Below are 235,226 nucleotides of genomic sequence, written 5' to 3' on the forward strand. Positions count from 1 at the left end.
GATTTTAGACAGAGAGGAAGGGAAAGAGAGAGAAACATCAATTTATTGTTCCACTTACTTATGCATTCATCGGTTGATTCTTTTTTTTTTTTAATATATTTTATTGATTTTTTACAGAGAGGAAGGGAGAGAGAGATAGAGAGTTAGAAACATCGATGAGAGAGAAACATCGATTAGCTGCCTCCTGCACATCTCCTACTGGGGATGTGCCCGCAACCCAGGTACATGCCCTTGACCGGAATCGAACCTGGGACCTTTCAGTCCGCAGACCGACGCTCTATCCACTGAGCCAAACCGGTTTCGGCTCATCGGTTGATTCTTGCATGTGCCCTGATAGGGGATGGAACCCACAACCTTGGTGTATGGGGATGATGTTCTAACCAAATGAGCTACTTGGCTGAGATGCAGGTTCAAAGTTCAAGTGTACTTTCCCTGTCACCAGTGGGTGAGTTCTCACTCAAAAATTCAGATTGGTTATGGAGAAATAAAGAGAATATATTTTATTTACATACCAGCACAGGATTGTAAGTAAATTTGTGATGCTGCTTTTCTTACTCTTGATTTTCTTATTTCTCTTAATAGCATAACTACTCTCCTTCTCACCCAGATGGGAAACCTCAGAGTTATCTGTGCACCTTGCCCTCTCCTTCACACTTCTCAGCCAATCAGCTCTCAAGGCTTGTGGGTTTTATCTTCACAATGTCATCATGTTTCCAGGGTAACAATCAGCAGGACCTCAAGGCTCTAACCATGTGGTCCCACAGCTCCTTACCCCTGGGCTCCCAGGTGTAATTTTCAAAGGAAACACATTCTTTCTAGAGGCAACTCCATGAATATGCACACACATATACTCTTCTAACCAATTAATTTGAACCAATTAACTTTAGGAAGCAAAGTACATCAAACTCCTTTCACGGTCTCATCTGTTTATTATGCAGATGCTGGTGTTGTTCATTGTATGATTTTAGAACAAAACATTGTGCCTTCTCCAGACTGGGACCAGTCACAACTAAAAATCCAGTTTCTGTGTCCTGCAGATAGATCTCTCTTTAAACTAGTGTGTCTTATCTAGGAACATTTTTAGAATCTAACCATACTGTCAGATTCTACTTCTAGATGTATTGCAAGAGGAATCTGAACACTCAAAGACATGTGCAAGAGTGTTTATAACAACTGTAGTCATAACTCCAAACTACAGACCACTCAAATGTCTATCAGCGAGAGAATGGATAAGTAAATTGGAGTGTGTTCCTTCCATAAAGTGTTACCCAGCAATAAAGAGATCAGATTTTTGCTAAATGCATCAATATAGTTGACTTACAGACATAAACATGGGCCAAAGCAGCAGACACACACAAAAAAGAGTAAGTACTGCTTAGTCCCATTTTTATGAAGTTTGAGACAGTTCAGGACACCACTTGTGGTGATAAGATCAGAATAACAGTTATGGGAGAGGGTATCGTCTGGGAAGCAGCACTTAGGAACTTTCTGCGATGTTCTATATCTCCATCCGGGTGGCTGGTTATCTGAGCGTATAGCTATGCAGAAATTCATTGAGTTATATATTTAAGATCTGCATGCTTTCCTTAATAAGAAATCTCAGAGAACATCCACTCCCAAATTCCCAAAGATAGTCAACTTCTCTGAAAGTCCCTGGTCCCCAGATATCTGGCACAGGAAAGCACGAATGCCAGGCGTCGCAGATCTAAGTGTATTCTATGTGAGGGTGCCCCCTGGAGCACAAAATTGATCTACATTTTACATTCCAGTTTGAAATGGGATTTCTCAGCTTTTTATGCCCTGTCTACCCCAGTCACCAGGTGAATGGGGGAAATCTGGCTCAATTGTTGGATTGGGATCATGATAGAGTGAGAGTGGAACTCCCATACAAGAAGATAGACGCTCTCATGGCAAGCACACAGCTGGTTTCACAGGCAAGTGTCATCCTATGCATTATTTATCCTTCCAGCCCAAACACTGCCTTTCCTGAGCAGAGCAGAAAATCAGTGTAGCCCTGGCTTGTGTGGCTTAGTTGGTTGGAGCATTGTATTGTATGCTAGAAGGTGGCAGGTTCGATTCCCCAGGCAGGGCACATACCCAGGTTGCGGGTTCAGTCCCGGTTGGGGCATTGTATGGGAGGCAGCCGATGGATGTTTCTCTCTCACATCAATGTTTCTCTCTCTCTTTTCCTCTCTTTCTAAAAAATATCAATTAAAATCATGTCCTTGGTGAGGATTTAAAAAAAAAGAAAGAAAATCAGTGTAGGTGGACAAATGGATGGATGGAGCCTTCCTTCCTCAGTAGCAGTTAGTCATGATTCCTTTGTGGGAAGTCCTCCTGGGGGCTTCATGATGAGAACAAGCCTCTCTCATCGCCTCCCCTTCAATTCTATTGTGCCTTTGATGAAATATAATTATGTCTAAGTGGTATTCTTAGTGTTCTCCCTTGTTGAAATACATCCTGTTCTCGTGATCTGTGTCCCATGGTAAAATTTTGCAGTGATAAGAGCTGACTTGTCATCTCACATGTTCTTTCCATGGGAATGGGCAACATTAACAATTAGAGTCAAGTGAGTTTAAAATACACAGAATATGTGGATATTGGGATTTCTCAGCAAAGGCTTAATGTGAAAATGAAACTGTCGAGCATTTCCACCTGAGAAAAATGAATTCCTCTTTGAGAGCCAGTCCTGCCAGCCTGGGACCAGGGTGAGTCCAGGCCCTTCCACCCAGGGAAGGGGTGTGGGGTAACTGGGATGTTTTTCGGACGGATGGAGGCTCAACCTGGGACTCTAGAAGAGAATTGTGTGGTCCAAGGCTGCTGCTGTGTCTCTGCAGTTTGTTAGTACGGGAGTGTTTTTGAAGACACCTTTCTATTCCTACTTAAATGCTGTTGATCACCGTAAGCCCAGGAAGGAAGATCCATGGGTGCCTTCTCTTTGCCACTTCCTAGAACATCTAGAACATTCTTTCCGCTTTACCCTACCCCCATCCTTATCCCTCCAGAGAACTGGACTCCTGCTATACATTGGATTAGAGGCAGGACTGAACCTCAGCGCATTGATTGGCACTGTGGGCAGGATAACCCTGCTGTGGGGTTCTCCTGTGCACTGTACGGTGTTTAGTAGCATCCCCAGCCTCTACCCATTGGATGCCAGTAGCACCCCTCTTCCTGGTGGGACAACCAGAATGTCTCCAGACATTGCCAAATGTCCTGTGGGGGACATAATGGCTCCCAGTCGAGAAACACTGGATTAAACTGATCAGATATGAAGGCCAACACTAAAACCCAGGAACCCAGCTCCCACTTGTCTCTGCCCCATACATCTTCCAACATCCCTCCTGCTGTTAATGGACTAGGGCAGCGGTTCTCAACCTGTGGGTTCCGACCCCTTCGGGGGTCAAACGACCCTTTCACAGAGGTCTCCTAAGACCATCAGAAAACACATATATAATTACATATTGTTTTTGTGATTAACCACTATGCTTTAATTATGTTCAATTTGTAACAATGAAAATACATCCTGCATATCAGATATTTACATTACGATTCATAACAGTAGCAAAATTACAGTTATGAAGTAGCAACGAAAATAATTTTATGGTTGGGGGTCACCACAACATGAGGAACTGTATTAAAGGGTGCGGGATTAGGAAGGTTGAGAACCACTGGACTAGGGAGAAAAACATCCACTCCATGACCCCACTGGGTTGGGTAGGAATAGAAGCTATCTGATATTTTAAAAAAAGGAAAGTACCAAGATGCAATATCTTTGTGACCAGGACATGTTCTGCCTGGAGGATTCACATAGGATTGCCGAGTTGGTGAGATCAAGGAGTACGTTTAACAAAATTTTCCGAATTTAATCTAAGAGCTTTAGTGTCTGCTTTGAGGTCACTGTGATGTAGAAAGAAGGGAACCTGGGAGCCCCTTAATTAAATGTTCTCTGGGTCGGTTCTTGGATTTATAAGACTACCCAGTGTTTCTGCAAGGCCAGAGCAGCCAAAGAGCCACAGGGCATGTGGTGGCAGTGAGCAGACGCACACAGGCTAGGGGGTAGGCCTTCACCCTGGGTCAAGGGCACGCTTCCTTGCCCAGGAGAGCACGCTCTCACCGCTGCGTCACATCCCTGAGTCTTATCTTGCCACAGTAACTGTGGTGACTTGATTTTGTCTGACACTGTGCCAGGATGATAGAAGTGGGGGCAGTTCAAAGGGATAGGTTTTGAGATTCTGGATAGGTTTTGAAGATAGAGAAAATGGGACTTGGTGGTAGATTGGATGTGGGGTGGAGAACGAGAAGAGTCAATGGGTGGAGGTTGAATAGATACTTGAGAATGAACGAACGTCTTTTAAAACTGTTCTGTTCTTAAGTTTTCTTCATTTTTTACTAGAGTCAGAAAGAGAAAAACAACAACACGCTTTCTCAAAGCATCAGGCTGAAGAACAGGAAACCGCTAGGATGGGTGATAGATAATCTTTAGAAATCTGTGCAGGGTAGGTTTTACTCAAATGTGTACTTAACTATAACATGGCAGTTACTTGTATGTAGCAGGTGAAGTTACACGCAAAATCCACACACATGAGCACACACCCAGGGCACTCTGAGCATGTCTCTCTTCTTTCTTTTTGGACTGATGTCAGAGGAGGGAGGGATGTGGAATGTGGCCCCACCATGAGGGGTTTTCTGGGTCAGGGGACAGCCCTGGGTCAGCTGGGGTGGTTGGTCACCCTGATTACAACAGAGACTCACAGAATTCCCAAACCCAGTGGAAATGTACAGTCCATCTAGTCTGTGATTTACATTCAGCCTACAGATTAGAACTAGCTGGAGAGTTTAAAAATATATATGATTCCTAGACCTCACAGTAGACCAATTAAAATCAGTAATACCCAGGCATTATTAGTATTTTTAACTATTTAGCTCCCCAAGGGAACATTGAGAACTGATTTAATCCAACTCTACTGACAGATAAGGAATCTGACGCCACAAAAGTTATTTGTCCAAGGTCACACCATTACTTAGGGTTCCTGACTCGCAGGCCAGTGTTCTTCCCAATACACCGCCATCCTTTCATAGAGAATAACGACCAGTTAGTTACCTGCCACCCACCCCCTGCCCAGTGCTGGCTGTTACTTAGGACAACTCGCCCGCACGCCCACCTGTCTGGTCCTCAATAAAACAGGCGCTTGAGCTGTAGCCCCAAGCTGTCTCGCCCACAGTTGAAATCCAGGGCTCCCCTTTCTTGCTCCCCTTCATCTTCTCCCGGTGCCACCTGCTCTGCTCCTAAGTTCCTCCAGCTCCAAAGAAATTCAGATTCAGCCCCTATTCCTTGCCCAGGGATTCCCTTTGTTCCTGTTTACTGATTTGGCCTCCACTGCTTTGACCCCAGCGCTCTCTCACTTCAGCTTCCGGTGGTCCCTTAGCGCATCTGCCGTGGACACCTGGGATCACTCACGTGAGGTCACTCACCTGGGCCTACTCACCTGGGCCTACTCACCTGGGCCCAGGAGTCCATCTCAGCAGCAGCCTGCTTGGCCAGCACCCCCACCAGGCGGGGCTAAGACGATTGACCCTGTAACATAAGCCCCTTCTTGTTTTCGATGCCAGGGTAAGTACGCCTGGCTGTCCGAACGCTTACTGTGTGGCACTAAACAAGCACCCCTGCTGAAGACGTAGAATCCAGAATAAAATAAAATGCCTCTGAAAGGTCAGGGCTGGAAACTCAAGCCCAGGCCTGGCAAACCTGACCAGGAATGGCTCAACAGTCACCCTGGCCAGGAAAAAAGTACTGAAAAAATGGTGGTGATGATGACAACAGTGAAGGGAGTTTGTGTCATTCACATTGGACGAAGGAAAAGAAAAAGAACAGGTGAAGAATGAAATTAGAAGCATTGAAATACATTTCTAGGCCCAACACTCCTGCCTGGGGTGCCATGTCTGCAAACCAAAAACTTAGGTGACATTTGTGTCCCTAGAAAGGCTCTGCTTGACCAGAAACATAGACTATTCAGTCAGCTGATCCCTATATGCCAAGCCAGCTCTGGGTCTTCTCACGCCAAAGGTCGCTGTGTGGCCCCAGCCAGTCAGATATGTCCTACCGGTCTCTTTCTTGTCCTTGACTCTTTATCCTATAAAAGCCTCCTGCATCCACCCCATTTTCAGTCCTCAGAAAGGAGACGGTCCACTTCATGAAGTGTTAAACCAAGTTTGTTTGGGTCACCTAACTTGTCTTCTTTAATTATATTTTTCAACAGAGGAACAGTGAGCAACCTTTCCCCAACCAGGAGTCTGCATGCAGGGGTGCATGACCCCCTCCCTCCCAGGATCACAGATGTCTTCCTAAGGACAGTGTGGTCTTAGGGCCTTCTGGGGCTTTGGGCCCTGTGGTCCCTGGCACCCTTGTGGCCTCTCCTCGTTGTTTGCAGTGGTTTAATGTGGTTTGCTCCACTGTCATTAGTGTTTTCTCCCAGTCCTTGTGGCTTGACTTGGAAGAGGATACCCGCCAGTGGTCTGTGGGCTGTAAACTTGACCTCCCTTCAAAACCACACGGGCCCCGTGCCAGACCCACGGAACCCGAATTCCTGGGGAAACCATCCAGGAATTTGTGTTTCTCAAAAGCTCCCCTCTGCCGAAACCGGTTTGGCTCAGGGGATAGAGCGTCGGCCTGCGGACTGAAAGGTCCCAGGTTCGATTCCGGTCAAGGGCATGTACCTTGGTTGCGGGCACATCCCCAGTAGGAGATGTGCAGGAGGCGGCTGACCGATATTTCTAACTCTCTATCTCTCTCCTTTCCTCTCTGTAAAAAATCAATAAAATATATATTTTTTTTAAAAAAAGCTCCCCTCGATGATTGGGAAGCACAGGTAGTTTGGGAAATGCTGCTCTGGTAAGTTTAGAGACGACTTCTCTCTGTCCAAGCTCTCGTTCCTGCAGTAAACGCCGGGGTTCCCCAAGGTGGGCGCTTCCCGCTCTGTGGCTTACCTGAGTCCGGAGCAGTCGGTGCAGTCGTGGGCATCGCTCATTCACCTGATAAGGTCTCCATGCTGAGTCTGGAGCTACTGTGGCCTTGCACTGCCTTCCGTGACCCCTGTGCGTGGCTGGGTGGAGCTTTTAGGTCAACAACCCCACTGTCTTCTAGAGCTTAGTTTTGAATTTAGGCAGGCTGCTTTTATTTTACTTTTTTTAAATTTAAAATTTAAGGAATGAGTAATATCGAACGCATACATGCCTTTTAAAAAATGTATCTTTATTGTTGGAAAGTATTACAGATGTTCCTTTTTCCCCCCCATTGACCCCTCCACGCCGCACCACCTCCGACCTTCACCACACTATTGTCTGTGTCATGGTTATGCATAAATGCATTCAAGTTCTTTGGTTAATCTCCTCCCCTCCCCACCACCACCTTTTGAGATTCCATGTTTTAGTCTGTTTCATGCTTCTGTCTCTGGATCTATTTTGTTCATCAGTTTATTTTGTTCATTAGATTCCACATATGAGTGAGATCATGTGATACTTGTCTTTCTCTGACTGGCTTATTTTGCTTAGCATAATATTCTCCAGGCTCCTTCATGCTGTCTCAAAGGGTAAGAGATCCTTCTTTTTTACAACTGCATAGTATTCCATGGTATAAATGTACCACAGCTTTTAAAAAATACATATTTTTTTATCGATTTTAGAGAGGAAGGGAGAGGGAGAGAGAGATAGAAACATCAGTGATGAGAGAGAATCATTGATGGGCTGCCTCCTGCATGCCCCTTACTGGGGACCAAGCCTGCAATCCTGGCATGTGCCCTTGACCGGAATCGAACCTGGGACCTTTCAGTCCACAGGCCGACACTCTATCCACCGAGCCATACCAGCTGGGGCAACCACAGCTTTTTTATCCACTCATCTACTGACAGGCACTTGGGCTGTTTCCAGGTCTTGCTATTGTAAATTGAACTGCTATGAACATAGGGGTGCATATATTCTTTCTGATTGATTTTTGGGGATTCTTGGGATATAGTCCTACAAGTGAGATCACTGGGTCAAATGGGAGTTCCATTTTTAATTTTTTGAGGAAACTCCATACTGTTGTCCACAGTGGCTGCACCAGTCTGCATTCCTACCAGCAGTGAACTAGGGCTCCCTTTTCTCCATATCCTCACCAGCACTTGTTGTTTTTGATTTGGAGATGGACAGGTGTGAGGTGATACCTCATTGTCATTTTAACTTGCATCTCTCTGATGACTAGTGACTTTGAGCATTTTTTCATATGTCTCTTGACCATCTGTATACACTTTGGAAAAGTGTCTATTTAGGTCCTTTGCCCATTTTTTAATTGGATTGTTTGTCTTTATTTTGTTAAGTTGTATGAGTTGTTTATATATTTTGGAAATTAACCTTTTATTAGATATATCATTGGCAAATCTGTCCTCCCATGCAGTGGGCTGCCTGTTCACTTTGTTCATGGTTTCCTTTGCTGTGCAGAAAACATTTAAAAAAATGAAACTAGACCAACTTACACCATACACAAGAATAAACTCAAAATGGATAAAAGACTTAAATGTAAGTCCTGAAGCCATAAAAAAAAAGTCCTAGAAGAAACCCTAGGCAGCAAAATCTCAGACACCTCTCGTAGCAATGTGTTTGCCAATACATCTCCTAGGGCAAGGTAAACAAAGGAGAAAATAAACAAATGGGACTACATAGAAATAAAGCACATGTCCGTTGAAAAGGAGCCCATCAGCATTAAGCCTGCAGTATGATCACCAATCCACCGGGGGGCTCCCAAGTCTAGAACTGCACCTTCAGCATCACAGGTCTTGTCTCTGTTCCTGCCAAACCTGGGGAAACTGCAAAGCACTCCCAGGAGTCCTTGGCTTCCCTGGTTGGGTCTCAGGAGAAACTTTGACACTTATTTAGAAGCCATGATTGCCATCTCTCTACGGATAATGAGAAACGTGACTCTTGGGAGGATGTCATCCGTGTGAACAATGCAGAGGAAGGAAAGGGATTGAGAGACTTTGGATTGAAGTGCTCCCTCTCCCAGGGTCTTTGGATTTAATAAGTTTTAAATCAAATTAAAGAATGAATTCATTACAATTAATTTAAGTTAACTGATTAAAATAACTTTTAAACCAAATTAAGAATCATCTTCAGTGTGAAATGTTAGCCATCAAAGGGTAGGAGATGATTTTGGAGGGCAGCAAGACTTTCAAATTTGGGCACTGAAATGCCAGACCTCTGACTCCCATGAACACTGATTCCTCCCACAAAACATACCCACTGGTGGGGAGAGGAAGATAGGAGCATCTGAAACTCTAGTGGTGCCGGCTGGACATGGAGGCAGGCAGGCTGCAGCAAGAGTGACCGAGGTCAGACATACGGAAGGACCCAGAGAAGGGAGTTCATAAATCCCTGATGGATGACTGAGGAGAGATGAAGTTGATGAGTCTTCAGAAGGCAGGGTGTGTGTTCTCTTCACTAGCATTTTTCTATGAATAAATACACCCTGGTTAATGGGGTAACTTATTAAGAGCATGGCACACGACTCAGGCCCTGATTCTCCCATGTAGCTGTGTGACATCGGACAATGACTCCACCTCCCTGTGTTCAGTATCCTCGCTTGTAAAATGGTGTTGAAAGTATCACATGATCTCACTCATATGTGGAATCTAATGAACAAAATAAACTGAGGAACAAAATAGATCCAGAGACATGGATGCATATAGCAGACGGCAGAACCGCAGAGGGAAGGCAGGGGAGGGTGGGTGGGTGGGAAGTGATCAACCAAAGAACTTATATACATGCATAACCCATGGACACAGATGATAGGGTGGTGAAGGCCTGTGGCAGGGAGCGGGGGCGGGCTAGAAGGGGTCAATGGGGGAGAAGGGGGACATGTAATACTTTCAACAATAATGATGTTTTTTAAATAAAATAAAATGAAATGGTGTTGATGTGGAGGGGTTAATTGTTGCATGCAAACGTTTCATAGCAAATAGGCAAAGTCCCTAAAACTTCTTTTTTCTAATCCAAACTTCGTGCTCTTTAATCATTTCTCATAAAGCCTCCTTTCTAGACCCTGGGTTTCCTGACTCCCTCTGAATGAGCATCTTTAACTTCCTTAAAGCATGTTGCCTTAAACGAGGACGGTGTTCCCAGAGGCTCTGGCAGGGCAGAGCGGCTGCTCTCCATGCCATTCTTATGGTAACCAGGATACTCATAGTAGAGTTGTTGTTTTTTGTTGTTTTGTTTTTGTAATAAAGGCAATTAGTTAAGTGGATACCCCAATATGATTTAGTTTTTCTAATTTTGTTTGCTCAGAAATAAAATCATAAATAAGAAAGATATATTTTGTTCCAAGTTGCACAAATATGCTCACTTTAAGCTATTCTATCTTCTGAGTATGGGCCTAACATTCCAGCCTTTCAAGATTATTCTGAATCTTGATTCTGTCACACACAGAGGTTGTATCGTTCAGTATTGAAAGGGACCTGGGGAATCAATTTGATCTTCTTATTTCTCTCATTTTTTTAATCCTCACTCGAGGATATGTTTTTATTGATTTGAGAGAGAGAGAGAGAGAGAGAGAGAGAGAGAGGTGGATTAGTTGCCTCCCATACTTGCTCTGACCAGGATTGAACCGAAATCTAGGTGTGTGCCCTGACTGGGAATTGAACTCGCAACCTCTTGGTGTACAGGACAGCACTCCAATCAACTGAGCCACCCAGCCAGGGCTAATCCTCTGTTTTGTGGCTGTAAAGAGAGATAGGCAAGGAATTCCCAGGGCTGGCTGACTCCTTCAGCAGCCAGGCTCACCCTTTGGAGGTGGCCTCCTCCAGAGACAGCGGCTGTGTGAGGCTCAGAGAGAGGGATCCTATCACCAGACTCCCAGTCCTGGCAGAGTGTGAGGCATTTGACCAGGCAAAGGGGAGCAAAACTGCACTTCAAGGGCCCCTGTAGGGTGGCCCCTGACCCAGCGCTGTGGTCAAGATGGACTGGAGGCCTACCCTGTATTTGAGGGGCCACAAAAGCCTTCCCACAGTTTGGTGGTTTTTTTTCTATCTTAGGCAAGGGGATGGAGCTCTTGTAATGACTGAGACTGGATTTCCTGCCAGCTCAGTGGAATGGCAAGCTTGATTTTAACTGACTTATCGCAAGTGAAGGTGATACTTCCTGCACCCCTGTGTTAGTGACTAATTTATTCCTGAGATGGTTGTAAATTCCCAGCAGGCCTGGAACACAATTCAGATGGATGGGAAATAAATGTCTGATTGTTTCCCTCCTCCTTTCATTCAAACAGCCGCCTTAGGCATTTGTATGTGAAATCTACTAGGGATACAGAGATGAGAGGACGCAGCCCTGTCCTCGGGAGCCCCTGATCCATAAGGGAGACAGGCAGGGCAGCAGCTAGGTGCTGTACCACATTCTCTGGGAGAGGAGGGTGGAGAGGTCCGCACAAGGAGGGGACTGAGTCCTGCCTCCTAGTCCAGGCCATTGTCATTACCCCTTGGTACCTTACTGAGCATCACCTGGTGTTTGGAAGGTGTTAATGGCACAGAGTGGGGGTTTGATGAGAGATCACGGAGACATTGTAAACCTGGGTTGAAGCGGTGTGATTAAAGTGGAGTTCATCAGAGCCCGGGAGTACATTGCTCCCACCTTCAGTCTCCATCCGGGCGACTGCTCCCACCCGGCCTCTCCTCTGTCTGGCCCTAGCTTTCAGTCGCTCATTCATTAGATTTGCATTGATTAGGGGTCTTCCGGGTACAGACAGCACTGAACTGGACGAGAATCAGATCAACTGTGAAGAGGGCGGATAAAATTAAAAGTGGCATTAAAAGCAAACAAATATATACATGTAGACATCCATAGAGTAAAAGTGGCCTCATCAGTCAGTCCCCAAGTCCCAGAAGGGAAACAACACAAGACTGAACTCCCTGCACTGTCTCCTGCAGGAAGGGTAAGTCGGACCCTTTAGGATGGGAACCACAGAGGATGCTTTGACACGAAGATGCTTGAAAACCATGAAACAAGGGAGCGAAAGGACACGCTCATTATTTTTTAACTGAGATAGAATTGACATACAACATTATATTAGTGTTAAACAAACAAGACAAGGGGCCCAAAATGAAGTCACTTATGCTAAGCCCCAAATGGAGATTTAACTTAATTACAGTGTCAGCTCCCCAGAAATGGAATATTAAACTCATCCATCCGGAGCCCCCTGATCGGCACTCGTTAAGTAACCTGCCTGAGAAAGCCCTGCCATCCCCTAAACGAAGGTGACCTTGTCACATCACTTCTGCTAGGACCGTGTCCATCCGTTTGCCGGCTCCCTCTGCCTTTCAGAGCATTTCATTTCATACCGCATCTCGGAGCTCCTCTCTGTGCCACGTTGGATGCTGCCTGATTTCTGAATCATTGAATAAAGCCAATAAGATCTTTAAAATGTGCTCAGTTGAATTTTGTTTTTAACCTTAGTTTGGGATGTACAACATAACGATTTGATACTTTTATATGTTGCAAAATGATCACCACAATTAGTCTAGTTAACATCCATCAGCGCAGTCACAAACTTTTCCTCTTGTGATGAGAACTTTGAGGATTTACTCTGTGAGCAACTTTCGAGTGTGCAGTACAGTATTTGCTAGCCACGGCCTCCATGCTGGGCTTGGCATCCCCAGGACTTGTTTGACAACAGGAACTCTGTGCCTTTTGACCCCCTCAGATTCATTCATATTCTTAAACCCCGAGACAACAGAGGAATAGCACATAGGAGAAACTTTTCACCAGCTCCCAGGACGCAGGTTATCAAATGCAGCGTTTCTCCTTTACACAGATCTCCAGCAGACTATTTGGAAGTGGTCTCGCCCCGTCCTTTCTCCACTGCCCTGCGTCTCTTTGCAGGAGAGTAAATTAATGAGTCAGGAGTTAGGACCCAGAGATCCGTTGTAGCCTCGCAGGACCTGACAGCTGACGGGAAATCAATGAAGTGTGCTTCACAAACGTTACCCTGATGTGAGATGGACAGAGGCTGCTGTCTCCCACTTCAGGTGTCTGCGCTCCCCTTGGGTCAGTCTCGGAACCACTGCACATCCCTTCCAAAACCCCCTCTCCCGGTGGAAACGCTGTGTGATTGAAAAGGAAGAAATTTTCCTTCTAACATGACATCATGACGCCGGCAGGTTTCATCCTGGTGCTCCTCGTCCTGGGTGTCACTCCCTCAGGTAAGCTAAAGCTCGGGTTAAACTGAATGAAAACTTTATCGCTGAGGAGTTATTCAAGCTAGGACGGTGGAACCATGGTGCTGAGAATGTTAGAATTACAAAGTGTCATGCATAAGTACCTTTAGGGTAACCCTTAGGATGTGGCTTCGATGAATAATTCTATAAAATCTGTAGATTGCTAAAGAAATCATACCCAGGAATCTCATAATGTTTATGCTTTGGTCATTTATCGTGCTATTCCTTTTGAATCATTATGAGCTTGGTAGGAAGATATAAAAGCAGGGGAAATATTACCAGATGCACTGAATGTCACTCAGAGAATTGTTAAAATACTTGGCACAGAAATGTATTGGATTGACATTTTTATATCCTGCCTACTAATAATCATCGTATCTGTGTATCGATACTTTTGTCCAATCTATCTTGTAGACTTATATATAAATATTTTAATAATTTTGTGTATGATGGGCATATTTAGTATGTTTGTACATTACAATCAAACAAAGGTGTATATCAAAAGTCTGGGAACATGTGTGAGCCTTTTGTGACTCTTATGCACCTGAAAATTGAGACATTTCTAATAAAGAGGGCAAATAAGAAGAGAGAGAGGAAGAGAGGGAAAAGAAAAAAGGAAAGAAGCGGAAAACTGAAAACTTTAGGAGAAAGTGGTCATTGCACCTGCCGGTGTTCTGGGTTTTGAAATCACTTCACTTTTTATGTAACTTAGGAGCAGAAAACCCTTCCACTGCACCAGAAACCAGTGAGAGCCAGGAGCCAGATGGTGAGGAAACAGTGTCATTCATTCCCTCAGCAATTTGTATTTATTTGTCACTAGTATTTTTGCCAGGTTTGATTATTGCAATTTTCAGATGGAGAACCAGAGGTTCTGACATAGATTTGCCTAAACCCTGAAATAAATCCTCGAGGCACACACACACACCTGGACACTATCATATCTTCAACACTGTAGCCATTCCTCCTGCTGGGACTCAGAAACAGAGTGATTTCTAAGTGCAGAGAGTATCAAACCCACTCTCCAATATCACTACATTTGGTCTCTGCAAAGCCCGAAATGCAATTTGCCAATCACAAAAATAATAATCAACTTTGGTGTGCGTTAGCATCCAATTAGTGTGCATGCATCTAATGGGTTTTTGCCCTAACTTACTATTCTATTTACTATGAAAAGATTGATTCTTATCATTTTTTCTCCAGGGAAATCATCTCACTGGTTAGCAAGGGCAGTGAGCACAAACCCTCTTGGTTCACCCATGCATCCTCCTCCATGCACAGTGACAGTTACATAAAAAATCGGATTGGGAGGAGAACCTGGCCTCATCCCCATTGCGTAGGCTGCAGGAGTTTGAGAGTGTATACTGAGCTGTATACATCGGTCATAGATCTATAATAAATCTATGTAATAACCCTAGGAACTCTCATATTTGTGAATATTTCTAGATCCACTGGAGTCTATTTCTATATTTAGACCTGTACACCTTTCCTTAAGTCCTTTACTACTCATTGTAAAGAAACCATTTCTTTTGGTCACACAAATTACAAGGAGGAACCCCTCTCTTTATATCTCTGGCTTCGGTGAAAAGGATAATTGTGTATGGCCACGTGACATTCCTTATATTGCTTAATCATGCTCTGTGTGTTTGTGTCTGCTCCCAGAAATAGGGACTGTATCTTATTTATCTTCCCAACGCTCTTACCACATGATGACGTGGGTTTATTCATTCAATAAATATTTACTGAGGATCTCCTGTATCCTAGGAATGGTTTTAGCATGTGGGATGCAAGAGGCAATAAGACACAACCATTCTAATAGCCTCTCCTGCTAGCAAGAATCCATTAAATACGTATATTGGCTTTCACTCTGCAGGCTAGCTCTATGTGTTAACAGAAAAGGCTACTGTGTTTGTGGTATGCTTTTTTGGGGGGACAAGGTGGTGATCATGGAAAGCAAAGACAAAATATACCAAAAGGTGTCAAAACAAAAAAAAGCACGTCTCTCAAACATACTTGCTGAAGTTTGAAATTCTTCAATTATTTCCTTACTCTCCCAGCTGAGAATAAACAATGAAGTGTTGTCTTCAATAAAACCATAAGTAATCACGGGAAGTTTCATCTATCGAGTCTTATCAATTATTCATATGTTGGTGGGAGTGAGTTTGTCAGAATGTTGCTGAAGTATTGACATGAGGGTGAGGAGGGAGCAGCGGGTCTGAGAGCCCGGAGGAAGGAGAGGAAAGGAGATCAAGAAACATAAAGAGAGCACAAGGTCACGCTGTAGGTTCCAAAGAAACATTTCTTTGTCTCAAGCTGCTGCTGGGTGCCTCATCCAAATGAATCTCTCCCGATTCCACTTGCTGGGGCGGAGAGAGCTCTCACCTCCTCACGGGGGTGACTCCTGTCCAGTCCCTTGATAGCTTTAGGTACCTTTACCTGGACGCCTGCTCTGCTTCCGTAAGTGGCCGCCCGGGGTGAAGGTCTGTCCTCTAATCAATGGTGGTGCATCTTCAACTTTGTCTCTCTTTCATATCTTTGGGGGCAGCAAATATCTGGCATTAATAGGTTACCTTGTGTGGCTGTTTCGTGAACGCAGAGATCCTAGAAGCTCGGGGCGTGTGAGTTGTGTGTAGGGCCCTTACCGATCTCCCACTCTGTATTTTTATTGGGCGAGGTTAAATGCTTTGCTTAAGATCATGCGGCTTGGAGTCAGGACCAGAATTCATGTCTCTGGATCTGAGTGCAGTGCCTCTCAGTGTTACGTAAATATTTGTTGGATTTTCATTCTAATGAGTGACAGGTTTGGCCACAGGCTTAGCATCCTGAGCCAAGAGCAGTGTTCCCTCCTGGAGCGCTTTCCCAGCCCGGGATCCCTTTGGAGGAAATACACAAGGGCTCCCATCCCTGCCTGTCCCAGTCCCCTGCATGTGCTCTCTCTCTGGTGCTGCCTCTCCCAGCCCCTGCCCGTGGAATTGCTTGTCTAGTCCCAAGGGAAAATGAGACAAAGACTAAGCAGGGAGAGGGAGAAGGAGAGGGAGAAGGAGAGGGAGAGGGAGAGGAGAAGAGAAAGGGGAGGGACTGGGGTTAAGGGAGAAACGAAATGCCTTTTTTACCAAAAGAGATGGTGAAAAGCTTTAACAGGCAAACAGGCAGCACACACCCTCTGAAGATGTGCGTTAGACTAAGTGTGTGTGTTGGGGGAAGAGGGATGAGCATGCAAAGCAGAACTCAAAGCAAGGAAATGTGGGAGGACCATGGTCAAGTCTTCTTGGAGGACAACCTCCAAGAAGAGTGATCATAGAGAGAGGTGCCCGTTCTAGACATCCCGGGGAAAGCAGTCTGCCGGTGCACCGGCAGATTCGAGGAGGATCAGAGGACACAGTCACCAGAGTTAAGTGTCTCCCTAAGACCAAACGAAGATGAACTGTGACCTGGTTTTAGAACATCATTCCTCCAGGCAACAGGTTGCTTTAAACAACACTAAAGTGTTTTTGGAAAATACAATGCTAAAACAACACAGCAACAAAAATAGCATAACAATGAGCATCTGTTCATAGATGTGAATTGTTGGAACAGTTTTTATGTGACAGTAAAGAGCCCATAGCAGTGGGAACGACTTTTGCCTCCTCAATCTTCAGAGTCTCATAGGCTGGTGGAAAGACGGTGGACTTGGGAGTCAGGAGCCACACCCACCACTTATTAACTGAACGGGGTGACCCTGGGCAAATCACTCCCCCTCTGGGTACCCCCAAACTTTCACCTGTAAAATGAGGGCTTAGATCTTCTTGGAGGTCCTTCCCAGTTCTGTTGTCTTTGCTTCTTTATCATTTCACTTTTCCTTCTTCTTTAATTAATGCTGAAGTAGTTATGAATATAAATGCTCTCCCATCCTCCCGGTCAGGAAGCTGACATGGTGGAGGAGAGTGTGTGTGGGGGTGTCACCTTCTAAGAGAAGCTTCTTGCTTTTGTCAATTTATCTTATTACTAAAGGCCTGGTGCACAAAAATTTGTGCACTCAGGAGGGGGGGGTGCCCTCTGCCCGGCCTGTGTCCTCTGGCAGTCTGAGACCCCTCGGGAGATGTCCACCTCTGGCTTAGGCCTGCTCCCTGGGGGATCGGGCCTAAGCTGGCAGTTAGACATCCCTCTGGCAGCCCAGGAGCCCTTGGGGGATGTCCACTTGCCAGCGGGGACCAGGCCTAAGCTGCAGTCTGACATCCTCAGTGCTGCTGAGGAGGCGGGAGAAGCTCCCGCCATCACTGCTGTGCTGGCAGCCATCAGGGTGGGGGTTCTGCTGGGGTGCCTGGCCAGTCTGGGTGAGGGGCTGATGGCTGTTTGCAGGTTGGCCATGGCCCCCAGCCACCCAAGCTCCCTGTGGAGGCTGGCTGGAAGCAGGATCTGGGATTTATTTATCTTCTATAATTGAAACTTTGTTGCCTTTAGTGGAGGCCACAGCCGGCCAGGGCAGGCGGGAAACTTGGCTTCCTCCATCGCTGGGGCAACCAAGCCTCCTGCTTGCTCCAGCTCTGTGGCTGCCAGCTGCCATCTTGGTTGGGTTAATTTGCATATAGTTGCTCTGATTGGCTTGTGGGCATGGCTTGGGGGCATAGTGAAGGTACAGTCAATTTGCATGTTTCTCTTTTATTAGATTAGACAAGAGGCCCGGTGTACAAAAATTTGTGCACTCGGGGAAGGGGGGTCCCTCAGCCCAGCCTGTGCCCTCTCACAGTCTGGGACCCCTCAGGGAATGACCACCTGCTGGCTTAGGCCCACTCCCCAGGCGATTGGGCCTAAGATGGCAATCAGACATCCCTCTGGCAGCCCAGCAGCCCTCAGGGGATGTCCACTTGCCAGCCGGGAGCAGGCCTAAACTGCAGTCGGACATCCTTAGCGCTGCTGAGGAGGCAGGAGAGGCTCCCACCAACACCACTGTACTGGCAGCCATCAGCTGGCTTCTGGCTGAGCAGAGCTCCTCCCATGTGAGAGCGCCCTGACCACCAGAGGGCAGGTCCTGCATTGAGCGTCTGCCCCCTGGTGGTTAGTGTGTGTCATAGTGACCAGTCATTCCCAGTCCTTCTGCTGTTAGGGTCAGTTTGCATATTACCCTTTTACTATATAGGATAGAGGCCTGGTGCACAGGTGGGGGCCGGCTGGTTTGCCCTGAAGGGTGTCCCAGATCAGGATGGGGGTCCCGCTTGGGTGCCTGGTCAGCCTGGATGAGGGGATGATGGCCCTTTGCAGCTGGTCACACCCCCTTCAGGTTGGGGGTCCCCACTGGGGTGCCTGGCCAGCCTGGATGAGGGGATGATGGCTGTTTGCAGCTGGTCACTCCCCCTGCTGGGTGGGGGTCCCCACTGGGGTGCCTGGCCAGTCTGGGTGAGGGGCTGAGGGCCGTTTTCAGGCTGGCGGGTGACTGAAGCTCCCAACCTCTTCTTTTTTTCTTTTTCTTTTTTATTCTGGGATTTATTTACCTTCTATGGCTGTCACTGGAACTGAGAGCCAGCTTTAGCTCTGAGGCTCGGCTCCAGCTCTGAGACCTTGGCTGCTGAAAGCAGGTATCTGGGTTTGTTTGGGTTCTATAATTGTAACACTGTTGTGGTCCTGCTAGCTCCAGCTCTGACTGCTGAAAGCAGGTTTCTGGGGTTTATTTACCTTCTATTATTGTAACATTGTTTCTTAGACTGCAGCTCAGAGGCTGGCAGGGGCAGGTGGGGAACCTTGGCTTCCTCCATCACTGGAGCAAGCAAGCCTCCTGTTCGCTTCAGCTGCCTGGCTGCTGGCTGCCATCTTGGTTGGCAGTTAATTTGCATATCTCGCTGATTAGCCAATGGGAAGTGTAGCGAAGTTATGGTTAATTACCATGTTTCTCTATTATTAGATAGGATATTGGCCTTGCCTAATTAATTTAAACTATATTCATCTGCAAAAATGTTGTTTACACACAGCTTTTCAGGAATGCATTTATTCCTTAACACAGACAACACCTGTCCTGGTAGTCTTGAGCACATCTGTGATTCTGTATCCTCTAGCGCTGGGATCCCTTGGCCTCCTTCCCCTGTGCACAGAAAGCTCGATTAGGCCTTTTGTGCATTCATTCATTCATTCATTTGTTCATTCACTAAACATCATACAATATTTACTGAGGCCCTGGCCTAAAAAAAAATCAATGGTGGAAGCACTTTTTCTTCCTCATAATGTTCTAGTCTACAAAGCAGACAAAGCAGACAATCCAGAAACATTTCCAGGGCTGTGCTCTATACCTGCTCCAATAACATCAATGGCTCCAGCTTTTATTTTCAGAGAGTTCGGGAAGCTTGAAGATATTAGGCAAAAGCATGACACCTTTGGCCTGTCAGGTCTGTTTTGGTCAATACAGACTGTAGTAGTCAGCTTGGGCTGCCATATCAAAATACTCTAGTACAGACTGGTGGCTTAACAATTTATTCTCACAGTCCTGGAGATTAGGAACCCATGATCAAGGTGCCAGGAATTCAGTTTCCGGTGAGAACTCTCTTTCTGGCTTGTAAATGGCTGCCTTCTGGCTGTGTCCTCATGTGGCTACTCCTCAGTGCTTGTGTGAAGGGAGATCCCTGGTCTTCCCTCCTCTTCTTATGAGGACATCAATCCTGAGGAGAAGCGAGGTCCCACCCTGATGACCTCACTTCTCCTTAATGACCTCCTGATAGGCCCTATCTCCACATACAGTCCCATTGGATATAACATGACTTCAACGTGAAGTTGAAGGGGCACAAACATTCAGCCCATAGCAGCCAGTACAGATTTGTGCTTTCCCTCCCTTGATTCAGACAGCCACTCACCCTCTGACACTGGACACATGGATCAAAGCATATACAGGTCCCTGAAGGAGCAGACCTGCTCATCTCCCTTTGGGCCCACCTATCCTCAAGGAGGGTATGGCTTCGGGGGTGACCAACGCCGGGAATGTCAAGGTCCTAATCTTAGAAGCCCCATCCCAACATGCAACCCCACCTCCTGCCAGGAGAGAGATCTATTTTATGTCCCAAATTATAATGGCTCAGGGTCGTCCAAGCTAAGACGTGTGTGTGTGTGTGTGCGTGTGTGTGTGTGTACGGATGCGTGTGTGTGTACGGATGCGTGTGTCTTGGTTCAGACATTATGCAGTGTCTCAGCTCCCTGGAGTGTCTCCATCTGTTGTGAGATGCTGTCTTATGTAATATTTACTCATTGGGCTGAGGTTGGTCACAAGGGCTCTCAGGGAAGGTCAGTACTCTGTCACTCTCAGAAGGTGGAACTGCTCTCAGATGCATGTGACAGCGGCCCCCGCAGCTTAGCTAAATAGGGGGATTGCTTTTCTCACACACCATGAAATTTGGAGGCAGGCAGTCCAGGGCTGCTGGGGCAATCCTGCAATGCCATCAGGGACCCAGGCTGCGTCAGGCTTTCTGTTCTGCCCTCTTGTATGTGCAGCTTTGATCAGGCTCACTTGCATATTGGGTGGCTAATTCTCTAGACATCATGTCCCAATTCCAGGAAGGAAGAAGAAAGGGCAGAGGGTAAAAGATGAAAGGATAAAAGGTGCAGGTTCGATTGAGCCCATCCTCTTGAGTGAACCTCACTCGGTGGCTTCTGTTTTGTTTCTTACTTGGCCACAGGTGTCATACGGCCATTCCTAGCTGTAAGGGAGCCTGAGAGGGGAACATTCTAAGTGGGCACCATGCAATCCTGAATAAAGTAGCATCGGGTAGTAAGGAAGAAAGGGTAAATGACTGTTGGGCAGGGAACTAACAGTGTCTGCCACAAACAGCATTCTCCCCCTTGAAGGAGGGGCTGCCTGCACAGGGGAAGCCAGAAAAGGGGGACAGCTGTGGCCCCCATGCCTCGCTCCTCTCCCTAGCAATTCAGCTCTGGCCCAAACTCTCCAAAAACTGCTCGGCAAACAAAAGCCAAGCAGATAACTGCGTTATCATTCAATGTTTCTTAGCTCGGCTGCCACTGTGTGCCAGGCAGTGCCCTAGGAGCTGGGGAGACAGCCCTGGAGCTGGCATTTCCTAGTGGGTCAGGCAGACAATAAACAAATAAACATATAATATGATCAAGCCTCTGACATAGGAGAAATTTCCATAAAGGGATAGAGTGTGGGGAGAGATTTTTAGATCCTGTAGCTTAGAATGACTTCCTTAAGGAGAAGGCATTTGAGCAAAGAAGGGGAAAAGTGAAGGAATGAGTGTCGGCAAGACCTTCCCAGAGTGTAACCACACTGGCCTGTTCTGGAAAGAGCAGATGGGCCTGAGGCACTAGAAGGCAGCAGGGTTGCAGGCAGAGGGGAGAGGGGAGCAGCCACACAGGGCCTGGGAGACCATGGTAACAACTTGGGGTGTTTTTCCTCAATTTGATGAGAAGCCCCTTGGTGGGTTGGAGCAGGGAACTGACATATTCTTTTCAGCTTTGAAGCAATGTCTCTAGCTGCTGGGCAGAAAATGGACTGTGAAAGGAACAAGAGTGGGAGATGTTAGGAAGCGGAACTGGAATCCAAGAGAGAGAGATGATGGAGTTCGGGATCAGGGTGGTGATCCCCAGTGGAGACGGTGGGACTGGGACGCAATCATTGTTGCGAGGCATTCTGAAGGAAGTTAGACAGGACGTGGGGTAGGGAAATTCTGGAGGTTCAGCCTGAACAATGAACACCTCTCGCCTCCGAAGGCTTCGGGGAATTTCAATTTCCTCCCTCCCGCTCCGTTTCCAGGAAGGTTCTGGGGCCTTTACAGAGCGCTGCCCTGGCAGCCGCCCAGCTCCGCTTGCTGAGAGTATTGAAGCATCAAAGTTTAAATAAATAAGCACAAATGTAAGGTTTTATCTCTCTCCGTCACTCATTTGCATTTTAATACACTTTCTAAAGCAAAGGAGAAAAGAGTGGAGGCAGTCACAGAGCCTGTCCTATCCATACCCTTGTTCACTCCAAGGAGCCGCCTGAGTGCATTTCGAATTTCTACTCCCTTAATAAGCTGACGGTGTCCTGCACATATGGGGAATGTGTGCGATTGTACTTTTCTTCCTACTAAGAACTTTGGGGTTTTGATCTGGTAAACTGGTGGGGGGAGGGGGTGTGTGTCTTGCATGTGATCATTTCTCGTAATGTGTATCTCTCAGTGGGAAAAAAGGTTTTCTATGGTAAAACATACCGTGCAGGATGAATTGCTGTAGGATATTAACAGGTTGCTGAATATATGAAGAAGGGGCTATACTTAGAGCAACAACAAAGAGCTTCCTTGTTTTAAATTTGATAGGATAACACTGAGAAGAGACAAAACATATCTCTAGACTGCATTCCTAAGCCACTTCTGCAACTGGAGGGTTAAAACTTGAAATTAGGGAGTTTCTCAGGTTCTCCCACCTTTAGGGGCAGAGAAGAGCCGCTGACCCTGGTTGTGGACCAGGGAAGGTCTTCGTGAAGGAAGACGTTCTCAGGAAGAAGTGAGAGAACCACTCAGTGCACGAGGCAGGGTTGAGTGGATGTGTGCTGGAGAGCTGGAAAGTGGTCCTGACACACTCCCTTCATCGGTCCATTCATTAAATGGATATAAAATGAGCACCTGCTATGGGCCAGGCACTGTTCTAGGTGCTGGATAAGCATCATCAAATAAAACGGATATTGTGCCGGCCATCATGGAGCTCAAGGGGAAGACGAATAATGACAAATACTGTAAACGACAAATTGTGATAAGATGTATGAAGGGGCCCAATGGGCAGTGATGAACAATAGCACATGGACAGAGCCCATGTCTGTAAGGAGGTGAATTGTGAGGTGGAGAGTAAGGGGGTGACTGTAGATGATCTTTTGGGGTCAAGGTGTTGACCTCATGATGTGAAGACCCCGTGAGAGTCAAGTTCTGGGTAAAGTTTATAGTAAACTTTTAGCTGTGTGTTGTGGGCGTGGAGAATGGTTAAAGGGAACCCTGCTGCCCTCAAAACTGTCTTTGCTGAATTAGGCCGTGTAGGAATACAAGGTGTCCCCCCAAAATGTGGACACACTTTAACAGCTGATAGCTCAATTTTGAAAATGAAAGGTATTTTAATAAACACCGCCTTTATAATTATTTAATGTGTGTATACATTTTTGGGGGACAGCCTGTATGTGAAGGTTCAGCCATAGCATGCGAAAGCAACCGTTATGCCTCTCCCATTAATTCAGGTTCCCTCATGATTCTTGCAGCAGCCGCAGAGTTCCGTTCAATAGCCGAAACTGAAGACGCCCTCCTCAGGCATTTATTCCAAGGTTATCAGAAGTGGGTTCGCCCTGTATTAAATTCTAATGACACCATAAAAGTACACTTTGGATTGAAAATATCTCAACTTGTAGATGTGGTGAGTAATCCTTGACACGAACCCAAAAAGAACATGCATTCCTTAACCTCTTTGTGAGTCTGAGATTTTATTTTGCTTTCTTTCCCCATGGCTGCCATTTCGATTTTAAAAATAACTTACTGGGAGAGAAAATCTGCCCCAAGAAGCCAGTGAAATGACCCGAGGAAAGAATGAGGAGTGTCACAGGGTGCATTTTCACTGCGACACCATTAGTGTGGGGCCTTTTTGCTGGAGGGTGGATGTGGTTGTGAGGATGGATGGGCACTGCCGCTGACGGGTTTGCTGTGGGCACCCGGGGTGAGGAGAGGAGGCAGGGGAGAAGGAGAGCTGAACCCAGGCTAATCCAGAGTCCTGAGGGAGGGCTGGTAGGGACAACTGCAAGGAGTGAGGGCAGATAGATGATGACAGCCAGAGCCAGTGCCTGGGCAACCCCACCATCCTCCCTGGGCCCCTCAGGCCCCAGCACCTTTCCCTGACCTCACCCACACTTTGGGATTCTCTGCTAATTTTCTTGCTGAGCTCGTACTTCTGCCATGATGGCGTTCTTGGAAAATCGGTGAACTGTAACAACCCAAATCCTGCAAAATCATCCTGCTGTGGTCCCCAAAGTCCCAGAGTAATCCTCCCACATTACCCAACCCCCCACCCACCACACCCACCCCAGCTGACTCAATGCCCAGGAGTCCTTCTAGAAAATCGTGCATAGCCCACTCCAATTTAGCTAATATTTAATTCTATTTGGCATCCCAAAAGTGCTTCCTGGGTTATGCAATTATATACAAACTAGAGGCCCATTGCACAAAGATTCATGCAATAGGCCTTCTTTCCCCTGGCTGCCAGCACCAGTTTTCCTCTGGCACCCGGGACCCAGACCTTCACTCTGGCCACCGCCTTCCATCTTCGCTCTGAACACAGTCTTCGCTGTGGCTGGAGCCTTCAGCCTTTGCTCCTCACTCTGGCCAGAGTCTTCAGTCTCCGGCCAGAGCTGCTCCTGTAGCTCCTTCCGCCCCCCACCATCCCCCTCATAGCTTGATCGCTACTGGGCCTGCAGACCTTGCCGACGGGCTCCTGGGTCCCAGGGGGCCGCCTTGCCTGCAGCTTGGCTTTCCAGCGGCTCCTGGGGTCGCACACGGGGGCCTGGATGATGGCTCCCGGTGTCCCGCCCTGCCTACAGTATGCAAATTAGCTGTCATCTTTGTTGGCAGTTAATTTGCATATCGTGCTGATCAGTCAATGGCAATGGTAGCGAAGGTATGGTTAATTACCATGTTTGTCTATTATTAGATAGGATACCACCATAATGAACCGCTACTTGCTTTAATAATTTTTTTTCATTTTAAGCAAAATATGCATAATATTTTAGGATCTCATGCATTTAAGTTCTTAAGTTGAGAATTCTTTACATTTTGAACACCTCAAAGGTAAGATTCAGAGAGTTCATTCTGACAAAAAAAAATTCAAAATTCACTTAAATTGAATTTACATCTTTTTATTTGTCATTTTCTTAGGATGAAAAGAACCAGCTGATGACAACAAATGTATGGCTCAAACAGGTAAATGTCAACTTAAGAACTGTACTTGCCAACCTGATCATTTCCATTCTTTAAAAAGGCTCCCATTTGAAAAAGAATTATTTTAAAGGGCATATTGGGTTCTTTAGGGAGATATTTGGGAGCAGGTGGGTTTCTTTTAAAAAAATCTTCCTTAAATTATTTTATTAAATATGTTTTTGTTGATTTTTTAGAGAGAGGGAAGGGGGAAAGAGGGCGGGAACATCGGTGGGTTGCCTTCCGTATGACACCCCAACTGGGGATTGAACCCGCAACCTTTTGGTGTGTGGGATGAATCTCCAACCAACTGAGGCACCCAGCCAGGGTGGGTCTATTATTTTTTAATTTTCTTTTGCAAGAGTCAGAAAGCAGGTCTTGGGCACTCACAGGGGTGCCTTCTTCTGTTGTTGTTCCTTCTGTTGGACTGTCCACTGGGCATGCGGTGGGAGGGTGACTGATCATGAAGCCTGGGCATGGTCCCTGGGCCACTTGGAGAAAAGGGGGTAAAGGCTCCAGGGTGCAACTTTCCCCCATTTAAGGCACTGCACTTGGATGAGAAAACTGATGATGTTAAGTTCCCCCTCACCCCACCGGTCCTCCAGTCCTCTGTGGGCAAAACCTACCCCCAGGAGTCTTGTTGCTCCTACAGAGAGAAAGCAGGGACTGACAGGAGGAGTCCACCATGAGATTCAGAATAAAGTGACACCTCAAACAAAACAATGAATATGTTTTTCTGATGTAACTGAAAATGCGTTTGAATGGTCTTCAGAGCTCTGCCTCGGTGATTGCTTTAGCTCGACTACGGCCTGTTTCCTAAAACAGAAGCGTCTGTCCCCAGGAGCTCGGTCTCCAGTTGTCAGGAAATCATTACCTTTCAAAACCCGATGTTGCACGTGTTATCTGAAAGGAGAAAATATTGGCACTTCCTTGATAGGAGGCGAGAAGGCTGGTTTAATTGCTCGTTTTTTAATGAATGTTCAGATACCACTTAATCTCCCACAGGTTTAAAATCTTCTTGGTGGTGCTATCTTAAATATCTTGCTTAATTTTAACATGCAAACATAATACTGTTGATTTCTTTATATTGAAATAAGTTAGTTATTTATTCCAGTTTAGTGGACATTGTTTAGATCTCTCTGCTAATAGTTTATAAGGACCGATGGATAAAGGGAACTGTGAGGAGAATCCACAAGCTTCATTTAGGGTCATCAAGTTGCTTCTACTCAAAAACTTTGATCAGAGTGAGAGCATATTTACTGCTTTCAGTTTCTCTGATTCTTTAATTGGCAGCTATGTTAGCAACCTATGAAATAGATCTGCATTTTATTTTACTTGCAAATAAAGATCTTCAGGAGAAAATAATAATCTGAGAATGTAGGTATAAAAATATAATCTAAATAATCTGTATTGTCCTATATATTTATCTCTAGCCTCAGAGACTTATCCCACTTTAGAGGCTGTGGAACTTGGAGGTATTTTGAGTTAATAAAAGTCCAAAGGAAGTCCTGTATTTGAACTTGCAGGGGAGAGAAATAAAACTTCTCTGTAAATAGGCTGAGGAAGAAAAACAACAAACAAACTTACTGCTTCACACACTCCTTCTCCAACTGCTCCTCAGGGTTAAGCTCTTACTGATCTGCCACATAAAACACTGGTCCAGGGACCCTTGTCCTGTGAAATTGAGATAGTAGGTGCTTATACTTTCTTGAGGTTTTGAAAGCAAGAAAACATCAGCCAAAGAACAAGATTAGACGTGAAGGGAAGCAGCCGCGGGCTCTCAGGCCCTCACTGAAGCTTTGGAAATGACTCCCAGCAGTTAGGCCACCGGAATCAGGGACCTGGAGAATGCCTCCAGGTCAGGACAGACTCAAAATCTAAAACCTCCAACAAAACGGAGCAAGAGGGATCTGTAGGAGGGGGGCCATCTGACACTTGGAAAAGCCAGCCTGCTGGCTTTGGGCCCCACTCCAGAGACTTGGATTGCATTTAATGTGCAAAGGGTTGTCGTATCTCTTATCTCATATACGTTCTCAGCCACTCTTGATTAGCAAAGCAGGTATCCTTGTCCCCATTTGCAGAGACAGAATCTAATAGCTCTTCTGGCTGGGACCTGGGTTTCCCTGGTTTGGGCCTTCTCTGCCACACCCAGCCTTTGCCCTATAAACATCAAGATCTGTTTCTAAATCATAGGAGGAGTCGAAGTAGCAAAACAACTGCACATTTCATAGAATCACAAAGAAAATGATCAAAGCTGCTCCACTCACACAAACTGGATTAGGAGTGGAATGTCACAACAGGTATCTTATATAATAAAAGGCTAATATGCAAATTGTCCCCTCAACTGAGAATTTGACCCGGAGTTCGACCAGCCCACGGCCCCTCCCCCAGGCCAACCCCACCCTGGATTGCCCCCCCAATCTGGGGCGGGGCTGGCCAGCCAACAGTCCGAGGCCCCTCCCCCCACCAGCCCCGCCCCCAACTGGCCTCCCCACCCCAATCGGGGGTGGGGCCAGCCAGACCCCACCTGTGCACAAATTCGTGCACCGGGCCTCTAGTTAGTTAATAAGTACTATCTTATGGCACAAACAATACAGGAGCAAAAAAGGATGAATTCGATGGCATGAGTGGCAGGCAGGGAAGGCTGCATGGAATAGGAGGCATTTGAACTCTGCCATGATGTCACTTTATGGGGTTTAAAAAATTTTTTTTATATTTTTAAGGATAAAAGAAAGATGAAAGGTACAAAAAAAAATGGACAATGAACACAATAAAATTGGTGTAAAAAGAAAAGCTATCATTGGTGTTTTACATGGATCTCAATTTCAGAGCAGCTAATAATAATAATACCTAATATTTGTGGACTGCTAAGTGCTTAGGCACTAGGCTAGGTGTTTCATGAGAAAGGACTCAGTTAATTCTCACAGCCACCTTATAAATTAAGTTCTCTTAGGATTCCCACTTTGCAGATGAGAAAACTGAGGATTGGTGAATTGAAGTGTCCAATTTCCACACTGCTCAGTGAAGTCTGGCTTACACTATATAGAGAGATCATTCCCTTCCTCAGACGGGAAGGAGCTGAGGGAAGACGTCCAGTCCTCACAGTGCTATCTATCTCAGTAAAGGCTGGTTTCTAATCCTGTCTTCAAAGGCATGGATTCCTCAGTCCCTAGGACATCTCATGGACTTGGTCTAGAAAGACAGTGAGGAGAGAATGAAGTAAGGATTCATAGCATCTTTCATTCATTGCACAGGGTTTATTGAGATCCTACTAAGTGCCAGGTACTCTGTAGATCTTGGACACACAAAGAGTAAAACAGCCCTGCCTTTAAGGAGAGAGGACAGTTTTAATTGTGTAAAAAACAAACAAACACCAACTACTGTAATATGATCAACACTATAAAGAAAGTATACATAAGGAACTGTGAAAATGAGACAGGGAGAGCTTCCAAGGGGAGGAGATATTTAAACTGGGTCTTACAGAATCGATAGTTGTGCAAGCCAAAAAGGTGAAGAAGTTGTGAATCACCTGAATAGCATTCCCAGTAACAAGACTTCCCAAAGCTCTCACACTAGAGCAAAACTCTTGGAAATTCTTTCCCTGTATAACTCTGCTAAAATTACTCTCTAATTTATATCTATGGAGAGGATAAAATGTGACGTAATTGGAACAAGAGTATGTTCCATGGTAGCATACACAACTGAGATACTTGTTTTTTGTGCTGTTGTGTTTTTTTGTGGTTTTTTTTTTTTTTTTACCCAATTCTTCTGTGTTAGCCTCTATATCCACAGTTCTTGGTTATATTTAGACATTCCTCTTCTTTCCTCTCAAGCACAAATTTAGAGACAGCCTGAGAAAGTCCTTTATGTGGAGCTATTTTTACTTTACTTTATTGATTTTATTTTACAAATTCATTTGTCTTCCTCCTTCGTGCTTCCAGAGAGAAATCAAAACCCTACAAATTAAAAATAGATTATTAACATTGATTCACTGAAACTGTGTGAGAAGGCACGTAATGCCCTAGCCACTCAGATTCTGCTTTGTCATGTTCAGGGCTAAAAAAAAAAAAAAAAACTGCATCGCAAGCACCTTAAACGTAATGGAGATGAAACCAACCTTTCATTATGATCCAAGGGTCTGACCTTTTGCCAAGATGGTGTTATTTGAATAATCACTGTGATGACAGATGTCAAATTTACTCACTCCACAAGGACTTACGGAGCACCTACTCCGTGTTGGGCACTGTGTGAGGCACCGGACTAGGCACTGTGGGGTAAACACCAATAAGACAATAAGATTCTGAGTGAGCTGGCTCCACTGTAGCTGGGAACAGTTTGCTCTCCTCTCCCCAGGAGGGTCCTGAGGAAAAGAGAGCTGCCTGACTGTCTGCCAAGGCCGACATCTTAAACTAGTGTTGTTCCTCCAACAACTGATTCCTGTTTTAGGTCAACAAAAAGTTCAGCAAACATAAGGAAGGCCTCTTTGGATAGATCCCTGGGGCTGGTCTTTGAGGAGAAAAAAACAAATCTGCTGTAGAAGGGACCGCCTCGCTGTAAATGTCTGAGAGACCTCCTCAAAGCCTGGTTACCTTGTACAACCTGCAGTGGCACTTCCAAGTCCACGAATTCATCTCAGACTTTACTTATTCACCATCTTATTTTCCTGCCTTTTCTACAGCCTCACCCTGATCTTAGCAAAATAGGCCAGTTTGGTCTTCTGATTCAAGTGGAGCCTGAAGAGTAATCGAGCAGAGATTTAGGTGTCTAAAGGCCGGCGATATAAACCTGGGCAACTTATTTCACCCCTCTGACCCTCAATCTCTTCATCTGTAAAGTGGAAGCAATACCTCGCTCACAGAGTCCTTGGGAGGTTACATGAGTCCTGTGTGTGAATGTGATGCACACAGTATCTGGCATGTAGGGAGGACTCAGTAAATGTCATTTCCTTGTGCCACCTTTGTAGGCTTTCTCATCCTTTCTTTTTTGCTTTTTATTTAATTTGTTGGGGTGACACTAGTTAACAAAATTATACGGGTTTGGGGTGCACAATTCTACAACACATCATTTGTACGCTGTATTGTGTGTTCACCACCCAACTCAACTCTCTGGCCATTACCATTTGTCCTCCCTAAACCCTCCTTTTCCTCTCCTCCCCTCCCACCCCACCTCCATCCACTGGCAATCCCCACACTGTTGTCTATGTCCATGAGTTTTTTCTCCTTTTTTTTTTCTTCTTTGCTTTCACTCATATGTGGAATCTAATGAACAAAACGAACTAACAAGCAAAATAGAGACAGACTCATAGGTAGAGAGCAGGCTGACAGCTGGGGGGTAGGAGGCTGGGGTGGGTGGTTAGAGGGTTTTCTCATCCTTAATGACAAATCCCATCTGTTGGCACAGACAATTCATGGATGTAATGGGAATATGAGACATATGATATATCATGTTGCTGTATTTAAGATTAAAATGAGTCAACATTAATTTGGTTTTAAGAAAGTCTCATCTGATCTTGAGTTAACTGAACTACCCAGGGATGTCCTACTCAGGCTGCAAATCACAGCAATAGCAAGGAATATTTGTCCCTGACTATCTAGTTGTCTTACTATTAAACTGAGAATAATTTGAAGAATTTATTTATGGTAAAAAAAAATCTTATGATTTAGGTTTCAATGAAATTTCATTCTGAATTGTGGTAACAGGTAGACATTTATGAGTGATATTTCAGGTAATATATGTAAGGAAAGACAACTTTAAGGGGATATTCATGACAGGGATTTGAAATTGTACTTTTCCAAGTTAGGAAACCTAGACTTGGAGTATTTTCTCCATTTTTTCTTAGTGGTAGATTAACTTTGTTCTTTGGCCCTGACATGCCCCCTACTCTCCTGTTTCCTGCAATAACACAGCCCTCCACTGGGAGCCGTGGGAAGTGGAGCTGATATTTGACATGGGCTTTGAAAGCCATGGCTAGAACGTGCTCCACGGACACAGGATATTATTTCTAATCTCTTACTTTAAGACGGGAAGAGGCAGGAGGTTAACCTCCAGATGCGCCCAGAGATTCGGAGAGAACAGGGACCTGCCCAGAAAATCTCACAGCGCCTTAGAGGACATGATAGAGGATTTGGGCTCTGGATCCTCATCCTGTCCCTGCCGAGTCTAACACGATGTGGTCATTGGGGGCACGGGGCTCGGCCAGCATGGCAGTGGACTCACATCGCGGTAGAAATTCGGTGAGGCCCTCTGATGGGCATGTCAGGTACAGCGTCCGATTCCCCAGGTCTGGCTACAGAAGGACACCGAGCTTGTGAGGGGTGACTCTCTCCACCTGCAACAAATAAAGGACAATCCACATGGGGAGCCCAGGGCTTCCGTGCCCTTTCTCTCCTGGGTGCACCCAAGTAAGCAGCCCTCACCAAAAGTCAGCTAGCCCGTTGTCTTCACTGCTCAGGAACGCAGCCTGAATCCCCTGCAGATCTTTACATCCTCCTCAGGGCTTCAAACCCACCCCTCACACGGCTCCATCTACGGCAGACCTCTGCACCCACCGCCCACTGCTCCTTCTTACCCTTCATGTCTCAGCTGGAGGGCCAACTCCTCAGAACTCCCTTCCCTGCCCACAACTGCACCCCCTTCCCCCTTCATAGCAAGGACCCCAGGTGTGGTTATCAGTTGTCTCGTTAGTTTACTTGTTTACTTTCTGAGGTAGCACCAGGCTGGAGTACATGGTGGTGGTGTGTGTTCCACGTGCACACAAGCCTGGCACGCTTGTGGAATGCATTAATCCCCCCCAAACTGTGAGCCCCATTATATACCACTACCTCTCTGTTATCTCTGGCCACAGCTGTTCATGCCGCAGTTCGAGGGCCAGTAAGCAAGGCAAACCTTTCTGGCTGAAAAATCCCTCGCCCTGGGGCTTGGCCCAGTTCTCTTAGGACAGCTGGTAACAATGGTGTTTGCACCAAGGCAGGGGCCCCAGAATATCAGCCGTGCACCTTCCCCTTTTGCAGTGCAGAGCTGGGCATAGGTGAACACCGGCTGTGCCTGGGGTGGAGAGAAAGCTGGATCCAAGAGGCAGATGATTTCATTTCCAAAAATCTTTTGGTCCAAAGGGAGGAACTGTGGGGTTGGGCTCATTAGCTGTGCTCACTAACATTGTTTTCCAAGACCGAGCTAGGATGTAAGGGCTCAACTCCTGTCCATCTGTCTGAGAACGTGTCTGTCCGCCGTGGGGCTCACTGCCTGTGTGCCTGCAGCATGCTGCCTGCTCAGGGTCCACGGGATTCTCCCCAGGATCAGCCGAGAACGTTTTAGGTGCAAGTGACAGAAAAATAGTGGCTTTATTTATGGTCATTAAAAACTGGAAAGAATCCAAATATTTTACCTGGAGAATAGATAAAGGAATTGTAGTATATTCAGAGTATTATGCTAAGCAAAATAAACCAGCCAGAGAAAGACAAGTATCACATGATCTCACTCACATGTGGGATCTAATGAACAAAATAGATTCAGAGACATAGAAGCATGACCAGTGATGGCGAACCTTTTGAGCTCAGTGTGTCAGCATTTTGAAAAATCCTAACTTAACTCTGGCGCCCTGTCACATATAGAAATTTTTTGATATTTGCAACCATAGTAAAACAAAGATTTATATTTTTGATATATATTTTATATATTTAAATGCCATTTAACAAAGAAAAATCAGCCAAAAAAATGAGTTTGCATGTCACCTCTGACACGCGTGTCAGAGGTTCGCCATCACTGAAATAGACTGTCCAATCTCAGAAGGAAGGCAGGGAAGGGTGGGTGGGTGGGAAGAGATCAACCAAAGAACCTGTATGCATATATGCATAACCCATGGACACTGACAATAGGGTGATGAAGGCCTAGGGCAGGGGTGGAGGTGGGCTAGAAGAGGTCAGTGGGGGGAAAGGGAGCATATGTAATACTTTTAACAAAAAACATATTTAAAATATTAAAAATTTTAAAAATTGTGGTATATTCATACAATGGGAGACTTCACTAATAAAAATGAACAAATTAATACAACATAGAAGAATCCAAAATCCATGTGATAAGTAAAAGAAATCAGGATCATAAGTCTACCTACTGCATGATTCCATTGATATGAAATTCTAGAAAATGCAAAATTATAGGATCAGAAAGTAGACCAGCAGTTGCCAGGGGTTGGGGATGTGGGAGGGGTTGATTACAAATGGGAAATTTGTTGGGCAACAGAGCTATTCTGGTATCCTGATGGTGTTAGTGATTATACAACTGTTTGCATATAGAACTATACACAAGAAAAGGTGAGTTTTATTGTAAATAAATTTTAAAAACATAAGTGAGGTAAAAGTGAAACAGACAAAAAATGCGACTCTGAGTTTCCCTCAACATTGCTGAGATTCAGACCTGCTGCTGATGGTAAAAGTCTCCCAGCAAGAAACAAATTATTCATGGGAATGAAATTATATTTGCTTTTCGAAATGGGCAGAGGAAAGGGGGGAAAAATAAGCCTGTGAGTACCAAGTAAACATGGTAAATACTTTATTAGTTTGGCCTTTTAAACTGTCAGTTTTCATAGGCATGGTTTTTCCATAAATTGTCATGCAATTTTTATCCCTTATAGTGCAGTATTTTTTAAAATATATTTTTTATGGATTTCAGAGAGGAAGGGAGAAGGAGACATAAAAACATCAATGATGAGAATCATTGATTGGCTGCCTGCTGCATGCCCCCTACTGGGGATCCAGCGGGCAACCGGGGCATGTGCCCTTGACTGGAATCGAACCTGGGACCCTTCAGTCCATAGGTTGACACTCTATCCACTGAGCTAAACCAGCTAGGGGGCATGTAGCTTTTTAAAGACTCATATTTTTAAAAATTTGTTTTTCAAGGGTTGAGCCTCACAAACACTGTCTAAAATAGGAAATATCTCATCTAGAGTGTGTAGTTCTATCCTTTTCAGGCATCCTGCTTATTGTAATATTTTACCATCCAGTCAAGTCATCCATCTGCTGACTCCCCATTTTTTTAATGACAAAGCTGACATCACTGGGCTCCAGGAAGCCTCGCACTGGGCATACCCTTCTAGCGTTCTGAAATGTCGTTTAGCATTATCCTACATCATTACTCAACTGTCCACATGAGGGACAGCAGAATAGAAGAATTTAATTTTCAGGTCAGATTTCATAAGATTCTGGATCCAAAATCTTTTTAAGGAAGTCCATTTCTACTGTAATTGGGTCATCCATATGCCATCCTCTTAACCTTCATAATCAGATCAATTAATGGTCATGCTTGTTAATCTGGGTCCATCAGCCCCTGTAAAACATGCTATAATTTCATTCTATGATGAGAACAAATATGTAAGCATTGGAGGCTAACACTATTAGGAGTATAATTTGAAACTGTAATTGGGTGCTCATAAGATAAGTTCAGATTAAAACTTAGAAAAAAAATTCTTGGAAAATATTTTTTCCTTGGATAAAAGTTGTAATGTCATCAAGAGTAGTCAGCAGATCCTGGGTGTTTCATAGGAACATACCGGGTGGATGTTTGTTCAGGACTCTTGAGTGACATTCAAAATTATTTGTACCCTTTACCTTGAGATTAAAATATCACTGGGCCAAGTCACCTTGAAGAAACTGAGTTAGATCTATCATTGCTTTTTGTTTCATAAGAGAAAATAGGCTGGAAAAAAATGGATCATGAATCAGTGTTGTTTGTGGCTGAGCTTCTTCATTGAGAGGTAGATGTAGCAATTTCGGAAATCCCAGGTAGGATGGGTGTGTGGGCCTGGGCAAGACCAGAGACAGGCTGGCTCGAGCCCTATCTTTTCAACTGCCACAGATAGGGTCACAAGACCTAGTAATGCACTATTTAAGTAAAACACTGGGTTAGTAAATTAACATAAACTTGAAGATTCCAAAGTGAAAAACACTGACTGTTCAGAATAAAATTACAGTGTGCTAATTGTATGCAGGAATGGACAGACCACAAATTACGCTGGAAACCTGATGAATACGGCGGAATTCATTCCATTAAAGTCCCATCAGAATCTCTCTGGCTCCCTGACATAGTTCTCTTTGAAAAGTAAGTATCAGAGAAGAAAAGGACACTGGGCAGGTTAGGACCAGAAATAGAAAAGCCTGATGTTGGTAAAATAATGAAGAGAAATGCACAACTTCAAGTAATGAGGGAACTGTTTCTTTTTGAGTTATTGTTTGACCCTGTAGTAGGAAAGTAATAAAATACAAATAGTCCAGTGGTGGGCAAAAAAACAACATACACACACACACACACACACACACACCCCAAACGAATAAGAGTCAGCTTACCATTAAAGTGAAACTACTTTCACCACAGCGCTGATGGGCGTTTCGAAGGCTCCCTCATGACCAAAGCCATCGTGAAATCGAATGGAACCGTCACCTGGACCCCTCCTGCCAGTTACAAAAGCTCGTGCACCATGGACGTCACGTTTTTCCCATTTGACCGGCAGAACTGCTCCATGAAGTTTGGGTCCTGGACTTACGATGGTGCCATGGTCGACCTCGTTTTGATGAACGAAAACGTCGACAGAAAAGACTTCTTCGATAATGGAGAGTGGGAAATACTAAATGCAAAAGGGATGAAGGGACACAGAAGAGACGGTCTGTACTCCTACCCGTTCATCACCTATTCCTTCGTCCTGCGTCGCCTGCCTCTGTTCTACACCCTCTTCTTGATAATCCCCTGCCTGGGACTCTCTTTTCTGACGGTTCTGGTGTTCTATTTACCTTCTGACGAAGGAGAAAAACTTTCCTTGTCAACCTCCGTCCTGGTTTCCCTGACAGTTTTTCTTCTAGTGATTGAGGAAATAATCCCTTCCTCCTCCAAGGTCATTCCTCTCATTGGCGAGTACCTGTTGTTCATCATGATTTTCGTCACCCTGTCGATTATTGTCACTGTGTTCGTCATTAATGTTCACCACAGATCTTCGTCCACTCACCACCCCATGGCCCCCTGGGTTAAGAGGCTCTTTCTGCAAAGACTTCCTAAATTACTTTGCATGAAGCACCACGTGGATCGCTACTCTTCCCCAGAGAAAGACGAGAGTAAACGGGTGGTGAAAGGTAAAGTCCTAGGAAAAAAGAAACAGAAGCAGATGGGGGACGGAGAGAAGGTTCTGGTTGCTTTCTTGGAAAAGGCTGCTGACTCCATTAGATACATCTCCAGGCACGTGAAGAAGGAGCATTTCATCAGCCAGGTGAGTCGACGGGTGTGCAGAATAATGCTGCCTGCCACTGAGCTGCGCCAGAATGAATGTTCTCACTTCGATTTACAACAAAATTGCTGTCGTTGTTTAAAATGTGGCATTATTAGCTATCTGCTTTACATGTACAAAATCTAAAACAAACCCTGACACAAATGAGGGATTTGGGCATGGATTTTTAAGAAGTTCACAAAAACAGAATATGAAAGAGTGAAGCAACTCTGGATTAAGCGCTAGTCCTTATGATTAGACTTAACTCTATTTCAAATAATTCAATTCTACATTTTAAATAGGCTATTCTGGTTTCTGGTAATTTCTCATTTTTTTATGGGATGATGGATATTTCTATCCATAGTATTTGGAAGTAAAGGAACAGAAAGTGTCAGATTTTTAAACTAATATGAAAAATAGAGTGTTACCATGATCTCACTAATTTGTGGAATATAATGAACAACATAAACTGATGAACAAAAACAGATCCAGAGACAGAGAAGCATCGATCAGACCATCAAACATTACAGGGAAGATAGGGGAGGGTGGGGGTAAGGGGGAGAGATCAACCAAAGGACTTGTATGCATGCATATATAAGCCTAGCCAATGGACACAGACACCAGGGCGGGGGTGAGGGCATGAGTGGGGGTGTGTGGGGGCAATGGGGGGATAAGGACACATATGTAATACCTTAATCAATAAAGAAAAAAATAAAAGAGGGATACAACCAATATTTTGGTGAGAGAAAAGGGTGTAGTTATTTAGCTTACAGATTTGAACAAAAAATGTGTGTTAAGGTTGTGAATTTCAGGCTCAAAATAGTCCTGGACTTAGATCTATGACTTGAAATAGGGCATTTTTCCCCTTCAAAGATGATAACTGGCCCGTCCTTCTCCAGCCTCGCTGCTTATTCCTGCTCTGACCTTGCCCTTAACAGCTTGTTGTCCATTCCTCCTGACTTCCCTTCCTCCAAAGGGACTTGGTCTCCTCTCTCCCTCATGAATCCCTGCCATCTCCTGGCCAGGTCTCCTCCTTGGCAGTGTCCATCCTCTGGAGCTGGAGCAGCCAAGCCCACACGTGGGGTTGAAGAAAGATAGGCTTGTGACGTTGAGCTATGACAATTCTTAACTTAAAAATTTGTGGTTCATTTCATATGTAATATCAGGAAGCATCACACTGAGAGATATCGGCTTTTTATTTGTGTAAAAAAAAAATTGGGTTTCCCCTCGTTTTAATCAGCAATGCTTACAAATGCATCAACGATTCTGTGTTTCTATTGTACATCTTCGATGCTGATGACAGTGTTCACAGGCCGTTTGGTTTGGGCATCATTAGTGAAGTGGCCGGGAAGAATCCGAGCCTATCATACAGGCGATGTGTTAGGTGTGTTTTGAAAACTGTAAATCGGAATATTACCCTCTCTAAGTGCCTTGGAACAAATCCAGAATGGTTGCCCAGCCTCCTAAATGGAAGCTATCTTTTTGTCTCTTTTGCAGGTAGTACAAGACTGGAAATTCGTCGCGCAAGTTCTGGACCGCATCTTCCTGTGGCTGTTTCTGATAGTCTCAGTGATGGGCTCCGTCCTGATTTTCACGCCCGCTTTGAAGATGTGGCTGCATAGTGACCACAAGGAACAAGTCTCCAGAGCGATCTAACATACATTCCAAAGAGACAAAATCACGCCATAGAACTGACATCCAGCTGGCACGTATACACAGCACCCAAACGCACGTGCTTCTTGGAGGGGCCTGTGTCGTCCCCAAGGAAACTGAACCGGGGGAACGTGGGTTTGCCCACAGTAAACTCCTGGTGGCCATTAGCGTGGGCCTGGGTCTAAATAAAACAGAACCTCTACAGGCCCCTGCCGTGGCTTCAGGGCGGAGTCAGATGTCCAGGCCTGAGGTCACACGCCGGCAGCACAAGGATGTTCCCAGGAACTGGACTGAGGCCTAACAAGACTGAGGCCTGAGAATTCAAGGAGGCCTCGGTGAAGGTATTTGTGTGGGCAGGACTTGGGTCTCCTGTGTCCTGTTCTTGGTGGTTTTGCCTGAGATACATCTTGGGCTGCGTGTTGTGGATGAACGAATTTCAACAACCATGATAGAACATTGGGGCTCCGTGTGTAACCCACATATCCATATTTTTCTGCACGTTTTATTGGAATTTTTTAAAAAGGAGGCAGCATGGGGAAGTAGAAACTAGGGTACAATGACCCTTGAGTTCTAGACCAGCCATTTCCCAGCTGTGAGCTGTGGGGCCTTGGGCACATCATTTGTCCTCTCTGGTCAGTAAGCGGTTATGACATCACTTTTGACACTCTTTTCCACTCTAAAATTCTATTCTTTGGATATGTATACTGGGGCTTTCACAATTTTTAAACCACACAATTTCTAATTATAACTTTGATCCTTTAGGAAAATGAATCTGCTTTCTCTCAACTGCAGGACAGGATTTATAGGGAAATATTATGATGAAACCAAGGATTCGATGTAAATCCCTGACGGGATTGTGAAACCAAAGGGCAAATCACTGTTCTATTGAGAATGCTATTGACTTTAACTTTATTTAACTCATTGGTTTGCTGGGTAAATGGCAAAACTAATCTTAGAAAAATGCATTTTGATTAGAATCTAGTCTTAAATTTTGAAAAATACCACATGAAACACTTCCCAATCCTCCTTCTGACCAGCCACAAATACAGCAAAGGTCAAACCTTTATACATGTGCGTACAGCTTATTCCTCATTGCAGCTAAATTGGGAGGCAACACCCGCTTCAAATATGGAAAAGGATAAATATTTATATATCACATAACCCTCAGAAAGTAACTACAAAAGAGAACTTTAGAGCAAATAAATTTTTATTTCAAATGTATAGCAAGAAAAATCCTCTGTGGGCAATCTTGCCAGCTAATTCCAAGTGGACGCAGCAAGACCCACACAACTCTCCGTCACACGTGTGAGCATGTGGGACAGACACATGCCTGGGCACACACGTGCAGGCACACACACTCGTTGACACACTGGGCATGCACACAGGAGTGGGCACACGCAGAGCTGTCCTAATTGTCCTCACTCTCCAGATCTTTGCTACCACTCCACCTCCTCATGAAGCCTTGACAGAGCACCTGGGCCCCACTGAACTCCCTGTCTCTGAAAATCCATGATGTTTTCCGTTTCTGCTATATGGTTTAGAAGGCAATTGTTCTTTAGTATTTCATTAAGTGAATTTTATGGCCTTGCCTATATCATAATATAACCCTCTGTTATATTCCCAACAGCATCTAATAGAGCTGTGTACATGGTCAAGACTCAATTGATTAATTAAACCAGTACCAGCAAGTTTGTATTGGGTTTTTCATTAAAATAAAGACAAATTTTTACTCTTGCTCAATCCTCCAATATTTCCAGTTCTGTGTGTGTGATTTTCAGCACATACCTTAAACTTTTTCTTAGATTAAAATGTTTTTAATGAATAATTCGTGGACACAGACAATGGGATGGTGAGGGCCTGGGGGTGGGTTGGGAGCGGATTGGAAGAGGTTAATTGGGGGAAAGGAGGACCTATATAATACTTTCAAAAATAAAGATTTTTAAAAAATTGTTTTAATTTTTTAAAAAGGTTTTTAGCTTGGCCTGTGTGGCTCAGTAGTTGAGCATCGACTTATGAACCAGGAGGTCACTGTTTGATTCTCGGTCAGGGCATATGCCCAGGTTGTGGGTTCAATCCCCAGTATGGGGCCTGCAGTTTTAAAAATACTATTATCATACTTAGAAAAATTAATAATTCCATATTTAAGTTTCCATCTCTCAAGAACAACCTACATTTATAGCCAGATTGTCTACAATAGGATTTAACCCATAGTGGTGTGCCTCTTAAATCTATTTTAATTCTTGTCACTGACTTGTTGAAAAGACTAGATCAGTTTTCCCCAAGAGTGTCTCATGTTTCGTATTTGTCTAGTTGCTGGCTTCTGGTGTCATTTAGCTTGTTCTTCTGTCTCCTGTATGTTCTGAAAATTGGAAGTTACAACTATAGTTCCAGTGTAATATTTTTGACAGAGTACACCAGAGATGATGATGCATAGTTTATGCTGTGTTGTACAAGGAGACATACTATCTGGCTTTCTAGTCCTCAGTGATAAGAATAATCCCTGGGGTAAGATGATGACAGCTGATCTCTCCACCTGTCCAGGGATACATGTAGTGGGATCGCCTGTGTACATGACACGCAGCAGTTATAAAGACTCGTACCTTGGTCCCTTTAAAGCTGGTCTCTAACCAGCTACACTAGAGCCCTGTAACTTCCAAAGAGCAGTATCTCTATGCTGGGAAAGACCTTTCTGGTTGTGTCATAATTCTTTCATGGAAGCACCTCCTATTTTGTATTAAAGTGTATTTATTTCATTAATAGCCATGGTGACTCTCATTTGTGTTTAACCTGACACATATTCCTTCTTTGTATTAAGGCTTTCTGCTCAGTATGGCAATAAAATCATAGTGAAAATAGAAGTAACATGATTCCTTTGGTTCGTGGACAATCTTAGGTTTGGGAAAAATAGCCGAAGGCAGCAACACATCCACGGATGCACATTGTCGCACCTCCGGGCAGAGTAAGCGCTTTGGGGCAAAGCAGCCTGGCCTGTCGTCAAGGGAGACATGGCCCTGAAGGCTCGAAGAGGGTTCCAGCTTTGGGCAACAAGAGGAGATCCGTGCAGGACAGAGGAACTGCAGTCTCCAAGGGGAAATCATAGAAAGAAGGTCATAAGTTGTGAAGATGAGCGGCCTTCTAACATCCTCTTCACCTGCAAAATTCCACCCTCAGAGGCTGGAGGAGTGGGGAGGGGTCAGCCTTATTGTTTCTCCGGCAGGATGGATGCTCCTGCCACCCAGAGGGACGCAGAGAGAATGTGCGGCTACCCTCAACATGCCCGCTAACCATGCGCCTTCACAGGCCTGTGCTCCAAACTCATAGCCTCAAGAGGGTTCTACTTTTTCACCGGGAGGTTTACAGGTGGTTTGATGTGGAAAATCCTACGTTGGTCTGTCCCACACATTATAGGATCCCTACCCCCAGGCCCTACATGACAACAGCCCTTTTAGACTTTTCCAAACACCAACTAGAAATATGTGTAGGGGTGTGTGTGTGTGTGTGTGTGTGCGCGCGCATTTGTGTAAAAGGCATGTAATAGCATCTCCAGAATGGCTGGTACCGCTGGAGGGTTCAGATGATAGTTCCAGTCAAAAGGGGGATGGGCAAGGGGCCATGCTCAGTTGGTGTGCTCCTGTTCTTACTGCCCAGCCTCTCATCACACCCTAGGCACACCCTAGGCCTTGGGAAAGTTGGGTGGAGTGGGGACATCCCAAGAAATGCTCACGGTGCCTCCGTGTTACTCAAAGTCGACATCTTCCTTCTCCCACCGCTTGCACCTCCCTCCACCCGACTTTGCCCTGATGAGTATGGTGAAATGCGTTCAATAGTGTTGGTGAGGGTGTGAAGAAAAGGAGACCCTGGTGGATTGTGAGTGGAAATGTAAAACTATGCGGTCACAATGGCAGTTCCTTAAAAAAATTAAAATTAGAATTACAGCAAAACCCAGCCATTTCACCTCTAAGTATATACTCAAAAGAATTGAAATCAGGGACTCAAAGACATATTTGTACATTCATAGTCACAGCAGCATTATTCACAAAAGCCAAAAGGTGGAAGCAACCCAACCCAGCTGCCCACTGACAAATGAATGGACAAATAAAATATTGCATATACATACACGAAGCAAAGAAACTCTGACATGCTACAACATGGATGAAACTTGAAGACATTATGCTAAGTGAAATGTGCCAATTGTAAAACGAGAAATACTATATTCATCCACCTATAAGAGATACAAGAATAGTCAAATTAATAGACACAGAGTGAAAAAGTAATTACCAGTGAAGGGGGGGAGAAGCATGAAGAGTTTTTTAATGGATGCAGTTCCAGTTTCGCAACATGAAAGAGTTCTATGGATGAATGGTGGTGATGATTGCACTATATTATGAATGTTTTAATACTACTGAATTTTATACTTAAAAATAGTTAAGCTGATAAATTTATGCTATATGTATTTTACCATCACTAAAACTGTTTTTTGGTTAATCCTCACCTGAGGATATTTTTATCCATTGCTTTTTAGAGAGAGTGGAAGGGAGGGAAGGAGGAAAAGAGAGAGAGAGAAACATTGATGTGAGAGAGACACATCAATTGGTTGCCTCCTGCACCTGCCCCAACTGGGGCCAGGGGTGAACCTGCAACCCAGGTACATGTCCTTGACCAGATATAAAATTCTCGACCTTTGGGTGTGCTCTAACCACTGAGCAACATCACTCAGGGCCATTAAACCTTTTTTAAAATTAAATATTGAATTGGTTTGATAGTATAAAAAAAAGTATCAAGTAACAACCAATCCAATGTAAAGATAGAAAGATAAAACAATAGGTACTTCCATCACAAATATGAGAGGGAGTAAAAATACTTTAAAACAGAGTAATTCAAATTCAATACCTCTGCATGGTGTGCCACACAGTGCCTTATGCGCCAGCGTGAGATAGACAAGCAAGCATTAACATGGGGTAATAGAAACCATGGTGAATCAGCGCAATGAAGATTATAAAATCTTTAAAAGTATACTTCAAGACTATGTAACATCATGAAGGAATGTTGCTAATATGGTGTTTTGAGAAACCAGAAAAATACAAAATTGCAAGGTAAAATTGAAGTGTAAAAAATTATATGTGGCCCGGCCAGCGTGGTTCAGTGGTTGAGCATCAACTTGTGAGCCAGGAGGTCATGGTTTGATTCCCAGTCAGGGCATATGTTTGGCTTGTGGCCTCAATCCCCAGAAGGGGACGTGCAGGAGGCAGGTGATCAATGATTCCCTCTTATCCCCCTCCCCCCCACTCTCTCTCTCTCACACTCTCTCTCTTTCTTTCTCTCTCCCTCTCCCCCCTTCCTCTCTGAAATCAATAAAAATATTTTTTTAAAAAAGAAAAAGTATAGATGCACATAGGCAAGGACTAGAAGGGAAAAGGCAAAAATAAAAGTAGTTCATTTGTTAGGGCAGATTTCTTATTTCTGCTTTAAAATATGTCTTTTAAATTGTTCGGATACTATTTATACAACAAACAAGAAGATAATAAATTTGAGTGGACTAAAACAGAGTTTCCAAAGGGCTCCCTCTCAGAAAAGGAATTGCTCCAAAAGGTACAGGTCACAATTTCTGACAGAAGAAATAAGTTTATTTTCGGTCTCAGCTACAATGAACAAAGGGAAACTGTTGATGAGAAAAGACAACGAAGGTTGCGTTAGGTTTGCCTGGCCACCCCACCCCATGTTCTCCTATTTTGATTGCTCTAGTTCCTTCCCCAGGTGACACCTAGGCCTGGAGATCTTTGTGTTCGTGTTTCCCTAAAGAGCTGGGACTGCTGGGGGCAGCCTATTTCTGTCACCTTTGCGATGCCTAGCACAGTGCTGGGTTACCACTCTAGTTTCTGGCCAGATGACTGCTAATTAAATACAGCCTGCTGAGATCGACTGCGACTACCTGCCATTACATTGTGCTAACTCCTGTATGAGATCATGCTGGTGTGTGAGCTACATCACAGAGACATGCACCAGAAAGCAGGCCCACAGAGTTCACGAGCATTGCACACGACAGCCAGGGCCACGCTCCAGAGTTTCATGTCTGGCATGTGTCATTCTGCTGATCAGCAGCATGAACTGGAGGGACCGCAGAACCCCTCTGTAGTGTGTGGCTTGATGCTGATGACGTGGTTCGCTGTATTATGGCTCATCATGGCCCTGGAAGCTGAACATGTCCAGACGAGAGAAGTCTGGGGGTGCTGCCAGCTCTGGGCTCCAGCGTCGTGCTACAGAGGAGGGCAGCCAGGCTCCTCCTTTTCAATCACGTCCTCTTTTCCCGTCTAGTCATCAGCTTCAGTAGATGGGGCACTTAGATGGGAAGCTTTCTGTCCCTTTCTTTGTGGTAGGGAACACACAACACATACAGCATCTGCAAATTTCAAAAGATCGAATCCTTAAGATTTTCCCGTGTTCCCCAGCAGCGGCTGGAGAAATAGCCCTGCAGTTCCAAACACGCAGACAATGATAAAGATCCAAAGAAATACTCTGTCCACCACCATGGCCACATATTTCCAGTCATCTTCTACCTGAAAGCCAAACAAAACAAAACAAAAAAATCAAATCAATTTTTAAAAATCAAAACCATAGGAAATGTGCTCCGTTTCACAAATAAGCTTCTTCCTTTTCAAAGAAAATGCTCCTGGCAAATTCTAAAGCAAATATTGGTATTATTTTGGTTAACTCTACAGAGCACGCGGAAGAGCTTTTGTTTTGCCTGACGAGGGTGGATCCTCACACCCCATTAGTGCTTTGGGCAGCTGGCTACAGAGCAGGCAGATCTCAATAAGCCAGCATTCCGTGGGCCAAAGGACCGTTCCGGACTGCAAGGAGCACTCCCGAGAAATAGCTGCTCAGAAAGTGCGGTTCTCGCCATTGGAACCAGTGGATACCTGTCCCCTTGGCAAGTCTTGGGAAACGGGTTTGAGGCAGGGAGGGTAGGACAGGCAGCATGAAGGAGCAGGCAGCCCTCTAGACCTCCACATCACGCTGGTGATGGAGAGTTCATTGCCTTTCTCACAGCCTTCCAGTTTTTGACCTCCTAACTCAGTGATGGCGAACCTTTTGAGCTCCGCGTGTCAGCTTTTTGAAAAACCCTAACTTAACTCTGGTGCCGTGTCACGTATAGAAATTTTTTGATATTTGCAACCAGAGTAAAACAAAGACTTATATTTTTGATATTTATTTTATATGTTTAAATGCCATTTAACAAAGAAAAATCAACCAAAAAAATGAGTTCGCATGTCACCTCTGACACGCGTGTCATAAGTTCGCCATCACTGTGACCTAACTTCTGCCAAAATCTCCGTTTGTGTCTTGAGAGCCCTCCCTGGTGGTGATTAAGTCAACAGCAACTCTCCCCTAGATTTTATGAAGGTGTCACTATAGAGGGGAGTTCTGGGCTCACTTGTCCTGTGATGCACCCCACCCCCACCTGAGTGACACGCGGTCACAGTATCGTCCCCTGCACCACGAGGGCAGACTTTAGATCTTGAGCTATCCTTTCACTAAGAGATACGATGCTGGTAATTGCAATATGAGGGCAAAATCAGGCACCCAGCATGAGTTTTCAGATGCCCTCAACTAGTCACCCTTATGGTATGGAAAATGGGTGGGATTTTCTTGATCCCTTTCTTTGGAGGATGGAGGATGCCCATGGTACTATAGTTAGACTCTAGGCACCGGGAGCAGAATACGTTGATGCTAAAAATATCCCTGGGGCTCATTCAATCAGCACCTAAATCCTTCTGAAGTAGAATAAGCAGGATTGAGCTGTGGAGGATTCACCCCCACTTTCCTCCCACCGCCCTCAGATTGCAAGCTGCTCTATAGTCATTTCTCTTTCCCCTCCATGGGCAGCATTCCCCTCTCCACCTCTTGTCTGACACTTCCTTGTGCAAGAGCTTCATTAGTTTCATTAACCAAGGTGGCCCTGAATGTTTATTTTAACCGGATTTCACTTGCGTTAACATTGCTGGAGGTGGAGATTTGCTCTGGGGCTGCCTGACCCCAGGCCAGTCCACCCATAACTGTGTAATAACAGAACGGGGTCTTAGAGTAATGCTGCCTGACCCTCTGGTAAACAGAGCTGACTCCGAAGATCTGACCGGAGTATCCCTAGGCCTGCTGCAGGTGGACAGGCTAGAGGAGACATGCATTTACCTCCTTTGTTTCATTTTGGTTCTTCATGTTTTCTGCTATGAATTGAACACTGTTAATCACATCTTCGACTTCAGGTGAGTGCTCCGTATTTCCTGTCATCCACTGTAAAGGCTGATGACTTAATCTTCTCTTGCTGGTGGCAAGCTGATGTGATTTATGGCAGTGGCAGCATTCTTTCAGAAGTTTGGGTTCTCTGCGATTATCAAACTTGACTTTGGTAGGCCTACCGGAAATGCTTTTGGGGTTTTTATCAGAACTTGTCTTCCTCGTCTTATCCAGAGGTCTCTTCATCATCAGGATCTGGGGCAACAGCTGGAGGAAAACCATCTTCACCCAGTTGGGCATGGTGTGTGTTGTTGGAGTGCGATAGTGTATGTTCAACACAAATACAGTCACCGCGATGGACAGGGTGACAAAGATCATGGTGAACAGTAGGTATTCACCCACCAGTGGGATCACAAGAGATGTAGATGGGATGGTTTCTGTGATTACCAGCAAAAACACAGTCAGAGAGAGTAGAACTGAAATGCAAAGTGTCACTTTTTCACCACAGTCAGAAGGAAGGTAAAAGACCAACACAGTTAGAAATGAAATGAAGAGACAGGGGATGATCAGGTTAATGGTGTAAAACATTGGCAATCTTCTAATGTAAAAAGAATAGGTTATATCTGTGTATATCTCTTCACAACAGTTGTATTTTATGTCATGCTTATAGCCAGAAGCATCAACAATTTCCCATTCACTGTTTTCCCAAAAATCATTCATATCCACTTTAGATCCAATGATCAGAAGATCAATTTCAGCTTTGTCATATGTCCAGGAACCAAATTTCAGGGAACAATTTTGATGATCAAAAGGAAAAAACGTGATATCCATAGGACAGGAACTCTTAAAAATAGCTGGTGGAGTCCAGGTTATCATGCCATCATATTTAAGAAGAGCTTTTGTCTTGCCTTTGACTTGGAAGTCACCAACAGCACTGCAAGATAAATCAGACCATTAGTAATATCCCCTTTGCTATGTATGGGTCAGCATGTACCGAAGGCAACTTTAGAGACTACTGCTGTCGACTCCCATACTTGTTATAGAGAACAATGTCAGGCTTCCAGATCTTATCTGCAGGAACACGAATAGTCTCAATGCCATCAAATTCCATTGGGTCCCAACGCAATTTGTAATCATTCCAGATCTAAAGGAAATAGAAGTCAGCTTTTAAAAAAATTTTTCTTAACAAGTTTCTTCCAATGTTAATTCTATATTTGTTCAGCAGTACTTTTGAAAAATGAAGTTCTTAACTGAAGAGTACATTGGGTTCTATCAAAAATTGGGAGATTAAATCAATGAAATAGGGGGATAAGTAGCTGAGCTAATCTTGGAAAATATAAATTATCTAATAAATAGTGATTATTAATTAGCTGGCCATGGTTCTAGGCTCAACTTCCATGTTCCATGTACTATATTCACACTGGAGTACAACTCATTTCTGAGACTGGAAAGGTTGTTCAAGTGTGCGATGATGAGTTTGTTACAAAATCTGAGTAAAAGATTAATACAAGGGAAAAAGCAAAATGGTATAACCTAAAACCAGCTGGTGGGACCCTAACCCACATGCTGTCATGCTCAGCTACTGACTTCTCCAGGATTAGTTGAGCAGGATCAAAGAGAGGGCAGACACCTGACTCTGGAGCTCAAGCTACAGATGAAAACAGAAGATTTGCGAGCAGAAACAAGAAAGGACAGAGTTTCTGTCTCAGAGAACCTTGTCACTAGGTTCCTGCACCTGTGAAGCTTGCATCAAGCCAGCTATTCACAGAGCTGAACTTCAGGCTTTGGAGAAAGGTGATATTGTATGCTCTCTCACAAGGTGGAGATGGAAAGAGGGGATGCTACTGGATTTTTATCCATCGGGCATTGTTAGGCTGACCCATGAGTAACACAGGTCCAAGAGGACATGTGATGTAGACACATACATGACGAAGCCACAGGTTGGTTTCCATGATCTGGTTTACTTCATCCTGGGAAGAGAAACAATATTTTTAGCCTCAAATGTATTGTTAATAGAGGTGGATCTTAGAACAAGAATTACTACTAAAAAGAGCCAAATCTGAGTTATTCATGTTAATAGAGGGAAACAACGAAGATTGAAAAGTCAACTTGTAAAAAGCAGCCAGAAATATGATATTCCACATCTGAGCTCAACCCTGTTGACTTTGAAAGAAAGTGTGGCTTAAAGACTATCTTTCAAATGTGATTTAAGACTCGCCACTTCTGTGAAGCCTTTCTGATCAACGTAGCCTATAAAGGTTTCTGAGCCCATGAAAGGAAAGAAGGGAGAGCAGAGGGAGAGTGGGAAGGAGGGAGGAAAAATACCACAGAAGGTGGTAGGTATCTGAACCTGGTTCATTGCTTATATGGTCTTCTCAATTTCCTGAAAAACCTCCCTTCCTCAACACTCTACAGCAAGCATGTCAAACTCAAAGACTAACACAGACCAAATAAAGGAGTCATACAGCCCGCGGGCCGCGAGTTTGACATGCTTGCACAGGCTCTGAATCCTGAGCCCAATTGCCCTTTGAAATGTCAGCCTCAGCTCACCATGGAGTTTTCCAGCTGCAACCTGCCACTCCCTCACAGCACACCACCCAAGCCATTGCTGATTGCTTCAATCATTATCTACATAAATATTTACTGAGTACCTACTATGTGCTCTATAATGCTAGGGCTACAGTAGTAAATAAGATGGGGAAAATCCTTGCCTTCGTGTGTCTTGGCTGTTATTGGGGAGATAGAAAATCAATAATAGGTATATAATATAATGTAAGATAGTGATAGGTCCTATGGAGAAAAATGAGGGATGGGGTGATGTGTGTGTGCAGACATGCACATGCATGTGCACACGCAAACATGCACACACACATCTGTTTTAGACAAGATGAACTAAAAAGACTTCTAAGCAGGAAGTAGTCTCAGCAGGTACCTAAATGACCTGAAGAGAGTCATGGGGTTATCTGGAAGAAAAGCGTTGCAGGCTGATATCCCAAATATAATGTGTTCATAAGCAGCTACCAACTCTCAGAGGGAAAGCTATTGAAGACACATCCGGAGCCTTCAGCAGCCTTATAACACAACAGCCTGAGGTTTAGTGATGGTTACTCAGTAGGTTCCCAAAACTTACCAACCTTGCTTCCCAAGGCACATGAACTCCCTTCAGAGTAGATGAGTTCAAGTGTGGCCACAAAAGCTGTGGCCAGACCTCAGACACAGCCTGCTCTGGTTCACTGCGCTGCTCTGCAGGTCTCCGGCTCCCCTGAAAAACTAGCTGGAGACATTGCCACGCTTCCTTCTACAAATGGGTTTGTGTCAAGTCATGGTAAACCTCAGGTTCTAAAAGGTCAACAAAAGAAGTTACATTCATGGTTTCCTATTGGTCAGAGAAAGCAAAGAAATGGATTATCCATTGGCCAAGTAGTCCAGGGCTTGACAATTACCCAAACCTAAAGTGTGTGCCTTCTGCTCATTAGAGGGTTACCTTGTGACCTACAGATTTCAGCAGAGGCCATGTCAATAAATGTATTGGCTGTCAGTCAAAAATGGATAAGCTCTGAAGTCCAGAAAGGTCTTGGGGGTAACTGTCATAAGCATCTTCCAAAGATTGCTTCCTTCTGCACATTAGTACATTGTGTTCAAAGAATTAAAATCAGGTGTTGCCCTAGCCGGCTTGGCTCAGCGGATAGAGCATCAGCCTGCGGACTGAAGGGTCCCAGGTTCGATTCCAGCCAAGGGCACATGCCTGGGTTGCGGGCTCGATCCCTAGTGGGGGGTGTGCAGGAGGCAGCCGATCAATGATTCTCTCTCATCATTGATATTTCTATTTCTCTCTCCTTCTCCCTTTCTCTCTGAAGTCAATAAAGAAATATATTTAAAAATAAAAATAAATATCATTAAAAAAAATTAGGTGTTGATATTGTCCTGACATTATCCCTACTTTCTCACTTACACTTCCACAGGCTGGTGAAGCTCTGTGAGATATGGACTCTTTCAGAGGTGTTACCCAACTTTATGGATCAAGACTTGGTCTGGCAAGTCCTGTTCTATGTCCAGTTCCAGACCACACCAGTGGCTATGGGCACTGTTATCAGACAGCCCAGCTGGAGAGGCCAGAGACCCACAATACCATTCCACATTCCTGGGACCATTAACTGTATCTTTTTCTTGGGGAAATAAATTAGATGATACCCCACCTGCATTAAAGATTTTGAGATACAATTTCAAATGGATTAACTTCTAGAGCAGCAGAGATTGTGATCAGAAAGGCCAGGTGTGCTACATTTTGCAAGGCCTTTGTCATTTTAGATATGCCAAGCGATCAAAAGCACTGGATAGGGGCTTTGTCCTGGATGTGTGTGTGTGTATGTGTGTGTGTGCGTGCGTGCGCACGCACTGCAGGGGGGGGGGGGCCGGGGGGGGAGTGGACATACTCATACACCAAAAGATCATCCACCCAGTAAACCTGTGGCCAAGTCATTCTGTAGAACAGCAAGTACACTCCATGTAGAAATCTCTAAGGCCAACCTGGCAGCTCAGACAGTAACAGAGGATGTAGAACCTTCTAGAAGAGAGTTGGTGACTGTGCATCCTGGCTGTACTGCATCACTGAGCTATCTCCAGAGCTCACCATGGCTCAGTGACAACAATGAACATGGTCCACAGGGACTTCTGGTGCCTCACATAAGAACAGATAGCCTTCAACACACCAAGAAGAATGGTTATGTTGTCCAGCCGGCGTGGCTCAGTGGTTGAGTGTCAACCTATGAACTGGAGGTCACCAGTTCGATGTTCAATTCCCAGTCAGGGCACATTCCCTGGTTGTGGGCTCAATCGCCAGTGGGGAGTGTGCAGGAAGCAGTGGATCAATGATTCTCTCTCATCATTGATGTTTCTTTCTCTCTCCCTCTCCTTTCCTCTCTGAAATCAATAAAAATATATTTTTTAAAAGAAAAGTTATCTTAATATCTGGCAAAGTCTTACTTCTGAAGAGGAAAAATAATTACTAGAGACAAAGAGGGACATTAACATAATGGTAAAGGATTAGTTCACCAGGATGTTAGAATGATCCTGACTGTACACACATCAAACAACAGAATCTCAAAATACATGAAATAAAAACTGATAAAGCTGAAAGAAGAAACAGACAAGTCCCCAATTATAGCTGGAGACTTCAGTCCCCCTCTCAGCAACCAATAGAACTACTAGAAAATAGCATAAATATAGAAGATCTGAAAAAATAATCAACCATAACATTGACATATATAGAACACTCTACTCAAAATAGCAGCAGACACATTTTTTCATATTATGTGCCATAATATGAACCTCAACAAATTTAAAATAATTGAAATTATGCAGTGTGCTTTCTGACCATATGGAATCATACTAGAAATCTATAACAATTGCTTCTTGGCTTTTGGCTAAGATCAAGTATAGAAATGAATAACAAAAAGATATGGGAAAACCTCTAAATCCATGAATATTAAACAAGTCACTTCTAAATAATCAGTGACCAAAGAGAATGTCTCAAAGAAAAATTTTTTAAAATACATCTAAGTGAGAACATATCAAAATATGAGGGAAGTAACTAAAAACAATGCAGAGAAGACGTTTTATAGCATTAAATTCTTACATAAGAAATGAGAAATAGTCTCAAATCAATAACCCAAAGTTTCTATTTCAATAAATTAGAAAAAGAAGCATAACATAAACCTAAAGCAAGCATAAGGAAGGAAAAAATAAATGTAAGAGCAGAAATGAAATTGAAATGGAAAACAATAAAGAAAATTAATAAAATAAAAAGCTAATTCTTTGTGGGGACAGCAAGATAGATAAACCTCTAGCAAGGTTGACAAAAATAAAAAGAGAGAAGACACAAATCACCAATATCAGGAATAAAATAGCTATCACTACAGATCCTGGAGCCATTAAAAAGAATAGAGAAAACAGTACTAAGAATAACTTTATCATACATTCAACAGCTTAAAAAAAGACCAATTCTTCAAAAGCCACAAACTATCTAAATTCAAAGATGAAGTTGATCGTCTGAATAACCTATATCTATTGAAAAATGAATGGCTCATTTAAAACCTCCCAGAAAAGAAATGTCCAGTTCCAGTAGGATTTCCTGGAGAATTCTACCAATACGTAAGGTAAAATTAATACCTCGGACCATGAGGCAACACTGAGGGAAGAAACCACAGGCTAAGGACGGTGAAATAGGAAGATAGAATGAACCTTGGCCAATGTCACCATGCATGGTTTATGTTTTTAGCATCACAGTCCATGTGATTGACATCCCCTGGAGCTGTGTAGTGCATGACCTGTATTTTTATAATTCCCATGTCTCCCATGTGCAGGAAGTAGAAGAATGGTTGGGGACTCTGACCCCTCAGAGTCGGGGCTCCTTGAGGCACAGGTGGTGAACTTGAGGCACTTACCACATTGGCCAGCTGTGTGATGGCCACTTCAAAATGCACCGTGACGGGCTCAGAAACATTTTCCACCGGCCTGATGAGCTGGTTATAATGCGAAAACAGTTTGTGAAAGAGCCTCTCCTCCGAGGCACAGCCTGCGCCATCTGCATGCCAAACAGAGGGGGAAAGCAGAGAAGCAGAGAGGATGCTGGGGAGTCTCTGGCGGCTTCCATCACTGGGGGGTCGGGCAGTGAGGAGTCCAAGACAAAAACAGGAATGCTTACATCTCAGGACTATCGCCAAGGAAATGATGTTAGTCAACGCGCTTTTCAAAGTCTAAGGCACCACAAACATAATGAGAGACATAGCTCTCATCTTGGCGTATGTCACTGAAAGCAGCTCACAGTCTTACTGATCCAGTAATTAAGGGATAGTCCTGCCCTTTCCTGTCAAAATAGTGATCCCCCTGACCTGTTTCTTCACCTAGCAAGGTGGCTAGCTGCGAACTGAAATAGCTAATAAGATCATTAAAGTCTTCACAAGCCATACTCTTTCTTAAAATCAACTTTGAAATTTAATTATTGTGGGGATTTGTGAGAATGCAAGGCTTTTAAGGCAAAATTACTTAAACTGTTTTTTAAAATAATGCAAAATTGGTTCTTAAGTAATAGCATTTTCAGTTGCTTAATTTTAGACACTAGTTTAATGCCTACCTCTTTGTGTTTTTCTAAGAATGCATTGAAAGTAGGTTACTTCCCTTCATTTGCCATAATTCACTTCATTAATACCCCGCTCTATATTTTCCCTTATAGATTTCAAATTTGACAGCTGAAATATTATTCTATCAATGTGTTGACAATACTTACACCCTGAAAGAAAAATCATTAAATAAACTGAAAAATTAATTAGGTAAAAATGAACAAAAGGACAGGTGTTATAACATTGAATAAAAAGAGTCGTTTGACAAAAGCTTTTGGAAACACTGAAATTTCAGCAGAAAAGAACAATTTTAAAAGTAAAACATCATTCTTGACATCATAATTAATAATGGTAGAAATAGGTCTGTATAAAACAGACAATCAAAAATCCTACCCATTACCCACTCCCCCCCACCCCCCAGGAGACATTCTTTTCCCTTTGAGACATTTTAGAGAAACCGCCGTGAGTCTTGAAGAGCAAATCCCTGCACAGCCGGCAGCACATGGCAGTGTGGTTTTGTCCAGGCAGAGCAGCTGTTGTCCGTTTCTAAGTCTCAACTTTTAAAATGAATGATCTTACTCTCAGGACACATTTCAGCATCATAATATGACATGTTTCCCAAAACAAAGATGACTACCTACAAAACGGAAGAGTTCATACTCCGAGTAATAGTACCAGCTAACAAATAGATCGGTTTTGAAAAAAGTATTAAGTACAAATACAAATAAATAAGTTGAATACATCCGTGGCACAGGTGGATAGAAAACTGCGTCATTATTATTATTACCATGTTTTAATTGGGAAAATAAAATAAAATAGGGTTTAAAATGCTTCACCGTCCTCCTCATCCCACCCCCAAAATCCTATTTTCCACGTTAAATTTAACCAATAAAAAATAGGTTAACAGCTATAACAACAGTAATTCCTGTGCTGACACTACATAATTACCCGTAGAATATTTCATCTTTCTGCTCAACCAAGCACAACTAGAAGAGTAAATATATGTAACTAAGAAGAGATTATGAGGTAAAACAGAAACAAAACCTACCTTTAAAGAAAGGTATGAATGTATACAACCAGAGACACAAACCACAGTGAAGGCACCCCTGGCCCTTGCTGGTCAGCATGAGTAAAACACACTGTGATTGCTTTTTCTAGTCAAAGGATTGTGGAAAACAAAGAGCTGTCTGACAGCCACGCGCATCAGACCTTGAAATCATCAGAGTCGCACTGCAGTCCATGTGTGTCTTCTGCAAAATAAAAACATTCACAAACAACACGGTGGTTCCGAGTATCCGAGACTGAGGCCAATGAAAAGGACAAATCAAAAGAGCTGTCTGATGTCAGATGAGTCACCCCATTTCCTGTCACCCTAGATCACTTTTCCTGTGAGGACTGTGAGGAAAAGCAGTGAGGGAACGCTAGGACAGAGGGAGGATGGAAAACATTGCCCGGCTCAGTAGGTATTTTTGTAGCACAGTCTTAACCTTAATTCTTAGGGGAATAAACACACATTTACTGAGCTCTGACCATAGGTAAAATGTATGCTAGGTCCCCAAAAAATGTATTCTGATTCACTGAGTTCTCTAATCAAGGCTTAACCTTGTTATTAGAAAACTTTCTAAAATATGAGTCACTCTTTCTGTCTTAATAAGAGTGTCTTATAGAATTTTGTCTGACTGCAGGGCTTCTAGGTTAGTGATCATCACTCAGAGGAGATGCCTGAAAGCGAGAGGAATGATCTGAACACAGGGTGCCAGCTGGACAGTTCTGTTTATTTAAACATCCTTGTCATAGAGATAGATGATAGATAGATAGATAGATAGATAGATGATACAGATAGATAATTATTCAGCCACGAGTAAAGGAAATCCTGCCATTTGAGATAATATGAATAAAACTAAAAGACATTTACTAAGTGAAATAAACCAAACAGAGAAAAACAAATACTATATGGTCTCACTTATATGTGGAATCTGAAAAAGTCCAACTCACAGAAACAGGGTGATGGCTCAGAGCTGGGGGGTGAAAGTAAGGGGTTGGTCAAAGGGTATGAACTTTCGGTTATAAAATGAGTAAGTTCTGGTGATCTGATATACAGCATGATGACTACTGTATACTTGAAATTTACTAAGAGACTAGATCTTTAGTGTTTTCATCACACACACACACACACACACACACACACACACACATGATATCTGTTGCCGTGTGTGCAAGAGGTCCTTTTGTGGCGACGTTAGGAAAGAATTACAAATGCACACGTGTGGAGAAGTTTAAACGTGATGGTAAGATTTTATTGTGAATTAAGAATTAATACACTTTCACTGACCTAGAGGGTGGGCAGGCTCTAGAAGCAAGGGCCCATGGCTTTTGTTAATTCTCCTTCTATCTTCTTGGTTTAGGCCATATAAGGTCCTGCCAAGGCATTAGGGGTGAGTTAATTAAATGTTTGACCAAATATAGCAGGCTAATTTTTTTAAAATATATTTTTATTGATTTTTTACAGAGAGGAAGGGAGAGGGATAGTTAGAAACATCGATGAGAGAGAAACATCGATCAGCTGCCTCCTGCACACTCCCCACTGAGGATGTGCCCGCAACCAAGGTACATGCCCTTGACCGGAATCGAACCCGGGACCCTTGAGTCCACAGGCCGATGCTCTATCCACTGAGCCAAACCGGTTAGGGCTAGCAAACTAATTTTTAAGTTGATAATTTTGTATGGCCCTTGAATGATGTTATAAATACCCACATGGCCCTTGGCAGAAAAATGGTTCACAACCCCTGGTTTAGGAAAAGGACAAGAACCATTTAAATTACCCAACCCAAACTTTTAACTTTTCACGGCCTTGGATTGGGCCCTCCTCCCAGTAAATGAATTCTATTGGGGTTTCATCCCTCTATCCAATCCAATTACCTTTCCAATCGTTCCCACACTAGGCCCTGCCCCTCTATTTCATCACCCTGACTCCCATTTCACTTGTTCAGTTCATCTGTGAGCAGAGGAATTTCCTCCCCCACTTCCCTTACCAGGCTTTTAGCATTTCTAAGGAGGAATCCTGTCCCATTCTGTGGCCTGTGGCAGCACCCTTAGAGTGTGTTAATGGGTCTGTTTACCAGTAAGCTAGATGGAGATTCTGTTATTATTTGTTGCTGCTTCCCAGTTTATTAAAATTATTTCATTCTTTTTTGCTTTTCCCCTTATATTAATAACTCTAACTGACTACACTGACATAACTAAGTGAGATGATGGATATGCTAATTAGTTTGATTATGGTGATCACTTCATAATGTGTGTGTGTGTGTGTGTGTGTGTATGTGTGTATATATATATATATATATATATATATATATATATATATATATATATAATCATCACATTGTACACCTTAAATATGTACAATTTTGTCAACTAGAGGCCCGGTGCACAAAATTCATGCACTCAGGGAGGTCCCTCAGCCCAGCCTGTGCCCTCTTCATGCACTCAGGGAGGTCCCTCAGCCCAGCCTCCAGGAGCCCTCAGGGGATGTCTGACTGCCACGGAGGCAGGAGAGGCTCCCACCACTATTGCTGCGCTCGCCAGCCCTGAGCCTGGCTTCTGGCTGAGTGGCACTTCCCCTGTGGGAGCTCACTGACCCCCTGGTGGTCAGTGCTCATCATAGCGACCGGTTATTCCGCCATTCAGTCTATTTGCATATTAGCCTTTTATTATATAGGATTATACCTAAATTAAGCTGGGGGAAAGAAAAGGAGTTAGCCCTGAAGATGATCCTTCAGCCCTTCCCAGTCAAACATTCTGTGACATCATCACAAATATAGCATACTTTGCAATTGTACAGAGTTCAGACTAATGACTTCCCTCAAAATTCTATTAGTCTCATATGTCTCAAGGACACAAAACAAGAACTAACATTTATTAGCGCCACATTTAGACCAGACGCTGGGCTAGGTGCTTCACCTATGTCATCTTAAGATGTTACTCAAGTTCTCCCCTTAGCAGATGGTCCTTGGCTGAAGTGTCCTGAGGAGTTTGGAGAGAACCTACGATGATAAAGAGAAAAATTCTGGACAACACTTTACCATAATGGTTAAAATGCCACCTCACACTCCAAAGTGGACAATGCCTCACTAGTTTTCAGGGTAAATCCCAAATCCAGTTGGCTGTTTATCCAAATCACCAACACCACCCTCAACCGTTTCTTTGGTCAGGCTTTAACTGACTTTTTCTTCATACTTTCTAACTGTTGCTTTGTGTCTTTGCTTTATCCAACAATCCCTCTCTATAACTCACCTGTCGGCTTAAAGAATGACTCTAGTGGGCTGTCTTCGGGACTGTTGCTGGATACTGTTTCATGTTCAGATTCTAGTTATTAGTTTTTTAGGATGTAGTTGAACTGTTGCAGATAAGCTGCCAGGTGGCACAGGAGAATTAATCAGCCAGGCACTCAGGGGGTATTCAGAAGAGTAGCCTTTATTTGCAGATGCCCTAGTGCCGTGACTCAGGGAAGTCAGTCTCCAAATCCTGAGCGATAAATATGGATGAAGCTTTCCCTTTATACCCTTAGTTCCTTTGTCCCCCAAATATGGATCAGGCTTCTGGACTTTTCACGGGCTTTGCAGCCCCCCGTGAGTTGGGATAGGGGCCTGTCTGGTGCCAGCTCTGCCAACCCACTCGGGGGTTGTATATGGTTCATGGTTTATAGCCTCTGTGAAATGGGAGTGCTCCGGGAAACAGGTTCTGCAAGGCAGGCCAGGCATCACAGATAAGAATGGAGCTTATTGGCTAGCAAGAGTGTGCATCAGAAGGCAGGTTACTGGCACAGATTCAGAGAGCTCGCCCCCCAAATGTCTTATTTTCCCTTTCAGAAGCAGCCAACATTTAGTGTTCCTTGTGGTTTACGGAGGTAGAAAGGTTGAAGGGAGGTAAGAAGTTAATGACCATCAGAAGAACTTCAGTTTTTCCCTTCCCTTCACCCTCACCCCCATGCCTTTGACCTCCTCACTCCTCTTTGCCAGTTCCTAAAGGAAAAAGGAAGGAGCAGTGGATCTGAATTTTTTCCAGGCCATAAATCTGATTAAAACAATGGATCATATGCCTTTCCCCCAAACCCACCCATATGCATATAAAACAAAACTGGACCTGTAATTTCTGGCCCTCCATGGGTCTGCCCTCCAGACACATGGGGGGCAACCCTGGATGGAAAATAATCACAACCGGTTTCATAGTTTTCCAATTTCTGTCCCTAGTCACTTCATGCCATCCCTTTCTAGAATAACATATCCTGAAGACCTAGTGTGTCCGATAACTGATGGGCTTCTGAGAGTAACTGATGGGTTCCTTTCTTATTTTTGTTCACAGAATCTAACTTCAGTTTGGAGGTTTTCTAAGAAAAAAAGTAATACTGTTTAATATGAAACTTCTCTCATTATTTCAAGCTCCCCTCGCACCCAACCCCAACCCGTTGCTCAATTAAATCTATTGCCAAGTTCTGCTCTAAAAATAAGGGAGACTATTTGGTGTGGTTATATAAAATAATCTTCATTTGAAGTTTAAGAGGGTTTGGGCATAGAATCTGCATGAATGAACATTTTGTTGACCTTTCTCCAACTGTCAGTTCTCTTTAAACTCAAACGAGAATGCTCTTTAGTTTCCCTAAAGAAACGTAAAGGAAATAACCCTTTAAACATGTATTATTTATAAATCCACTGCAGCAAAAACATCATCAATAATTTAATGATCCCATATGCTTGGTTTTGTAGGAGTTTTTTTAAAGCCACTGTCATTAAAACTCTCACATGTTCAATATCCCCAGTCAGAATTATTTCACATCCACCCCACTTGACATTTCTCAGGCAGGAAAAACAAACAGCAGTAGGGCAAGTATTCAAATTAAATGCTAATTGTAGACCCACAAAGAAACCTTAAATCTATAGTTCACAAGAGGCTAAATTTAACCCTATAGTGCCCACATTTTGTCCACCCAAATTTTAAGAATCAGGGAACCTGGGTTGGGGAAATGCAGTAAAAGAAAGTCAAAACTATGTTGAAATGTTAAGACTTTGAAGACTAATTATAGCTACCTTCCAGCACTCTCTAACCCTAACCCTAAGCCAACCATGGCAAGCCCTCTACATTCTCTCTTTTAATCCTCACAGCAACCCCATGAAGTGAGATTCACTTCTGTAAGTGAGGACACTGACACTTAAAGATCCCCATCTGTCATAGCTGTTAACTGGCTGAGTTAGGTCCTCTCTAGGTCTGTCTGAATCTAAGGTTAATGCTTTAACCTTAAAGCTATACTCAAGTGCTTCTAGATCCATGGATACTTTATATGCTTAATATCTTTTTAGAGGGTTGTTATTGAAACGGGCCATGGCTAGCACTAACTTGGTTATCATTCACCGTGGAACCCTCAGATGAGCTGAGGAAACCAAGACTAACTTGTAAAGGGAGTTGAAATAGTGGACATAATGCCAGGCGACAGAAGGGAAAGGCCAGGAGGCCGCCCTGCTTAAGGACAGGCTGACATGGGCAAGCTCCCAACTCTGGGACAGTGGGGTTACAGCCACAGCCATGTCCTTGGGGTTGCTGGTGTGGCTGCGCCATGAAGCCACTAGGCTAAGTACCAGTGAAGGGCATGCTAGGCCATGCTCTTCCAGCCAGAATAATTCCTACACAGACTTCTGGGAATTCTGTAACTTCTCTCCAGCCTTTTCACTTCACTAAATGGGCAGTAGTTACCTCTGGGTCCATCAAGTTGAAATAAGAGACTTATTTCTTAGATCATAAATTCCCCAAAAGTAAGAATCAATTCAAGGTTACCATTTTCCTAGGACCCAGAGGCTATTATAAAAACACTAAAGGCCCAATGCATGAAATTCATGCCAGGGGCTTGGCCCTCGCAGCCATGGCGGCTTGCCTTGGCCCTCACAGCCCTGGCTTCGACAGGAAGGTGGTCCGGAAGGTCGTTCAGCTGTCTGGTCTAATTAGCATATTATGCTTTTATTATTATAGATGCATTGCACTGCAGTGGACCCAGCTGTGCGATTGTGAATGGGAATAACAATACCAGTCTGCATTAGTTTCTTTAGGCTGCTATAACATGTAGCACAAACTTAGTGGCTTAAAACAACAGAGTTGTTGTTGTTTAAATGTTCTAGAGACCGGATCCAAAATAGAGGTGTTGGCAGGGCCATATTCCCTTGGAAGCCTGTAGTGGGGAGAATCTTTCCTCGCCTCTTCCAGCTTCTGGTGGTACCAGGCATTCCTTGGTTTGTGGCACCATCACTCCAATCTCTGTTTCTGTCAATTGTCAATCCATACGAGGCCTTCTTCTCTCTGCCTGTGCCTTCTCTTTTGTCTCTTATAAGGAAGCTGGTCATTCAATTTAGGTCCTACTGGGTAACCCAGGATGAATTCATCTCAATATCTTTAGCTTAATTACATCTTCAGAGACCCTTTTCCAAAGAAGGAAACATTCACTCATATCACAGTGCTGCGGTCAGGATTTAATTAGGACATGTATATAACAGCAGCTACTGACGTGTTGTAGGGACAATGCACATTGGTATTCTTCTTCCAGAGAGAGCAGCATTTCAACGGTACAACACACTCTGAAGACCAGGGAGGAGGCTCCAAAAGTATGACCGTTTTTATATAAAATGATACAGATTTCATGTTCTTTCAAAGAAGAAACGCTGAAAAGTCTCTTATATGATGTTCCTGATTAGTGTGCATAAGAATCAAGGGTAGGAGATGGTTTTAAAAGAAATCCTTAGAAATTCTGATTCAGTAGGTCTGGTTAGAGACCTGGAAAACTGCCTCCCAAGGTGATCCTGATACAGGTGGTCAGCACACCACATCCGAGGAGCATTCCAGGGGCTTCAGGAAGATCTGCTGTGATGTATACAGTTAGACATTTCTGGGACGTAACATATCCCCACAAAATTCTATGTCACAAAACAAAAATGTTAGAGGGATTCTGAAGTTGCTATACAAGCACTGTGTTTCATCTGAGAAAGCTAATTCAACATTGGTAGTTATGAAGTCCTACCATGTTCTGGGCACACTGATCAATTCTGAAGTATAGTTGTAAAAAAAATACACCTTTATTTTTCAAGAACCCATGCAACATTTGCGAAAATTGACTTATTAGGACTCCAAAAAAGTCTCAACAAGTAACAAAGAATCTATACAATGCAGAACATTCTCTGTTCATAAAGAAGAAATATTAAAATAAATTCCAAAATAATGCCCCAAACTTCCCATTCTTGCCAGTCTCAAATGTTAGCTCAGCCTTATATTTTTTTAAGGGGCAGGGAGGTAAAGACAATAATGGACAGAACTCACGTGGGTTTGAAAGGACAGAAGGGAACTGATAGCTGTGTCCCTAACTACTCTTCCAAGAAAAAGCCATAGAATGTATCAGTTACTCAGCCTGCCCTTATCTCAGCCAATAGGAATGCCAGGGAGGCAAACCCAAGGCCAAAAGTATGCTGAACACCACCCCCTGTCTTTGTGTAACCAGACCCTAGCTGCACCCCGCCCTTGCGTCGCTAGCCCCCGGCGGAATCGGCCAAATCAGTAGTCCGAGTGGGCCCTCACCCGTCCGACCCCAAGCCCTATAAAGTCTTTGTTCTTTCAAGACTCGGGGCTCTCTCGCATCCTGCTGCTGCGCCAGTGGGAGCAGAGGGACCAAGCTCAGCTTGAATAAAGGCTCTATGCTTTTGCATCGGACTCGGTGCTCCCTGGTGGATCTTTGGGGGGTCTTGAAATCTGGGCATAACAGGTTAAGTTTCACCAGTCTGAGTATAACTGAGATCAAAGTAATCAAAAGTCCTGATCAACCAGTAGTGAACCCCTCTAATGCAGCCCCCTCGAACGCTGCCCTGGTATTCAGGCTGCTAATGCCCCGGTGGGAGCTTGTCTGCCCCAGGCTCTCCTGGTACTTTGCTGAGCATGGCTGTCTTCCCAAAACCACAGCTGCCCTGGGTCAGAGGTAGCAGGAGAGGGATCCGGGCAGAGGGGTGCCAGAAAATCCACCCTGGCCCTTGACCCTGCGATGTGCTGAAGCAGGGCTGCTTGTGTCCAAAGCCTTACCCAGACTTTCATAAGCCTGCTGGCAGGGGCGCCCACTGGGCACTCTCTTCTCTGGAATCCAAGCACCAGAACACTTCCTTCTTCCCCAAACCATAAAGGCAGCAGCCTGTGGAGCTCTCTGATTGGTTGCTGGCCTTTTTGTACCATTGTTCTCTTTCACTTCCAAGAAAAAAACATCCTGTTTCCTGCAAAACACATTCTTTATTTGTTTCAGCTAGTTCCAGGATTCCTCCTTCTTCTACCCCTCACCCTAACTACCTAATTCTACTTTAACTTCTTTCAATATTAATTTGCCTACAATGTGACCCTGAGAGTACAAGAACCTTAAACTACCCATCCCAGAGTTCCTTGAGAACTGTGCTCACTCTTGTAATGACCAGCTGAAAAAGAAGAATTTACAATCTACCAGTGAGTCAACCAGAGGCCTGAACTCAGAATCTCACCTTATTTGGTATACCTCCTTTATGTCCTATATTTAGCCATTTCAACTTCTGCTGGTGGAGACTCACTGCCTCTTGTTTTGTTTTGTGTTTTTAAATGATGTCGTTCTCTCTTACCCAGGAAGCAATGAACTCAGATTTGGTTTTCTTCATCATTGGTGGTATTTTGATTTGACAAATTCAAAGGAAGAGTGTTTTTTTGTTGTTTTTTTTAAAATATATTTTATTAATTTTTTACAGAGAGGAAGGGAAAGAGATAGAGAGTTAGAAACATCGATGAGAGAGAAACATCCATCAGCTGCCTCCTGCACACTTCCCACTGGGGATGTGCCTGCAACCAAGGTACATACCCTTGACCGGAATCGAACCTGGGACCTTTCAGTCCGAAGGCCTACGCTCTATCCACTGAGCCAAACTGGTTTCGGCCAAAGGAAGAGTTTTTGAAAAATAAAACTTGACAAACACTGCATATCTACCGTAAAATTAAATATTTAATGTACATTGACAAAGTGATATTGTGTAGATCGTTTTAGTGAAGTCATATGTCAGTTCTCTCTGTTCAGTTCCTCACTCTACAGAAGAAAATTTGTGTTTGTATAATAGTTTTTTAGAATTCTTTAACTTTGTATAATGCACTATGTTGCAAGGAAAGAAAACTGTAATATTATCAAATAAATTATCCAGCAGACTTAGTTAGGAAGTACAGATATTTCCCAATCCAAAATTTTATTTCCTCTTCAAAACACTTTTTAAAAAATATATATTTTTATTGACTTCAGGGAGGGGAAGAGAGAGGGAGAGAGAGATAGAAACATCAATGATTAGAAAGAATCATTGATTGGCCGCCACCTGCACGCCCCTTACTGGGGATCCAGCGGGCAACCTGGGCATGTGCCTTTGACTGGAATCAAACCTGGGACCCTTCAGTCTTCAGGCTGATGCTCTACACACTGAGCCAAACCAGCTAGGGCTCTTCAAAACACTTTTACACACTTTCATCTATACCCAGACTTCTAAGAGAAAATTGTGGCAATGTATTCATTCATTCCTAGGGCTGGAGTAACAAATTCCCGTAAACTAAGTGGCTTAAAACAACAGAAATTTATTCTCTCACAGTTCTGGAGGTCAGACGTAGATCTGAAAGAGAATCTGTCCCATGCCTCTCTTCTAAATCTGATGGCTGTCAGCCGTCTTTGGTTTGTGGCAGCATAACTCCAATCTCTGCCTCTGTCTTCACAAGACCTTCTTCCCTCTGTCTCTGTCTATTCAAATCTCCCTTTCCTTCCTCTTATAAGAACACCAGTAATTTTATTTAGGGCCCACCCTAAATCTTGGCTGCCCAATATATATGTGTATGTGTATCTAAAATCCTCCTATTGTGTTGAAGGTTGAGGAGAGAGTGACAGAAAAAATATTCAAAGAAATAATTCGTAAAGTTTTTCCAAGTTTGATAAAAAAAAATATAAATACAGAAATTCAAGAAGTGTAAGAAACACCAAGCACAAGAAACATGAAGAAAAACATACTAAAGTACAACAAAATGATATTGCTTAAAACCATTGATGAAAAAATAAGTTGTTATACAGAGAAAAAAGGCACATTATATACAGGGCAACAAAGTAAGATTAACATCAGACTCCTTGTCATAAATAATGCAAGCCAGAAGATAATGGAGCTTTAAAGTACTAAAAGAGAGGAAAATGCTGTCAACATAGAATTTTATTTCCAGCAAAAATATGTTTCACAAGTAAAAAGGAAATAAATATTTTTGCAGACACATAAAAGCAGGAAAACTGTCATCACCAGCAAACTTATGCCACAATAAATTTTAAAGAACATTATTCAAGCAGAAGGAAAATAGTATCAGACAGAAATGGAATCTACACAAACAAACAAATAGCTTGGTAAATAGTAAATATGTGGGTAAATGGAAATAATATTTTTCTTATTTTTAAAATATCTTTAAAAGATAATAACCTTTTTAAAGCATAAATTAAAAAATCTATTGTGGCCTTAGTTGGTTTGACTCAGTGGATAGAGCACCAGCTAGAAGACTGAGGGGTCCCAGGTTCAATTCCAGTCAAGGGTCCATGCCTGGGTTGCAGGCTCAATCCCCAGTAGGGGACATGCAAGAGGCAGACAATCAATGATTCTCTCTCATCATTGTTTCTATCTCTCTCTCCCTTCCTCTCTGAAATCAATGAAAATAAATATATTTTTTTAATCTATTGTGGGGGTTATAACATGTGAATATGAAATGTATGACAATAATATCACAAAGGTCAGGAAAGGAAAAATGGAAATACTGTTATATATTCTGATACCGTATGTGAAATTTAATAATATTACTTGAAGATAAACTGTGATAAATTAAAGATGTATACTATAAACTCTAAAGCAACTGATAGAAGAGCATTCTAGGCAGAAGAAAAACAAAGAAGTGAAAAAGAAGATGGTAAGTAGACCAATTTGGCAACTTGCTTTGAGGAGTAAAGATGGCACATTGACTAAATAGCTTAGAGTGAGATTTTGAAGGAATTCAAATGATAAACTAACAAAATTGGTCTTTGGGTAATAGGAACCACTAAAAAGCTAGTACAAGGGATCAACAAGATGGAAACTGTATTTAAGAACATTAACTTCCACCTTCTGTGTTTGGGTCGACTTATTAGACTTTTTAAAATAATTTGTGAGTGGTTTCTATAGAATATTTTAAGGACGTGAAAAAGATTAAAGTGCATTCAATTAATTCACTTAAGACACTTGAAGATTTAAAAATCCAGTGCTCTCTTTGAGTCCAATGCTTTCATGACTTATAATAAAAATTTTAGAACCTTCTGCAAGCTCATATTATGCTATTAATTTTTATAGTTTAGTTTAAAGTTAAGGAATTTATAACTTAAGACTTGAATTATATGTTTAATTAGTTTCCATATGCTCTCCAGAAAATTCAAAACCAAGAGGGCTAATTTATTTGACATCTTATAGTTCAGTTGAGACCATTGGCAAGACTATTTTTCACTTTCCCTAACAAATATTAGGTTGAACCAAAGGAATAACTGTTATTCAACTGTTTTGACCTACAAAAATAATTTTGCATGGTCCAGCCTAATGTATTATTGTGTGTTTTGAACTATACATTTAATGTTCTATTTTTATTTAAAAGCGTTCCCAGAGTATATGCTACATGTAAGGTATTGGGATAGAGAGAGAGGTTATTTAGATGAATAATAGTGATTCTTATCCACATATATATTAAAATTCTAGAAGGTTCTCAAACATGCAGGAGTGTAATTTTTATCTGACATTTTTTTATTTTTAATATATTTTTATTGATTTCAGAGAGGAAGTGAGAGGGAGCAAGAGATAGAAACATCAATGATAAGAGAGAATAATTGATCAGCTGTCTCCTGCACACCCCACACTGGGGATAGCACCTGCAACCCGGGCATGGGCCCTGACCAAGATTTGAACCATGACCTCCTGGTTCTTAGGTCAATGCTCAACCACTGAGAAACACAGGCTGGGAACATTCTTTTTTTCTCAAAAGTAGTCCAAAAATATATCATTAAGCTGACTAGTTCTGCTGGGTAAAATTATTTCAAGTGGCCAAACTTCTATTTTCTAAGTAAACAGTTCAGATGGTAACTTCTAATTCATCACAGTACAAAGCACGTGCTTGTTCTGAGACCAGGCATTGGCCTTTCACAATGTAACAAATTGTCTCCTTGTTATTGTTTTAATTAGCTAGTTATTAATAATAAGAAAGGAGCAAAAGGGAGGCCAGACATTATAAGTACACATGGCCATCTGGGTATATGGTCACCAGGAAGCTGCAACTTCATACTCCCCAGGGAACCACCAGTTCATTCCCTGCAAATCACTGGGGGGAAGGTTCACAAAGGGGAGACGGGGCCATGCAGAGTGAAGTCAGGGTGACAAAGGGAGATGCCTGTCAGTCTAACCTGCAAACAAAGATAATTGGATGTGTGGCAGGGCCACTGCAAGGGTACATGCTGGGGTCCAACCCCAGGGGGTCCAGGGGTCCTCAAAGGTGTGGACGGAGTCGGCGATGAAGGAATGACACAGAGACAGCCTTCAGTTGATCAGCAGCCTAGCCAGGATCTAGCCAGGATCTCCAGCCAGGTTCTGGTCAGGATCTCCAGCCAGGTTCTATTGCCATGTTCTCTCGCTAGGTTCTCCATCCAGCTTCTCCAGGTTCTCCTGCCATGTTCTGTCTAGGTTCTATAGCCAAGTTCTGTAGCCAGGTTCTGTCCAGGATCTTTTGCCATGTTCTCTCCCTAGGTTCTCTCTCTAGGTTCTCTCTCTAGGTTCTGTCCCTAGGTTCTGTCTAGGATCTTCAGCCAAGTCCTGTCTCTAGGTTCTGTCTGTCAGTTCTGTTGTCTTGTTACATCTGTATTTATACCAGTTGATTCCAATCCTATCAATCTCTATTCCAAAGGTTAGGGCGTTTCTTATCTCCATTCCAGGGAGTAAAGATTATGTAGCTTAAGAGTGATTGTTCATAGTTAAAGTGATTAACTACCCACCTGGCACTTAGTTAAGAGGTTTTATCCCCTCCCTAACTTCAGGGGAAAGTCCCTACCTGGGGAAACAACCTTTCTCAGAGAGGTGACCTTGGTTAAAACACATAGCTCTAAGAAGGGGAGCGAACGTATTATGCCATATACGCCAGGTCCCTTGAAACATATGCTGTGCAGATGTTTCTTCCCTGCAGCAACTGTGTCAAGCAGCAAGGATGAACCGGCTCCCGGCAGGTACAAAACTTCGAAGGATAAAATCCCCAGACAAAGGAACTCTCTCTCTTGGCTCTCCCATTTCTCTCTTGTTCCTCTGGTTGTGCTCCTGCTCCCTTGCATTTGCCCATGTTCCTGGAAGCTGCATTGCCCATGAGCCATGCAGACCCACACACAATGGACTGATGACTGCAGCTGGGAACACAAGCTAAGCTTTCCTGATTCTGGACTGGACTGTGAAGAGTTCAGGTCGAAAATAACAGTAATGGAGAAAACTCCTTTACCTCCCTCTAATTTTCCCACAATCCCTTTTAGTGAAGAACTGTGATATCAGTCAGTGGGAAAACAGAAAACTAGTAGATGTAGGTAAACTCTCTTGGCTTCAAGACACTGGCACATTCATTGGCAACGTTCCCTGGAGCTTTTATCAGTTTTTCATGGTGGTCATTCTGCTTGGCCTTCCCATTTTCTTCAGTATTACTATATTCCTAGAATGGTCTTTATTTGATGAGTTCTCCACCTGGAAAGACCATGTTTCACACTTCAGTTCCTAGCTGACTAAATCACCTGATTTTGTAGAACAATCAGTTTTTCGCTGGGAACAGGTGACAGATCTTTTCATTTTCAACAAAAGATTAAAGAATTTCACTTTGGTGGTACTGAATAAAGTGGCAGAAGTTACGTGCAAATATAAACGATCATAAAATCTGTTTCGAGTACATCATTCCCTCTCTTTTGTTAGGCATTTGTTAGAGAACAGGGTGGTAGTTCAGATTTGGTCAGAGATTCTGGTCAGATATTTTTCCCCCAAAAGTATTCCTTTCAAAAATAATGTCTTATACATGTTGTTCAAATTAGGTACCACAAAGATAAACATGAAATTTAATAGTGCAGTCCTGAACCTTTTCAAAGAATTGCTTTTAAAATAAGCATGTTACTCCCTAATATTGATTGCATTTCTGCTATGTAAAAAGGGGAGGGGAGAAAGCACATGATTTAATATTGCACTGACTAGGTCATGTAATAGTGATTGTTCACTTAAGCATGTAATAAAGACTACTCTTGTGAAAAAGGACAGAAACCCATCCACAATGAAAATGCAGAACACTAAAGAAAAGAATTTCAAAAACAAGAAGATAGATAAGACAGGTCCTGTGCAAAAACATGACATTTAGACTGAACATAAATGAGTCAGAAGGTGGTGGAATAATATCTTCAAAGTGCTTAGAGAAAACTAGCCAACTAGAATTGTGAGCCCTGTAACATTAGCATTAGCATTCAAAATCAGGGTAAAATAAAGACACTCTCAACAAAAAGATAACAAAACCTAGGAGTTAACTAAGAAACCCTCACTATAGTAACTTCTAAACGATGCACCTATGAAGGAAAGTGATAACATAAGATCAGAGATGAAAGAAGATTTAGTGAGCAAAGGAAATCATAAAAATGTGGATTGAAGTAAATAAATGTTACCTTGATTTCTGAGTTTTTTGGTACTCCCTTAAATTTTATGCCCAGGGCAAGTGCCTCATTCACTTTACCATGCCTTGGGGAAAGGTGTCATCATTTAATGTAATTCTTACTCCACATGTCACATGGTAGCCTCCGCCTATCCCCATCCTTAGAAGGGGGCAGAGTCCCTTTGTTTTAATATCTCAAGAGAATGAAACTCTAGTTATAACCATGCAGAAACTTCTTTTCTTTAATCTGGCCTTTTATTTTGAGTTTTCCCCCCTTTATGACTCAAACTGACCTCACGTTGCACCCTGACTCACTCACCACTCTCTCCCTTGCTTAATCATCAAGTCCTCGGGACAGTGAGGTTCTGGTCAGCATCCTGTAGTCTTAGGAACAAGCTCTTGGGTCTATTAAATACAGAGACAGAGTTTTCAAACTAAAAATAATATCTCACTTGTGTTTTAGCTCTGGACCCAGGAAAGCAGAATGATCCCATCAAAAACATCCTTGCGAAATCAGAATGACTCCATGGCTCACATCAAAACCAGATACAATGATCAATTACCCCTTTAGTCACCATGATTAATGTTGTTTTTCCCCTATATAACCCATCCCCTGGAAGCCATCAGGGAGCCAGGTCTTTGAGCATTAGCTCACCTGTGCCATGTCCTTAATTAATAAACCCTTACTTTATTGGCTGCAAACTCCTGTTTGTGTCTCACTGGGCTTTGGTGGGTGCAGACAAATGGACCCCTTCAGTCAAGAAATACAGTCTTTTGCTTAGAGGAGGAAAAGAAATCTGGTGTCTAGTACTTGTTATACTGAGATTATAAGGTTTCCCTGGTCTTATCCTCACATGCACCTCTCATTTCATTAGTGTCCAGTGCCTTCAACTCCTGGCATTTCTGGTGTTCTGCAGTGCCCATTGACTGAGGGCTTTCTCCACTGCTGGCTTAGGTTTCTGCTTTCTTGGGTTCATTAAGTCAGTTATCACTCATCTATCTCTCTCCTGCCTTCCAAAATTTGTCTTTCTTCTCATAATTTTGCCCTTAGGAATGTATACTGTTTTTAATCCCTCTTCTAGCACTTTATTTTACCTTTTTAAAATGTATTTTTATTGATTTCAGAGAGGAAGAGAGAGAAGCACCAATGATGAGAGAGAATCATTGATCAGCTGCCTCCTGCACGCCTTCTACTGGGGATCGAGCCCGTGACCTGGGCATATGCCCTGATCAGGAATCAAACCATGACCTCCTAGTTAGTTCATAGGTCAACCATAGAGGCAAACTAGCTGGGCGGACCACACTGGCTGGGCAAGCCACACTGGCCGGGCGAGCCACACTGGCCGGGCCTTCTAAGCATTTTAATGAAGTTTCAGTTGGCTAAGAGGCATTTTTCCAATCTACCACATTTAACCAGAAGTCTGTCTCCTGTGACTCTCTCTTTCCCAGAGTTCTCCTTTCATCTCAAGTGTGAGAACTAAGTCACACTCCCAGGCCTAAGCCAATCACAGGCAACGAGGCTGGAACTGCCTTGTGGATTCAGAGCCTAATCATCTGGGGTGGAATGGATGTTTAGGATCAACCTCAGCATTTACCCCCAAGAACCTTAATTGGGCTTTGGAAATCCAAACTCCAAACCACTTACCCAAACCAGAAGATAACCTCCTAACGGAAGTAATCATATTTGTCTCTTATGTAAATACAACATGTAGAGATTATATTTATGCATAGAACAGTGAGAGGGTGAAGGCAAGATAACAATGAAGGTTATCCACTGAGTCAACACCTGGAATCATGGGAGGAGAAAAGCTTTGGAGCCTGTGCTTATGCTGCCTGAATCCTGCTGGGCTAACCAGTGACCCTTTCTCTCTGTATGAAGAGGCATTTTAAATGTCAAGGAGCTAAAAGATAGGAGTATGATAGCTCTCAAGCTAAACACTAAATCAAATTACTTCAGGGACTTCAGTGTTAAGGTCATATTCATATAACAGAGGCCAAATGGGACTGAACGGAAAAGTTCAGGCTGTTTTGTCTACTGTGGCTTATATTACATTTGAGACACGTATTTGGAAACCCCAGTTCTGTTCTGCAAGGCAGTAGGGGAGTTTCTAACAAATTTAATCAAGTGAAGTTTGGTTTGAAATTTGTCATAATTATATAAGGCCTAGGTTTAGCATAAAATTTTAAGAGAAAGTCCATTTATTAAAAGAGAATAAAAGGTATGGTCACCCTAGCTCAGTGATGGCGAACCTTTTGAGCTCGGCGTGTCAGCATTTTGAAAAACCCTAACTTAACTCTGGTGCCGTGTCACATATAGAAATTTTTTGATATTTGCAACCATAGTAAAACAAAGACTTATATTTTTGATATTTATTTTATATATTTAAATGCCATTTAACAAAGAAAAATCAACCAAAAAAATGAGTTCGCATGTCACCTCTCACACGCGTGTCCTAGGTTCACCATCACTGCAGTGGATAGAGCATTGGCCTGAGGACTGAAGCGTCCCAGGTTCAATTCCTGTCAAGGGTACATACTTGGTTGCAGGCTCTTCCCCAGCCCAGGCCTGAGTGTGGGAGGCAATCGATGTGCTTCTCTCACATCACTGTTTCTCTCTGTCTTTCCCTCTCTCTAAAAAAAAATCAATGGAAAAATATTCTCGCGTGAGGATTAAGAGAAAAAAAAGGTGTGGTCATATTGGTTGCCTAAAAGAAATAAACGGTCAGAAACATAGGAGGGCATGTTTTCTCATCATTTAGAACCAAATAAGCAACAGCCAAAGGTGGTCTGTATATGTTCCTTCTGGAGATGCCGGCGGCCTGCTCTGCTCCAGCCCACTGCGGCACATGGAATGGTATTGCCAGAATTTCTGATTTTTCAAAAGAGATGTAAGATTTCAATTTTCTGTGATCTCTCTCTCTCTCTCTTATTGATTGAATTTAAATCCTCACCCAAGGACATGCTTTCATTGATTTTAGAGAAAGAAGAAGGGAGAGAGAGAGAGAGAGAGAGAGAGAGAGAGAGAGAGAAAGAGATGAGAGAGAAGCATCGATTAGCTGCCACCTACATGTTCCCTGACCAGAGATTAAACCTGCAACCTGAGCATATGTCCTGACCGGGAATCGACCCATGACCTTTTGATGTTTGGGATGATGCTCCAACCAACTGAGCCACACCAGCCATGGCTCTTGTGATTTTGAATTTTGACAAATTAAAAAACATGTTGAATAGCTTGTGGCCCCACAAAACACATCTGCTGGCCAGATTCAGACCCTGACCCCCAATTTTCAACTCTGTTTTAGAGGAAAGCTAGAATGTGTGTTAGGTAGAAGATTGCTGTATTACTTTGGAAACATGCAGGTGGATCTTTTTGCTGAGCTAGTTGCTAGTCTACATTGCTTAGTTGCTCTAAAGAATAAATGTTTAATTTCCATGGAACTTGGGGACCGAAAAAAAAGAAGAAAGTTCTTGTGAGTGAATATGAAAGCAGATTTAAGAATATGGTTGGTGGTCTGCATCCAAGAGAGGGATAAAGTAAGGAACAGTGATGCGACGGCTGAAGCTTTACTGCGTGTGTGAGTGTGTGTGTGTGTGTGTGAGTGTGTGTGTGTGATTGTGTGTGTGTGAGTGTGTGTGTGTGAGAGTGTGTGTGTGTGAGTGTGTATGTGTGTGAATGTGTGTGTGTGAGTGTGTGTGTGTGAGTGTGTGTGAGAGTGTGTGTGTGTGAGTGTGTGTGTGTGTGAGTGTGTGTGTGTGTGAAGTATGCTGGAATAACCCTCTGTTACCATGAACCTTCAGTGCAAAGCCAGTTCACTAAAGCATTGCAGTAGTAACACCAGGAGAATAAAAGCCAGAGCTGCCCCATGGGAAAGTTAAATAAGTTTTGAAAGAAAGACCCAAGTGATTAAGAACAATGAATACCAGAATGCAAATGCATATGAAGAAAGAAAATAATCGTTTTGGCTAGTTCATTTTAATTTCAAGAGTGATGTGTGACCACAGGGACATCAAAGGAGGCGTTGCTTTGGAGTGATTAAGGGAAGAAAAACCCGGTTTCTTCTTTTTGACACTGCAGATAGCAAGCTTTTCCTGCCACCTACTGACTGTTGGTTGCAACTTTTAAAAAATATCTTCTAAGACATAAAGTATAAAGAACGACATAATCAATGTTCCAGCTTAAGAAATTATCAATGATAATTAAACACTATCAATGACGTTTGAAATCTCCTGAATCTCCCTCCCTGAGTGAACCTCCCTACCCTTCAGAAGTGTCCATTTGCTTGAATTGTATGTATGTCATCTTAAGGCATTTTAAAATAAGTTTTCCTCATGTATATGTATCTCCAAGTAATGCTGGTATTATTTTGTATGTTTCTAAAAGTTCATATATGTTTATGGACTCTCCTGTATGAAATCTTCTGTAGGTTACTTTGTAAACCGACATTATATTTATGAGGTTCCTCCATGTTGACCAGTGCAGTCATTTTTGCTGCTGTACAGAATCCTATTTAATAGATATAACATAATTGATTTGCCTATAATCCTTTTGATGGGCATTTAGGTAGCTTCCAATTTTTTCTAACATAAACATTGCTTCTCTGAACATTCTAGAATATGTTCTCATGTGTAAATGTCGTGAGTCTTAGGTAGCAAGAAGGTAACTGTTTTGTCATAATGTTTACACATTTTGTCGTTTTTGTTATTGCCAAATTGTCCCATGGATTTATGCTCTGAATGACAACGTAGAGCAGTCCTCACTGCTCTGCATCCTCATCTCTGCTTGGTATTGTCAGATTTCTGAATTTCTGTGGTTCCAGTGGGTGTGCAGTGATAGTTCTTTGTGGTTTAGTTTCATGACCTTGATAGACTTGCACAGGGTATATGAATCAACTGGGGGAGGGAGGATTTTGCTATTTTTAAAATTTTTTTATAAGAGTTTATTTGAGCCAAACTGACAACATATGCCAGGGAACATGATCTCAACTGCTCTGAGAATCTTTGCTATTGAGTCTTTCTATTTACAAATGTGTTTTATTTAGGGCACCTTGAAGGTTTATAATCTTTTCCATAAAGACCTTGGATTTCTTGGATACTTAGGTCTCTCATATTTTTATTGCAAATGTATAGGCTTTTTAAAACTATTTTTTTAGTTTCAGTATATAATCTTATATTGGTTATATTATTTCAGGTGTACAATATAGTAATTCAACATTTTAAACAAATGTATTGTTTTAAAATCATTTTTCCTCACTGATTCTTTTGGTGCTAGGGTATATTAATGCAATTAATTTTTTAAAATATGTTTTTATTTATTTCAGAGACAGGAAGGGAGAGGAAGAGAGAGATAGAAACATCGATGAGAGAGAAATATTGATCAGTTGCCTCCTGTATTCCCGCCACTGGGGATTGAGCCTAAAACCCAAGCATGTGCCCTGACCAGGAATTGAACCAGCAACCTCCTGGTGCATGGGATGATGCTCAGCCAACAGAGCTACACCGGCCGGGCAATGCAATTGCTTTTAATATTGATTTTATGTCCAATAACATAATCAAATTATTTCACTAGCCCCTAAGACTTTATTTGTAGGTTCTTTTGGACTCTCTATGGAGACAATCATATTTTCTATGAATATTGATGATTTTCTTTTAAGTTCTTATTCTTCTTTCCTGTTTTCCTGATCTTATTAAACTGTCCTGGGATGTGGTATCGCATTGAATAGAAATAGTGAAAACCAGCCCCTTTGTACAGCCCTTGATCGATTGGGAAGTAGTACTCTGTAGTCTGTCTTCTAAGAATTGCTTTAAAAAAATAAATCCAGAGTGTATGTTAAAATTTATCTTTCTGGCCCTGCATATATTAATGATTCTATTTTGTTTATTTTCTTTATTCTGTTAATCTAGCAAATTACATTAATAGAATTTCCAGACTTAAACCATCCTTTCATTTGGAGGATAAACTTAACTTGAGTTTATCTCAGAGTGAATGAGCTCAGCCTATAATTTTATTTTCTTACACTGTTTTGCCTTGTATGGTATATTGACCATATAAAATGAATTGGGGCATATTCTCTCTCTGTTCTCTACCACGAAACTAAAAGACTCAGTAGAAATATTTGTTCCTGAATTCGGAGGGGTCAGTTGGAACATTTAAGAAACAATTCATCTCACTTTACAAATGTATAGTCTAATAAATTATATGTTAGAGGAATATATATATAAAGAAGAAAGAGAAAGGGTTTCCTTAAATGCCCACGAGAGAATAGGACATTGTTTAGCCAGTCTGATTTGTTCAAAGATTCACATTAATTACATGAACTTGGTTTCTTATAGGAAATTGCTTCTGAACTAGCAGTTTCTGTGAGAAGGATATTTTTTAAACGACTAATTTATTACATTTAATACAGAGTGGGGCAAAAGTAGGTTTACAGTTGCTCATATGGAAATAATACAATAAATAATATATAATAATACAATAATAAACTGTTTTGTGTAATCACAACTGTAAACCTACTTTTGCCCCATACTACATTAGAAGTTCTCTTTCTATATTTTCTGGGAATTCTGGGAGCACTAGATTTATGAAAACACTGTCTCTATAAACCAATCAGAACTATTTTAAGAGACTGCCATCTAATTTATGAATGCCTCCATGGGTAAGAAAACACTTCATATATATAAGGAAGTGAAGGCTTCCCCAATTATGGCCACACAAACACCAGAGAGCCTATAGCTTCAATTTTATAGCATCAGTCATTGGTCAAAAGAAAACAAAAACTGGTCAGTCCAGATGACAAGACATATTCCTAATTAATTTGGATTCACAAGTAGACAACTAAATAAAAACAAATGATCTGTTATCACTCACCCAGCAGAGACTAGATCCCCATAATCTCAACAGAAATCACCAAATAGATAAAAAAATATAATCAGATTTCCAAATATTGCCCCCACTAGTGGGAAGTAATTTACTGGCCACCTACAAACCATAACTATGTTTACATAGGGTGTTCTCTTGCCGCTCAGAGAGGATGACTGAGTGGTCCATTACACACCAGCCCCTGGACCCAGTTATGGGAAAGGACAGAGTCCAAATCATGAAAGAACTAACAGATGACCAAGAACCAGAAACAAAATAAAAAACATGGAATCAGAGAATTAATGAAAGTAAAGTTCTGTTTCCACTTGGGATTCATTCTGGAGCCAAGAAAAGATGTGTTAAACAGTCCACAAAGTAACACAACTTAATTGGCTCTGACAGGTGAGTCTCCGTGGACTCCTGGTGGGGCGTCCAAAACTATCAAAGTGTAATTTTTAAAAACTGAAAGCGCCGAACCGGTTTGGCTCAGTGGATAGAGCGTCGGCCTGCGGACTCAGGGGTCCCGGGTTCGATTCCGATCAAGGGCATGTACCTTGGTTGCGGGCGCGTCCCCACTGGGGGGCGAGCAGGAGGCAGCTGATCTATCTCATTGATGTTTCTGGCTCTCTATCCCTCTCCCTTCTTCTCTGTAGAAAATCAATAAAATATAGTAAAAAAAAACAAAACAAAAAAAAAACTGAAAGCATGACAGGTCACCCAAATATAAAGTGAGCACATGTCAAAGATTTCTTTAATTCCTTCATGAAGGAAGCAGCAGGACGATAACACTAGTTCAGAGTATTCAAAAGACTGAATACGTGTAGGTACTGAAGTCAGCTGCTGAAATATGTTGGCTAGATTGGATACAAAACAGGTTAATATCCTACAAAGTATTAAGACTGCATCCTTTGGGTTATCTCTTCTACCTGGCAACAATCATGCATCCCTACCAAGAGTCAAAAAAAGGTACACTTTCTTAGAAAATTGAAGTCTTTGGAGAGCCTGTTAGATAATGCTCTGGTATGATTCCAAAGGGACTTGCAGTCATCCTTTGCCTTATTTCTATGTTTTGGATATTATTTCTTAACAACTGAATGCCTTTCATGTGCTGAGCACCCTACCCTGCTAGAAGACTATGGTGAATGACCCTTGCATTCCAGTACCTTACAATCTAGCAGAGAGAGACAGCCTTGGAAGCAACTAAGTCCAATTTACAGGTGCTACACTGAGTGGCCAGATTATTATGACCACCCCATCAGTACTTTATTGACACTTCCAAAAATACTGAATATTGAAAACTTCCTAAGCAAATACTCGCAAGGTTTTAATATTATTATTATTTGCATAACTAATTCACTTCATTGTACTGATGGGGTGGTCATAATAATCTGGCCACTCACTGTACTATAAAAAGTCTTCACAAGGTACAGGAAAGATACCCAATAGAGGTAATCAGATGCGACTAGGAGACCAAAAAGGCCAAAGGCATTTCCTAGGTGCTGAGGGGGAGAGCTAATTCCAGGTAAGGAAAACAATCAAAGGCGAAACGGTGTAAAAGGCAAGTCATTTCACTTGTCACAATCACTAATGATGGCCTTTAATTATATTGCCTTGAATTGTCACTTAGCTGCTTTATATAACAGCAACATTTCAGCACCATTCTATATTTGGAGTGGAGAAATATTGGGAAAAGATTGTCTTATACTTTTTTGAAAAAAGTAAGAGGCAGTGGGCAGCTGATAAGATTTGTAAAAATCAGGAAATTTGACATTTGGAACTGCGGCACAACCATTTGCTCCCTGTGAGATCCTGAGTCAGCTAAGCAGTGATTCCTTTGTGCACAAGAGTCCGAAACTCATCTATTACCAGCCCCATATGGTATAAATGAAGAACAGTGTTTCTTCGGAAGCTCGTAGACAGAAAGGCCGCCGAGTCCAAAGATCCCCTGTGGGTCAGGGTGCTGGGTTGGGCAGAGATGGCTGGGCACACCAGGGAAGTGCCCAGTAGAAAGACTCCACTCCCATAATAACAATCTAGCTGGGGGGCGGGGGGAGGGGGGTGATCCAGAGGGAACATTTAAGTGAAGCCATAGTTATAGGAACTTCCTGGAGGAGGAAATGGCCTTCTTAGAAGGAGGGACCTCTAGGGGGAACCTCTGGTTTCAGCCGGTCAGGCCTGTGTTCTAAAATTACACCTGCAGGATCTTAATTTACCGAGGTGACTGAGTGCCAACACAGAGAGGCCAATGCCATTGAAAGAAGAATTCATGACCTGTATTTCCCAAGAGAAGGGGACATACCACGTCATGCAGGGCCAGCGGGGCAAAACCAGGTTTGGTCAGAGGGTAATAGGCAGGCATGAGGGGAGAGTAGAGGCCAGAGCCTTTACTGGGATTCCCTCAGGAAAGGCACCAGAGGGAAGAGTTTAGGGTTGGCTAGTTCCAATCATTTTAGTGGGTTTGGGGCTATAGGGGTGGTCTCTACTTGTCCCATTCCTGGCTGTGGGGAGATTTAGGGCAGGGGGAATACTGGCTTGGTGTGTGAAAGTTAGAGGCCTTGGATCTGCCAGTCTGTGTGTGAAAGGTATGTTCCAGGCAAGCTGTCCACCCCTCTCCCTCCCCCAGGAATTAGCCCTGGGAGGGACAGGCTTTCCCTGAGTCTGAAAGGCCCCTGAGAGATGTCAAAACATAGTAAGATACAGAGAATAAAAAATAAAAACCAACCCTAACCGGTTTGGCTCAGTGGATAGAGCATCGGCCTGCGGACTGAAGAGTCCCAGGTTCGATACCGGTCAAGGGCATGTACCTTGGTTGCGGGCATATCCCCACAGGGGGTGTGCAGGAGCCAGCTGATCCATGTTTCTCTCTCATCAATGTTTCTAACTCTCTATCCCTCTCCCTTCTACTCTGTAAAAAATCAATAAAATATACTTAAAAAAAATAAAAAATTAAAACCAGAATGAATGCAACCTGCTGGATCAGTTTCTTGCTGAGCTACCGATGTACCTCCAGTGCCACCTGGACTCGTCTCTCCTCAACTCATCTACAATATTGGGGCATTAATCTTCAACCTCTGCCACGAGGTCATTGCGAGACTTAAGTGCAGTAGCAGACACTTCATCAATGAACTGTTTCACCAGCCTGAGTGTCAGTAACCCCACATCACTTTTTTCCCCATCATAGTAGCCATTTTTAAGTGTACCGTTCAGTGGCGATAAATACATTCACCTTGTTGTGCAGCCATCACCATGGTCCATTCCCATAACTCTGTTCATTTTGTAAATCTGAAACTCTGTATCTATTAAGCAATAACTCCCCATTCTCCCCTTCCCACAACCCCTGGAAACCACCATTCTACTTTCTGTCTTCGTAATTTTGATTCAAGTACCTCATATAAGTGGAACTATACAGTATTTGTATTTTTGTGACTGCCTTATTTCTCTTAGCATAATACCCTCCAGGTTCATCCATGTTGTAGCACAAGCAAGTCAAACTCGCAGCCGGAGGGCCACATGCCTCGTTTAGCATGTCAGAATTTTCTTCCTTTTTAATCTGCATTTCTTCTTAAGGATTCAAGTTACTAGCCGGTGTTATTTCCTTATTTCAGCACAGCTTTCTTCCCACTCATTTGTTATTGTCAAGTAGTTTACATTTCTCTAAGTTATAGGCCTAACAATACAATGCTACACCTAGTTTTATGCAATTGCTTTTAAATTAGTTAAGAGGAAAAACGCAGTTATAAAGTCATTATAATTAATTACCTGCACAACTACCTTTACTGGCAATTCTTGCTTCAGATTACTGTAGGGTGTCACTTGCTTTCAGCTTCCTCTAGTACCTATTTTAAGACTAGAGGCCCGGTGCGTAAAAATTTGTGCACTCGGGGGGAGGGGGGTCCCTCAGCCCGGCCAGTGCCCTCTCGCAGTCTGGGACCCCTCGGGAGATAACAACCTGCTGGCTTAGGCCTGCTCCCGGGTGGCAGAGGGCAGGCCCAATCCCTAGGTGCAGCCCCTGGTGGGGCTCAGAGCAGGGCCAATTGGGGAGTTGGGGCGCCGCACCGTCATGCACAGAGCAGGGCGAATCGGGAAGTTGTGATGCCACCCTCAGTCACGCTCAGGGTAGGGCCGATTGGGGGGTTGGGGCACCGCCCCCTGTCACACTCAAGGCAGGGTCGATGGGGAGGTTGCGGTGCCACCCCCTGTCACGCACAGAGCAGGGCCAATCAGGGGGTTGGGGCGCTGCCCCCTGTCACTCACAGAGCAGGGCCCATCAGGGGGGGTTGGGGCTCCGTACCCTGTCATGCACAGAGCAGGGTCGATCAGGGGGTTGGGGAGCTCCCCCCTGTCACGCACAGAGCAGGGCCCATCAGGGGGTTGAGGAGCTCCCCCGTGTCACTCACAGAGTAGGGCCGATAGGGGAGTTGGGGCACCGCCCCCTGTCACACACAGAGCAGGGCAGATCAGGGGGTTGGGGCACCGCCACTGTCACACTCAGGGCAGGGCCAATGGGGAGGTTATGGCTCTACCCCGTCACACACAGAGCAGGGCCCGTGGCGGGGGGGGGGGGAGGGGGGAGGTTGGGGCACCACACCCTGTCACACACAGAGCAGGGCCGATCAGGGGGTTGGGGCGCCGCACTCTGTCACATACAGAGCCACAGGGCGATCAGGGGGTTGGGGAGCTCCCCCCATCAGGCACAGAGCAGGGCTGATCAGGGGGTTGGGGTGCCTTCCCCTGTCACGAACAGAGCAGGGCGGATAGGGAGGTTGTGGCCCCGCCCCTTGTCACACACAGAGCCGCAGGGTGATCAGGGGGCTTGGTCGCTGCCCCCTGTCATGCTGATCCCGGTGCCGGGAGGTCTCGCGGCTCCGCTGATCCTGGTGCGTGGAGGCATATTACCCTTTTACTATATAGGATAGAGACCTGGTGCATGGGTGGGGGCCGGCTGGTTTGCCCTGAAGGGTGTCCTGGATCAGGGTGGGGGTCCCCACTGGGATGCCTGGCCAGCCTGGATGAGGGGATGATGGCTGTTTGCAGCTGGTCACACCCCCTTCATGGTGGGGGTCCCCACTGGGGTGCCTGGCCAGTCTGGGTGAGGGGCTGAGGGCTGTTTTCAGGCTGGCAGGTGACTGAAGCTCCCAACTGCTCCTTTTTTTCTTTCTTTTTTTTTTTTCTGGGCCAGCTTTAGCTCTGAGGCTTGGCTCCAGCTCTGAGGCCTCGGCTGCTGAAAGCAGGTATCTGGTTTGTTTGGGTTCTATAATCAAAACACTGTTTCAAATCCAGCTCTGAGATCCCGGCTGGCTGAAAGCAGGTTTCTGGAGTTTGTTTAGATTCTATATTTGTAACAATGTTTCAAACTGCAAGCTCAGAGGCCTGCAGCGGCAGCCTGGGAACGTTGGAGTCCTCCGTCACTGAAGCAAGCAAGCCTCATGTTCGCTTCAAGCTGCCTGGCTGCCGGCCACCATCTTGGCTGGCAGTTAATTTGCATATAGACCTGATTAGCCAATGGGAAGGGTAGCGGAGTGACACCAATTTGCATGTTTCTCTTTTATTAGTGTAGATGAGTTGGCTAGCAATAGATTCCCTAAGTTTTTATCTGAGAATATTTTTACTTCGCCTTTGTTTTTGTAGAACTATTTCTCCCTTCAATTCTGTCAATTTTTGCTTCATATATTTGGATGGTCTATTATTAGATGGTTTATAACTGTTATATCTTAAGTTGTGTGAACCTTTATATTAATATAAAATGTTTGGTTTCTTGTCAACTTTTTAAATTGAAAGCCTATTTTGTCTGATATTAGTATAGCCACACCTGTTCTCTTTCAGTTACTATTTGCATGAAATAACTTTTTCCATCCTTTCACTTTTAATCTATTTGTGTCTTTAGATCTAAAGTGAGTCTCTAAAGTAAGACTGCATATTTAGATCACTTTTATTTTAAATCCTCACCTGAGGATATGTTTAGAGTGGAAAGGAGAGAAAAACATCAATGTGAGAAACATCGATCTGTTGCCTTCCTTATGAGCCCTGACTGGGGATCAAACCAACCTAGGTATGTGCTCTGACTGGGAATCGAACCTACAACCTTTTGGTGTATGGGATGATGCTTCAATTAATTGAGACACCTGGCCAGGGCTAGATCATGTTCTTAACATCCACTCAGCCAATCTCTATCTTTTGATTGGAGTTATTCCATTTACATATATTTACCGATGAGGGACTTATTTCTCTCATTTAGCTATTTGATTTCAATGCTTTACAGCATTTTGGTCCATTTCCTGCACTGATGTGCTTCACTCTAATTCTGCACTATTGCCATCTTCTGTGTTTCATTGATATTTTTTTAGAGTGAAACTTTTTTAAAATATATTTTTATTGATTTCAGAGAGGGAGAGGAAGAGAATCATTGATCGACTGCCTCCTGCACGTCCCCTATTGGGGAATGAGCCCCCAAACCAGGCATGTGCCCTTGACCGGAATCGAACCAGGGCCCTTGAGTCCGCCGCAGGACGACGCTCTACCCACTAAGTCAAACCAGCCAGGGCCATAGTGAAATATTTTAATTCCTTTATTTCGTTTTGTGTATATTCTATACTGTTTTCTTTGTCATTACCATGGGGATTATATGTGACATCCTAAAGTTATTACACTCTGATTTGTCTCCATACTGCTTCAAGTTAGTATTTTCTTTTATTGCAACCTTCAGGATCCTATCATTTCTTGCAGGGCAGGTTTTGTGATAATGAATTCCCTTCATTTTTGTTTACCTGGGAATGTCATAATTTTGTTAGTGGTGGGGTCCCCTCTGAGTCTCCACCTGTTACTAGTGGACGTGGGATTCTTGGGGCGCTGTGGAAACAAGAATTGCCTGAGGTCCCCAGGGGAGAGTGAGGGATCCTGGAAAGCTTTATTGATGGTGTGACATTAAGGAAGTGCTCCTCCCAGGTCCCATCTCCCTCCTTCCACCATGGAAAAAGTCCCACTTTGTCTTCAGCAGAGCTAGGATTAAAGCCACTGCCCCGAGTCCTCACTCCATATGAAAGCACAGTCCACTCCAGCATCTGGCCAGCTTAGCTTGAGTTCCCAGCTGCAGTCCATTGTGTGGGGGGCTGGCATGGCCATCGGCCCTGTGGCTGCTTAAGGCCAGATGGCTATGGAGGTTCACGGCAAGTGCATGTCATGGACCAAGCGAGAAACAGAAGCACAAGCAAACAACAGAGCAAGAACTCTTTGTCTCAGGGTTATAACTAGGAGCTTAACCAATTGAGCCTTCAGAATTTCGTGGGCTTGCATTGGCTCCACCCCTATGGCTAATTATATTTTCCCGATTGGACTGATGGGCAAGCACCTCCCCTGTCACCTGACTTCATTGCACATGCATTCATCCTCCCCTTTGTTGGATCCCTTCCCCAGTGATTTGCAAGTAGACTGGTGGTTCCCTGGGGAGGGTAAAGTTACAGCTTCCTGGTGAAGCTGCCTAGGTGATCCCTGCAGCGATCCAGGGGGGCGGTGATGGCCACAGGTGCATTTGGGGGCGATGAGTAACTGCTATTAAAATTTTTAAAAAATTAATTTCCAGAGGCTGAGCAATATTTTTTCTGGAAAGGGGGCAGTAGGCCATATAAGTTTGGGAACCACTGCTTTAGAGAGTGCAGCCTTGGGTATGCATAGTCACCTGGGCAAGGTTTTAACAGGCCTTTCTCCGAATATTTTGATTTGTTAAACCCATCTGCCTTAATTGGCATCACACTCATATTAGCTCCAATTGCCAGTTGACTGCTGTTTTTGATGGTGCCCTGGGGCACAAATGGCTCTGCAGTCTGATCCAATTAGAGTTGGTTGGGCCCTTTTGGAGAGGTAGTATTTGAGGCTAGTCTTTGAGGCTTGTTATGACCTTAGGAGGGCTTTTCTTGCCTCTCTCCCTGGTTGTCAGTTAATTTGGCTTGTTGCCTCCTAATTGCTTACCACTAAATGCCATTGTTTTTGAGAGCACCCTGCCTTGAACTTTCCACTCTTCCAAATCAGTTCCTTTGGGAAGAGCTTCAGAGCTCTTGATTCTTCTGGGCTGCCTCTAACCTGGGAAAAAATGTGAGTCACTCTTCTGGAGCTGGGAGTGGGAATCATGGCCTGCCTCTCTAGGATTGCTATGCCAACTTTGAGTAGAGCTCAATAATTACGGAAGCCACTAGTCTTCTTGGGTTGGCACTTCTGGCACAGAAACTTTACCCTATAAGCAAGTCAGCAAGAGGTACTCAGAATCCCAGTATTCTTGGCCAGCTGTACCTGGGGTAGAGCCTTCATCCTATGAGTGGGAACTGGTTGAGAAAAAGGAGTCCTGACCTCTTGGCTGCATATACTTGGAGTTTAGCCTTTACAACACGAAGCTAGAGGGGCCTGAGAAATACTGGCAGCCTGCCCCTCCCTTAAAGATACCATATCCTTGTTAGGGAAGAGGGAGCATTGTCTTCTTGGCTATACCCACTCAGAGTGGAGCTATGGTAGCACTGAGCTATGTGTGTGGTTGGGAGGGAGAGGGGAGGTGTAGGAAGAGAATAGGTTGTGGCATAAATGCCACAAACTTAAAGTTCTTACAGAGATTTGGGTTTTCTTGAATGTTCCATTTGTTGTATGCCTTTAGGACCACATGAACTTTAAATGGTTATTTTAAAAAAAGAATTTTTTTCACCTGTTACAGCAGTTATGGAGGGGAGCCAGTCACAGGTCTTCATGTAGCCATTCCAGAAGTCTATTTATTAATATTGTAGTTTGTCTCACCAAAAATAGTTTAAAACAATGAAAGTTTATTCATATCCCTTAGGATATTTAAAATAAAACTTTTATAATCTCAAAACCCAAAATACTATGAATTTAGAAAAGAATAAAAATTCTCAACACATTTTTAAAGCTTAATTATAACTGCTATTTTTGTTTGTCTGCAAATCAGTGTTTGCTCTTTATTTTTCTTTCACATCAAGGACTGTATTTTAATACACAACTGTACTAAGCCATAATGCCCAGAAACACAAGTTACCATCAGATAAGAGCAACGTTTTTCACTCACTGTCATCCAATGCACTCCGCAATATTAGAGAGTAATAACCAAGCAAGCCCATCTGTTCACTTTTTCTCCTTTAAATACTAAAGGTTGGCTATCTTTTTAAAATTCTGGAACACAAATTAAGTTTTCTTTTACAGATAATGAGGACTTTTAAATACATTACTTTATGTAACTTACTACTGGTTTTATAAAAGCCATAGGTGTTGGGTATTGTGCATGTGTGTACAATTTTTTTTGATAACTCAAGCGATCAGAGAATTTTAACCTAAAAACGTCCATTCAAGTGAAACTTTTATTTGCCTTCAACATTATCATTATACTGCTAAAGGGATTACACAAATTATAAAGGAAAATAATTTCATGTTCTTGGATTTCCAAGTGAAAAGTTGTGCTAGTAATTTTAGACACCACTGTTTTTTACTTCAATGGCAGAAATATTTTTAGCACACATAACAGGTGTAACAATTAGTAAACATTTGAATTATTTTACAAAAATTCAAAACTTCTGTAATTTAGAATTTGACAGTTCAAACTATGCAGCAGTTCAAAGTGAAGTTTATATTTGTATTATAAACAAGTATAAATAGTGGCAACTAATTCTATCCTAATCCCAAAACCCAATTTAAAGAATCTAAGCAGAACTAATTAAATATAAACGGCAATGAGAGAACAGATGACGACTGTCAGCAATACTTTACAAGGAAATTTCTTCCAGGGTTTAGAGGTTGGGCTAGTGTTCAATGATTTCTAAGTCCCTTCTAATTCTAAAACTCTATTGTTTTCCTAGCAGTTCTATTAAGAAACAATTATTTCTTCACACCATTAATTATAGCTAGATTATGTCACACACAGGTGGTTATTTTAGTGTGTTGCTATATGCTAAAATAAATGTTACCTTTCAGAATATGCTGCAGTTCACAAGCCCTCTCCCAATTTGTTTCAGATTGAAATCTTGTCCCTGTTTTAGAATGAGTTTCACTATGTTTGAACAGGACCTATTTTAGCCTAAATGTTATCCTTTTCTTGGCAATGTTATAAATAATAGACAAAATGAATTTTTAAAACATTCAACAAATGTTACATCTCAAATTCAGAAATAAGCACCTGTACCTCAAAATCCCTATGTTAAACTAGGACATATTATTTATATGCAAACAGTTGGTATACATGTTTCTTGCTCACTTCTCTCCAAGCATGGATTTATGTCTGTCATGAAAAGAAAATAGTTCCAGGTTAAGTCATAATGCTAAGATGTTTAGTAATTATCATCATCACTTTTACAATTCAATGTTGGATTCTTCACTCTGGACACACACACATGCCTGCATGTACACACGCATATGCCCATGTGTACACACACACACACACACACACACACACAATTTTCTTTTATGTAGACAACAATTTATATAAAAACAAAATATTTATCCACATATCCTCCAAGAATTGCTAGAGAGATGAAATGGAGACTTTACAACTGGAAAATGTTGTGATTCATTAGAATTAGTTCTAAATATTATCAGACTAAATAGCTTCAAGTAATCTTCGAATCAAAATGTTCTGTTTTTGAAATACTGGTTCATCAAAGATCAAATCTCCATGAATCAAAGTACTATCTATTGGCAGCCTTGCAGTGAATTACATTGAAAAACAGGTCTACAAAAACACTTTGAACATCATTTTTAATACTGTCTTAAAAGGTCTGTTATTCTTCAACTATCTCAGTGTACTTTGAAATTTAAAATAATTATAGTTGAAACTGTTACTTTAAATCTAAGTAGGTACATGCTATGGCAGTATTTCTTTACTCAGAACATATTTCATTTCAAATATATGCAAAATTTATCACAAAGTCAGAATACAATTCACAGTTTGAACAGAAACCTCAGTGTTTAAATCTCAACATTCAGGAAAATAAACACTACATATTAAGTTGCTTTTGAATATAAATCATTTAAGTGAGATATAATTTCTAATTTGTGGTAAAAGTGAAATCATTTTTTATGTGAAGCCTTGACCAAAATCAATTAGTTAAGTTCAAGATTACCTACCATATTATGGCCCGGCCAGTGTGGTACAGTGGTTGAGCATTGACCCATGAACCCAGGTCATGGTTCGATTCCCCGTCAGGGCACATGCCAGGATTGTGAGCTTGAAGCGTGCAGGAGGCAGGCAACTGATTCTCTCTCATCGATGTTTCTATCTCTCTATCCCTCTCTCTTCCTCTCTCTGAAATCAATAAAAACATATTTTTAAAAAAATTACCATATTACAGTACAAATCAAACTCTACTGACATGGATCAGACCCATTTTTATTACTTCACTGATAACAAGGCTTACTGTTTGTTAAAGAGTGTGTCTTTCACTGGAGATACACTTTTAATTTTATAATGCTAGACAATAGGGCAAAAGAGGGGCCTACTTTTTAAAAATCCATTCTTCACTTTCTGATGTTAAGATATCCTATCTTTTTTTAATGCATTGACTTGTCAATTTATCTTTGACAAATGATTAAGATAAATGAAACTTCTAACTTTACAAATAAGAATGTGTGAATAAGATTACAGTATATACAGTCAAACCTCGTTTCTCGACCATCTCCCATCTCAGAACAATTTGGTTCTAGACCAAGTCATTCACAGAAAACAATGTCTCAGTTGTCGACCAAAACTTCAGTTTTCGACCAATAACTCTTTCATGCTGAGGTATCAGCATAACAAAAAGCTTCCCAAAGGCAACAAGCAAAGGAGAGAATGCTTTTGTTGCTGGCAATTAGCACAATTTTAATACAAAAAAAGGCCATTAAGAGTGCTAATGTAGCTAAGAGTGTGAAAGTGCTCACAAAACAGCAATCACAGGCAATTGAATAGGTAGGAAAACTGTTGCTGATTGAATAAAGGAAAAGAAGTTAGCTGGTGATAGCATTCTGGAGGCAGTGATGTATGAAAAATTCCTTTAAGGCTAAAAGGGGTGGTTCCATAAATTTTAGAAAAGAAGTGTTTATTTATAAATTAAGCTGTACATCAGCCATGTACGTACTGTATATAAAAAAGGTTGAAACAGGGAATCATTTGGGGGTCTGGGATGGATTAATTCAATTCACATTAATTCTAATGGGAAAAACTGATTCTGTTTTCAAACAAATCACTTCTCGAACAGCCTTCTGGAGAGAATTAAGTTAGAGAAACGAGGTTCCACTATATTCTGAGAAGTTATGTCCTATGAGCTAAGCCATACTTCTGATTTAAAATATAACTAAGTTCTCTCAATAAACTAAGTTAATTTTAAATTTTCAACTTAAATCATCTTTACTGTACTGTTCTCATTCTCTTTCCTTTTCATTTTTACATTATTTCTATAAATGCTCAAATTAAAAAACAGAAACCCTCAGTCTTAAAACCAACTTATATTGGAGTTCTGAGGTTATTTTATAACTTTCAAAATATTTGTTAAAATGTATAAACCCCGAAATTACAAACAAAAGAATTAACAATTTTATAGTATATATCTAATTTATTTAAAAAAATATTCTGAATTGTTTTTATACAAGTAATCAAGTGCTATTTTTTTCAAATGAAACTCCTTTATAGACTAGAAGAGGGTATGTGGTATTGCCCCATTAAAAACCAATACAAATTTCACTCTTTCTATACTGGTACTTCAACTATTTCAAAGTAATTTTCTGGGAGAAACACAAAACCTCGCTCTGGTACGTCTTTCTCTTTCTGGAAGTGTATGGCCTCCTTTAATTTTTCAAGCTGTCGTTCTTGTCTTCTGCATCGTTGCTGTGCAGTCTTGAGCTTCTTTCTGAGTTTTTCGACTTGCAGTTCTAGCTCTTGAATCCTTTTTCTCTGGTGCATTGTATCCTCCACAGTATAGTTGTGATCACAGAAAACTGACAGATTATCAGGGGTCTGAAGAGGAGGCATTAGTAATCCAATAGCAGCATCAACCTGGGAAATGGGAGGTTTTAAAGGAGGTGGGGAAGGCTGTTCCTGTGGCTCCAGATCTTCCTTCTAAAACAATAATGCAAAATATGTTTGAATTTAATAACTAGAAGTAACAGTTTAAAAGAATTTACCTGTGGAATTTAAGAATATTACACCTTTTTAAAAAATGAAGTCTGGTAAAAAAAATTCCAAAATGAGGAAATAGTTTGTTTTAATTATATTTTTCTACCTGAAGTAGAAATGAGATGCAAGAAAGAGAATGACTAATCAAATTTAATGAATTACTGAGTATTTAAAACCGAGGGGGAAAATACTTTGAAATTGAACTGTCATTGATTAAAAAAAAAACAACTGATCAATATACAAAGTGGAGGAGGTACAGCGTAATCTTAAAATAAATTACAAAGCTTGACTGAGTTTCTTAGTGTGAGGATATTTAACTTTGATAAACTATATTTTGTATTTTTTAAAAGTATATTACTGTTAACAGTGATTATTTATAAGGAATAGGTTTCAGGTAACATTTATTTTCTTAAGACTACTCTGAATTTTCCAAATTTTCCACAATAAATACATTAATGTTTAAAATGGGGGAGGGGGAAGCCAGTATTTTAAAACACACATTACCTTGTCACGTGGTTCAGTACAAAGAAATATTGTGGGTACAGCATTCTCTTTCAGTAACTTGTTGTTGCACTCTCTCTTAAAGCAATCTGGAGTAAAGTGTTCCGAACAAATACTGCTATACTTGGTGGGTTTAAAGTTTTTTCTTCTGATAGCTGCCTCCCATTCTTTACAAAGATTGGGTCGAGTAAGAGGAAACCTAGGAAAATGATATAATTTAGTTCTCTGACTTTATTAGGAAAGAAACATCTTACACTGTCAACACACTAAGGAGTATTTCATTAAAACACTAGTTCTGCTTTTTTTTGTTATTAGTTGTGCCTTTATTCACCTTAGTTCATTAAAAATGTACTTGTTTTAAATATCCGATAAAGTGACCACTCACTAATGTGGGCTATAAGTCACCCCTCCCAACATGGTATTTTTGTTTAAAGCAGTATTTCTTATAGAAATCTTACTGATCACACAATAGTTCTAAGAATGTCAGATATTAGTAATAAGACAGACCAATTAAGAAATTACAGAACGTAAAAATATACGGATTAAAAGTTAGCCCTGCCTAGCTGGTTTGGCTCAGTGGATAGAGCATCGGCCTGAGGACTGAAGGGTCAAGGGCACATGCCCGAGGTTGTGGGCTTGATCCCCAATAGGGGGCGTGCAGGAGCCAGATGATCAATGATTCTCTCTCATCATTGATGTTTCTCTCTCTCCCCCCTCTCCCTTCCTCTCTGAAATCAATAAAAATTTATTATTTTTAAAAAAAGTTAGCCATGTTGATGGATGCATGCAGTGGAAAGGGTAGCTGAAGAAAAGTTCGAGGTGGAGGGCCCAAATGTGTAATATCTGCCCCCCCCAACTATTATAGTAAATAACTTTCGCTAACAGATACAGGTATTCCATACACATCTAAATACACAAGGGTAAATCGTGTAGCTCTCTAATCTCTCACTTATTATTGTTTACTTTTTATATTGAAGACACTGAAAATTTCAAGTAAAATACATTCTATAGGATGAATTTGTATTAATTATTTTACCAGTGATTTTCTGTTCACTGTAAAGCAAAATTGCATGTTTATATCTACAGGCTGAGAAAAAGAAGATTCTAGTTCTTAGAAACAGTCTGACAAATATGAATTAATCAAATTATATTAAATCACTATAATAAAGAAACAAAAGGTTATTTATTTTGATTTACCTCTTAACCTATTCAATGTCAATTAGGCCCAGATAAAGGGACGTAGGAAGAGTTTAAATTTGTGATTTTATTTTTCCAGTTTCTCTTCCACGTAAGGAATGCCAGCGCCTCACTCTACTGACATGAAGATCTAATGAACCCTTACGACAGTCCCTTTGTCCAACAGAGCTTTCCCACGGGGAAAAGGTTTCCTGGAAGATCCCTGCTAGAATGGCTTTTACAAGTACAAACATGGTCGCAATCACGGGCAAACTTCTACGCCAAGGATTACAAGTGCTCAGGTTGTTTGTGAGGTTCGCTCAAGAGCTTTCCCCAAAATCTGTTCTTTTAGATAAAGGATGAGAGGTAGGTTACTCCTTTGGATTCAATGAACTGTTAACAGCCAGCAGAAACTCGGTATTTCTGACGTGTGACCACCATCCTTCACCAGCTCCCAGAGCCCAGGAAGGGTTTTCTGTATTTTTAGATTCCTTCTGCTGTCTCATTAGAATGGGAAGCAGAGAGCTGAACAAATGTAATCACCATCTCCAGAGCGATGCCTACACGGGAGAGGTGGTCAATTCATCCGCTTTTGGAAATCCCAATAAATCAAGGGTGATAATTAGGACATCCTGAACTGAATCCTAAAGTGTTAGTGTTCTATTCCCTTCTCAGAAGAGGGAAACATCAGCACTCAAGATCTCTTTATGTACTTGTATGGTCCCTCTCATACCAGATCAAAAACATAAAAATGCATCCACATCTGCTGTTCAACATAAATGATCCCCACCAAAAAAAAAAAAAAAAGCTGAAAGGATATTTAACATGTTGCTCGTGTAATCATTGAGCTATGAAAAATTCACATAACTTACCACCGGCTTTAATTTCTCAGCTATCAACCTTTACAGTCAGGAATTTTTGCAAAAAACGTCCTAATGTGAATGTAATAAAATCTGAAAATACTGTACTGAGTCTGGCTGAAATAAAATGCCATGGTGTCACACTTTGCACATATTTGAGTATCAGTAAGTCATTTCCACTTTGCGGTTTTATTTTCAAAAGAACGTTTTTCTTCCAGGACCCGGACTGCAGCACCTTTTGGGTAAAACAGCCCTGAGCGCGATGCGGGGCAGGTTCTCCTCCAGGGCTCCCCGGGCACCTGCGGGAGCTCACGCTGGCCTTTACCGGGTCGCGGTCCGCAGGATTGTGGTCCATGTGACCCCTGCAGCGGTGACACTTAGAGGCCCTTCAAGGTGGCTCCTAGAAAGTGCAACCCACCCATCCTCCCTGAAATCCTCGCCAAAAACCAATCCTTAAGGATGCTGGCCCCCCCATCCACAAAACAGAGTGACTTTGTTTTACAGGTTCCCCCCCCCCTTTTTTTTTTTACAGAGAGGAAGGGAGAGGGAGAGAGTTAGAAACATCGATGAGAGAGAAACAGACCAGCTGCCTCCTGCACACCCCACACTGGGGATGTGCCCGCAACCAAGGTTCATGCCCTTGACCGGAATCGAACCCGGGACCCTTCAGTGCGCAGGCCGACGCTCCATCCACTGAGCCAAACCGGTTAGGGCTACAGGTCCCTTGTTTAAATTTTAAATTTACTTCTAAAGAGTAATTCATTACCACCCGGCTTCTCCATGGCCCGGTGGGGAAAGCCACCACTTCCTCTCGGCCTCACGACCAGCGGGGCCCGAACACTCCAACTCCCCGCGGCGAGTGAGCCTCGCGCAGAGGCCGGATTTCAGGCGCGAGGAACGGTCGCCGATAGCGGCGGCGACGCGCGCCGAGAACGCGCAGACGGCAACGGCGGGGGCGCGGGCACCGACACCGGGCGGGCACGCCCGCTGCCCTGCGCGGGGCCGACCCCGAGGAGCGCACGGCCGCGCCCCGCCCCTGCCGACGCCCCTCTCGCTGGGTCTCGCGCGGACACGCGCCTGGCCCCGCCCCCGAGCCTAATCGGCCGCGCGCCCCCAGCCCGAGCGGAGGCGAAGGGGTACTTACTTGTGAAAAGAAACAGGCTTATCCTTATGATACCGGTTCTTGCAGCCGTAGGCGGAGCAGGACTGCACCATCCTTCCAGTCCTCAGCCGTCTCACTTCTGCCGCCCCAGCAGGCAGGTGAAGCGGCTACCAACGTCGCTGCTCTCGGCTTTGACACTCTCGCTTCTCCTGTAGCTTTGGTCAGCAGTCACAGTGGTGATCGCCTCCGTCCGGGGCGCCTAATGTGCCCGTTTTGTTGTTTGCATTAGCAGAAGGACCACAACCATCCCCCGTCTCCCATCTCCAAGATGGCGGAGGCAGCTTCAACCTCAGCTCTCGCGAGGAGTTCGTCCTGCGCTTTCCGATTAGCTTTGAGGTCAGAAGTAACGCTCCCTGGGAAGCAGGCCATTGGTTGAGGCGGCGGCGGGCTCAGCGTTGCGGAAGTGGGCGGGCCTGCGACCTTACGGAAGGGAGAAAGGAAGTGCTCGCAAGAGGCGGGGAGGGGAGCGGGACGGAACTGTAGGATCGGGCTCCGCGTCTCCTGCTTTCTCGGGCTGGTTCCTCGGGCGGGTTAGCGTGGGGAGCCGTGCGGTCTGTGGGGTCTGCAGGTTTAAGGGAGGACAGGTGTAAAGCTGAGGTCGCTGGGTTATGGCGCCGATTTCTTTACGAGGGCGGCCACTGATCATGGTTTGTAGAAACCCCAGTTCCCATTAATAGTTGAATGTATAAACGGTGGTATACGATGGAATACCACATAGCAACCAAAGTAAAGAAGCTGGGGCCCATCCCTATGGAAGGTTCTTACAAAAGTCAGACAGAATATACTACGTGATTCAAAAGTAGGCAAAACGGAGGTCAGAAGAGGTTACTTTTGCGGAGAGGCAGTGAAGGGCGGCTGGTGGGACCGCGGTAATGTCCCTGTTGACTGAAGTGATGGTCAAACTGCTCACTTTATGGTAATCAGTGACCTTTATGATTTCTAAAATGTTTGACGTTCCACTTTAGTAAAACAGCTTTTCCAGCGGTTCTCAACCTGTGGGTCGCGACCCATTTGGCGGTCGAACAACCCTTTCACAGGGGTCGCCTAAGACCATCCTGCATATCAGATATTTACATTACGATTCATAACAGTAGTAACATTACAGTTATGAAGTAGCAACGAAAATAATTTTATGGTTGGGGGTCACAACATGAGGAACTGTATTTAAAGGGCCAGAAGGTTGAGAACCACTGTAAGCCAACAAGGGCCACATAAGATATGCAAAACTGCCCTTTAAAAAATATATATATATATTTTTTTTTTACAGAGAGGAAGGGAGAAAGGGATAGAGAGTTAGAAACATTGATGAGAGAAACATGGATTCAGCTGCCTCCTGCACCACCACCACCACCACCACCACCACCACCACCACCACCCCACCCCCCCACTGGGAATGCACCGCAACCAAGGTACATGCCCTTGATGGGAATCAAACCCAGGACCCTCCAGTCCACAGGCTGAGGCTCTATCCACTGAGCCAAACCGATCAGGGCAAAACTGCCCTTTTTTAAGAGAATGACATATTTATATGCTCATTTGGCCCCTTCAGTAAATATTTAAAAAGTGCATATATGTCTTATATGATCATTTGAGGGAAAGATAATAGGGATAAAATGAAGAGGGGTAGTTAGAAGTTTGATGCTTTTCAAAGTTTAATGCATTTACTATTAAAATACTTTTTAAGGAAATTATACATTGACATTTAAAGAGTAAGTTTTATTACAGTTATTCTAGGATAAACTTTATCGTGTTTGATAAACTGAAGAAAAATAAGCCACTTGTTTTGACATAGGAGAGGGCTCAAGATGTTTTTAAACTCGCTGATATCTAACAGGTTAGATTTTAATTTCTGTCCAGCTGTGTTTTTTTCCTATAAACCATTTGTATTTTAGAAAATACCTTTGCATTCATTCTCTCTCTGGGCCTCCTTATCTTCATCTATGGAGTAAGGCTATAGGACTAAATGAAGAATTCTTAATTTAGAATCCACAATGTTCAGGTCTTGAGTCCCCTGAAAAGGAATAAAAAGTATACATACATGTGTATATATGCATTTTTCTGGGGAGCTGCCCACAGCTTTCATTTGATTTTCACAAAGTACAAACACTAGCCAATTTGTAAGGACCCTTACATCTCTAATATCCTAGGATTAGTGAAACAAGATTGTCATGTAGATATAAATTATAGGTTTTCCCTAAGACTAATGAGAGGGGTGGATGTCTTGATCTGAATATTATATCTTTAAATAGTTTTTAAAATTTTTTGTGTTTTTTTTAATTAAAATCTATTAGATACCAGTGAGTTTAAAACATCTTTAGCCCTTAGCCCTCTCCTACATCCCATATTACATTTCCCTCAACAGGCCTGTAGCTGAATACCACTAGTCCGATGAAGAATGAAGGAGACTATCCAAACATGCTCCGTGTTTTCGGACAGTGTTTAATCCTCTCCTGTGCCGCTCTGGGATATGGGACCATCAGAGGGTATGGACGGATGAAGATGACAGTGCCTAATACCATCTCAAATTTGCTTGCAATCAAGGACCCAATGCTTAAAACAAATACTGACGCCATGAAAATGGTCTGGTTCTGACGGAACAGAAGCTCAATGATTGTCTTTATCTCTGTGATTACCAGCAGCCCTTAAAGCCTACCAGCCTGGTCCTGGGAGACAAGTCTTAGGGCCTTCAACCTTGAGTGCCCTTTCCTATTCTGACCCAGTCCCAGGTTTATGGGTTGCTATTTAGCAAAACAGAAGAGCCGGGAGTACATTTAGGGTTTCAGGGAGAAGGGAATGGAATGGAATGAGTGTTATGCAGACATAAGGGCGCAGACTCAGAAAAGATCATTTCAGTTATCAAATATACACTCAAGAGTGGGGAATCAGGATACAAGCCTAATCTCTAATTTCAATTCCACCCTTCTCATCCAGAATTAATACAGATTTACCCAGATTAAGCAATTTTCCTCAAAAACAAAAACACTTCTACTTTTTAAATTTAAAAACATCTAAGGAAAATTCATTAGAAATGTGATGAGGTATTGGATGTCCATTAATGAAAAAGTCATTGCGAACATTATATTGAATGCTATTTCAGGAGTTCTGAATGTTAAAGCAAACTATCAAAGAAACAGGAAAATACCAGCTGCTTTTAAATTTTAGATGTATTGCTTTTATTCAAAAGAATAAGTGTTTGACAAGTTCTGAAATCACAAAGTGTGAACCAAACCGTCAATCCCCTGTAACAACTCTGTGAGGTAGGTGTCTGCACAGCCACAGCCACCAGCACGGTCCTTTCTTCCCCCGTCGCTTTCAGACGCTGGGAGCTGGGAGCTGAAACCACTGTGCTAGTGGGCGATGAAGACAGCTGTTTCTCAGTCTTGTTTCCACAGACCTACCCAGGTTACCTGCTCCTGGGGTTGGGCCGTATTTTTGTGCAAGTTACAATACTGTTGTTCACAAAAATTCAAATTGTTGCTTTGATTTATATGACCTCACTCTGAATTATAGAAGTGTTACTATGTTTAAAACACTGATTGACTCTACTTGCTTAAATATTTTCTCAGATATCACCTACATTTATTATCAGTGATCAATACAGATGACATAATAAGCAGTTCAAAATCCTGAGATGTCCACGTTTCCCTTTCAATTTAATAAGACTTCAGATCATAGAGTGTTTTTGTATGTTACCTCTACCAGGAAAGTCTTATAATATGCACAGAAAATGAAATCCTTTTAAAAAATGATATTGTTATATAGCCCAAATCAAATGTGTAATTGGTAGGAAATGCATTTCCAGTCTGATGTAAAAAATTCCTACTCATTAGTTTTTCAAGTTGGTACCTGCAGCTGAAATATTTTTCTGTGATGTATGCCTCCCAATTAGACGTTTGATTTGGAAGTATAAAATTATGATTCATGAAGTCTTGATACGTCATCTTTCTGCACTTTTTCTCTTAGGAGCACCTAAGCTATCCTACTCCAGTGTATTCCAAGAGACTCCCGATGACCCCAGGTTCGCTCCAGCTCCACCCCTTGGTAATAACCTTCACGTTTATCTGAACCCATGCAGGAGTCTCAGGGAGTCTAATACCAGTTCAGTCACTTATTTGTGCATGGCTTCAGACGAAAAAACCTGTCATCTGTAATAGGGATTTCACCTATAAAAAAGGAAGACAATGCCCTGCCTTATTCACATGCTGTCTTAAGGATGAAAAGAAAAGTATATGAGAAATTGCTTAAATTATTATGTGCTGTATTTAAGCATTATTATTTTTCCCTCTGACAAGCAATAGTTTTGTCCTAGGCCCAAATTAGAAAACACTATTATTGATATTTTACTCAGAATCTTATTAGTTAATAGCAATTCGATTAATTTGGGACACTGTGACAGATTTTTTTGGCTTATCTATACATGGTGAAGCTCACTGATACCTGAATGGACAGTATGACTGTCAGTGACTGCAGGGGCCAGAGCTAACACCCCTGGGCATCAGCTCCACTCTGCTGTCCAGTTTGCTGAGCATTGCCAGCTGAGGGAGCGAGGATTTCATAATACTTGTGGTTTTGGTTCTCCTCAAACGGAAGACTGCAGAAGAGAGCGCTTGATACTTATGCTGTAGCCATTAAATAAACCAAGATAACTTTCCTATTGAACCACCTTGGACATTTGCGCATTCTTCCTAAAACTTGATGAATTTGGGCTATCTGCTGCCATCTAGAGTCAGTATTGCAAGTTTTCTGTCAAGAGAAAACTAACCAAATTTGTCCATTCTGTTATGTAGCTCCCAGTAATTTGTCAGATTTAAGGTCTACCCTCCTAAGGTCTTTAAAGCTCAAGCCATGAAGAACCACTTCCCTCAGAAATGCATCAAACTATGATGCGTTTCCAGTACCACCCAGGTTCCTGAAAAAACAATCCCTTTACAAGTTCCTTTGATACACTGTTCCTATAAAAGGACCAAACTCCTGTGTAAGTGCCATAACTGAGAACTAAGTGTGCTGACTAGAGATAAATGTCTTATATCTTGTTAATTCTTCTAGTATTCTGGAAACCAGAATGTGAAACCTGATTATAAAGTTCAAGTTTTCGTTCACTTTCAACTGATAACAAAGACTTAGAATGGAAAAGCAGAACTGCTCCAAATGTATAAAACTTAGTACTAAAAAAAACACTGACTTTTGCGCAATATTGTGCAATATTTTATTGTAATAAAAATATTTAGATGCATCTCATTGCAATATATTATTATATAGGTACTCACTGAGAAGGAAAAATTGGATAAAGTATACATTTAACAATATCTTACTATACATCCAATTAATCTGAGTAATTTGGGGGGAAAGAAGAAGATATAAAAAAAGCATCCCTTTTTATATAATTCCATGTTTTTTTCCAGAGAGTTAATAGACAACACAATCAAGATACAGTTGTAAATTATTATAATGCTAACCCTAATATTAGAACCTGCAACATGTAAAAATTCCAGTCATACGTTGCTAGTTATTTGCCAAATGATAATCAAATGTTTGTCATACAGTGGTTTTAAGTTTGTAAGATACTATTCAAATGCATTACACTGCCATGGGTCAGTCCTTTTGTTTGATTTTACACATTAGCTCATATTTTAGTAAACTCTTTTTTCACCTGTTTAGTCTCTGTGTTATCACTTCTCGATACATAATAGAGATGTAGATAAGCAACAAAAAGATGACAAAGAAATCATCTAAAAAGCCTAAAATTCCAAACAAGGCTTCAGGTACAAAATCTAGAGGTGATATAAGATAGAAAAAAGCTCCCATTAAACAAAGTATTATCCTGATACGGAACATCCAGAAAAGGCCCCCGACTGAAAACATTTCCCTGAATGCATGTCTCAGTAAAGTGGGTAGATCCATAATTCTTTCCATAATCTGGTAGGAGGAAGAACAAATATTATGATTTGGCATCTAATGTGTCAGGCTTACAAATAATATAATTTTCCTACAAAGTGCAGACAAACTCAGTTAACATGAACTATTGAGTTTCACATACTGATTGAATATCATATTTTCTAGTTATCATTTTATTTAAAAATAGTTCTTTGATTGCTAGGTTCCTATAAAATAGGCCTTGCAGATAATTGAAAAGCAACTAAAATGTCAACAAACTTAAAATATAGGACATAATAAGGTAAAACTTCAGTTATCTCTAATATGAATTAGTAAACTAAACGAAGAAAGGACTGTATCGGATTAGAGTCTGAGGCTTGAGGTCAAGTCTCAGCTTTAAAGTGAGACAGATCTGGGTTTGAATTCAAAGTCAATCACTTATTAGCCGGGTGACCTTGGGGAAACTTGTTTAACCTACTAGTGATAGGTCATCAACTAATTCAGTATTTATGTACCATGAGGACTTTCAAGAACTAAAAGAGATACTGTATATAAATGACCTTCATAAACTGCCAAACAATATATATTACCCATTAAAGACACACAAAGTTAATGGCTTTGACAGTCTAAGAATAGCAATGAAAGTGATCCCTTCTTAGGATGTTTATTCTGCTTAGCTTGAGATTAAGTGAACACTAATTGCTACAAAGATTTTTGGAATACCAAGCCCCACCTTTCTGAAAACGATTAAGTTTCTAAATATGTACAGAAACACACATCAGACACTAGGTTTTTACATAAATGAGCAAAATTTTCACAGCTGAAATTTAAAAAATGACATAAATGTTTAAGATGTGGAAAAACTGGAACCCTCATACACTGTTGGTGGGAATGCAGAGCCCCTTAGGAGACAGTTTGGCAGTTCCTCAAGATGTTAAACAGTTATAATATCCAACAACTGCACAATAAGGCATATACTCAATAAAAATGAAAACACATTTACACAAAAACTGGTAGACAAGCTAATGGAAGCATAATTCATAACAGACAAAAAATGGCAACAATTCCAGTGTCCATCAACTCACGAATGGATAAACAAAATGTGACATGTTATTCGGCCATAAAAAGCAATGGAGTACTAACATAGGGAATATAGTCAATAATATTCTAGTAAGTATATGGTGGCAGATGGGTACTAGACCGACTGGGGTGATTACTTTGTAAATTATATAAATGTATAATCACTATGTTGTGCACCTGAAATTAATATAATATTGTATGTCAACTGTAATTGAAAAATAAAAAAAATACATCAAAAAGTAATGAAGTACTGAGATATGTTACAGTATGGATGCACCTTGAAAACATGCCAAGTGAAATAAACCAGAGACAAATGGCCATATATTGTATGATCTCATTCAAATAAATTGATGAGACACCCAGAATAGAAAATCTATAGAGACAGAAAATAGATGAGTGGTTTCCAAGGACTGGGAGAGGGGATGGGTTGAGGATAATGGTAAGAGAATATTAAAGCTTTTCAGAGAATGAAATCTTCTAAAATTATATCATAGTGGTAACTAGATTATATTTACCCTAAATATACTATAAGTCATTGCATTATATACTTTAAAACAGGCTTCTGGCGTGTAAATTACTTCTAAATAAAGCTTTTAAAAGGTAGTCCCAATATCTACAGTGTAGGGCAAAAGTAGGTTTACAGTTGTGGGTGCACAAAATATAATTCTTATTTATTAATTACTGTATTTTCCATACAAATAATTGTAAACCTACTTTTACCCCACCCTGTACTTGTATGACCTTTAGCAAGTCAATTTATTCTCTGACTCCAAACTTCTCAGTTGTTTTGTGTAGTTATTAGTTGACTATATGATCTACCAGTAAGGTCCTGTGTATTAATGACCTACCATGACTCTTCAACTTCTTTCATTATCTTATTATCCAGGGGTTGGTAGATGCAAGAGAAACTGACCAGAAGAAGCAAATCACTTCCTGTGGTCATTCCACTGCCCACAGTTCAGCTGCTATTTTTAACAATCTGTATAAATGTCATAAGTCCAACTCTATTGTATATATTTTGTTTAAGTGTCAAATAATTGAGAGGGAGATAGAGACAAAAATAGGAATAATTAAGTGATGAGAAAACAGTCTTATTTTATTCTATGTTAATCCTTATCCCAGAATATTTTTCCATTGATTTTTAGAAATAGTGGGAAGGAGGTTGGGAGGGGGGAAGAGAGAGAGAGAAACATCACACATCTATTGGTTCCTCCCGCAACACACCTCAATGGGGCCAGGGATTGAACCTGCAACCCAGGTACATGCCCCTGACTGGGAATTGAACCCATGACCTTTTGGTATGCAGGCTGACACTCTAACCACTTAGCAACACTGGCCAAGGCAGAAACTGGCCAAAGTTTCAAAAAAACGCCAGATAAAGGAAATCTTGTAAATCCTTTTGGAAAACTGGTCACAAAAGAACAAAAATGGTCTTTTTAGAATCACTTCCTATGTTAATTTTCTATACTATTCTCTATGGAAGAAATCAATATTTAAAATAAAACACCTATTCAGTTTTTACAAGATCTATGGTAAATTACTTTAAATATTCTAACAAATACTTTTCTGTTATCACAGCTATTTTTCACTGCTCTTATGGCATCTTTTATATAAAATCTAATTAGACAAGAAATATGAAATGAGTTACTAAGAAATGTTTGTATATTAATCACAATCTTACTCCAACTTTGAATGAGGTAATATCAAAGTAAGAGCTAAATGTCTTTATTAAATTGTAATTTCATCACATACCAAGCTTTCTTACTCATTAAATACATACCTGACACACAAAAAATAAGAATTGAGCAATGGTATGTTTCACACTTAAAAATATGAATATCTTAAAATGATTTTTTTAAAGTCCAGTGGTAGTTCTTGAATTTGAAACATTGATTTCTCAAAGAATCATCCTACAGGTGTCACTGAAGGATATGTTAAAGTGCTGGATGGAAAATAGCAGAAGAGGGCCAGCCAGTGTGGCTCAGTGGTTGACTGTCAACCTATGAACCAGAAGGTCAAGGTTAGATTCCCAGTCAGGGCACATGCCCAGATTGTGGGCTCAACCCCCAGTGTGGGGCGTGCAGGAGGCAACTGATCAATGATTCTCTCTCATCACTGATGTTTCTATCTCTCTCTCCCTCTTCCTTCCTCTCTGAAATCAATAAAAATGTATTTTTAAAAAATAGCAGAAGAGGCTCCCAAGTAACTAAGGAGGACAAGGATGATTGGATTGTTTTTCTTGTTGCTTCAATATCTAATATTTACCCATTATCATCCACAACAGATGAAACTGTATACCTTTAAATAGACATGACATTACAGAATAAGGAATATGAGCAAGGGAGTACAAGGGCACTAGTTGTTTATCACTAAAGCATTTTAATAGCTCATGTTTTTTTTTTGTTTGTTTAATCCTCACCCAAGGATATGTTTTTATTGATTTTACAGAAGAAGGGAGAGGGAGAGAGACAGAGGAACATCAATGTGAGAGACAAACATCAATCAGCTGCCTCCCGTACACGCCCCTGACCAGGGATTAAACCCACAACCTTTTGGTATACAGGATGATGCTCCAACTAACTCAGCCACCCGGTCAGAGCAATAGCTTATATTCTTGGCTGAGAGTAGTAGTATCAATTCTTAATTTAAGGATAATTCATTAATTTTCTCAATGAACATTAAGGGCCTATTGTATCCCAGACACTGAATTTCACAGTGAGAATACAGCACTGAGTAAATAAACCCAGTTGTTGCTCTCATGATGCTTTTAGTCTACGGAGAGAAAGACAAGGAACAAGTCTTGAGTGCCCTTTGTGATGGATGCTATGAAGGGAATGTACAGAGGGCAAAATAGAGAATACCTTAGTTGTCATGGAAAGCCTCAGCCTATTTAATAGCTACCTCAAGGATGAGAAGTCATCCATGAGAAGAGCAGAGGGACAATCATTCCAAACAGGAAATGGCACATGTGAAGGCTTTAATGTGGAGGGACTTGGAGCTATTCTGAGAGCTGAAAGGAGGCCAGTGTTAAGTATGGTGAGGGATGGGGAGGGTGACACAAGAGGTTAGGGAGGGAAGGAGGAACCAAGTCATGCAGAGCCTTGGAAGCCACAGTAAGGAGTTGGATGGAACATTATTACAAAAAACGGCAAGGTTTTAAAAAAAATACATTGATTTTAGAAAAAGGAAGGGAGAAGGATAGAGAGAAACATCGATGAGAGAGAAGAACTGATTGGCTGTCTCCTACACACTGCCTACTGGAGATTGAGTCCAAAACCTGGGCATGTGCCCTGACCAGGAATCAAACCGTGACCTTTTGGTTGATGGGCCAATGCTCAACCACTGAGTCACACCAGCCAGGCCAAAAAATTGCAAATTTTAAAATACAAAAGCATCATGGCCTTATGTTTTAAAAACATTACTTGGGCTGCTACGCAGAGAAAAACATCAACGTGAAGAGGCCACGGTAACTGTCCTAAGCAAGAGATGATGGTGACTTTGACTAATATAATAGCCAGAGACACGACATTTTTATAAAGTAAAAATGACAGGAGTCCCCCAAAAGGCAAGAAATGGTATGACTTATTTACAGATCAGATGAGGGGATTGAGGGGAGGGGGAGCTCAGTAAGACTGAGAAAAGAGTTAACTGAGTTAGGGAGGGAATCAGTTCAATATTAAACATGTTAAGTCTGAGAGGCCTATGGGACATCCAAGTGGAGATATAAGCTAAGCAGTTGATATACAAAGTCTAGAGCTCGGAGGAGAGGTCTGTGCGTTCCATATATGCATTACATTTGTACTTAGTATATTCTGGTTTTGAAATACATATTCAGTCATTCATACCCTTCTAGATTTCTGTTAGATTTTGAGAAAACTTGAATGAGACAATAAAACGTGACAATTTTTAATCTACCAAATGCCTTTTTTAAGGGGAGGGGTCAACTGTAGAATTAATGTTATTTAAAAGTAGAATGTTCTTGAATAGCTAAGATAACACAGAGGGTTACTTAAAGGAACATTTCAAACATGGGCTAGGGTAAATAACTTGAGTAAAACACAAGTGTAAAACCGTCTCCAGCAGTTCTCAGTTGTAATTTTCTCATAAAACAAACACTATTTTAGAATCATAGAGGAGTTAATAATTTTACATCTCCCTCCAATTTTCCCTATTGCTTTTTTGCAGGTATCTCTTTCATAAAAGGCTTTTACAATGCCTTTTTTTTTTTTTTTTTTTAAGATAGAAACACTGTAGTTCTTGGGAAAGCTGTAACCCAATGAATGACAACACTGATGAAAGCAAAAACTTCACCCAACACACGTAAACAATGAGGTTTTTCATAGTCAAAGAATATTTGTTGGTAAAGCTCACTTTACAGAAGAGAAGTATCATTATACTTTCACTTTGTTCCCTCTAACTTTGTACCTGCTATAATGTTACTTACAGATCTGGGCTGCCCTGAGAATCTCCGGTTATAATCACTAATATCTTGAAGCAATGATACAACTTCCTGAGACTGGTCATTTTCACCAAATACTGGTAGCAATAAAGTTACCTATAATATTACAGAAAAAAAAAGTTATACCTTTCTGCAGCATTTGTGTGGCTTTTTTTTTTTTCATTTTGTGTTATTCAGTAAAATGAGAGAAACTTTTGAATTTATATTTCACTCATTTCCTTTAATAAAGGCAACACAGGGGAGGAAAGTAAGATCACTGCCTACTATAAAATCCAGTGCAAAATTAATTTGAACATCTATAAAATAAAACGGGCACCTTATCCAAACACGGGTTCTAATATTTTCCAGTCCAGACTAGGAAAAAAGTCAGTAGTTCTCTACAGTTGAAGATGTAAGAATGATGAGAAAACATTCAGGAGCAAAGTGACATTATATGTGAGACTATATATATATATATATATATATATATCTCACTTGGAGAGAGAAAAACAGGGGATCTCTTCTTTGATTAAAATCATGATTCCTTATCCTCACTGGTATTTGAAATATCTTTAAATATTAGCAACCATAATACAAGGATTAACTTAGTGCAAGGACGTTCTCAAACACCTAGCCCTGCTACAATAAAAAAAGTTCCTTCTTGATACTGTTATATAACATAGTACATTTAACCCATTTTCCTTCATGGTAGAGGTGAGGATACACAAATATCCCAGGACCACATCTGGGTAATCTGAAGATGTAGACCTTGAAAACCCCGATAGAAATGGTTGCTGTATAATGACAGATTTAGGTTTGAATCATCTAGCTCTTGTTGGTTGTTTATTTTTCTTCAGAGAGAGGAAGGGAGAGAGAAAAAAACATCGACCTGTTGCCTCTCATATGTGCCCCAACCAGGGACCAAACTGCAACCTGGGTATGTGCCCCAACTGGGAATTGAACCCACAACCTTTCAGGGTACGGGATGATGCTCTAAACGAGCCACACTGGCCAAGGCCAGCTGTTGTTCTTGTCCTTCCTCTGTTTAGCTGTAAAACCTGGGCTTCCCAGTACCTACATACTCTCCAACAGCTCAACAAAGGAGTGACTAACAGCAGGCAGTAGAAGGAAGAGCACGTACTGTTATCTCTTCACGAATTTGTCAAGTGCATTCTTTTTTTTTTTTTTTTAAATATATTTTATTGATTTTTTACAGAGAGGAAGGGAGAGGAATAGAGAGTTAGAAACATCGATGAGAGAGAAACATCGATCAGCTGCCTCCTGCACATCCCCCACTGGGGATGTGCCTGCAACCAAGGCACATGCCCTTAACCAGAATCGAACCTGGGACCCTTCAGTCCGCAGGCCGACGCTCTATCCACTGAGCCAAACCGGTTTCGGCTCCACACCTTTAAATAAATATTAATTGAGCACCTTATTGTGGGCACTGTGCTAAGTGCTTGATATACAAAAAAAAAAAAATGAAGACATGGCCTTGCCCATTGGTGATCACAATCCCCAAGATAGAAGGGGAGGCAGACCTGTTCAACAGCCTATTCTAAGGCACTGTGGTAGGTGTTATAATGGTGCTTGAGAAAGTAAGAACTTCTCCCTGCAGTGTCCAGAGATCTTGAAACTTAAGCTAGTCCTTGAAACACAGGTAGGACCATGCATGTGTTAGTGTATGTGTTCACGGAGGGAAGTGGTGAGCATGTTCTAGCCAGAGGCATCAGCCTATGCATTATTATTTCCAGGGAAACAGGAAGTGAAGCAGGTATCTGCCACCTGTCTTGCCTCCAGGATGAATTACTCTATAGTTAGAAAACCAAAAGCTATTATATTGAAACAACTTTATCTCCATCTTTCTAGCCTCTAGCCAATTTATGGGTGGGCCAAAGGATACCACCTGATAACTTCTATATACCCTGCAAAAAGCTGCGGGTGGTGGAACTAATTCTTTAACACAGGACCTAGGGCCTGGTCTCAGTGTGGCTGGCAGATAGTTAAAGATGATGAAAGGTGATAGTGCAAATGAGTTTCAGTGTTGATTGCTTTGTGTCAGATATAAAATCATCCAGAGAGGCAGTATAAAAAAAACAACCAAAAGATTTTCCACCTGACCATATGATAAAGAATTAAATGTGAAAGAGACAGAATTGGGGAATGTAGAAGGAAGAAGGAAAGAAGAGAAAGCCCTAAACCTCCCCCTACACCAAAGATGAAGGCAGTAATAGAGAGCAGTAGAGTTAGAACAAAGGCTGAAAGGTATACGGGAGTGGGCAAAAGGTTTACAGTTGTGAGTATGTGAGACACTGAGTTTATTCTTGTATTATTATTTTTTAATTATTGTATTATTTTCCATATGAACAACTGTAAATCTACTTTTGCCCCCCATATATACGCGAGCACACGTGTGTGTAACATGTATACCATATGGTTTTACTTAAACTCCAAAAATCAGATAAAACTAAATAATCTTAGAGATGTATGCTAAGATAAGAAAATCAAGGAAATGCTTATGATAAAAGTGAAACAGAAGTTGCCTATAGGAGAGGAAGAAGGGGTGAAGATTTGGGAGGTGTCATGAGGAGGCTTCTGGGGCTGGTTGGCCAATTTCTGTTTCTTCACCTGAGTGATGATGACTCAAGAGTTGCTTTGTGATAATTCAATGAGCTGTACTTCTTTGTTTAGTGTGGTTTTTCTGTATGTCTGTCATATTTTACAAAGAATTTTTGAAAAATCGTCACCTCTCATATCATTTTATTTTTTGGTGTCTGTGGGTTTGTGTCTTTATATAACATCCTTTACACCTGGCGAGTGTGGCTCAGTGGTTGAGTGTGAACCTATGAAATAAGAGGTGCCGATTCAAGTCCAGGTCAGGGCACATACCCAGGTTGCAGGCTTGATCCCTGGTGGGGGCATGCAGGAGGCACCGACTGATGTTTCCATCTCTCTCCCTCTCCTTTCCTCTCTCTCTAAACATAAAAAATACATATATTAAAAAATATATCCTTTACTGTTGTTTTAGTGGGGTTATAAGAGGGAGCAAAAGTAAATATATACATCTAATTTGACATCTTTACTTGGAAACTATCCTTTTTAGGACTTTATTTTACATACTAGGAGACTTCCTAGGGAGATGCTGTCTTTTTACATATTCATAACTCATTATAAAAAAGGTGTATATTTTTATTTTAAACGAAAAATAAAATAAAAAGGAAATTATGAAAAACTATACACAACTGAGAGAATGTCCTATTTTGCTATATATTTTTTTATGATTAGATAAGTTTTTTGCGTATCTTTTTTTAAAATTCTTTGTTGTTTAAAGTGTTACATATAGTATTATATGTGTCTCCTTTTTCCATTGACCTCTCATGGGCCACCCCAACCCCCCAGCACATGCCCTAACCCCCCTAGTGTCTGTCCACTGGTTATGCTTATATGCATGCATACAAGTCCTTTGGTTGATCTCTTACCGGCACCCCCCCCCCCCCCCCCCACCTTCCCTCTGAAGTTTGACGGTCTGTTCGATGCATCTCTGTCTCTGGACTATTTTGCTATATTTACTAATTAAAATAAACTAAGAACTTCAGTTTCTCAGAATTTTCAGTATATTGCTTTTCCCAGTTTGTCAAAGAAACAGAAAATCTGGCAATACCATCTGTGCTGACATTTCAGTCTTCAATACATGTTTATGAAAACTTACTGCCTCCCTCCTGAGGTAGCTTCTAGATCAGGGGTGGGCAAACTTTTTGACTCGAGGGCCACAATGGGTTCTTAAACTGGACGGGAGGGCCGGAACAAAAGCATGGATGGAGTATTTGTGTGAACTAATATAAATTCAAAGTAAACATCATTACATAAAAGGGTACAGTCTTTTTTTTTTTTTTTTTTAGTTTTATTCATTTCAAACAGGCCGGATCCGGCCCGCGGGCCATAGTTTGCCCACGGCTGTTCTAGACTAACTATAACAGTCAGATCTGTTCTGGATAATTCAATGTGGTTATGTTTCAAAAAAAAAAAAAAAAAAAAACAGTTAAAAACTATTATTTAAAGCTATCTGGACCCTTACTGGAGAAGGACAGATTAAAAATAAGTTAAAAAGGAAATACCATTTTTTTTCCATAAGAAAATGAGGGATATTTACTTAAGCCTGATTAGCTAGTTCAGCTATTACTTTGCTGGTATTACAACAAAGACTTTCTAGGCACTTACCATTTGTTTTTCCTACAACTGAAGAATTTCAAAGGGATTACCTTTTTTTGAGGTGTCTTAAAGACATAAAAATAATGGAATAACATCATAGAAGCTTTGGATAAAGGAAATTCTAAAAATATCAAAATAATTCAGAATTCAGATACAGAAACTACAAAGATTTACAAAATGAACTAGCATTAATGATGCTTTCTGGATACAAACATTACCGTTTGCCTACAAATTGGACAGCTGATTGCCCCAAGCCAAGAACCGTATCTCCAGTATGCAATAATGCAGGTACCTAAGGGGGGAAAAATTAATAGTGATGTTTAAAATACCTAAAATATTTGAACAGTGTCATCTTATTTAAAACTTTTTTTTTTTACTTCATCCAACATCTCTTCAGGCAAATTCAAATCTAATAACAATTCCCAGCTATTAAAAAACATTTTTAAAAGTATATTTTTATTGATTTCAGAGAGGAAGGGAGAGGGAGAGAGAGGTAGAAACATCAACAATGAGAAGGAATCACTGATCAGCTGCCTCCTGCACGCCCCCCACTGGGGACCGAGCCCACAACCGGGGCATGTGCCCTTGACCGGGAATCAAACCGAGACCTCCTGGTTCATAGGTCGATGCTCAACCACTGAGCCATGCCGGCCCGGCTAAAAAACATTTTTATTTAAAATACCAGTTAAGATATAGATATTTTTAGACAAAAGCAAGCATGCATTAATTGCTTCAATGCTTTGAGGCTTATTAGAAGATATTGCATTTCCTATGTAAATAAAACAATGATTAAACATCATTGTATAAATTACACCAAAAAAATCAGCCTAAATTTTCTGTTCAAAATTTCATATATACTAGTATGTTACAAAAACACAATTCTTACTTTTTTATGAGTTTTGAAAGCCAAGTTACTTAAGTATTAATAACAGTAATTAAGTAGTGTGAAAAAGGAACAAAATCATACAGATTACATGCTCTCTGCCCTAATAAAGTTTATAATCCAGTTCAGTAATTGAATCCACTTTTGTACTGGATGAGTTTGATTTTTTTCCTTGAAGGTGTTTGCGGGCAGCAAAACAGCTAGGCACAGTCCAAGAGCAGACCTCAGGAAGCAGAAGCACTAAGTTTTAGACCAGTAACAAGGAAGAAGAAATATTTTTAAATACTTTCTGATGTTTAAGGGTCTGATTCATTTTCCTTTCTGCAGGACACTGTTTCTCAGACCATCCAGGTTCCACTGTGAATGTGAACTAAGTGCTTCATGTCTCCCTCCTCCCTCCAGGGTTTTCTCTGTATTCTTACTCTTGCCTTGGCAACATAGCTTAGCCTCCTGTATTCCTTATTCTGATTCTTCCAGATCAAATGAATGTCCAGAATTTAGAAGAAGCAATGGCAATCAAAGTGAGGAGACCAAGGTGACAAATTCAATCAGAGGGTATGTAAATATTAAACTGTGTAATATTAAGTAAGTACAAAAGGAGTACAGAGAGGGAGAACTTTCTGGGATGTGCTAGAGAGTAACCTGCAAAGGAGAAAGACTTGAACTTTGTAGGATAGCAAAAATTTAGAGGGGCAAAAATCAGGAGGGAGGACACTTCAGGTTTTATGAATAGCAAGAGCAATCACCAGAAGAAGAAATGGATAGAAGAGGAGATGGGTGAGCAAACCACTGGGCTAAGCAAAAGCTGTACAAATTGGACATTCCAGTGACTGTGGGGAAAAACTGGTTTGACAATTTAAAGATGAATTTAAAAGCTAACCAATCTTTTATCTGATATTTTCCCCCTACTCTCGAGAGTATTGTGTTAGATAATATTAAGTACTTTGAGCAATCTAACTTCATATCGAAACTATATTAAAGCAAAACTTATTATAAATCTGTTAGTATTATTATTACCATTTGTAATAATGCCTTAGATTTATCTCCTCCTTCTAACTCAAAAAGTTCAATGTGTTTTGACACATGAGCTTATTTTTTTTCATTTTTTTATTTATTTTAGAGAGAAAGGGAGAGAGAAACATCAATCGGCCACCTCCCACATGTATCCCAACAGGGTGGGAGTGGGGTGGAATCCGCCACCCTGGCATGTGCCCTGACCAAGAATCAAACCCTCCACCCTTTGGTGCACAGGACAATGCTCCAACCACCCTGGCCCGGGCTGAACTTATTTAATCCCACATCACTTTTCCACAAATTGAGGTGTAGATGTCCTTGTTTTGCAAATTATATAACAGCCACTTGCCTGTACTGGGAAACTACGGTCCAGTAAATTAAACACTTCAGTTCATACACATCTGCTATGACATGCTTGATGTGTTTCCTTTTTCTCAACTTTCCCCTTCTTTAAGAAGAGAGATCCACCTAAATAGGATGTGGGAGAGATGACTCAATTATTTTAATCTGGGTCACAATCTCTCTAAATTAGTTTATTTGTAAAATGGGAATAAGACCTCATAAGACTGCTGGAGAATTAAATAAAATCATGATGGCTACAATGGCAAGTAAGGTAAAATCTGCTGCTGCATCATTTCTAACTCCCCGTAAAGAGACAGAGCTAGTTCCATATATAGGAACTAAGCTAAAGTGCTCTTGATGGTATCAGTATACTTGAACTATACTATTCAAAGAAACACATTTCTGTTTATTGAGAAGTAGAATAACTAGTTTTCTTAACCTTTGAACTTACAGACAGTAAATAAAAGTGTCTAACAAGTAGAGCAAGATATCAGAGGCAATCTACCCTATTACCTCAGACCCAAAGGTAAAACCAAGAACACAATACAGCCATCTTTCAATTGACTGAGTTATCCACTCAATGAATTACTTAAGCCTGGATTGGCAAACAGAGTTCACCTTGCCTGCCAAACCTCAGTGATTCCTAACACTTGCCTGGAGTACTGTGTTAGAGGATGGTGGAGTCCATATCCAGACTCAGCAAAAGTGTCCAACTGATTAGGAATATCTACCAGAGATTTGAGAGTGGGGGGAAGTATCTGCTTTCTCTGATGGCCATTTAATTCTCCCTATCTGATTTTTCATTATTTTGCTCCTCATTAGCATTTCCAACAGATAATTATAATTTGTTAGCTGCTTAGGCAAAAACCTTAGAAAAGAAGTTGGAATTACTGGATGAGGCAATAATGGGGTTGGTTAGTACTTACTAAACTAGCACCAGGTACAGAAAATCCTGCAGTACCTGGTATGGATTTCAAATACGTATGTCATCCCTAACAACATAAACAGTAACACTATATACCTAAGAATTCTATATAATGAATCTTAAACAAAAGTAATTTGTAAGGTCATTGTATGCTACATTTTAAATTAGTCTTTATATGGAAATTGTGTGCATTTTGGGAGCAATTGGAATCCTATCTTGAATATAGCTGTTCAAACAAAGAATTACTACAATGAAAAATCGGATACATCTTAAGTAGAGTAGATGTATAAGCCACCAATCAGAGTAGAATTGAGCTAGAGTTTGAAGTTAGATGTACATTTAAAACTACCTCTGTCCCTTAGCAGCTAGATTTACCTTGTAAAATTTCTTAACACCTCTGAGCCTTGGTTTTATGGGGTTAGGTGAACTGAAATATGTTAACTATCATGTAATAACTGACTCTCCCCAACCTCATATGACCATAACAAGTAATGACTATATGGCATCTCATTCTTCTCTATGAAATCTTTCTGGAGGGTAGAAAGCACCTCTTACTGATACTAAGTAAGAGTGAAATCAACATTGCCTTTTTGTCCCACTACATGCTCTAGGTTTCTCATTCTCCATCACCAAACTTCTTGAGGTCAAGAAAGAGAGGCTAAGGCCCTAACTGGTTTGGCTCAGTGGATAGTGCGTTGGCCTGGGGACTGAAGGGTCCCAGGTTCAATTCTGGTCAAGGGCATGTACCTGGGTTGCGGTCACATCCCAGTAGGGGGTGTGCAGGAGGCAGCTGATTGATGTTTCTCTCTCATCGATGTTTCTAACTCTCTATCCCTCTCCTTTCCTCTCTGTAAAAAATCAATAAAATATATATATTTTTTAAAATTGAATGCCCCTTAAATGAAACACAAACTTTATTTAAAAAAAAAAGAGGCTAAGAACTATCTGTATTGACTCAGAGTAAAAAATAGTAGAGCTAAGAGAAGGTCTTGGGCAGGGTCCTTGAGAGAAGAACCGTCCTGCCTTGGGAAAGATGGATAATAAATGAAACCCTAAAAAGTGATGAACAATTAGTCAATCCATCCTGGTATTGATATACCTAAATTACTATTCAAAGAAACATATTTCTGTTTATTGAGAAGTTGAATAACTAGTTTTTTCCATCTTTGAACGCAGAGACACTAAGTAAAAGTGGCTGATAAGTAGGGCAGGATATCTGGAGCAATCCACATATGAGTCTTGGTCCAAAGAGTCACTATTACCAAGTACAGCATTGCTTGCTTACCACAAAAGAGATGTCCACAGTTTGTTTCCACAGGGAAGGAGGCTTGATGTAAACAGACTGGACAGTACATGTCAGTGTAAAACTGCTGTCGAGCAGCAGCAGGTGCATCCTGATGAGAAAATGTGTATACATTTATACATGAAACACAAGCTTTTCAAAGCTATCTTTATGTTCAACTACTCTTAAGAATATAGCCAATACTGTGTAGTCCTCATCAAATTTGAGATTTGCAATAGTTTAAGGTTCAATAAAGTTAATTATTTTCTTAACTTTGCTGAAGAAATATTTAAAGTTATAAATATTGTTGTTTTATTTATAAACAGCATGGTCTCTACTTTCTTTCCTGAACACAATCTAAAAATAAAAACCTTGGATAACTCAGGAGTTTCTCTTTTACTCCCTTTGAATGAGTAACACAAGGCTGAGCTAACCCATAAATGAAGGATAAGAAATGTCAAACTGTTTCCAAAGTATTAGCTTTTTTCATTTTTAATATTTTTTTCATTCATACATTCCTGACCAGTGTTTAGCTACTTAATTAATTTAGCCAAGGTCACACCTTGAAGTTATAGTCTTTTATATCATTTTTAATGGTGCAAAAAAGAAAAACATACAGCACTTAATGTTCTCCCCCCTACCTTTTCTCTTATTATTCTTTGGGAATTGATGAAAAACCAGTTACCAGTGCTGTCCAACAGAACTTTATGCAATAACGGAAATTTATTTGTGCTGTCCAGTATGGTAACCACTTGCTACAAATGGCTATTGAGTACTTGAAATATGGCTAATGTGACTAAAGTAGTGAATTTTTAATTAATATTAGTTAATGTAAAATTAAATAGCCATGTGTGGCTAATGCCTACAATGTAGGACAGCACAGTATAGGATAAGTCACTAGCTTTATTCTAACTATTCTAATCAAGCTATGGAAGGTATGAGGTACATGCCTCGGACAGTGGTAAAAAACAAAACAAAACCTGGAAGATCCCCCTCAGTCTGGGACTCCTGTATATCTAGATCTAGTCATGTAACCCTAGTGTGAATTTAAGGAAATCTTAGTGATCTAATATGTTAAATGAGAATAAATGTTGCCTTTCTTATGTTTGAAGATTAAATAAGAATAGTATGTGAAATCATTTTGTGACTTACTAAACACTATCCCAGCATGAATTACTGATAACAACAGCTCTGGAATAGAGTACTACTAACATGCTTAAACTATTTTTGCATCAATTAATTTAAGTTCTAAGAAGCAGGATTCTTGTGTGTTTAGTTCAGAATTGAATTCCCAATTCCTAGAACACTGTCTGGCATATAGTGGATTGTCAATAAATATTTGGTGAATGGATAATCAATAAAACCCTCTTTGGAATTAAAGTTTGCATGGTGGGTAGGAAATCAATTTTTAAATTTTGTTTTTGATGTGAGCTATCTCAGCATAAAGGTGTATAATATCCTACTTAATCCAGCCTTCATAAAATATGTTACATTTCTGGATCATAGAGAGTTCATCTGGTTAGAAACAAAGACAGGGCAGATGAGAAAAATTTTCTTATTTTGCCTAACTAGTTTTCTTAACTTTGACTGCTGAAGAAAAAGAAAAAAAGCCACTCTTTATAGTCATTTCTTTGTAGGTCTTTGAGAAATTTATGTTAGAAAGAATAGTTTTTACACTACATTTCGCTAAAGCCAATTAGACAGTGATTCTTTCCTCACAAGTAAGTAAAAGGAAAACTGCTGTCTTTTAAAGCAAGTTAAAAAAATATGAAAACACCTGAATAGATTAATACTAATCGTTTGCCTAATCTGAAACTATACAATCAATAGAATAATTTAAGGTCTTAAAGCAGGAAGAAGCCTATGTTTCCAAAAAGTAATTTATTAATACTTCATCATAATATCATAAACAAAGGGTGTTATAACGTCTACTTCTTGCATAAATGCACATATTTACATAAACAGTACCTGTTCTGTTTGAAGTTGTTCCCGAAGCACCCTTATTAGTTCTTGGTTTTCTGGGTGAATGTTTTGATGTGCATTTCTGTTGAATAAAATACAATAAACTTTGAATATAAAATACTGTCAGATGAATCAGTTTTCTTTATGGGTCTAATTTTTGACCCAGAATACTGGTAACTAAAACGTAAATGATAGTGGACAACTGTACTCCACTTCCAGGACTGAACACTCCAGGCTATTCTGAGATCACTGATTATTGGCCCATTTCAGGTTTAACTGGCAAATGATGAAATTCAGAGACCTAGTACCTTGGATTTAATGTAATCACAGACTTACAAATAATAAAAGAACAATGAACACATTTAATTCTTTTGTACAATTCCTTCAAAATAAGCAGCTATATAAATCTATATATTATTATGCATTTGAACACTTTTCCATATCTAACAAAGTCCTTCTCCCAACTTTTTAACCTATGGTGAGGTGGGGGACAGAGAAATCAAAAACTAAAATTATAGCCCAGCCAACGTGGCTCAGTAGTTGAGTGCCCACCTATGAACCAGGAGGTCCCAGGTTTGATTCCCCTGCAGGGCATGTGCCCAGGTTGCGGGCTCGATCTCCAGTGCGAAGCGTGCAGGAGGCAGCTGATCAATGATTCTCTGTCATCATTGATGTTTCTATCTCTCTCTCCCTCTCCCTTCCTCTCTGAAACCAATACAAATAATATTAAAAAACAACTAAACAACTAAAACAACTAAAATTATATAATGTAGAAATGCCAAAAGCTAACATACCACTAATATCTTAACATTAAAAATTAAACTGGATACTCAAAAGCAATACAATAGTGACTGATATAATAGGATGGGATAAGACAAGTAAGTATTGAAAATTAAAAGTACTTAGGTTGCCGAAACCGGTTTGGCTCAGTGGATAGAGCGTCGGCCTGGGGACTGAAAGGTCCCAGGTTCGATTCCGGTCAAGGGCATGTACCTGGGTTGCGGGCACATCCCCAGTAGGAGATGTGCAGGAGGCAGCTGATCGATGTTTCTCTCTCATCGATGTTTCTAGCTCTCTATCTCTCTCCCTTCCTCTCTGTAAAAAATCAATAAAATATATTTTAAAAAATAAAAATAAAAAAAAAATAAAAGTACTTAGGTTAGCAGGTTGGGGGTCAAGATTCATATCTGAATTATGGCTTAATTTCATTTGACTGTAAAAGTTTTTCCTAAACTAAAACCTCTTTAACAGCAATTTTAAGTCCACACAATCCTGGTGTTACTCTATAGAGGAGCCTTTACTCTCTGGGTGAACCAATATCCAACAGCAATAAGAATTCTAAACTAATATTCCAATGGGATAAGGAAAATTAAAGAAATCCATCCTATGATTATTCAATTTTTAGTAAAAAAATTCAAATTTTAGCCCTAGCTGGTTTGGCTCAGTGAACAGAGCAGAGCATCAGCCTGCGGACTGAAGGGTCCTGGGTTCGATTTCCGTCAAGGGCACATGCCTGGGTTACAGGCTCAATCCTTAATAGGGGGCGTGCAGAAGGCAGCCAATCAATGATTCTCTCTCATCACTGATGTTTCTACCTCACCCTCTCCCTTCCTCTCTGAAATCAATAAAAATGTTTGAAAAAAATTTTCAAATTTTAGAAAAGAAAGCTGATTAAACATAACCATCATTTCAGAGAAGACATAAAAACAATTTAAAGTCAAATGTCTAAATATAATGGAACTCCAGTTAACCCTTGATTATGCGGACCTTGATTTAACAGACTTTGGATTTAATGGACAAAATTTCCGTCCTTATGTAGTATGTGAAAATGAACACATTGTTAATTTTAAAATGCATTTTACCAAGATTTACTTATAATTAAATTAACAGGTTATTGTTGTTGCTGTTGTTATTCACTGGTTTTGTTGTGGGGTTTTTTGGTAATTTTTGAATAATTTTTTTCTCTATTGATTAAGGTATTACATATGTGTCCTTATCCCCTCATTGCCCCCCTAACCCCCCAACTCATGCCCTCACCCCCCTGGTGTCTGTGCCCTCACCCCCTTGGTGTCATTGGTTAGGCTTATATGCATGCATACAAGTCCCTTGGTTGATCTCTCCCTCTTACCCCTACCCTTTTTAAACAAATTTTTAGCAAATGGGCCATATGTTGGAAAAAACACTAGCAATTTCACTGACATAAATAAATATTACATATCTACAACTATAGTCTACATATTTAAATCCAAGAAGCATCGCTGGTAAACAGTGTTTGGCAAACGATTAGCAGGTGATCACACTACATAGCTCATAGTTCTGTTGTTGGGTTGGGTGACTTTCTGCAGCAGTCTTAATGCACACTAGCCACCGTTCTGACGTGCACTGAGCCATGCCCCAACTGTGTGCATTTGTTTACTCCAGATGACTGGTGAATGCATGCATTTATTACACATATTCAGTATAAACTTAAAACCACTGTAATATAGAAAACTATTCTGTGAAATTAAACTTTTCATATATACTTAATTTTAATTACACAAACATGTCTACCTAAGTAAAAACAGGCAAACTAACTTACACTAATAAAAGAGAAACATGCAAATTAGTGTCACTCCGCTACACCCACCAGCCAATCAGAGTGACTATGCAAATTAACCCAACAAAGATGGCAATTAATTTGCATACACAGGCGCAGAGCGAAGACTGAAGGCTCCGGCCGGAGTGAAGACTGAAGACTGAAGAGGCTTGGCTTCTTGGCTGCAGCCGGACCAAAGGCCTGGGTCCCAGGTGCTGGAGGAAAACCGGTGCCAGCAGCCAGGGGAAGGAAGGCCTATTGCGCAAATCTTCGTGCAACGGGCTTCTAACATATATATATATATATATATATATTTATCTCCATGTGTTAACACTTAAATTTCTAGTTTCTTACTAGTCTCTATGTATTGGTATATAGCAGCAGTTTTCAAAATTTTTCATCTCATAGCACACATAATTTAATTACTAAAATTCTGCAGCACACCAAAAAATACTGTATTTTTGTCCAATCTGACAAAAAAAAAAAAAGGAATAATTTTGATTCCTTCAAACTGAATGGCTAATGTTGTGTTGACTGCTATCATTTTTTTATTTCACAATCTGAGGGAAAAGAGGTCAGTGTCCCTGAGTAAATAGTCAGGTATTCCATGTTTTAAAAATTCTTGCGGCACACTGATTGAAAATCACTGGTATATAGACATCTGACACCTTTAAGTATTATTTCTGATTCTATAACAATAATTTTAATTCTAACCTAAAGTCCCTATATACTATAAAACGAGTTTTTCTTTTTTGCCTTAGTTTTATATTTAAACACTGAAAATATTTTGTATTTACTATATCACCTACAAGTTGATAGATTCAATTATGAAAATTACATTTTCAAACAGTGATACTCCTATAGAAAATATTAATATTTTATTCAAAATATGATAATAAATGTAGATTTATCTGATAAGACAGCTAATATCAGGGAATGTATGGTAGCATTTAGGGCCTTGTAGAAAAAAAATACTTTAGTAAATATATACAATTGCGGAGATCTATTACTTGTTTTTCATACTAAGTATTAAGCATTACTAGAAGCAGTCAGAAAGTCAGTGGCCTTCGGAAATATATATTATTTCAATTCTTTTGTCCTTTAGTCTCACCTGAAAAGTGCATATACCAGGGTAGCAATCAAAGCGAAACTGACCACAACTGCCACAAGTACTTGGTCACTTACTCCTTCTATGACTGAGTCATCGTCCAGTTTCAAACTTTGAACTTCTCCCTGATATTTGGCCATTCCAGGTCTAAAAGATAAAGAAACAAGATGAAAGTTAAAACTGACATCGTGAAAAAAAAATACTAATAAAAATCCTATATAATAAAGAACTAATGTACTAATTAGACCAGACCGTGGAACGACCTTCTGGAACGACCTGTGGGCGGGGAGTCAGGGCCGCAGGGCCGTGAGGCAGCTGGGGCTGCGAAGGCCTACTCTTGGATGAATTTCGTGCATCGGGCCTCTAGTATAAATATTATTGACTTCTAACATATTTAATTTTTTTTGTAGTACCCAGTTAAAGTAGGTTGCATTAAGTACAACTCCAGTGTGGATTGCCCCATTAATGAGTTCTTTAAAATTTGCCAGACATTAGTTTGGAGAGTACACAATTCTATTTCCTTTAAGGAAAACAATTACTATAATGTATCATCCATGTACATTTTTTAAAACAAAATTTTAAAAAATACCATTTTCTCTTCAAGTGTAGCTTCTTTAAAAACAAAAACAAAAAACACTCCTCCTGCCCAACTGCTCTTTTCTTATTCTTGAATACCACATAAGTTCTCCAAATACATCAGATCCTCTTCTCCCTCATAGTACTAATGTACATCACAGAATTTTATCATGTAGGAATAGGGAAGAAAATATTGTCTTTTCTGTACATATCCTATATTACCTAGCATAGTGCCCTATATCCAGTAGGACCTAATAGAATATGTTTAAATAAGAGTGACTTACCTTACTTACCTTACTTATAGTATTAGTAATTTGAAAAATAAAAGACAATGAGGCTATAGGACATTTATATCTATGCTAAGACTACTTGAATTAATGAAAATTCTGGTGCTTGAAAAACTAGTAGCCTCAGCTGGGACTAAGTTCCGCTTATGGCTCAGAATTCTTTGCCCTGCCTGGAATATGGAATCACTCTCAGGCTGCATTTCCTTATGAAGAGAAAAGGGAGGATATGAAACTCTCCTTCCCACAGACCAGTGGTTCTCAACCTGTGGGTCCTGACCCCTTTGGGGGTCGAACGACCCTTTCACAGGGGTCGCCTAAGACCATCGGAAAACACATATATAATTAATTTACATATTGTTTTTGTGATTAATCACTATGCTTTAATTATGTTCAATTTGTAACAATGAAAATACATCCTGCATATCAGATATTTACATTACGATTCATAACAGTAGCAAAATTACAGTTATGAAGTAGCAACGAAAATAACTTTATGGTTGGGGTCACCACAACATGAGGAACTGTATTAAGGGGTCGCGGCATTAGGAAGGTTGAGAACCACTGCCATAGACTAAACTAGAGAGAAATGATAATACCCAATTTCTATAGGTATAAGGAGAGAGAGCCTAACCACATCGGAGTCCAAATGTCACAGGTAATTCATGTTTTTCAGATGGCAAAACAAAAAAGTTCAAAGACTTATAAGACACCTAACTGGAAATAAAGGAAATAAAGATTCAATTAACTATATATAACTACTCAGAGCAGGCAGATAGCTCTAGTGGGGGTGGGTAGAGGGATTGAGCAAAAAAAAGAAAAAAAGAGAGAGAACTCAGACATTGATAATAGTGTGGTGTTTGGGGGAGGGGAAGGAGAAGATTGGGTGGAGGTGGAAGAAGGCATAGAGGGAATAAATGATGATGGAAAATTAAAAAAAAAGTTCTGTATTTATGTAACTTAACTGCACTGAAAAGAGTTTTAGTCAACAGCATTAATCAGGAGACTCTGTTAAGAGGAATCTTTGAGTGTGAGAGTCCAAGACCTTTGAAAGAATCTGAACTCACTGCTTCTAAGAAAATTACCTCTCACTGAAGTAACTTGAGCAAACAAGCAGATCAAAGGCGGCTTCCATCAGCTTTACACATAATAATGGCCTGATATATGAGGAACTTTCTAATGACAGGTTTCAGATATCCATGATGAAGGCTCACACCAGGAAACTCAAAGAGCCTCAACTTCAGTATTTTTATCCAAAAGAACAGTCAAATGAACTGCCAACTGAAACTGAAGAAAGAGCCTCATATGAGCTAGGAGTGAGCCATGGATTGAGCCATGTAGTCAGTTTAGATTTTTATTTTATCAGTTTTCCTTTTTTTAAATTAGAGATGCTATGGCTCTGTCAAAAGGCCTAAGGGTAGTGGGGACTACTTGCATCTGCTCAAAGATAACCAAACTGTAATCCCATGTTGAGATTCCCAGCCTCTAATTATTGAATCAAATTATTTCACAGTTGGGAGGATCTTCTATGCTAAACACTTAGGGAGTTAACTATTTTGTACTTTTTTAAAAAAATGGAATGATTACATTAGTTTCTATGTCCTTCCAGGTGTAATTGGTGGCAATGTGACTAAATTCTACTGTACTATTTCTTGTTGTTGTTATTCCTCACCCAAGGATATTTTTTCCATTGATTTTAGGGGGGGGGGGGGGGGTTAGGAGGGAGGGGAAGAGAGAGAAACACTGATGTGAGAGGACACATCAGTTTGGTTGCCTCCGGCACACGTCCCAACTGGGGCAGGGATCGAACCTGCAACCCAGGCATGAGCCCTTGGCCAGGAATCGAATCTGTGACACTTTAGTGCATGGGCCAAACTTTACCCACTTAGCTACATCGGCTAGGGCCTACTGTACTAATTTTATTTTAAATAAAGTACAGTATAACACTTATACCACATCTTCATTCACACTAGCCACATTTTAAATTTTTTTATTGATTTCAGAGAGAAAGAGAGAGGGAAAGAGAAATAGAAACATCAATAATGAGAGAGAATCAATGATCAGCCACCTCCTCATGCCCCCACTGGGGACCAAGGCCACAACCTGGCATATGCCAGACCAGGACTATGAATCAAACCATGACCTCCTGGTTCATAGGTTGACGCTCAATCACTGTCCCACACTGGCCTCACCTAATTTTTTCTCTATATACATATATTTATTCTAAGATATATATGTGTGTGTGTGTGTGTGTGTGTGTGTAGGATTTCCACATAATTACTCCCTTAAGATATTGCTTCATGAGCACTTCCAAGAGCTCAGAGACCCAGGCAGGATATGTTAAGTACTACACAGTGATATAATGTTACTTGTTATTTTTATAGAAGTTCCCAAAGTTGTTGAAATGAGTTACTTTTTATTTCCACAAATTCCAGTACTACCAAAGAAGGTGCTTGGGCTGAGAAAGGGTAGAATGGGAGATTGCTGATAAATTTCTGAGAGGAACAGAGAAGTCAGTTGCATTTTCTTATCATGTGGAAACCCTAGCTAAACCTAGGGGCTCTCGTAGGGAGAACTACTAATGATGACTGAGACCTACTTGCTGGGGGCTTCAAAAGTAGTTTCACTTATAATCCTATATAATAAAAGGCCAGCGACCATAACGGCGTAACGACCAGAACAACTGATTGACCAGTCGCTATGAGGTGCACTGACCACTTCTTGGTCCCTTCCCCCGGCCTGCAGGCTCTGTTCGCCAGATAGCAAATGGGGAACCACAGGGAACCGGGGTGGGCAGCGGTGGCGGGACAGGACTGGGGACCGGTGAGCAGGTAGAAGATGGCCCTGATCGCAGGCTAGGCCTAGGGACCTTACCTGTGCACGATTTCGTGCGCTGGGCCTCTAGTCAGAGTATAAAAAAGGAACTGAAGGATCTCTTACCCCTTGAGACAGCATGGAGGGACCTGGAGAGTTTTATGCTAGACGAAATAAACCAATCAGAGAAAGAAAAGTATGACATGATCTCACTCATATGTGGAATCTAATGAAATAAACTGATGAACAAAATAGATCAAGAGACATAGAAGCATGGAACAGACTGTCAAATCTCAGAAGGAAGGCGGGGTTGGGTGGGTGGGTGGGAGGGAAGAGATTAACCAAAGAACTTGTATGCATATATGCATAACCCATGGACATAGACAATAGTGTGGTGAACGCCTGGTGTGCAGGTGGGTACAGGCTAAAAGGGGTCGATGGGGAAAAAAGGGGCACATCTGTAATACTTTCAACAATAAAGATTTTTTTTAAAGGAAGTGTAGGAGCTAGTGGCTCAAAAATGAGGTATTAAAATACCACCTTAGTTTGGAAAGAAGCCAATTTAAGATTATAGGGGATAAACAATAGAAAGAAGATTTTCTACTGGAGAAGATGACAATAAACCTCAATCTTGCTAATGAATTCCAAAGTGGATCTGAACTTCAATTGTCCGACTTTTGCTTTTCACAGTCAGTTTTTTATCTAGAACAGAACAGTGCTATCGATTGTGTCCAACATCATAGCTCTCAACTGAAGCCCAAGCATTGCCTGGAGTTGACCTCCAGTTCTGCTACTATAATTATGACCCTATTTAATCTCATAGGACCTCTCATTTACTGCAAAATGGAAAAGCTAGACCTGAGGATTCCTTAATTTCTTCCCACCACTACATTTCTATGATCCAGAGTTTTTTGCAATAGAAAAATAAAGTCAAAAAAGATAAATACCAATGGTTAAAGTGACTACAAGTGGGGAGGACTGGAAAAGCCAGATCTTAATCTTTCCCAGGATACAGTTTTATAGTTTAAATTCTTTTCAAGTATGTATTACTTTAACAATAAAAATAAAAGCCAGTGCCTGCTTCCTTCCTGAGAGATGAAAATTCAGTTTAAGTGCTCAGATTTAAATCATCTGTCTCAGTCTCACTCTTACCTACCACCTGTTTGTTGATGGTGTCTTATAAAGATCTCAGTGAGTGCACTGCACTGGGAGGCACACACATTGACTACATCTTATTCCCTTGAGCAGTGCACAGGGGAATATCACATGTTACAGCAGCTACTAAATGCAGCTTACTTCAAACCCAGAACAAGGTTATTAAATTTATAGAACATGGTATCTAATCTATTTCACAGGGTCCTGTCAAATATGAAAATGTGTTAATAGCATTGTTTTTAACTACTTAAGATTTACAGAAACAAAATACTGCATATGTTGGCAACTGTGTTGATAATTGATAGAATAATTATAGAAGCAGAACTAATTTCTACCTTTGGCTTTGTTATTGCTTAACTGGCTAAATCTTAGTGAGGAATATACTTTAATATATCAAAGAAGCATAAACTTTGGAGTCAGACAACTGTGTACTTAAGTAAAATCTGGATCTCAGCTTCCTTATATGTAAAATATATAACATTAATTTGAACCATATCAAACAGCCACTTTTTGGCAAAAAAAGCACCTTGTTTTATGGAGTTTAGGGAATAACAAAAAACAACAACATTCAGCATATTGCTTGGCATATTATATAGATTCTCAGTAAATGGGAGTTATAATTATTTTTCTTTCTTCAATCCTCACCTGGGGACATGTTCTTTTTAAAGAGAAGGAAAGGGAGAGAGAGGTAGAGAGAGAGAAACATTGATTGGTTGCCTCCCCCAGTAAGGCTCCGACTGGGGCTGGGGATCAAACCTGAAACCTAAGTATGTGCCCCAACCAGAAAGGAACCTAAGACCCCTTGGGGTATGGGACTCTGCTCCCACCAACCGAACCACACCGGCCAGGGCAGAGCTATAATATTTTGATTACTGTTATTAACAGTTATTAACAAGTGTCAAGGAATCATCAGAACCATGATAAAACTTAGCCATACCTTTCCCATAGCTGCATTATATAGCATCTCAAACTGTCCTTCATCAAAGCTCTAAGTAGGTATTCCCTGGGAAGACAGGATAAACTTGGGAACATTACCATGCAGTAAGGAGACAACTAAGTTCCACTCCCTTCTCTTTGGTCTTTTCCAAAGTTTTCAGGAAACACACACACACGAAAATAAGGAAAATACAGGAAATTCCATAACTTCAAAGGATAAACTCATTGTCTTTGTACCCAAGCTCATGTAGGAATGTGATGGCCACATGGCTTCTGCAGACAATTACTGACGTCCGCGAAGCTTTTAAAATAATTTCCTTCATGGAAGGTAATGGGGCTACACAATGAAACCTCAAGAACACTGTACTATCATGCATGGGATGAGCAGTCTGACATGAAAAGGGAGATTTCAGTCAATTGTGTCAAGCCTTGAAAACTCGAGCAGCTGGAATATAGGGGCTCTCTACACAACAGTCCTCCCAGGAAAGTCTCACACCTTGTTTTCCTCTACATCCAACAACAAGTTACAGGGGAGCCAGGCTCACCTACTGACTTTGCAGGCCTGACAAGGGTAATGGTCTGGTCACTTTAAGTGCACGGGATTCCACAGAAACTGGGTTGTAGGAAACCTGGTTTGACAAAGACCCACAAGGCATCAAAGGAAACAGCCAGGTGAGATACGTATTTGTTATTTCTCGACCCTTTAGTGTAAGGAAGAATGTTTAAAAGAAAGATCATTGAGAAGACTTCAAGAAATTTTTTTTTTTTACATTCACATAATGAAAAATCATACGAACTGTTAACTGGTACTCTGTAAGGCATTATTAAAAAGTAAGTATTGCCCTGGCCGGTGTGGCTCAGTTGGTTGGAGCATCATCCCCTACGCCAGAGGTGGTAGGTTTGATTCCTGGTCAAGACACATACCAAGGTTGTGGGTCCCATCCCCACCGGAAGCAACCCATCGATGTCTCTCTCTCTTTCTCTCTCTTAAAAAAAGAAAAGAAAAGAAAAGTCAGTGCCATCTTGATTGTTCTGAATGCTCACTGACAAAACCTACTTTTAATGAGAAAAAAAAGGGGCTCCAGGAACTGCAAACCAAAGATGTATCCTGGGAAGTGAAATCTGCTGCACCTCCAATAATAGTTTGGCATCATCTGGTAAAGTTATGCACTCCCTATGACTCAACAATTCTCCCTGGACTCTAAGGCATGCATTCTAAAAAAAACCCCCTCTTACACATCTGCAGTAGTATCTAGGTTTAAGAATGCTTCTAGCATTGTCCTTCATATCCCCAAACTGGAACAACAAAATGCCCATCAACAGTAGAATGGATACGGGTTATATTCGCACAATGGAATACTAGACAGCAATAAAAGTTACCTACAGAAACATACAAATTCGCCAGGAATCCAAAGCCACAAAATAATACAATATGATCCCACTCATCAAAGTTCAAAAACAGACAAGTGAAACTATACCGTTTAGGCATGCATACTTGGTGGTAAAACTATAAGGAAAGGCACACACACAAAAGTCAGTCTAGGGAGGAAATCGTGCTCGGAAGGGAATACAAAGTGTGGGTGGAACTCCCGAGGTACCAGCAATGTTCTGTTTTCATCTGCGTGTTTTATTACTAATTCTCCTTTAAGCATGTACGTTGTATGCAACTCTCTGCCTGTCACAGAGCATAGAACTGTACCGGCAGCCCTGCAGAGGTTCACCCCTCTACAAAGCTGCGAGCTGGGACGACCCACTAGCCACAAAGACCAAGGCCAACACTTAGCAGGACTCCGGGACAGACAGGCCCCGGGAACGGTCGGGTCCTCGCGGATCCGCGAACCGGGGCGCACCCTCTCCCTCCTTGGCGTCACTCAAGTCTTCAGGGGGTCAAGGATCCACGAGCCCCAAGTAAGGGTGGCGGGCTCTCCTCGCCGCCGGCCAAGCCCACCTAGACCCGCCGAGACGCCCGCCACTCGGGCCCTGGCACCGTCTCCGGGATTCCGGACGGGACCCGGCAACTCTGGGGCTCTACCCGGGCTTTCAGACGGAAGGCGCAGCCCCGGGGTCCCAGGCAGCGACCCCCCGGGGCAGTGCCGCCCACGCCGAGCCCCGCCGGCGGCGCCCGGGGCCCGGACCCTGGTGGGCGTGGCCGGCCGCGGGCCGGGAGGGGTGGGTAGGGGGCGCGTACCTCTCCACCGCAGAGGATACCTCGCCAACTCCCGGTGCCTGAGGGTAGAGATTATTTCCGGGGCCGGCCCCCGCCTCCCCTCCCGGGCGACCACTAGCTGTCTCCTTCCCACTTTGGAGTGCGGGCACGGGCGCACGCGCATTGCCGCGCTTCCGTGAGGACGAGCGCGGAGGACCCGCCGCCGCCGCCAGGGCCCGGCGCGCGCGCACCCGGACGTGCAGGGGGTGGGCGTGGGGGGCGCGCGCGCACCCGGACGTGCAGGGGGTGGGCGTGGGGGCGCGCGCGCGGCGGCGGCCGGGAGGCGGGGCGGCAGGAGCGCGGCTGCGCGCAGGGGCCCGTGGGCCGCGGCTCGGCCAGGGCTCGGGGCGGGGACGCGGGGCTGCGGGCGTGGCCGGGCGCGCGCGCAGCGGACGCGCGTCCGGAGTGAAAGGAAAGGAGGGGCACCGGGGTGACGGTGCGGGAGCCGCTGCCAGCGCCGGACCGGAGTCGGCGGCCCGGGCCCAAGGGCAAGGTGGGCGAGAGGCCAGATCCGCTGCCCGGACCCTCCGACGCGGCCCCAGCCCGAGCGGCAGCGCTTTCTGGCGAGGTGGGGAGGCGCTGCCAGCCGCAGCCGGGGAAGATGTTCAACGTGGAGTCGGCGGAGCGGGTGGAGCTGTGCGAGAGCCTTCTCACTTGGGTATGACCGGCGGGGCCGGGAAGACCCCCACCCCCAGGCCGCCTTTCCGGGGTCCCCCCCGCCCCCCCAGTGCTCGTCCCGGGGGGCGAGTGCCCAGGACTGCGGTGCCGTCACATCCGGGCCTGGGGCGGGCGGAGCCGGGGAGGGCTGGGGCGGCCGCGTCTTCACCCGCGGCCGGGCGGGGGTCGGGGTCGGCGGGGAGGTGCGGGGCACGGGAGGCTCCGCCCGGGGTCCGAGGACGACTTCCCGGGCGGGAGGTGTGGGTCCGGTGGAGGCTAATGATGGGGTGCAGGCGGCACTGTAATTAGGGTTGTTTGCAGCTGATGAGGCGCTGGCGCTTCGCGGCTCCCAGGGACACCGAAGCATTGCTTCCCTCCGCCTCCGGGGCCGCCGCCGGGGGTACTCGGGACCCCCGGTTGCGACGCTCCTCGTCTTTGTTGTGAGGTTCGCGGAGGATGGAGCGCAGCCCTGGAGGGCTGGGCCGGCCCCCTGGAAAAGGGAAGTGCTCTTAAGGAAGGGTAGGAAAAAGACAAAAAGGCACCCAGAAAAACACTGTTTAAAATGCGAGATGCGCTGTAGCGATGAGAAAGGAAGCGGTGTGGAGGCGCTAATTAAAGGCAGTGAAGATAAAACACACATCGGGAAGGTATTTGGGAGTCAGCAGTGGAACTCGACATCTCACTGGCAACGTTGTGGAATCCTGATGTTAAATTGCCAAACGTCTGTGGAGAGCCTCACGTCTTCATGTAAACATGTGTTCGATTGTGATGCCAACATGTGTGCCTTTAGCCGCCTCTTCAAGAGCTGGACACAAACCCCAGGCCTGTGTGTGTGCGCACAGGTTGTCAGGGCCACAGGGGAAGCCTAGTGCTTCTTTCTTGGAGCATTCGTCTTAGAGCTGAAAATGTTAGGTACCATTTTTAGAATAAAATACTACTATGTTTATGGAGGTGATGAACTCATAATGTTAAAAGTAAAACACAAATGTCAAAGACATTCCTTTAGCGGTGCCTTGGGTTACAAGTTCAGATCCCTGGGGTATAGACGTCACTCTCCTGTGTGGGGCACTTCTGTGGAAAGGTTAGAGGGGCATTCCTAGGTTGGTTGTAAAAACTGTAATAAAAACAGTTTGAGGTTTTCCTAATTTGGCTTACGCCATGAATCCAATTATGTCTTTTGAAACAATACATACAATGTCGGAGCTTGATAATACTCGTTAACTTTTATATTAGGCCATTCTCGGGATTTCAGATTGTTTGCAATACTATTGACCTACAGCTTACACCTGTAATGGGTTCCAACTTCAGGCGGGAGATGGGTTTCACTGCTGTATTTTAGAGGTGAGAAAGACTGATAAGCTGCACAATGTGGCCAAGGTTGGACTAGGCAGAGGAGAGATAGAGGAAAGACATTATCACATTCTTTGATACTATGGAAGGGAGAGGTTTGGCAGAGGTTATAAACAGAAGATTAAGGATCTTAAGATGTGCGTTTTTTGAGTCTGTACAAAGTAGAGCCTTCCTCCACGCTAGAAAAAGAGGCAAGAGGGCAAAGATGAGGGAGCTAATTGAATTGGAAGTAGGGCTGCATTGTTTAAAGTCTAGAAAGAGGTGTCACGGAAACAAAGAGGTGTGTTTCAGAGCCATCTGCAAAAAGATGGTAGTGCAGTTATTTGAGTGAGAAATGCTAATATAGTAAGAGGAAGAATCCTAGAGGGAAGTCTGAAGAGGATACTAACAGAAGCGCACAGTGTGAGAGCACCTCTATAGAATCTGGTAAAATGTCAAAACAGGTAATCCAGGCTATCAGCTGTGGAGAGATGTCAAGGAATAAGGCATTGTAGAGAAGGCTTTTAAAAATGCCACTGGAAGGCTCATCAAGCAAAATTTCTGGAGAAGAGAAGATTAGAGATTATCATGGACAACACTAGAGATCAGAGTTCACACAGAGATGTACAGTTCTAAGATTTGGAAACATTATAAAACATTGCACATTGAAATGTTTCCAAAGGAAGTTGAGTTTAATGCTACGTTTGTTCTCTTTGTCATTATAAAAAGCAGGATAAATGTTTATGTGGAAAATGTGGGAGGTAGCTGAAAATGTACATTGTCTCCTAGCTCCCCTTATGGAGGCCAGATTAATGCTGAGCACAATTCTAAAAATTAAACAGGAGGGAAAATTGTATACAGTACACTCCAAAGAAAAGATTCCCATTGACAATAATTTATCTATAATAATAAGAGCATAATATGCTAATTAGACCAGACAGCCAAACATTCTTCCCGATGTCCTTCCAGACAAAGCCACGGTGGCTGCGAGGACCGAGGGCAGGCAGCCTCGGTGACAGCAGCAGCTGTGGGGTAATGGGGGCGGCGCCTTCCCCTGATCAGCCTGGTCGCTTCCCGCAGAGGGAGGCCAGTAGGACATACCCTGAGGGCTCCCGGACTGTGAGGGGGCAGGCCGCCTGGGCTGAGGGACCTCCTCCACCACCACCACCCACCCACCCCCCACCCCCCGCCAGTGCACGAATTTTCATGCACCGGGCCTCTAGTTTGAATATAAATTTACAGACAACTTGGTTGTGTGGTTACTTTGCACACAGCAGGTTAGAAGGTAACTGCAGCACTCAGCAAAATACAGACAGCTGTCAGTAACATAGAAGATGTAAGAACTCAAAGTTCAGTCTGAGTGATTCAGTCTTTGAGCTGAGGTCTTAGATACTTCCAGAGGCTCCTTGTTCAGTTACTGAAGATCATAGTTATGATCCTGAATCTGAAATAAAAGTTTGACTACATAGCATTTACTTTGAGGTACGAGGTATATAGTACATTTTAGAAGTTCTTCCAATAGAAATGGTAAGAATAAAGCTCAGCTCTTAAAGGTATGGCTGTTAGACACCTATGCAGAATTCAGTTCTCTGGAACATGTCATTGCCCCAAATGCTGGTTAAATTGCTATTGTATCAAAGAGTTTACTAGCCCAAGAACCAAATGTTTCAAAATTTTTTTTGAAAGAGGAATGCTTATGAAAAGACAAAGTATCACACCACCAATGGAAAACATCTTAGGCTTAAATTCCAAATCAAAGTTTATACTACAAGCAAGTTCAGCAAGATGTGCTTGAAAATTTCCGCCCTACCTCCTCTCCCCACCCTCTGAGTCAAAAATGGATTCCTACCTATCAGAAAAATTTGCCCTGCCTATTGCATCTGTCAAGCCTAATTTCTTGAACTGTACATGAAAAGATTGCTTTTTCCTGGGTTATAGAGACTGAAAAACCAGAAAGAATCTGGGATGCGACCAGTTAATGACAGGAAGCTAAGTGGGAAAAGCATCATCCCATAGGCTCAGTGCATTTCTTCTAGGAAACCCAGTAACATTAACATATCCCTATAATTTTCATATCACTTATTTAGCAGCCTATAAAAAGCACACTAGTGTGTAAAGTTATGGAGGATATAATTTTTATGGTGGGTATAATTTATCTTCCCCAGTCCATTCTCTGTGCTTTGCCTAAGTCCATTCTCAGTTTTTGTCCTCTAATGGACAAGTAAAGAAATCAGATGTACAAAAGTTAAAGCACATACACTTTTTAAAACTTTATTTTTTTAAAAAAATTGGGGGTTGGTATAACGTGGTAAGAGTATAGGTTCTGAAATTAGGCCACCTGGGTTCAAATTCTGATTTTTGTTTTATACTAACTAAGGGTGACTTTGGACAAGTAATTTCTCCTCTGTGTTCTGATTGCATTCGGTTTAGATCTAAGAAATGGCTCTTATGCTATCGTTAGTAGCCTGGGGCCTGACCACACTTTGAAAACCACTGCTCTACAGCAGGGTTTGTTCATCTTAGCATTATTGACGTTTTGGGCTGGCTTGTTCTTTGTTGTAGTCTCTGCCTGTGCATTCATTATAGGATGTTTAGTAGTAGCATCCCTGGCTGCTACCTACTAGCTACCAATAGCACCATCCAGTTGTTACAACCAAAAATGTTTCATAGGGAGTAAAGTTGCCCTGGTTGAGAACCTCTGCTTTAGAAACTAATTCCAGGTGATCTCATGCTTTACTCTTCTCACATTTTTGTGGGGGAGGGTGATGTGGAGATTGGGTGGTGTTAAAATGGCTTCTTGGAATTAAAAGAGAGGTTACGGCCCTCTAGGTAGAATGTTAGGCCTTAATGCAGTCAGGTGCAATTATATTTAAGTTTTATTGTACTGTTATCCTGAGATATCTTGTAGACATATAATCCAATCAATAAAAATGTGTGTGAAGACAGATGTGTTAATTTCTGAGGTCACTGCAAGGGGAGCAACAGCAAGAATTCATTTAATGATGATACTGATTCTCAACAGAATCAGATGGTCTTTATACAGAGGTAGGCAAAAGCAGGTTTACAGTTGTGAGTACACAAAACAGAATTTATTTTTGTATTATTATTTGTTATTGTATTTTCCCTATGAACAACTATAAATCTACTTTTGCCCACCCCTGTAAAATGCAGATCGCCTGACCTCACTCTGCTGCTTACTCCCCATTGCTCTTAGGATCAAGTCCTAACATGGACAATGAGGTTTCACACAATAATGCTTCCTCTTTAACCTTGTCTTTCACCATTTTGCTCTTCTCCCTGTGCTATCTTCCTCCAGTGTCCACCCCATCCATACTAAGCTTCTTTTCTTTCCTAGGTTGCATCCCACTCTCACTTCTAAACTGTGCTTGCTGTTTGCATTTCCTACTAGATACCAATAGCACTAAACTATAAACTGTGAGAGCGTGGCCTGTATCTGTCTGTCCTCAGTGATTTATTTCCTTCTAAGTCTTGGCTGAGCTGCTGGCTGTAATCATTGCTGGCTCAGCTGTATTATCTTACTCATGGAAATAATATCTACTATTTTTTGGCCACATCATGTTGACTAGTACACGGTTAGTTCTAATTCAAGTGCATTGAATATCTAACCTAACCGTAGTGTGACTTCTACATTTGTGTACATATTTTGGGCTGAGTAAAAGGAATCTCAATCTGGCCAGGCTTAAACAAGAGATCTGTCTCACATAACAGGAGACTTCAAGGTTTTTTAAGGTAGTGGCTTAATTTTGGCCTCCAGGACTTAGTTTTTCTGAACCTCTTCTCTGCACTCCACTGCATTGGCCTCACCCGGAGACAGATCCCCTTAATAGCCACAAAGTGACTGCTAGCGGCAATGGAGGCAACATATTTATTCACATCAAGAGGAAATTGGTTGTTCTTTCCCAGAAGTTCAAGTAAGCATTCCCTTGCATCTCTTTGATCCAAATTGTCTTTGCCTTATTAATACATCCCTAAGTCAGTCATTGGTAGAGCAGATCTTAGATTGATCATCTGTGAGTAGAATGGATGCTGAAAAGACACCCAGTGTCCTCCACAATTTCTCTTTTGCCAAAAGGAAAAATTTACAATAATAACCTGCAGGAAATTTCCCATGAGGGAAAATCTTTCCAACTCTTCTGCCTTATGCAGTTTACTACAACTCCCACGGTGTGGAACTCACAAAAAGAGGCCTGCGAAGTCTTCCGTATAGTTAACCATGGAATCTTTTCCCTTCAGATCCAGACCTTTAGTGTGGATGCACCATGCCAGACTGTGGAAGATTTAACGAGTGGGGTTGTGATGGCCCAGGTTCTTCAAAAAATGTAAGAGTGAACTGCTTTATCTCTTTGTATGTTCTTATACATGGATATGTGGTTAGATTGAAGACATGGACAAACAAATAAAGTGCTTACATGACATGTGTTGTGCATAATATAAGAACTGTAAGCAGCAGTAATACTTTCGATGGCATGTACTTGTTTAGTTACAGATTGACCGCAAGTTTAATTAGGGCTGTAGTAGTTATAGTACTCCAGTGGTTTTAGCCGAATTATTTGTTCTTGTGCATAAGCTTGGCAGAAGTTTTTATGTTAGTAACCAGATTTTGCCATCCTAGAAGAGTCTCGGAGACTCACTCCTAGCAATAATGCTGAAATGTAACAGTAAGGTCTTCCCTGACCACCCATGTGAAATAAGCAACAAACATCCCCCTGTGCTCTTATCCCTTTTAACCGTTGTATTGTTCTACAACGTATGTTAGCAGTACCTGATATGCCATGTATATGCTTGTGTGTACACACACACACACACACACACACACTGTGAATTCCACCTAGAGGCAGGGTAGTTGTTTTGATTACTGTTGTGTCCTTGCACCTAGGGCAATGCCTGGTGTTTGGTTGGGCCATATGAAAATGACCTTTTTCTGGAGATCAAAAATGGTGAAATAGCAGCAATTTCTTATGGTTTAATCTGCATGATGGATGCTCATGTTTACTGAATGACTAAGGGAATGAAATATTTGTTTGGGTTATATAAAACATAACTGATTGTTTCCTTTTAAGTACTTTGAAAACATAATAGTTGTGTGGCTGTCTTCAACTTTTGAACCTGGGAATTTTTCAAATAAAGGATTACCTGTGAATTTAAGAATTCATTGGGTTTGATGCAATTTGGGGGATACTTGTGTCTTCTGAAGCCCTGAGCACTTGTCAGCCTGATGACATTAAAAGGTTTACATATGACTAATGAGGATTTCCTGCATTTCTATTGAGAACCAGTGTCATCATTAAATGAGTTCTTGCTATTGCTCACCTTAAAGTGAACCTTATACAGTTGCCCGAATGAGAAGCAGCTCAAGTGCCTGCATTTCAGAGACTGTGTGTGCCTTTAGCATTAGGGACTCATGCTTGAAAACTATAGTTTGCTATTGCTTTCTTGTGGAACTTACATAGCACATCTTTCCAGCTCTACAGGCACACACGCTTTTTGATGGAGCTCAAGAAGGCTCATTTGAGACCTGACCAGAGTGATCTTGTGATTATCATGTCACCTCTGAGTGGTGCCCTAATAACTTTTAGCCTTTGAAAGATTCTAGAGAGTTTCATTGAAGTTCTTAATAAAAATTATTTATGGGCATGTGGACATAGCTAAGTGAGCTTTCCATGTATGCATCAGTAGCTGAATTTTTTGCTTAAGTTAGTTTGGTTAGGATTTCTCTCACTTGAAGAAACCAGAAGAAAGCCTGTATTGATTTAACAAGTGAAGATCATAAGAAACCATTATGTTCTACATGCAATTTAATAACTCCAACATACACTAAGGCATGTGAACAGTCTTTTCTCGTTTTTGCACTGCAGTGGTCAATTGGTTAACTCCTTCTTGTCTTTTCCTTCCACCCTTTGACCTGTTGTAATTTAATTTAGCACCTCTCAGAATTTTCTTTGTCAGCTTCTCTTTCACTTGGCAGTATTGCCTTTAAGGTTCTTCCCTGTGTTTTTGTGGCTTGATAGTTCATTTCCTTTTAGCATTTCCCACCCTCTTTTTCTCAAAACTTTATTGAAATTAAATTGACATTCAATAAATCGCACATTTTTAAAGTATAGAATGTGATAGATTTTTACCTTGTAGATGCCCATGAAACTTATCACCACAGTCAAGATAATGATCATATCAGTCACTTTGGAAAGTCTCCTTGCCCTAGACAGGTAGCTCAGTTGGTTAGAGAGTGTCATCCTTATACACCAAGGTTGCGGGTTCAATCCTTGGTGAGGGTACATACAAGAAGTAACCACTGAATGCATAAATAAGTGGAACAAGAAATCCATGTTTCTCCTTTTCTCTCTCTCTCTTCCTTTCTCTCTCTCTTTCTCCCCCCTTTCTTTCTCTTTAAGAAAATTTTTTTAATCTCTTCATTCCCTCCTTCTTGCCTTCCCTTCTTATCACTATAGATTCATTTGCAATTTCTAGAATTTTATATCAATGGACAGTATATTTTCTTTTTTGAGGAAAGGGGTGTGGCTTTTTTCGTGCAGCACAATTATTTAGGGATATGTATGTGTTTTTGCCTGTACTTATAATTTGCACATATTCCATTGTATGGCTATTGAATGATCTATTCATCTGCTGATAAACATCTGAGTTATTTTGGTTTTGACCTATTACCAATAAAGCTGCTGTGAACATCAGTGTGCAAATCTTTGTGCAGACATATGCTTCTATTACCCTTGGGTATAGCTAACTTTCCAATAAACATTTAATGACAAGGAACCAAAATATTTTTATGTAATTAAAAGAAAATAGACTTAAGAAACAAAATATCTGTAAAAATACTAAGGTTTGCTAATAAAAATGCCATACTAAGGAATGGAATAAAAATACAGTGTTTGTTTTAGACCCCACCTTAATTTGGGTAAGTTCAGTAAGAACATTGCAGTATTTAAATAATTTTAGCAATAGAAATAAATTTTAATTTTTTTGTTTTCTCTGAAGGCATTTGACTGGTACATAAGTTACAGCTAAATATGCTGGTACTGGCAAAATCTAAGGAAATGGTTTTGTAAGTTTTGTTTTTCATTTTTTCTTTTTAGCTGCAGTCAGGACAAAGCTATCTTTAGCTCCTTACTCATGAAGAACACTCCCAGTAAGATTATCAGTTGTTATGTCCATATCTGTGCAGAACTACAATCTTTTGAGATTTTGGAGAAAATTACTTTTATGTTGTTTTATCCTAGCCTGAGAGCATCAATTAAGGGCTACTTAGAAAACATTGCTGAAACTGTAACTACTTATCAAAACACAGTTATGTCTAGATTCCTGCATAGTGAGTCAAAGTTTATTACTAAGAAAAGTCATACTGAATATAAGAAAGCTGTAAACTACTATTCTTGCTATATTCTGTCCAAGTAGTAGATTGGAAGCTTATTAAATGAATGTGCTATCACTTTCCAATTGCATTTCAGTCCACAAATACAGAGAACCTGCTATGTGTCGGACAAGAGGTATTGGGCAGTACTGCAGTGAACAAGAACATAGACAAACATTCTGTGGTCTTGAACAAATAATTTCTTAGAGCTTCAGTTTCAGAACCTTTGAAATAAGGATCATGCTGGGATAAAAAGTTTTGTTCTGTTTTTCTTTCTTTCTAGTGTTGGGAGATTTTCCTAAGAAAAATAGCCATAAGTATATTCAGGTTCTGTCTTTGTTTCAGTTTGTTTGTCCACACCAATGTTATCTTAGATGTTAAAGCCTTTTGCAAATAGGAATGGTGTCCAACTTTGTCTAACACCTAGTATTATATCTGAGAAAATAGGTTCTCAGTTCATATTATTTTTTAAAATTGACATTTTAGAGACGGTATTGGTGGCATTTGAAGTATTAAATGATGGCGGTCATTGAAATATTAGTTGAAAATTTTATTTTAACCTTAATAGTATATTTCTTTTGTCTATTTAAAATTACATCTATTTTAAATTTTTAGATATTAGTGTGGTGTATACAAGTTATGTTAATTCCAAGTTAGTGTATTTAGCTGTAATTTGTTTTTAAACTATAATAACTATGTTATTACTTTTTATCTTTTAGTTTTTATGATAAAATATGTATTTTTTTAATGAGCTGAAAACAGTCAAATTGATTTTAGAGAAATCTATCATTGTATCTGGTCTCATGTACTGAGCTATTCAATGACTGATATGTGGCAAACACATTTTTATGTTGCAATTAAGTGGTGATATGGCATGGGTTCCAATTTTCTTTTTTGTTTGTTTTTAGCTTGATAGCTACATGACCTTAATGTGCTAGCTTTTTCTCATTTTTAGAGATCCTGTATATTTTGATGAAAATTGGCTAAACAGAATCAAATCCGAAGTGGGAGATAATTGGAGGCTAAAGGTATTTTCTTTTATTCTATCTGTAAATTAATCTTTTACTTGGTGTATATAGAATTTGTTGATTTTTGATCAGATGTGTACAGTGAGCTTTAGACACTTAGGTAGTCTTTAGTGAAATAATCTAGATTTGAAGATTGGAGGAACCTGAAATTGCTCACTAAAATGTAATGGAAAGTAGTAAAGTATAGTGAGCCAGAGTGCCTATGTCCATATCACAGCTCTGCCATTTACCATCTGTGGGAAAGTCTTTTAACTTTTCTATGCCTCAGTTTCCCCATTTGTAAAATGAATATTGTGATAGAATCCACTTCATAGAAATAAATGAGTTAATGTATGTAATGTACTTAGGATAGTGCGTGGAATATATAATGGTAATTGCTAGTGTTAATAATGAGAAAATATTAGGAAATATAATTGAAATCAGCATATTGATTTTAAAATTTTTATTGACTGATTTTGAGAGAGAGAGAGAGAAGGAAATATTGATTTCTTGTTACACTTATTTATGTATCATTGGTTTATTCTTGTATGTGCCCTCACTGGAGATCAAACCTGCAACCTTGGCATTTTGGGGCAATGCTCTAACCCAGTGGTCGCCAGCCGTTGCTCTGTGGACCACTGGTGGTCTCTGAGGTCTAAAAGATTGGCGACTGCTGCTCTAACCAACTGAGCTATCCAGCCAGGGCCAGTGAACACATTGCTTTTTTAAGGCATTCTAATTTAAAATGTTCAAATATGAAAAAAATGAACCTACTAAAATAAAGGAAATAAAGTATCCTATATAATAAAACCCTAATATGCAAATTGACTGAGCGGTGGAATGACCGGTCGCTATAACTGCACTGACCACCAGGGGCAGACGCTTAACGCAGGAGCTGTCCCCTGGTGGTCAATGCACTCCCACAAGGGGAGCGCCGCTCAGCCAGAAGCTGGGCTCATGTCTGGCAAACTCTCCCGCCTCTTCGGCAGAGCTAAGAACCCCTCAGCGGACATCCCCCGAGGGGTCCCATATGGCAAGAGGGCGCAGGCCAGGCTGAGGGACTCCTATCCCCCCCCCCCCCCCTGCAATGCACAAATGTCATGCACCGGGCCTCTAGTATTATATATTTTTCATGTCTCCAGGTTTTTCTAGAAGTATAAACATTAGTTTATATGTGAAAAATTTTTTAAATAAAGTTTTCAGGGTTTTTTTGTTTTGTTTTTAATTAAAAATGTCTGTGGTTAACCATTGGATCACATTGCCGTGATTCAGCCTCTTTTATTTTATGGTCACAGGTTCTGCTGCCTCCTAGGACATCCTCAACTACTAATATTGGCTAGGAACAGCTAAGTAGATGATCGACAGAATCATTTTTTTTTTAAATATATATTTTATTGACTTTTTACAGAGAGGAAGGGAGAGAGATAAAGAGTTAGAAACATCGATGAGAGAGAAACATCGATCAGCTGCCTCCTGCACATCTCCTACTGGGGATGTGCCCGCAACCCAGGTACATGCCCTTGACCGGAATCGAACCTGGGACCTTTCAGTCCGCAGGCCGACGCTCTATCCACTGAGCCAAACCGGTTTCGGCCAGAATCATATTATATGCACATTTAACTTAACACAAATGCCAACCATATGAATTGGGTAAAAAAAAAAAAAATAGAGGAAAAAGTAATGGCTTACAATAAATAGTGCAGGTGATTCTGTCTGTCATTTCACCCAGAAAACATGGCCATTGGATCTGTTTTCTGGAGTGAGTGAGTGTTGGGAGACATCTGTATATTGGTCTCTCATCCTTTCTGTTTCTAGGTTGCTTCTTATAGCACAAGTATCTTGCAATGCAGAGTGTTATCCTAGCATTTCAAGATATAACCATATTACTTTTTAACCTTATGGCTCTTAAATATTTGCTTTGGTGCTCAATTGAAGAAACAGCAATATTTTCTGACATTTCTGACAGTGGAGGAATTTGGAGATATACATCGTAGACTTTAAGAGATTTCCAAGGGTAGCCCAGCTGGCATGGCTGAGTATGAGCCTGTGAACCAGGAGGTCATGGTTGGATTCCCAGTCAGGGCACATGCCTGGGTTGTGGGCTGTATCCCTAGTAGGGGGCATGTAGGAGGCAGCGATCAATGATTCTCTCTATTGATTGATGTTTATATCTCTTTCTCCCTCTCCCTTCCTCTCAGAAATCAATAAAAATATATTTAAAAAAAGAAAAGATTTCCAAGGGTAATTTTTACCTAATGCCTTTACTGGTAGAACTTAACCTCCATGTAAGATGCAACTCCATTTTTCTATGGAAAACAGCACTGAACTAAGTCTTCATTAAGGATGGTACATTTTTTCTTTAGCTGCAGAAAATCTGAATAATTTAATCTTCATGTTAAATCTCACTCACCGTCCAATTTTGGTCATAATATTGAAATTATAATATTATTGGAAGCTTTAATTTGTTACATAAATATCTTAGATTAAATAAATTAGACCATCAAGAGTCCTTTTTTGATGATGATGGTAATTCAAATATGCTATTAAATTTTCTTTTTTATATTTACTTTATGATTAACTTGTTTGATTAGTTTAGAAATTTTTTGTTAAACTGTATTTTGATTTATCCAGTTGTTTTCTCTCTCTTTAAACAGATAAGCAATCTAAAGAAAATTTTAAAAGGAATCCTGGATTATAATCATGAGGTAAAGACTTTTCTCATTCTGCTTGGAAATATTGCTATAGGATAATTTAATTTTATAATAGTTTCAAGTAAAGGAAAAATTGTCTCAGAATTAATAATCAGTTTATCTTCCATAGTTTCTAGGATGTGGTTTAAACAACCACATTTATATGGTTCCTGGATAAATAGTTTTCACTATAATATGAATAATTTGTAGGTAAACACTAATTAATGTTAAACTTTGCTTTCTGTATCTATTTATTCTCTCCTTTCTTCCCTTACTTGTGAATGTGGTTTAGAGTCCATGTATTATTATAATCAACTCCCTTATGTACTTCTACTGCATTCCTTAGCGAAGCCCCCTCCTTTGATTAACTCAGTTTATCTTCTCAGTCTGCATCAGAACAGTCAAGAAATTGCTGGGGGTAGGGGGTGAAATCAGGCTGTGGAACTAGTTTTACCTTAAACTTGTAGTGGACACAACACAACTTAAAAACCTATGTGATTTCCTTACTGTTTTTCCCCCCCACAAGCTTACTTGCATTTATATCTACATTTATACTTATATCATCTACCTTCATCATCTCAGTATGTGACTCTACCATCCACCCTACTGCTCGAACCCAAAACCTCCAAATGACCCTATAGTCCTTTCCTCTTTTGAGATCATCAGAAAAACCTATTAGTTAAGCCTCCAAATTACAGCTTTTTCTCTCTCTACTGCTACCACCCTATACCAAGCTATCATTGTTAGCGCTTGCTTAGATTACTAGAGTGGTCAACTGGTGATCCTGATTTCACTCTTGCCCCATACAGTCTGTTCTTCACTCTAAAGCCAGGATGATTTTTTAAAATATAAATTTGATTATGTCATTCTCTTCTCAAAGTCTTCCATGGTTTCCTATTGCATTGAGAATCAAATCCTTTCTTCTTACTGTGAGCCGCCAGGTACTGCATGATCCCTCTAACTTCCTCTTATACTGTTCTCCCCTAACCCATAACACTGCAGCTGCATTCATCCTGCTTCGGTGCCTTTAGGATCTTCATTTTTCACTGTAGGGTTATCAGTCAGAGACCTACCCACTTGTCTGCATATAAGTCATTTCCTTTGGGATCACTCTTATTTCCCCAGAAAGGAATCTTCCATTCTCCTTTCTGGTACAGGTGTCATGCTGTCAACATTTTGGAGTCAAATAGGTGAAGGTGACTAGGAGGAATCTTACTACTTGGGACCTGAACCTATATTTAATCTCCACTCTTACTGGTGCCCCCTGGGTCAGAACCTCACTGGCTCTACTTCAGAGTGCACACATCCAGTTTTTCTAGGGGTGGTAGTGGGATCAGTAGTACTCAATTTCTTTGCTAAGTGTACATACCATATACCAGATTGGGGCCTAACTTGCTGTGACTCAAGATAGTTATAACTTAGGTGTATGGGTAAAAATGGAACTTGGGTGTGAGATTGACATGACATCTCTGTCCTTAGCAGTGAAATTCTGTTGCCGACAATCTAGGCTTTATCAGATACTTTATTTGGTCCTATAGATGTAAATGCAACTCTAATCCTTTTATCTCTATTTAGATTTTAGGGCAGCAAATTAATGACTTTACCCTTCCTGATGTGAACCTTATTGGGGAGCATTCTGATGCTGCAGAGCTCGGAAGGATGCTTCAGCTCATTTTAGGCTGTGCTGTGAATTGTGAACAGAAGCAAGGTAATTTATTTGAAGTATATGCATTTAAAATGATATTATAATATATAAAATATATATAAGTATATCTAATATATAAATATATAAAAACATATTTAATAGTATATTTTAAAGTGATACATACTGTATTTTTTATTTATAAATCACTACTACAAACTAACATCTTTTGAAGGCTATCCTCAAATAATGCCATTTTCTCTAATTTTGCTGTTAGAATACATTTGATTGTGATGATATTCTTCTTACAAGACTTTGAGTAGATTATTTTTAACCATACCAAATGTGATGAAATTTACTCTTAATTGGATAAGGTCCAGCTAAATCATTTAATTAGCTAATCTATATATATAACCTTAACGCCATCACGAACAGAAAGACCAGAGCTCGCCCAGGCTGGCCTTGCTCCCTAGTGAAGACCCCCAATCTGATGGGGGCGTGGCTGGCCTGCAAACTGCCGGCAACCCTCACCCAGGCCCAGGCTGGCCTCACCCCCCAGCAGAGACCCCCATTCCAATGGGGGCATGGTGGCTTGCAAACCACCTGAGGTCCCTTGCCAAGGTCAGCTCCACCCCCGGCGGGGATCCTCACCCCATGGGGGTGAGGCCGGGCTGGCCTGCAAACCGCCAGCCTCGCCCCCCCTCCCCCAGCGGGGACCTCCCACCCGGATCTGGGGCCCACATCAGGGCAGGCCAGCCAGTCCCCACCCATGCACCAGGCCTCTATCCTTATATAATAAAAGGGTAATATGCAAATTGACCCTAAAGGCGGAACAACCAGAACGACCGCTGGACCAGTCACTATTGAGGTGCACTGACCACCTCTTGGTTTCTTTTCCCGGCCGGCAGGCTCTGATCGCCTGATGGTGAACGGGGAACAGGGGTGGGTGGCGGGGGATGCAGGCAGTGCCAGGCCAAGGCCTCCGCCCAGCCAGTTGCCCCACACACAGAGGGCGACCCGTGGTGGGGCAGGGCCTGCGAGCAGGTGGGAACAGTCAACCTCTCAATCCGTTCCCTCAGCCATCAGGCACCAATCACCCAATGGCGAAAGGGGAACCGGGGGTGAGTGGCGGCGGGGGCAGGGTCAGCTGTGGGCAGCCGGGGAAGATGGCCCTGATCGCAGGTCAGGACTAGGGACCGTACCTGCGCATGAATTTCGTGTGCTGAGCCTCTAGTGTAGATAATGATATACTGGATCAGGTCAGCTCTTGGGACTTAAAATTAGATATTTTAGTTCACAAGTACGAAGAATTTATTTCACAAATGGGGCTAGGAACACAGTATCAGACAAAGCAGGCATGATACCTTCAGGGAACTTGTACTTGAGTGGAGGTGGAGGGCAATAAATAATGCCACACAAAATGAGGTAATCTGATAGTGATGAGTGCTATAAAGATATGGAGAATATGGGTTAAGAGTAATCTGAATAGTAGAAATTGAATGTCAGAAAGACCTATGTTACCTTTGAGGGATCAAAAAGACAAAATAATTAGAGAATAGTGAGGAGGATAAAGGGAGATGAAATGAAGCAGTATAAAAGTATTCAGGGACTATTCTTTTTTTTTTTTTTTTTTTTTTTTTTTTTTTTTTTTGCCCTTTAGAAAGTAATTTCTTTTTTTTTTTTTTTTTTTTTTTCCTTTTTTTTTTTTTTAATTAAATCTTTATTGTTCAGATTATTACATTTGTTCCTCTTTTTTCCCCCCATAACTCCCCTCCTTCCAGCTCCCACCCCACCCTCCACCCTCACTCCCCACCCACTGTGTTCATCCATAGGTGCATGATTTTTGTCCAGTCACTTCCCGCATCTCCCACACCCCTTTTTCCCCCAAGAATAGTCAGTCTATTCCCTTTCTATGTCCCTGATTCTATTATAATCACCAGTTCATTCTGTACATCAGGTTATTTATTCACTTGATTCTTAGATTCATTTGTTGATAGATGCATGTTTGTTGTTCATAATTTGTATCTTTACCTTTTTCTTCTTCTTCCTCTTCTTAAAGGATACCTTTCAGCATTTCATATAATACTGGTTTGGCGGTGATGAACTCCTTTAGCTTTTCCTTATCTGTGAAGCTCTTTATCTGACCTTCAATTCTGAATGATAGCTTTGCTGGATAAAGTAATCTTGGTTGTAGGTTCTTGGTATTCAGCACTTTGAAAATTTCTTGCCATTCCCTTCTGGCCTGCAAAGTTTCTGTTGAGAAATCAGCTGACAGTCGTATGGGTACTCCCTTGTAGGTAATTGAGCCTCTTTCTCTTGCTGCTTTTAAGATTTTCTCTTTGTCTTTTGCTCTTGGCATTTTAATGATGATGTGTCTTGGTGTGGTCCTCTTTGGATTCCTTTTGTTTGGGGTTCTCTGCGCTTCTTGGACCTGTAAGTCCATTTCTTTCACCAGGTGGGGGAAGTTTTCTGCCATTATTTCTTGAAATAGGTTTTCAATATCTTGCTGTCTCTCATCTTCTGGCACTCCAATGACTCTGATATTAGACCGCTTAAAGCTGTCCCAGAGGCTCCTTACACTATCTTCACACTTTCGGATTCTTTTTTCATTTTGCTTTTCCAATTGGGTGTTTTTTGTCGAATCTTTGGTTTGATTATTGTACTCCTCTGGTCTGCTATTGGGTATAATATTCTTTATTTCAGTCCGTGTATGCTTACTTTCTAATTTCTTTATCGTAGCATCGAGGGTCTCATTAGTTTTCGTGAGGTTCTGCACAAATTTATGGCAAGCCCTCAAAATTGCGATTCTTAGCTCCATATCCTCCATTTCTGTCATGTTTTTTTGTCTCCGCATCTTTTATGCTTTCTTGGTGCACCCCCTTGTGGTCTCTGTGCGCAGTCTTGTTCTAGCCAAGCCTTAATTGTTGTAGTTAACACTAGAGGGATTTGACCCTCAGGCCGACTGGCTATAGGAATCAGCTGTGCGGAAAAGTCTGTCTTCTGGGGAGGCGCTAATCCAGCCTTTGCCTGAGGCGATCGGCAAATGGCTGTGCGCAGGCTTTGGGCGGGGCGGGATCAACAGGGCGGGCGGAGGGAGCAGTTATGGCCACGCTCAGTCCCGTTCCCAGAGGCTCTGCTTCTCAGAACCCCGGCAGCTGCTGCAAACCTCGGAGAGAAAGCTGCCCTCAGGTTCCAACTGATGCCGGGTAATCCCGCTTCTCCCGTTTGAGTCTGGGTCCCTAGAGACTCGCCCGGATCTGGAGCCCAGAGTCTGAGACTCACTCCCGACAGAAAACGACAACCGTGCCCTCAGCCACCAGCCCGCTTTCGCGCGCACCTCGGTACCTTTGTATTTTCCACACTGCGCCGCCTCTGAGCCTCGATTTGCTGTTCTCTTTCCTTCTAGTTGTAGAGTCTCTCTTCAGCCAGCCTTCCTGTGGTTCTGGGTGATGTCCGTTCAGTCTTTTAGTTGTATTTTTGAAATGGTTGTTTGCGGCAGCGGTCTCCGGTGTTTACCTACGCCGCCATCTTGGTCGACCTCTATTCAGGGACTATTCTAAGTTATGACAGTATTTTACTGCTATTTATATGACCCTTGAAAAAGATGGATTTTTTTTAAGCCCAAAGGTATTTCTTCTTTGTCGTACCCCCCCTCTGGTGATACAAAACAAATTTTTACTAACTTGCTGCCTGTGCTAATTTTTGGTGTTCTAGTTCTAAGTTTAATAACTGTCAACATTGTTTTATTGGTTTCTGATTCAGGAATTTTTTCTAATAATGTATTTATTTTGCTCTAGCACCATTCTTTTTAGATTTTAGTAGCCATGCTCTTACAGGAAATTTTAGTTGTTTATTTAGTTTAACTCAAGAATTAAAATAGAGAATTTTCTACATTTTGTGTTTTTTGTTTTTTGTTTTTTAATATATTTTATTGATTTTTACAGAGAGGAAGGGAGAAGGATAGAGAGTTAGAAACATCGTTGAGAGAGAAACATCGATCAGCTGCCTCCTGCACACTTCCTACTGCAGTGATGGCGAACCTATGACACGCGTGTCAGAGTGACACGCGAACTCATTTTATTGTTTGATTTTTCTTTGTTAAATGGCATTTAAATATATAAAATAAATATCAAAAATATAAGTCTTTGTTTTACTATGGTTGCAAATATCAAAAAATTTCTATATGTGACACAGCACCAGAGTTAAGTTAGGGTTTTTCAAAATGCTGACACGCCAAGCTCAAAAGGTTTGCCATCACTGCCCTACTGGGTATATGCCCGCAACCAAGGTACATGCCCTTGACCAGAATCGAAACTGGGACCCTTGAGTCCGCAGGCCAACTCTATATCCACTGAGCCAAACCAGTTAGGGCTACATTTTGTTTTTTGTATATTACTGAAATATCTAACAGATTTTTGTCAAAGATTAGAAGATTAGTATAAATAATAAGATTAAAGACATACTAAATAAGCAGATGCTTTGATTTTAAAAGGTGGATGAAAAGTTATTTAATGTAGTTGATTGAATTCAGATAATAGCTTATATATTTACTAGAGGCTCTGTGCACAAATTTGTGCATAGGTGGGGTCCGGCTGGCCCTCCCCGATTGGGCTGATCGTCCCCAACTGGCAGGGGGGTGGGGACATGGGAGGGTGGCTAGCTGGCCCCGCCCCCGATCAGTGGGGGAGGGGGGGCGATTGGGGGCTGGGCCGGCTGGGGGGTTGGGGCTACAGGCGGTTGACTGGCCGGCCCCTGGTCGAACTCCTGGTCGAGGGGACAATTTGCATATTAGCCTTTTATTATATAGGATTCTGTAAGGAGATTATTCAACTCTTGGGATTATCTTTAATACATAAGTAAGGGTCCTTTGAAGTGTGTAGCTATTAATGACTTGGCTAATCATATTTATTGGAGGGAAAGATTAGGAAAAGACAAGGATGTTACTATATGCATAGTCCTGTGGAAAAGAAGACAATTATATTTATCGAGCTTCTCACACAGATCAAGTGTTCTGTTTAAAGTCTAGTTTCAGGTTTCCCCTGAAATTATGTATAAATGGTGAAAACTTTGAAGAGGATTTTAACATCTCACTTATCTGGAGGTCATTCTCTGCTCTCTGGAACACAGTTGAGAGCTAAGAATTGAATTAAATGGAGTTTTGAATTATTACATATTACCTGGTAATATGTAACTGCACATTTATGACATTAACATAAGGCTTACTAAAGTGACTGCCATTTACCACATGATCAACATCAGATAAGACATTCAGGCAAATGTTCCCCCATCTACAGAGTGAGCGTACAAAACCTGATAGTCGTGAGGAGTGTGTGATGTTGTGTATGTGTATTTGCTCTATAATCCATAAAGCACTATACAAAAAATCAGGGCTTTGGCCCAACCGGTGTGGCTCAATGGTTGAGCATCGACCTATGAACCTGGAGGTCATAGCTCGATTCCCGGTCAGGGCACATGCCCAAGTTGTGGGCTCGATCCCCAGTGTGGGGTGTGTGGGAGGCAGCCAATCAGTAATTCTCTGTCATAATTGATGTTTCTATGTCGCTCTCCCTCTCCCTTCCTCTCTGAAATAAATAAAAATATTTTTTAAAAAAACAAAAGTATCAGGGCTTTAAGATGGTTTCTTCATTTAGAAGTAAGGAACAATTGGTCAGAACATGGAAATAACTATCTGACTTCTCAAATTGGAACAAATAAGTGGTGGTAAATTTGAAGAAGCAAAGATTAGTAGTAGAAAAAACACTAATAATAATATTTACTGAGCGTCTCCTTTCTGCTTGGTACTCTACTAGACACTAACAGAACAAAAAATTACTTTTTACAGATTAGGAAACTCAGACTCGTAAGTATTACATGACTCACCCAAGATGTTGGGCTTGTGAGAGGCTAGGCAAGGACAGAAAACCCTCTCTCTTCCACATTCAAACTTAGTGCTCTTCTGTTAAACTGTGCTGTAAATGTTGGACCAAAAAGATAAGTTTTCAGGATCAACTCCCGATATAGCACACTTCATTCCTCAGCATAGTCTCATTGCTCTGCACCCAGTAATCATACATACTTGTATTTGGACTTCTAAGACTTCTACATTATATTTTTACGTTTCAAAAATCGTACATTAATGTAGTTCTCATCATCATTTTATCATTTAGCATCTTACGGTGTTCGCGGGGAAGGGCCTTGACGTGGCAACACCGCTTCTTAACTAACGCTTCCCCTCTCACACCTTACTAACAACTTCCTAACCGCCCTATTCTGTCATTGTCTTCACGCCCAGTAGGCTGTCATTAAGTTTTCCTTCCCCATTATCAGTGCCACTGCTTCTTCTCTTCCATGTTCACAGTCTTTTATTTTGAGGGTTGTTTTAGTCATTCTAGTTATGCCATTTTCTGCAGTAGCCTTGGAATTCTGTGTTTGGTACGTTGGAACAGAATATCTAAAAACACTCCCTTGCATTTCAACACTCAGCGGGTGCTCCTCATTAACAAAACAAAAAATTAAACTTGGACGAAAGGCTTGGTTTTGTTTGTTTTTAACTGAATAGTACTTTAAGTTACGATATAGTCCTGTTGTTGGCCTAAGAACAATGCCTGTGATTTAAGTGTGTTGTGTATATTTGTGTTTAACCACACATTTGATTGGGTATACGGTGTTCTGAGGACAGTACTTCCTTAAAAACATGTTTTTGATTAAAATCTTTGGCATTCAGAAACAGAATGTCAGAATGTCATACTTTAATAGTACATTAGTACTATCAAAATACTCTTTTCTTTTTAACAAGTTACCTGTAAAGCAAAGGATTACAGTCTGGTATTCCAAAGACATGCATCTCTTGGCAAAGGGACAGAACAATTTAAGAATTTCACAGTAAGACTCCTTCAGATAACACTTGGAGTGGTGAGACAAGTTTTTGTGTTTGTTTTTATATGTGTGGCAGGATGTTGCTAAAATTTCCTAATTATTTTGCCCTTCTAAATGTTTGTTATCCTATACTAGAGGCCTGGTGCATGGGTGGGGTCCCTTGGGGTGGCCTGTGGGGATTGGGCAAAACCCACAGTCCAATGCTGCCTGCAGCTCCTACCTGCCGCTCCCGCTCATCCCAGCCCCACTACGCCTGCTGTGGGCTCACGTCCAATCAGTCCCGATTGGAAGAGGCTTGTGCGCCGCCAGCACAACAGCAGCACTCGCCAGCCATGAGCCCTGCATCTGGTACCCTCCTGAGGGGAGTGGCCTGCGGAATTGGGCTGAAACTGGCTCTCCAACATCCTTCGAGGGGTCCTGGATTGCAAGAGGGTGCAGGCCAGGCCAAGTGACCCCACCAATGCACGATCGGGCCAGGGAGGGACTGTGGGAGGGCTCCAGAGCATGTCCAGCCCCGTCTCACCCAGTCCCAATCGGCCAGACTCCAGCAGCAAGCTAACCTACTGGTCAGAGCATCTTCCCCCTGGTGGTCACTGCATATCATAGCGAGCAGTTGAGCAGCCTTAGCATATCATTAGCATATTACACTTTGGTTGGTTGAACAGTTGACTGGTCACTGGATGACTGGACACTTAGCATATTAGGCTTTTATTATATAGGATAATACAAGGCTAATATGCAAATCGACCAAACAACTGGTCGCTATGACGCACACTGACCACCAGGGGGCAGACGCTCAACGCAGGAGCTGCCCCCTGGGGGACAGTACACTCCCACAGGAAGAGCACCGCTCAGCCAGAAGCCCTGAGCTGGGCTCACGGCTGGCGAGCGCAGTGGCGGTGGCGGAAGCCTCTCCCGCCTCTGCGGTTAAGGATGTCCGACTGCCGGCTTAGGCCCGCTCCCTGTGAGGAACGGGCCTAAGCCGTCAGTCGGACATCCCCTAAGGGCTCCCAAACTGTGAGAGGGCACGAATTTTGTGCACTGGGGCTCTAGTTAAAACATATTTACCATTTTTATTGGAATCTAGCTGGCCTATTAATTTTTTTTATATTTAATGTCACTATTGTCATCCAGTGTTGGGTTTGAAAATAATAAAAACTACTTCCAGGGCTTTTTAAGAAGGCAAGCCATTGTTTTCCCCCAATTTTGTCACTACTGAGCTAAGAGATCCTTCTCTTTTTCAGCAATGTTAAGGGGAAGATTGATGAAGTTGGTGCTTGAGCTTGTTAGAGATGTGAATCATTATTTTTAAAAGCTCAGGGTTATTTAGTATTTGTTTACCTGTGGTATCAGTTTCTATGTTAAATTCATCTTAATTCTTTCTCCTAAGCAGCTTTCAGGTCCATTAAGATTTTTCTTTCCTATAGTAGAAAATATTAATGTTGGAATTACAGTTCAGTGCTTTTATGTCACATAAGAATAAAGCACAGACTTCAAAGGTTTTTTTTAACATGTAGCAAAGAATAAAGTGAAAGTAAGATAATTTTTAGATTTTAAGAACAGTAATATGTATTTTTTTCCACCCCGGCTTTAGGGTTTACCATTTCATTGCTTTACATTCCTAGCATCCTGCATTCCTGTGACCATTAGCTGTAGCCTCAGCTTTATAAGGAATGGTTGGGGATGGGTTTGGGTGACATATTAAGGAAAGATAAATACTGTGATCTGCAGCCTTTACATATGGCACGTATGTGCAGTCATATGAGGAATGCCTAGGAAGAATCGGAACACTGGCAACTCCTTATAAGAATTTGTGGTTAGCCTTTGCTCCCTTGACTCTCTTTAACTTGAACAGTGACATTCCAGATTGTTCTTATTTTCAGAGTACATCCAGGCCATTATGATGATGGAAGAATCTGTTCAACATGTTGTCATGACAGCCATTCAAGAGGTACGTTGGAGCTTTGTGCTTACAGCTTGTGAGAAAATAAAGGAGTAAACATGAGTTTAAGTAATACAAGTAGAAATTTAAAAAGAGAGATTCTTCTCATTTAAAAAATTTTTTTCTTTACACTTAAAATATAACTTATTTTTATTAAAGGAAGTCATATTCATTTAAATTTCTCATTTTTATTTAAATCTCACAGTGTAACTTGATCAAGTTCACACAGGAAGTAGATGCATAGTTAGAACTCAGATCTAAGCAGTTTGAATCCAGAGCTCATACCTGGGACCACTCTGCTGTAATGCCTCAAGATTGTTTATTTCAGCATTGTTTCTTAGTACCAAAAATTAGAAGCAGAAAAAACTAACTGCCCAGCATTAGGGGAATGGATAAATAAATTATGGTACAATGATATATTGTAGACATTAAACCATATTTTTGAAAAATACATGGTGACGTAGGTGAAGGCTTATAATATTTAGGGAAACAGCACAATGAACAGCATAATGCCATTTCTGTTAAACATTAAAGTTAAGATGAATGAAAACAAATGTGCAGAAATGTTAATCATTGCCACGTGGTGGAATGCTCTATACTCTTTCTTACATTTTCCAATTTTTCTATAATAACAGGCATTATGTCTAAAATCAGTAGTATTTTAAAAAGTAAAATCTGTGACCAACTTTTTTTAAGTTTTATGACTCTATCCCAAGGAATTATTTAGAAATTCAGACCAAGATTGGGCACAACAGTCACTGAATTTCCCCCATGTTTCCGTTATTTTATATAAACGGAAATGTAGGGAGAAAAAGGTCTATCCATTGGTGAGCAAGTGATTAAAATATAATAGTTCCATTCCATGGAATATTATGTAGCTGATAAAAACTTGTGAAAAAACAACACACAAAACAGGGTATCTTATGACAAAGGGAAAACATTTAAACTGTCAGGTGAACAAAGCAACATATAAAATTTGTATGTATAATTAGATTTTAAGAATAGATTATATGTTTACTATGTGCATATTCCTTTTATTCATTTAGCACATACTTGTTGAGTACCTAATATGTACTACGAGGTGTGGTAGGCAGTATGGATACAACTATGAAAAAGATAGACATGGTCTCTTGACTCACAAAGTGTAAGCCTCATGGAAGAAATGGCTAAACAAGCAATTCAGATGCATTTAAGGCATTCAAAATGAAAAGTGCCCATTATGGGGAAAAATATAGGAGTACCTCAAGGGAGTATCTAACTCTGGTTGGGGACATTAGGGAAGGCTTTTCAGAGAAAGTGGCATCTAGACCAAGCACAGAAGGATGAAATAAGGTAAGGAAAGGGCAAAAATTGTACTTAAGTCCAGGAGACAAGAGAAAACAAGTCCTGTATAGCATGCTGGAGGTATTAAAAGAATACCTGTAGCAAACATTGTAAGGTACAAATAAGAGGTGAAACAAGAGACAAGATCATTAGGATATTGAGCAGCTTTGTTAAAAGAGTCGGAATTTTGGGAAACAATGAATAGATTTTAAGGAGAAAATACATTGAAGTCTGTATCTGAGAAAATTCGTGCAATGAGAAGAATGGATTGGAGAAAAACAAGTTAGAAAAAGGTAGAGGAGTAAGAGACTTTAGCTAAATAATTATACAGTGAAGAATGATGGGAGGTGAACTAGGTTATAGCAGTTAGCGTGGACAGAGTTGAAAATTATCAGAGCTTGCATCAATCGGCTTAGTGACTGATGGATTTAGGAGGAGGACAGTAGGTAGCTGGATAAAATTACAGGATTGAAGAGCTTTTGTAAGATGGTAGACTTTTTATTTTAAGGCACATTTTCATTGTGGTAAAATATATATAACATAAAATTTGCCATTATTGACATTTAGTACATTTCATGATGTTATGGAAACATTACCACTATTTAGTTCCAGAACTTTTTCATCACCACAGAAGGAAGCCCTGTACATATTAAATAGGCAGTCCTCATTTCCTCTTCTCTGCAGCCCCTGCAACCAGTAATCTGCTTTCTGTCACTGAATTTCCCTATTTTGGATATTTAATTTAAATGGAGTCATTGGATGTGTGCCCTTTTGTGCCCAGCTTGTTTCATTTAACATATTTTCAAGGTTGTATGGTAGCATGTATCAATTTTTTTATGGCTGAATAGTATTCCATTGTCTAGATAAAACCACATTTTGTTTATCCATTCATTCATTTGATGGATATTTGGCTTTTTCCCACCTTTTGGATATTGTGATGTCCACATTTACTCGTGTGTTCTTTAAAATATGTTTTTATTGCTTTTAGAGAGAGAAAGACAGAGGGAGAGAGAAACATCAGTTAGCTGCCTCCTGCACACCCCTACTGGGGATCTAGTCCACAACCCAGGCATGTGCCCTGACCTGGAATCCAACCAGTGACCTTGTGGTGCATGGAATGATGTTCAATCCGCTAAGCCACATCTGTTAGGCTGCCCACATTTATTCTTTAAAAATATTTAGTGTTGCCTTTTTTTTTTTAATACTATGTCACTTTCCTGTATTTCTTCACATTTATTATATGCCTTCTTTTATTATTGATTTCGGGGAGGAAGGGAAAGAGAGAGAGAAAGAGCGAGAGAGAGAGAGAAATATCAATGATGAGAGAGAATCATTGATCGGCTGCCTCCTGTATGCCCCCGACTGGGGATCGAGCCCACAACCCGGGCCCTTGACCAGAATCGAACCCAGGACCTGTCAGTCCACAGGCCGACACTATCCACTGAGCCAAATCAGCCAGGGCTAGTATTGCCATTTTTTACTGAAAAACTCATGTTTTTAAATACTTGGCCACATTTTTAACTTAAAAACTTATCTTTTTAGTGATAAGAATAAAACTGGGCCTACAGAGAAAATAAGTATCAGAATTTAGACCTGTAATTTTAAATGAAGGCATTATCTTGGAATGAAAACAAAGTTCCCGACTGAAAAGTTTTAATGTATAAGAAAATACTCCTTTTACATTTTCATTTTCATTTTAATTTGTATAATTCTATAGTGGCTGGGTGTTCATGTTTGTTGTGTAAGTATATTATATAGAATGTCTTTTTTGCCTCATAGTTAAAATCATTTAAATCCTAATTTCAGCTAATGAGTAAAGAATCTCCTGTCTCTGCTGGAAATGATGCCTATGTTGACCTTGATCGCCAGGTATCTAATTTTGCACTGTTTTGATCCATGCAAAGATTGAAAAGGATAAATTTTAAATATTAATGAAAAGGATGATTCAGTTGAAATTGCTTTTGTAATACATCGGTATAATTCTTTGTGTTTTACCAAAAATTTAAGAATTTAAGCCACTTATGGATACCACACATGTTGTTATTGCATAACTCACTTTAAAATAAATTAACTTCTTTAATTTCTTGTAATTTGTGTTTTTTAGTCCTGATTTTTCTTTTTCTATTAGTGATGTGTTTCTGTATACTACATTTAACACAATAGATGCTTTTCTGGAAAATTGTATGCATTTTCCATTGATATAAATAATCTTATGGTTTATTTTATATAATAAAAGCGTAATATGCTAAGTGTCCAACCAATCAGTCAGTCAACTGTTCTGTCTACCACTCAACCAGTCGCTATGACATGCACTGACCACCAGGGGGCAGATGCTCCAACTGGTAGGTTAGCTTGCTGCTGGGGTCCGGTTGATCTGGACTGGGTGAGATGGCCCCGATTGCCGGCCAGGCCAAGGGACCCCACCCGTGCACAAATTTGTGCACCAGGCCTCTAGTTCATGATAAAAAGATAGTTTACATTTTATTTCACATTATTCTTCAATTGAAGATGTCTCCTCTAACCTTCATACTTAAAATGCACTGAGAAACTTAGTCCTTCATTTTTAAAGGAACTCTGTAGGATGTTTTTATGGTTTTAATGGAAGAGTTAATTTGTAATTTTAATTATTGCATTTTAATAAAAGGCAATTAGTTACATTGCCACTTTCTATGTTTCAGCTATTCTGGGACATCTGTCCCAAAGCTTGAAGAGAAGCTTTTGTGGTCTTTTTCTTCTTTCATTTCTTCTCCATAGTTTCTAAATGTTTGGCAGGAAAATCTTAGGGCATGCTATAATTTTAACCCAAGTTGTAATTTGTCCTTCCCTTACTTTGTAGTGTGTTTGGTTTTAAAGTTGTTACTCTGAATGAATTTTTTTGTATTTATATTACACAGAGGTTTGGTCATATGAAACGAGAAGCTAATATAATTTTATTTTAATCCATTTTTTCTTTTTAAAAATTAAGTGATTATTTAGTTATAATTGATTAATTGTTCATACTTTGCTAACTTAGAGTTTATATAATGGGCACACTCAGGAATGTTTGGTTTATGTTGAGGATCAGAATAATAGAAGTCTTTTAAAACTGATACACAAATTAACATAAAGTTTTAATATGACTAAATAACTTGTATTGAAATACACTAGTCCTATATAGTTTAACAATTGAAACCCTTGACCTCTAGCACATATATGTTTTACTAAGGTAAAATTTCTGTTATTTAAGTCAACATTACTAAGAACCAAGTAGGCCAGAAAGAAGATGTGTAGGAAAATTTAATATGCAGAAAGAACCAAATTCAAAGTACAGAAAAGACAGATTTAGGACCAAGAGATATTCAAAGTGAGAAGTGCCTTCTTTTGATTCTTGCACAGAGGGTTCTTGATTTCTCCCTGCCCCTCATAAAGAAAAGGGGGATAATGTTTAATTCATTATTATACAAATGTAATTATTAATTGTTGCCACTTCATATTGAAATGCTTATTGTATCTCTTCGTTTCCAACCAGTTGAAGAAAACTACAGAGGAACTAAATGAAGCTTTGTCAGCCAAGGAAGAAATTGCTCAAAGATGCCATGAGTTAGATATGCAGGTACGAGTTCTGTTCTGTGTACCACCTGTTTGAAATGTACCACTGTAAATACCACAAAATGTACTGTGTCCTACCATAAGTACAGTTTGTCTACAATGCAACCCTAATGAAAGAAAAATAAAGGAAAACACGTTTCTGGTTAAAGATAGACTGAGCAAATACATTATTAATTTCCTTTCCTGAATATTTAACCCTCGGCTTGGTTATAGTAGCACGACACACTACTAGTTTTCACCAATCTCTGAAAACCTGAAGGCAGTTGGAAAAGTCCTGACCGGCTGAAAGGAGTAAAGAATGTAGTGGCCAACAAGGGAAGGGCAGTCTACTGAAGCAGAACCCCAGGGAGAGCACAGATACAAGGGACGGCTGAGCGAGGCTGCAACTAGAGGTTTTATGTAGAAGAGTTAAGCCCCATCAACCCTGTCACCCATTGCATATAGAATGACCTATACTATAGCCAGCTTCCCAGTCAGAGCCATCTTTTCCACAGAATTTAAACAGAAGCATAGGGAGGTTAGATTATTAGTATTGCAGAGTGAGGTCCTTTTCATTTTGTTTTGTTTTTCCTGGGTTCTTTAATTTACATAAAGGTCATTTTCTTGTAGATGAAGCCCTAAAGTGAAGCCCTAAAATGATCCCATATAGCTACCAGTTACCCATGCTGTTGACTAATTCTAAATGTGAGGGAAATCTGCATACCAAAAGATAAAAGGATCAAGATAAACCGGAAACTGGCCATAGAGGAAGTGGTGACTGTTGCAGAGATTTTTCTCTTTAAATCTAATACTGCCAGTAAAATTAGTGATACTTCCTCTGTAAAATAAGGACAAGATGCTGTTTCAAAAAAGGAAAACTTAGAGATCAAGAAACACTTTAGTAAACTTAAAATAGATTTGTCAAAATAAAAATTCAGTAGAATAGTTAAAAGATAAAGTTGAAATCTCTCACAATTAAAGAAAATAAGAAATAAAATTATTTTTCTGGGATTACCTCAAAATGAGGGAGGTGAGGAGAGTTGTGTCAAGGTATAGATTAAACCAGCGGTTCTCAACCTGCGGGTCGAGACCCCTTTGGGGGTCAAACGACCCTTTCACAGGGGTCGCCTAAGACCATCGGAAAACACGTATATAATTACATATTGTTTTTGTAATTAATCACTATGCTTTAATTATGTTCAATTTGTAACAATGAAATTGGGGGTCACCACAATATGAGGAACTGTATTAAAGGGTCCCGGCATTGGAAGCTTGAGAACCTCTGGATTAAACATAATTGACCACGTTTTGATATTTGTTAAACCTGGATAATGGGTACACAGGGATGATAACATTTACACTAGCAGCATTTTACTTTGAAAAGCATAAGAGTTGGTATTGCTTTGATGCATATAAGATGCTGTGTAATCAAAGCACACAGGTTATATAGTAAATAATATTTAGTCATAATTTAATGTTATTTTTTAAAATAAATCTTTATTGTTCAGATTATTACAGTTCCTCTTCCCCCCACCCCCCATAGCTCCCTTCCACCCGGTTCCCACCAAACCCCATGCCCTTACCCCCACACTGTCCTCATCCATAGGTGTACGATTTTTGTCCAGTCTCTCCCCTCACTCCCTACACCCCCTTCCTCCCGAGAATTGTCAGTCCACTCCATTTCTATGCCCCTGATTCTATTATATTCAGCAGTTTATTCTGTTCATCAGATCTTTTTATTCACTTGATTTTTAGATTTACTTGTTGATAGATATGTATTTGTTGTCACTTTGTTCATAATTTTTATCTTTACCTTTTTCTTTTTCTTCCCCTTCTTAAAGAATACCCTTCAGCATTTCATATAATACTGGTTTGGTGGTGATGAACTCTTTTAGCTTTTTCTTATCTGTGAAGCTCTTTATCTGACCTTCAGTTCTAAATGATAGCTTTGCTGGGTAAAGTAATCTTGGTTGTAGGTTCTTGCTATTCATCACCTTGAATATTTCTTGCCACTCCCTTCTGGCCTGCATAGTTTCTGTTGAGAAATCAGCCGACAGTCTTATGGGTACACCCTTGTAGGTAACTAACTGTTTTTCTCTTGCTCCTTTTAAGATTCTCTTTGTCTTTTGCCTTTGGCATTTTAATTATGTGTCTTGGTGTGGTCCTCTTTGGATTCCTCTTGTTTGGGGTTCTTTGTGCTTCCTGGACTTGTAAGTCTATTTTTTTCACCAGGTAGGGGAAGTTTTCTGTCATTATTTCTTCAAATAGGTTTTCAATATCTTGCTCTCTCTCTTCTTCTGGCACCCCCATAATTCGGATGTTGGAATGCTTGAAGTTGTCCCAGAGGCTCCTTACACTATCTTCATATTTTTGGATTCTTTTTGCTTTTTGCTTTTCCGGTTGGGTGTTTTTTGCTCCTTCGTATTTCAAATCTTTGACTTGATTCTTGGGATCCTCTAGTCTGCTGTTGGATCTCTGTATATTATTCTTTATTTGGTCCTTTTTCATATCCTTGAAGGTATCACTAAATTTATCAGCGGTTTCTAGAAAATTCTTGAAAAACCTTATAACCGTGGTTTTGAACTCTATATCCAGTAGTTTGCTTTCCTCCATTTCTTTTGTGTGTGGCATGTTTCTTTGTCTCCGCATTTTGGCTGCTTCCCTGTGTTGATAGAGTGGCTTTGTGTGCTAGGTGTCCTATAGGGTCCAGTGGCTCAGCCTCCCTAATTACCTGAGGTGACACTCTTGGTGCACCCTTTTGTGGGCTCTGTGCACAGTCTTGTTGTAGTTAAGTCTTGATTGCTGTTGGTATCACAGGCCAGTTGGCTGTGAGGACCAGCTGTGTCTACAATGGGAGAACTGCTGTGCTGGAGACACCCTTATGGAACAGGACTTGCTTCAGTGGGGCTTTGGTGTTCCCTGAGTCTGCCTCTTGAGTGTGTCGCTTATGGATGTGAAGAGTTGTACTCTGGTATGGTCTCACTCTGCCCACTGGGTACACTGGCTCTTGGATCTCCAAGGAGGTGCAAAGTCAGCCACTGCCTGAGCCATCCAGCAGGAGCTACAGAGAGATCTGCAGATTTCTCCTATGTTTGGGGTTTGGAGATGACCAGATGAGGCTGTTGTCTAGGCCTTCTTTTGGAAGCTTTGGTGCTCTTTGACCCAGTGGCAGTTTGTTAGGCTTTAAATTGAAAAAGAACAGGCCATTCATATGCAAAAGCCTCTGCTCACAGCTTGGGTGGGGTTATAAATTGGGTGGGGCGGAGTCTCAGGGAATCATCAGCATGGAGCCATGGTTGCCAGTCTGCTCTGCCTCTGAGACGTCCAGGGTCTGTGTCCAGCAACCCTGTGCAGGAACAATGCTCACTGCAATCACCTCTGCAAGAAAGCCGCCCTCACGTTCCAGCCCAATGCCAGACAGTCCAGTTTCTCCCCTATGAGTCTGGGTCCCCAGAGTCTCGCCCAGAACTCTGAGCAATTGGAAGCTTGTATCTCCCTCCCAATTGAAAAAGACAACAGCATATCCAGTTGCCAGCCTGTATCCACGCGCACCTCCATACCTCCGCACTTCTGCCCCTCTGCACCTCCTACCAGTTTCAGTGCGCTTTTCTCTTTCCTTCAGTCAGCCTTCCCGTGGTTCTGGATGATACCCGTTTTGTCTTTTAGTTGTAGTTTTGATGTGGTTGTGCCAGGCAACAAGTACAAGTGTGTACCTATGCCGCCATCTTGGTTCCTTTCCAATGTAAATGTTATTAATTCTTCTTCAGATTTCAGAACTATACATAAATGCTAAGAGTTATAATAAAAGTAGAGTTAATTAATTTTACAAGCATAATATAAATATTATCTTTGAACAATAAAAAATTAAAGTTATACATTGGGATTGGCAAACTACAGCTTGCCATCTGTTTTTATAAAGTTTTATTGTAGCACAGCCACACACTCATTGATGTTATTGTCTGTGGCCGCTTTCATGCTACAATGACAGAGTTGAGTACTTGCCATAGAGACTTATGTCTCTCAAAGCCTAAAATAGGCACTATTTCATTTTTCACAAAAATGTTTACCAATCCCTGGTGTTATTGTAACTCCAGTTTTTTCCCTTGACTCCACCTGCTTGCATGCACTGGCCCAGAGAAATGCATGAGCAGGAGTTTGCAGTATAGAAAGCAAAATAATTTAATACTGAATTGACCAATATGGAGACTTATGCTCTAAAAATCTGACGCCCCAATGGCATGTAGATTGCAGATTATACATATAGGACAAAATCACAAGACACCGTGACTTAGAGATTTCAGGGTCATGCTGGGAACTGATTGGTCAAATTTGAGGTAAAGGTAATAAATTATTTCTTCAGGTTTTGAGGACAGTGCTGAAGTCTTTTCCAGATCCCTGTTCGGTCTCGTGGGAGAGTGGCCAGGCGGTCATTCCACCTTAATGCTCAGGAGCTGAAACATAACTTAGGTCAAGATATTATCTTCATCCTGCCAGAAGTCCAGACTATGACCATTCGTCAGGTCCGGCTACTGTCTTCTGCTGCCTCAGGGTTTGCTGTTATTGGGGGAAAGGCTAGGTCTCTGAGGGGTATATATAGAAAGGGATATGATTTTGAGAGCTAGGATTTAAAACTAAATTTAATCAAAGTCATAAGGACCCTTGGTTTCACTGGTATAAACAGATTTCAAAGTGAATGGCAAGGTTTAGAGAGGTTATGAGGAGAAAAAAAGGATAGCCCTATAACACACTTAGCTCTGCAGAAAACAGTAGAACATAGTCATGGTATAACCTCTAATGTAAGCTTTCTGGCTTTTCAACATTTAAAATTGTTTTGTAGAGAAGTGTTATTATGAAAGTAAAGGTATAGAGATTGAGAATGAAAATAGTGCAAGAGTGATGAGGGAAGGGGAGGGCCACTAATGTTCTTGTCTTTCCAAGAAGGGAGTCAAGAACCACTTCTGTGGGGCAGTAGTCATTCCATGGCTGGCTCCTTCTTGTCATTCAATCTCAGCTCAAACCACCTGATTTATTTGTCATAAAATATTTATTGGGCACTTAGATGTGCCAAGTACTAAATTAGGCCTCCTTGAGAAGTCCTTCCGTGGTCAGCCGGTCTAAAATAATCATCCAGACTCTCATATTATTCTTACTTTAACCCTCTGCATAGCACTTGTCACTCTCAGTTTTGCACGTATTTATTGGTTTACTTAATATGTTTTTGTTTATAAATTTAATGTGATTTATTTTGAATATATAACTGTTTGGTGGAATAAGAACTTTCTGTGCTTTAATCATCACGGTAGGTCTTGCACCAATAAAATTGCAACAGTGTCTAGTATGTAGTAGGCACACAGTGAATACTTGAGTGAGTGAGTGGTGAGTAATTGAGTGAAATGAGTCAGTGAGTAGTTGTTGAAAATTGCCGCAGTGACCAATGAAGGGAGTGAGTATAGTGATATAACTATCTTTGTGGAAAGGAGAGGTGGCAGAAGTTGCTGTAATTTAACTTGTCAGAGGAAGAGTCACTAGATAATGTCTTAGGTTGATAAATCAAGAAATAGTGTTTTATAACATATTATTAAGAGATGTAAAGTAACTACTGAAAGCAATAGAATTTAAAACAGTTAAAACTAGTTGTCTCTTGCCCAGCTGACGTGGCTTGGTGGTTGAATGTTGACCCATGAGCCAGGAGGTCACGGTTGGATTCCGGTCAAAGCACATGCCTGATTGCAGGCTTTATCCCCAGTGGGGGGCGTGCCCATTGATGATTCTCTCTCATCATTGATGTTTTTGTCTCTCTCCCTCTCCCTTTCTCTCTCTGAAATCAATAAAAATTATTTTTAAAATTTCTTTAAAAACTAGTTGTCTCTTAGAAGTGGAAAATGTCAATAGGAAACTAGCTTTTCATTTTAAGCTCCTTTGCCTTGTTTGATATTTTGCTTAAATCATGTTTCTGTATTATTTTTAATTAGTCTCCTTTTTCTGTGTTTGTGAAAAGGATTTCTGCCAAATATATTGAGTTAAAATACTTTAGCAACCTTTACTAGTCTGATAAGTCTAGCATTAAAGTTTTAGCCTTTATAAACTGACCACATACCAGGTTATAAAGCAGTTCTTTTTAAAAATATATATATATATTTATTGATTTCAGAGAGGAAGGGAGAGGGAGAGAGAGGTAGAAACATCAATGATGAGAGAGGATCATTGATTGGCTGCCTCCTACATGCTACCTACTGGGGATCAAGCCCACAACACAGGCATATGCCCTTCCTGGGAATTGAACTGTGACCTCCTGGTTCATAGGAGGTCAGTGCTCAACCACTGAGCCACACCAGCCAGGCTATAAAACAGTTCTTAATAAAATTTCAAAAACTGTGTCTTTAGATCATGCTCTGTGATAAAGATGCAATTAAAGTTAGAAATTAGTAGCAAAGAAATGAATTTTTAAAATTTAAGATTTTAAGCCATAAACATTTATTTAAGAAAGAAGAATGAAAGAGCAGAAATGAATGAAAAAGACCAATGGCATAGAATAGAGCCATACTCTGTTCTGAGAAAAGACTTACGCAACCCTGGCAGTGTGGCTTATTTGGTTGGAGTATCATCCCAAACACCAAAAGGTGGTGGTTAAATTCCTGGTCACTGTACAAACCCAGGTTGTGGGTTCAATCTCCAGTCAGGGCACACGTGGGAGGCAACCAGTCAATGTCTCTCTCTCTCTCTCTCTCTCTCTCTCTCATGCTCTCTCATTTCCTTTCCCTCTCCTCCCCCTTCCTCTCTCTAAAATCAATAAAAAAATAAAATAAGTTTTAAAAAGACTGATTTATGGAAAGCTGATAAATTATAGAGCTGGCATTTCAGATTCATTCATTTATTCAATAGACTTTTACTGAGCACCTACTATGTACCATCCACTGCTCAAGTTACTGTAGATACAATGAGGGGCAGGGGGGGCGGGGCGCAGGTATAGAAAAACAGATAAAATATTCCTGCCCCCAGGTGTTTACATTCTAGTAAGGAAGACAGACAATAAATAGAGAATATAGTTTTAAGTGATGATAAGTATTCTAGAGAAAAATAAAGCAGAGAAGGTATAATAGGGAATCCAGATAGGAAGAGTTTAGTAGTTTTAAATTGAGTAGTCAATACAGGTGCACCAGAGAAGGTGACATGGTAGTAAAATCCTAAAGAGGTTATGAGAGCAAGCCTCCCAGATTTTCAGGGAAGAGCATTATAGGCTGAGCACAGGCCTGAGGTAGGAGCATGGTGGTACATTCAGGAACAGCAGGACAGTGAGGGTGGCAGGAGTGGAAGGGAGTGTGGAAATCAGTCTGGAGAGGCCTTATAAGCTTTTGGAAAGACTTTGACTTTGAGTAATGGGAAGTCATTGGAGGCTTTTGCACAAAGTAGTCCTGTGATCTGTTTGTTTTAATGAAGTGTGCTTGTTTTGCTGTGTGGAGATTAGAATAGGGAAAACAGGGCCAAATCAAGGAGACTAATTGAGTGGTCATTGCAGTAATCCAGGCAAAAAATTATGTTGGCTTAGGTCATCAGAATTTAGGGCTAGTGGTCCAAATGTGTTTGACGGTAGAGCCAATGATATTTGCTGGCAGGTTGGATGTGGTGGAAAGATGTTAAGGCTTATGACTAAGCAATTGGAAGGATAGAGTTACCGTTTACTGAGGTGGGAAAGGCTGTGGAAGGACTGGGCGGGGGGTAATTAAGAGTTCAGCTTGGACAGTTTAAATTAGAGATGCCTATTAGACATCCAAGTGGACATGATATCCAGGTCAGGGTTTTAGGCTAGAAATAGAAATGTGTGAGTTGTCAGTGAATAGATGGTATTTACAGCCATGAAACTGGAAGCCATCACTGTGTTCAGAAAAGAAAAGCTGTAGGATACTCTAATGGCAGGGCAATTAAGACAAAGAAGAAAGAGAAGGTAGACCAGTGAGTTGGTACAGAAACCAGGAATAAGGTGTCCTGGAAGCCAAGTAAAGAAAATACTTTAACGAGGAGGATGTGATCGGTTGTGTCAAGTGTTCTTAGTAGAGCACTGTGACCTGGAAGTCAGTGGGTGAGCAGATTGGGTGGAAAAATAGGGGCAATATCCAACCAGAACGAGTTCAGAAGGCAATGGGGGATGGAGAGGGAGAATTAGAAATGGCAGGCAACTTTTGTTTTTACAGCTTTATTGAGAGATAATCTATATATATAAAAACCTAAGTGAACATTACGACCGAATGGCCAGTAATTATGACGCGCACTGACCACCATGGGGCAGACGCTCAGCACAGGAGCTGCCCCCTGGTGGTCAGTGTACTCCCACAGCCAACCTCCTGCGGTCCCTCCCCCGTGACCTGCTGGCCAACCTCCCACGGTCCCTCCCCCTAGCCTGCCCACCCCCATCGGCCCTGATAGAGACTGGGCCAGATGGCCCCTATAGCCGGCCAGGCTGAGAGACCCCCTGCCCCCCCCCCCCCCGCCCACCTGTGCACAAATTTGTGCACCGGGCCTCAACATATAACAAACTACTCACATTTAAAATGTATAAGTTTGATAGATGTTAACATATGTATGAACATGTGAAATCACTGCAATCAATATAATGAACCCATCACCCTCCAAGTTTCTCGTGACTCTTTGTAATCCCCCTCCAGTCCCAAACTGCTTTCTGTCCCTATAAATTAGCTTGTATCTTCTAGAATTGTATATAAAAGAAATCATACAGTGCGTACTGTTGTGTGGTGTGTTTTTTTGGTCAGACTTCTTTCATTATTTTGAGATTTACTCATGTTGTCAGTATTAATAGTTAATTTTTTGTAATTAAGATAGTATTCAGTTGTATGGATATACCACAATTTACCCATGCATTCACTTGCTGATGAATGTTTGCGCTGTTTCCAGTTATTCTTTATTACACATGAAGATGCTATAAACATTTTTGTAAGTCTTTGTGTGGACATGTGGTTCTGTTTCTCAAGTAAATACCTAGGGATAGAACAGCTGGGTCATGTGGTAGTTGCATATTTAATTTTTTAGGAAAATGAAAAACTTTTATATGCTCACCCAGAAGAGTAGGCTTCCATTTGTGCATTCTGGTACAGCCAGTCTTTTTAATTTTAGCCATTGTAGTCAGAGTGTATTGGTGTAACATTGTGGTTTTAATTTTCATTTCCTAATGACTAATCATAAATATCTTTTTGTGTGCTTAATTGCCCTCTATATATCTTTGCTTAACTGTCTTTTCAGATATAAAATAATGAATTCTTGCTTACTCTTAATATATTACTCTACTTGTGCAATATTCCAAAAATAATGTTGAATGGTTTAAGTGGAGGTGATTGTACTTTTTATTTATTTTATTATTTTTTATCGTACTTTTTAAAAAACAGGCTTTAACTTATCATGGTAATTCACAGGTGATTATGGCAATGCCGGTGTCATTGGAAGAAATAACTGCTGTCTTCCTTTATTCTAACAGGTTGCAGCATTGCAAGAGGAGAAAAGCAGCCTGTTGGCAGAGAATCAGGTGTTAATGGAAAGACTTAATCAATCTGACTCTATAGAAGATCCTAACAGTCCAGCAGGAAGAAGGCATCTGCAGCTCCAAACTCAATTAGAACAGCTCCAAGAAGAAACATTCAGGTAAAAGACCACTCACTAAAGTCTGACTTTTAAAAATTTGGTAACTATCTCTTCAAGTTAAGAATATAGTATTAGGACTTCTGGGTAGCTGCAGACCAAGGACGCTGTGTAATAAACAACTTTCCAAAAATCTTCCCGCATAACCTGAATTAGCTTTACATCAAGGAACAATTCTACCAAAGCTACACTTCAGTATTACTTGAAGACAGAATGCCCCAGCTGAAATATCACTGTGAGTGAAAGAAAGAAAACAAACACCAGCCCCATCCCACACACCTGTCCTACCCCCATTCTGCCAGGCAAGAAAGACAAACTGAGGCAAGTAAAGGCAGACTGTGGAAGAAATTGGAGGAAGACAGAGGAACACTAGTGAAGGGGCCTATGGGTGAGTTGGAATAATCACTAAAAAGATTAAATTCACTCAAAATCTGAAATCATTTTTAAAACAAAAATGGAGATTAGACCACAAACTGCAGGGAACAAATTTCAAAGTAAGTGCATCTTCTTCTGTTGATAGAGAGGTAGATTTTCAGAGAGAGAGGAAGGGAGAGAAAGAAACATTGATGTGAGAGCGGAATATCAATTTGCTGCCTCCTGCACACCCCCCATCAGGGATTGAACCTGCAACCCTGGCATGTGCCCAGACCAGGAATCGAACCAGCAACCTTTTGGTGCACTGGACAGTGCTCAACAAACTGAGCCACACTGGCCAGGGCAGTGCATCTCCTGAATGGGCCTGATGCCATAAAAAGATACTGGAACTGAATTTAAAGAGATTGGTACCCTTTTGAGTACTCAGTTTAAAGAGACACGATACAAATGCCAAGTACATGATTTCTAGAGACAGATTTACTTAAAGAACAAACTGATTTAAAGGGACAGTCTTCTAAACACTCCTGGGAAAGAAAAAGGTCGAAAGGAATAAGGAAGGGACCAAAAGCACTTGGATAGTGAAAGAGAAAAGAAGAAAAGGAAAAACTTGGTGTCCTGCAACACAGAACAGAACCACAAAATTGAAGGGCTTAGCAGTATGATAAAAATATTATAATTTATTATAAATATGTTATGACCTGTTTCTTACCTAGAGGTAGATTTCCAGTGTTAAAATAGTAAGAGACATTAAATATCAGTTATATTTTTACTTTATCAACTAACTTAGTATGATAACCTATCCTTTATTATTCCTCAATGAAATGTTTCTGGATTTTTATTTTCTTTTTGCCTTAGCAGGAAAAAATTAAAACCTTTAGTCAGAAACTGTAGAAACAATCCATCTCCTATGGTTTACATCAGCAGTTCAGTGTGGTCTGAGGACCCTGCAGGCTCACTGAGATCCTCTCAGAGTCTTAGAGCGCTCTCTTTCCCAGCTACACCTCTGGGGAAAGCTGCATTTCCTCCGTATGCTTCAGCCTGAAAACCGAAACAACAGATGAATGCAGAAACAGCTATGACAACCTAGCTCTTTCATTAAACCGGACTATTTCATTCACTGAAGTGTAAAACATTGCCACTTTTACCACTGAACTATCTTGTCTGTATTAACATAATGGGTTTATTATATATCGATAGATAAAACTTATGTACACAAAAGTTCTTTTGAATCTCAGTAATTTTAACACTATGAAGGGATTCTGAGACCAAAAACTTTGAGAATCCTTCATTTGCATCTTGACTTTCTAAGAATTGGTGGACAGTAAAATCTAAATATGATTTTTATCTTTTTGTTTCTAAATTGTGGCTAGTTTTTTAAAATTATAGTTGATATACAATATTATATTAGTTTCAGGTGTACAACATAGCGGTTCAACATTTATATCCCTTACAAAGTGATCATCACAGTAAGTCTAGTAACCCATGTGTTACTGTACATAGTAAATATAATATTACTGACTATTCCCTATACTGTAGCTTACATCCCTATGCCTTATTTTATAACTGGAAATTGGTAATTCTTAATCCTCTTCACCTTTTCAGTCCATTCCCCTACCTCACTGTTTCATTAGTTTGTTTTCTTTATGAGTTTGTTTCTATTTTGTTCTGTTCCTTTGTTTGCTTCCTTTTAAAGATTTCATAAATAGATGAAATCAAATAGTGCTTGCCTTCTCTCTCCAGCATAATTCACTTAACATAATACTCTAGGTCCATTTATGTCCCAAATGGCAAGATTTCATTCCCTTTTATGGCTAAGTACTATTCCGTTGTATATGTATACACCACATCTTCTTTATCTATTCATCTTTCAAAAGATACTTTAGTTGCTTCCCTACTTGGTTGTTGTAAACAATGGTGCAGCGAACATAGGGGTGCATATATCATTTCAAATTATTGTTTTTGTTTTCTTTGGATAAATACCTAGGAGTGGAATTGCTGAGTAATATGGTAATTCTATTTTTAATTTTTTGAGGAACCTCCACACTTCTTCATAGTGGCTTCACTAGTTTACAATCCCATCAGCAGTACATGAGGATTCATTTTTCTCCACACTTGTTCTGTGGTTTTGGTATTTTTTTGGACAATAGCCATTCTGACAGTGTGAGGTGATATCTCATTGTGGTTTTGATTTGCATTTCCCTGATAATTAGTGATGTTGAGCATATTTTCATGTATCTATTGGCCATCTGTATATCTTTAGAGAAGTGTCCATTCAGGTTCTCTGCCCATCTTTTAATTGGATTGTTTGTTTTTTTTGTTTGGTTTTTATGTTGGGTTAAAATGATTTATTTGTATATTTTGGTTATAAACCCCTTACCAACTATACTAGGTGTACCGGTTAATAATAGCAGATTTTGTAACCAAAGGGAACACGATAATTTCAAGAGAAACATCAAAAGTGCTTTATTCAAAGTAATGTCTATCGCTAGCTACACATTTCCCCCATCTTTAGGTAATTTGTGGGTACCGTCCCAATACAACTTTTCTTGTTTTGAGGCAAACCATTCAAAGAGACCCAATTTTCCACTTCTTCATACGTTTTGAAGTGCTGCTCAGAAAGTGCGTGTGCCATCGATCGGAACAAGTGGTAATCTGAAGGAGCAAGGTCTGGTGAATACAGCGGGTGGGTTAATACTTCCCAGGCAAGATCTTTTAACGTGTCTTTAACTGGTTTTGAAGTGTGTGATGGTGTGTTATCATGAAGCAAAATTACTTTGCCGTGTCTTCTGGCCCATTCTGGTCATTTCACTATCAAAGCGTGGTTCAAATTGATTATTTGTTGTCAGTAGCAATCAGTATTAATGGTTTCACCTGATTTTAGAAGCTCATAATACACCACACCTTCCTGATCCCACTAAATCAGTGGTTCTCAACCTTGGCTGCACATTAGAATCACCTGGGAATCTTTTTAAAATCCTGATTTCTGGGCCTCATCCTCCGGAAATTCTGTTTCTTTGTTATAGGGTAGGGCCACAACATTAGTAACAAAGAAACAGAATTTCCGGAGGATGAGGCCCAGAAATCAGGATTTTAAAAAGATTCCCAGGTGATTCTAATGTGCAGCCAAGGTTGAGAACCACTGCACTAAATGCAGAGCATTGTCTTCTTTCCAAAGCGATTTGGCCTTGCAGTGGATGTTGATGGTTGACCTGGATCAACCCATGATTTTGTGCATTTGGAATTCTCAAAATAAATCCACTTTTCATCGCCAGTCACAATTCGGTGCAAAAAAAGACTTTCTTTCATGCCGTTGAAGCAACATTTTACTGATGACTTTTCGGTTTTCCATTTGTCTTTCGTTCAGTTGATGTGGCACCCATTTTCCTTCCTTTAAAATCTTTCCCATTGCTTGTAAATGATCGGAAATTGTTTGCTGAACAACGTTTTATCTTTCTGCAAGTTGTTTTTGAGTTTGACACACATCTTAATCCAATAATGCTTGTAATTGTTGGTCTTCAAACTTTTTCGTTTGACCTGGACGTTCTTTGTCTTTCACATCAAAATCAGCACTATTAAAGCGTTTAAACCAGCGTTCACAAGTATCTTGAGATGGAGCATGTTCACCATAAGCTTCCCGAAGTATACGGTAACTTTTTCTTCAAAATAAAGTAATGAATTAAAACTTCCTGCAAATGCTCTTTTTTTGGCATGAAATTCAACATTTTTAAGCGTAAAAATGTCTATGTTAACACCTTCAGCAAATTTGACATATGAAGTTTTGGAAGCTTGCTGTCAATACAAGGAAATAGCATACATATCAAATTGCATATATATCAACATATGTGTAACTCTATTGAAAAAAATCCGCATTATTAACTGGTACACCTAGTATAATTTACAAATACCTTCTTCCATTCACTAGGTTACCTTTTCATCTGTGGATAGTTTTCTTCACTGTGTAAAAACTTTTTAGTTTATCTAGTCTCACTTGTTTATTTTTGCTTTTGTTACCTGGGCCAAGGAAACATATCCAAAAAATATTGCTAAGACCAATGTCAAATAGTTTACTGCATGTTTTCTTCTAGGAGTTTTATGGTTTTAGGTCTTCCAGTTAAATCTTTATCCATTTTTAGATTTTTTTTTTAATATAGTGTGAGAAAGTGGTCTAGTTTCATTTTTTGCATGTATCTGTTTTCCCAACAAAATTTATTAAAGAGAATGTCTTCTCCCCATTGTGTATTCTTGCCTTCTTTGTCATAGATTAATTGACCATATAAGCGTGGATTTATTTCTGGATTTTCTATTCTGTTTCTATTCTGTTTCTATTCTGTTTTTTGTGCAATTACCATACTGTTACTATAACTTTGTAGGATAGTTTGAAATCAGGGAGTGTGGTACCTCCAATTTTTTTCTCTCTCAACATTTCTTTGACTATTCAGTCTTTTGTGGTTCCATATAAATTTTAGGGTTGTTTGTTTCAGTTCTGAGAAAAATGACATTGGTATTTTTGTAGGGATTGCATTGAATTTGTAGATTGCTCTGGGTAGTATGGACATTGTCACAGTAATAATTCTTCTGATCCATGAGCACTGTTTATCCTTCCATTTATTTGTGTCTTTAATTTCTTTCATCAGTTTTCATCTTGCAGTTTTCACAGTACAGGTTTTTTACAACCTTGATTAAATTTATTCCTAGGTATTTTTTGATGCAATTGTAAATGGGATTGTTTCATTTTGTTTTGTTTTCTCTTCCAGATAGTTTGTTATTGGTGCATAGAAATGCAACAGATTTCTGAATATTAACTTCTTCGTATCCTGCAACTTTACTGAATTCATTTATTAGTTCTAATAGTTTTTTGGTTAGGGTTTTCTATATATAGTATGTCATCTGCAAATAGTGCCAATTTTACTTCTTTCTTTCCAATTTGTATTGCTTTCTTTCTTTCTTTCTTTCTTTATTTATTTTGTCTGCTTGCTGTGTCTAGGACTCTAATACTCCATTAAATAAGAGTGGTGAGAGTGGGCATCTTTGTCTTGTTCCTGATCTTAGAGAAGAAGCTTTTTGTTTTTTGTTGTTGAGTATGATGTTAGCTGTGGGTTTGTCATATATGACCTTTATTATGTGGAGGTATGTTCTTTTTCTACCCTCTTTATTGAGTTTTTATTATAATTGGATGTTGAATTTCATCAAATGCTTTTCCTGCATCTATCGATCATATGATTTTCACTCCTTCATTGTGTTTATGTGGTATATCACCTGGGTTGGTTTGTGGATATTGAACCATACTTGCACCCCTGCAATAAATCCCACTTGGTCATGCTATATGATCTTTTTTATGTATTGCTGAATTTCTTTTGCTAATATTTTCTTTAAGATTTTTGCATTTGTATTCTTCAGGGATATTGGCCTGTAGTGTGTGTGTGTGTGTGTGTGTGTGTGTGTGATTTGAGTATCAATGTAGTGATAGCCTTGTAGAATGAGTTAAGGAGCTTTCCCTCTTTTTCAATCAATTTTTTGAAATAGTTAAGAAGGATAAGTATTGATTCTTCTTTGAATGCTTAGTGAATTCACCTGTGAGGTTGTCTGACCCTGGTCTTCTGTTTGTTGGGAGTTTTTTGATTACTGATTCAATTTCATTTCTAGTATAATTGCTCTGTTTGGGTTTTCTGTTTCTGATTTAGTATTAGAAGATTATATGCATCTAGAAATTTATCCATTTCTTCTATGTTGTCAAATTCGTTGGTATATAATTGTTCATAGTATCCTCTTATAAATCTTTGTATTCCTGTGGTATTGGTTGTCACTTCTCTTTCATTTATATGATTTTATTTATTTGAACCCTCTCTTTCTTAATAAGGCTGGTTAAAGGTTTATCAATTTTGTTTATCTTTTCAAAGAACCAACTCTTAGTTTCATTGATCTTTTCTATAGTTTAAGTCTTTTTTATATGTTCCTGCTCTGTTCTTTATTATTTCTTTTCTTCTACTCACATTGGACTGTTCTTTTTCTAGTTCTTTTAAGTGTAAGGTTAGATTGTTTATTTGACATTTTTCTTGTTTTTTTGAGGTAGGCCTGTGTCATTATGACTTTTTCTCTTAGAAATGCTTTTGCTGTGTGGCCCAAAGATTTTGTATTGTTGTGTTTCCATTTTCATTTTTCTCAAGATATTTTTTTTTCTCCTTGATTTTGTTCATTAACCCATTGAATGTTTAGTGGCATGTTGTTTAGCCTCCACGTGATTGTGTTTTTTTCCAGTTTTCCTCTTGTAATTGATTTCTAGTTTCATATCATTGTAATCAAAGAAGATGCTTGTTATGTTTCAGTTTTGTTAAATTTGCTGAGACTAGTTTTGTGGCCTAATACATGGTCTATCTTGGAAATGGTCCATGTGCACCCGGAAAAAAAAAAATGTATTTTGCTGTTTATTAAGTCTTTCTGGTTCAAGGTTTCATTTAAGGCCACTGTTTCCTTGTTGATTTTCTATCTGGCTGATCTACCCACTGATGTAAGTGATATGTTAAAGTCCGCTATTATGATTGTAGTACTACCAATTTCTCCCTTTATGTCCATTAATACAGTAGGTCCTCGGTTACGTCAGAGATCTGTTCCTGTGGCGCGATGTAACGAGATTTTCGCCGTTAAGTCGGAACCCACCTACATAAGTACCTACATCACTCACATGGAGCACATACACAGCAATAATGAAGTGAAACAGTAAAAAAATCTAAAAGAATGATAACAATTCCTGACCTTTACTTGTGGTAAATAAATAATAAAAAACATATGTGCATACGTCGAAATGATGGAAACTTTTTTTAAAATAAATAAATGGGAGATGGTGACATAACCACAAAACGACGTATGTCGAGTCCTACGTAGCCCGAGGACTCCTGTAATTGCTTTATATATTTAGACACTCCTACATTGGTTGCATTGGTGTTTAGAAGTTATATCCTCTTGTTGGATTGGTCCCTTTATCATTATGCAATGCCTTTTGTCTGTTGTTACAGTCTTTGTTTTAAAGTCTACTTTATTTGATATAAGTATTGCTATGCCAGCTTTCTTTTTGTTTCCATTTACATGGAATATCTTTTCCATCCCTTCACTTGCAGTCTCTGTGTCTTTCAATCTTAAGTGAGTCTCTTATTGGCAGAATATCCACAGGTCTTGTTTTGGTTTTGGTTTTATCTCTTTAGCCACTCTGTCTTTTGATTGAAGCATTTAGTACATTTACATTTAAAGTAACTATGAATGTATATACTTATTGTCATTTTATTAATTATTTTCTGATTTCTTTGTAGTTGTCTGTTCCTTTCTTCTTCTCCTCCTCTCTTTTTTTGTACACTGATGACTTTCTTTAGTGGTTTATTTGGGTTCCTTTTTCTTCTTTTTTTTTGGGGGGTGTGTGTGTATCTATTATAGGGTTTTGGTTTGTGGTTACCCTAAGATTCATATACATATATAAGCTATGTTTATGGTAGTCTATTTTAAGTTGATGCTTGCTTAAGTTTGAACACATTCCAAAAGCATTTTATTTTTTACTCACACCCCCACAATTATGTTTCATTTTGTTTTTGTTAATCCTCACTCCAGGATATTTTTCCCATTGATTTTGTAGAGAGAGTGGAAAAGAGGGAGAGAGGGAGGGAGAGAGAGGAACAGTGATGTGAGACAGCGATTGGTTGCCTCCCGCACGCATCCCAACAGGGGCTGGGGATCAAACCCACAACCCAGGTACATGCCCTTGACCGGGAATCAAAGCCGCAACCCTTTAGTGCATGGGCTGGCACTCTAAACAGTGAACTACACCAGCCAGGGCCCCACATTTATGTTTTGACATAATATTTTACATCTTGTACATGTATGAATCTCTTATTTTATTATTATATTTACACATGCTCTTACTACTTGTGTCTTTTAACCTTTTTACTAGCTTGATAATTGGTTGATTTACTGTATTTACTAAATGTTTGCCTTTGTTAGTAAAATTTTTGTTTTCCTATGTTTTCTTATTTTTAGTTTTGGCCTTTTCCTCTTAAAGTTCCTTTAACATTTCTTTCAATGCTGGTCTAGTGGTGATGAACTCCTTTAGCTTTTGATTATCTGGGAAACTCTTGAATCTCTTCAATTCTGAATGATAACTTTGCTGGGTGTATTCTTGCCTATAGGTTTTTTCTCTTCTGTCACATTGAATACATTGTGCCATTCCTTTTCTGCCCTGCAAAGCTTCTGTTAAAAAAATCAGCTCATAGTCTCTTGAGGAATCTCTTGTATATAACTAGCTTCTTTTCTCCCACTGCTTTTAAGTTTCTCTTTATCTTGAACTTTCGGCATTTTTATTATGATGTGTCTTGGTATGGGCTTCTGTGGGTTCATCTTGTTTGGGCCTCTCTCTGCTCCCTGGACTTGGATGTCTGTTTACTTAACCAGGTTGGTGACGTTTTCAGACATTATGTCTTCAAATAGGTTTTTTTGTCCCTATCTCTCTCTTCTCCTTCTGAGAACCTATGATTTGGATGTTGGTATACTTGATGTTGTCCCTTAACTTACCTTCTTTTCTTTTTTCTTTTTTGCTGTTCTAATTGGGTGATTTCCATGACCTTGTCTTTCATCTCCCTGACTTGTTCTTCTACATCAGCTAATCAGATGTTAATTCCTTATAGTGTATTTTTTATTGCAGTTTTTGTATTGAGTTCTGATTATTCTTTTTATATTTCCTATCTTTTTGTTGAAGTTCTCACTGAGCTTGTCTATTCTTCTCCCAAGTTCATTGACATCTTTATAACTAGTGTTTTGAACTCTTTATCTTATTGGTTGCTTGTCTCCAGTTCATTTAGTTCTTTTTCTGGGGTTTTATCCTGTTCTTTCGTTTGGAACATATTTTTGTGTCTCCTCATTCTGGCTGTCTCTCTGTGTTTGTTTCTGTGGATTAGGCAAAACAGCAACCCCTCCTGGTATTGAAGCAGTGGCCTTAAATAGGAGCTTCCTTTTTGTAAACTCTGTATGCTGGGTGCCTTTGGTAAGCCAGCCAGAGCTAGAGCGGGCTGCTGAGCATTACTGTGGCTGCCATAGTGGCTAGCAGTGGCTGGAGCTGGAGCCAGCTAAGATTGAAGTCATGGGTAGTCCTGGGGTAAAGCTGCACTGGGGCCACCTTGTCCAGGCTGAGTGGAGCTACAGTTGTGCAGGCATCGGCCACAGGAAGTTCTGGGGGCAAGCCACACTGGGGCTTCCTTGGCCGGCCAGTTGGAGCTGTAGTTGGAGAGGGCTCAAGCCAAGGGGAATCCCAGGGGCAAGCCAAGGAGCTGGTGTGGGCCCAGGGCCTGGTGCACGCTCGGACAGCCTTGGCAAACTGGCTAGAGTACTGGACTATGCTCCCACCGTGAGATTAAAGTGGAAGGGGAGCACAACAATGGTGTTCCTTGTATTTCTGACAGTGGAAGAGAGTTTCCACAGCTTCCCTCCCATTGGCTAATGCCCTAGGGTTGTTAAATCCATTTTCTTCTGTTATATTCTAGGTGCTCTTTAAACCACTCTTTTTTTTGCTATGCCCCAGGGTAGGAGAGTCAATGATCCCTCCCTCCTGCAAGTGGTGCGTTGGGAGTGGGGTTCCTATCATACCATGTCTGAGTTTCTCCTACCCATTTCTGTGTTTCTCTCTCTCTCTCTCTCTCTCTCTCTCTTTCTCTCTTTCTCTCTTTCTCTTTTTCTCTTTTCCTCTTTCCCTTTTTCTCATTTGCTGTGCAGAAGCTGTTCACTTGCCCTTCATTCTTCAGGGGGAATTGCTCTGTAAGTGTAAATTCAATGGGTTTATGGGAGGGGTGTGTTCAGTGTCTTTCCGTGCCGCCATCTTGGACAGAAGTCTCAAATTGTGGCCAGGTTTTAAAGTATGGTTTTGGGAAAGTGGTATTTAGAATTGCCTTACATTTTCATTATAAAGGAAACAGTTTCAGAATACATACTACAGTATTGTGTTTTCAAGTATTTTAATAATTCAAATGTTTGTTTTTTTAAAATATATTTTATTGATTTTTTACAGAGAGGAATGGAGAGGGACAGAGTCAGAAACATCAATGAGAGAGAAACATCGATCAGCTGCCTCCTGCACACTCCCCACTGGGGATGTGCCCGCAACCAAGGTACATGCCCTTGATCGGAATCGAACCTGGGACCCTTGAGTCCGCAGGCCGAAGCTCTATCCACTGAGCCAAATCGGTCAGGGCATAGTAATTCAAATGTTTTATCAATACAGTATATCTTAGTATTTTTTATTATTTTTTATAGTCTGATATAATAGGATGAATATTAATTTATTTGACTTTTAACTAGACACTTAAAAAAACCTTGGCTTTGCCACTTACTAGCTATGTAGACTTGGGCATATCTGTCTATTATAAGATGGCCTAATAGTATTATCTACTTTCTAGAATTCTAAAGGAATATTAAATGAATTAATATATGTAAAGTACTAAGAATATTGCCTGGCACAGAGATGCTATATAAGGTTTGGCTGTTATTACTTTTCTAGAGAAAGAAATAAGAGAAAGAAGTGAGCCCTAGCTGGTTTGGCTCAGTGGATAGAGTGTCAGCCTGCAGACTGAAGGGTCCTGGGTTCGATTCCGGTCAAGGGCACATGCCCGGGCTGTGGGCTCAATCCCCATTAGGGAGTGTGCAGGAGGCAGCCAATCAATGATTCTCTCTCATCATTGATGTTTCTCTCTCTCTCTCTCTCTCTCCCTCTCCCCCTCTACCTTCTTCTCTGAAATCAATAAAAAAACGTTTAAAAAAATAATAATAAAAAAGAGAAAGAAGTGAAATGAAAATATTGGAAAGCCAAACCGTTTGTAGGTTTTATGTTTGTCTACCTAGAACAGATAAGAGTATCAACTGAGAAGTTCTTAGAAGCAATAGACATTTAATGGGGAGAAGTAACTGTAAGAAGTTTGCATTGATCATAAGCTTTTCTAGCAATAACTAGTTGATATCATCAGGAAAAACTTCTATATAGTAAGTACTTAAAAAATTTTTTAAAGTACAATAGTCCCATCTTATCCATAGTTTCACTTTCTGCAGTTTCAGTTACCCACGGTCAGCAGCAGTCCAAAAATGTTAAAGGAAAATTCCAGAAATAAGTAATCACTTTTAAATTGCAAACTATTCTGAGTAGTAGGATGCTACCTGGGACATGAACCATCCCTTTGTTCAGTGTATCCACCCTGTGTACACTACCCACCCATTACTCACTTAGTAGGCATCTCAGTTATCAGATCAGCTGTCGCAGTATTGCAGTGCTTGTGTTCAGGTAACCCTTATTTTACTTAATAATGGCCCCGAAATGCAACAGTAGTGATGCTGGCAATTGGGATATGCCAAAGAAAAGCTGAAAGTGTTTCCTTTAAGTGAAAAGGTATGTATGCATAGGAAATAACATGGTATGTACTAGTATAGGTTTTGGTACTATTCACAGTTTCAGGGTCCTGGAATGTACCCACCATGGAAAAGTGGGGACGACTGTAATATTAGCGACTCGTAAGACAAAAACTTGTAAATTATACATTAATAATATTTTAATATATGGAGAGAGATAACATGTTTTTCATGGAGTTTTGTAAGAATGTCTTTTTCTGTTAAATTGTTACGTAATTTGAATTTGATTCCAATATGAATTTTATGTAGAAGTGTTAAATGATCAAGAGATTCCCAGAACATTGTGAGAACAAAGTTTAATGAGGGAGTACTCCCCATATTCAATGTTGAAATATGTTATAAACCTATACTAAGTAAAATAGCTTGGTACTGCTACAGCAAGTTACAAACAAACCAATAACACAAATGAAGATCCAGAAACCCAAGTGTATGTAAAGAGTGTATAACATGATAAAAGTGGTATTTTTCTAATCAATAGAGAAAGGTTAAATTATTTGTTAAATGGTTTGGGGACAGTTGGTAAATATTTGAAAGGAAAAGTTAGATTCTTACATTACATCATATACCAAAATGAATTCCAGGGAAATTGAGAATTTTAATGTTAAAAATGAAACCATATAAATACTAACAGACCATATAGGATTAAAATGACAAAAACTTTTCTAATCATATACTAAAAGTGGAAACTATATAGTATAAGATTTATCAATTGAATTACATAAAAACCAACTAAGAATTTCAGTACATTAAATACATAAAGATTATTAAAAGTAAATAATGATATATATTTGTGACATTAGAGACAAAGAATCTTATAAATCTAAATGAGGGATGTATATTAAGTAAAACAAATTAAGAAGTGAAAACAGTATTATCCACATTTGGGGAGATAAAAAGACCTGAACAGAAATAAGACTGGAGAGTGTACTATAAAATTGTTAATAGTGGTTGTCTATTTAGGTTAACACATGATTTTTCTATTTTTTGCTTTTCTGTATTCTGTAAATTTTCAACAAAGAATATAAATTTTATAATTGAAAATTTAAATAAATTATATCTGCTGTATTTTGAAAAGTATTACTTGATGTCTAAATTTCTAAATAAAGGAATGGTAATTAGTTTTTATGTTTTCACTAGCCTTGGAACATTGAAATCCATTTTATAGGATAATGAAAACTTAGAATTATAGTTCATGGTCACAAAAGTAGGAGACAAATTCAGGAAGAGTTTATCCTCATGCTTTTTATTTCTGTTTACTGTACTAAGGAGAATTATTAGACAGTAAATAGTACTCTCTTGGTTTATTTTGTTTTGGTTACAGACTAGAAGCAGCCAAAGATGATTATCGAATACGCTGTGAAGAGTTAGAAAAGGAAATCTCTGAACTTCGGCAACAGAATGATGAACTAACCACTTTGGCAGATGATGCTCAGTCTCTAAAAGATGAAATAGATGTTCTTAGGTAAACAATCTTCCCATCTTTGTACAGTGCCAGACCTGTCATAACCCAGAACAGTTCTTCCACCAAAGTTACAAGCTCTAGGATCTCTGGGCATAGTAGGATGTTCAAGAGGTGGGCCACCTGGATTTAGATCTAAGTGCCATCATTTATTTAACTTCCATATAACCATTTTCTCATCTGTAACATGAAAATAATACACACACACACCTCAGATTTATATGTGGAGTTAGGTGAGTTTATATTTTTAAACACTTGGAACAGTCTGGCAAATAAGTGCTATATGAATGTTTCTCAATAGAAATTAATCTCTGACCATTACTTTATACTTGTGTATCTCTGGAGCTTTTCTTATTACTACTCCTTTTCTTTAATTTTGAGTCCTGCAGTCACTTGGTCTTCCTTTTTCTCAAATACTGTCATATCTCACAAGGCTTCATCTCCTTGATGGACCTTTTTATCTTCACTTCAACTATTTGCTCACGAGGCACCTCACTCCCTATCACTTCATTTTTCCACCTTTGCCATTCTTGTATAATCTATCCTCTGTTGGATCGTTCTAACCACTTATATTTTACACTTTTGCTCTGAATACTGAGAACAAATAGAGAAATTCACATAGTGATACAGTTTTGTCCTACTACAAATTAATAAGCTTACTCTTCACTGTGTTCTTACCACTGGTCCACCATTCTGCTGCTCATCAGTAGATGGCTGTCTCCCATTTCTCTTCTAGGTATGACATATTCATAACTCTTCTCACCTGCATGCCTATCGCACCCCACCTCTCTCATGCCTTACGTTCAGTGGATGACATTGTCTCCTGCTGCATAGAGGAAAGAGGCCATGAACTGTGGAACTCTCCATGTCCTATATCTCCTGCACCTCCTGAATTCCCTGCATTCCCACTAATCGTTTCTTTTCTGCTTCTAGAAGATAGACTTGTTATTCTTCCTCCTGTCCAGTGCTAATTTCTTCTTCAATGTTCTGGGTCTCAATGCTTCTTGCTTACACAGGGACTGTTACATGAATTATCATTTCTCTTCACATTTGAATCTCCCTCCTTAGCATATATGTACATTTAGGTCTCTCTCATCTTAGAAAAAGGGAGAGACTTATTACTCTCTCCTTCCCTCCAGAACAAATTTAGGTTATACAGGGTAAAATTTATGTTCTCTCCTTAATCCCCTAAAATTTGTCCCCATCTGCCCCAACTACTCCACTGAAACAGCTATTCTAATTGCCAAATTATTTGGACACTGCACAGTTTATTTTGCTTTTACTACCACTGCATGTGTGTCTGCTGGCTACACCCCCAACCCTTCTACCCCCTGCTACACACAGGTTTGCTTTCCTTAAATTATATAACATTTGTCATTACAATTTTTGCTGTAACTTGGTTATATTTTTTAACCTGAGCAGAAAAATTAACCTGGAATTATCTTTGGTCTTATAATTTGATTAGAATGTGTTATTATCTCACAATCCCTCTTGTTTTAGCACTATCTAAAATAGCTATATAACTGTGAATGTGTTTCTGATTTCCCATCTTATTCTAGACATTCTTCTGATAAAGTGTCTAAACTAGAGGGCCAAGTGGAATCATATAAAAAGAAGCTAGAAGACCTTGGTGATTTGAGACGGCAGGTTAAACTCTTAGAAGAGAAGAATACTATGTATATGCAGAACACTGTCAGTCTAGAGGAAGAGTTAAGAAAAGCCAATGCGGCTCGAAGTCAACTTGAGACATATAAGAGACAGGTAAAGAATTGTAACAGTGTCCTGATGACATTTTCAAGCAGGTTCTCCCCTGGCTTATCAAAAATCTACTGGCTCGCTTTTATGGTGTTCTGATTTTTACCTTTGAAACTTAGTTCTTCTCCAGGGCTTACTGACTGGTCTCTATAGCAGATCCTTTTATTGCTTTTTATTTTTAAATTTATTATATAATACTTAAATATGCAACAGTAAAAAAATAATACATGTGTCCATGCTTAAAAAATAAAACATGCTCTTCCTTCCCCTCATTATAGTAACCGCTATGCTGTTTGTGGTTTCTTTCCTATGCATCTCTCTATTCCAGCGATTTTTCAACCTTTTGCATCTCATGGCACATGTAAAGTAATTATTAAAATTCTGTGGCACGCCAAAAAATATATTCTTTTGCTGATCTGACCGAAAAAAAAGGTATAATTTTGATTCATTCACACCAGACAGTTATTGTTGTGTTGGCTATTGGCAGTTTTTTATTTGACAGTCTAAGGGGGAAAAAGTCAGTGACCCTTACTAAATAGTCAGGTATTGCATATTTTAAAAATTCTTGGGGCACACCAGTGTGCTGTACACTGGTTGAAAATCACTGCTCTATTCTTTGTTTTGGTTAATCCTCACTCGAGGATATTTTTTCCATTGATTTTTAAGAGAGGGAGGGATGGGAAGAGAGATAGAGAGAAATATCACACATCGATTAGTTGCCTCTAGCATTAGCCCCAACCAGGGCTGGGGATCAAACCTGCAACCCATATGTGCCCTTGATGGGGGATTGAACCCCAGACCCTTCAGTGCTCAGGAGACATGTTAACGATTGAGCAACACTGGCCAGGGCACTCCTGCTCTATTATTTTCCTGCATATGTATATTTATTCACTAGAGGCACAGTGCACAAAAATTTGTGCACTCAGGGGGTCTCTCAGCCCAGCCTGTGCCCTCTCGCAGTCTGTGACCCCTCGGGGGATGACCACCTGCTCCTCGGGGGATTGGGCCTAAGCTGGCAGTCAGATATCCCTCTGGCAGCCCGGGAGCCCTCAGGGGATGTCCACTTGCCAGCGGGGAGCAGGCCGAAGCTGCAGTTGGACATCCTTAGTGCTGCTGAGGAGATGGGAGAGGCTCCCACCACCACCGCTGTACTGGCAGCCGTCAGCCTGGCTTGTGGCTGAGCAGAGCTCCCCCTGTGGGAGCGCACTGACCACAAAGGGGCAGCTCCTGCATTGAGCGTCTGCCCCCTGGTGGTCAGTGTGTGTCATAGTGACCAGTCATTCCCAGTCGTTCTGCTGTTAGGTCAATATGCATATTACCCTTTTATTATATAGGATATGTATGTAGATTATAGCATTTTGACGCGTTTTAAGGCTATCCAGGGCAAAAGTAGGTTTACAGTTGTTGAGTACTCGAGATATTCTTGTATTATTCATTAACTAGAGGCCCAATGCACGAAACTTGGCAAGAGTAGGCCATCTTTCTCCCGGCTGCCGGCACTGGCTTCCCTCCAGCCGCCTGGACCCAGGCTTCCCTCCGGCCGCCAGCAGGCACCTGGGATCCGGGCTTCCCTCGCAGCTGGTCTAATTAGCATATTATGCTTTTATTATTATAGATTATTGTATTATTTTCCATACAAACAACTGTAAACCTGCTTTTGCTCCACCTTATATAAATTATAAAGTGAAAGAACTCTACTATAATGTAGTTTTGCTCAATAGTATATTTGTGAGATTTGTTTATGTTGATAGGTATATACTAGTACAGCGGTTCTCAACCTGTGGGTCGCGACCACTTTGGCGGTTGAACGACCCTTTCACAGGGGTCTCCTAGGACCACCCTGCATATCAGATATTTACATTACGATTCATAACAGTAGCAAAATTACAGTTATGAAGTAGCAACGAAAATAATTTTATGGTTGGGGTCACAACATGAGGAACTGTATTTAAAGGGCCAGAATGTTGAGAACCACAGTAGTAGTAGCTTTCTCCCATTCATTCGTACTGCTGTATAGTATCTTATTAAATGACTATAACAGTGATGGCGAACCTATGTCACGCGTGTCAGAGATGACACGTGAACTCATTTTTTTGGTTGATTTTTCTTTGTTAAATGGCATTTAAATATATAAAATAAATATCAAAAATATAAGTCTTTGTTTTACTATGGTTGCAAATATAAAAAAATTTCTATATGTGACACGGCACCAGAGTCAAGTTAGGATTTTTCAAAATGCTGGCACGCCGAGCTCAAAAGGTTTGCCATCACTGGACTATAACATAATTTATCCATTTTCCTTTTGAAGGACAGACAGAATGTTTCAACTTTTTATTTTATATTACAAGAAATGCCACTGTGAATAAATAGTATTGAACATTACCTGTTTTATATATATGTGAAAGTTTTACAACTGAATGGAATTTCTTCCATAGAATATGTTCATTTAACTAGATACTTCCCAATTATTCTCCAAAGTGATTGTATTATTAGCAAGAAATTTGCATGATTTTTCCCACTCCACATCATCACTAACAATAATACTTAAAACTTCAAATTTTGACAATTGGGTAGATATGAAATGGTCTCTTTATACTTATACTTTGTTTTGCATTACCCTAATTACAAATATATTTACTGATCACATTTCTTTTGTGAATTGCCTATTTTTGTCTTAGAATCATTCTAAAAATTGGATTATGAAAGTTCTTTATATGTTTTTGGTATTAATATTTTTTTTTTTTTTTTTTTTTTTTCAAGATATAATCAGAACTTTTAATTTCAAAGCTTAAATTGAGATTTGTTGGAAAATGTTTTACTCTATATTTGTCTCTAGTTTGTTCTTTCCAAACTGAATATTCCTAGTTTTTTTTAATTTATTCGAGAATTTTAAATAACATGTTCCTGGTCAATCTCCAGTTCTCTTACGTCATTTTTCCTTAGTTTTATTTAAATTTTAAAAAATAAGTGGCATTCACCTGGTACAATATTTTAAAAATTCAAATGAGAAAAAGAGAAGTCTCCCTAATAATCCTATCCTAGCCTTTAGGCCTCTTCCCCAGGGCTACTAATGCATATGCATAACATTTTCTGCATATGTAGAAAAGTACTATGCTCTTTTATCCCCCTTTTTGCATATTTTAAAGTTACCATGTTTGATTTTTTTTCATAATTGAACTTAGGTATTAAGTGTTAGATAACTTGGGAATTTGTTTTTTTTTTTTTTTTTTTTTTTTTTTTTTTAATTAAATCTTTATTGTTCAGATTATTACATTTGTTCCTCTTTTTTCCCCCCATAACTCCCCTCCTTCCAGCTCCCACCCCACCCTCCACCCTCACTCCCCACCCACTGTGTTCATCCATAGGTGCATGATTTTTGTCCAGTCACTTCCCGCATCTCCCACACCCCTTTTTCCCCCAAGAATAGTCAGTCCATTCCCTTTCTATGTCCCTGATTCTATTATAATCACCAGTTCATTCTGTACATCAGGTTATTTATTCACTTGATTCTTAGATTCATGTGTTGATAGATGCATGTTTGTTGTTCATAATTTGTATCTTTACCTTTTTCTTCTTCTTCCTCTTCTTAAAGGATACCTTTCAGCATTTCATATAATACTGGTTTGGCGGTGATGAACTCCTTTAGCTTTTCCTTATCTGTGAAGCTCTTTATCTGACCTTCAATTCTGAATGATAGCTTTGCTGGATAAAGTAATCTTGGTTGTAGGTTCTTGGTATTCAGCACTTTGAAAATTTCTTGCCATTCCCTTCTGGTCTGCAAAGTTTCTGTTGAGAAATCAGCTGACAGTCGTATGGGTATTCCCTTGTAGGTAATTGAGCCTCTTTCTCTTGCTGCTTTTAAGATTTTCTCTTTGTCTTTTGCTCTTGGCATTTTAATGATGATGTGTCTTGGTGTGGTCCTCTTTGGATTCCTTTTGTTTGGGGTTCTCTGCGCTTCTTGGACCTGTAAGTCCATTTCTTTCACCAGGTGGGGGAAGTTTTCTGCCATTATTTCTTGAAATAGGTTTTCAATATCTTGCTGTCTCTCATCTTCTGGCACTCCAATGACTCTGATATTAGACCGCTTAAAGCTGTCCCAGAGGCTCCTTACACTATCTTCACACTTTCGGATTCTTTTTTCATTTTGCTTTTCCAGTTGGGTGTTTTTTGTCGAATCTTTGGTTTGATTATTGTACTCCTCTGGTCTGCTATTGGGTATAATATTCTTTATTTCAGTCCGTGTATGCTTACTTTCTAATTTCTTTATCGTAGCATCGAGGGTCTCATTAGTTTTCGTGAGGTTCTGCACAAATTTATGGCAAGCCCTCAAAATTGCGATTCTTAGCTCCATATCCTCCATTTCTGTCATGTTTTTTTGTCTCCGCATCTTTTATGCTTTCTTGGTGCACCCCCTTGTGGTCTCTGTGCGCAGTCTTGTTCTAGCCAAGCCTTAATTGTTGTAGTTAACACTAGAGGGGTTTGACCACCAGGCCGGCTGGCTGTGGAAATCAGCTGTGTGGAAAACGTCTGCCTTCTGGGGAGGTGCTAATCCAGCCTTTGCCTGAGGCGATCAGCAAATGGCTGTGCGCAGGCTTTGGGCGGGGCGGGATCAACAGGGCGGGCGGAGGGAGCAGTTATGGCCACGCTCAGTCCCGTTCCCAGAGGCTCTGCTTCTCAGAACCCCGGCAGCCGCTGCAAACCTCGGAGAGAAAGCTGCCCTCAGGTTCCAACTGATGCCGGTAATCCCGCTTCTCCCGTTTGAGTCTGGGTCCCTAGAGACTCGCCCGGATCTGGAGCCCAGAGTCTGAGACTCAGTCCCGACAGAAAACGACAACCGCGCCCTCAGCCACCAGCCCGCTTTCGCGCGCACCTCGGTACCTTTGTATTTTCCACACTGCGCCGCCTCTGAGCCTCGATTTGCTGTTCTCTTTCCTTCTAGTTGTAGAGTCTCTCTTCAGCCAGCCTTCCTGTGGTTCTGGGTGATGTCCGTTCAGTCTTTTAGTTGTATTTTTGAAATGGTTGTTTGCGGCAGCGGTCTCCGGTGTTTACCTACGCCGCCATCTTGGTCGACTCCCTGGTATTAATATTTTTATACATGTAATATTTCCTACCAATCTGTGGCCTATTCTTTTTACCTTTTTGAGATTGTTAATTTTAATATAATGAATTTTAAATATCTTTTTATGATTTATGTTTGTTATTCCTTGTTTAAGAAATCACTTCCTACAGAAGGATATAAGACTAATCTCTATTTTCTTAACAAAGATTTAAGTTTGTTTTGCACATTTATGTCTTTAAGCCACATTTTTGTGTAGGGCGAAAGGTTAGGGATACTTTGTCTGGACAAGCAGTCAACCTAGCAGCACTTATTAATAGTTTCTTTCACAGTGGCCTACAAGTCTAACTTATCATATACCTAAATTTCCATGTAATATCTGGGTTTGTTTCTGGGCACTCTCTTCTACTTTATTGGTCTATTTGTCTATTCTTACACCAGTACCTCACAGTCTTATTATCTATAAATTTTTAGTAACGTTGATATTTGGTATTACAGCACCTTGCTCTTTTTCAAAATTATCTATTCTTAGACCTTTTCTTTCCCTCTATACCCAAAACTTTTGGGAATTGGAATTACATTGATTCTGTTGATTAATGTAAAGGATAAATGAAATCTTTATGACAATAATATTCCTATCAGTGAATATAATATCTTTCCATTAAGTTTTTTTTTGAAATAAATCTTTATTGTTCAGATTATTACAGTTGTTCCTCTTTTTCCCCCTGATAGCTCCCCTCCACCCAGTTCCCACTCCACCCTCTGCCCTTACCCCCCCCCACCACTGTCCTCATCCATAGGTGTATGATTTTTGTCCGTCTCTTTCCGCACCCCCCACAACCCTTTTCCCCCCGAGAATTGTCAGTCCACTCCCTTTCTGTGCCCATGATTCTATTATATTCAGTTTATTCTGTTCATCACATTTTTTGTTCACTTGATTTTTAGATTCACTTGTTGGTAGATGTGTATTTGTTGTTCATAATTTGTATCTTTACCTTTTTCTTCTTCTTCCTCTTCTTAAAAATACCCTTCAGCATTTCATATAATACTGGTTTGGTGGTGATGAACTCCTTTAGCTTTTTCTTATCTGTGAAGCTCTTTATCTGACCTTCAATTCTAAATGATAGCTTTGCTGGGTAGAGTAATCTTGGTTGTAGGTTCTTGCTATTCATCACTTTGAATATTTCTTGCCACTCCCTTCTGGCCTGCATAGTTTCTGTTGAGAAATCAGCTGACAATCGTATGGGTATTCCTTTGTAGGTAACTAACTGTTTTTCTCTTGCTGCTTTTAAGATTCTCTGTCTTTTGCTCTTGGCATTTTAATTATGATGTTTCTTGGTGTGGTCCTCTTTGGATTCCTTTTGTTTGGGGTTCTCTGTACTTCCTGGACTTGTAAGTCTATTTCTTTCACCAGGTAGGGGAAGTTTTCTGTCATTATTTCTTCAAATAGGTTTTCAATATCTTGCTCTCTCTTCTTCTGGCACCCCCATAATTCGGATGTTATGCTTGAGGTTGTCCCAGAGGCTCCTTACACTATCTTCATATTTTTGGATTCTTTTTGCTTTTCCAGCTGGGTGTTTTTTGCTTCCTTGTATTTCAAATCTTTGACTTGATTCTTGCGATCCTCTAGTCTGCTGTTGTATCTCTGTATATTATTCTTTATTTCAGTCAGTGTATGCTTAATTTCTAGTTGGTCCTTTTTTATATCCTCAAGGGCATCACTAAATTTATCAGCGGTTTCTAGAAAATTCTTGAAAAACCTTATAACCGTGGTTTTGAACTCTATATCCAGTAGTTTGCTTTCCTCCATTTCTGTCATTTGTGACCTGTTTCTTTGTCTCCACATTTTGGCTGGTTCCTTGTGTTGATAGAGTGGCTTTCTGTGCTAGGTGTCCTATAGGGCCCAGTGGCTCAATCTCCCCAATTACCTGAGGTGGGCACTCTTTGTGGGCTGTGTGCACAGTCTTGTTGTAGTTAAGCCTTGATTGTAGTTGGTATCACTGGGAGGAATTGACCTCCAGGCCAGTTGTCTCTGAGAATCAGCTGTGTCTATGATGGGAGAACTTCTGTGCTGGAGACACCCTTATGGAGCAAGACTTGCTTCAGTGTGGCTTTGGTGCTCACTGAGTCTGCCCCCTGAGTGTGTCCTTATGGATATGAGGAGTTGTATTCTGGATGGTACACTGGCTCTTGGATCTCTGAGGAGGTGCTAATTTAGCCTCTGCCTGAGGTTACCCAGCAGGAGCTATGGAGAGATCTGCATATTCCTCTCCTTTGTTTGGGGTTTGGAGGTGCCCAGATGAGGCCCAGCTGTGAAGCAGTGCAAGCTGCTGTGAGGCCTTGGGCCTTCTTTTGGATGCTCTGGGTCTTTCTGACCCAACTGCAGTTTGTTAGGTAATTTTATATTGCAGAGGCCCAGGCCATTCATATGCAAAAGCCTCTGCACACAGCTTGGGTGGGGCGGGGTCTCAGGGAATCAACAGGGCGTAGCAAACAGCTATGGCTGATCCTCAGCCCTGCCCTAAGAGGCCCCTGGTCTCAGTGTCCCTTAGTAATCACTGCAAGCACCTCTGAGAGAAAGCCGCCTTCGAGTTCTGCCTGATGCCAGACTGTCCAGTTTCTCCTCGTATGAGTCTGGGTCCCCAGACACTCGCCCGCAACTGGAGTTCAGAACAGTCGGGAGCTTGTGTCTCCCTCCCGATTGAAAAAGACAACCTCATCCTCAGTTGCCAGCCCTTTCCACACGCCTGTGTACCTCTGCACTTTACTTCCGCGCCTCCTCTGAGTCTCAATGTGCTTTTCTCTTTCCTTCTAGTTGTAGAATTTCCACTCAACCAGCCTTCCTGTGGTTCTGGATGATGTCCGTTTTGTCTTTTAGTTGTATTTTTGAAGTGGTTGTGCGAGGCAGCAATTTCCGGTGTTTACCTATGCCGCCATCTTGGTTTCTCCCTCCATTAAGTTTTATACTTCTAAATATCATGCACATATTTTGTTATATTTACTTTTGGTATTTTATGTACTTGGTTTTTAAGAAAGTATACCATTTTCAGCTTGGTGCTCATTTATCTGGTTGAAATTGATTTTTGTACACTGATTTTGCAACCTTACCAAATTTTCATATTATTTCTAGTATTGTCTGCTTTATCTTTTGCCAAAAGTGATGTAAAATAAAAGCAGCTTTCTTTCTTTCTACTCTATAGTCTCTTTTTCTTCTTAATCAGCATGTCTGACCTTTAATACTATTTTAAATAGAAGCAATACTGGTAGACAACCATTTTTGTTGATTTTATACAGCATGCTTTAAACCAGGGGTCCTTAAACTATGGCCCGCGGGCCACATGCAAATACAAATATTGTATTTGTTCCCGTTTTGTATTTTTACTTCAAAATAAGATATGTGCAGTGTTCATAGGAATTTGTTCATAGTTTTTTTTTAAACTATAGTCCGGCCCTCCAACGGTCTGAGGGACAGTGAACTGGCCCCCTGTTTAAAAAGCTTGAGGACCCCTGCTTTAAACGTTTTACCAGTATAAGGATTGCTATAGTTTTCTGTAGCCACCTTTTACTAGGATAAAGGAATTCCACTGCATTTCTAACTTGCTCAGGGTGTCTGTCTTAAATGGATGTTGAATTTAATCATCAACTTTTCCTATGGTGCTTCTCCTCTCTATTAATGTGACAAATTATATTACTGGATTTCTCTATGCTTAAGCCATCTTTGTAGTCCTGAGATAAACTTAGTTTGGTCACTGGATTTATTTGTTGCTTTCACATTGTTAGATTTGCTTTAATTTTACTTAGAATATTTTGCCTCAATGATTCACTTGAACTTTTCTATTTAACACTTTCCTTATCTGATTTTCGCATCAGAATCGTACTAGCTTAATAAAAGGAGTTGGAGAAGTTTTAGTAGAACAGCCTGGCAGGTTTTTTTGGTGGATACACTTTCCCCCCACATTTTATTATGACATTTTTAACATATAACAAGGTTTAAAGAATTAATGAGCTAGAGTGTGAACTAATAAATAAATGTAGCCGAAACCGGTTTGGCTCAGTGGATAGAGCGTCGGCCTGCCGACTGAAGGGTCCCAGGTTCGATTCCGGTCAAGGGCATGTACCTGGGCTGCGGGCACATCCCCAGTAGGAGATGTGCAGGAGGCAGCTGATCGATGTTTCTCTCTCATCGATGTTTCTAACTCTCTATCTCTCTCCCCTCCTCTCTGTAAAAAATCAATAAAATATATTAAAAAAAAAAATAAATAAATAAATAAATAAATAAATGTAAATGAAGAAAATTATAAATGAGATGAAAAGGTGTGACATTAAAAGGAGAAATGACCTAATTAGAGTCCAAAGGAGAGAACAGGAATTATAGAAAGACATTCTTTGAAGGAAAGAATGGCTAAACATTTTTCAGAACTAATGGAGGACATCAGATTTAGTGTTAACAATGAATTACAAAGTAAATAAAAAGATATCTACACCTAGAAATACTGTAGAAAAATTGTATAAAACACAAATCTGTTTCCCTTCTGAAGCTTAATATATTTTTTCATTGATAATACTTTTCTTTTTACAAATTGTCTATAGATGCACTTTCAGAGCAGCCTGATCATTTTTAATGGTCTATTATTCCTTTCATAATTTAGATTTCCTTCTTTATCTTTAAAGTATTAAATCTAGTACTTTATATCTGATAATTACAATCTAAAATCCTTGGAGGTCTTATTCTACCATTTTGTTGTTGCTGTTATTGCTATTAATGCTTTTCTGCTGACTGTTGTTGGTCGTGGCTTATTGCTTTTTGATCTTTGTTCTTTAGTGTGGCTCATCTTTATCTTGGGGAATACTGGAGGATGGCCTGTGTTGAGGTGGTATTCCTCCAGACAGTGTGGGTTTTGCTTATGTCAGATTTTCCACAACATTTACCAAACAGAACTATTTTAAATTAATTTATTGGCTTAAGATTTGCCAGACAAGGCATGTGGCAACATTTTTAAACACAAACTCATTCGTTAGAATGTATTGCAAATTTTCAAGTTATATTTTTTCAAACTCAGAGCATTCACTTTAAGAAAGGCAAGTTTCCCTATTGATTTTTCCAGCTGATGGATTTTTTCCTCACCCACCTATTTACTGACTCATCATCTTTTTGAGTCCAAGGTGATTTAACAACCATCTGTCTTCCATTAAATTCAAAGCTCAGGATTCCTGGTTTTGGCCATTTGCACCTCTTACTTCTACATGTACTTCCCACTCCTGTGTCAGCAAGTGAGGATTTCACTTACTTATAAGCTTACCTATTCAATTGGATTTTTTCCCCTCTAGCATTTCTTTGACTTTATGTTAAAAGGATTTTAGACTATACAGTTATCTGTATTGCAAGAAATAGAAGTTGCATGTTTTTTTATCATCTTGAACATTGTTACTCTAGATCAGGGGTAGGGAACCTTTTTTCTGCCAGGGGCCATTTGGATATGTATAACATTATTTCCTTAATACAATTGACTTAATATAAATTTATGTTGCTACGAAAAAAGCTCCTAAACTTATTGTATTTCGAGTCCCAACTGCAGTTGCATGGCAGGGCCTGACCAAATGATTTCACAGGCCTTACGCGGCCAGTGGGCCTGACGTTCCCCATCCTTGTCTAGATTTTAGAACTCAGTCGCAGATTTCTGTTGCTAGTTCTCTCCATTCAGTTAAGCTGCTGTATCATACACATTTTTAAAAAATATATTTGTGGGGAAGGGATTTTTGTAGAAGAAAATAGTGATAATTTCTAATGTTTGAGATTATAAAAACTAATGGTATCTTTCTGTATCAGGTAGTAGAACTGCAGAATAGATTATCGGAAGAATCGAAGAAAGCAGATAAATTAGATTTTGAATATAAGCGGCTAAAAGAAAAAGTTGATAGTCTTCAAAAAGAAAAGGATGTGAGTATATATATTAGGGATTTTGGTTTTAAGGACTACTAATATTAAAATGGATATTTAATTTGTGCTTTGTGGTTAATTCCTTCTATTTATAAATTTAAAAATTCGAGATCCTATTTATTTTTAAATTTAAACTTAAGATTCACATGTATATTTCAGAAATAGATCTAAAATAAAAGATTAAAAGAATGCTTTTACTTCTAATTTTATGTATATTTATTATTCTACTGTTTTATATTGTTTTGCTCATGACTTTTTGTAAGTTTATGTAGAATTTTTGTTTTCTGTATGATTATTATAGAAGACACAATTCTTTTGGTTGTTATTCAGCATATTTTGAATCTTTTAAAAATATTTTCTCTATCATGATTTTGATTATTTAAATTCTTTGTTTGATTTTTTTGTGTTTAGTAAAAAGAATGTTATATACATAATCAGGTACTTATTGTTAAGGATGGTGTAGACCAGCCGTGGGCAAACTACGGCCCGCGGGCCGGGCCCGCTTGAAATGAATAAAACAAAAAAAAAAAAAGACCGTACCCTTTTATGTAATGATGTTTACTTTGAATTTATATTAGTTCACACAAACACTCCATCCATGCTTTTGTTCCGGCCCTCCAGTCCAGTTTAAGAACCCATTGTGGCCCTCGAGTCAAAAAGTTTGCCCACCCCTGGTGTAGACAGTTGTGTTTCTTATGTTTAACTGTGGATAGCATATTGCCTTGCACATTGTTGATATTCAGTACTGTAAAGTGAGAAAAAATTATTGTAATCTTTTACCTTTGGTGATCCTTTCATAGAAGATCAAAACATCCATGTTCCCTACTATTTATCATTTTATTAGGGAAGGCAAAGACCACTAATGAATAAACCCATAAAACCTCCACTAACTTTCCTTGTTTTTAATCTCTCCAGAGGTTAAGAACAGAAAGGGATTCTCTGAAGGAAACCATTGAAGAACTTCGTTGTGTACAGGCTCAAGAAGGGCAGCTCACAACTCAAGGTAAAACCATTTCAGTAGCCCAAGCAAAATTACTTATTTCTAATACAGTATTAGTATAAATGATTAGATTCATTTAAGATGATTGGACCAATAGATAAAAAATGAAAAATTGGTGAAGTGGCCAGTTGAAATGAAAAATTGTACAGATTTTAAACTGTTACATAGATATTGTGGCAAAAAGTCTATAGTTATGGAATCAAATTTACTTCCCTACTTTATATTTTAATTATATTTAAATATTTGATTTTATTAGCTCAAAAGTATAAATGTGTTAAATCATCTCTGTTAATAATAAATCTAGAAAGTCTTATTCTGGAAAGGTCCTCATAACCTCTTTAAAAATATATCAAATTCACCCTGGCCAATTTTGCTCAGTGGTTGGAGCATTAGACCACTAATTGAAGGGTTTTGGGTCAAGGGCACAACCAATCAATGTGTCTCTCTCACATCAATATATCTTTCTCTCTGTCTCTCCCCCTCCCTTGCACACTCTAAATATCAATAGAAAAAGACATCCTCAGGTGAGGATTAATATTATATATATATCAAACTCAAATTCAGTGATTTGTTTTTCAACTGATAGATGGAGTTGATACCAATTTTAACCCCTAGAGTGCCAGGGAGCGTGATTGTGCTCCTCCTGTCTTTTGCTAAAAGTGCCGGGAGCGCTATCAAAGCTTCGAAATGGCGTCCAGTTCTAAGTCTGCTTTTATTAGTGATGATGATATTGCTAAATACGTCAATGTAGTAAAGGTTTCCTTAAGTTTTTGAATATGTAACTTCATTTACTTGCGATTCATAATTTTTTTCCTAAACTGCTGTAAAATCAAAAATGCCTTGGCAATTTTAGCATAGTTCCTAGGATATTGGTTGGTACTCAAAGGGTTAAGGGACTTTATTTTTTAAATCCTCACCCAAGGATATGCCTATTTATTTTAGAGAGAGAAGAAGGGAGAGGGAGAGAAAGAAGGGGTGGGGAGAGAGACATCAATGGGAGAGAGAAACATCGATTGGATGCCTCCCATACCCACCCAACAGGAAATAGAACCCACAACCTAGATTATGTGCCCTGACCAGGAATCAAACCCACAACCTTTCATTGTATGGGACAACACTCCAACCAACTGAGCCACCTGGTCAGGTTTAAGGGACTTTTATCTAAAGAAAAAAGTGCTCTTATCACAGGAAATCATTTAAGACTTTATATTATTAAGGTGATAGTACTGCCGATAGCAGTTTACAGATTCAGTGCAATCCTTATTAAAATACCAACAGCATTTTTTCCAGAAATAAAAATACCCACCCTAAAATTCATATGGAATCCCAAGGAATCCTGAATAGCCAAGACAATCTTGAAAAAAAAGAAAAAGTTGTGAGACTCATGACTTCTTGATTTCAAAACATAGTATAAAGCTAGTAATCAAAACAGCATGCTACAGACATAGATAAACCGATGGAACAGAAAAGAGTGCCCAGAAATAAATCCTCACATATGTGGTCAATTGATTTTCAACAAAAGTGTCCAAGACCATTCAATGGAGCAAAGGAAAATCTTCTCAACAAATTGTGCTGGAAAAACTGGATATCCACATCCAAAAGCATGAAGTTGGACCCTTACACCATATACAAAATTGAACTCAAAATGAGTCAAAGACCTAAATGTAAGGACTAAAACTATAAAACATTTTGAAGAAACTATAGAGGAAATTCGAAATGACATTGGATTGGGCAGTGATTCCTTGAAATTGATACCAAAAACACAGGCATCAAAAGAAATAATAGCCAAAACCGGTTTGGCTCAGTGGATAGAGCGTCGGCCTGCGGACTGAAAGGTCCCAGGTTCGATTTCGGTCAAGGGTATGTACCTTGGTTGCGGGCACATCCCCAGTAGGAGATGTGCAGGAGGCAGCTGATCAATGTTTCTCTCTCATCGATGTTTCTAACTCACTATCTCTCTCCCTTCCTCTCTGTAAAAAATCAATAAAATATATTTTTAAAAAAGAAAAGAAATAATAAACAGGGCTTCATCAAAATTAAAAACTTTTGTGTATCAAAGGACATTATAACAGTGAAAAGTCAACCCACAAAATGGAAGAAAATATTTGCAAATCATATATCTACCAAGTGATTGATATACAGAATATATAAAGAACTTCTACAACTCAATAACAATAAAAAACAGCTCAGTTTACAAATGGGCATAGGTACTGAATAGGGATTTCTCCAAAAATGTACAGATACCCAATAAGTACATGAAAAGATGCTCAAGATCAGTAGTCATTAGAGATATGCAAATCAAAATCACAATGAGATACCACTTTGCAAACATTTGGTTGGCTGTAACCAAAAAGAGAAAAAAGGGAACTAACAATTGTTGGGGAGTGTGGGGAGAAATTGGAAACCTCTTGTGTGGCTGATTAATGTAAAATTAATAAGGGCAGCCACTATGGAAGAGTTTGGTGGTTCTTCAAAAAGTTGAAACATAGCCCTGGCCGGTTTGGCTCGGTGGATAGAGTATTGGCCTGGGGACTGAGTGGTCCCGGGTTCGATTCTGGTCAAGGGAACATGCCCAGGTTGTGGGCTCGATCCCTAGTAGGGGGTGTGCAGGAGGCAGCCGATCAATGATTCTCTCTCGGCATTGATATTTCTATCTCTCCCTTCCTCTCCCAAATCAATAAAACTATACTTTTAAAGAAAAGTTAAGCCCTGACCAGTTTGGCTCAGTGGATAGAGAGTCGGCCTGTGGACTCAAGGGTCCCAGGTTCAATTCCAGTCAAGGGCATGTACCTTGGATGCAGGCACATCCCCAGTAGGGGGTGTGCAGGAGGCAGCTGATCGATGTTTCTCTCTCATCGATGTTTCTAATTTTCTATCCCTCTCCCCTCCTCTCTGTAAAAAATCAATAAAATATATATATTTTTTTAAAAAAGAACCAAGATGGTGGCATAATTAAATAAATGCCTGTACTTGCCCCCTCCCACAACCACATCAAAATTACAACTAAAATACAGAGTAACTATCATCCAGAACCGCGGGAAAGCTGGCTGAGTGGAAGTACTACAACTAGAGAGGTAAAGAAGAAAGCACACCGAGACTGTAGGAGGTGCGGAGGCATGGAACAGGCTGGTAGGGAGATCTTCTCTGCGGAGGCTGCCTGGAGGAGCAAGGAGTCCCAGCCCCACACCAGAACCCCAGCCCAGGGTCCCGGAGCTGGGGAAAGAAGTCCCTACGGGCCGTAAGAATTACGGACTGTAAAACCAGTGCCGATTGGGGCTGAGTGACACACAAGCTGCTGGATACCCAGTTGCTCCTCTTAAAAGGCCGGCACCGCAAACTAAATTTACAAGCTCCCACTTCCTCTGAGCTCCAGTGCCAGGTGAGGCTCTGGGGGACCCAGACACATACGGGGAGAAACTGGACTGTCTGACATCGGAGCAGGAACTTGGGGGCAGCTTTCTTCCAGGCAGAGGTGCTTGCAGCAGTCATTGTTCCCATGCTGGGATCTCCCTGGTGCAGGGCTGACTGGTAGCCTTTCTGTTCGCTCTGCCCTGGAGATTCCCTGAGACCCCACCCGTCCCCGCCCCCCGCCCCCCTCCCATTTACAACCCCACCCAAGCTGTGTGCAGCACCTTTTGCATATGAATGGCCTGTCCTTTCTCAGCCTAAAACCTGTCAAACAAGGTGCAGCTGGGTCAGGGAGCCCCAAAGCTATAAATAAAAGGCCCAAGGCTGACATCCAGCACCAGCCTGCCTTGCTTCACAGCTGGGCCTTGCATAGACACTTCCAAACCTGATACAAAGAAGAGGAATCTACAGATCTCTCTGTAGCTCTTGTTGGGTGGCCCCAGGCAGTAGCTGACTTTGCAACTTCCTGGAGATCCAAGATCTAGTGTACCCAGTGGTCAGTGTGAGAGCATACCAGATTACAACTCTTCACAGGCATAAGTGACACACTCAAGGGGCAGAGTCAGGGAGCACCAATGCCCTACTGAAGCAAGTACTGCTCCATAAGGGTGTCTCCAGCACAGCAGCTCTCCCACTGTTGTCACAGCTGGTCCCACAGCCAATTGGCCTGGAGATCAATTCCTCACAGTGACACCAACAGCAATCAAGGCTCAACTACAACAAGACTGTGCTCACAGCCAACAAAGGGGTGCACCAAGAGTGTCCACCTGAGATGATTGGGGAGGTTGAGCCACTGGGCCCTATAGGACACCTACTACACAAGGCCACTCTATCAACTCAAGGAGACTTAGCAGTTACCCAATACATAGAAACAACACAGGGAAGCAGCCAAAATGCAGAGACAAAGAAACAGGTCACAAATGAAAGAAATGGAAGAAAGCAAACTACTGGATATAGAATTCAAAACCATAGTTATAAGGTTACTGAAGAATCTTCTAGAAACCTCCAAAGAACTTAGTGAGACCTTCAAAGATCTTAGTGAGAATGCCAAAAAAATTGAAAAGGACCAGTCAGAAATTAAGCATACACTGATTGAAATAAAGAATAATATATAGGGATTCAACAGTAGATTAGAGGATCCTGAGAATCAAGTCAATGATTTGAAATATGAGGAAACAAAAAACACCCAACCAGAAGAGCAAGAAGAAAAACGAATAAAAAATGTGAAGATGGTGTAAGGAGCCTTTGGGACAACTTCAAGCGTACCAACATCTGAATTATGGGGGTGCCAGAAGAAGAGAGAGAGCAAGATATTGAAAAACTATTTGAAGAAATAATGACAGTAAACTTCCTCTACCTGGTGAAAGAAATAGACTTACAGGTCCAGGAAGCACAAAGAACCCCAAAAGGAGGAATCCAAAGAGAACCACACCAAGACACATCATAATTAAAATGCCAAGGGCAAAAGACAAAGAAAGAATCTTAAAAGCAGCAAGAGAAAAACAGTTAGTTACCTACAAAGGAATACCCATATGATTGTCAGCTGATTTCTCAACAGAAACTATGCAGGCCAGAAGGGAGTGGCAAGAAATATTCAAAGTGATGAATAGCAAGAACCTACAACCAAGATTACTCTACCCAGCAAAGCTATCATTTAGAATTGAAGGTCAGATAAAGAGCTTCACAGATAAGAAAAAGCTAAAGGAGTTCATCACCACCAAACCAGTATTATATGAAATGCTGAAGGGTATTTTTAAGAAGAGGAAGAAGAAGAAAAAGGTAAAGATAAAAAATTATGAACAACAAAGTGACAACAAATACATATCAACAAGTAAATCTAAAAATCAAGTGAATAAAAAATCTGATGAACAGAATAAACTGGTGAATGGAATAGAATCAGGGGCATGGAAATGGAACAGACTGACGACTCTCAGAGGGAAAGGGGTGTGGGGGTGTGTGGGAAGAGACTAGACAAAGATCTTATATGCATGTATGCATTACCTATGGACACAGACAATAGGATGGCGAGGGCCTGGGATTGGGTGGGAACTGGTGGAGGGGAGCTATTGAGGGCGGGGGGTGCGGGGGGGAGAAATAGGGACATCTGTAATCTCAGCAATAAAGTGTTTTTTTAAAAAAAAGTTAAAAGATAAGCCCTAACCAGTTTGGCTCAGTGGATAGAGCATCGGTCTGCGGACTGAGGGGCCCGGGGTTTGATTCTGGTCAAGGGCATGTACCTTAGTTGCGGGCACATCCCCAGTGGGGAATGTGCAGGAGGCAGCTGATCGATGTTTCTCTCTCACTGATGTTTCTAACTCTCTATCCCTCTCCCTTCCTGTCTGTAAAAAAATCAATAAAATATATTTAAAAAAATAAAAAGATAAAATTACCGCCCTAGCCAGTTTGGCTTAGTGGATAGAATATTGGACTGCGGACAGAGGGTCCCAGGTTAAATTCTGGTCAAGGGCACATGCCTTGGTTGCAGGCTCAATCCCCAGTGTGGGGCATGTAGGAGGCAGCCAATCAATGATTCTCTCTCATCATGGTGTTTCTAGCTCTCTCTCCCCCACTCCCTTCCTCTCTGAAATCAATAAAAGTATTTAAAAAAAAGATAAAATTACCAAATTTTGCAATGCGATTTCTAAGTATATACCCAAAAGAATTCAAAGTATATACCCAAAGTATATATCAATTTTAAGCATATATCCCAAAAGACTCAACTAGATACTGGTATACCAATATTCATAGTAGCGTTATTCAAAAGATAGAAACAACCCATGTGTTTATCAACAGATGAATGAATAAAGAAAATGTGGTATACACATACCATGGAATGAAATAAAAAGCCATAAAAAGGAATAAAGTTCTGATAAATGCTGCATGAATGAATTTTTAAAATATTATGTTAAGTGAAATAAGCCAGATACAAAAGGACAAATATTGGTATGATTCCACTTTATCTAGGATTGGCAAATTTATTGAGAGAGAAGGTAAAAGTTTATGGGGGATGGTAGTGGAGAAAGGAATGGGGAGTTATTGCTTAATCGTTACAGAATTAAGTTTTGGGTGATGAATTTTAGACATAGACAGTGGTGATGATTCCACAACATAGTGAATTTACTTACTGCCATTCAGTTGTACACTTTACAATGGAAATGATCCAGCTGGTATGGCTCAGTGGTATGGACCAAGAGATCACCAGTTTGATTCCAGGTTAGGGCACATTTGCAGGTTCGATCCCCAGTAGGGATGTGCAGGAGGCAGCTGATCGATGTTTCTCTCTGTCCCTCTCCCTTCCTCTCTCTCTCAAATCAATAAAATAAAATATTTTTTAAAATTGTTCAAATGACATCATAATAATAATAATAATGTAAAACAACTGTGACATGATCTTTTACTTGACTAAAACAAAGATTTTAGCTGTTAAAATTGATGCTCAAAGTAGGATTTCATCTAGAAAATAAAGGAAATGGTGGTGTTCTCTCTTACCCTTACATTCATGTTTACATATTTATAGGATTAATGCCTCTGGGAAGTCAGGAGTCTTCAGATAGTCTGGCAGCAGAGATTGTTACACCTGAAATCAGGTAAGGAGATCATAAAGTTCAGTCACACTGCACTATATTTCTGGAGAAAACTTACTTTTCTATAATATGAAGAGGATTATTTCCTTACTAGAGGCCTGGTGCACGAATTTGGCCTGGTCTGAAAGATCAGGCTGAAACCGGCTCTCCGACATCCCCTGAGGGGTCCCAGATTGCGAGAGGGAGCAGGCCAGGCCGAGGGACCCCCACCAGTGCACTCTCTGGGTCGGGGAGGGATGCAGGAGGGCTCCAGGGCATGTCGCAAGCTAACCTACCAGTCAGAGCGTCTGCCCCCAGTGGTCAGTGCACGTCATAGCATCCGGTCGACCGGTCAGCTGTCTATCCCCCCAATGGTCAGTGCATGTCATAGCAAGCTGTTAAGTGACCTTAGCATATCAGTAGCATATTATGGTTTGATTGGTTGAATGGACTACCAGACAACCGGACACTTAGCATATTAAGTTTTTATTATATAGGATTCTTTATTACTAACGATTTCAGCATGTTAGGTGCATTTTTCAACTGGCCCAAGAGACTTGATCTTCTTGCTTCCGTAGGACAATGTTTCACACATATACAGCAAACTGACATCTCTCTGCTTGGGTACCCTTAGCAAACATTTAGCCATAAAACCACTTGACCCCAAACCAAACGCTATGTTTAGCCATCAGTCTGCAAAGTAATTCGTCACTAAAACTCATCTTTTAATTAGATGGAATGGTCTGGGAAAGATTTAATACAGTAGACAGGAGGAAATATCTCCCCATCTGTTCTATTCTTCATCTAGTATCTTACATTTTTATTCATAGCATTTTAAAAATTCCTTTTATTGCAATATGTGCCTGACTTTATATATAAGAATAAAAGACTGGCCTGGCTGGTGTGGCTCAGTGATTGAGCATCAACCCATGAACCAGGAGGTTACCATTTCCATTCCCAGTCAGGGCACATGCCCAGGTTGTGGGCTCGATCCCCAGTAGGGGGCTTACAGGAGGCGGCCAGTCAATGATTCTTATCGATGTTTCTCTCTCTCCCTTCCCTGTTCTCTCTCTCTCTAAAATTAATAACAACATATATTTTGAAAAAAGAATAAAAGACTCGTGGGGAGACACCAAGTGTCCAGGAGAAAGAGAATGCTGAATCTGAATATTATTTTTACCTTCTGTGAGTCTGTTTGCCCCCTTTTTAAATTGACATTGGCCTTGATTCTTTTTAATATCCTTGGTTGTTTAAGAGTTTTATAAACTGATTTAAAATAGGCATTAAAATACTTGTTAAGTAAATAAAGATATTGATTGTTGTTGGCATTTATTTAAGAAGGAAACACAAAAGGAGTATAATGCAACACCAACTCTGGAAGCATCTTGTATACCTTTTTCTTTTCTGCCATCTGAGGTGGTACTTTATATTGGACTGTTAAAATTTGAATGAATGATATTGGACCGTTAAAATTTGAATGAATGAACACATTATTTATGAATATTCATAAATAAAAGGTTATGTCCAAAAAAAATTTTTAAGGGAGCTTATTGGTAATGCAGTTGGATTTTTAAATTGAAGAAAAGAACAATGATAAAGATTCAACAAATGAAATGACTTTTTTGAGTATGACTCAATAAAATTAAAATATACTCTGTGTCTAGAGAGCTATCAAGATAATGAAATGGTAAAAGGCACAAAAATTTGCAACATGTGTTACAGACAATGAGCTAATAGGTTTAATACATAATGAAATATACCTATCAAATTTCAAAAACTACTATAAGTGGTCATTGTCACTGATATTAAGGGTATGGAGAAATTGGGAACTCATAAACGAAGAGTAAACATAAAGTGGTACGACTTTTTAAAAATTAATTTTTTAATAATGAGATATAATTGACATATTAATTGTATTAATTTTAGTTAACAACATAATGATGTGATATATGTATATATTGTGAAATAATTACCATAATCAGTTTAGTTAAGATCCATCACCACACTTTTTTTTTTTAATCCTTACCAAAGGATATTTATTCATGATTTTTAGAGAGAGTGGAAGGGAAGGGGAGAGACAGAGAAACATTGGTGTGAGAGAGTCACATCATTTGGTTGCCTCCCACACCTGCTTCGACCAGGGCCAGGATTGAGCCTGCAACTGAGGTACACTCCCTTGACCGGAATCGAACCCAAGACCCTTCTGTCTGCCGGCAAATGCTCTATTCACTAAGCCAGACCAGCCAGGGCACAAATTTTTATTCTTATGGTGGTACAACTTTTTTCCTGAGCATTTTGGCAAAAAGTGTATATTATCTAATTGTGACTATCTTTCGACCCAAAATTTATTTCTCTGGGAATTAATCCTAAGGAAATAACGAAGGATATACACAAAGGTATATTTATAAAGCTGATGATTATTAGCATATTAAATCTCAAAATTGGGAACAACCTAAATGCCCAATGATTAAATTAAATAACAATTCTTCAATGTGTTAATGTGTCATTTAAAATATTAAAGTATACTATTTACTGATATGAAATGATTGTGAAAATTTAAGTATAAATAGCAGATATCAATGTAATATACTGTGTGATCCATTTTTTAAGCTGCTGGCATGTGTGTACATATGCATCACAGTAAAAGGCTGTATGTCAGCAGCAGTTATTTTGCACCATAGGGTTATAGAGGGTTTCTATTTTCTTCTCATTTATCCTTTCTTCCCCCCTCTCCCCCCTCACAATGAGTGTTTTTACTTACAGTTCAAAAATATGTTAAAGTCATATTGTTCATACATAAAATATACCAAGTTTTATATAATTGCTTGAGTTGGGCCACAAATTTGACTTTCATATTTTCAACAGCAAAAGTAAAATTGCTTTATAAGATGTATGGTATTTATAAAATAAGAGCAGACTGTTTTGTGTATATTTGTTTTGTTTTTGTGTTTTCTTTTCCATGAGAAGCACAGCTTTTTATAGCATCTGGTATGAGTAAATTAAGAATGAATTATATTTTCAAGAAGTAGATCTTCAGTTATATCTTGACATGGATTAATATTCAATTATATCGTCCCTGCAGTAAATGTAGTGGCAAGCTTTCTGTGGCTGTTGCTATTAACATCCCTCAGTGTAAGCTTTTGTCATAACACAGGATCCCACAGCAATGCAGTCCAATAAGTTGGCTCTGATAATCTAGTTTGTTACAAAAATTTTACATATATATAGGAATGGGTGGACTGCATATTTTTTTAAAATATATTTTATTGACTTTTTACAGAGAGGAAGGGAGAGGGATAGAGAGAGTCAGAAACATCGATGAGAGAGAAACATAGATCAGCTGCCTCCCGCACACTCCCCACTGGGGATGTGCCCACAACCAAGGTACATGCCCTTGACCAGAATCGAACCTGGGACCCTTGAGTCTGCAGGCTGACTCTATCCACTGAGCCAAACCGGTCAGGGCTGGACTGCATATCTTGGAGGCATTCTTCTTTGGATAGTATATCCTGCCATCAAATGATTAATAATTTAAGAATATGGCACTAGAGATCATGTTTTTTATAAGAACTAAAGAACAAATATGTAAATGCTTTCATAGCTTCAATGTGCAAATCAGAAAAAAAAAAAAGGATTTTGAAATCTCTTTTGTTACAAATCATGATATTTGGAGAGTTACCTTCAGATTACCCATTTTCAAAAAGAAAGTACTTAAGCCCCGAGATGTAATGTCTTTATCCAGTTACAACAGGAGCTGCATTCTTTGCAGGTACTTTGTTTTTCATTTCTGTTCTATGTATTAAAGCTGTAACTATACTTAGCTGGATTTTGATAACTATACTAGAGGCCCAGTGCACTGGATTTGTGCACCAGTGGGGTCCCTTGTCCTGGCCTGTGCCCTCTCGCAATGTGGGACCCCTCAGGGGATGTCAGACTGCCAGTTCTGGCCCAAACCCCACAGGCCAGGCCGAGGGACCCCACCGGTGCACAAATCCGTGCACCGGGCCTCTAGTATGCATATGAGATCTTTGGTTAATCTCTTCCCGCCCTCCCCCCTTCCCTCTGAGATTCATCAGTCTGTTCCATGTTTCCATGCCTGTGCGTTGAGTATCTGCCCCCTGGTGGTCAGTGCGTGTCTTAGCTACCGGTCAAATGGTCGCTTAGGCTTTTATATATATAGATTGTATTAATGTACCAGATAATCAGTTTTTCTTGTACTCATTTAGGGAGAAACTTATTCGTCTTCAGCATGAAAATAAGATATTAAAACTTAATCAAGAGGGTTCAGACAATGAAAAAATTGCCTTATTGCAAAGCCTTCTGGATGATGCAAATCTTCGCAAGAATGAACTGGAGACAGAGAATAGGTAGGAATGTATATAGGCAGCTGCATTGAGCCACAGGTATTCTCGATTGTTTGCCTTGATGTTGATTCTCTTAAACCATGGTTGGGGAATATCCAGCCTGTGGGTTGTATATGGCCCCCAAAATCATTTGGTCTGGCCCTGCCAAGGCATTAGGGGTGAGTTAATTAAATGTTTGACCAAATATAAAAGGCTAATTTTTAAGTTGATAATTTCATATGGGCTGCGAAGGATGTTATAAATATCCAAATGGCCCTTGGCAGAAAAAAGGTTCCCTTCCCCTGCAGCTTAAACAAAGGCATGATATATTTTGAGAAGTGATAATGTGTTAATTCTATTTCCTTTTAAGAGAACTTTAAGCTGTTTCTCCATTTATGGACAGACTTGCCAAGAGTACTGTGCCTCTTTATAAAAGTGTTCCCTTCTCTATTTCTTCAAGCAAAATGATCTCAAAGCCCTACATTTCTCCTTTCTAATCACAAATTAAAGCTACTTCAAACTTGAGCAGTTTTATTACTGTGTTTGCTTTTTGTCCATTTCCTGTTACTGGGCTTTAGAGTTGCTTTCAAGTCTTTCCAAGAACATCTTGGTATGGACTGACTATGTTTTATGACATTTACAGTGGCCTCCACCTAATAGGCTTGCAATATTTTTGACTAATTTTAAAAATAGCTAAGGTGGGTATTTGAAATAGTCTTATAGTTTGATGTATACTGCATTTTCATATTGCTTTCTGAAAAGTTAGACAATTAACATACTACTCGTAATGTACCTTTCTTCATATTAAATATAGATTTTCAGATAATTCTTTCACTATTGAAAACCTACTCAAATATTATATTTCCTGATGTGAAAAACATCAATTATTATAGATTTGATTGTATTTTTACTGCAGCTTTCACTAACTTGTAGAATGTAGGTTTATGATCAGAATTTCTTGTACCTTCTTGAGTAAAAAAAAAAAAACCAAAACATCTTATTACACTTTCTGTCTAGTTAGATTCTGAATACTGATTTCCCTGATTTGTCCTTGATTTGGGGCAGTCTGTCTTTTACTACTACCATCTCACTAAAATATTTCTTATTGAAATAAGTAGTCATCTGTTAAATGGCCAATCCAGTGGGAGCAATTAAGACTTTATCTTTCCTTATCTCTCTGCTAATAATTCATTGTTGTTGATCATCCCCTCCTTCCTCAAACTTTTTTTTTTTTTAATTTCAGTAACTTCCTTGTCATGTGTTTTTCCAGATTTTCTTATTATTTATTCTCCAGGTGAGATTCCTCTTTCTATTCTGTGCTTGGTGGTTTGCTGTGGACCACCTTTTTACTCTTCTGCTTTTCTTCACATTCTTCCTAGTCAGTATCCTAAGTGTTATTTTTTATTCCTTGTGTTCTTGTGCCTTCCCAGTACATTTCCTCTCTGTCCCTCCTGTTTCAGACATATGTGGCAATTAGTGTAGTAGCATTTTCCGGGCCTTTATGCGTGCTCTGTGACCTTTTTGATACATCTTTCACTCTCAAACCAGCGTGATCTTTCTAAAATATTATCTGATCGTGTATCTTCCTTCTGGCAGTCCTTAACATTATCCAAGACCTAGGGAACCAAACCGGGCTACTGAATATTGCATCATAATGACCTAGAGAATTTATGAAGATTGAGCTTCAGAATTAGCATTATTAAAGGTTGGCTGGGTTATTCCAGTTCCAGCCTAATTTTAGGTCATCTTTTTTTTTAAGTTCCTGATACTTTTTCATTTTACACAAGATTGTACCCAACTTCTCCTTTTCTTCTCTGGTTTCATCTTCAGCTGTTCTTACCCCTCATAACTTATTCTTCAGCCATACCATTCATGAACTTACTGTACCCTCTCATTTTTCTGTGTACTTTGGACATGTTCAGTTCTCTGTCTTAAATCCCCTTTTTTATCCTTAACTACATATTTTATTTGTTATTCTAATCTCAGTTTAAGTCAGGCCTGTCCTAATTTCTCCACACAATTAGGTACAGACCTTGCTTCTCTGAGCAGTCATCATTCTTTTGTATACATCTTGCACTATGTTGAAGTACTTATGTCATATTTATTTTGTTTACATTTTGCCTCCCCACTAAATTCCTTAAGTGCAGGGATCTTTAACACTTGTGTTGAGCATAGTGCCTGACACATAGTTTGACTAAATGTACGTCAAAGTGAATTTCAGATAAATGGATATGCATAGGTACATTAATTCAACAGAATGTGTCCACAAAACACTACATTGGAAATCATAGAAATTTCATGCACTATGAAAATAATTTAAAAAGTGAGCAACTACTACTATAACCTTAGGCTTTATTTTGTTAATTATACTGTCTCTAACCATATGCCAACCTAAGAAAAAAGATACAAGTTAAGTCAGAATTTGGAAAATTAATGTACATTTGATTTCTAGGTTGGTGAATCAAAGACTTCTGGAAGTACAGTCACAGGTTGAAGAATTGCAAAAGTCTTTACAGGATCAAGGATCAAAAGCAGAGGATGTAAGTTTTAATATGTACCAACCATGGTCCAACAGTTCGATAGTATTAACAAAACCTATAACTTTTATTCTTTTACCTGATGTTCTCTATCAAAATACTTTATAATTATGTATATTGACTATGGAAAAGAAACAATGTTTTCCTTTTACTAGCATTCCCAAAAAGAGCCAAATGATACCTTATTGTCTCTTCCCAATTTATTCTGCTGGGAATTAGAAGTTTATTTGTAGCTATCAACTAAGAAGTTAATTGAGCTTTATGTTTTACAAGTGCTCAACTCAGATTTCAAAATATAGGGTTTTCCCCCGTGGCCAAAAACAAACAAAAAACAATGCTAATAGAACTTAACATGTTCAGGTAGAAATTTTTTATGTAAAATTGATATTCAAGAAAATTGTCATCTCTAGAATCCCATCATCTTTAAATTCTGAATCCTTCTTGCTACCCACCCCTAATACACACTCAAATTAAGTTCACAACCTGTTAAAAATATTTCCTTAGCCACTCTGTATATCTGTCATAGCCCTGCCTGCCTGACTGGCATGCTCAAATCTAGAGGGTAGTAAATGTGTTGAGCCAGCAACCAGGTCCTTTTTCATCTCCTCATGCCATCCGTAATAGTGCTATGTAGCACGTAGTGGTCAGTCAGTCTCTGATGCAAGTGCAAATGCACCGTATTTTGCAAATTCTTTATGTTGAATGAACAGTATGCAGTAGAACTGCAGTATACAATATAAAGTGCTCAAAAATAATGTAAAGAAGGGGGAAAAAGACACCTAAGTTTTAGTGACCAATCTTCGCTTCGGCCAGTTGGGTTTCTTTGGTTTCTTTTTGTTTGTGTTTTCCTGTTGCCAGTGTAATTTGTTATAAACTCTGGCTTTTGAGTGTAAACTTATTTGATTGTTCTCATTGGTAGAGTCATTTTTAGGATCTGCGTCAACACTAGATATATCCAGTATCATCAGCCTTATTAACAGAAGAGGCTATAAGGACAAGAGCAATCAAAGGAGAGTTAAATTAGGACAGTACTTAAACCTGAGAATATTAGATGTAAAAAGGCTCATCAACGACCTAGTTTTAGGAGTTTCATAAGCTTAATGAGCACATATTGGCAGCATGCTTTTCTTTGCAGTGGTTTTAGTTCATCCTTGAATTAATGTAATGGTAGTTCTTAGATTCCCAGGTTGATTTCCACTTCCTAAAATTGTCACCAACATTGAAACTACCTTGTTCCTTTATTAAAATGGAGCTATTTTAAAATGTCATGGTTTACTTTTAAAACTTGCTTTTATCCAGAATGCTAAATCATAAAGAGATGAAGCAAAACCACCATTTGTGTATTAAAATCTTAGTAAACCTAACAAAGAGTATATGACAGATGAACCAAAGTGGGTAACTTCTCTTAGTTCAGTGAAATCTATACGTCTCTCACACTGAGGTAAATGTAAACTTAGTTTTGGTCTCTGAAAGTTTGACGTCTTTTGTTAATTTGTTGTGGCAGAGACACAAAGGGCCTGTGATGCATTTGGAAGTAAAAACGGTGAAACATCAGTATCAGCTCAGCATTAGTGCTGTAGCGATAACCTTTATGCTTAATTCTCTTACTTACATTAAAACATGCATAAATTTATTCTGCAAAAAATAATTTTGCATAGCCTGGTTAGTTAGGTACCCCTGTTAATCAAATCTAATTAAATATGCTGTTTGCCACTACTTTAAGAGAACATATTTCAGAAGTGAAATGCAAGCCCTATAAAGTACTATATGCATAAATTAGTCAGTTTATTTGACTGCCCAAATGCTCATGAGATGTCTTGCTCTAAACTCTTAGAAATTCTCTCAGTTCTCTTCGTCTACATCTAGGAAATACTCCATTTGAAACTTTCCTTATTCTGATGATATGCCTCAAAATGGTTTAGAGAAGTGGTGTGGTACAGGATACGTGGTTCTTTCCCCCAACAGACTTTTGCTGCTTTCATCTTTTCTTTCACTAACCCACAGTGTTGCATCTCAGGAATATATAATACATAGAACAACCTGCCAAATGGGATTGGTCCCCTCTGAAGAACAACATAATTTCTACTTATTTCAGTAACCCTAAGTTAGAGTAGGATGGTTTGCACATTTTTATTATTATTTTTATGTCATTTATTTTTAGCTTGGAAGCAGAAAAGCATTGTTATATCCAGTCATTTGGATAATTTGAGCTAGCCACAGTGTATAAAACTCCAGAGAACAAGACAGGATGAGGAGACCATAGAAGAAAGAAAAATGTACATTTTTGAAAAAAAATGCATATCTTTTACTTCTGTTCATGAATTACTAAATCGTTCCTTCTATTGGCTGCTGTGTTTGCTTCATACTAATATGTCCTCTCTGTCTCTTGGCATGGTTTCTGCTCAAGGCTATTGTAAGTATGGCTTCCTATTCATTTCTCTATATTGAGCAATTTTATTATTTATATATTATCTGCCATTATAGTTGATGGTATTAAAATTTTAAATTATGGGGATTTTATGCAAAATGGACATACCAATATTACTTGCCTTATAGGTTTATGCGCTTTACAGTTAAGATACTGAAAAGATATCTGCCACTTGAAAACTTGAATATCTCCCCAGCCTTACCTTCTTAAGCTATAAGATGGGTTACTGTTACTCAGTGTTGTGAGGTTAACATGAGACAATGTATATGACGTGCTTTAGTGCAGTGCCTGACATATTAACCACTCATTAAATCATTATTTTATTATATATTTTCTCAGTTAAAATTAATTTTGTAGAGCCTAATTACAACGTAAGTGAAAAATTAAAGTTTAAGGTATTTAGAAAGTGTTTTCATTTTACCCTGTGTACTGAGGAAGGAACAAGCATAATAGGAAATTAATAGGGTTATTATCTTTTTTATGTTTGGGGGAAGCAGTGATGGAGGACTTTGTGGTCCACTGATCTAGCTATAGTTAATATACTGCGCAAAGAAATGAATTTTAAATATTCCAGAGTTGTGTTAGCATGGATTTGATAAAATAGTTACTGTAGGCGTTATTGAATAAGGTGACTAAAAATCAAAGAACTTGGTGTGTGGAGTTTTTTCTCCTTATCACTGCTATCGATTGATTGAACAGTTTGTTTAATAAGCCTATATTAATTGTGTTTGACTGAATTAATTATGTAACCATTTACCTCAGAATGTTTCATGAAATTCACTAATTAATATGTACCTTACCAAGTGTTAAGTTTATGAAACCTAAGGGTCCTATATAAATGCCACTTACTATTTGATTATTTTTAGGTCAATTCTGATCTCCTGCTTTTCAGGATTTTTTAAAAAATACCCCATCAAAGCTGCATTCTCTAGCATGTTAAATTCTGTATATATATCATCCTTCATATTCCCATACCATCACGTAAATTATTTGCAACATGTGCCTATTTGTAAATCACTGATCAAATAAGTCTTAAGTATTTATGGAAATTCATCCCAGACTTTATCATGATGCAAGGGAAACAATATAAAAAATGTCTTATGGAAAGTCTGTTATTATTAGAGTCCTACCTGCCTGCTGAGTCCAGGGATATTATTAGGTCTACATGAGTGGTTCTCCCCCCCCCTCCCCGACTATAAATAGGTAATTCAGAGATGCAGTTTCTGGGTATTTTATACTGATTGCTGTCACTTATGGGCTGCTCTCTCCCTTATCAAAGGGAAATAAACTTGGTACATTGTGTGTTTTGAGCTCTTTGACCAGAGAGATGACTGAGGGCTCACTCAGAGTTAGGTAATACTATGAGCTTAATTTTTAGAAAATAATTATTAGTTGTAAAATGTTAAGTAATAAATTATTTTTTTATTTTCCATTTTCAGTCAGTTCTTCTAAAAAAGAAACTTGAAGAACATCTGTAAGTATAAAAGCTATTGAGGCTTATTCTTATATTACCCAGTGAAATATAAGTGTTTTATATTAGGTGGTTACACAGTGTTTAGGCAATGGCTTGGGTCTCCCTTGAAGATATAGAACATTGCAAGATGTATATGAAGAGTGTCTAAAGGGTCGTCTCCACCAAAGATCCTCAAATTGGAACAATGACTGCTTTAGAACTATTTTCAAATGAGATTCCAGGGTTTTACTTCTCCTTCATATTTAAAGGATAACTTTGCTGGATATATTATTCTTGGCTGGTAATTTCTTTTAGTAGTGTGACTATTTGGTTCCACTCTGGTTTGTAGAGTTTCTGCTGAGAAGTTAAATATAACTTAATGAGTTTTCCTTTATAGGTTACTTTCTTCTTTTCCCTGACTGCCTTGAGAATTCTTTCTTTGTCATTAATTTTTGACAGTTTTAATATAGTATGCCTTGGAGAAGACCTCTTTGGTTTGAGTCATTAGGTGTTCTGTTTGCCTCTTGGATTTGTGGAACTAGCTCTTCTCATAGGTGTGGGGAGTTCTCGTCACCTCTTCATCTGACTAGGCTCTTCTTTCCCTTCTCCCTCTCTTCTTCTTCTGGAACACCTATTATCATATTGCTCTTTCTGGTGTAATCAGAGTGTTTTCTTTCATTTTTTTTAATGCTCAAATCTCTCTTCTTCCTTCTGAATAATTTCTAGATTTGTATCTTTGATATCACTAATTCTTTCCTCCTATCTTCTTCACTCCATTTCCTATGCTCACTGGTTCATTTTTTATTATTATTAATTTCAGAGAGGAAGGGAGAAAGAGAGACAGAGAGAGAGAGAAACATTATTGATGAGAGAGAATCATTGATCGGCTGCCTCCTGCACGGCCCCTACTGGGGATTGAGCCTGCAACCTGGGCACGTGCCCTTGACTGGAATCGAACCCGGCATCCTTCAGTCTATAGGCCAATGCTGTATACACTGAGCCAAACCAGCTAGGGCTCACTGGTTCATTTTTTACCTCTTTTATTGAGTTCTTCATCTCTAGAATTCCTGTTCAGTTCTTTCTTAAAATTTCAGTCTCTTTGGTAAAATACTTGTTTTGTTCATTAATTTCTTTTTCTGAGTGCAATAAATTGCCTGTCTATATTTTCTCACATTTAATTGAATATTTTCAGAACTGCAATCTTGAATTATCTGTCATTTATATCACATATTTCCTTGTGTTTAAGGTTGCTTTGTGGAGATTTCTCATTGTCTTTCTGAGCTGCCTTGCTACCTTGGTTATTCATGGTATTCGATAAATTCCTTCTCTGTCTAGGCATCTATGTTTGAGTGGCACCTCTCTAGCAGATTAATACAAGAGGTCTTTCTATCATTTTCCAGTAGGTGGTGTTAAATCACAAGTTTTTTAGCTCTGGGAAATTCCAGTGCTGATCCTGCAGTGTCTCTGGCTGCCATCAGTGTAGCCACAATGTGTGTGGGTTGGGTGGCCTAGGAGAACTCTGTTGCCTTCTTTGTTTTGCCCTCTTGGTAATGGTGGCCTTGAACCTTTGCCCTGACCTGGGACCAGTCACAGAGTACACCCTTTGCTCTGGGAAAATCGTGATTCTGTAATACCAGTTTTCGGGTTTTCAGGTAATGTACTCTGCAACATGACACCAAAGGAGATGGGAGGATAGAGTCTATGAGGCAGCAGGCCTTTGTGGCTTTGTTTCTCAGTCTAGAATTCCGGCCACCCAAGAGGCACAGGTGCACCCCGTGTTGTGTCCTTGCCCCAGTCTCTGACTCAGTCTCAGCTCATGCTGCTCATTTCACCGAGTCTCTCTGATTCTCCTGGCTGAAGCTAGCACCAGCCACAACTGGGTTCCTCCCCTCTCCAGGCTGAGCCCGCAGTTAGCTCCCAGCTGCAGGGCTGAGTGGCTCATCTTCCTTCTGCCTTCCAGCCTACCCAGTTTGTTCCTGCTGGCCCACCTTTAATGCTTCAATGTGCACATCTCAGGCATGACTGTTCATTGAGCAGGGAATCCTTTATTGAGTTATAGCTGTTCAAATTGCTGAAACTTCAAGGGTAGAGACCAAGGGCATCTCTCCTGCTGCTCTTCCTCTGACCTGAATTATCCCTTTTAAGTAAATTTTTGAAAAAAAGTATTATAAAGTTTATCAGTAGCAGACTATCAAACATGTCCTTGAATTGCAGATATATCTGAACATGGCTTTTTAATCTAAATGGTGAAATAAATTTCAAAATATTACATTTGTTTTCTCATAAGGAAGAAATTTTCATCCATCTTTATCTTTATCTGAGGTTGACAATGTTAGGAATGTTTTATGATTTTTCTCACACCCAGGATTAAACAAATTTGATCCTTCCTGTCACTTTCTAGCAAATGTCTCTCCTTGCAAACATTGAGTGCAGAGTGACCCGTTAGAATGTTAGTGTTGCACTGTAGTAAACCCGATATCCTCAGTAGATAATTTTTACTTGTTCTGTTGAGATTGGAAAGACATTCTGTAGTCTGGCACCTTATCTCATGCTAAATTTTTTTTTTTTTAATGTGGGGAAGGTGAGATACTCCTTGCAACTGATACTTGCTAGCAAGTCTAACAATAGGCAGATTTTTAATGTATTAGAACAGAAAATGTTACCTCCCAGCCACTGTAAGGTTACCTAGAGTCAGGATTTAGTACTGAATTCTTCCCATTCCTTTATTGGCAAAAAGAGAATACCGGTTGTTTCATAAAATTATGGTCTGACCATTTTTTGTGTTTAGTCATTTACAAGGTAAAAATCGTCATTAAAAGAATTGATTAGAGATGAGACCTGTATTCATTTCCTGTGGTTGCTATAACAAATTACCACAAACTGCAGGGGCTAAAACCAATAGAATTTTATTCTCTAACAGAAGTCTGAAATCAGGGTGTCAACAGGATTGGTTCCTTCTGTAAGTCCTAAGAGAATCTGTTCCATGCCCCTCTCGTATCTCTGGTGGCTGCCAGCAGTCCTTGGTGTTCCTTGGCTTGTAGGTGCATCACTCCAATCTCTATCTTTATTTCCATATGGCATTCTCTCCGTAGGTCTGTGCCTTCTTAGGACTTTCAAGGATACCAATCATTGGATTTAGGGCCCACCCTGGTCCAGTATGAGTTCATTTTGACTAAGTTACATCTGCAAAGAGTCTATTTCCAAATGTCACATTCGTAGGTACTGGGTATTAGGGCTTCACCATATCTTTGGGAAGACACAGGGACCATAGATAGACATCTTAAATGATGGTCAATTTTATACACATTTAAAGTGACAATGGAGACCATTTTACACACACCAAATTGGTAAAATTTAAGAACCAGACATACTGAGTATTGCCAAAGATGTTGAGCAGTGGTAATTCTCATCCATTGCTCGTAGGAGTATGTAGCAGTTTACTTAGTAAACTTAAACATGAACATATTCTGTGACCTATCAATTCCACTCCCCTATATATGCTCTAGACCAGCAATTTTCAACCTTTTTCATCTCGTGACACACATAAACTAATTACTGAAATTCTGCAGCATACCAAAAAATTCATTTTTGCCCATCTGACAAAAAAATACATAATTTTTATTGATTTACCCCAAAAATAATAATGGTAATTCTCTACTCTTTTTGCTCCATAGTGACTTTTTAAAAAATCAGATGCATATACTTGCAAGGATTTCTGGTACCAAGAAGTAACCAATCACACACAGCCTTATTTCACAACTCTATTATATGAGCTATATATTTATGGTTCAAGACAGGGCATTCACACTGGAAGGCTATTGTTGTGTTGGCTGTTGTCATATTTTCATTTGACAACCTAAGGGAAAAGAGGTCAGTGCCCTTGACTAGTCAGGTATTTCATGTTTTAAAAATTCTTGCAACATAGTGGTTGAAAATCGCTGCCCTAGATTCCTAGCAATGCTGTTGTCCATGTGTACCAGGACACATGTAGAGGAAAGTATGGAAGATCATCTATATATATAAAAGCCTAAGTGACCAAACGACCAGTTGATCGGTTGCTGTGATGCACAATGACTACCAGGGTGCAGATCCTCAATGCAGGAGCTGCCCCGTGGTGGTCAGTGCGCTCCCACAGCCAACCTCCCGCAGTCCCAGCCGGCTGCCCCCCCTCCACCCCCCCAATCAGCCCTGATCACCAGCCAGGCCGAGGGACCCCACCCATGCATGAATTTGTGCACTGGGCCTCTACTTGTTTATAATCACAGAAAAGTAGAAATAATACAAATACTACTAATGCCCTGGCCAGGTTACTCAGTTGGTTTGAGTATCATTCCCAATACACCAAGGTTGCAGGTTTAATCTTCAGTCAGGGCACATACAAGAAGCAACCAATGGCCTGGCCAATATGGCTCAATGGTTAACTGTTGACCCATGTACTAGGAGGTCACCAGTTCAATTCCCTGTCAGGGCACATGTCAGGGTTGTGAGCTCCCCAGTAGGGGGCTTACAGGAGATAGCCAATCAATGTTTTGCTCTCTTCAGTGTTTCTATTTCTCTCTCCTTTTCTCTCTCTGAAATCAATTAAAAAAGAAGCAACCAATGAATGCATAAGTAAGTAGAACAAAAAATCAATCTCTCAAAGTCAATCAGTCAAAAAATAATACCAATTGTAAAATGATAGAGTAAGGTAATTTCAACAATAGGACATTATACAGGGGTAAAAATGTGTAAACTAGGATTAACACACAGCATAGATGAATCACAAGAACATAATATTAAGTAAAATATGGAAGTCACAGAACGATACATACAGTATAAGTATTGTATAATGTAAAAATTGGGCAAAATTAAGCAATACATTTTATAGGAATACAAAGGCCTGTCACAGAAGTCATGAGAATGATTAAAATTCTGAGGTTTGGTTACCTCTGGGACGGGTAACCAAACTATATATGTTTATTTGTGTGTGTGTGTGTGTGTGTGTGTGTGTGTGCAGGGTGGGGCAAAAGTAGGATTACAGTTGTTCATATAGAAAACAATACAATCTATAATAATAAAAGTATAATATGCTAATTAGACCGGACATGCTTCTGGACGAAGCCGTGCTGTGAGGGAAGGCCCTGATCGCCCCTCAAGGCTTTTCCACCTGCTGCTGGTGCCGCTTGCATCTGGTGCTGGCGCCAGCCCCAATCACTCCACGCCATCAGCGGGTGTGAGAGGGGCTGGCGCTGTCAGCACATGGGAGCAGTGGCAGCAGCAGGAGTGGGGCTGCTGGCAGGCGGGACCAGGGGCTGCAGCGGGAGGGGCCAGGAGGGGGCACGGAGGATGGGCCAAGACCCACCCCTGTGCCCACTGCAGCCTCGCGGCCCACAGTTCCTTTCAAGGTGTACAAATTTGTGCACTGGGCACAAATAGTAATAATAAATAATTTATTATAGTAATAGTAATTATAGTAATAGTATTCTTTAAAAAAAAACATTTAAAACAATAGTAATATACTATTACTATTATAGTAATAGTAATAAATAATAATACAAGAATAAACTCTGTTTCACATACTCACAACTGTAAACTTAATTTAGTTCCACGCTGTTATGTATGTGTCTGTGTGTGTGTGTGTGATACCTTCAATAAATTGTTGAAAAAGGCCAGAACTGGTTTGGCTCAGTGGATAGAGCATTGGCCTGCGGACTGAAAGGTCCCAGGTTCGATTCCAGTCAAGGGCATGTACCTGGGTTGTGGGCACATCCCCAGTGGAAGGTGTGCAGGAGGCAGCTGATCGATGTTCCTCTCTCATCGATGTTTCTAACTCTCTATCTCTCTCCCTACCTCTCTGTAAAAAATCAATAAAATATATTTTTAAAAAATGGTTGAAAAAGATTTATTAATACACTAGAGGCCCGGTGCATGAATTCGTGCATGGGTGGGGTCCCTCTGGGTGGCCTGCAGGGATCAGGTTGAAACCTGCAGTCCAACACTGCCTGCAGCTCCTACCTGCCGCTTCCGCTGATCCTTGCCCCACTGTGCCTGCCACGGGCTCGCACCCAAACAGTCCCGATCAGGAGAGGCTCGCACTGCTACAGCAGCGCTTGCCGGCCATGAGCCTTGAGTTTGTTGCCCTCCCAAGGGGAGTGGCCTGCGGGATCAGGCTGAAACCACCTGTCCAACATCCCCCGAGAGGTCCCAGATTGCGAGAGGGTGCAGGCCAGGCTGAGAGACCCCACCGGTGCAAGATCAGGCCGGGGAGGGACCGCAAGAGGGCTCCAGAGCGTGTGTGGCCCATCTCGCTCAGTCCCAATCAGCCGGACCCCAGCAGCAAGCTAACCTACCGGTCGGAGCATCTGCCCCCTGGTGGTCAGTGGATGTCATAGCAAGCAGTTGGGCAGCCTTAGCATATCATTAGCATATTACGCTTTGATTGGTTGTTCGGTTGTTCTGCCGTTTGGTCTATTTGCATATTGCCCTTTTATTATATTGGATTATGCATTTAAAAGAGTAGAAATGGAGAAAACAAAGTACTCTATTTTCTATTTTTCTGTATTTTGACAGCCTTTTTTCTTTCATATTATAGAGTGCCACACTAAATACTGTATAGGGAGAATTACACATATATAAATGCCAGGAACAAAGTTCCTTTTTGTTAATTCATTTTTTTACATTTGTATTGGAATATAACTTAAATACACAAATCCTAAGTCCCTAAGTCTACAAACAGCTTGATGAATGTTTTCCTACATACATAGGTAACCCATATCAACATATAGAATGTTTGCAGCAACCCACCAGGATTTATCCTTGTCCCTTGTAATTGATTGATTACATCCCTAAAGTAGGCACTGTGCTAATCTCAATCACTTTTCCTAAATTTTTAAATTTTCTGAACTTCATATAAATGTAATCATTCTTTATTGCCCTATTTGGTCTGACTTTCTGTGTTCAGCAGACTGTGATATCTATCCGTGTAGTTGCATATATCTTTCTTTTCTATTGGCATAGTGTTCTCTCCTTATTTTTAGAACATCAACGTTTTGCAATAAGATTTTGCATTGTAAAACTTCAGCAAAATTTTAAATTTAATTTTTATAATACCCTTTTTCCTAGGAAAAATATAAACATCATGAAGTTCTTTGTACCCTCTTGTGCAGGGTGGGGCAAAAGCGGCTACTATTTCAAACTCTAAGATTAACTTATTTTTAAAAGTCTATTAAATTCATGTTGGATTTGTCTTTTCATCTTTGTTTTAAATATTCTTTTTTTTAAATATATTTTTATTGATTTCAGAGTGGAAGGGAGAGGGAGAAAGAGATAGAAACATCAATGCTGAGAGAGAATCATTGATCAGCTGCCTCCTGCACGCCCCCTACTGGGGGTCAACCCCACAACTGGGGCATGTGCCCTGACCAGGAATTGAACCGTGACCTCCTGGTTCATAGGTTGACTCAACCACTGAGCAACACCAGCCAGACTCATTTTGTTTTATAGCACTATGAGCTGTGCAACTGAATCCCATGAATAAAGAACTTACGTTTTTCATTTGAACAGTAGTAGGTGACACAGTTATATATTTTGTTACAGAGAGAAACTACATGAAGCCAATAATGAATTGCAGAAGAAGAGAGCCATTATTGAAGATCTCGAACCAAGATTTAACAACAGCTGTGAGTTTTTTCTAATTAGCATAGTGTTAAATTAGTTAGCCTTACTTCACCCTAGTGATGAGTTTATATAAAATTGTTTACTTTAGAAATGGGCCTTATTTTAAAGGATTTGCTTTATTTTTTAAAAGAGTGTATATATATATATATATATATATATATATATATATATATATATAGTCATCTTCACAGTATTTCTTAAATTTCTAATTATAGTTGTGTTTTTCATTCATTAACTGTGAGGGATAATGAATACTTTATTAAATTAGTTCTTTTGTGGTATAGTTGAATATAAGTCAAAGTTTTACTTCCTTTTAAACTTACATACATTTGTAGTTTGACTTCATTAATTCTTTTTTGTGGAAGGTGAAGTTAAACATAGAGTTTTACTTTTTTTCATTGTGGTAAAATGTACATAACATACAAATGACCATTTTAACCATTTTAGGTATACAGTTCAGTGGCATTAAGTATATTCACATTGTTGTGCAAACACAAGCAATCACTCAATTGTCCAGTGTAGTGATGTTGTGCAACTACCATCATCTCCAGAACTTTTTTTATCCCAGACTGAAGCTCTGTATCCTTAGCCCCTGGTAACCACTATTCTACTGTCTCTGTGAATTTCACTCTTTCAGGTATTCCCATTCATACCACTGGAAACATATAATATTTGTCCTTTCATGTCTGGCTTATTTCACTTAGCATAAAGTCTTTCATTTTTACTTAGTATAATGTCTCCATGTTGTAGTAGCATGTATCAGAATTGAGGCTGAATAATATTCTATTGTATATATATGTATATCACATTTTGTGTATCCATCCATCCATCAATGGATCTTTTTTAATTTGAGTGCTTTCATAGTAGAGTTTTTGTTTATAAGAAAAGCTTTTTGTAAAAAAAATTATGAATTTTTTTTTAAAAAATATAGGAATAGATCCATCTCAAAGCTATTAACTACTTACTGTTAGTTGAAATGTTTTTAAAGTTGTTACAATCTAAAAAAAATTTTTTTTTATTGTCTCATCTGTAGCCTTAAAAATTGAAGAGTTACAGGAAGCTTTAAGGAAGAAAGAAGAGGAAATGAAGCAAATGGAAGAACGATATAAGAAATATTTAGAGAAAGCTAAAAGTGTAAGTATGCATTCATGGACATCTCACTTCACTTTCCGATAATGTTCCACTGACTTCTCAAAACGCAGGTACAGTGACTTCTCCTGCAGAGCCTCAGGAGGAGAACAAGAAGTACCAAGAGGAAATGACCCTATATATAGGAAATAAGCGGCAGTCACCACGTTAAGTAGTAATCAGAATTACCTCCACTGATGGTAGGACAACCAACATCTTGTGCCTCCTGATAAAGTATCATTGCCAATAATACTTGACCTGAATCTAAGCAATCTTCTAGTCCTACCTTTCAGTTCCCAAGGAAAAATAAGGTTATTAGAACCAGTTAAATAACACTTTCAGAAAATCATCAGATAAATGCAGAATTTGGGATAAAAGTCAATGTTATGAAAAACAAAAATAGGCATTAGAGTGTAGGGGGAGCATAAGAGACTGTTGTGATTTTTAAAAGCCAAAAGGCACCTAAGGACCAAAAGTAATACATTAATCTTTGGGTCCTGGATCGGGGGCAGAAGGGCAGTTTGAAAGGACATTTTGGAAGCTCCTGTGGAAATGTAGATGTGGCCCAAATAGTGATTGATGATTTGTAGAAATATTGTCTTACAGATGATAATCTTACTGTGATTATGTATGAGACTGTCCTTAGTCAAAAGAGATGCATGTTGACGTGTTTAAGGGTTACATGCCATGAGGTCTGCAGATTGCTTTCAAATAGTCCCCCAAACGAGCAAGCGTGGTGTGTGTGTGTGTGTGTGTGTGTGTGTGTGTGTGTGTGTGGCGGGGGGTGGGGGGATCAGATGTGGCAGTGCAGTAATTGGTGATCTGGGTTTTTATTGTTCGGCTCTTTCAAGTTTTCTATAGGCTTGGCTATTTTTGATGCTAAAAGTACTGGGCCAAAAAGCAAAAAGACTTTCCCAGAAGACCTCCAGTTGGCTAGCTAGAATTGCATCATGTACCCATGCCTAACCCGAGCCATTGACAGAAGAGATAGATCACAGTGACAGCCTTTTAAACCATCAGGACCTCTTTCTAAGTACCCGTGCGGTCAGAGGCAAAGGGCTAGCTGAACCAAATCAGAGGAAAGGGAAAGGCTAAATAGCTGTCATTAGTGTTTGCTGTAGTAAAATTTATTCATTTTAAGCGAAAATGACTTCTTATAATTGATTCTTTTACATAATTAAAAAGTTTTTATAATTAAAAGTTGCAATAATTGAATATTATTTCATACATTCAAATTTTAAAGTATCCTTGTACGATAGCTTTCATTTTCATAAGGTGTATCTTTCGTTTTTTAAATAAGTGTATTTTTAGATGTTACATTCTTTCAGTTTGAGACTTGTAAATATTTTCTTTTATTACTTTTTACAGGTTATCCGCACTTTAGATCCTAAACAAAATCAAGGAGCAGCACCAGAAATACAAGCTCTTAAAAATCAGCTTCAGGAACGGGACCGAATGTTCCATTCATTAGAGGTAGGTAGTTCACTGTACTAGACAATAAGATACTTCATTTTTTAATTTTTTTTCTAGAAGCCTTGCTATATGTGGTAATCTCTATTAATTTAGAGAGTAAATTGTGACTATTGATATGGAATTGCTTTTCATGTTTACATGTGCTTGTATTTTAGAAAGAATATGAGAAAACAAAGAGTCAAAGAGAGATGGAAGAAAAATATATTGTTAGTGCCTGGTACAATATGGTAAGAAAAGAACACCTCTAAACATACTGTGAAGTTCAGTGAATATGTAATACTTATTACATGCCCTTTACTGTAGAAGTAATTCTGCCAAAGGAATCTGAAAGTAATACGATCCTAACACACACTAACAAAACCTAATGCCGATCTTGGGACTGAAAAGAGGATGTGAGAACCTTCAGATAGATGCCTGGTTAGGGTATTTTGAACACATCATTATCCCTAGAGAACAGAAAGATAAATGACAGTTTGATTTCTGTCTCTTAGAACCATTTTCTTCTAGAGGAGAGGGACTTGAGTAATATCTAAATACTGAAGCAGTAGCTTTTGTTTTGTGGGACTTGGCATGAATGGTACTTCTACTGAGTGAGGTTTAACTATCTCATAGGGTTTAAAAAATGTTTATGATTGATAGACCCTGAACGACTGGAAGTTTTGAAATTGGATTTCCAACACACACCAAAAAAAACTTTAAATGTATTGCAGGGGAAAATAAATGTTCATCACATTCTGCTTTAATATGATTTTCTGGATATAAATAGTTGTGGTTTTTAGAGAATACTGTACTTTTTGTCATTTTTTTCTTCTTTGTTCTTCTCTTCAGTAAGACCACTTTCTGCCTTTTCATTGTTAGTTGCTTAAGAAAGGAAATTAAACCAGATTCCTTTCAGCAATCCTCTTCAACACTAAAGTTGTGTTAATGGCACAATACCATTATTCCTGTTTTACAGTTATAATTGATACTGTGTCTTAAAGGTTAGTGTCCCAGGCCTCCTGATTCCATGTTTTGATCTTTGTTAAAATTAATACAATTTCATGACATGTCCACATTTATATTTGCCTTGGTTAAAACTACATATTTAAGATTTTATCACAATTTAAAAAAACAAAAGAGGAGCCGAAACCAGTTTGGCTCAGTGGATAGAGCGTCGGCCTGTGGACTGAAAGGTCCCAGGTTCGATTCCGGTCAAGGGCATGTACCTGGGTTTCGGGCACATCCCCAGTAGGGAGTGTGCAGGAGGCAGCTGGTCGATGTTTCTCTCTCATCGATGTTTCTAACTCTCTATCTCTCTCCCTTCCTCTCTGTAAAAAATCAATAAAATATATTTAAAAAAAAAAAAAGAGGAAATCAATAAGTTTAAAATACTATTACTGTTAACAAGTATAGGTTTCTTGAAAATTAAAATTAAACAATAGGAAAAATTTATATATTTAAGGGAGTTCTCTGGGAACTAGTCTTGACTCCACCTAGTCTCTTTCCTCTATATCCTTCCTAAAAGTTAGAGCCATCTTGGAGCTCTGCCCTCAATCCTTATTAGTAATTTCATATTCTTGATTGATTTTTATAACTCCACATATTGTGTTTCTAATGGAACTAAATTTATTTATCCTGTGATATAATATTAAAGAATAGTCATAATTTTCAGCTCTTCATAGACCGAAGGAATAACTGAGTAGACTAAACACAAGTTAATGTTCAGGTAATATAGCCAGTAACAGCTTCATACATACATTCAGAAAGTTCTGCATCTCCTTCAACCAAAATGGAAGTGAAGATGACAAGTGCTGGGAAAAGGTATTAAGTGTCTCAGAGAATGGCTTTGTGATGGATACTGAGGTCTTGTAAGTGTATGAAGAATTTGAATAAGTTGCTTGGAATATGAGAGTGAAAAAAATAGTATATTTTAAATGAAATATAAATATATTGGGTATCCAAAAAAATATATACACATACTTTGAATAATTATAAAGGCATTGTTTATTGAAATACATTTCATTTTCAAAATTGAGCTATCAGCTATTAGTGTATACATTTTGGGGGATACCTTATATGTAGCCAAATTGAATAAAGATTACCAATAGATTTCTGTCAGTTTTATTCAGATCCTTAAATGCTTTGATTTCAAATTGAGTGAAAAACCCATTCTGGATTGTCTCGTAGGCAAAATGGAGGAATGTGTTAATGTATTTGGGAATGTATGATAGACTGCAATTCTATTAAAAATGCAAAGCCATGACCAGTGTTTTAACTAGTGATAGGAAGACTTATCTTTTAGTCTTCTGCCTCCTGTGCCAGTTTGTCCATTTCATTCTGGGAAGGCTGCGTGTCTTAGTATAGCTTAGCTTTAGCTGCCTGACTCTCCTCCTGGCTCCCAATTGCTCATTTCCTCCTTGTTGCCTTCCACTTCCTCCCATCAATTTACTTGGATCCAGTCACTGGTCAGATTAAACAGCTGCTCTCAGTGCTCCATGTTTGTCTGGTGTAGGTTCTTCACTGGCTTATTAAATGACTACCACAACCACTTTTTTCCTGATCTCCTCATAGGCTGTTCATTGTGATTATTCCTCTGTGTTTAGAGTACACCCCCCAGAGGTTATTTTCTCCTGTTAAGGTGCTCTGGGCCCAGCAATTATGGCTCTTCTCCCTTTCAAGCTAGTAGGCCATCCTCCTGTCTTCAAGAAAGACCCCCTGCTCCCTGTTGGGCCTCCGTTTGGGGCTGTCAGGAACTTTTCTTAAGTTGTTTGAGAATACAAGTCCACCTGAAGTGAAGAAAAACAGCATAGTGGTATGTATTAAATCTAGTGTGCCTTTCCACCTTAAGGAACAGCAAGTGCATTTGTGGTTTGCCATTCTAAATATGCCCTGATTGCCACAGCCCCTTGTGAATCAACTGCTACCAATCAATTGCACTATTTTTCTTGGAAAATCACTTCATACATTTGATTTGAAAGGGAAGTGTGATTGAGAATCGGTATTCCAAAATCTGTCTCTATTATGTATTGTTTTGGTTATTGCCTATTCAGAAAACTAACTCTTCATTTTTCCAAAGGAAAATTTGTACCTAATTGTTGGAACTGAAATATCTATAAAATTTTAATCTATAATGAGCAGAATTAACATTTCTAATTGTGCCTTCTGATGCAATGTAAGAAAATCTGCATGATGAAATTGTCTTTTATGAGAGTATGTTCCACTACTTTTTCATTGATTACCTTTATTTTCTGTGTGATATAGGGAATGACTCTGCATAAAAAGGCGGCTGAAGATAGACTTGCTAGTACAGGTTCAGGGCAGTCATTTCTGGCTAGGCAACGACAAGCAACCAGCACGAGAAGATCTTACCCAGGTCATGTTCAACCAGCCACAGCAAGGTAGACAAGTCTTGCCAGTAGAATAAAAACATCCTGCATTCAAAACATACTTCTGTTACACATAACACCATTTCAGGAAATTCAGCCAGCTTATTTTTTGTCTCTATGTTATGTTAATATTTAGTTGTTTCTCATTTGAGGACTGTCTCTCCGTATCTATGATGTTTTAGTTTCTTGGTCCTTTATTTTGTAGTCTTTTCAGTTCCTTTTCATGTGCCAAAAATTTTTTAAATGCCCAATTAAAAGTGTTGGATAATAGTATAGTACTTTTCTTTGTATGAAAATGTCCTATCCCCAATGGTGTATGTAGGCTTTGTAATGAATTAGATTTTCTGCCAATAATTGATATACAAGAATTATATTCTTTATTGTGCCTCTGTGTTACCATGCTTTATAAGAATGTCTTTGTTTAAAGGGAATTAATCTTTTTATGATGTATTAATCTGTGTTTTCAATTGTTTTCCAAATGCACTTCAAATAACTTGCATATTTACGATATAAAATGAATGGTTGGCAAATGCACTTTTTGCAAAGACATAAATATATTGGCAGAGGTGCTAATTAGACCTTACCTATAGCACCTGGTAGAGTTATTCAGAGGGAAAAATTAGTTTTCACGTTGTTTTATAGGAAATTAAATTTGTTTGAAGATTTGGAAACTATTTTTAAAACATAAATACATAGAATTTTATTATTTCTTGCTATCTTGTTGCTGGCAGAAGTGAATGCATTGGTTAGGTTATTAGGGGGGAAGTTACAGAAGAGAAAAAAGTCAGGCAGTGCATTAATTGTTTCTTATTTTGGAATATCACAGTAACTGAGGATCAGAATCTGGTAGTGTGGCTGATATTAATAGTTTCAATTGCCCTCTATATCTTAGACCTATTTTTCATATATTTACAAGTAATAGGTAGCATTACCCTTTGGGCAACTTCCTTGTTGACTTGCATCTCTTGTTTTATTTATTCATTAATATAAACACTTCTATTCCTCAATAATTCCTAATACTTAACATCTTAATATCAGTCATTAAGATCAGCAAAGGACTTCTTATACGTGCTGTTGTGACAGGTCTCTTTTACCTTTTTTCCCTAATTCTATGTATTAGTCCAAGAATTTGCTACTGAACAGATTCTCTTGGGTATTTGGTCGCATCAAAGTGTTTAGATTCATTGATAGCTTGATTGTAAACCATGTTTATTTACATTGATGAATGGTTGTCAAGTAATAATGATTGTAAAGCACTTTGAGTATATAAGGTGCTACATAAATGTAAAATATCATTTATTTGAAAATGAAATGCCTCTGCCTGCCTTTACGTATTAATTCAAGCATTTGGTCCCCAATTATATTTAAGTTCTCCAGCCTTTTTCTTACCCCATAGCCCATTTTATTAAAAGCAAAATAATTACTGAAATTAGGTCAATTTTTAAATTTGTTTGTTTTTGTTTTTAGATAGGTCACCAAGTAAGAGGATTTTATTTCATGTACATGCTGTTTGGAAGTTCAGGTTTCATTTATTTCTGTATATTAATACAAATTAGTAATTTTAAATCAATCCAAATGTAATTCAGAATTCTCATAAATTGTAGTCAAATGTTTGGTTTTAAATTCCTACTTCCATTTTTATAAGAAAATCGACCTAAAAATTAGTAGTGTTTTCATTTGTCCTCAGAAATCGTACTTGAAGAAAGTATTAGAATATACACAGAAATGACTTTATGCATTGTGCTGATTCTTACATTAAGTACAGAAATCTAAGCACAGTGTGAATGCTTTTGCCTAATATGACCATAAAGCAGCAAGAATTAGTGATAATGGAGAGAACCACCTGAGTAGAGTGCATTGTGAGATTTCAGGAGGCTAAGCCAAACTAATCAACATAAAAAGTTTTGACAATAAAAGATCAAAAACTATTTAGGATGGTTCTTACCCCCAACCCCTGATTTTACAAATCACATAAGGATTCACCTGTTTTAGAACAAAGTGTGAAACTAATCTTGGTTAAATTAAAATAATTGGGAAATTATACCTGTAGAATAAGATAGATGGACATAAAGAGTCTATGAACTATTTATTTAAAGGATTATATCCTATAAGATACAAAGTTTTTATTTTACTTTTCTATTTACTGCCCCAGCCCTGGTCTCTGACCCACCCACCTACTCAGATATAGTTCTCTAAATGGGTTAGAAAGGCGCCAAGCTTTTAGACGAGATCGGGCGCGTTCAGGGTGGTATGGCCGTAGACGGTGCCGAGCTTTTAGAAGGAAGTTTTACTTCTTATTTTTCTTCAGCATCTGTTGTTTTATGCTATTATTTTGGTGTTTTACAGTGATAACTTTCACTCTCCTTTACTGTACCCTTAAAGTTTAGTATATTACTTTCAAGTATATAGAAGAAATTATATTTCTAAACATTGTTTGTTTTTTTTAAAGCAGGAGTAACACTTAGCTATAACAGTGACAACTCTGTCCAGCTTTGGACAGGATTTATGAAATTGCTATCTCTCCTGTAATGCTTAGTAATTTCTCAGGAGGTTTGTGATGATGCATGGTCTCTCTGGAAGGTGGAAGACGTTGGGTGCTTTATTTAGATGTGAGCTGTGCTGTATTTTCACAACCCCCTTAGACACAGTAGCCACAGTTCACTTGGACAGTGGAGCTAGTCCTGTCCTCACCAATGGACTAAGTACAGTGTTATTGCATTAGGTTGAGGTGATCCATCAGCCTACTCTAGTGTCTGAATTCTTATAATCAAAAAGCTTATTTGCTGTTTTCCTTCTAGCCATGGTAGGAAAATATAAGGTAAATAACTAAGGAATATTAAAGCATAAAATTTATGTTCTGCAGTGTCTATTTAAGAAGTTCATTATGAAAAAAAATGCAGCAAATATTGTAGTTTACCACATCTAAAAAGAGAATAAACAATACAGTTGTACTTAAAAGAACTTCCCAAAATTTCAGTTATATCTTTTTATAATTTGTCTAATTACTTGTTAATAGTCAAGAAAAAGAAGTCCCTAAATAAAGGACCCATGTTCCAAAATTGATCAAGATTGAATTATTTCTATTAGACAGCACTAGCCTGGTTCAAAAAAAACAACGGCTTAATGCAGTGGTTCTCAACCTGTGGGTCGCGACCCCTTTGGGGGTCGAACGACCCTTTCACAGGAGTCGCCTAAATACATCCTGCATATCAGATATTTACATTACGATTCACAACAGTAGCAAAATTACAGTTATGAAGTAGCAACGAAAATAATTTTATGGTTGGGGGTCACCACAACATGAACTGTATTAAAGGGTCACGGCATTAGGAAGGTTGAGAACCACTGGCTTAATGGGATACTTAGATTATAATAAGGAAATATTGTTTTTAATTTTGTTGAAGTCTTATTGCTTTGTTTATATAATAAAAGCTCAAATGTACAAAATTAAGCTAAATGTTATCCAGCCAGAGACTTCAGCCTATATATTTCATTAGTTTTCACAAAGGCATGAAAATTCATGCTGTCCAAATAGATCAACAATAAGTTGTAAGTGAAAGATGAGTTTAGTTGAAGAAAAGACATTTTATTTATGTGCTGCTTTACTCGCATCTCCTTTTCAATAACGGTTTTGTTAACTAACGGCATAAAATATTTTTTAGTATCTCTTGCTCTTAGGTAAGCATTTATCCTTTAAAGATAATAACCATGTTAAAAACTTGAAAATCTTTATCCCGATATAAGAATTATCTTGCAACACAAATCTAAAATTTTAAATTATCTTAACTCTGCATTGAATCTCCAATTGTCCAGATCTCAGACTCCAGGAATGTTACAGTTATCCTCAGTTGGAACCTGTGAGATTTATCTGAAAAAGCATCCACAGCTCACAGCTAGTAAGTACAAACCTAGCTAGTGCACAGACACGTGGATCAGACATCTCTGGTCCTACAGTGAGAGAAAAGTACTCAGCATCTTGCTTTTGCTAAGGGAAAAATAACAACATTAAGGCAAAATGCTTTTTGTTGTCTGTTCATTAAACTATGGAAGGATATTTTTACTTTTTAGCCTTGTATTATGAAGGGGCCCTTTTCTTAGAAATGGCAGTAGAACGGATGTAGCATTGTACTTCTTAACAGCAAAGCCTGTGTGATATCCCAAAGTAGGATGAAGGAGTGTACTCAACAAAATTAAAATGGGATATCAGAAACTTTGAACATTCTTTTAGCATGTTTTTTCATTTTGTCCTTTTTTTTAATATAAGTTAAAAGGATTTTCCATTCAATAATGATCATCTCTTTTACTATAGCTCCCACTGTTAACTTTGGCAGCTTCTTTTGGTAGTTGTACAACCCAGTTTCATTACATTTAAAAAGCAGTTTCAGAGCTCATTCTTTGTAACTATAATGATTTTATATCATGTAGTTTTTATATGAGGAAGGTTATTCTCAATGTATCTGTCATCCAATTTTTTACTTTCTATAAAGCATATTTAAATAAGAATTGGTGTATGTTCCTTTTATTGAAAAATTTGCAAAGGTTTTATTGTCTAATGTCAGCACAATAATTTTAGGGCCTAAAGTTTTGCAGTAAATATCACTCATTTCTCAGACGCCTAAAACACATGAAATAATTTGTTTCTAACAGCTAATGTCTACCCCTCCCCATTCCCTCAAATCACGGAAGCATTAATATTTAGCTTCCTTTTTGTAAATGAAGGATAGTGCAGATGTAATGACATACTTCTCTTTTAAATCACTGATTATGTTTTTGGGAAGTATGTACTGATTTTTTTAATAGTCTTTTACATCCATAAAGATTATATAATTCACATGTATTATCTTTATGAATATAAAAACTTATGACCTTTATATTTAATGTTATCTTTAAATGCACTTGGATTCTTCACATTGCACTTAAAATGATAGAGAAGGGACATTAGTTATTGAAAAACTAGACACCTGAACCTAGTTATGAGTTTGGGCAGTATTGGGGGATCTATAAATGTTTTCTAACAATTATATATCAGCAATCACAGGTATGTCTCTTCAGTATTTTTCTGTTTTCTAATATTTTCTAATAACATTCTGTAAGATAAGATTGTATGCTGTATATAAGTGAGCATAGAAATCTGAGAAAGTAATAGAACTGCTGTTAAGGCAAATCCTAGAGAGTAGAGTGGATTTTTGGGATAAGAAATGGCCTAGTTATAAAACACATCCAGGCAGATGGAAGTATTAATACAATTAAAACTTACATTGTCTTAACAAATGTTCCTAAAGTAAAAGTTCACATAAAATTTTCTGACTTTATTATGTGATCATTCGATAAAAAAGAATAGGCAAAAACATAGTTTATTTTTTAATTATCCTTCCCTTCATTAGGCATTAACCGGGCACACACTATTAACTATATATGTTATATTGGAGGGGAAAGCATCTGTTTTCATTTTGAAACTGTTAGCCCATTACTAGACCTAAGGTATGATTTAAGGTCATTAAGAATACTGTGATATGTCTGGCCAGTGTGGCTCAGTGGTTGAACATCAGCCTATGAACCAGGAGGTCATTGTTTGATTCCCAGTCAAGGCACATGCCCAGGTTGCAGGCTCAATTCCCATTAGGGGGTGTGCAGGAGGCAGTCAATCAATGATTTTCATCATTGATGTTTCTATCTCTCCCTCTCCCTTCCTCTCTGAAATCAATAAAAATATTTTTTTTAAAAAAAGAATACTGTGATTTAATGAGATGAGAAGAAATCTGTCCCTCTTAATTATACATAATAGCACCACAGAAAATTTTTTTTAAAGTGAAGGCAAGAGTATACATTTAAAAAATATATATTCAAGAAGAGCCCTTATATACCTAATACATTATCACCAGGCTCTGAATTAGATGGTTAGGGTCTGAAGATGAAGTCATCAGAGAAGGTATCCATAGCTGCAAAATTTTAGGCCCCAGGGGCTATCAAATATCCTGAATTATATCTACTCAGAGCTTAAAGGAAAAATTAAATGCCATGAGAAGAACAATCTCAAAGTGAGAAAAAGAAAACTATCAAAGCATGCTGAGGTTCTAATAATATACATGGGAGACTTTAGAGATTTCTAAATTGACAAAAGATAGTAATTAGTTTAGCAACTATATTGTGAAATTAAAAGGGACTCATTTATTCTTGGTGTATTTGTCAACATATGGTCGGTGATTACTGTATATACATTCTATCATGTTTATTTTATATATGTCACTATTAGAAATGAGTTTTATTATTTACTGTTACTTCTAATCATTTATGTATTATTTATACTTCATTGCAAGATTCACAGCACTTTACTAATATTAGATAATTTTTTTCCTTCCACCTTTCTGTGGCATGTTTTTATTTATCTTTTCCACTGGGGTTATTTTCCTTATTTTGGAGCACTCACTAAGAAAAATGTAAAAGATTGCCTAAATGGGCTTTGTACTCTTCCTAAAATTTTTAAAGTCAGATCTGAAGTTCTAAGTCTGGAAATCTATTTGAAGGTGGGTTGGGGTTGCTAAACATGAATTAAAATTTATATTTCACAATAAGACCCTTTTATAAGTTAATAACTCATGAAACCCAAATGCAAACACCCTTGAAACCTTTTGTTTCCTGGAGTTGCAGTAATAAAAAGTAAACAGTCTTCTGGTGAATCAGAAGATATTCTTACCTTTGATTCCCCTGGCTCCTAAAATACCTACAAACCGTCTTTAACTAAGGTTCATAGTTTCTTCATCACTGCATATACCCAAAGACAGGAGAAAGAAAGCCAAGTGCCAGGAGCTTTGAAGTCAGAGATCTGGTAAGTGGTGGGCATGAGTTGATGGGGAAAGGCTGGCTCTAAGAGGGCCAAATACTACAGAAATATTCTTAGTTCTACTATAACAGATATGCTGTATGAACTTGGTCTTTTTCCTGAATTCAAATATAGCAAAGTTTTTAGCTTACTAAGAGATGTTTTTAGGAGTCAGGACTCTTCCATTTGTAACTTAAATATAATAGCATTTAAATGATAGTCAAAAAGTATTAGGATAGTTGTTTTTACATAAGCATTGACACACACATGATTACTGCCAAAGAATAGGAAGATTTTTTCATAAGAACATTCTCTTAGAGTTTTGTATTATTTTGTATTGTCAGGTGAGAGAAATATTTTTATAGTGTGAGAAGTTTCTGTAGCATTTCCTTCTGCAGTCCTGCCTGTTCTACTGATGTGCTTTGCACACACACAAGAACGAAATGTGTTTTGGGTATCTACTAATTAGTTGTTGAATGGATAGGTCTCCTTCTAATTGTCTTGATCATCCATTGGCTTCTTGTTAATCTAGATAAGAGTAGATTTTAGACCTGCACTGTCCAATTCATTAGCTGCTAGCCACATGTAACAATTTAAAATAAAATAAAGATCTGGTTCCTCCGTCACCTAGCCACACTTTAAGTACTTCAGTAACCACAGCCACACATAGGTAGTGATTACTATATTGGCCAAACCAGATTTAGAATATTTTTGTCATTGCAGAAAATACTTTTTGCCAGTGCTGTAATAATACCTAAAGGGAAAATAAGGACAAGAGAAAGGTATTTAATTAATGTATGATAACTCTTAGATTTTACTGCAAAATTAATACCAGCTCTTTTCAGAGACCTTGGAAAGATGAAAACCCCATTCTTTGAAACTAGTTTTCAGTATATATATTGTTTTCAACTTTATTTTTATTGTTGACACTATTAAACAAATTCTCACACTTTTCAAGTAATATAATTATATCATTTCATAAATCATAATTTAGTATCTTCAGGGTTTTTTTATGTAGTGTTTTAACAATAATGATAGTTTCTAACATTTACCAAGCAGAAACTGATGAATGCTTAATTTATTTATAAAAAAATGGATAAACACATTCTTCTATTTTACTTTTAAATCTATAAAGAGCTAATGAAAGTTGCCAACAGTTTTTTCTGTCCCTAAGATCATGTTGTCTTCTATCTTAAAGGTACATCAAGATCTAAATAATTTCTTTGATTTTCTTCAGTTTCTTGCTCTTAATAACTTGGATTATGAATCAAGCTAAATTTTATGTATGAAGCATACATACATGAAGCAAACATTTTATTCCAGTGACTTAATTAATGAAAAGTTTTTTAATTATTAATTTACTTGGCCTATTACTAAAGCACTTAACATAACTAAAAGGATCTATACAAATGCATTGGTGAGGTTTTTTTTTTCTTCTGTTTTTATTGATTAGAGGGCGAGGAAGAGAGGGATAGAGAGATAGAAACATCCATGAGAAAGGAAAAAAAAATCCATGAGAGAGGGAAAAAAAGAGAAACATCAGTGAGAAAGGAACATTGATCAGCTGCCTCCTGCATGATCCCCAGTAGGGGGCATATCAAGCCTGCAACCCAGGCATGTACCCTGACTGGGAATTGAACCAGTGACCTCTTGGTTCCTGGGTCAATGCTCAATCACTGAGCCATACCAGCCAGGCCATTGGTGAGTTTTTTAATGAAAATAGAAACTAATCATAATTCTTTTGAGTTCAATTTGGTACTTAAACTATCCTGTTAGGAAGTCATGATGCTTTCGTATTCCTTTCAAAAAAGTTTTAATCAAGCAATAGATTTGTTCCAGTAGTATCAAATTCCAAGCCAATTATGGTGAAATTCTTGTTCAAGTTCAAATGGGTAAATGGTGTGATTTGATTTCATTACTTTCTTGGTGGCCTAATTTAATGTGTTCTACAGAGAGCCATACTAAGGGACATTTTCAATATGCTTGAAATAAGAAATAGCATTTTAGTATAAATACAGGAAATAACTGTACACAAGTACCAATCAATGAATTGAGGCCTTCTGATTGTTTAATAGTAGCCTTTGTTTTTTAATAGCCTCAGTTATTTAACAGTCATATGCACTAAAATGTCATTGCCGTCATCAACTCTGCTCTTTGCAGGTTATGTGTAATTCAGAATGCTGTGTACTCGGAAGAGTCATGTCCGGTTTGTCTTGTGTTGCAATGTTCATGTTTTGACAATTGCCTCATTTATAACACCCAATTTTTGGTTGTATAATGAATGGGTAAAATTCAAACATATCTAATAATTTGCCTTATTTTTATTAATAAGTTCTATCAAAGATTTGGGGATAGAAAGAGGCTTCCTCCTCTCCCCTCCGCCCCCCCAGTACTTTTTAAACTTTTCAGATAAGCTGGAAAACACCTTAGTATATTGGAGTTGGAGTTGTATTGATTACAGTCCCAGCTCTAAAGCCTTATACTCATGTCTTAAGTATTATTGATTGTTCTGTGAATTGTTAGTTTCATATTTGATACTGTAGTTATCCACCGAAGTTTAGCCTTTGTCAAAAGGAGGTTGCTAGGTATGTTCTTATTTCTGGTTGACTATTAATCATTTCACAATTTCTTTCTTTGTCATTATAATCCAAAAATGAAATCCACATAGGGCTAAATTTCTCACTTTACAAGTGGAGTCAATACAAATTTAGCAACATTGGCTGGCATACAAGCATCTTTCCACATGTTTACCAACTATTTACTCTGTTAAATTGGTGAATTTTCTCACTGTTTTTCTGAGGTGAATGAATGGATAGAGATCCTCAGTAAGAAATTTTTATTAAAATTACAGATATAAAGTCCAAGACAAATTTTTAATTTTTTTGAAATCTATATTTCCTTTTAATATCACTTATTCATTTAATTCTATGACTGCCAACTTGTTATGGTATTAATTATATGTAGATGTTTATATGTATGCATATAATATATGTATATGTATATGAAGAATAAAGTTAAGATTTGGTCAAACTATATTTTCCCATTCAAGTACAAAAATGTTTTCAAGGCTGCAAAAAGTGTACAGTTGTTAAACAAGTTGTAAATAAAAACTTGTATAAAAATTCAGCTGAGTTTTCTTTCTGCTCTTAAACTATGATAAACACATCTATATATATAAAAGGCTAATATGCTAAATGTCCAACCATCCGGGTAATGATGTCACGTAGCAACACCTGGCTTCCTCTCCATAGTGACGACTAGCCTCCTTGCAGCTTCTTCAGCCCAAGAACACGACTTGCTTTATAGCCAGGTGGAAACATTTTCACACTTTAACCAAATGTCTGTGAAGCGTTTTCCTGTGCCTCATTTCATTTGATCCTCACAGAAGTCCTGAAGTAGGTAGATAGGAGACTCAGTGGAATCCTATTTTCTTTAAATCAGCCGGAAAACAGAGATTTAGAAAGCTAAGAAACTTGACCCGACTGAAAAAAAGGTAAGAAATGATGGACCTTGAAAATGACTTCAGGTTTTCTCACAGAATATAGTTAAACACTGCTACAGTTAAATATTTTACCCTTTGTGCTCCCTGCGTGATCTACAATAATAATCTGCTTTGTGTTGATATTTATTGCTGTGTTACTGACAATTACCTGAAAGAGAAGTTGGGGTGCTTCAGTGGGCTGGAAAAAGTTTAGCTAAATCAGAAAGCAGGTCTAATTAAGCAAGTTTATTCTATATCTATAAAAGGCTAAGTTGACTCGCGCATGCACGATACATATAAAGCTCTCGCTGGTGCCAATCGGATGCATGTGTTTCAATCTGTCATTGTTGGTCGTGAGTTTGGTTGACACTTCTATTATAGAGAAAGGGTGAATTGTGATATTAAAATATTTCTTCTAATTAATTTCCTTTCAATGTGCACGAATCTGTGCACCGGGCCACTAGTATTTAATAACTGTCTAATAGTTTTCAACCACTTGCATTTGGCACTTGATATAGTGTCCTATCAATTTAAAGATTATGCCACTGATTTAGGGTAAATCAAAACTATGTGAGGTTATTTTTCTAGTAGCAATGATAGATTTTGTTTTTATTTAGGCTGGTAAATTTTTATAAAGTGACTGTTCAGAGTTCTTAGGGGTGAAAGTTAGACATGGCCTTTCCCCTCTTAGAGTTATCGTGTTAATGTGGTCAATCTTATCACAGACAGTACAGGAAGAACCAATGGTAGAATATTTACTTTGTTTAGCAATATAAAGCATTACTGTTGGCATTTTGTATAGACAGACAATAAGTGCCCCTTTTCCTGCCTTGTAGACCCTTACAACAACTCACCTTTTTTCCACCTTACCCTAAACATTATTGAAATATGGCATCTTTGTATTATGTAAAGTGGAAGTAGTAGTGTGGAAATTGATTATATTTACATTAAAATAATCAGCTAAGAAATTCAGAAGTGAACTTAGCACCAAGATTTTAAAAATTAATGTATACATAGCTTATTTTAATGTTGGAAAAACATATGTTTTCATATATATGTATATGTACATATATTAGAATGGAGGGAACCATATTAAATTTAACATTTATTGAGTGTCCTGAGTATTTAATATTGAAGCACATGCGAAGATAGGTTGAATCACAAAAAATGTCTGACTTCAAAGATTTGGATGAATATTTAGGGCATAACACGGAAACGTTCCTAAATAGAAGTAGCCCAGCTGGAAGTCTACTAGTTAAAGAACATTTATGCTGCTGTTCTGGTTATTGCTACAACACAAACCACTCCAAAACTTAATGGCTTTAAATGATATATTATCTCTCTCAGGTTTGGAGACGGGCTCAGTTGCTCTCAATTGGGGTCCCTCATTCTATTGCAGTTAGATGACGTCTGAGGCTAGAGTCATCTGGAGGCTATGCTCACATATTTCATACCTTTACTGATATGGACAGAACCTGAGGGCAGATCCGGCAACTCCAGACAACCTCCTGACATGACTGGTTTGGACACTCACAAATTGAGTCCCAGGGTAGATGGACTTAGTACACGCAGCTAGCTTCACACACACACACATCCTCCCGAGCAAGACTTCTCAGAGACCCAAGTAAAGATTCAAAACTTCATAGGACCCAACCTTGGAAACTACCCAGCATCACTTCTCCTTTGTCAAAACTGTCATAGACAAGATCAGGTTCAGGGGCTGACTGCTTACACTCCAATTCTCAGTGGAGAAATGGCCAAGTTACCACCCAGCTACCCTTCTGTATTCAAAGAGAAGGAAGATTTCTGCTTGGACATAGTAAGCAGTTAGACAGACATGAACAGAGTAGGAGCCATCAGCCAGGTACAGAAGGTCACCAGGGTGGAAAGCCCCAGATGCAAGGGGGACAACTGGGAATGCAAGTAGTGTAGGGGGAACTCGCCCCCAGGGTGATCTTTCTTTCCCTAGCATATCACCAGTTACGTATTTTAGACACTCCCCCCGACCCCCAACTTTAATATCGCTGGTCA

At 40.0% G+C, this 235,226-nt stretch overlaps 5 protein-coding genes across 9 annotated transcripts; 2 read left to right on the forward strand and 3 right to left on the reverse strand.

The window, feature by feature from the left end:
- Positions 1-12,985: 12,985 nt before the first annotated feature.
- Positions 12,986-39,855, forward strand: CHRNB3 (cholinergic receptor nicotinic beta 3 subunit). 2 transcript variants are annotated; one of them, XM_070407401.1, is made up of 6 exons: positions 12,986-13,217; positions 23,398-23,570; positions 25,079-25,123; positions 35,103-35,212; positions 35,486-36,368; positions 37,863-39,855. In XM_070407401.1, the coding sequence occupies exons 1-6, from the start codon at positions 13,163-13,165 to the stop codon at positions 38,019-38,021; spliced, it is 1,425 nt and encodes a 474-aa protein (XP_070263502.1). In that variant the 5' UTR covers positions 12,986-13,162; the 3' UTR covers positions 38,022-39,855. The 2 variants fall into 2 exon arrangements, with proteins under 2 accessions (XP_070263502.1, XP_070263503.1); XM_070407402.1 differs by having other exon boundaries at positions 23,419-23,570.
- A 3,762-nt stretch (positions 39,856-43,617) lies between these two features.
- CHRNA6 (cholinergic receptor nicotinic alpha 6 subunit) lies at positions 43,618-54,662 on the reverse strand. Its single transcript, XM_070407403.1, has 6 exons — positions 54,417-54,662; positions 52,694-52,833; positions 48,176-48,220; positions 47,285-47,394; positions 46,206-47,184; positions 43,618-44,572 (listed from the first exon to the last, which is right to left on the reverse strand). The coding sequence occupies exons 1-6, from the start codon at positions 54,493-54,495 to the stop codon at positions 44,441-44,443; spliced, it is 1,485 nt and encodes a 494-aa protein (XP_070263504.1). The 5' UTR covers positions 54,496-54,662; the 3' UTR covers positions 43,618-44,440.
- Positions 54,663-84,754: 30,092 nt separating this feature from the next.
- THAP1 (THAP domain containing 1) lies at positions 84,755-93,095 on the reverse strand. 3 transcript variants are annotated; one of them, XM_070408495.1, is made up of 5 exons: positions 92,794-93,095; positions 89,617-89,812; positions 88,740-89,055; positions 87,090-87,267; positions 84,762-86,244 (listed from the first exon to the last, which is right to left on the reverse strand). In XM_070408495.1, coding segments are annotated over exons 1-5 (762 nt in total). In that variant the 5' UTR covers positions 92,865-93,095; the 3' UTR covers positions 84,762-86,243. The 3 variants fall into 3 exon arrangements, with proteins under 3 accessions (XP_070264595.1, XP_070264596.1, XP_070264597.1); XM_070408494.1 differs by having other exon boundaries at positions 84,755-87,267; XM_070408496.1 differs by lacking the exon at positions 84,762-86,244 and having other exon boundaries at positions 87,180-89,055.
- Positions 93,096-95,960: 2,865 nt separating this feature from the next.
- RNF170 (ring finger protein 170) lies at positions 95,961-126,597 on the reverse strand. 2 transcript variants are annotated; one of them, XM_070408492.1, is made up of 7 exons: positions 126,457-126,597; positions 118,507-118,650; positions 114,827-114,902; positions 112,862-112,970; positions 108,631-108,704; positions 104,210-104,320; positions 95,961-98,727 (listed from the first exon to the last, which is right to left on the reverse strand). In XM_070408492.1, the coding sequence occupies exons 2-7, from the start codon at positions 118,641-118,643 to the stop codon at positions 98,458-98,460; spliced, it is 777 nt and encodes a 258-aa protein (XP_070264593.1). In that variant the 5' UTR covers positions 118,644-118,650; positions 126,457-126,597; the 3' UTR covers positions 95,961-98,457. The 2 variants fall into 2 exon arrangements, with proteins under 2 accessions (XP_070264593.1, XP_070264594.1); XM_070408493.1 differs by having other exon boundaries at positions 118,581-118,650; positions 126,457-126,467.
- Positions 126,598-126,880: 283 nt separating this feature from the next.
- On the forward strand, positions 126,881-228,624 carry HOOK3 (hook microtubule tethering protein 3). The gene is made up of 22 exons (XM_070408497.1): positions 126,881-127,132; positions 132,715-132,800; positions 136,797-136,869; positions 139,503-139,553; positions 141,114-141,246; positions 149,940-150,007; positions 153,128-153,190; positions 154,830-154,913; positions 164,373-164,536; positions 177,654-177,794; positions 179,351-179,552; positions 190,430-190,540; positions 191,456-191,543; positions 198,466-198,535; positions 202,738-202,878; positions 205,307-205,394; positions 209,259-209,293; positions 216,848-216,930; positions 217,962-218,062; positions 219,425-219,529; positions 219,685-219,756; positions 222,770-228,624. The coding sequence occupies exons 1-22, from the start codon at positions 127,076-127,078 to the stop codon at positions 222,908-222,910; spliced, it is 2,157 nt and encodes a 718-aa protein (XP_070264598.1). The 5' UTR covers positions 126,881-127,075; the 3' UTR covers positions 222,911-228,624.
- The last annotated feature ends 6,602 nt before the right edge of the window (positions 228,625-235,226 follow it).

Source organism: Myotis yumanensis, unplaced genomic scaffold (assembly GCF_028538775.1).
Source record: "Myotis yumanensis isolate MYYU_CA2020_CCGP unplaced genomic scaffold, mMyoYum1.0.hap1 SCAF_3, whole genome shotgun sequence".
Lineage (NCBI taxonomy): Eukaryota > Metazoa > Chordata > Mammalia > Chiroptera > Vespertilionidae > Myotis > Myotis yumanensis.

Excerpts from the sequence above, each read along its gene's own strand:
- CHRNB3 (XM_070407401.1), top strand. The coding sequence starts at position 13,163 with ATGACGCCGGCAGGTTTCATCCTGGTGCTCCTCGTCCTGGGTGTCACT. Across the intron at positions 13,218-23,397 it reads CCTGGGTGTCACTCCCTCAG|GTTCCCTCATGATTCTTGCA; the intron begins GTAAGCTAAAGC and ends CCATTAATTCAG. Across the intron at positions 35,213-35,485 it reads GACATAGTTCTCTTTGAAAA|CGCTGATGGGCGTTTCGAAG; the intron begins GTAAGTATCAGA and ends CTTTCACCACAG.
- CHRNA6 (XM_070407403.1), bottom strand. The coding sequence starts at position 54,495 with ATGCTGACCAGCAAGGGCCAGGGGTGCCTTCACTGTGGTTTGTGTCTC. Across the intron at positions 48,221-52,693 it reads TCACACAGCTGGCCAATGTG|GATGAAGTAAACCAGATCAT; the intron begins GTAAGTGCCTCA and ends TTCTCTTCCCAG. Across the intron at positions 47,395-48,175 it reads CCAACCTGTGGCTTCGTCAT|ATCTGGAATGATTACAAATT; the intron begins GTATGTGTCTAC and ends TATTTCCTTTAG.
- THAP1 (XM_070408494.1), bottom strand. The coding sequence starts at position 92,864 with ATGGTGCAGTCCTGCTCCGCCTACGGCTGCAAGAACCGGTATCATAAG. Across the intron at positions 89,056-89,616 it reads GTACTGAACCACGTGACAAG|AAGGAAGATCTGGAGCCACA; the intron begins GTAATGTGTGTT and ends TTATTGTTTTAG. Across the intron at positions 87,268-88,739 it reads GAAAGACGTACCAGAGCGAG|AGAGAGGAAGAGAGAGGGAT; the intron begins GTTTTGTGTTTC and ends TATTGATTTCAG.
- RNF170 (XM_070408492.1), bottom strand. The coding sequence starts at position 118,643 with ATGGCCAAATATCAGGGAGAAGTTCAAAGTTTGAAACTGGACGATGAC. Across the intron at positions 114,903-118,506 it reads CTGGTATATGCACTTTTCAG|AAATGCACATCAAAACATTC; the intron begins GTGAGACTAAAG and ends TTTATTCAACAG. Across the intron at positions 112,971-114,826 it reads AACAACTTCAAACAGAACAG|GATGCACCTGCTGCTGCTCG; the intron begins GTACTGTTTATG and ends TTTTCTCATCAG.
- HOOK3 (XM_070408497.1), top strand. The coding sequence starts at position 127,076 with ATGTTCAACGTGGAGTCGGCGGAGCGGGTGGAGCTGTGCGAGAGCCTT. Across the intron at positions 218,063-219,424 it reads ATTTAGAGAAAGCTAAAAGT|GTTATCCGCACTTTAGATCC; the intron begins GTAAGTATGCAT and ends TACTTTTTACAG. Across the intron at positions 219,530-219,684 it reads GAATGTTCCATTCATTAGAG|AAAGAATATGAGAAAACAAA; the intron begins GTAGGTAGTTCA and ends CTTGTATTTTAG.